Here is a 288,358-nt window from a genome sequence, read left to right on the forward strand (position 1 = left end):
ATGTCGTTGGTAGAAGTCACACAGCTGATGTCACAAATTCTAACTGAATCTGAATTCAACAGTTTTGAGTCTGCTGTTACTTCTGAACTACAACATGCCAGAAAAGATGAATTGAGAGAGGGAGTTCTGAAAGCGTTGAAGAACATTGTTGGACCCAAAATTGACTGGTCGAAGATCACTAGTTGTTTACAGAAGAAGGGTGAAACTGTTAGTGAGTACACTCAAAGATTTTGCCAGTCAGCAGCAGCATACAGTGGTATAGCTGACACTTCAGAGAAGGTGCTAGAAGATAATGGTCCCCTAGTTCGCACATGGTTTGATGGTCTGTTGTCAGAACATAGAAAAGCATTGCCTTTCTTAGACTTAACATGGTCCACTAGAACCATACAAAACAACTTGGAGAGGTTAGCTACTTGGGAAAGAGATTCTGATGTCAAGGCAAGAGTAAAAATTGCAGCAGCATCCTTTAAGGTCAACACAGAGAAGCAACAGAAACGCAAATGTCCTAAGAGAGAGGGCAGCAGTTGTTATTACTGTGGTAAACATGGACATTGGGGAAAGGAGTGTAGGAAAAACAAAAAGAACTTTAAACAAGTTAACAATGTTACTCAGCTCCTACTCAGTCTGCTTGCTACTCTGAAGCAGCCCGTCCCCTCGTCATTAAACTCGTTGGGCAGCTTATTGATGTGTTAACCATTTGGGCTGTGAGAGCTTAATTTCCCCAGTAACTTCCAACAAAGATGAAAGACTTATTTTTGTTTAATAGAACAAAAGGAAAGTGACTGTCTCACCCTTCCTTTGGGGAACACCAAGTTAAGTAGACTCACAGCCTTAAATGTTATGCTACAGCACAGGCCCTTCATCAGTAATGATGTTAGGTCAGACTGTAAATGTAAAATGCCTTCATGCAGTGTCCACACTGCTGAATGAAACAAAAGAAACTTCTGTCACCTCCTCCCATTGGGGAAATTGGTTAGCAACTCTCACAACTCCGAACATTGTCTTACAGCGTGCACCTGTCACGAATCCGTCCTCATGTATGATGTCTGCTATGACTGAAGTCTTGTTAGAGGATGAAGGAGAAATTACTCACGATTGTGTTACGCTTACATATACACCTATGAGTGAAGTAAAAGAAAAAGGTAACAGACGAGCAGGTTATGCAGTAACGTCCACCACGGAAGTGTTAGCTTCAGGACGTCTTCCAGATCATTTTTCAGCTCAAGCTGCAGAACTAGTAGCCCTAACAAGAGCATACACGCTAGCTTCAGGATCAGTTGCTAATATCTACACAGATTCCAGATATGCTTTTGGGGTAATTCATGATTTTGGTGTCATTTGGCAAACCAGGCAGTTTCTAACTTCTGCGGGATCCCCCATTAAGCATGCTGAATTAGTGAAAGATCTAATGTTTTCCATGAAACTTCCAAAGAAATTAGCAGTGATCAAAGTGAAAGCACATCTCACAACTAATACTACGGAAGCTAAAGGTAATGCTCTGTGGCAGCTAAACCGGCTTGTTTCTATGCAACTGTAAAAGTTTGTTCAGGTAGTGCAGCACAGAAGAAAATTATGCCTCCTGAATCAATAATTGATCTGTACAAAGACGTTTTCCTCCATTAGAACCAAAGTGGCATGGGCCACATCAAGTGATGTTGATTACAGCAGCTGCAGTATTGTGTCAGGGAAGGAAAACCTGGACTAATTGTACACACTGTAAAGTGTTCCCCCACCAATAGGGATAGGTTAGGACACGGAACCAGTGAGGAGCCCAGAGAAGAACCGAATGCAACAGGCTTCGGGGGTCAAACTCTGCGGTGAAGACTCCCTCATAGGCCCTATCCTAGTCCATCCTTACCTCACTGCGTTCTTTAGGTGTCAAAGGAATTAAGAAATAGGGAAAGATGGAACAATAGCAGACCCAGAAAAAGTTTACAACCCTAGTGTTTGAACAAATACTGCTCTACTGTCTAGCACCACAGAAAAAGTTTACAACCCCAGTGTGTGAACAAATACTGCTCTCCTGTCTTTTGTTTTCTTTCTTACTCTGTGCGGATACCACTGATGACTTCCCGAGACCCATACGCACTGACCTTGTTATCTGCGTATGAAGCCACAAGAAAACCTCAAGAAACAACTTGACCCACTTCCGAGATAACGATCACAAAGGGATAAAGAAAAGAAAAAGAAAAAAATACACAACGCAGAGACTACGAAACCTTCAGTCATCCATCGACATGATCAAGATTGTCCTACTACTACACATCATGAAGATCGCACAAAGTCCGGACTCCAGAAACAACATATTCTTAGAGCTGATGAATTTGTCACAAATGCCTTGTTTGCTGGAAAGAAAGTGTGCATGTCACATCCGAAGATGACTGCATTCCAGGACTCACTTGTGCACAAACATGTTGGTCCAACAAGACATTCTTGATCTTTCAGCAAAATTACACCAAGATGACTGAAGATAATTCTTCATGGTTCAGAAACTTGATTGATCACGAGAAAATCACAGTTCCAACCAGAAAAGACTCACGGACCCTATTTGCATGTTTTGTTTCTGTGTCAACATGCAATTACAGAAAAGCAAACCCAGAACATGAGTTATGTGCCTGTAACGATCACAAGTTACAAGAATGAACTTTTAAGTGTTTAAATTTGTATATAATGTGAAAGTTATTTAGAACTCTCAAAGGGGGAAATGTAGGATTACAAATTTTATTTAAATGTTTAATTGAGCTTCCAATACAATAGTATAGAAACTGAGAAAGTTTATTAGTGTGAATTTTGTATCTAAGGTAAATGATGTCACAAACCTGCCTGTTCCTGTCTGTCCAGCTCTCTATTGTAAGTTAAATTGGTCAGAGCCCTGAGACTATCACCTTTTGTCTTTATGCACTGCCTGGCCATTAAGATAATGTGAAGGTATCGGTGAAGAGTCTGGCTGATTGGATACATTACACTGTTATGCTGATTGGATTAGGATTGGTAACACTCTCAGTCTAGGGCACATTCCTTAACCCGTATGCCTCATTTACATGCTTTTGTTTCCACCTTTATGTAACTCCTCCCCCTGAAAGGGTATATGAACTAAATGTATACGGCCTTAGTTAGACTTGATTGAGATGACTACAGCGACGCAATAAAGAACTTATACCTCAACAATCTCCTGGTCTGCAACTCTATCTTTTCTAAACTTGAGAAGAAAAAGTTCACAACACCACTTAGAATTAAGGCAGTTCTGAAGGCGAAAGGGGGTCAAACACAGTATTAGTATGGTGTTCTTAATAATCCTCTAGGTCAGTGTATGTTAAATAGTGTACCTTTAAGATTCTATTTTAAATGGTTTAATATGGAGTTATTTTTTTTGTCAAAAAGATGGTGTAAACCCATGTTCAGTGGTGGACAGGAGGCCATATGGAGGATATATGAACACTGGGATGATATTTTACAGACCCAAAGCCTCCCGTTTGTATGCATGGGCCTCTTACTACAATCACAACACGCATGTGTTGACACAAAACACAAAGCACACTGAGCCCCTGCACGTGTACAGCATTTACTTGTGTTCTCTATTGTAATGTTTTTCCTTTGGACATTTTGAGCCAAGTCATATTTATTGTTATTAATGTTTGTGTTTTTTATTTTATAATTATTTAAAAAAAAAATCCAGAAAACTGAATTTGTCTTGATTAGCCTCTTGGTTGATGTCACTTTAGAAAGTCCAAACCTCAGATGACTTCTGACCTCCTTAGCCAAGATGAGCACAGGAAACAGAATCTGATTCAGGACATCCAGACTAACTTCATGAAGAAACGGGTAGGATACATGCAACACTGGTGCAGAAACCTATTTGTAATGTGACATACACACTCACTCACAGAGGTGGCCTTTGCAATTTCAGAGGGCCGTATCAAAGAAACAGTTGGAGGCCCACATATGAGAAAAATAAAGAAGGACAAAAGCATTTCATGCAATGCGAAATTACTTTATTATCTCTGTTATATTTAAAAATGTTATCTCATATTTCACCAGTAATAGTCTAATTATAAACGCATTCAATCTACCACTATCCACGCATTTCTTTAACCATAATGAAATTGTACTTTTAAATATGAAACTAAACTGCCAGGAGGTGGCGGCAAATCATTGTCTTAACGAGTGAGTCATTGAATCACTTAATCAAACGATTCGTTCAAAATGGCTGATTAATACAGGGACAAAGCAAGTTGCTGAATTCGGAACCACATACTACTCTTGCTATTTCTGCCGTAGAAAGATATGGTAAATGTAGTACGAGTAGTAGGCCTATACTAGTATTCGGTTTCAAATTAAGAGAGTGACTAAAGCTGCATCCCAATTCGCACACTACCCATCCTAAATAGTTTTTGAAATTAGAATAAGTGTGTCCCAAATCGCAGTTTGTTTTTTCCGGTTAGAATCCGAAGTGCAGATCCGTGCACTCTCTAACGGCTAATATTGCCCACAACCCATTGTGTGTTGGTTGAGGATTTGAAAGAACTACAAACACGAATAAAATGTGTTAAGAAACTACAAACATGGTGGATGTGTGAGTGTGACGGATAAGTAGAGGTTTAGATCAATGGGTTTGAGTGTTTAATGATCAGTATTTAACCTGAAAAAAAACAAATTAATTCAATGTTATCCACATTACTGTTTATTTAATCTGCATCAGCATTATGAAACTTTTTAATGATACATCTGGTCATTAACTTTTAAAACATTTCTCTGCATGAAAGACCTACGACTGGCAGATCAACGTGCTACTACATTTCTCTGTGATACAGTATGAAATTAAATTAAATTTAATGTTGACAATTTTGTCTGTGTTAAGATGCTTGACGTAACTAAGCGACCGAGCTGTTTGTTAAAGATGCAATTATGATGAAGTAGTATGTCCTAAAGCTTGCCTACTATTCTGCTACACACTCAAAAGTATGTACTTTTTTCACAAAAACAGTACACACTTTTAGGGAATAGCCTATATGTAGACGAATTGGGATGCAGCAACTGTCCAAGTGAGTCGTTGAGTCATTAGAACGATTTGTTTAAAAACGCAGATAGGGCCTACATTAAGTAAAGAAATATTACTAGGACTGCTAGATTGCTAGTGGATACTGTGGATTTATTTGGAATTATGAAATAAATTAATAAATATACACATTTTCACCACCATACCCATTTTTGGGATTAGCCTTTTACATGACTCCAGAATGTGACGGGTCAGCCCTCGGGCTCTCACTGCTGGACATCAGCTGTGAATAACTCTCTCTGTCAGGTCATAGAGTTTGCTGAGGTTAAACCCCATTAAAAGCCCATGTGGAGCCATCTGTCCTGTGTCACTGCAGCTCATTCTCAGTGTAATCTTATAAACATAGCCTTTCAGGTTTTAGTGCATCTGTCGCATCTACAGACACTGGAAAATCATATTTACAGAAAACCATATTAAGGGTGGTCAAACCATGCTATCTCTTATATCTCATCGCTTTCTATTATATTCTCGCACATTTGAAACTGTAAATAAGAACTGTAGGGTATGAGCGCAGAATCATGGAGTCAGCATTCCTTAACACAATAAACACACGTTAACAGGGGTTTCTAAAGCCCCAACCTATGACTCTTCCAATTCTAAATCTTCCGTTAGCGCCAGCCAGTCTGGAGGGTAGATTAGTTTGTGACACCTTTACAGCGTAATGAGTCCCCACAGAGATCCTCGCGCGATCCTGATTTGTTCGCGAGCCAACATCCAAGAAGACCGTTATCTCCAAACCCCCCCCCCAGCGAGGAAGGAATGCCAGATGCGCAAATGGACAACACACACTCACACACACACACACACACACATATATGCATCTATAACATTAAAACCCAGAAATGAGTGATTATGAAATGTAAACATGATGTATTCCTGTACGTTTGAAGTTTATACTGTATCCTGTCTATCTAGGACTGTTAGTTATGTAGTTGAACCTTGCGGACTTCTATAAAGGTCTAAGAGTTTATATATATCCTTGTATGCGTAACAAACACGGAGTGATTGGTATTAAACGAAATCGCTCAACTTGCTCGAGCCAAATATATGTAAGAAGTTAATGAAAAATATAGTTTACTATGTTTTCCATCTTTGGAGTGAAAAGAGACCAAAACTAACATCACTGGTGTTCTTAGATAACGGCGTTTACGACCCAAAGGAATGTTCACAGAACTGCCACCCTCTCTGAATTCTAACCAAGGAGGAGAAATGAATCCTGTATTCATATATATACAGTATATGCTATTATATATCCACTTGAGAATTGTATGAACAATGTATCTAAGTTCCCTATTTCATGAGTTGCCTTTTTGTGGTTTGGTCTATGTTTCTCGACAACTCTAATGCGATAACGTTTTAAACTCGGCCAACTAATGTTTAACCAAATCCATTTGTGGCAAGTTTGGTCTTGATAAACTCCAATCTTCATTCCCCATTTGTTAATTGACATTACATTTTGCTAAACTTGTGACGCATTAGTATTATAAGAATTGTGAAGATTCTGCTCTTAAACACCTTAATTTCGTCGGTTTCAAATGTCTCTCTCTTAGACAAAGAGCAATAAAAACCAAAGTCCCGCCTGTGAAATTCCAACCCTCTAATTGGCCAAGTCAACAGGAAGAGGCCGGATTTCTCCAAGGTGATAAATGACGCTTCCCCTCTCCGCTCGTCGCTCTGTTACTTGACTGTAAAAATGTAGGGTCTCGCCTCCGGGCGAGCTCTTCGCCTTTCTTTTATTTGTTTCTAGTTTAGTTTGTGTTTTTCAGTCTTAGATAAGTCTCCGTGTTTAATTCCAATCGACGAGTGAAAAGAACACCGCGTGACATATCTCTTCAGCAAATCCATCTACAAGGGACCTTTAAACGAGCGCGCGCTCGTTTTGAAGGAGAAACACGCGCACGTGACCACGTGGCGAGAGACGCACACACGCTTCTTCACCAGCCATGCGAAGATGTGACGTTAACTCCGCGTGATTTCCCCGTAGAGATCTTTATTTATTTTCTTTGTTAGTCAAAGTTTTGTTTTCCGTAGTCGACTCTGCTCACTTCCACAAAGTGAAACAAACTTAGCCGAACTATTTTCCTTTGGTAATGTTACCCCAAAGACTTGGAAACTCCGTTCAACGCGCGCCAAGCAGCACCCAGTGACGCTTCCTAAAGGACTCCGCTCACGCACGCGCAGGAATGCCGCGACACAGAGAGACCCAGAAACTTAAGTATATCTCTTTATAGAGCTTCTAAAAAGCATTAAGATGATGTTTTTGTGTTGTCACAGGCAGGGGACTGTCAGGGGAATGTTGCCAATGCTCTCTCTCTCTCTCTCTCTCTCTCTCTCTCTCTCTCTCTCTGTCCCTTCCCCTCTCACACGTGTTTCCATTGTCCACACTCTATGCATTTCTCATTCATCGATGCCTTATCGTGTATTGTTGTTTATTATGTTTGTAAATACATATATCCCATGTAACCGTAGTAAATACATAAGTAGTTCTGCCTTATTAAATTCATTATATTCATCTGATTGATGTACTGCCTTTTTGCTCATTTAAGTCCCTTAAGTGCCAAAAGATCTTATAGCAACAAGCTTACAAATTAAAGATACTTTAAAGAGTATGTGTTTATAGGGCAGGAAACCCAATTCTTGTGGCCACAGAATTGCTTTTCCTGAAATCCTATAAAGTAAGATGATATTGTGGATTCCCACAGATATTAGTCTGACAATTGAGCTAATTAATTTTGCCTGGTTTGTAAAACGTGGTCCGTGCAGGTAATTGCAATCAACTTGTGGTTAAGCGCAAGGATACACAAGCATGCATGCAGGTAAAATTACATATCATCCCTTATCGGGAGTTTTATTAACATGTAAGACTGATCTAATCCAAACATGTATGAATAATTATTAATTACCAATTATTAATTATGATATGCAAATTCCCCACGGATTAGATCCGCCCAGAGTCTTTACATAATGGTGGAGAATGCAGGTACATTTTAAACTTGTTTTTGAGCAATTCAGTTTCAATCGATGTCTATATTGTGATTTAATAATGTACGCGCGCCTCGAGTGAGCGAACGCAACGCGAACTCACTGGCTGACTGATTAAAGGCACAAAGCCGAGTCCAGTTCAGCACATTAACAGCTGCAAAATAATGTCTAACATTCCTTTTGCCATTGTTAATAACTAAAAGTAAAACTGCAGTTTCATAGTATTAAATTTGTCCAACAAAAGACGAAGAAACCTCTTTTGAATTGTGACATTTTAATGTTAAACTCCCCTGTCCGAACGAGATTCTTCTGTCAGGGTGAAGACTAGATTTAGTGAAACGATGCTCTTTCACTATTCTTAAGAAAGGCCTGATATTATAATCGTTAGATTAACGATGAACTCCTGGTTAAACATTGACGTAGCTACTCAATTGTAAAAAACCTAAAGCATATTTAATCATAAGTGCTATTTGATAATATGTCATGGGAGTCGAAAAAACAGACGAATATTTCCTGTTTTATTTTTGCACGACGCAGCGAAGCAATCCTGCCAGACGTGTTTGTTAAAATATAGCACCAAAAAATCCAAAACCGAAAAACATTTTTAATCATAAGTGATATTTGATAAATGTTATTTGGATCCGAACGACAGACGTATAATTCCTGTTGTCCATATTAGTGTGTGGAAGCGAAGAAATCCTTCCGTGCACACGTGTGTCGAATAGAAAAAACCCGCCGAGGTTTAAAATTCATAAGCGAACACGTGTGAATAATAGCGCTAATTGTTTATGTGGGAATTGAAAAAACGATGCCTAATTCCGGTTGTCCCTATGTGTGTGTGTAGAAAAAATTCCTGCCACGCCGTTTTGTGAAATATAGCTGAAAAAAAAAAAACGCTGAGATTTTATTTTGGATAAGTGTGATCTTACAGAAAACAAAGCGTCTGCACGCTCAAATTTGAATCACACATGGAAGCAGGGTGGTTGTTATTCCGCTGACAAACACTAGAGGGCAGCACTGAGGCCTAAGTGCTTGACAGTTCTCGAATTACGCACCGCCCCCTGACTTTACCCTCCATGAGCGAAATGGCGCCATCTCGTGGACACTAGTAACGAGGCCGTCTTTTCCTAAACAATCTCTCTCATCACAATTTCAGATTTTTCCAGTGAATTTCTGAAATTGTGTTTCTAACTTTCAATGCATGTGCAAAGTTCCAGTTTTACTAACATGATTTCACTCCCGACTGTGTACACTTATTTTGAATTTGGTTCAAACCACAGTTGAATTTAAAATTTAAAAGTAAGCAGTACCAGTTTCTGATGACCACTTAGGAGGAATGCGCCCCTTGTGGCCAGCCCCCTCTACGTCAGCTCATCACTTAGTTCCTAACATCATTCTTTTCTGAAGTGGCTTTCTCCCAGTTGGTTTTATTTTGGTTATTATCATTGATACCTCACCGTAGTCGTGATCATCATCAAATATAATGCCAACCTTTAATTTCCTACACTTAATCAAATTTGGTTTGAAACAAACAAATTTCAAGATCAATTTGAATTAAGTCTCCTTTCCTGTTGGGAATGGTTTTATGGCTTTATTACTATATTTCCTTTTTCAAATTATTTTTTATAATTTTGATTTGATACGTTACGTTATGTATTTGATACGTTATGACAACTGTATCCTTACTATTCTAGAAGTTACTTAACATCTATGCATACGCTTGATTTGAATTGTATTTAAACCAGTTTGAATGCAATTTAAGTCAAGTTCTCTGTCAGCCAGGTTGACCACTAGGAGGAAGTGGCCCAAACCCTTAGTGGCCCAAACGCGCCACTACAGCTTGCTTCCTCCTGTGCTCTTCCTGCTGCACTTAATCTCTTCTCTGAATGGAGGCTAGGTTGTTCTGATAATTAACATTGTCATAATTCCCTTTTTGTTTGTACCATAATTTTAGTAAAACCGTTGCCTTTGATTTTTCTACAAAAAATAGACACTCAATTTGATTTAGATAGAGAGAGCTTTAATTCACGTTGAGGTTCACTTGTCCTTCATCCTGTTTTGTGTTTGTAGGTAGAAATTTCTCTCGTGCTGTGGTGATTTGACAGTCATCTCTGCTTGGGGTCCAGCAGGCTGGTTCGTCTGACCTGCGTCACCAGCGCTGACTGAGCACGGGTCTCGGACTTTCCTGTATTTCTCCGTTGGTGCAGCCCGCAGCACGACATCACCAATTTGGCACTGCCGGTTGTGTTCAAGGTCGGGTTGCGTGAGGGCACACATCGGTACAGATATGCGGAAGGGCCCGGGACACTGCTGTCAAGTGTTTGGGGACGACAGAAAGACCAACCAAAATGCTGACTCCAACCCGAATGACCTCAGTTCACCCCAGGGAAACTAGAAAAGGTATTAAATCCATCACTTAGTATTGGCCACAGAATCTAGAGATTCCCCCGGTCATTGAAGTGTTTGGCTCCCTCCTACTCTCCTAGCCACAAATCGCAGGCTTAGGCCTCCTCTTCCCCTGTAACACTTCCTGTGTACTATTAACGCCATTTCATTACAGACCTTTCCATCTTGGATGGTTGCATGTTACTTAAAACTTTGCTATCTTGCCATTGCTCTTTTCTGTTGTGCTCTGCTCCTTTCAGTTCACTTAGAGACAGAACCTATCTGAGACAACAAGGAACGCTGAATAATAGTTTGACAACCAAGCCGTTAGCATCAACAGGTGACCCCTAAGCTACCGCCCCGTTAAAAAAATCTTTATTCAGGCCATGCTGACCTACCCAAATTGTCCTACCAAATGATTTAACTGTCGGCATCAGTTAACCAAAATTTTCATACGCGGCATAGCCCGTATTATAGCTTGTTAAACGTAGAACGAACCTGCATACAGATAGCTTTATTAATCCCCAAGGGGCAATTTAGTTCCATTGGTCTCTCTGTGTGTGTGTTGTGTTCCTCTCGCCCACAGTGAAGCCAGTATGTTCCGGTCCTACAGTCCCACAACCCGCTGGGACAACCTGGAGACATGGCTGAGATTCATGAAACCTCCATTCCTGACCAAGGTCGCCAGTGACTCAGAGCCCCGAGCCAAGAGCATCGCAGACGTGGACAGGCTGATGGCGCACAAACCAAGCCAAAGCTCCCACGACAAAGACCGGTCAGACACGTCAACCTCACTTGCCAGCTGATCGCACAAGCACGTCTCCACGAAAGGAGCCGCATCGCCCTGGAGCACGAAGTTGCAACGCTAAGGATGCAAGCCGAGGATGACAACGACCCCGAGCTACAGAAGGAAGTGGAAAGACTTCAAACTGCCCTATCTGATCTTCATCTGCACATAGACCAAAGAGTGTAGTCAGAGAAAAGAACCAGAGAGGAACTCAACGAGAAACTCCGACAAAAGTGAAGCCCCTTGCAAAGAGCAGAGACTGAACTTAAAGAGACTCGAAAGCCACGGCCTGCGAAAGAAACTCGCAAGAGGCCCGTGCTACCATCCACAAGCACGTTCAGCAGAGACAAGATCTCGAACACGAACTTGACACCGTTCACACAGAGTTGAAACCCTCTTATAGACTGCAGAAGGACCGGGAAGGGGAAACGCACATCACAAAGTTTCCCTGACCAGCCAGTCCGCACCTTTCAGCCAAGAACCCAGAGCTGTACAGGGGGGTGAAAGCCCACTGTTCAAAACATCACCAGCCAGCCCACAAGAACCCCCGTCAGCAGCGAGGGGGGAAGAGCCTTTCCAGGAGAGCCCCGGCCACTAACCACGGCATGGCTCCCAAAAGACTTAACAAGCTGGCCAGAAACATCCCTATGTTCATTTCGAACCATGCAGGAGGCCACAACGTGCACGCCATCCGCAGGACATTGACTTTCACTTACAAACTGTTACCAACGTCACCGCGTGGGACAGATTGTACCTGCTCAGAATCACGTCCAGTCGTGATGCGCGCAGCTTCCTCGACCGTCAACCAGAGACAGCCCAGAGCGGAACCCCTCTCGACATGCCACTGGTAAGCACAAGTCTGAACCCACATCAAAAAAAAAAACAGTGCCGCCACATCTGAGACAGCTGAGACCCTGAAGTCGCTGAAAGAGCTTCTTCACAAAAGACTTTCCAAAGGAGACAAGAGGGACAAGACAGACATCCTATGTCTAAGCGTAAGACCTGAACCAGGCAACCAGAACACTGCTCGTCAGCCTCAGAGCACAGAGCTAACTGTCACATCACAAAATGACAGCATCACCCAGCCACCACAGCTGACAGCTGCACAGCCTGAGCGACACAGCACAGTTTCCCACAGCTGGGTCCAAAAGCCCAAAATACCTAGAAATGCTGCTTGTCTGTCTGTCTCCGCAGAGAACTACACAAGACCGGTCCTAACCGCCCATCGATCACCACACCAGCCCCTACGCTAAGACTCCTGGGGAACCTGATCGAAAAAGGGGGTGGCCCGGAAACTCTACCTAGCCATCACTTTGGAAAATGAGGTGAGCTTGGAAGCCCTGGTAGACACCAGCTCAGACCTCACTTTAATGTCAGCTCAGCCCTTTGAAAGACTCGGCACTAAAGCTAAGAGCAAAGATCGAACTCTTATACCCCAGACGTGACAGCTGAACGTGCAGTCGTACAGCCAGAACAACATCCGGCTCGAACAGGTAGTTCCCAGGAACTCCAGCAGCCATCCATGGGTACACAGCCTCAGCACCAAGTCAAGATTCAAGTTCACTACCCTGCACCTTCCAGCTCGCCAGAGACCAAGAAATGCTGCTCAACGATGCGTGAACTGATACAGAAGGCCTCTAACACATAAGGCCTCCTCAGAAAGGGTCCCCTAAGATCCCATTGTTTCCGAACTGCAAAACCAGAAGGCACACAGAATGAACATAATGCAAGACTCTGTAAAAGGGTCCCTGGTCAGCATAAAACATAAAACTTTTAAAGTAGATAAAAATGTGTGCTCGAAGAGAAGCAAGACTCTGCATTAGACAATTTAGAATTTAACTGATTTAAAGAAAATCTTGAATGGACGTGTATGCCTCACCTGCCAACACACTATGCACAACTTTTTCGAAACAAACATTTGCTACATGCTGGTTGAAATGACACTGCTAAACATTAGTTTCCATGACAATAAAGGGTTACAGGAAACCCTAGCTCCAAATAAGGCATACGTCACCTTGACGCCATAGTGTAGGAAAACCACCTGAGTTGAAACTACTGTTAACCTACAGGTTTAATTTGATAATTGCAATCCAAACGGAACACAACATGCGATAAGCATTTTGATCACTGGTTGCTGGCTTGTCTAAATGCAGATAAAACAGATAAAAAAATAGCTGGAATTGACATCTCTACTGTAAGTGAAAGAGTCTTAGATTTCCAACTAATATAAGTAAGTTCAGCAGTAAAGCGTAAGTCTGTTTGACAAAAAAAAAAATCTCATCTCAGCAGCTTGTAAACTGTACCGTTATCTGTCCTGCTTTGGTTAAAGAAATCCAAATTGCAGTATTGCTAAACCTGTTTCTGACAAAGGAAGCTCAGGACAGTGTTATATATATACGTAGACCTGGGTGATGCTCCCCTTTCTACAACGTAAAGGCCTTACAAATTATTGTTAGATTGATGTAATTCACCTAAAAATTTTAGCTGCATCTACAAGCAGAGAGCTACCTAGCGATCAAAACTGTTCACTCGCTGAAGAGCCAGCATTTGTGCATGAGAGGGACGTAACTATAGATGCTTAGACAACCTTTGACTTACAGCAAATCTATTTCCTTACTCGGTAAACAAATAGAATAAGTTGTGTAAAGTAAAGAGAAGAGTTACATGAGTAAAACTAGAAAATGCCAAAACACAGTCGCATTTTACTTAATGTAACGTCAAGTTCTCAAAAGACTTTAAAGTATAGGCGCCCCCTTATAACCCTTTTAACCCGTTAAAAGGTGCAGACATTCTTCAGGTACTGTCGAATTGTTCTGACATGCTCTAGTTCCCATGACAATGACTTGTCACAGGAAGTGCTAACTCGTGATGTCACGTTGTAAACAAACCAGCCTAGGTGGCTAAGCTAACCTAACCTAGCGTCCATCCAGCTTAGGCTAAGCTAACCTAACCTAGCATCCATCCATCCAGCTTAGGCTAAGCTAACCTAACCTAGCATCCATCTAGCTTAGGCTAGGCTAACCTAACATCCATCCCGCTTAGGCTAAGCTAAATAATAACTTCTACAGTTAGCAGTTAGCATCATTTACTTTAAGCCTTAATTACAGCTGCTGTTTATACAGCCCAAAGTATTCTAGAATACTTTCTTTAACCCCAGTTAGGGTTTGTAATTCTTCACTTTCCGTACTTTCAATTCTGCTCAGCTAAAGTTCACCTTCACTAGTTTAGGCATAGGCCTTGCTGAGCACTGTAGGCTAAATCGCCAATTAAACTTAAGCTTAAGTACATGTAAAATGTGTAGCTAGAGAAGAATCTGTATAGTAATGAGAATTTTCATCAGCATGTTGACTAAACATTTGAAGGGACACACAGAGTGGTCGTGAACACGCAACCGCTGTAACCCACCATCGAGTGTTGGTCCAAGCGAATTCAAAGTTTAGTCACTAGTGCTACTGACTATTCTCACATTCAGATCATTCCCGCTGTTTTGACCACTCACCCACGTTTTATTTTTACTTTAATAATAATAGCATTCAGCTATTACCTTGTCTTTTCGGTCATCTATATGATTCAATTCCATTTCCTCTCTTGTTGGAATGTGGTTCCATTTCCCATAGGGCCCAGAAAGGAAACAGAGACACCTTTATTTGTGATTTTGTTTATTTTCAACAAGTGCACTAATTTTTATGACCCTGCAACACAAGTAATTTCAACGATTACTAGGGCATAACTATAGTCCTGAGGATTGATAATAAGCCTAATTTGAATAGGAAAGCTGTCCTTTTTCCCCCTATCATTCACTTCGTCAAGCCGTAGTGAACCACTAGTTAAGTCCTGAGAAATAATTTAGTCATAAGAACCATCTTAAGTCAGTTATTTCATCTCGGCTATGCCCTTTCCGGGAAATACTCTCGGAACCACATAAGTCTTAGGCTCCTAACATCCACAGCTAAGATGATAAGGATACAAGACACACTTCACTAGCTAGATACACGTGAAACGCGTAGCTTTATGCTACATTCCTAGCGAACCCATTAAACCTTGGTTCTGAACTTTTAGGGTCATGCATTAGTCTCACCCCAAGTGCGACAAAATGTCACAGAGCCTCTGCTTAACCTGACCTTAACGTTCCAGCTTACCAAAGACTATGACAAACAATGGACACTATGAGAAACCACCTCTCATACCCCTCCAACCACCCACGAACGCCGTCTGCACCCACCGACAACCAATGCCCCAGACAACCGACGTCTACCGGCACATGCTGCGTGCACAAGACAACATTCAGCGTTCTGCACCTGATGCCATCACTACGCCACAGCTTGTGGTGCCACAGTGCAAAAGGGGGGTCATGCCAATGTATGCCCATGACGCACCATGTGCTGCACACCGCAGCACCAGAGACACTTGCAAGACACCGAACCAAGTGGCATACCGGCGTCCTCAAAAGCGGAAAGACTGTCCTAGCCAACCAAGGACGACACTCGCTGAAATTCTTCCTCCCTTTCTCTTTCTCTCTCCCTTTCACTTTTACCAGGATGCTGCTGTGGTTTGCCATCCTGTGCCTTCAGTCGACCAGAGGCCAGCCGCAATCGGAGATCATCTCACCAGGTCCGGCATCAGGCATCGTCCTGAGGGAACAACCGGGACTCCTGATCACCAACTGCCGGACCCACACCCAGAAAGTATATGTTCGACTAGACCCGCGTAATGTTTACAGAGCACATTACCCCAGCGCAGTGGCCCAATACAGTTGGGCCGGTGCCCGATGGACAGAGGACTCCCTCACTCACGCTGAGGCCGATGTCAGGCACATGCTCAACCAACTTGAGAAAATGACTGTCACACAAGCGGAGCTAAGTGGACACAACCGCCGCTCCAAACGGTTCCTTGGAGCTTTGCTCGGAGCCGCCGCTGCCGTCGGAACTCTGTTTAACATCGGTATGTCTAGTGTCAACTCAGTGAACTTAGCCACCGTGAGACGGCACGTGGCCGAAATCCGGACTGAAATCCCACAGATAAAAGAGCAACTCAACACACAAAGTGCCTCCCTTCAGACCATCGGCAAGACTTTGAGGGGAACTGTGGTGGTTCTCAACACTCACAGCGTCCTGCTGAACCAGACCGTGAACTCTATGAAACAGCTGTTTACGGTTTTCCAGAATGACTTTGCTCAAACTCAGCTGGTCACAGCCCTGATGGCAGACATGCTGCGGGAGGTGAGCTCTTCCATTGACAGCCTAGCCATGGGAAGGATTCCACCGTACCTGATACCCTTAAGCCTTGTCCAAACGGTGCTGGCTTCCGCCGTCACCACGCCAACTGACCCTCTACAAATACACCTCACCTGTTGTCCAAGCCTGGACCGCAGCCGACACCGCGCTGTGTATCTCTATGGTAGTCAGCCACATCCTGTCACTAGGCCTGGCCTTCATCCTGTATAGGAGGCTCAACGAGATGCGAACATCGACAGCCAAGCTCACGAAAGCCGTGTCTGGAGGTTTCCGACGGAACCCCCGGAAAGAGGGGATCACACCAGACACCGCTTTGAATCTCATCGAGCTGAGCCCTCAGCCTCAATAACCACCTGCTACAAAACCCTCATGATTCACCTGCCATCCGCCATTGTGATGATTGTCGTCCGATGATGTCTCCACAGAGACGTCATCCGACGAAAAGGGGGAATGTAGGGTATGAGCGCAGAATCATGGAGTCAGCATTCCTTAACACAATAAACACACGTTAACAGGGGTTTCTAAAGCCCCAACCTATGACTCTTCCAATTCTAAATCTTCCGTTAGCGCCAGCCAGTCTGGAGGGTAGATTAGTTTGTGACACCTTTACAGCGTAATGAGTCCCCACAGAGATCCTCGCGCGATCCTGATTTGTTCGCGAGCCAACATCCAAGAAGACCGTTATCTCCAAACCCCCCCCAGCGAGGAAGGAATGCCAGATGCGCAAATGGACAACACACACTCACACACACACACACACACACATATATGCATCTATAACATTAAAACCCAGAAATGAGTGATTATGAAATGTAAACATGATGTATTCCTGTACGTTTGAAGTTTATACTGTATCCTGTCTATCCAGGACTGTTAGTTATGTAGTTGAACCTTGCGGACTTCTATAAAGGTCTAAGAGTTTATATATATCCTTGTATGCGTAACAAACACGGAGTGATTGGTATTAAACGAAATCGCTCAACTTGCTCGAGCCAAATATATGTAAGAAGTTAATGAAAAATATAGTTTACTATGTTTTCCATCTTTGGAGTGAAAAGAGACCAAAACTAACATCACTGGTGTTCTTAGATAACGGCGTTTACGACCCAAAGGAATGTTCACAGAACTGCCACCCTCTCTGAATTCTAACCAAGGAGGAGAAATGAATCCTGTATTCATATATATACAGTATATGCTATTATATATCCACTTGAGAATTGTATGAACAATGTATCTAAGTTCCCTATTTCATGAGTTGCCTTTTTGTGGTTTGGTCTATGTTTCTCGACAACTCTAATGCGATAACGTTTTAAACTCGGCCAACTAATGTTTAACCAAATCCATTTGTGGCAAGTTTGGTCTTGATAAACTCCAATCTTCATTCCCCATTTGTTAATTGACATTACATTTTGCTAAACTTGTGACGCATTAGTATTATAAGAATTGTGAAGATTCTGCTCTTAAACACCTTAATTTCGTCGGTTTCAAATGTCTCTCTCTTAGACAAAGAGCAATAAAAACCAAAGTCCCGCCTGTGAAATTCCAACCCTCTAATTGGCCAAGTCAACAGGAAGAGGCCGGATTTCTCCAAGGTGATAAATGACGCTTCCGCTCGTCGCTCTGTTACTTGACTGTAAAAATGTAGGGTCTCGCCTCCGGGCGAGCTCTTCGCCTTTCTTTTATTTGTTTCTAGTTTAGTTTGTGTTTTTCAGTCTTAGATAAGTCTCCGTGTTTAATTCCAATCGATGAGTGAAAAGAACACCGCGTGACATATCTCTTCAGCAAATCCATCTACAAGGGACCTTTAAACGAGCGCGCGCTCGTTTTGAAGGAGAAACACGCGCACGTGACCACGTGGCGAGAGACGCACACACGCTTCTTCACCAGCCATGCGAAGATGTGACGTTAACTCCGCGTGATTTCCCCGTAGAGATCTTTATTTCTTTTCTTTGTTAGTCAAAGTTTTGTTTTCCGTAGTCGACTCTGCTCACTTCCACAAAGTGAAACAAACTTAGCCGAACTATTTTCCTTTGGTAATGTTACCCCAAAGACTTGGAAACTCCGTTCAACGCGCGCCAAGCAGCACCCAGTGACGCTTCCTAAAGGACTCCGCTCACGCACGCGCAGGAATGCCGCGACACAGAGAGACCCAGAAACTTAAGTATATCTCTTTATAGAGCTTCTAAGAAGCATTAAGATGATGTTTTTGTGTTGTCACAGGCAGGGGACTGTCAGGGGAATGTTGCCAATGCTCTCTCTCTCTCTCTCTCTCTCTCTCTCTCTCTGTCCCTTCCCCTCTCACACGTGTTTCCATTGTCCACACTCTATGCATTTCTCATTCATCGATGCCTTATCGTGTATTGTTGTTTATTATGTTTGTAAATACATATATCCCATGTAACCGTAGTAAATACATAAGTAGTTCTGCCTTATTAAATTCATTATATTCATCTGATTGATGTACTGCCTTTTTGCTCATTTAAGTCCCTTAAGTGCCAAAAGATCTTATAGCAACAAGCTTACAAATTAAAGATACTTTAAAGAGTATGTGTTTATAGGGCAGGAAACCCAATTCTTGTGGCCACAGAATTGCTTTTCCTGAAATCCTATAAAGTAAGATGATATTGTGGATTCCCACAGATATTAGTCTGACAATTGAGCTAATTAATTTTGCCTGGTTTGTAAAACGTGGTCCGTGCAGGTAATTGCAATCAACTTGTGGTTAAGCGCAAGGATACACAAGCATGCATGCAGGTAAAATTACATATCATCCCTTATCGGGAGTTTTATTAACATGTAAGACTGATCTAATCCAAACATGTATGAATAATTATTAATTACCAATTATTAATTATGATATGCAAATTCCCCACGGATTAGATCTGCCCAGAGTCTTTACAGAACCATGAGTTAATTCTGGTAGCATTACAACATGTAATGTTACCAGAATTAACTCATGGTTCTTATTTAACGTGCAGGTTCAAATGTACAGGTTCTCAAGTCTCACGCATTGGCCGTGAGACACACGCAATTCAACCAGTTCACACGCTCACACGCCACACCGTGTATTTCACACGCTGAAAAGGCAATGCCAACTAAGCTGTCCTGCAAGCTTTATATATAACGTAGTATATGAGGCGCAAACACACAAAGTGAAGTTCCCTTTCAAGGGAACTCGAGCTGCGTTTGAGACGCGGTGGGAACGCTCTGCGTGATACGTCGTGAAGCACGTGTAAAATCAGTCCAATGGAAGCCCGCTACGACATAGGTGACGTCATTGACCAGGAAACTATAAAGCACCCTTGAAATCAGACCGCGACAGCTTCTGCACCTTCAGTAAGCGCTCTCTGTATATCTGTCCTTGTCTATTTATTGTTGTCTGTCAAGCCCAATATATCTATCTTTATTCTGGCGAGCAAGCAAGATTATAGACGGTGTGTTGTTCCCTGCCCTCATTATATACGGGTGGGGACACACACATCAGCTTTGTGTTGCTTGTTTGGGAGTGGAGCATGCTCAGTCAGTCCTCGAGGGGGCTGATTGTGAGCATTGTATGAGTCTATCTATGAAGACGCTCCGCTCTCGCCGATCGTTCTTCGAGGAGGACGGTACGGTTTGTGCTCCCCGCGCGTGTCCCGCTGTTGCCTAGACACGGCGGCGACTAGCATTTTGGGGTTCGAAATCGGATCCGACAGCGTGGGTTGGAAAGGGCCCCGCCCTATCTCAGCTTTCACCTGCAGATCCAGTGTGCTGCGATTTCCAGTTCTGAGGAATTGGTATCATTAGTGTTTTGTTAAGAAAAAGTGAACAAAACAAATAAAAATATTAAGAAAAAGGCAGATGTTTGATTTTTCAATAAATAGGCAGCTCATAACTCTGTTGAATAAAGAGGAGCTCTTAAAAGGAGGTTTTTCTAATGCTGTTGCTAGTTAAATATTTACTGGACAGCTGAACATTATGAGAGTGAAAATAAAAAGAGTTTATTAGATGAAATACATCAAAAAAAAAAAAAGAACAGGAAAACTGTATCTCAGCCTCCTCGTCGGGGACTACTGGTTTTTCGCTATCTCCACACTGAGGTGTCGAGATCGTGGAATAAACCGGTTTCTATTTTATGTGTTTAATACCCAAACGTCTAACTAGAGTAATGTTATGGGTATTAAGTATCATGGTATGACAGTGCCTTGGATTATAGAGACGCTTGCGAGCTTTCTCTCTCCCGAGTCGGCGTCATCATTTTTAACCCAGACGTTACACACCAGCCATCTTTAATAATAAATAAATTTTATTAGGCAGTACTGGGGGGTAAAGTATTTAAGGACATAGATGAATGTGAGGATGTCAGCATTGACTCTATTCGAGAATATATATATATATATATATATATATATATATATATATATATATATATATATGTTTATATGTATACGTTTTTCTAATATAAAAATAAAGAAAAAGAAAGATAAAAATGTCTGTTCTTCTGGACGCTCCGCTTTCAAGAAAACTAAACCTTTCAGCGGCGTTCCAGAGGTTTCTTCCTCACCAATCTATGTTCCTGAAACTGGCATAGAGTGCAAAGAAGAAGACCTGATGCCGAGGCTATCAGGCTTCTAAGGGTGGTCCCCTCCGGGGTAGGGACGGTTTTGAGAAATCGTTTCTCCTCGGCGCCCTCTGGGGTGCGACTCTCTGAGGAGGGTCGCAGCGCTGCCAGTTCGGTTGTTCCCTGCCGGTTCGCTGTTCAGGGCACCGAGGTGTCAGCGTCCCCATACGATCCTCCGAGGAGGGTCGTAGAGCAGTCAGTTCGGTCTCCCTGCCGGTTCGCCGTTTCAGGGTGCCGAGGTGCCTGCTTTTGTGAGGAAATAAACAGCAGGATGCAGTATGCAAGTAAAACTCAGTTTAATGGATTATGCAGACTGAAACAATGAAGAAGGCACAAGTCGGGGACAACACTCAGATGGACAGTGAAGCAGGGACGAGATGGCGATCCGGTGGTAAACAGGTGATGACGTGCTCGAGTGAATCCCAGGGAAAGTGAACATCCAGATGACACGACGAACTGACGAACATCCAGACGACACGACGAACTGACGAAACTCCAGACGGGGAACAGCAGACGAGGAACAGCAGGCGAGGAACAGCAGACGAGGCACGAGCACAGGAAACACACCGGGGAACAACCACAACGATCTGACAACAAGGGAGAGAATTGCTGGGTATATAAAGGGAACTGGAATGGAAGACAGCTGGTGACACTAATCAGCACAATGAGTAACCACACCCACACAATACACTCACGCAGACACATCAGTGTGAGAGAGCCGATTCAAAAACCGTGACAGTACCCCTCCTCCTAAGAACGCCTCCTGGCGTTCTCAGACTCCCTTACCTGTCGATTGTAATCATCGATAAGGCAGTGATCCAGGATGTCTCTAGCCGGTACCCAACTTCTCTCCTCCGGACCGTAACCCTCCCAGTCCACCAAGTACTGAAATCCTCGTCCCCTCCGTCTCGAGTCCAGAATGCGGTTAACCGAATATGTGGGTTCCCCATCTACGAGTCGCGGCGGGGGGGGAACCGGGGCAGGCGGATTAATGTGAGAATGAAACACGGGTTTGATTTTAGACACATGGAAAGCGGGGTGAATTCTCCTGTACGCAGGAGGGAGTTTGAGTCGGACTGTCACCGGACTAATAATCTTGGTGACAGGAAACGGGCCAATAAATTTAGGAGCTAACTTGTTAGACACGGAGCGGAGAGGAATATTCTTGGTAGAAAGCCACACTTTTTGACCCACGACGTAAACGGGAGGCTTTGACCGGTGGCGATCGGCCTTGGCCTTCATGCGCCTCCCTGCTTGGAGTAGAGTCTCACGGGCTCTAGTCCAAGTACGGTGGCACCTCTGGACGAATGCGTGAGCGGAGGGGACCGCGACCTCGGATTCCAGACTCGGAAAAATTGGTGGCTGGTAACCTAAACTACACTTAAATGGCGAGAGGCCCGTGGATGACACTGGTAATGAATTGTGGGCGTACTCCACCATAGAAAGCTGTTGGCTCCAGGACGACGGATTCTTGGCAACCAAACATCGCAACATTCTCTCGAGGTCCTGATTGGCTCGCTCAGACTGGCCATTACTCTGGGGATGATAGCCCGAGGACAGACTGACCGTGGCCCCCAGCAATTTACAAAATTCCTGCCAAAATCTGGATACGAATTGGGAACCCCTGTCAGAGACCACGTCCATCGGGAGGCCATGTAACCGAAAAACGTGATCTATGACAGTGACCGCTGTCTCCTTGGCTGAAGGTAATTTGGGCAAGGGAATGAAATGTGCCGCCTTCGAGAACCGGTCCACTACGGTTAAAACAACCGTCATGCCATTGGAAGGCGGGAGGGCGGTGACAAAATCTAGAGCGATGTGGGACCAGGGTCTCGAAGGGACAGACAGTGGTCGAAGTAACCCGTCTGGGGGTTGGTTAGATGTCTTACTAGTGGCACAGACTGAGCAAGCCAAAACAAAATCGTGAATGTCGCGAGCCATCAATGGCCACCAAAATCGTTGTTTAACTAGAAACCTGGTGCGAGTCACTCCTGGATGACAAGCCACGTTGGAGCAATGACCCCATCTAATAACGTCGGACCGTAACCCCTCCGGAACAAATAATCGGCTCGGTGGACAACCAGGCGGAGGCGTTACCCCTTCTAAGGCTGTCTTGACCTTCGACTCGACCTCCCATACCAGAGTGGAGATGACAACTTTCTCAGGTAAAATACACTCGGGAGTCACCGGGCGTTCGGATGGATCAAAAATACGAGATAAAGAGTCGGGTTTGATGTTCTTGGACCCGGGGCGGTACGAGAGAACAAAATCAAAACGACCGAAAAAAAGAGCCCACCGAGCCTGCCTGGAGTTGAGTCTCTTAGCAGATCTGATATATTCAAGATTCTTATGGTCGGTCCAAACGATAAAGGGAACCCCCGAACCCTCTAACCAATGACGCCACTCCTCCAACGCTAGTTTGACTGCCAACAGCTCTTTATTACCAATGTCATAATTACGTTCGGCAGACGATAGTCGATGAGAAAGAAACGCGCAGGGATGCATCTTGTCGTCTGAGGAAGCGCGTTGTGAAAGCACTGCTCCTACTCCCACCTCTGACGCGTCAACCTCCACCACGAACTGACGTGTGGGATCAGGGGTGACAAGAATGGGAGCTGAAACGAAGCGACTTTTGAGGTTGTTGAACACTGCCTCGGTAGTGTTCGACCACCTGAAAGTCGTTCGGGGGGAGGTCAAGGCAGTCACAGGTGCGACTAGTTGGCTGAAATTACGAATGAAACGTCGGTAAAAATTGGCGAATCCCAGAAACCGCTGTAGGGCCTTACGGGAATCTGGACTTGGCCAATCTACCACAGCCTTAACCTTGTCAGGATCCATGCGCACTCCCTCAGAAGAGATGATGTACCCTAAGAAGGGAACAGACTGTGCATGAAACGAGCATTTCTCCGCCTTGACAAAAAGCCCATTCTCTAACAACCTCTGGAGCACTCGCCTGACGTGTTGAACGTGTTCCTGGAGAGACGAAGAAAAAATCAATATGTCATCCAGGTAAACATATATGAACTGATCTACCATGTCTCTCAACACGTCATTCACGAGTGCTTGAAAAACCGCTGGGGAGTTGGAAAGCCCGAACGGCATAACCAAATATTCAAAGTGCCCCCTAGGGGTATTAAAAGCGGTTTTCCATTCATCCCCCTTCCTGATGCGAACCAAATGATATGCATTACGTAAGTCCAGTTTCGTGAAAATGGATGCTCCCTGCAACCTCTCGAAAGCTGAAGACATCAACGGCAAAGGGTAAGAGTTCTTTACCGTGATGTTATTCAGCTCTCGGTAATCAATGCAAGGTAGCAGAGAACCATCCTTCTTCCCAACGAAAAAGAACCCCGCCCCCGCAGGAGAAGAGGAAGGTTGGATGAACCCAGAGGCCAGAGAATCAGAAATATATTTCTCCATGGCCTCCCTCTCGGGAACAGAAAGAGAGTAAAGTTTGCCCTTAGGCGGAGATTTACCTGGCAGTAGATCTATCGCACAGTCATAGGAACGATGCGGAGGAAGAGAAGCAGCGCGAGACTTACTGAACACCTCCTTCAGGTCTTGGTACTCCGCGGGCACGTTAGACAAATCCGCTGCCTCACTCTGAAACATAGAACCAGACACAGAAGGACAGGCAGACACTAAACAAGACTCATGACAGTGGTTACTCCATGTGGAAACAGTGTTAGTGCACCAATCGATCCGGGGGTTGTGCCTGAAAAGCCACGGGTGTCCCAAAACCACTGGTGCAAGTGGTGAGTCCATGAGAAAAAATGAAATGAGTTCTGTGTGATTTCCAGAAGTGATTAGGGTAATGTCTTCAGTAGCATGTGTAATAAGGGGAAGTTCTTGACCATTGAGTGCGTTGACTGTAATCTGGTGCGAAAGAGGAGTGACGGGAATCTGAAGCTTAAGTGCAACTTTGAAGTCCATGAAATTACCCTCCGCTCCCGAATCCAGTAGTGCGTTGGTGCAGTGCGTCGACTGTCGCCATCTCAGTCTTACCGGGAGGAGGGTTGATGATGGTGATGAGGTCTTCTCGGCGGAGATCCCACCCGATAGTAGCCTCATACTTACTACCGGGCTTGCTCTTTTACCGGGCAGGAGTGGATGAAGTGACCTGCCCGGCCACAGTAGAGACAGAGTCCCTGGGATCTCCGCTTCTCCCTCTCCTCCCGGGAAAGCCGAGCTCTCCCCACCTGCATGGGTTCGTGGTCGAATGCGGGGCTGACCGCGCTCGCGCCACCGGGCTGGTGGTCTTCCGGGCTGGACTGGGAACGGCTGGGGCGCGTCAGTCTGGTCACACGATTCAGGCGCGAGTCCACTCTCAGCGCAAGTTCCACCAGTCCGTTCAGTGTCTCGGGTAAGTCCATCGCGTATATCTCCCTCTGAACGCGGTCAGCCAACCCATGCAGGAACATATCCCACTGCGCCTCCTCGTTCCAACGGCACTCTGCGGCCAGGGTGCGGAACCGAATGGAGTAGTCCGCCACCGAGCCTTCTCCCTGTCGCAGTTCGGCGAGTAATCTGGCCGCCTCCTTACCCGCCACTGCACGGTCGAAAACCCTCTTCATCTCCTCGGAGAGTGCCTGGAACGAGGTGCAGCAGTCGTCTCCGTTCTCCCACACCGCCGTTCCCCAAAGTGCTGCTCTCCCTGACAGCAGGGTTAGCACGAAGGCTACTTTGGTCTGTTCGCTCTGGAAAGTGCGTGGCTGTAAGGCAAAATGCATAGAACATCTTGTGAGGAATGCTCTGCAATACTCCGGTTCACCGGAATATCCCTCTGGTGTGGGTAGGCGTGGCTCTGGTCTCTCAACTGCTGCAGGCATCGGTGGTGGGGGGACGGGCGGTGTGGGGGGCGCAGTGGGAGTCTGTAAAAGTTGTACCTGTTGGGTGAGCTCGGACACCTGCTTCACGAGTGCTTGCACCGCACGACCTGTGCCCGAGATACTCTCTGCTTGTTGGTCCATACGTGAGATACTGTGAGCGATGAAATCGTTGAGCTGTGATGAACTTGCTGCATCCATGGTGGGTCAGATCGTTCTGTGAGGAAATAAACAGCAGGATGCAGTATGCAAGTAAAACTCAGTTTAATGGATTATGCAGACTGAAACAATGAAGCAGGCACAAGTCGGGGACAACACTCAGATGGACAGTGAAGCAGGGACGAGATGGCGATCCGGTGGTAAACAGGTGATGACGTGCTCGAGTGAATCCCAGGGAAAGTGAACATCCAGATGACACGACGAACTGACGAACATCCAGACGACACGACGAACTGACGAAACTCCAGACGGGGAACAGCAGACGAGGAACAGCAGGCGAGGAACAGCAGACGAGGCACGAGCACAGGAAACACACCGGGGAACAACCACAACGATCTGACAACAAGGGAGAGAATTGCTGGGTATATAAAGGGAACTGGAATGGAAGACAGCTGGTGACACTAATCAGCACAATGAGTAACCATACCCACACAATACACTCACGCAGACACATCAGCGTGAGAGAGCCGATTCAAAAACCGTGACAGCTTTTTCCTAGGATCCTCCGAGGAGGGTCGTAGGAACTAAGCTAGTTAGAGGTAGGCAAGATCTGAGGACTGTCGTCATCTCTAATAAAGCTTAGACAAGAAGTCCTGTCCAATGAAAAAAGAAAAAAGAGGGACGGTTTTGAGAAATCGTTTCTCCTAACGGCGCTCTCTGGGGTGCGACTCTCTGAGGAGGGTCGCAGCGCTGACAGTTCGGTTGTTCCCTGCCGGTTCGCCGCTTCAGGGCGCCGAGGGGTCAGCGTCCCCTTGCAATCCTCTGAGGAGGGTTCTAGAATGGTCAGTTTATTTATTTATGGGTTTATCTAGGCCAGTCACTCACTGTGAAACAGTTTCAGACTGTGGGTCTCATGGCAGCTGTGTCCAACGTAATTACTTTTGGCCTTCTGTACATGAGACCCCTGCAGTGGTGGCTCAGGACCAAGGGGTTTTCTCCGAGGGGAAATCCGTTTTCGCATGATCAAGGTCACGCGGCTATGCCTACGTGCCTCGGTCATGTGGAAGAACCTTGGTTCCTTGCCCAGGCCCAGTGTTGGGGGTTTCTTGTCGACGCATAATGCTATCGACGGATGCTTCCCTCACAAGTCGGGAGTGATCATGAGTGGTCGCTCGACGGAGGGTCCGGACAACACACTGACGATCTCGTATATCAGAGCAGATATCCTGTTGAGGCAGGGGCTGAGGCCCGGGGAATGGAGACTTCACCCCGAGGTGGTGGAGCTCCTATGGGAGATCTTTGGTCAAGCTCAGGTCGATCTTTCCACATCATATGATACAACCCATTGTCCGCTATAGTTTTCCCTCACATATCCAGCTCCTCTCGGACTGGACGCTATGGTGCAGGTGGGCCGAGGCTGCACCTGTACACATTCCCCCCGATTTCAATGCTCCCGGGAGTTCTGCTGGGTCGCGACTCTCTGAGGAGGGTCGCAGCGCTGCCAGTTCGGTTGTTCCCTGCCGGTTCGCCGCTTCAGGGCGCCGAGGTGTCAGCGTCACTGTGCAATCCTCTGCGGAGGGTTGTAGAACGGTCAGTTCGGTTGTTCCCTGCCGGTTCGCCGCTTCAGGGCACCGAAATGATTGTTCAATCAAATCCAGAGGCCAGTCTCGAGAGACTGGTGCCCTTATCGGAATTTCTGGCAGCGTGGAAACTTCTGCCAAATATTTCTCTATGGGTCCTGCATATAATAGAAAAGGGTTAAACGGAGTTGTGGAAACGGTGGGCTTGGCCTCTGAGGGGGCCCAGCTCATAGAATTCGGTCTCTCGACTGAGGTCGTTGAGACCGTCCTTCAATCCAGAGCTCCTTCCACGAGAAAACTATGTACATTGAAATGGAAACTGTTCTCTACATGGCGTGGAGAACGTTTTTTAATCTTGTTAACTGCCCGGTTGGTACAGTTCTCGATTTCCTACAAGACCGTTTCTCTGCTGGATTATCTCCCTCCACCTTAAAGGTGTACGTAGTGGCTGTATCTGCTTATCACCCCTCTCGTTGTCCGGGCATTTGTCATTATGGCATAGAGGGGATGGGGTTCCCACCGCGTCTCAAACGCAGCTCGTGTTCCCTTGAAAGGGAACGTCTCAGGTTACGTATGTAAGCCAGGTTCCCTGATAGGGAACGAGACGCTGCGTTTGCCTGCCATACTTCCTGCATGCCCTGATCGACTTGCTTCAGGCCTTTCAGAAGCTGTCGCGGTCTGATTTCAAGGGTGCTTTATAGTTTCCTGGTCAATTACGTCACCTATGTCGTAGCGGGCTTCCATTGGACTGATTTTACACGTGCTTCACGACGTATCACGCAGAGCGTTCCCACCGCGTCTCAAAAGCAGCGTCTCGTTCCCTATCAGGGAACCAGGGTTACATACGTAACCTGAGACGTTTCCTGCCGCCAGCATACATCTCGGCCAGATAGCGTACTAGGCAACATAGATGCGCGAACACACGGAAGTTGACGGAACATTCTCGGCCACGGTACGTTCGTTACTAGGTAACCAACAACATCGCGCAAACACACGTCGTGTGGAGACAAAGAGTATAGAAGTAACAAGAGGCGAAACTCAATAGAACGTTCCATTGCAACAAACGCGCCCATGCGCAGAGCAGCAGTTCCGCCATCTTGGACTGAACGCAACACAGCTGTGATAGAATTGAACGATACCGGTTCTAATTCAAAAGCGGTTAAGGGAACTAAATAGTACCCAGACAGCAACATAGTGTCTGCCCAGATCCGGCCCACATCTGGTACACCAGGATTCCACACGGCCCAGATGTGGGCCGGATCTGAGCAGACAGCATGTTGCTGTCTGGGTAGTTTCTAGTTTTTAATATCTCTATAGTCTAAACTAAAACGGCGTGTTGAATAATGTACAACAAAATAATGCTTATGGATCGGTTTATTAAACAATTTCGTCATAGAGCATGAAGCTGTCAAATATGCTATATTTACCCCAATAACTTTTAGGGAAACTCCCGTTTTCATACAGCACAATTTTACAACACCAGTAACAACAGCCCATGTTCCTCATGAAATGATTAACAAAATTCATTGAAAAAGCCAAAACACAATGAACAGTGAGAAGGTGAAAGGGACAACACATTAGTCAAGAGAGAATATTTAATAGTAATAGAAGATCATCACAAAATGAACAGTAATAAAATTGGTGATGGTAAGTAGATCGCATCATTTCTGGCTGCATTACACACAAAAAATCAAACATTGTGCAAGTAAAGTGCACACATTTACTACAAATAGAATGGCAATGGTAAGTATATTAGCTGTTCTATATGTTTTAGTCTTTAGTTTTATTATAATTTAATTCATCTTGACTGATAAAAACTTTGTACAACACATGTTGCATTTGATACAGAAAGAGAGAGTTTATGTACAGATTTACAGATGACTTAGCTTTAAAATAAAATTCTGTTGCGCTTCTCTTTTGGGCTGTGGGAGTTGTCGATTTTGGGTCCGTAATATATGATGGTTCTGACTCTATTGAATAGTTTCACCGTATACAAGAGTGTTTTTGCACTTTTCCTTGTCACACACAACTTCCCTGCACTCACTGTTGTACACATCCATGCCTCTTTACGTATGGAGACGTACGTACGCTGCTCACTTTAATGTTAAAGGGGTGGTTCGGAATTTTGGACATCGGGCCTCATTTACAAGTTAGCCTGTGTGTTATTTACCAGTGGAGTCAGTTTTCGAAAATGTTCAACCATTCCTTCCAGTTGCATAGTTCGCCGGTGCTAGGCTAGCGCGAGTCAATGGTATTGGTTAACCTACCATTAAAACAGTTTTATCCACTCCACAGTTCACCAAAAGCACATCAATTATAACGCCAGACTATCGATGTAAATGTCTGTTGAGACAAAACATACATTAATCATTGCCATTGCATTTGTATTTTTCAAAGATGTCATGGAAAAAGCAAAAAGATATAGCATTTTGACTAGACACATTCAAAATGCAAAAAGATTTGTTTTTCCAAACTGTTTGGAGCAATTTGTTATATTTTTGTAATTTTTGTATATTTGTATTTTGAAATATAACATTAAAGAGTATATTTGATGTGATGAAATGCTCTGCCATTTATCAGATTTACCAATTGTTATAATTTCAATTTGTTCTGGCTTATGAAGAATGGGTAAAATTCGGGGGCAGGACAGGGGCAGGGCTCCATTAGGGCTCCTCCCCTAACCGCATGTGATCTCACTCCAAGCTTTTGATAAAACTTGAGAACCCTGGGAATATAACATAGAAAGTGATGGGAAAAAAATTAATATAAATTAAAAAAAAAATCTAAATAAATAAATAAACACTGTTATGGATGAAAAAATAAATATAAATTAAAAAATATAAATAAATAAATACATTTATAGATGAGTATCCACCTCTTTCCAAGTAAAACCATTTATATGAAGTTAACTCTTTATGCTTTTCCCCAAGGCAACCAACAGGTGGCGCTGTACAGACTACAGCAGTGCATGTGCAAGATTGCTTTGGTAAATTAAGGTTAAATTCGGGGCGAAAATTTCTGGTTTCATGTAAATGGCTATGACTCAATACTAGTTCTCATTTTTAACTATAACAGCTCACATTTTCACCCTGAAGATGCCTCACTTCCCCTGCAACAGTTACCATGGGAAGCAAACACTTCCTCTTTCTCTCTCACCATGGCAGATGTCAAAGGCACTTTCTACAAGTAGGGTACAAAACAGGACCTGGAACTCTTAAAGTAGCCTATTAAAAATTACATATATATATATATTTTTTTTCAACAAACGGAGAGTGCAAGTAGGTGCTTAAACCATAGGCCAACTTAATATCAGATATGGGTGATTTTATTTCAGCAATAAACATTGACTCTCAAAACAACATCAGAATGGGTAACAGGGTTGAAAATTCAGTCCAAGCCAATTAAGAATGAAACTGTCTTCCAACCATGTAGAAAGAGTCCAAATGTATAACACTTCGTTTTTGTGCTAACAGGGTTGTTCAGAAAATATAGAACACATATACAATATATTATGTTTAAATGAATTAAAATCAATAAAAAATATTTTTTAAATAATTAATTCAATATAGTAAAATATCTTACTACAATGGATTAAATATCATTATTTAATTAAATATTTATTTTATTTATTTAAACATTTTACTACAATTAATTAAATATCAATTCAACAGACTATGTCAAAAGTCAGACATTTTGTACAATTTAAAGTTAAATACGGCGTTTTTGAACAGGCCGAAAATATTCATACATTTGATTTCATGAACACATTTATGAAACTAGCAAATTTTTATGGTCATTTTAATAATTGTATATTAGTTCTCACTAAAAAAATTGGGATTTGTGCCTCTAATGCATGAAACACACTTAGCTGAAGGCAATTACCTAAACTGTGTCTCCTAGCCATGAACCGGGGACTGCAGAGAAGCACAACAATAAATAGATTCTTTTAAGTGCATGCAGCATACACACAGATCACTAATGAAAGTCTGTGTACACAAGCAGAGCCTACTAAAATGGTAAGTAATAGTTTTTTTTTAAATTATTAATAATACACACAAACTGGATGGCTGGCTTTGACAATGAGCAGGAAAGGATCTGTGACATACGGTTTTACATCATGGAATATCTGGGCCTCTGATTGGTGGACAGTGACATCATGTGGTCTGGTTCTGTTCTGCTTTGCAGACTGGCTGATGGCAGGTGTGAAAATGTGCATGCTCAGTTTGCTCACACATTCACAATGCAAAAAAAAAAAAAACAACAAAAAAATGTTAAATAAACATACAAATCAAGCAATTTATTTTATTGGCCTGAAATAATGCATCTAATCTTAGAAACATATTACACACACATTCCATTTCACAGCTTTTTTAAAAGAATATTCTGCGTTCAATACAACTTAAGCTCAATCGACAGTAGCCTATTTGTGGCATAATGTTGATTCTTAAAAAATAAATATTAAAAAACGGTTTCAAATATATAGCCACATGTTAACATGATTTCAGTGACGATTTTACAACTTTGCTGTCATGGCAGCGTAACACATAAAATTCTGAAATGATCATAAAAATCACTAGTACAACTGTACAGTTCAAATAATACTTGAGTTTTAACTGAAGAAATAATGTAAGAAATTTGATTAATTATATATATAAATAAATTATGTAGAATTAATGATATATTATTAATTTATATTAATTAATATCAATCATTAATGCTGTCAAATCGATTAAAAGTGATTAATTGTATCAAACATAAAAGTCTGTAAATATATATGTGTGTGTGTGTGTGTGTGTGTGTATGTATATATATATATATATATATATATATACATACACTTTTATGTTTCATGCGATTATTTGCTTTTAATCGGTTTGACAGTACTAAACATGATATTATGTGTTTTTAAATACTCAAAAAAAATTTAATAAGTGAGTAATAACTTAATCACATAATGTATGTAATGGTTGATATTTAAGGTTTTGAAAATCAACAATGAAGTTATAGTGATTAGCAAGCAGCACTAATAAACTGACTAATGGGTTAAATACACCTCAACAACAACATGAGAAACAGCTTTGATCAAGATCTTGACTTAAAACTGTCAACCACAGCCAATGTAGACACACCCAAACAGGGCCTTATCCTTTCTGCAGGGTTGCCAGATCTCACAGAAACAAATAAGCCAGATGAAGAAAAATAAAAGAAAGTTGCTTTTAATAAGCATGCATGGCAACATTGCCATTATGCCCAAAACAATTACATTGGCCTAAGGTTAGAGTTACTGACTGCAATCTATTGTTTACTGTAGAGATAATGTTCTAATGTTCTTTGCTCTTGCTTCAGGACACAGCCTTCAAAAGAAGAAGGTTCTAATAGCAGCCCTGCAAATAAATAGTATATCTTACAGTATACTAGACAAGCACAATGACTAGAATCAAGGCAGCCCTAACAAAGTTATATAACGCAGCCAACATCACAAAGCAGTGGCGTCTGCAATGTGGCATTACATATGCCTGTCAGTGGGTGGCCTACAGACACATCTAAAGCTGGTGTGTGTGAACTAACATTAGGAAGTGTGCTGGAGCCTGTCAGAGCCTGATGATGCTCTGTGTGCCTGAGAGTGTGTGGGCAAGGCAGTTATAATCAAACCATGAAACTTAACCCACAGTCTGAAGGAAGTGGTTGATAGGATCCTCAAAACCGTAATTTCCCAACTGTCAGTTTTGTGTTTAATTGTTCTATATAAAACACTATTGCACAGTAGGGCTGTTAAAGTAATGCATTCATGTTGTACAGTGTACAGGTTGAAATATTTGAACTTCGCACTCACTGGGCACTTACAACAGGTAAAAACAGCGAGAAGAATTAAAGTGCCTCTATTATGCAATTTTAAAGGTTTCAAACTTTGTCTTGGAGGGGTCCTGCAAAAGGTTTACATGCATCCAAGTAAAAACAAACAAAAAAACCAAAACATTTATCATAATATACAAACCTTATCTAAACGGTTTAATAAGGATTCAGTCTTTCTAAACCCCTTTCTGAGAGCATACTCTGCTAAGATTGGTCAGATAGCCCAGACTGTTGTGATTGGTCCACCGTGTCTAAAACTAAATGCCTATTACCATATCTGAATTTCAGCTCCAGAGGCTTCCTCAGCACTTGATACACAGTGATACGAACAGTGACAATGGCGTTGGTTTTACCGTATCAGTTCAAGCTCAAGTTCAAGTTCTCATCCTTTGTTAGTGCATGCACAGTGAATTTGTTTTTGAAGCGCAGAAAACACAACACAAACCAAACTCTTCCAGTCTCAGCTACACCTCAAGTGTTTGAGGGCAGAGCAAAGTAGACATTGTTCACGGGCAGCCAATGAAGATGCAGGAAGTAAGACTGGAATTCCCGATGACTCGTTTCAGGCAGTTCAGTATCGGTACTTTCTTTTGAGAAACAATAACTCCATTTATCATACACAATCAATCTTTGAAACTTTGCAGACCCTTTACATTCACAAACAGCTATATCACACTTTACATGAAAGGTAAAATAAAAAGCATATGGGGCACTTTAAATAAAATACAGTGTTCAAAAATAAGACGAAACATATTTGGATACCTTCTGCTTGTCAAATGTTAGTACGTGTGTTTACTCTGCCACGACACCTCTGTGAACTTGAAGAGATCGGACTTTGTATGTCCAGTTGTCCACTAAAAATAATCTTGAGATCTGTTAAAAATAACTCCTGCTCCCTTGATAATGCAATTAGTAATTATTGTTTGAAAAACAAGAAGCTTCTTATAAAACTGTCCACCTTAGCCTAAACAACATGGAGAACTTGGAGTCCTGCATTTTTAGTTTTATTTTCTCTCTCAGCAACTAATATGTATCTGGACCCTTACTTTAGACTCTCTCTGGCTTGACATACAATTAGATATTAAGCATCTACTATTTATAGACAAATCCTTGAAAACAAAAATACAAAAACAATATTACCATGTACCACAATTAATGCCTGGTGGAAAACACACAATGTATTAAACTATAGCTTAGAACTATCAAATAATGAGCCACTGTGGAACAATCCTTAATTTCTTATTAATAATAAACCCATTCATTTCAATATCAGAGAGGCATAACCAGCCTTGACCCGTACCTTAGTGCCAATACAAGATCTTGACCAATCTTATATATATATATATATATATATCACATTAAATGTGAATTAAATGTCTAAATACATTATGATTTTAATTGCGATTATTCATATGCATATATGGAGAAATTAATTTGTGAAATAAATGATTAAGATTTAATGCTTAAAATACATATCACTGACACCACTAAAACATTTCTGTCAGTGTACAGCTTATAAAAGAATAAATAATAAAATAATTCCCCATAGACACTGTTTTCTCCATTCATAGTTCAGCTTTTCTCAAGGCCTCGGCCAAAACTGAATTTCAATAAAAAAATATTGTATTCTAGGCCAACCATTCAGATCTCTTTCCCTCCCTAAAAGAGTCAACTCCCTCCTCCCTTCCTGTTTGTGGCTTCTGTTTGATCTAAGGTCTTTATGGATGACTTTTGGCATTTGTCAATGTCTATAAACTGGATTATGTTTGCATGGTTACCACACAGAAATGTGCCACTATAGAATGCAGATTAAACATGGGCAGATCTTTATTTATTTATTTTTTGGGACAATTTAAGATACACTTTCTCAAGAATTATTCCACTTTTAACCCCCAAGCAACATTCACACAACCTTTGCATAAATGTAATACCTCCAGTTTACCATTTGCATGAAATACTGAAGTGTTACATGAAACACGGAGGCTTAAATGATCTCGGTGCTTGCCTTTGCATGTGGATAAGTCGAGTTTTCTAAAGGTGTGTAATTATGAGTTGTTAGGTCTGAAAGATGTAGCCCTAACTCCTCTTTCAAATCAATAACAGCTCAGTTTGACAATGGCCTGCTATAGGGTTTCAGTGATAATTGTCTTCATTCAGCCTTCTGAACCTCAACAGGAAGAGCGCTAACTATAAACCACTTCCTGTGTCAAATGAGGAGTAATGCTATGCAGTGTTTATGAGCACTTGAGCAGGGCAAGACACTTACTGCTAAACTCTGAAACAGATTGACGCCACCGTAGTATCTCTTCCCTATAAAGTTTGAAATGTTGACCTTAAGCTTAGCAAGATGAAATAATAAGATAATAAAAATGAGAAAATATGTGGGATTAGAATGGCACATGGCAGACTTGCCTTAAACCTATTGCATTGTATGGAAGCATGTTTCCGCCACAAAAAAAAAAAAGGTAATTGCTTACATAGCATTTGGATTGTATTTTGGCAATAAACAAAATGTGAAATTAGATTAAAAAAAACAACAGTAAACAAAACAAAATGTGACTGGGACTTACAAAGAAACAATAATGAAATAAATTAGATTAAAAAAACAAAACATAAAACAACAACAAAAAAGCGTGCCTCATTTAAAAAAAGTTACACATAGGTCCATAGAGGACAAAAAATGTCCATGTCAAAAAACTGCCATAGAAATTTAAAGCTTGGGAGCACAGACTTAAGTTTGGTATCATTTTAAAGAAGATCCTTGGCAGATTATTGCTGAAGTAAAAAAAAAAAGTTATATAGGTTAAAGTCTATGAAAATTATTTATGAACATTATTTTATATAAAATATATATTTTATAAAACAAGTTGAACTCTAAAACGGCTAGCAAATCAAAGCCATACATATAAATAAGATGTGTTCCAAATTTGAGGATGATATCTAAAAAATTGAGCTTTCGGTAAGATTTTGTTTGGGCGCAGTAACAGATTTTCCCCATTGGGTGCAGCAAAACATACTGGTGTTTAGATTTGCAGTTGAGTTTTACTCTCTCAATATTACAAGCACACACAATTTTTTTTTTATTACACACATATAAACTACACTCAGACATCCATACCAACACACCCACAAAAATATCGTTGCATAATTTATCCAACTGGCTCTATAATATGCCAAAGCAGAAAACAGGAATAAATCGAGTATTTGCTTTATAGGCCAAACCTGAAAAAATGGCACCATCTGATAAAAAATAGTTAAAATGTAAATTTTGAAGCCTTGCCAACAGAATGAAAGCCTCTTATCAAAGATTGCATCATTTTATAGTTAAATGGCCCTGGGATAAAAAAAAAATGCAGTTTTAATGGGGTTCAATGGGGCCATTTTTGTCCAAAAGTCGCTGAAAGGAGTATTTTGTGTACTGTACCTAGTGCAAAAAATAGTAAGGTGCATGGTGAAATAGTAAAATTACAATAAAAATACACACCTGTGCCAAATTTTATGCAGTTAGCATTAACACAGGCGAAGTGATAAAAAAATAAACAAATAAAAACCTGAAAAGGCCAAAAATGTCCCTAAGGAGGCACAAGGGTTAAAAAAATTTGAAAACTTAAGAGGAAAAAAAAGAAAATTGGATTATAAACAAAGCAAAAAACAAAAAAGTCACCCACCACGATTAGAGGGTTTTCCAGGGAGTTCACTAAAAGTCTAAGCACAGTCACATTTAACAGAAATGCTACAGAAATTATATTAGATTACAGTTGTACATTCTAAAGCATGTATGAGGTATCGGTTCAGATGACAGCATTCAACATTGTTAAACTGTAGACTCACAAGTACAGGTTTGACCTGACCAGCCCTCTGAACAGAATCTGACTCACTCATACTCGCACTATACAGTAAGAGTCTCGTAAGACTGTTGCTACAGCAGTGGGGAAATCAAACAGGCCTCTGAATGAGTGTATTCTGTGTAAAATGGGTGGGTCTGCGTGTGCCCATGGTTACACCCTTTAACCAGAGTGAGTTACCACTGAAAGAAACGCCAACCGATTAACACGACATTAACGTACTTTGTCTCAGTGGGTTGACTCACATGTACAAACAATATCATGTTTGTAAAGACTAGACAAAGAAACGGGAAAATTATGCAAGTAGCCTATGCTATGGCATGTTTGTTTCAATCAAAGCCCAGCTTTAAATTTTGGCTATGGGATTTACTGCGATTTGCGAATCAAGTTTTTTTTTTTAGGGAGGGAACAGTTCTCTACTAAAGGAATACATAAAGTGATGAACTCTCACTGGCTAACAGATCCATCAGTGAGTCACCTGGGAGGAATCTCATTGGTTACATAATCCATCATGTCTGAACAGTGAAACAACAATTCTCACATTCCGCCTCCCCATTCATCTACTTTCCCTCTGACTATTTTCCGCTCAGGAAATCCAGCTACAGAATTCCAAATATTCCCATAGGAATGCTTCCTCCAGCCAACAATCCTCTAGCTGCACAACATAGGCAGGACAAAATGTGAGAAGAAGTTTCTGCATAATGTAACCATCCACATAGGCTGCTACCAAAGTGAAAGAGCATTCCAGTTTGGGAATTAATGGACACTGGGTTTCCTTGCAGTGAAAGAGTTTATATGGAAAGAGTTTATATGGTTTGGGAAGTGCCACAAAGTGTTCAGTAGATTCCTGAGAATGGAGCTGGAGTCGGTGCTATTGCTGGTTTCCCAAGTCATCATTGCTAATATTGATCCTAGAGGTCGGCCTTTGACCTCTCCCACCATACCCAGTGTTATCTGAGAACATCTGCAGCTAGGGCTCACCAGGGTCAGAGTACACAGAATATAAACACTGCACAGAGCCCCTAACACATCACTGTACTCCGCACATATTCATGTGAGGTGTTCTACTTCTGTGAAAAGAGTAAGAGTGTGAGCATTTATCGTTGTGTTTCTTTTACTACTGGCAATTTGGGAAACACTTTATTTTGATGCTTTAGGGCCCTTTCACACCTACCTTGTTTGGTCCGGACTTTCGGACTTTTCAGTTTGGTCCGAATCAAAATGACAGGTGTGAAACCTACCCCGGACCACGGTCCGGACCAAACAGAGGAAATTTGGTCCAACGAAAAGAGGTAGTCTCGGTCTGGATCAAACTGAACAAAGGTTTGGTTCGTTTCTAGTGTGAAGGCATTTCTGTATGGTTCGGACTTTCAGACCTTTCACAGGAAGTTCCGGTGGTTCCCGCATAGCCGAAAAAACAGAAGGTGGCAGGAAAAATGAGCCGTGGTAGTAGCACATGGGGAGAGGAAGAGACGAGGTTTTTAATTAAAATATCATGGTCTGATGACATCATTTTTTGAACTAGCCTTGTGTATAGTTGGTGCTGCAGGTAATTATGCCATGAAAATAACAATACAGTTGCAACGATATGCGTCTGTTCATTCATGTTGTCAAAGTTACCCGCCGAATTGACAACACGCTGACGTCAGACGCACGCCCATTTACAAACCAATCAATGTCAAGATCCAGCCCACATAGATGATGACGACAGGACACAAGTTCTTTAGTGCGCTCGCATAATTGCAGTGTGAAACCAAACCAAAACTTTCTGAAAGTATAAAATGTATCAAAACGTGAACTTTGGTTCGGACCTTGGTGCGGAATTTCAGGTGTGAAAACGCACTTAGACATTCTACTAACTATAAGTAACAATAATTATTTGAAGCAGCAACACTAGTATGTTTTGCTTGTTTTTTGTTATAAGTGAAAGATGAGAAAGTAGCTTAAAGGTATTGTAGGTAGGAATTTTATAAAAAAAACTTTTTTCCAAATTTGTTTAAACTTTCTTTATATATCAATTCATAATTAAAATGTAAGTACTCTGAAAAAGAAAGTATAAAAATCGAGTGTCTGTAGTCCTCTCAGGACTGTAATAAACACAGCTCATTATTCCATTCGGGACGAAAGAAATGATTGGCTGGGGCGACTGTCACTCTCCCTCGCTACCATGGATACCACCTCTGCTGATACAGGAGCAGCCCAAATGCGCGCACCCGTTTGAAGAGGCACGGAAGCTAGTAATAATAATTATGGCAGAGAAAGAACAGTCAAAATTCTCAGTACCTGCATATAGAGGCAGCGAAGTCAAACAAGTTAAAAAAGGAAGACAGTATTTGAAAAGGCTATGAAAAAAAGTCTTTGGATAAATAATGAAATCATACGAGAGTCAATATCTGCTGGACAGGTAATCTTGCTGTTTTCATTTTGATGGCATTTATTTTTTCATGAAGCATGTATCACTAGCACACGTAGCTACCTAATATAGCTACCTAACGTTACGTAGCATAACTAACATTTCACTGGCTTAGCTATGACAGTGTAACTTTGGTGTCGACTGGTGTAACGTTACTGTTAGTGAGCCAGGGTTGAGACGATAAATAAGCAATAGGCCTATCTGCAGTTGAAAGCTGTTTTGTTTAATTTCGCCAAATCTAACTTTAGGTTAAAAAGTTTAGGGGATCTATTTTTATTCCTAGCTTTACCCTCTGCCTAAAATTTGTTCCTATGTTCACCGTGAACTCTACCTGCTCCGTTTTTTCACGTTTGGTTTGTTGTTATATGCTCTACATATATTTACCTGTCTTTATGTTGTATCTGTATGTTATACAATGTATGTTGTGTGTGTGTGTGTGTGTTATATTATCTTGTGTCTGCAATGCAATTGTGAGAAGGTGTTTGAGTGTATTACTCAGTTTATCTGTAAACAATCTAATGTTATGAATCTTACAAATTCACCTTCTTCACAGTGCAACTGATAGTAACGGCAAACGTGTATCAATGAAGCTATTTATAGCTTTGCCTTATATTGAGTTTGATTCGGTTACGAGCTTGTAAAATATTTTAAACTTTACCAGTATCGATATGCGAGCTTGATAGTGAGTACTAACAGCCACGTTAGTTGTTTATATTCATACTGATAAAGTTAGTTATTTTATTACTTGTGATTCTGACATGATGTCACTACATGCACTGCGCTCATCTCTGCTCGGCGCTGGTAAACGCGTCCGAGTCCGACTCTTCCAGCTGAGCGAACGGCCGGGATCGCGCGTTCATGTGTTTTGGGGGCGTGGCTTTAGAAGGAGCCCAGAAGGGAGGGGGTGGAATGAATGGAAATAATGAGCTGTCTTTAAAACAGTCGTGAGAGGTCTACAGACACTCGATTTTTATACTTTCTTTTTCAGAGTACTTACATTTTAATTATGCATTGATATATACAGAAAGTTTAAACAAATTTGGAAAAAAGTTTTTTTTTTTTTTTAATAAAATTCCTACCTACAATACCTTTAAGGGTGGAATTCACTACATGACTTTTGACCAAGTTGTACATTAATGGAAAATAGCTTCTACATGCCAAAATATTAAGTATCGCAGTTACCAAACCTGTCCTACAGAAACTAGCATACAGAAGCCTACAGTAATGCTGTACAAACAATTACTCATACTGACGGAAAGGTTAGTGTGTTAGAATTATAAGATCACAAAGGGACACACAATAATGGCCATAATTATGAACAGTAACTAGGAACATTGTGGCATCAGTCTGACAACAAACTACATAAAACTTAGACTTCATCTATAGAAATAAAATTACTGTTAGACAGTTACATTCCAATCTTTTTTTTAATAAAGTGGGGCAATTATAATTCAGCAGAATAGAATACTTATTGTTGTGTCCTGCTGGAACAGGCAAGTACAGCCCTTATGCATTTAACTTTTTCTGACATGATCATTTCATTCTAAAAGAACAATGAATCAATACTATAGTCATATAAACTTTGCCCGAATTACTTTAATGTGGAACATCACACTGATGTCAGACTGAACAGAGAGAACCACAACTTAAAACAATTGTAACAGAAAAATAATTCTACAAGCAATACAATAAAATATTTAAACGTTTAGAGGAACCACTTAAACCAATTTTATTCAATTAGAGCTACAAGTCCAGGAAAACGCATAAACCTTTACTAGTTTTGATATATATTTTTTATTAAGTCAAATTCTGATTCATTGGGTACTTATCCTCAATGTGTTAGCCTATGTTGCGCATTAAAGGGATAGTTCACCCAAAGTTAAAATTCTGTCATCATTTACTCACCCTCAAGTTGTTCCAAAACCTGTATGGCTTTCTTTCTTCTGCATAATACAGAAAATATATTTTGAAGAATGTTGCGACCCAGACAGTTTTGGTGACCATTGACTAGACCATTGACTTTTGTGTGTTTGTGTTTGTGTGTGTGTGTGTGTTACTATTTTTAATGTTTTTGAAAATCTCTTATGGTCATCAAGCCTGCATTTGTTTGATCAAATATACAGGAAAAAAACTGTAATATTGTGAAATATTATTACAATTTAAAATAAGGGTTTTCTATTGTAATATACTTTAAAGTATAATTTATTTCTGTGAAGACTGGAGTAATGGCTGATGAAAATTCAGGTTTTCACCAGCGTCACATGATCCTTCAGAAATCATTCTAATATGCTGATTGGATACTCCGTTATTATCAGCGTTGGAAACAGTTGTGCTGCTCAACATTTTTTGTATTACATTTCATACTTTTTTCAGGATTTTATGATGAATAAAAACATAAAAAAGAACAGCATTTATTTAAAATAGAAATATTTTGTAACAATACACACTCCTATTCAAAAGATTGAGGCCAGTAATTTTTTTCTTTCTTTTTTTGAAATAAATATTTTTTATTTAGCAAGGATGTATTAAATTGATATAAAAGTGATAGCAGAGATTTGTATTGTAATAAAATATTTATATTTTCAATAAATTATTTTTAACTTTTTATTCATCAATGAATCCTGAATAAAATAAATGAATAAAAAAATTGAGCAGCACTGTTTCCAACATTGATGATAACCGAGTATCAAATCAGGATATTAGAATGATTTCTGAAGGATCATGTGACACTACTGGAGTTACAGCTGATGAAAATTCAGCTTTGATCACAGGAATAAATTACATCTTAAATTATATTAAAGTAGATTATTTTAAATTGTAATACTATTTCCCAATGTTTTTTTTTATCAAATAAATGCAGGATTGATGTATGCTCAAGGAGACGCCTTTCAAAAACACAAAAAATAGTGTTGTTTCCAAAATATTGACAAAAACTGTACAATATTTGATGTTTCACAGAAGAAAGTCATACAGGTTTGGAACACATGAGAGTAAGTAAATGATGACATAATTTTCATTTTTAACAGAACCATTTCTTTAATATGACACAGTTCTACTGCACAAGGAGGTCTCTTTTCTTCTTTGTTAAAGATTTGAAGTGATGTTTCGTTCACACTGGTATTCTGAGGGGTGCATTTTTGCCCTCTTACACATAGAGACGACTATTAATAGTGTGTGTGTGTCATTAACACACCACCAGCATCAGCAGAGCCACATGAGCACCACCCAACCTCAGCTCAGGCCTGACGTCACACTGACCACTTCCCTTTAGATATGACAATGAAGCCGGCTCGGCACTAAAACTTCCTGAGCAGGCAAACACGCACACACTGCATGTCATGAAAAACTGCTGATATGAAAATGGAGAGGAAACATTTGCTACTATATTTTTGCATTCATTTATCATGCGTGTAGGCTATATAACAAATTAGGATCCTTTCACATAACACAAGCATAATAAGCATTTCACATAATACACTATATCACACACACACACACACACCCATATTTATGTACTTTCTATTTAGAAAACAAAATTAAAATATTAAGCAACCGTTTTAAAACTTGATCATTTTTTCTTAAGCATATTCAATCAGCATATTAGAAAGATTTCTGAAGGATCATGTGATACTGACAGAAATGATGCTTTACCATCACAGGAATAAATTATGTGTCCAAATAGAAAACATTTTCATTTGTAATATTTTATATTATATTGTTTTACTGTATTTTTGATCAAATAAATGCAGCCTTGGTGTTTGTGTGTGTGTGTGTGTGTGCATGTATATGTATATCCACACAAGATTTTGGATGAAACATCAGCTGAAGGGCATGAATGAGATCATCCACACTTTTGGCCTCCGCAGTAATCAACATAAACCCACAGCACACTACATGCCAACGAAGAAAGATAAGACGCAGCCATAAAACACATGCAGTGTGACAATCACCTGCTTTGTAATTCAAACAGTTCTGATCTTGTAAATGTGACTAACAAACATGCAAATGTCTGTATTTTGGTATAACAGCGAGTCTCAACAAGTTGGACCACAACGGTAGCTGCTTTATCCCTCAGGATTGGTTACAGTATCTGCTCCTATGCCGTAAGTACAGTATATCTCACTTTAAAAAGGAAGCGCACCAAAACTTCAGCTAAAACAACCGTCAGTACGTCAGCAGTCAAGCTCATTTCCGGCATTGTGAGCGGCTGATGCGGCCCTTGTGGCTTCGACTGATTTGAATACCGTCGAGTGTGAGAGAAGAAACAGCCAAGCGGTTTAACAATCATTCAAGATGGCGTGCAAAGCAACAAGTGAGCACAGCGCTTGTTATTAACAGCTGTGTCAGCAAGAGCAGCATTTGTGGCGTCCAGCGCCGACCGCCCATTACTCTTCTCTGTGTGCAATAGTTTAGCAGCTGTGCGGCCTTTAGAGAGCAAGCGGGAGACATCCTGTTTTTACAGTGGGATTTGCTGGGGGGTGTGTAGAGCTGACCCGTTTCCAACACGCCACTTCAAAACAGCCTTTTTTGGGGAGATTAACTCCATTGTAAATATAACAAATATTTGCGATAAGACGTTAAAGGAAGATCCAAGTGTACTGCACTGTATAAATTAAATCACTCACTGAAAGTGTGCCATTTCACATGTTCCCTTTAGAAAGGTGTCTGGATTCCTGTGTGCAAAAGCACACGATGAGGTCAAACATTAAACCCAACAAACATTCTTTACAATCTTATCTGCTGTGGATTCCAAAGTGCTTGGCTTCCTAGGTTTGGAAAATTTTGTGCAAATATATATATGGACCTCAAACTCCAGGAAAAAAATGTCCATGTGCACTACCTAGAACAAACCGAAAAAGAATTTTCTAGCAATGCTTAACACACTTTCCATCTGACTTTGGTTTGGCTTCGGTAAATGACAGTGGAAACTCCCATGCATTGATAGGCATCAAAGACAGCATGAACTGGTCAGAACAAGAAGGAACTAAAAGCATTAAAATGACTAAGTTTAATTTGAAGTTACAATTACATAGCTGTTTCTGTACATGTTTCTCAAAATGATTAAAGCAAAGAGATGAAATGAATAGAATGAAACATTTCTCTCCAAAATGAAAACTTCAGTCCACTCTACCGCAAGCACTACACTTGAAATGCAAGAATGTAACAATCCCACATTTTAGAGACATATGAGTGTAAGTCAAAGACAATCTGGTCAATGCAATTAGCCTAAATGGTATTAGGGCTACAAAAGGCAGCCCTCGATGTTTAAAAAATGAAGTATCTTTAACATTGAACTTGTTTCGGGCTACACTGCAATGCAGACAAAAAACTTTCAGAGGATTTTCAAGCTTTCGAGAGCACAAGAGATCACCTGTTTCGATTATGCTGTTTGAATATAAGTTATGTCTGTGGTAGTAAGCCTGCCTTCCACAATTAGACTCTTGCATAAAATGTTCCATGGATTAATTTACATGTTGATTATCATTGGATGTCAGTGATATCATAACTATGGCACGGTTTAAAACCTGTTACACCACATGAGCTACTTACGATTAGTATGCTACAACCTCCACAGCAAAACTTTGCTTTGCTACAGTGGATGCCTGGACAGTTTCGATACTCGGTATAAAATGCCTTTAACACACTATTGGACTGTTTGCTGGAGAAAAACTTCATTTTTTGACTCTGAAATCCCAAAGAAAGAAGCTGTAGAAGAGACAACAAATATAGAAAACCTACAATCAAAAAAAAAAAAAAAAATTTGATAATCTTCATTCAGGAATGCTTTATCATGTTAAGCAATAGTCCAAGGTGTGTGACACGGCTGTGTCACAGTAGACAGGAAACTAAAAGCAAGCCAAACCCATAAACGTTATTTCAAAAAAGGGTCATTTGAAAACTAACCAAAAATAAATGTTAACTCTAAATCAAAACAGCACAAATATAGGGTGATGTCATCTTATTTTCCCCATATTGAGTTCATTTGTCCTAAACAGTCAGTGCCAGTATCATTAAGACTTGTAGTTAGATGTTAACCAAGTTAAGCCTTCGTACAGTCCATCTCCGGTGGTCGCACATGAGGGCTGCACGTACCAATTCCTATCTCGGATGCGTGTCAGTCCCAGCTTCTCCTGGATCTCGTGCGGCTTCATGGCGTCCGGCAGGTCTTGCTTGTTGGCGAAAATCAAAATGATGGCGTCCCGCATCTCGCGGTCGTTGATGATGCGGTGGAGTTCCTGCCTGGCCTCGTCTATGCGATCTCTATCAGCACAATCCACCACAAAAATTAACCCCTGCGTGCCCGTGTAGTAATGTCGCCAGAGGGGACGGATCTTATCTTGTCCGCCCACATCCCACACGTTGAACTTGACATTTTTGTAGGTGACCGTCTCCACGTTGAAACCGACAGTTGGGATGGTGGTCACGGACTGGCCGAGTTTCAACTTATAAAGGATGGTGGTTTTCCCTGCGGCATCCAGACCGAGCATCAATATTCTCATCTCCTTGTTCCCAAATATCTTTGACAGCATCTTCCCCATTTTGCAAACTGTTCATAAATGGTTACTTCCCTCCAAAAGAAAAAAAAAAGTTTTATATGGGTAACTTGGTTCAAAAGCAAAATAAATGGGCTTTTTCTTTAAGATTTCTTCTTGGGAATGTCAAATTTAGAAGTGAACAGAACACGTGTATGAAGTAATCACGCTGCTGGGCATAAAGTCACTGTTAATAAAATGTATTTCCAGCCGATACGGGCCACTGTTCAGCTGAATCAATGACAGTACTGAAAACTTTCAGTACTAGACGAAAAGGTCAAAGCTCGATTTGCAGCGCTTTTGCTTCGGTTGTAGGGAGGTGCCCGTTTGAAAAATGCCACACTCACTATTAATCCACAGAGATGCGACAAAAGCAGCGATTTTGCGGTGCTTTTGCCGTGGCTGTTAAGTGCTGAGGCCTCTTTAAGAGCCTGCGGTCTTTCAAGACTTCCTCTTGACGTGTGAATGTCCGTCTTGGGGGCACTCTCACGTCCGTCCCCCAAAAATGTAACTGGATAGCAGCTGAAGACGTTCAGAGGCTCGGCGGAAAAGCGTTCATTTGGCCGGCCGGTGGGTCTGTCATCTGGACCGTCTGAAGCGGAGCCGCATCGATTTCAACCGTCCTGAATTCGACTGTCTCACGTGTCCCTGAGAGACAAGAGAGGCTCAGAGGGAGTGCCAGAAAAGAGCAACTTAGCCTGCTAGCTTAGCCGTCCGAACAACCCACACAAAATCGCCACTACAGACTTTTTAAACATATTTTCGACAGGATATGTAAAATATAACATTTAACATGTTATTTTCATTCATTTTAGAGCGACTAAATGCGTTTTAGTTACCTGCGGAGGGCCACCATTCTCTAGCGGTCTCAACCCCGGTGTTCACTCCTAAAATCAGCCGAGTTCAGTGTGAAACTGACTACGTCAACGCAAACCAGAGGAAATGACCGTTACAGCCCGTATTTCATAATAAAGGTCTTTGCAAACGTCAAACCCCCACATGTTCTTCTTCTGTATTATCTCTTTTTGTACTGCATTTTAATTATGTAATAAAACAAAAGACTTTACTACAAAAAAACACATTTCAAAATACACATAGGCTACAATATTCAGATTCACACAATCTGAGAAACCGTGTTACTTAGCAATATAGTGATAGAAGCCTATTAGTTATTACAATACAAATCAACAATAACAACTATCAGACAAATCTACTCTAAAAGTGAACTGAAAAAGATCTTAAGCAATAAACCATAAACTACTTGTTATGAATTGTGATGAGAAAAAGTGGACTGTGCTTATGAATGGCTTGACTTAATTGTTAAAGGGATAACAAATCAAAAGTACAGTTCTGTCATTATTCACCCACCCTCATGTTGTTTTAAAACTACACAAAACGGTGAACACAACAGGAGATAGTTTGAAAAATGTTGAAAGCCAAACCATTCTGGTGACCATTGACTTATAACAAACAAACAAACAAGGCACAGACCCAGCCATAACTCATGAAGACTGAAGACAGTCACTTGTCACCATCTACTGGTGTAACAAAGTAGCTAACCTACAGAAAGAGTCACATCTATCATTTCCCACATCTCTAGAACAAACATGAAAAATTAAAGTGATACAGTACTAACAGTAAAAAGTCCTGTTTGTCCTGTTTGAATTAATGACTGGAACTGGAACATACAAAACAGATATAATAATATCTGAATAAAGGCCGCTTCCACCAAGGATGATAACTATAATGATAATGATAGAGATATAGTATTAAAAAGTCGTTCTTAATTTAAAAGAATAGCTCAGTTCACACTCCACACCACATCTATAACGATAACAATGATATAGAAAGTGGTCCGTTGGTCTAGACACTATTACAGTTATAGTTAGTTATCTTTAGTTATTGTTCTTGGTGTGAACGGGCCTTTAGAAAGAGCAACAGGTTAATGGCTAAAAAATTACACACAAATGACAAGTGTCCTGGGACTGTCTACATTCTTACAACTTTCAAGGAGCCAAAAATATTTGTTATGCATTGCTCTCTTATTGGTCCAAAAACACACATTTGCCTGATGTCTGCAACAAATAAGAGAGTAAATGTTATCTTTATGTGTGTATTTGGTTTAATTTTAACTAATCATGAACTAACATTTCTTTTTATTTACAGGTTAAAATATTTAACCTTTGATTTCTCTTTACATGCCTAACATTTGAAAATAATAATGTATTAGCAGTATTTTTTAAGCAAGGTTGCCGTTTCAGAAACTCTGAAGATACCCTATACAGTTATTCTGAATTTAATAGTCCCATAATGAGTAATCAACGATGAACTAACAATGAACCACCAACCCGATTATTTTGTTGGTTCAAATTATTTTAACATCTGAATTTGCTCTGCCATTAACAGAGGGTGTGGGTGGGTGCATGCTGTTTTACACAAATTGAACCAATCAAATACGAGAAAAATAACACAATGATCACAAGTAGTATGTCATGTTATTTTGCTGTGTTCTGTATCCTTTATAAATGTTTTAATTTTTGATGAAGCTGGGTTTCTCTCAGAAATTTGTCTGAGGTCCTCCGACCGTGATTAAAGAAGGCATTGCCTGGAGTCTGTAATGTTTTGCAGCAGGTTAATATAACACTAGAGATCTTAATCACAAAGTGATAGTGTTGAAAAAGGTTGAGAGGTCAAACAACTCAGAGTGAGACTCTTAGGCGGGGTTCCGATGCGGTCAGGTAATGTAAGGCGTCCGATGTGGTCAGAGTAGATACACTTATAGGCGTCAACCAACGCGGTCAGATTGGGAATAATATTGTGTGTGTCTGGGACACCCGGTTTAACTTAAGTCAGGTGTGTAGGGGATTTTTTATTTTTTTACTACAGTGGTCAAGGCTACAAAACATGCCAATTCATGAATGAACTTCAACTAAAATGACATGGGTTCTTCTCATTGCTTGGTAAGTCTAAGGATTGAGAAAACAAGTTATTAAACATTATTTATTGTTATTACTGTCTTTTTATTTATTTCAACTAATTGTTCTGATAAAGATATGTTCATTTGTGTATCAGCATGTGTATCAGTGTTCAAAATCAATGCGCTGTCTCTTTAAGAAACTGTGTCGTTTGGTTTTGGGATAGACATTAGTGTGTCCGATATGGCGGAATGGAAACACACTACCTCTGCACAGTCTTCAACAAGCATGACCTCGCTGGGTCGAGCTCTTTCTCGCAGCAGGTCAAGTCAGCTTGATGTGTTTCAGTCGCAGAAATCTCTCAGCCGGAGCTCCACGGGTCAGAGCAGGAGGTTTTCCAGCAGCTCGGAGTCTCCTGATAACAGCCCGAATGTCGAGGCGAGGGTCCTGGTCATAAACACCGGCGGAACCATTGGCATGACGTATCATAATAACGGTAAACACTATCATCAGCAGCGCTCACTCACACACCTGCCTACACGAGGGTTTAAATATGATATACGAATACTACGCATACGTAGTATAATATTTTATGACACGTTTATGGGATTATTTGTTTGCTGATGTCATACAAAATATGAATGTTGGGTGTAAATATTAATGCTTTGGAAAGTAATAATTATCTTTAGGATTAACCTGGAATGCATAAATGCCGTTATATGTGATAAATATCAAACCAAGTTGAAGTGGCATCTGTAAATAAATGATGCTTTGCCTTTCTGGATCTAATTCCAATTTTCTGAGCATGTATACCATGACTAAACAAACCTGTACCAAGATGTAGGCTATTTCTTTAATACAATATAAATAACTAAAAACGTGTTTATGTATTTTCAGAATAATGTTGTGAAAATATTGTATATCTATCTTACAATTAATGCCCATTGATTATGCAATTTGTTTATGTTTACATAAGGTTTACTTGGTATAGTCTGTGTTAAGTCAAAACTACAATAACAGTACAATTAGCCTAGACATGCAAACAACTTCACAGTGAGTGAGTGATATAACATGAATTGTCATTAACCTGTTATGCATTTTATTTGGTGGATGATTTGGTAACTTCATCTTTAATTTCCCATCATCAGTCTAATTATTTTAAAGATTATCATTTAATATATATTTTTTTGCTTTTCAAGCATGACTTGTCCAGCCAATGAGGATTTTTTTTTTTCACCAATTTCTGCATCTTCAGTGGATGTATATTAGAAGCAGGAGTGGATTACACAGCTGGAAGTCTGAAAAATGCACACTTGGTGACCTGATTATGTAAAGTAATAAATGGGGATGGGAAGAGTGCTTTAAGAATGCTTGAAGAGGATGCTGGTCTTGTTTTATGACTTAATTAGCAAAATCTTTAAATAGAATTGTTAAATATTTGCCTTCTGTGAACAGATGTTTGTCTTTTCCAACACTGGCCTTAGTACCATTTCCTGCAAAATACTTTTTTTCTTTTTTTTTTACTGTAATCGACTTACAAACGTGAATCTTTATCTTTAAAAATCTTATCTAAAATGAACACTGATAAAAGGGATATAATCTTTTAAAGAATTTGCAAGATCAAACACAAAAAACATTCAGTTCTATTTATCAGAGTTCAAGGACAGAGAGTGTACTTGCATAACAGAAATACAATAAACGCTGACTTTTTCAACCCTAACTTGGTTTTATCCTTTATTCTGCCATAAACACAGGCTCTGAAAATCAATCTGAGGTCCTGTTTGAAAGTCCTGTGGGTATTTTTTCATCCCCAGTGGAAACCTGGACACATTTTGTTCCAAGACTCAGTTCCATACAGCAGCTGAATTGGCTTGTTGAACACATGATCAACACTAGTCAAATGGGAAACAGTCCACTGCTTTTTTTCTGTAGACTCCTTCCATTACAGGTCTTTAGAGGCAACTTTCACCTTTCTGGAAATCAAAAAAGAGATTTTAAATGAGATTGTTAGTGTTTCGGGGTACATTTAACTTGAACCACATAGTTTTTACAACATTATCACATTAGGCCTGTCAAGATCATTCATTTTGTGCCGACGATTAATTGTCACACAAATAATTGTGATCAATGATTTATTTCTGTTTTGACATGTCACATACAGTGTAAGCCTAATACCTTTTTCTTTTCTTTTTCTTTTTTTTACTTGGAATCGTAAAAGTAATTAAATAGGCCTAAATATTATAATATAATATTATATTATCTTTATGCACTGTGTATTTATATTCAAAATAACAACTATCATATGATCAATCAATAATCACGACAGGTCTACATAATTATTTCACATGTAAACCGTTTTTTCATTGAACTTCTAGCATAAATAATATAAAATTAGTTATACTAGATACAATATTTTTTTATTCTACCCTGTAAAAGCGAATGTGGTTCAAAATGTGTAAAATGATACAATATTAGTATAGTATACGCAATATCAAATATTCAAGATGGTCTTTTTGGCTTCATTGCTGATGCTGAATTCTGGTCAAAAGAACCCGAGGGATGCAAACATGAAAAAGTTTGTACAGTATATGAATTTGGTGCATTTATTCATAACTTTTTACAGGTTGTTCGTCTATATTTGCAGTTCTCTCTCCAGAACCTAATGCCCTTGTTGAAACTCTACGCAAACTCCCAGTTCTGCACGATGAGCAGTACGCACAACATACCAGACTGTATGACTACTACAAGCCTCCGGAGAACACGCTGGTGCTGCGGTAAGTTTCCACACAGATGCACACACATGTGCCATCAAGTTAGAAATTTGGAGGTGTTGTCCTGTTTATAGATCCAGACACTAACTACATTCTTCTATTTGTATACAAAATACAGGTTTGAATTGTTATTTTCTACTTTAATTACAGTGTTAATGGAATAGTTCTCCCATAAATTCAAATTTACCTTTACAATATACATCTAAAAAAATGAATCTTTTAAAAAATAAAATAAAGAAATGAATGAAATTGTCTTGTAATTGAAATGTAATTGCACAAGTTTGCTAAGCTGCATATGTACAAGTTTGCTTGATTTGTGCAATATATTTGCTGGTTAGTCTTAGCGCAATGGTTATGGCTATACAATAATTTTTCACGCATGCAAAAGGCAGATGATTGATGGTAGATTAAACTGTGTTTCTGTGTATCCTGTGTAATTTACTGTGGCATCAAATGACTAAATGACACCGTCTACAAAAATGTATATGGCAATTGTAATGAAGTTAATATATAACAATTATAATATAGCATAATTATAATAAAGTTTTTATATCTGAGAATAAGAAATAATGCTTGCTTTCTCTAATAAATATTATTCCACTGGTTTTATTACTGTATTTTTTTTTCTTTAGTTTTTTTATTAGCAAATTGGATTTGAGATGCTGCATTTTACAAATGGATGGGTTAAATATTTCAAATAATGTCTTAATAATAGAAAGGAGCAAGCAAGTCAATTTTATGTTTGGTGCCTTAGTTCTGTATTTTGCACATTGAAGGTGCACTATTTTGCTTTTAACGATAACGTGTGTTGTATCTACAGACTATATGTCATGTAAGTGCATGCTAGAGATGCTTCATTGCAAAACTTTTAGCTTTAAAAGAAATGGAACTAATAATTAATATACATGAAAAAAAATCCCACATATTTGACAATCTTAAAGTTCCCCCTATTATGCTTTTTCGAATATTACCTTTCATGCAGTGTGCAATATAGCTGTTCGTGAATGTAAAAGGTCTGCAATGTTAAAGATCAAAGAATTCCTAATCCTAAAAGAAAGAATTGATTCTGAACTGCCAAAACGAGGCGTCAGCAATTCCAGTTTCACTTCCTGATAGGTTTGAAAAACACATTTGTATAATGCCATCCTATGATCTTCATTGGCTGCCCGTAAACAACATCTACTTTGACCCGTCCTTAAATATTGTAGTTGTAGCTGAGGCCTGGAAGAGTTTGGTTCGTATTGTCGCTGTTTTCTGTGCTGCAAAAGCAAATCCACTTTGCTTGCACTTCCAAAGTATGAGGATTCGTGCTCGAATTTATGCTGTAAAATCGACCAGATTTGTTTGTATCTCTGTGTATGAAGTGCTGAGGAAGATCTAGAGCTGAAATTCAAATATGGTATTATGCATTTTATTTCTGACACATGCTGTAAGCAGTCGACCAATCACAACAGACTGGGCTATCTGACCAATCAGAGGAGAGTAGGCTCTTGGAAAGGAGGGGTTTAGAGAGACTGACAGCTAGAAAAAAAGGTTATGCTGCAATGTATATTATGAGAAAATGAACGTGCCTATTGACCTTGGAAGCATGTAAACCTTTTGTTGGAGACCTCCAAAAACTGTGGAACCTTTAAAATAGCATAATAGGGGCACTTTAAGGGGGTTTAAACTCATACACTGCTAAACAAGGCCTGGGCTGCATCCTCCTTCATGTCTTTAGTAGATGTTTTTTTTTTTGTAAATCCATTAGATCTATTGCTCTATTAGCTCATCTGTGCGACCAACAAGGGTGGCCCAATATAACATCATCATGAATATGTATGTGGTTTTAGAATATATCGTCCGTTTTTAATTAAGAGAGGTCATGCTAATTTGCTCAGTCTCTAAAATCCCCCAGCGCTCCCCTCTTCATTACAATAACACCATGAGCCGCCCCAGAACCATGAGCAAAGTCTGAAGTCTGCTGCTTCACATCATTTACTCATCCATTGACACTCACATGGTTTTCGTTTTAACTACAGGAAATCAGTCAGACTCCTGCTGTCAATAAAAAAATCTATCTTTTTTTCTTTTTTCTTTTTTTTTTTTTGGTTGATCTAGCTAAACTAACCAATGTTTGCCTAATGGTCTTTGCTGGTTTAAATAATAAGTTTTGCTTTACTTATAGATTGTTGTCAATGTTTGTCAAACTTTAAAATGTAGCTGTTTTTTAAACCTGTTCTCTCTTTTTTTTCCACCCCAGACTTTCCAAACAGAATAAGAGGATTGTATATACAGTTTTAGAATACTCTCCCCTCCTCGACTCCTGTAATATGACCACAGATGACTGGGCCACTATTGGAAAAGACATTGAGGTTCTTCCTTTATAACCATCTTTATGTTTGGCTTGGAGTTGCAGGGCTTTTTGCTTACATTTAAAATTAAATTCGCTGGCTTGCGAACGTGACTGAAATGGTCACACTGTTTAGTACTGAGATGGACATGACTGGAAATATTGATTTGTGAACAGAACTGATCTGATAAAATATTTTTTTATTTAGGTTTTTTTTTTTTTTACAACAATTTGTAATTGTAGGTAATATTCAAATTTCTTGAAGGTAGATCAGTGAACAGGTCAACAATTTTTTAGATGGTATGTGAAAATCAGTGCTGAAGTTCTTTCCCTCGTATTCACAGAAACACTATGAGCAATACGACGGTTTTGTCATCCTGCACGGCACAGATACCATGGCTTACACCGCCTCGGCCTTATCCTTCATGTGTGAGAATCTGGGAAAGCCTGTCATCCTCACTGGCTCACAGGTAACGTGTCTTAAATGGATCATTTACTCACCTTTGTGTTGCACAAATTAAGCCTTTTAAGAGCGTTTTCACACCTGTCTCGTTTGGAACAGGGTTTTTTTTTGGAACTTGGTATGTTTCTCCCTAAGTTCGGTGTGTTTAGGCACATATGAACATGGCAATCGTGCTCGGATCCGCACCAAAACGAGGTGGTCTCTGCCCTGTTGAAAACTAACTCTGGGCCGGTTCGGTTGAGGTGAGAAAAGCAATCTGACCCAACAGACCAACGGACCAAGCAGTAATAATTCACTACGGGAAATGTGTTGTATAGAAAGTAGTTTGCGGTAGCTTATTAGTTATCATATTTGAAAACCAAAGAGCGCCTCTTCATCTTAAATTGTTGAGTAATTGCTCTTCTCCATGCATTGCTGTCCCAACAAAGCCTTGATTCCCACTCTAACTGCATTATACATATAAAATTGTAAATATAATTAAATATATAGCCTATAATTTATCAGACCGGGAATGGCGGATACATATAAATGTTACATGTGTCTCGACAGCTGATAAAGCCACAATAACGTTGCGAAGCGAACTTGATTCTGAGTGTGTTTGGGAAATGTCACACCCCTTACCATAACCGCAACTTTCAACACACTACTAACGCAACTCAACCATGGCCCTTTATTTCGAGTATGCCTTGGGCATGAGGGATATTGTGACGGGTTTGTTCTCGGAAGACAATTTAAGACAACAATCGAGGCGTTTCCGGGAGTTCAGAATCAGTGCTTACTGAAATAGAGAATAACTCCCTTTGGAGTAATTTTGTGCTTCTTTGCAGACCTTTTTCATGATCATTCAGTAATATTAGTTGAAATTGTAAAAACCTCCAGTATAAACATTTAACTAGTGGTCATCAAAAAAAGCATCATGTTAACTTCACTATTAGCTTCACAACCATCTTTATGTTGCAGGTGCCGATCTATGAGATGAGGAATGACGGGCGGGACAATCTCTTGGGGGCGCTGTTGATAGCAGGACAGTTTGTCATCCCTGAGGTGTGTTTTGTAATCTGAGTGACTCCTTTGTAGCAATTACAAATGCGGTTTAAAGGAGGATGTTCAGACTGCAGTTTTAAAATAGTTGACAATTTCATTATCAATTAGTTTTAGCATTTAAAACTATTTAAAATTTAAATAATTTTATTTTAAATATAGAATTTAAAAAGAAGAAAAAAACAGGAAATGATATTTGAGTAAATGTGGTTATAAGTGTCCTTTGAAATGATTATGTTTTGCTGTACATCTTGCTGTACATGCCAATGAAGCACATTAAAGATTCTTTGTTATAAAGTTATTGTAATAAGAATAAAATTATTGTAATATTTTTTTTGATAATTTCTGTAGCAAAAAAACAAAAGAGTAAAGGACCAGAAAAAAGCCCTTTGTGTCTTTCTTCACAGGTTTGCCTGTATTTTCATCATAAGCTGTACAGGGGAAATCGTGTCACCAAAGTGGACGCTGGAAGCTTTAACGCATTTACCTCACCAAACCTGCCGCCATTAGCCAACGCTGAAGTCGACATCACAAGTGATTCCAGTTCTGCCAACATTTATACACAGCCTTAATCCCATTTTTGTACAGTAATAGAATGGGAATGGAAAATGCACACAACATTTACTCATGTCCTTCCTGTATTACTTTTTTTCTGTCGTAGAAATTCAGTATGTACGATTTGGGACTGATACTTTTAAAGGGATAGTTCAGCCAAAAATGAAAATCCTGTCATCATTTACTCAACCTAAAGTTGTATGACTATTTTTCTTCTGCTGAACACAAAAGAATATTTTGAAGAATATCAGTGACCAAACAGTTGATGGGCCCCATTGGCTTCCATAGCTTGAAAAAAAAAATACTATAGAAGTCATTGTTTGGTTACCAACATTCTTCAAAATCTCTTCTTTTTATTAATATTATTAATGTAGTATTCATATTTTCGCTTAATATAGAATTATAATGATAATTTTATTGCATGCTTTTTCAACACTGAAGTGAGCAAATGATGACACTTTAACTTGTTATTCTTCTCAGAATCAAACATCTGGAGTAACAAATGTTGAGTAGATGTTACCCATATTTGGCATAGTTTTGGTGTAATTGAGGTACTATTATAACTGTGTGTGTATATATATATACCTGTATATATATATATATAAAGTTAACTTTTTAGGTCTTTTTTGTTTTAGTCTTTTTTTTAAATGTCTATAGTTTTTAAACATTTTTATTTCAATATTAGTCTTAGTTTTTTGTATATTGAGGTAATCTAAATTAAAATGAGAAATGTTGCATTGGCATTTTTTATATATTTATTATTATTATTTTTGGTTAATTTTATTTTTAGTAACAAAAACGTTTTTTTATGGTTTAAATTTTAGTAATTAAAAAAAGAAGCATTTTTAATCATTTGCTGTTCACTTAAAAAAAAACATAACAGGACATAGGACATAATATATATTTTAATATCACCTCCCTTATTAGTGATGCTGCAGTGTTATTTGTTTTATTCAGATGTATTATGCTTTATTTCTTACTCTTTAGTTAACTGGGACACTGTTTGGCGAGCAAATACAACTGCCAAATTCACTGTCAGCACACAGTTGAACCGTAATGTGGGTCTCCTGCGACTCTTCCCAGGAATCACCGCTGATACAGTAAGGCCGCGTGGTAATGTCTGCCTTTATTTGACATGTTTTTGCCAAATCGCTAGATTCAGTGCATGCACATGTTAATTATTTTAAATTTTTTTTAGTAAATAATGACAGAAGTTTAATTTGTGGCTGAACTTTTGCATGTTTCAAATGTTTAAACGAGATCCATTCTCTCATCAGGTCAGGGCCTTCTTGCAGCCTCCTATGGACGGAATCGTGTTGGAGACCTACGGCAGCGGGAACGCCCCTGATAACCGCGCTGACCTGCTGGATGAGATCCGTAAAGCGACCGAAAGAGGAGTCATCATGATCAACTGCACCCAGTGTCTCCGGGGATCGGTCACTACCTCATATGCCACTGGCCAGGTATGGGAGTTTGCTTAAGAAAGGCCGTATGTGTGTGTATTCCAGGAGTGTGTAATTTAATATTCCCTCTCAGGCTCTGAGTGATGCCGGTTTGGTCGCTGGGTGTGATATGACCCCAGAAGCTGCTCTTTCAAAACTCTCCTATGTGCTGGCAAAACAAAACCTCAGTACAGAAGAGAAGAAGAAGGTATGGAAGAATGTCTCTTAAAAAATATATTTAAACCACATTTGGGTCAATAACATATACACTACCATTCTGAAGTTTGGGGTGAGTGATAAAACTTGTATCACTGTTTTCACATACTATTAAGGAGCACAACTGTTTTCAACATTGATAATAATAATTAATGTTTCTTGAGCACCAAATCAGTATATTAGAATGATTTCTGAAGGATCATTTCACACCGGAGATTAGAGCCCAAAACCAGCTTAGCATCACAGAAATAAATGACATTTTAAAATAAATCACAATTGAAAATAGTTATTTTACAATTTGCTTTTTTTAAATATAATAATATTTCACAATGTTACCGTTTTAATGTATATTTTTGTTATCAATTTGGTGAGCTTCTTTCATTCAAAGAGACTTATTTCATTGAAAAAATCGTACAGACCCCAATTTTTTGAACAGTAGTGTTAATTTAAAATACAAATGCCAAGTTCTTCGCCGTATACTCCTTTAATGTTTGTTTCATATTATTTTTGACTTTTATACCATTTTCAGAAAAAGTTTAAGACATTTCATGTGGTGTAACCATTTAGTAAATAGTATTAAAAATGAAAAAAATAGAAAAAAAATTCAATATATTTTTCAAAGCTAATACGTTTTTTTTTAAATTACATGAATTATTTAATGTCACACTACGTGAACTTTTACAACTTTCTTTCTTTCTTTCTTTCTTTCTTTTTCTTTCTTTCTTTCTTTCTTTTTTCTTTCTTTCTTTCTTTCTTTTTCTTTCTTTTTCTTTCTTTCTTTCTTTCTTTCTTTCTTTCTTTCTTTCTTTCTTTCTTTCCTTCTTTCTTTCTTTCTTTTGCATGTTAGTTTTACCACATGAATTTGATTTGAATTTCAGTTTTTTTTAAGCAGTTAAGTAGTTTTAATGTAAATAATAATAATACCATAATAATTATTACTTGTTTTAAATCACTTTAATTAAGCATGCTATTTGCTCATAAGATGCTGAGTCGTAATCTGCGTGGAGAGATGATAGCTGACCTGGGCGGAGCAAAGCTTTCTCTCAGCGACAGTCGCTTTATCCAGGTCATCGCCAAGTCCCTCAGCATTAGCTGTAAAGAGGTAATGTAACATGCACTTTCTCTCTTTCTAACTTTGTTTCGCTCTGGGGTGTGTGATTATTGACAACTACTACCAAAAATGTTTTGCTTATAACAGTAATTAGATGATATTTATCTGAGAGTTTTCCGAATACTATGTGTTCGCACATACTACTCTGTTGGCTTACTGTTTTTCGCATACTATATGAAGTAGGGAAGTATTTGATTTTGGATGCATTGACCTGTCTTTATAAATGGGTCATTGTGTCATTCACTTTCTTAAAACACTGAATCATTTTGTAACAAAACTGCTGTGTTTCTTACATAGTGTACATAAGGAGCTTTCGCACCGTTGGAAAGTTTACATAGTTATAACTTTTGGCGGAAGAACCTGCTTTTTGCCAGGAACTAAATTAGCTCCTAATTCAGAGTAAGTTCTAACCCAGAACAAAAGGAACTCACAGTGACTTAAGTGTACAGTACGTTGATTGGCTGAACATACGAAACACCAGCACTCACCTTTTTTTTTAAACAGCTGTGTAAATGCAGTTTACATATACTTAGTCTGGACTAACATGCAGGAAGCTAATGTTAATGTCATTTACCTGTTGCCTTTGTCTGCGGCGTTGTGTTCTTTTCTCAGCCTCTGATATGTAGCCCTGCATGTTGTCGTGGGAGTTTTCGTCTCTTAGCTCTCCTTTGTGCTCTTTCAATCGCATAACTTATACATCTACATTCCATATCCGTTATCACAAAACCCACAACACACAACAAAAGCTATGGTCACTGCATCCTCCATCCTCCAGTTGTTGAATGCCGCTCTTAAATGACACAGTTGTCGGCTTAAATCACTTTAGATTTCCCACTGGTGGTGTGAATGTAACCAGGAGAACTAGTTCTCAGAGGATCATTCTAGTGGTTAGTTCCTATAACTACTCTTTGCGAAAGCCCCTGTATAGTGTACACCCCTACTTGGAAGTGATTTCACTTAACAGTTGTGCCAGTTTGGTGCACTGTATTTTAGCATAAACTATGATGATTACAAAACATACAACCATATAAAGAAGCAGAAGAGGCTGTGATGAACAATTGTGATCAACTCTAATATTACTGATGTCCACAGGAGCTCGAAGCCATACGAGATGCACTAACTCCCACTCTGGTCTGCGTTGCTGCTAAGATCGGAGACATTGAAGCTTTAGAGGCCATAAGGGAAATGGTAAAATATTGATACATGTTTGGACACCCATTTAGAATGGCAAACACTACCTGTAAAAAGTGGAATCGTCCAACTCAACGTTGTACAGTTTGCGCTAATGTATGCTTGTAAACTTTTTTGTATTTTAATTCTTTTTTATTATAATAAAAAATGTAGGTATGCATGCAAACAAGGCAGAATTAAATGCAGTCTAGCAAAATAAGATGCGGGTAATGACTCATATGTTTCTATATAGGGCTCTGACTTGAGCATGGCAGACTATGATGGGCGCACTCCTCTCCACATCGCTGCATGTGAGGGGCATCTGAAAGTGGTGGAGTATCTGCTGAGTAAAGGTGCTACAGTCTATGCCAGAGATCGTTTTGGCGATACACCACTTCGCAATGCTGTTCGCTTCAGGTACGTACGACTGATTTAAGTGTCCAAATATTTTTGGGGCAACAAAAAGTGATAGCAAATAGTTAAGTCAAAACTTTGAAATTATGGCAGTGTAATTTATACAGTCTTTAAGGCGAACTAGACCACTGGTTTTAAACTGGTGGTTGCGACCTTTAAATGAGTTCTGATGCAACTCGCCATATAATCATTCATAGTTAGCATTGCATTTATTCCAGGCTTGTGTACAATTCGGAATTGAATTGAGAATGACTCCTAAATTCCAATTCAATTCTTGAATTTGAATTTAATTTGAATTGATGTCAAAAACAGGATCTAGAATTACAATTCGAATTTGAATTAAAGGAAGCAGAATTGCAATTCAAAACAAATTCTAAGAAATTCATATAGATATTTTAAGTGAAGTGTTTAACAATGAAGCTTTACAGTATATGTCAGATATGATTGCATTACATATTCTATAAATGATATTAGTTTGAACTACTTGTACAGATTACATTAACAGGAAATATTTTCCCCCAGCAATGAATGTTAAAAGCTCTAGTCACAGAACAAATAATTAAGTTTGATTTATAGTAATTGTAATTTTGTGGAACATGATAGAACATGACTCCCACAATTACTTTAGTGAATCTTTAGAAGGAAAAAAAAAACAATTTTAGGTGGAAATTTGTTTTTATATATATATATATATATATATATATATATATATATATTAGAACAAAATGTATGCAGGGTTGAGGAGTGAGTTAACTGTAATGAAATTATGTTATTGAATTACTAAATGAATGTAATTGTATTTAGTTGTATTACTGAGGTAAAATGTGTAATTTAATTAGTTACTAATCAAATTAAAAGGTAATTGATTTACATTGATAAAGTAATCCAAATAAAATAATCCAAACCACATTTATAATGGGTAACTTATAACAGTAAGCAATTACATTTCCAAAGTAACCTTCCTAACGCTGAATGTATGTGAGATTCAACATATTCTTTCTGTTGTGTGACTAGGGTGAGCACCCGTCATGCTTTGTGTTGTACCTCACAGCACTTTCACCCCTTGTCCCCCACGTCACATATTGAGAAAATGTCCCGCATTTTTATCAGTCTGTTTGTTTTTAATTATCATATTAAGAAAATGTGCATGCGTTCTTTTGCATTTTTAAGAAAGCATTTTATTTATTCTTTTTGCGCCGTAGTTTTTCACCTATATTTAACAGCGCTTCGTCAGAAGTACAAATACAACAACCGTTTTTAAAATCATATCCAATGGTTGCAAAGAAAGGAGTAAACACGGTCACTAGTAGGTTGTCAATCAAAATGTTGAGCGGTGATTCGTTCATGTGTTCCCTGTCAGAAAACAAATGGATAATTCGGTAAATTAAAATTTTAATTTAACAGAATAGATCAACTTATTGCCTGCTGTAGTTGTTTTAATTCACATCCTTTCTAAAAATATGAAAGTGTTTGGTGTAATATATTCTTATTCTAGGCTGTCAATAAACTAATTTCATGTTGTTTTATATTTTATATGTTCATTATTTATTTTGTTGGATTTTAGTTGGATTTAGTCAGAACTGTTTCAAAAATAGTGATCTGCATGCTGCCTGCTGCCTTGCTCAGTGATGTTGAATTTAAATGGCAAGTAAAATAAAGACATGTTATGTTACATTGTGATGTAATTGTGTTGTCTGGAAGGGACTAAATAACAAAGTATTGTTATCAGCTGAAATGCAGAATACAAATGTTTTTATTAAGTAAAATGGACATTATATAACAGTTTCAGGTTATGTTTTAGTGTTGGTAACATGTCCCACATCATCCCACATTTGGATTGTTTGATGTTGGTCACCCTATGTGCGACTGTGTAGAATTTCTTTGAATTGCCATGAATTTAATTCACTTCCTGTCATTCCAATTCAAATTCAAATTCAACTTCCTGTGGGGCGGAGTCAATTCAATTCAAATTCCAATTCATGAATTGAATGGAGGCCAATTCTGAAATTCTGAATTTTGCACAAGCCTGATTTATTCACCATCATTCCAAAACAATAGTTGTGTCCAAATTCAGAGGCTGCATCCTTCAAAGGATGCAAATTTCAAAGGCCATGCTAGCGGTGAAGCAATGAACGTCACCAGCACGCATGAATCTTGGGAAAGGCTAGGCTGCGAAAGATCCACTCATTCTATCTTTTGTGGCCCAGGGAAAGATGGACGCATTTGTAGGCCGCATTAAAATGAGCCTTCAAATGCTGCCTTTGAAATATTCAGCCTCTGGTTTGGGACAAATCTTTCTTACTTAAAACACAAAAGGGGGCTTGTAAGGTGACGTCAATTAAACACATGTGACTTTTTTTTTTTTGTCTGTAGGCATAAGGGTGTTGTGAAGTTGCTGAGGAAGACTGGAGCTCATTTTTCCCGGGATGAAATGGTTGATGCTGGAACGGAGTTGTGCAGGTCTCATTTACATACACATATTTCTTCTCCATCCATCCTCCTCTTATTGCTTTTATAAACTTGTGGACATAGCAATTTGATAAATGACAAAAGTGTCAGTTTTATTTTTATTAGTAGTAGTAGTACTTTTTTTCTTTTTCCTTTTTGTACTGATTTATTTAATAACAATCCTTCCGTTAAGTAGTATAGTTACGCTTAGGGTGGATTTTTAAATGGCACATTAATATAGTTCAAGTTCAATGAATGTGTGGTTTGTTTGTTTGTTTGTTTATTTATTTAAAAGGGACAATGCACATTAATTAACATAAGGACAATGTCCAAATGTAAATGAGCCAGATTTAGCTATACAGACTAATTTTCATCCAGAGTCCCAGGCATGGTCACAAATATCAGCATCTGTTTTTTTTTATTTTTTTTTATTAATATACAGAACAGTGTATTTAGCACATACCAGAACTGTTTGTCGTCAGTTTATGAACTTCCTGTGTTATGGTTGATGATTGCCCATTTAGCTATTCTAATGTGTGTTTTACAGTCTTGCGGCGAGTGGCGACTTGGAAGGATTGGAGACTTGGCAGTTAGCTGGGGTTGATCTGACCATGACCAGTTATGATGGACAGACACCCATTGAAGTGGTGAGTTAATGACGGAGATCTGTGTGGAATACACAATTATAACCAAACATTTGATGCCTTCAGTGACATTTCATTCTTATGACTGTATGAATGGAGATACAAGCCATTTTTTGTTGCATTGGCTAAAAAATGACTTCTGCATTGTCAAAGCAATGACAAATATGGTAATATATTTTAAAGATGCTTCCTGTAAATCAGGGGTGTCCAAAGTCAGTCCTGGAGGGCCACTGTCCTGCAGAGTTTAGCTCCAACTTGCCTCAACACACCTGCCTGGAAGTTTCTAGAATACCTAGTGAGACCTTAGCTGTGTTTTACCCTCATTCACTATTCCCCTACATTACTCCACTAATATAGTCTACTTGAAGGAGTGAATGAAAACGAATGAGCGAATTCAGACACTGAGGAAAGGATACGCGGGAATTCATTTAGCATGACCCTCACAGTGCGGTACTCTCTGGCCGTTGAGTGTGCTTCAGTTGTGCACTTGTTATTGTGGTGCATTATGGTATTGAATGAGTGCACTCAGTAATGTCCACTATGGGTTTAGACAGCACTACAAATGGCTGTCCCCTCAAATACTGCCCTATGGAAGGTTATTTTGGACACAGTCCTTTGATTAGCTGGTTCAGGTGTGTTTGATTGGGGTTGGAGTTAAACTACAGGAGCAGGATTACACACCTCTGCTGTAAACTTTTATTAATGGGCTTCTCTTACATGTAGGCAAAAGCCGCTGGATGTGAGGAGGCTGTTAAATTCTTACAACAGTACCTGTTGGCTCAGTACCAAACTCAGGTAGGAAACAAAAACTAATATATACAGTAGTCAACATTTGAAGTGGATCAAAACCTTTCATTAAAGTTATACATTCATTTTGAACAATACCCGTTTTTGTCTTAGGACAAGTTTGAACCTTTTTGATCCATTTCAAATATTGACTACTGTATATTATAATGACATACAAAAATTGCAACATTTTATGTAAAATGTCATGTGGTGCAACTCCTCAAAGACATTTGTTTTTCAAAGAAATAATTTTCTTTTTTACATATATTACATAAAATATTTTACAATCTTAACATTACATAAAAATACTTAACCTTTTATAAAGAAAACCTTTTAAAAACTTTAAATAATGATATAGATGTATACACTTAAGAATAAGAATAAGAATATCAACCACATACGAATATGTTGTTACCTTTTACTTAATGGTTTCACCACATGCCATGTTTTAGTCATTGAATTAAAACTTTTTCAAAACCATATGAAACCTAAATTTGAAGTTTTTGCCTTGTTTTATTTTGAATGATTCAGAATTTTTATGTATGACATGAATTTTTAAAAGTGCATGTATTCCATTAAAAGCTGCATACATATTTTATTTATAAAGCATGTACATTACTAAAGGAAGTTATGCATGTCAACTCCCCAAAGGAATGTTGTATTGAAATGTATATACATATAAGTATTTTTTTCATAAAACATCTTTTTACTGATGCTCTTTACTTCCCAGCATCAGACAGATGAGGGCAATGAGGTAAAAGGAGTTTAAGTCATTTCACTCATAAGACTAAAATGAAAACACATTTTTCATCATTTCATGTGATAAAAAATCTAAGGTGAGGTGACGTAGTTACATTGTACTTAAAAAAGTACTGTGTAATATTAATTAACTACATGTACTGCTATAGAGTTAAAGCGGCACTATGTAGGATTTCTGTTTTTGTCAAACAGCGATCCCTAGAGTCGCTGTAGAGTACTTGTATTTAAGGTTACTGTCGTAAATAAAACTCGTGCAGAGCGTATCTGCACTCACGGCCTCTGCACTTCATAATAATAAAGTAGCCTACCGCGTTAGGCTTACCTGAGCCTAAATGCCAGATGACACCAATAAAGTTACATGTACGTCGCATTATTTCGTAACAATGTCCGTTATGATGTTGTTAGACATGATTATTGCAATTTATCATAATAGTTTGCAAATTGCACTCATTTACACTTACAACGTGTAGGCTTATTTATGTCCTGATAATTATGTGAGATATTGACAACTGTTCTCATGATAATCACAGGAATCAACTTTAACGGTGAAAGTCTGAGCGAGTGGGATTCTTGTCCGGTTCCTCGTGCTGTCAGATTTTCGTTACCTTTTTCTAGACTCTTCCGACCGCGCTTTCTTCGTTTCTTTCGCATTTCTGAAAACGCAGGTCCGATGTTTACTCGTGTCTGACTCCTCGCTCGGTCAGTCTGCCGTTTCCTCTTTCTCTGTTCCTCCGACAATGCTTTTCTAGCTTTCTGCTTCTTATATGCCGGCTTTGCCATGGGACGATAGTTGTTCTTATAGCTAGCCGGATCCTTGATGGGGGCGTGTATGCGTGTAATGTGTGCAGTGCCGTAAAGCAATTCATTACATCGCGAGAGCTGAAATCACGCGATACTTCCTGACGGCGGTCCACCGGCCCAAAGTTGCAAGTGCGTTTTTTCCACTCACAGACACCAGGGGGGGCGAGACGACCACCATTCAACCCGAAAAGAGTCAAGCTAAAAAAACTGCTGCTTTAAGGTTGGAGAAAGGGTTTGGTTTAGGGTTAAAAATTATGCATAATTTATAGTAATTACATGTAGTAGTGAAACTACATCACCTTTAAATAAAGTGCTACCAAAATCTATATGTATGTACTGTACACACACAGTGTATGTGTGTGTGTGTAAATATATGTATATATATATACACACACTAACTTTTTTTTTTTAAGTGTATGCTTCAGAGTGATGCGGAAAGTGCATGTCTCAATGGTAGGGCTGTGAGTTGATCTCCCATGGTAAAGCGATACAGGTTCAGGCTTACAGTAATTAATAGCTTGATCGGCATCTTGACATTTGGTTCAGATACACATTGAGTGAATGGTCCTGTCTTGTTTGTGAAACATCACACTTAAGGGAATATGCTCATGAAATGTTCAGTCATTGTGGCATGTTTAGTGTGTAATTTAAGTTAGTGTGTAATCGACAGTTTTAAGTTGACAAAAAATCCCTCGTCTTTTTCTTGCAGCCAGTATTTGAAGGGGATGAGGAGGAGGTAAATTGTGTTGAGCTGTTTATTATTCAGTACACTTAATGTTTATCTGTTCAGGTGCAGTCATACTTCATGCTGTTTGACCATTTTATATCATAAATTGTGAATGATTGTGAATTAACTGCCATAATGACATTCACAGATACATTGGTCCAAAACGGTTAATGATTAAACACATTAAAATGTGCATCCAGTTCATTCCATTTAATAATAATAAACATTGTGACTGCAATCTACGTTTTGCATATTAAATACTGCATAACTTTTTGCAATTGAAGTGCGGAACTCATGTAATGCTTGCATTATTCTCTTTCTGTCTGTTCTCTAGAATGGCGAGTTTACTGCTAGTCCATGATCTTGAGGAGGCCGTTCTGCTACCTGTCACTTTCTGCCCTTATCATCCATCCAGTTGCTTATTTTTAGCAGTCGAACGGTAGATTTTCCTTACTTAAACAATTATAATTTTAAAGGGGTCATATGAAGCTATTTTAAAAGTTAATTATTTTGATTATTGGTCTGTCTGAAATGTGCTCATTTTTTCTAAACGCTGTACATAGGCGGTGTTGTGCTCTCCCAGGTTCAGGAAGCTGTGCTCTGTAAAATGTGCTATGCACAAGCAGCTTTTGGGGTGTACTGATTAACCTCTGAAAGTAAAAGCAGTTTTGCTCACGCATCCAAACACACGGCATCTCTGCGACATGACGATAACACTTCAATTCACCGAAGCCTCATCTTTTAACTTTGATCTTTGTAACTTTGCAGATCGTATCATTACACACTAAAGGAAAACATTAAAAAGCATCATATGACCTCTTTAAAACATAAAGAGCACAATCCATAATGTTTTAGATCTGTCCCTCTAAAACCGTAAATAATCAGATATGAATGTATGTGATGTTGACAGTAATACAATCATAAAGACTATTTATGTACAAGCACATTATTCAGAGTACATTACAGTACAGGGTACTGTACATTCACATTTGAATATTTGTATTTATTGTTTAGATTTCAAATGAATTTGGATATTTGAGGCTGTCAGAACTAATGGCTGTTATGTCTTCATCCAGTGTTCTTCATGTGTTCACATATATCAGATTCACTATCACCTCAGTGTTGTCACCTTTATCGGATTGTACTTTTAATAGCAAATACAGTCATAATTGCAGTGAAGAGTAAGGATGGTTTTACAAAATGTATTTACAGGGAAGCAAACCAAACAAATTGTCTGATGTTTAAGAAATGTTTAGTTGTCTGTTAAAACTAAAATAACCAATTTCCCTGTGAGTGACTACCCTGAATACAGTGTTTGTGAACCAAAATGTAGTGGACCGTCCGGTTCTTTAGTTTTGTTCTTCAGTAAATCTGTGTTTTGTATTCATTAGAGGCATTGTTGAATTTTAGTTCACCTCAGTGAAAGTTCAATCAAATTGTTTTATCGATCCATTTTAAAATTGTTGTTGCAATAAAAATACAAAAGCATATGGTTATGCTATTTAAAACATGCAAATTAACAGGCCTGCCTGTACTTGTCTTGTTCTTTTTGTTATGTCATTATGACCAAACGGCAATAAAAATGTTTTGTTGCTAAATTGTGAATTGAAATTCTCATGTGCAAAGAGAAAATGACAACAGTGTCCAACAAAACTTTTCTATTCTGTTTCGGATGGGTTGAACAGCTTGCAGCTTTGTCCGGATAGAAGTGATGTCTCAAATTAAGAATCATTATCAAAATTCTCCTTTATTGAGCAGTGTAGTCTTACAAGCTCAGATATTAGATTGGTTAAAACGAACAAGTTAAACAGAGATATTAAATAGCCATTTCGTATTGCTAGCCACTCTAAAATTGCCTACCCTACCTTTAAAAGTTTTCCATATGGCCTAAAAGTTTCCCAATATATACAACAAACCAGAAAATTAACTATTAACATACAATTCACTTGTAAATAACAACTAAATACAAATAAATCACTAGTGAAACTTGGCCTTATTTACAAAGTCGCTGGTCCCATGAACGACCGCTATATAGGCCTATGTCTGCCATTTATAGACTGTAATCCGTTTAAACGCACTCATTATATATTACTTTGTGCTGCTTTTATCACACATTTTTCTGACTCTGATTTCTGTTGAAAAAATAATTGTTTTAGTTGTTTCCTGTGTTAGCAGCAGGACAACTAATTTCAGTACTGATAATAATATAAGTGCTAATAATAATAATGTTTCCTGAGCACCAAATCAGCATATTATAATGATTTCTGAAGGATTAATAAAAGTGACAATACAATACAAGTGACACTGAAGACTAGAGTAATGATGCTGAAAATTCAGCTTTGCCATCACTTCAAAATTCATAATGTGCCATATTAAAATAGAAAATATAGTAATATATAATATATAATAGTATGTTATATTAAAAATGATACCAGTGATTTTTACTATTATATAATTATTATATAATTGGTACAATGAAAATAAATTATGGTGCAGTAAGCGACGCTATAACGTTGTTGAAAGTGGATCATACTGAGCGCCACAACACACTTGTAGCCAATCAGCAGCAGGGGGCGTGTCCACTCAAAATGGGGAGGAGAGTGAGTGAGATTTGATTTTGAAGAAAGACTGTTGAAAGAGAGATGGCTGAGAGACATTACAAAAGAGAAAGGTAATATCCCTTGGAAAAGAAGGGTTATGATCAGGCAAGAGCTTTAGGACCATGCTTTTAGAAAAGCTTTCCAGCGCTGGAGAGACCAAAGCGGGAAGGCCTGAAAACGGACGTCGAGGTTGTGTTGTTCCTGCTCGATAGGTGAGTAACATGTCATGGTTTTGCTGTGTTTCACAGAACCAAGACATGCTTTTGTTGTAATGTTAGCTACAATATAGTAACTGGGCAGTTTGGCGTGTCATTGTTTGTCTGGAGCTGCTGTGCTGCTGGCGACTAACCAACTCTTGCTTGTTCACTCTTGTGTAGTTGCTGTATGTTCATTTGTTGTTCACTGCCACTTGTCAGTGGACATGTATTTTACCCAAGGATTGTTCACCCGCAAATTAAAATTCTGTCATTAATTACTCACTCTCATGTTGTTCCAAACTCATAAGACTTTTGTTAATCTTCGGAACACAAATGAAGATATTTTTCATGAAATCTGGAGATTTCTGTCCATCCATTGGCAGCTAAAACGAATCCATTTGAATTGAGCAGTTTAATCCAAAATGTTTTGAAGAAACAGAATGAATTTATGATTTTATTCACATAAAAGCATTCATCAACTATCAGTTGTGGTAAACGGTTGTTTATGTTTGCTTGACTTACTAGAACCAATGAGGTTCATTCTGTGGTTACGCAGCACGTTTGAGCTTCTGCAAGAACCAATGAGGTCGGAGCACGTTTGGGCTGCAAGAACCAATGAGGTCGCAGCACGTTTGAGCTTCTGTTTATGTTCACTGATCAATGTTTATATGTGATTAAAAGTCTAAATTAAATCTGTTTATCATATAAAGTGATCGAGTCTCTTCAGGAAATTTTGGACTAAACTGCTCAATTAATATAGATTAGTTTTGTGATCTCTTTATGAAGTGTCAAAGTGGTAGTTGCGTAGCTGTCTATGGAGGGACAAAAATACTTAAATTTCATTAAAAAATATCTTCATCTGTGTTCCTGAAGATGAATGAAAGTATTGTGATTTTTGGAATGACATGAGGGTGAGTAAATTATGACAGAATATTCATCTATGGGAGAATTATCCATTAAACACTGTTGGGTCTGTAGGGGATTTTGTAGACAAGTTGAGCAACACTCCCCATCAAACATCATCCAGGAACAGAATAGATGTGACGTTTTTATTATAGGCCTACCTAGATTATTATTAGATTTACAGTTTTTGCCCATTGCTTACACACTAAAACCGAATGCTTAAACCAAAGCCTCGAATACCTAAACTTCTTGTAGCATACCTTAAACGCAGTGAAACCATGTCAACTTTACACTGTGTTTGCAATTCTGTAACACACTTATTGCAAAACACTACACATGTTTCCTTACATTAGAAACTTTGTTCAAAAATGAAATCACTTGTTATCATTGGGACAACACTCTGTTCAAAATGCAAAACTCATCTGGCAATATTGTAGGCACTTACATACAGACCTAAAACACTTGCACAGAAAACAGAACACCAATCGGTCTGAGCCTTAGCAATACAAATAGGCCCCAGGTAAGCCATTTTCAGAACGTTTGCAAGCATAGAGGCAATGCGAGTCAGAGGAGGACAAAGAGAGAGAGGAGTCGGACGTGGACCAGCGCGGAGACGTGTATCAGATGACATCAGGGCCACTCTGGTGGACCATGTGATAAATCGTGGCCTGTCCATGAGGGAGGCTGGGCAAAGAGTCCACCCTAACCTCAGTCGCTAGACAGGGATACCATTGTGATGTAACAGTACTGTGTACAGTTTGAAAGCACAGTATGTGAAAACGAACCTAACCAATGACATCTTGTGGTGGCATTTTCTACAGAATGGTTGGACGGAAGGTGGAACGGAACGGCTCTTCACTCACCAACAAGAGCTTGCCCTCATTGAAATGGTGCGAGAAAATAATGCAATCTGAGTTGCAACTACGCATAATTGCAAATAGAAATGTGTTAAACAATATCAACAGGGTCAGCATTTCTACACTAAGTCGCATCGTACAGAAACATAACTTCAGAATGAAGCAGCTGTACAGGGTGCCATTTGAGAGGAACAGTGTCAGGGTCAAGGATCTGCGCTGCGATGATTATGTGCAGGTATGTGTCTATGTATAGTACTTTACGTATATATATTGTGATGTGGGAATGAGGGTTTATGCTGCCAACTGCCCTCCCTGTAGCTTGTGGTTTTTTCTATACTGACCCAACCCAGCCCCTACTTGTGTGAAAATATGGACATTTAAATTACTGTGTGTTTTCAGTAACACTATTCAATATTTTCTGTTACAGACAGTTCTGGATTTTGATGCCGCCGAACTGCCACATGAGTTATCCCTTTCATCCGGGCTGTAAGGGGGCAGGTATAAAAGTGTGAAATGGTTATGGTTGTTGAACCAATCAGCCAGGACATCGCCTGTGATGTTGACGAGGTCTTGTGGCCATATCCGAACAGAAGGCGGGAACCATAAGCCACCAAACCCAGCCCCGCCCCCTGCCACACACACACACACACACACACACACACACACACACACACACACACACACACACACACACACACACACACACACACACACACACACACACACACACACACACACACACACACACACACACACACACACAAAACTAGTGTATGTTTTTTTCCCCCCAATAGCAATTTATCCAGTAATTGTTTTGTTTATTTTACTTTTGTTTTGTTACTAAATTTGATGATTTGTGAGTCTATTTATCTTTATTTCAGTTACAATGTTTGTTTTTGTAGAAACTTTTGTTTGATTACTGCAGAAATGATACTTTTGAGTTTTACAGAAGACTGAGTCTGATAAAATGGTATTAAAAATAGAAACGGTGTTTTATATAAAGCCCATCAGTGTGTTGCTGGTGATATGAAAGAGTAATTCAAATGGTGCTTGTGTGTATGGTTTTGTTGCAAGAATTTCATTTTTAGAAAGGAGTGTTAAGTTTTGATTGCAGTGGTTCATTTTGGCATAGATGTGAGTTGTTAATCTCCAAGTGCTATGTCTGATTGGCTTGTGTGTAGAGTTTTGACATAATGAGCCAAATTCTGCAAAAAGTTTGTAAGCAATAGGCAAAAACTGTAAGAAGTCAAACTGTTGTAAATATGTAAGGCTAATTTATTATGCATTACCTAATGTTAACAAATTGTTAATTGTTACTATTTTATATTATTCAATTTATAAAAATAAAGTTTGGGGGAGTTTCCACATTAGATTACTGACTAAATTGATCAAATTACTAATAATCAAAGATGCTTTATTTTGTGAATGACATGTCAACACTGTCTCATAGCCATAGCAACATTGTTTGGTAAATTACACACTGACATTTAAGCACACTGTAGTTATGTTTTTCTTCTGGCACACTTTTCTTTAAATGATCATAAACATATGTTTGGGCTCCTCTGAGGGAGGCTGCTTTGAACAGTTGGGGCTCTTGTGTGCGTGCGCGTGTGTATGTGTGTGTGTGTGTGTGTGTGTGTGTGTGTGTGTGTGTGTGTGTGTGTGTGTGTGTGTGTGTGTGTGTGTGTGTGTGTGTGTGTGTGTGTGTGTGTGTGTGTGTGTGTGTGAGTGTGTGTGTGTTGGGCTGTTTTCGCCCCGCTGTTCTATTGATCCACTGAAAAAGGCCTGGGCTGCACCCTTCTCCATGCCTTTATTCACTGGGAGGGATTTCTGTTTAAAAATGAAGGGATTAAAGAAATCTTTTCAACAAGCTTTAAGCAGCCACATGACACTATTAGCTCATCTGTGCACCTTACAAGGGTGGCCCAATGTAACGGCACTTAGGGGGCCACATGAATATTTATGCCCTTTTAGGATAAGCCGTCTGTTTTTAATTCGAACATGGAGGTTGTGCAAATCTGGCCACTAAATGGGGAAAATCCCCCAGCGCTCCCCCAATAACCCCCACTGACACATCCAGAAAAATCAGAATTTCGCATCTTTACCTCATTTGCTCATCTTTTCTCTTGCTCTCTAGAGACTGTAATCGTTGTGTCTGCACTTTGCCTTTCACTTGAGAGGACATCCCGCTGCTCAGGCAGACGAGCCCCTGAAATGGATTAAACCCTCACCCCTTACCTTTTTTCTGTGTGAATCTGAAGTTCATCCATTTCTCATTATCTACAAATATGTCCACTTGAAAAGATTTGTTTTTTTGTTTTTGTTTTTTTATTGGCCTAGCTTTTGTTGTTTGACTTTTGAAGGAAATATCAAATGTGTGTGCTGTAAATGGGTCTCATTTTGTCATGTTCTTTCTTTTGCTCACCTCAGATGATCTAAACTGGACAAGAGGGTTGTACGATTTTCAGAGAACTGCTCGACTCGAGCAACATTATCCCAAAATGACTGGTCAACTATTGGAAAAGACAATGAGGTTCACTTTTGACATTGGCACTAATAACAGAATTTGAATCTGTTCTCTTAAGATATGCAAATATATTAAAAAATATATATTTAGATAAATTTAATACAATTTCTTTTAGATATTAAGGCAAGATACAACTGGCAAAACCATTGTTTTTTCATGCACTGGTCAATTTTGCATTTATAACTTGTTTTCTTTCAGACTAGCAGAAAGAAAACATCCAAAATAGACATGTAAGGGTTTATTTTATTACACTTTTTTCACTCTTTTTGCATATGGAGATTTCAAGTACAAAACGTGGTTTATCAGCTGTTACATATATATTAAAAAAACCTTGTGTTTGCAGAAAAAGCTATCAAGTATACAATAACGTTGTCGTCCTTTATGGCAGACCACCTCTGCCTTCTAAATCATTATACATTATTCAGTGTTTAACAAAACAAGCAGTTTTTACATGGTATATTTGTAGGTTTTAAAGTAGGTACAGTAAATGTTATATATTCTGTAAAAATTCTGGTTTTAAGACTTTCCAGAGCAGAATTGTGTGGTGTTATCTTTTTATGTGGCCATCTTTGAGATGAGGAGTGATGGGAAGGTCAACCTGTTGGTGGCGCTGTTGATCGCAGGACTGAGGTGAGAGAGGCGTTAACTTCACAGAGATGTTGTTGTGGCATTTACGAGTGCAATATGTGCATGATACAGGCGAATATTTGTCTTCTTTTTTTGCATAACACATACATTTTTACCGAATGCTTTATTCAGTGTTGCACAAACAAAGAAAAACACATCACATTATTTACACAAAAATCTTGAACTTACTTCTGATTCTGCCATTCACATTTAACTCTTTGACTTGTCAAGTCTATTACTCAGAGTGACGTACTGTAAACGCAGACTGTACAAATGTGCAACAACCTTGTACATTCGTTAAACAAGTCAGGACAAGTTCATTCTGTCCAGGCTAAGGTGTTCTAATGAAAGCTGACAACTGAATCTGAGGGAAAATATGATGTGCATTAAAGGACATGTACAATTATGAAACACAGTTTGGACAAGAAAAGCCCTCTCACTATTTGTCACCAAAGTGGATTCTGGTATTTTTAAAGCATTTCTCTGACAGAACCTGCAGCCTTTAGCCAATGCGGTCGACATTGACAGTGATTCAGTTCTTCCATGTATGCACTATTGCAGTCAGCAATCTGCCTAAGCTACTAATACTTCCAGGTCAACAGAAATGCAAAGATACGCTTGTTGGATGCACATAATAACTTAGCATAAATATCAACAATTCCTTGTTGGGCAGTTTAACTATCTATTTAACTAATCTTTCTTATGTTTATTTTATTATTTAGCCTATGTAATTATATATAATATGCAGTATAGGTGTTTCAACTGATAACCACTTTAAGTTATTTATTTATTGCTGTTCACTTAACTAACCCTCAAGCGTCCTTCATATAACAGCCCTTAATTGATCCTTCATGGACAAATTTGGGCACGAAGGTCTCAGGTGTGATCCCAATTTTTTTTTATATGTACCATATTTTTATATATACATTTATATATATATATATATATATATATATATATATATATATTAGTTAGTATTATAATATTGTATTTAATATTTCTTTAACCTCAGTAAAAATATCATATCCAGTAAGTTCAGACAGCCAAAACCTTGCTGATATCTGGTGATATATGTTGGTATAAAAATAGCAAAAAAAGAATCATTAGCCACTAGAGTCATAATTGACTTTTCATCTTATAATTTCATATTTTTGTGATAAAATTGTCTTTTTAACTTATAATTTGCACTTTTTGTCAATTTAAACTTTTTTTTAATATCTCATATTTATAATTTAGTAATATCATAATTGTTACTTTTTTAAATATCAAAAAGCATGATTTTTTCTCATGTGGCAGAAATTTGCTTCCATACTATGATAACTCTATGAATGAATTAGATGTTTGTTTGTTTGTTTTTTGGATGAAATACAGAATGTCACACTGCAGGACACTGTTGCCACTGTTTGTGATTTATGTCAACTCCCCCATTACTGATGTAATTGTAGTATTATTATTATTATTTTTTTTGTGTGTGTTTGGTGAAATTCACTCTCAATACACAAATGAACCATAATGAGGGATTGCTGCTGATACAGGAAAACGGTTATATGATACTGCCACATCTTTTTTGTTAAATATTATTTATCTTGAGTGAAAAACCAGTGTGTGGATCTGCTACATATCATGAGAGTTTATTTCACACGCAGACGTTCTGCTTTTTGAGCACTTCACAGATTTGCTGCAGTGTGTTATTTAGTCAGATGCTGTTATTTGGTCTGTATGTAATGAGACCGAGTTATGGAGCATGTCTAATTCTTTACAAAAAAGCCAGGAGTTGGCATTAGGGTTTACGCCACCTCTATTAAGAGCAGCATGGGGGAAGGAGCAGGTATTTACTACCTCAATCTGGCTCTTTTGCCATGCGGTGCCTCCCTTTTTTTTTTCTTCTTTTATGACCTCAGTTTTTATGGCAGATCCTTCAAATACGCTTCTGTTTTTATGATTCCTCTTCACATTCATTTATAGTCCTCCTAACCCTAATATTCTAGCAAGATTGCAATGGAAATATGCAGTATTGCATGCTCTTTTTGGTTGTAACAATAGTGTAAAATTTAAAAGGACACAAACAAATTGTATTAGAAATTTACCAAACAAAGAAAGTTGCATAGATATGTTGTAAATGACCTCCTATTAGATGCCTGTAGGTGCTGACTAAAGTTTCAGTATCCATTCACAGCTACCTATTGTATTAAATGCCATATCTGTAGATTAGTGAACTATTATTGGCTTAGTAACTTGAAGGTTACAGCTATCAAGTAGATATCCTCGATTTGATCTCAAACCACAGGACCTGTGTCTACAATGTCACTGAAATGTCCTTGAGCATGCTGATGTTTGATCGCAGCTCCAGATGTGTCGTAGCAGGCGTGGGGTCCACCAGGGCTTTCATTTAATCTTCAGCGTCGTTAATTCTTTTCTCAGTGGGACTATTGGGCCACACACACCCTCAAGTATAACAGTGTGGCGACGTGATGGGCTAGTAATCCCAATGGGACACTTCACAAGAAAGTGTAAAATTAAAACATTAAAAAGCTTGTGGTGTCTGTTAATAGATGGATCTTACATATTTCTCCACAAGTCAGCATGAAATTAAAATGGACCCCCCCACCCCACACTTATTATCAATGACAAATAAGAGTGTCCATGAGAAAAGGACAATATTGTTTTTAAATTTAGTTTAAATACATTTCTTAAAAACATACTGTCTGTATTTATTTAGGTTTTATATTACATATTATGTTACATTTATTAAATAAATAATAATAATCATAATCATTATATATATATATATATATATATATATATATATATATATATATATGATATTTAAAAAAAGACATTTATCCTTAATAAACAGTCTGCATTTCAGCACATTAAGTATGCAGTAAAGCAGTTTTATCAAAATATTATCTTTTAAAAGAAATTACAGTAACAATTGTGCCAAACTCTTTTATGGTAACTCTTTTAAGGTGTTCTCTTCATTATAATGTCAGGACAATTGTGCCATAGTGACTTTAAGTAATGCAATGTCTGTTAACATTACACTAATTTTGTAAACTTAAATTATGGCAAGGATAGTAAAATAATAATAATAATAATAAAAAAAAAGAGATTGATGTGTTTGTTCAGAAGCGTTACCTCTGGAATACATCAATCTCTAAGTCCCAACCTACATATTTATTTTCTTGCAAATTATTGTTTCACTCGGATTTATTATATTTCAATATTAATGCTGTTTCATGTTGACTGTTTATATTTATCAAATAATGTTGCTTTATATCTACATTAATATGTTTGACGTTGCTTCCCTTGTGATGTATCTGGATAAAATCTTTAAAAAAATAAACATTGTAGGGACTTGAGTTTGTCCATCGGGAATTGATTGGATCGTTGTGGTTTGCTATAGGATGCAACAATGCCCACCCCCATTTTTTTCATAACCAGCTGCGAGGTGAATCACAACACTACAAACTTTAATTTGAAGCAGGTATTTGAAAATCAGACCAAAAGACCAAAGGTAGAAGAATGTGTACTTAACAGCTTTAGCATTGCGAACAGCATAATTGAATTAAAAACAATGGAGAAATATAAAACTACTTAATTACAAATGCATTATGTGTATAAAAACAATATATTTTAAGTTTATTGCAAAATATATATATATATGTATGTGTGTGTGTGTGTGTGTGTGTGTGTGTGTGTGTGTGTGTGTGTGTGTGTGTGTGTGAATATGAATTCATTCTTCATGGGATTCATGTCATTCATCTACATTCTACAGTGCTTCATGTGAGCTCTTTTGGTGCATGTTGCTTTTTTTTTTTTTACTTTGATTGGTGTCATTTTCTGTACATCATCATGGGTAATGTAGTTTTTTTTTACCGCGAATGCTGTTAAACACGATTATTTTAAAACTAAGATTCAATATTTCAGGCTGAAGGCTTTAGCAATAACAAGTACCATGGATTAACTACCTCATTGCTCACAGTAGGGCTGTCTTTAAAGGTTTATAAGTTAACGTTCAAAATTATTGTAGTTCTTCCGGAACCCGACTGTTGTCCCGCCCTCTCCCAAAAATATTTTGATATTTTGATTAAAGATTGCGAGGGTGTCACCGTGTCTGGTTGCGTTTCCCTGGGGTTCACTAGAGGTCCTCATTTTCACGGTGTCATAAAACAACGACTCCGTGACAAACACTAAAACAGACAGCGTATATATACACACAGAACTAACAAGGTGACCGGAAACAGCTGTGTGCAATGAACAGATGAGTGGCAGAACAGAATGCTGGGAAATGTAGTCTATTGTGAATGACACCGTGAAAACGAGGAACTCTAGTGAACCCCAGGGAAACACAACCAGACACTGTGACAGAGGGCACATGAATTAAAAAAAAATGGAGGGTATAATTTTGGAGATGTGGTAATGCCCCAAACGGCCACACTGACCTGCTGGATGAGATCCATACAGTGAGGGTTTAGAGGTCATACAGGGAATGGTGAGCATACCATAAAACCAGAACATGCCTTTGCAATGACTGTACTATATAACTCTTTGTTAAAGATGTTTGCTCTCAGGGTGATTCTTCAAATTTCCTTACAACACAAACTGTCAGTCAGGTTGGATCATCTGGCATACAGCCACTTCCAACAAAAACAAATATTCGAATACCTGTTTTACCTATACCTAGTAAAGTTTTTAGACCTGTTCTGACAATCATTTTAAAGGACACATCACACATTCTTTAAAGCAACTCCACATCTTAAAGCTTGACATTGGTAAAAAAAGATTATATTCAGATAAAGCTTGTAGTTCACTGTTGAGATGTCTGTCCTTCTTTATATTGATAGTCATAGATAGGACTGATAGCCTTAATCCTGATTCACCTAAGTTTCCGTCACAGTGATTATTTCAGGGTTCTGAAGAGCAATTTATTCTGTATGTGAAGCAAAGCTTAATTTTCATTACTTCATAGTCTTCAGTGTCACATAATTCTTCTGAAATCATTCTAATATGCTGATTTGGTGCTCAAGAAACATTTATTATTATTATCAATGTTGAAACGAGTTGTGCTGCTTAGAAACTTGGATTATCCCAAGGGTGTGAGACTGGATCTAATCGCAGCAGTCACTTTATTTAACAATACGAACAAAATAACACACGCAGGAGAACGTCCTGGTTGGGTATGCAACCCACTGTTCCCTGAAGGAGGGAACGGAGGACGTAGTCGACGTCGACTGAATGGGGATCACGCCAGGGAGCCTATCATCTTCAAGTACTATTGAACGAGCCAATGGAATTGGCGTGCGTGATTCGCATCACACACTCCGCCCCCGCGACGCGGGTATAAATACGGAAGTGGATGCACGCACTAGTTGCTTTTCGCTGAGGAGCCGAGCGTAACCCGGAGTCAGCGGTAGTGGCAAGGGGTCTACGTCCTCCGTTCCCTCCTTCAGGGAACGGTGGGTTGCATACGCAACCAGGATGTTCCCTTTCAGTTGATAACGTTGGACGTAGTCGACGTCGACTGAATGGGGATAACCTTTGAAAACACCACTAAAGCTGCCACCTTCCAGTGCCTAGACAAAGCCTCCTGATACCCCCGCAATTTTAGGGCAGGGAAGGACAGGGCTTAGGCCAGGGAAGTCACTGCTGTTCCTACAGGACCACTGGGAAAGCATTCCCGTACATTGGAAGGAAGGTACACTGCGGAAGCCACATCCTCCCTGAAGGGAGGTAATGTGGAGAATACACATATGAACAGGGCGAATGATCGGGCAGTATGACATATGGAATGTCACTGGGGTGGCTCCAGCCTAAGACGGGGGGAGACTAACCAGACAGTGATGGCAGAGAGACTCTGCCGAGGGTAGACACGGGCTCGCCGTAGGGAGCCGTATCGAGGAAGAATACACATATGGGATTACCGTAGGGACCACAATATATGGACCCAGGCTTACACAGGTTCCACACTGCTTACGAGTGGTAGGCCTAACACCAGACGTTCCCCACGTCTGACGTCGAAGGGTTTTAGAGGAACTCAACAGGGTTCGGATTCAGGGAACTCAACTGGAGTAGAAAGGCGCAGGTATCCAAGGTATCCAGTCCATAGTGGGGGAATGGCGCAGCAAGCCGACACTTGAACCGGGCTCACGGTGAAACTGGCTTAATGAGAAGGGAGCCCGCGGGAAGTAGCGGTTCAAACTAGGTGTCGTTTAAACCCTATGAAGCGGACGGACAGAGAAAGCCATGGCTGGGTCTGCCTCCTCCGGGGCAGCGCTTGCAGGCTCACCACCTACTCCTATACTAGACCATAGCTTGTCTTTCAAAAATCATATTTCTTATGTTACAAGAACAGCCTTTTTCCACCTTAGAAACATTGCTAAGTTACGTAAGCTATCTGTTTCTGATGCAGAAAAGTTAGTTCATGCATTCATGACCTCGAGACTAGATTATGTAATGCTTTATTAGCTGGTTGTCCTGCATCCTCAATAAACAAGCTACAGTTAGTGCAAAATGCAGCTGCTAGAGCTCTGACTAGGTCAAGAAAATATGATCATATAACACCAATTTTATCATTGCTACACTGGTTACCTATTAAGTTCTGTATCAATTATAAAGTACTACTACTGACCTATAAAGCCCTAAATGGTCTAGCTCCTGTGTATTTAATGGACCTTCTAATGCCCTACAATCCATTGCATTCTTTAAGATCACTAAATTTGAGGCTTGTGGTCATTCCTAGGATATCTAAGTCCACTAAAGGAGGGAGGGCATTCTCACATTTAGCTCCTAAAATCTGGATTAGCCTTCCCGATATTGTTCGAGGCTCAGACTCGCTGTCCCAGTTTAAAACTAGATTAAAGACGCATCTCTTTAGCCAAGCATTCACATAATGCTTACCTTTTATACCACTGCTGAATCAGATCGAATGCATTAATATTATGAACAGCAGCTATGCTAATTATTTACCATTTGCTTTTATGCTGTTATCTTGGGACACTAGTCCCGAGGTAAATGGCGTTCGTCAGCTCCAGTTTGTATCCAGCCTCTCGCGGAGACTTCAGATGCCCAAACACCTGCGATGAGATGACTAAACGCCTGTGAAGAGACGACTCTACGCCTGTGAAGAGACGACTCAACGTCGGCGATATGTTATACCCTAAATTAATACATGATTAACTAACTGTATTTTTCTATGTACATTTCTGAAATGCACTTTCTGTAAAGCTGCTTTGAAACAATATGTATTGTGAAAAGCGCTATACAAATAAATTTGAATTGAATATTACGGGAGAGGTAGGAACCTTGGGCACAATCCAGGCCGGGGTCTCAGCACGTGAGAGTAGCCGGCCGGAACTCCAGGCACAATTCGTTGACCGAAAACCGAGCAAGTCCCTACCCTCTAGTAGAGACCATGCGAGCAGGAGAACTGATTTAACAGAATTTTTAACTCACTGCCTGCAGTGGCTCAGGGGCGGTCTCTTCAGTGCAGTTGCACCAGAGATAAGGCCCAAGAGGATAAAGAGGGATGCAAGGATTTACAATACCTTCAGGAGCATTTCTGCTCAACATGAAGTGTGATGAATTCAATGACTTGAGCGGGCGCCAGGCGACCATGAGTCACAGTCGCTTTTGGGAGGCTCACAGGGGAAACGCATTTTGGCGGGCAGCTGAGAGCTAGAGTCTGTCCAAGGGTTGTCCGCTCGGACAGAAACAACTGGCAGGGAGACGAAACCGGAGAGGCAACTGAGCAGCCCCGGAGTGGTCATGACCCAGCTGGACCCCAGGGGATGGAGTCTCCACTCACCCTGGCTGTAACTGTAGTGTGGCTTGTCGGTGGCACGATTGAGTATTGCGGTAAAAATGGAACAAACCGTCCTCAGAAGCTTATGACTCCAAGGAGGAGGTGACGGGTGAGTCGTGACATGAGAGGGAAGCTTATGCAACGGTCGCAACTTCTAACAACTCAAGGCACAAATGCCTGTGTAGTTGAGGGTCGCCCAACCCCCCGTTAAAACACGCCCTTTGAACATGGCCCCTCAGCAAGGGTTGCTGAGGGTTTGACGGCAGACCGGGATGAACTGTAGTCACACAGGGTGAGCTGCTCTGCCACGGTCACCTCGGGACTCGGTCGTGAAGCTAGCGCTGAAGTGGTCTTCATATGGAGTAAGTCAAGTGGCTGCATCTACCAGATGCCCCAGGAGCCACTGAAAGTTCTTTCAGTGGGACCCTTTCTCACTTCTATAAGCACCAGCTGAACACACTCTCAATGGAGAGACGTGTTGGACCGAGTCCATCTCCAAAACTGAAAAAGAGATACTTAACCCGTGGGCAAGATACTCTCTCCCAGCTGACCTGAAGACCGAACGGGCTCTGGAGCACTCGAAGGGAAGGATTCTATACTGATACTTCAACCCTCACGCGCAACACACAGGATGGCCTGCGGCGCAGAAGGTAGAGATCTGAAGCACATGTTATTCAGGTCAGAGCTGCAGACCAATCTTGGGCCAAGATGGTCACGACCCACCACCTAGTAGCATGAAGAACAAGTTTGGAACTGGCCTTCATAACGGCTGGAGGAGCGGCTATATTAAATCCTTCGCCAGCAGGATAAGATAAGCGCGCACAAGTCAGGAGCACTGCTCAACACTAGGTGTGATGAATATCACTGGATTTTCAGGTGCACATCTGCTCAACACCTAATGTGATGATTATCACTGACTTGAACGAGATAGCCGAGCCTGAGGTGGGGCAGCAGAGTGGAGAGTGTGGTGTTAGTGTGCTGTGCAACACTTACCTGTTTCCACTAGCGGCAGGGGGCCAAGAGAAGGCGGATGACCGGGTCCTCGAAAGCACCAAGCTGCCTGCTGGCGACCAAGGGGGGGCTGAGGGATGTAAGGCTATACAGGGTCACACCCGCCAGACTGGCCCTCTTGGGACCCAGGAACAGACGAATTTGCTCTTTCTTTGAAGTGTGGGTACTGTTTTTTTTTTGGGAGCCAGCGGCAGAACAGACACACACACACACACACAAACAAAGACTCTACCCGGCCCTCACCCGGGGGGAGGGAGTGATCGTGCCAACTCCAAGAGCATCTCATCCATCCCTGGGCAGCCCGCTCCGGAATGATTTCGCTGTCGCTTGCCACCTGGCTTGGCAGCGCCTGGAGCGGGCTGGGCGTCTCTACTGCGGCCGGCTCCATGCTGAGGCCTGGGTGGAGGCTGCTGCGGAGGCCCAGCGGGAGCGGCGGCTGCCTGGGAAATTGGGGAGACCAAGAACCGAACCTTGTCCGCATCCGCCATATCAACCAGGCTGACCCAACAATGGCGCTCCTGGACCGCTAAGGTGGACATCGCCAGACCAATCGGGCACGCCACGACACTCGTGTCCCGGAGGGCGAGGTCGGATGCAGTGCAGTGCTCACCTATAAGCGCACGGTCTGGGCTACCCTCGTGCTTGTCCATGGGTGCCCTGGCCTGACAGACCTTAAGCAACGCCATGTCACGCAAGAGGAAGTGGCTTGCCCACAGGCTTTGTAAGCTCTGCCCGTTGGAACGGACGAAAACTCACAAGCCTTAGGGGGAGACGAGGATCCCCCCAAAAGGCAGCGGCCGCCGGACACAGGTGCACCTGTGTCAACAGACCGCTCGATTGGAGGGATAGCCTCGCAACCCTTCACCGCTCCTCCATCAAGGGTAGTGAGGGGGAAAAGCTGTTCAGGCAGTTTCTGGCAGAGAAAGGTGCCATCCACAGCCTGGTAAGCTCTCCATGCATTTCGGAAAAGAAAGGCACTAGGGCGGCGAGCTGAGAAACAGCGCAGCCAGCCCCGAGATACCAAACCTCCAACCGAGACTGAACGGGATATGGTGGAGGTTCCACTCGAGCTTGGCAGCCTCGGCGGCCCGTTTACACTCCCACAGGGAGATAACACAGCCGAGTCGTCATTTCTAGAGGCCAGCTCACCCTCCGATGCTGCTATCGACATCTTATCCTCTGGGGGAACCCCCTTTGAAACAGCTGATCGTAATGGGGTAAATGGGGACTCGCGCTTCGCGGATGAAGGCAAGTCTCGATCTCAACACCGCGGCAGTCATATTCCCGCAATGAGATCATGAACCGTCCACAAAAGCTGCCTCAGCATGCCGAACATATAAATATATATAGACATATAAATACATAGCTTAAACACATGATGCAACAATTGTGACCGTCAGAGAGGAAAAGGGAACGACCGCATCCAGAAACGCACAAGTGGAATAACATCTTGAAAAAGACGCAAACGCACTCGTGTTGCTCTTTCAGGAAATAGGACCCATCACCAGTGCCAGAGCACACAGGGGAATGACCGGGGCAACACTGAACAGTGAACTAAAACAGTGGATCACTCACTTTTCCGCCCTCTAACCAGCCGTTAACACATACAAACCCTTATAAATATTTTGCTGTTAAAACTGTTGAGCAGTTGAGAGCTCAAAGCTTGCGATCACCGCTGCACTCGCGCTGTAGAACACCAGCACTGGGTGAGTCGTCCTGAAGAAAACCGACACACTCGCTCGTTGTAGACAACAGCACTCTTCAGAGGTACAGTGGGGTCGGAGTGTGTGATGCGAATCACGCATGCTAATTCCATTGGCTCGTTCAATAGTACTCGAAGATGATAGGCTCCCTGGCGTGATCCCCATTCAGTCGACGTCGACTACGTCCGACGTTATCGACTGAAAGGGAACAGAATAAACGCACAAGTAACACAACCAACTTAACATAGATGAAAGTGGACAAAGAAACAACTGAAAATGTGGGCTATCAATACAGACCCAGGGTACGTTTACACGACACTAAAAACTTAAAAGTTTTTCCTCAGCATTTTTCACATACAGGTGACAACGTTGTCAAAATAATCCCTGTTTACATGGATCCGCGAAAACGACTAAAAACGCTGTATTTTTCGTGCCAGGCCAGTAGTTGGCGATGTCAATTTGTAAAGAAACACTACACGTCTAAAGACTGAACACATAATATGCATGCGTATGTCGTCACTGTTTTCATAAATCCTCGTTTTAGTAGTTTACACGGAGACGATAGTGGTATCGTTTTCAAAAACTTGCACTTTGAAACCCTTTTCAAAAGTTTGCGTTTTCAGGTCCCCTGTTGTGTAAATGAAAGGCCAAAACGCATACAATGTTTTACGTTTTTAGTTGAAAACGGATTTTTGTAAACAGCCCCTTAGTGAAGAGAGAAAACAAGAAACAGGTCAGGTTAATCAATTAACAAATGATAAATCATGGAAACAAGTGGACCCAAGAAACCATGACAACTAATGGAAAGGAAACAAGAATGAACACAGGTAAACCAGAAACCTTATGGCACAGTGAATCGTTTTTTTCTCAAGATACTATGATGAATAAAGTTTTTTATTGATATATTGTTTTTTATTATAGGGCACTCACTTGAGCATGGCAGATAATGATGGCCGCACTCCCCTCCACATGCAGCACCCATCAGGGAGTATCTGTTGAGTAATGGGGCCACCGTCTATGCCAAAGATCGCTTTCGTCACTTCTCAATGGCTAGTGTAGGACCTTATGCATTAGAAAGTTGTTTTGTGTATGTAACTGAATGCTGTAACTGCATATGTCGTTGTTTCGCCTAATTGTTGCACGGGTGTGGAGAGGTGTATGGGCATGTTGTATAACAGGTCTTTTGCATGTAACACATTTCTTTCCTTTACTCAAACTGAAACTTTTTTATGTAATTACTTAGTTTTGTTCACCTCATTTATAGAGCCATTGATAGAATCCATGCCATTTCTTTTCTTGTAGAGCTTAGTTTAAACATTACTCCATAATGTTTAAACTAAACACAAAACTAAACAATCCATAATGTAGTCTAAAATTATAAATTTTCCATGTTACCAATTTTAGTAAAATGTTATTTTTGTACACCAAATAATTGAATGCCTTTACCTTGACAAGTGACATGTATAAACCTTTTCCTAAACAATATGAAACCAACATGAGTGCAAAGATTATACTTGACCCATTTTAAACTAGATTTTTTTCAAAAATTACTTTATTACCTTTATAGTTTCTTCAAATCTCCTGCTGTGAGTAACATTCCTGTTAAAATGTGTAATCCATAGTTTTGTGCAATAAAAAATGAATAGTTATTGAACCTTATGGGTAAACCAGATTTCACCAAGTACATCATGTTCCTGGATGAATATCTTTGTTGATCCTGTTACATCCAATCAACCAATCAGATTTGAGTCACAAGTTTACAGTTTATGTCAAGTTTAGGCTTAAAACCAGGGTGCGTATACATCAGTGTTATTCACCTATCATTTCCCTAGAAGTTATGGGTATGGTTGGGTTAGGAGTAGGGATACGACCAAATTTTCAGACAGGATTGTTGTTCCAGGATCAAAAAAAAAATGTTGATCCAGGAACATGTCTTAATTGGCAAAATCCCAGTGACCTTATGTTAACCTATGTTACTCGTTGCAATTAAGCTTAAGGTAAATATTAATAATTAATTGTTACAAGTTAAAATTTGCTACATAGTTAACCCTTTTGAAGGGCTATGCTTAGTTACTATTAAAGTCATGTAGCCATGACTCTTAGTCATTTAACAAAAACAAAATGCAGTTTTGCACATCCCTGTTATCTAAAGAATGACAAACTCAAAGATTCTTTGCAATTTGGTTAAAAAACTTCAATCAGATTAGTAATATTTTACAGATCATCAAAACCTGCTTTTCCTGTAATGGTCATTTTCCTGTGTTCTTCATCAGCTATCTAGCTCTCGACTGCTAGCCAGATGACACAGTATAACAGCGTGACATACACGCCAATCACAAATCTCTCCTGAATGCATGTTAAGTCTATGTCTGGCCTAATTCCTCAGACTGATAATAAAAATTTATCTTAACGACCATGTTGCAATCTGTCGAGCAAAGCAAATTATTGCACAACACAAGCAAGTAGGATAAAATCTCCCCCTCAAATTCTCTATGGACCATCAACAGCCTTTAAACGTCTTATTCAGACTGTCTATGTGGAGCAATGCATGATCAGAACTACATGTGGTGTCAACCTCATTAAGACAGTTTAAGAACGAGGCATTAATAAAATCATGTCGAGAGACAGATTGGGGTTCAAGTGACTATAAATGCTTAATTAGATTAATCATGAGGTAGATCGTTTAGAATATGTATTATTGCCTTCTTGTGTCTTCAAAGCCATTAAAGGACCTGAAAAGAAAACTCCCTGAAAAGTCTGTTTGTGGTTCAGGTCTCAAAATAAGCGTTCTGCTGCTCGAGTCATGTAGGCTATATCTAGTCATCAATGGAACGCGCGTCTTTTCTGTTTGCCATGCAAGTCCAGACATGTCGCCCCTTTTTAAAAACAATGGCAGGTTCAACTGACCTGGGAGCAACGCTTAGTCTCGCTCTGAGTCATTGGAACCTGATGGAAAACGCTTTTCTTTAAATGCAGTGACACAGGGTGACACTTCCTGTGTGTATTGTCTGGGCATACAAGAGATGTTTGGATCTGTGATCTTTTTTTTATTGAAGATGATAAAATAACATGGATTAATCTGAAAAAATGCAACAAGAGAAAGAAAGGTGTGTTTTCTAAACCAGCCCTACCTGATTCAAGTTTCATGTTTGGCAGATACTCTGACTAGTGAAGAGAAACAGAACAAACTGGAAGGGTGACTGTCACCAGATTTGTCAGAGCCTGGCTGGGAAGGGCCAAACTGAGGTCTGAAGTACCTGAATTAGATTAGGGAACAACTACACCCTGATACTATGTAAGACTGCTGCATGATTTCATATTAGCACAAACTAAGTGCCACTCCTAGTCATATTACTAAGATTAATAACAATACTTAAGGTTTAATTTGTGGTCTTTGCTAATGACCTTTCTATGCTATTAGACTTTCATCTGGTGGACAATAAAGTAAAATCCAATAGACATACTCACATTGAAGGAGGGATCCAAACCATTGGACACATCTTGAGGGTGGGCTTTTTATTTTATTTGGGCTGGTAAGCAACAACCTATATCACCATAGCAAACAACTCCAAGTATACAATGGCAATTCCTTAGCCACATGCATATTCTTTTTAAAATGTAAAAAAACAATTTTCACTCTACTGAAATATATAGGGTTCTAATCAAGCCTGTATAGGCAATGACAGCAAGATTTCAGTTCCATATTACATTTCAAGTCATGCTTCAATATTCTCTTAATTGCCGACTACACCTCTGCTCCGCACCCTTATCCTATGGCTGGTACTGAAATGGCACTTAAACGCAATTAAACTGAGTAAACAAGGATTTCTCAGGTGTCCATGCTTGTCCGTGTGTGTCTAGACATCTGCTGCCAGTGTGCAATGGGCAACAATTCATTCAAACCTTAGCGTTATCTGCTTTAGCAACGATTATTAGTTGGTTTACTGAGTCAAGTATCACTATAACAAGGATTTTAGCAAACACTAACTACTACATTTAAATCGGTCATTTACTCACTCTCATGACGTTCCAAACCCATAAGACTTTTGTTCGCATCTCTTTCGTCAACACTTGACCCATTAATACTAACACTTACTGTTTGTGTGTTGTGCTAGACTAGTCACAGCACTTGCATATTGTTGCCATACATTGTTATTTTGATTGCTTCTTTTGTTCTCCTTATTTGTAAGTCGCTTTGGATAAAAGCGTCTGATAAATCATTGAGTGTAAATGTAATGAGACCTGAGAGATTTGTCTCTTCATTGAAAGTAAAACTTCAAAAAGACACTTCAAAAAGTTAATTTAGACATTGTAAAAGTAATCCATATAAATAAGTTGAATCCAAGTCTGTTTACCATATTGGATGTGCTCTATGTATGTGCACTGATCAATGTTTAATGTGAATAAAAGCCTTGATTAAATCTGTTCATCATGGACTTTGAATGGAGGGACAGAAATCTCTCGGGTGTCATTAAAAATATCTTCAGTTGTGTTTAAAAGATGAAATAAAGACTTATGTGTTTGAAACGAGTGTGTGTTTGAAACTTATGTGTTTGAAATGAAGGTGAGTAATTGATGATAACAATTTTGGGTGAACTATCCCTTTAAACGCCAGAACATAACAGGTTGTGTGCTATTTGCACAATGGACATGAATGATGCCTCAAATCATATGGCTTTTTGAGGAGAGGTTTCACAAACAACATGCTTAAAACTAAAAAAAGTGTCATAATAGAACATTTGTTCCATGTAGTTTGAGGGATTTCCAAATTCCAGTTAATTTTGATCCTTATTAAACTTGTTGAAATACTGTAGACTAGAATATTATGGTGACCCAAAAAGAGACAAAACCAATTCTAAATTCTCAAAACCACCAACACTAGCATAATGATGGCAACTTTTGTATGATCAACCACCACTGACATTTTCTTTATATAATGTAAAAATGTAGTTCATTTTGCACAGATTGAATTAAATCGATGGTAGAGTGCCATATACCAACCTTAAGACTTTCTATAGTTCATTTCTCTTTCAGTATGTCACATTTCTATGCCTGCATGCATAAGGATGTTGTGGAGGTGCTGAGGAAAACTGAAGCTCACCTCGCGTGATGACTTGCAGGATACTGGAACTGAGCTGTGCTGGACTTTTCTTTTCTCTCTCTTTCACAGAAACACACATTTCTTCTTTCCCTGGCCTTTTCTTCATTCTCTCTGGTCTGACCAGTCATTCAGGGACTTTCATGAACTTTTAAAATGCTCCCAAACAACATTATATTGAAACAACAAAGATATTTCTGGTATCTGGATGTTAACATGACTGTACAGCACTCGTTGTTGAACTGCGTCAAAGCAAACAGCGGTTAGATATCAGTATGATAAAAGCAAGAAAGCTCAAAGGGTATTATTTATAATAATTATATTAAACAATTTACCACCAAATTTACTGAACAAACTGCTGTTTAAAATTGAATTGTCAAGTGACATCAATTGAATCAACTCAGCGACTCCAGTCAGAATTTAGAGTCTGAATAATCCGTTTTATAAAACAAGATTGCAGTCATCACAACCTTGTCTGGATATGATGGAACGATGCTGGATGAAATGTTAGAAACATAACCATATCTAAAACAACCAATTCCTGCAATGTAATTTCATTCATAAAAGTGTGTCAGATATATTTGCTTGTGATGTTCCTCATTTGTAAGTCGCTCTCGATAAAATTATTTGATAAATGGCTACTTGTAAATGTGTCTTCTGTCTTGGCAAAACAAATGACAAATATGTATGTTAGGATATGTTGAAAAGTTGTCATGCTTCCTGTAATCTTTCATGAATTGGCCTCTCTCATATTTAGGCAATATAGACTTTAAACATAAGGAGGTTATGGATTTCCTGAAGGCTGCTTAGTGACCAACTCACATAGACTTACAATCACACAATTTATTTATCAATGAGAATATAAATAAAAGATACAAAAAAAAAGATACCAATGTTCAGACTTAAATGTTCAGCACTCCTCAGTACACACACACACACACACACACACACACACACACACACACACACACACACACACACACACACACACACACACACACACACACACACACACACACACACACACACACACACACACACACACCACACACACCACACACACACCACTTTATTAGTGTTAACACCAGGTTGGACCCATTTTGCCTTCAGAACTGCCTTAATTCTTCATGGCACAGATTCAAAAAGGTGCTGGAAACATTCCTCAGAGATTTTGGTCCATATTGACATGAGAGCATCACACAGTTGCTGCAGATTTATCAGCTGCACATCCATGATGTGAATCTCCCGTTCCAGCACATCTTAAATCTGCTCTATTGGATTGAGATCTGGTGACTGTGGAGGCCGTTTGAGTTTAGTGAACTCATTGACATGTTCAAGAAACCAGTTTATATATATAAATGAGGAACATCACAAGCAAATATATCTGACACACCTTTATGAATGAAATTACATTGCAGGAATTGGTTGTTTTAGATATGGTTATGTTTCTAACACTTCATCCAGCATCGTTCCATCATATCCAGACATGGTTGTGATGACTGCAATCTTGTTTTATAAAACGGATTATTCAGACTCTAAATTCTGACTGGAGTCGCTCAGTTGATTCAATTGATGTCACTTGACAATTCAATTTTAAACAGCAGTTTGTTCAGTAAATTTGGTGGTAAATTGTTTAATATATATATATATATATATATATATATATATATATATATTGTATATAGTTTGTTTCTTTGTAGAAATTATACTGTAGTTTCAATTCAGGAAAACTTAACTCATTAACAAATAAATAACCCTTTAACTGCATGTGACCCACTCTTGTTTTTTTCTGTCTGTTCTCTAGAACGGCAAGTTTATCGAGTTTACTGCTTGTCCAACAAGATCCTGAAGAGGCCGTCCTGCTTGCTGTCACTTCCTGCCGTTATTGTCCTTCCAGTATCTCATTTTTAGCAAAACGGAAGAAAAAAAACTGCAACAATAAGCTATCAGATTTGAATGCATTGTGATGTTCACAGCACAGAAGTCATAAAAACTGTATGATTATAATTTTAAGGGAATTTTATTGTAAAATAAAATGATAATGTACTGTTTTTTTTTGGGAAAGTGTATTGATCAGTGCTATCTACTTGATGTTAATGTATTTAAAAATATATTATATTTTATTTTTAAATGCTTTACATTCACATTATTTATTTTAAAACTTACAGTATTTCAAAATTTACAGCATTTGCCATAGTAATGACAGTGAAGCATATTGATGTCTTTACATACTTCATTTACAAAGATGTTTAATTAATTATTTGGATTTTGCTTAATTTTTTAAAAAAATAAATGATAATTGGGTAACTATCAAAAAAGTATGTTCATAAACCAGAATGGATATTATATTTAGTGATGGCAGATGTTTTTCTTTGTTCTTTAGTTTTGTTCTTCGTGTACATCTGTGTTTCTTATTCAGATTTAAGTCGTGTTTGAATTATACTTTAAAGGAAAAGTTTATTTATTTTAATAAAATTTGAATTGCTGCATTAATAAAATGCTCCAACACATCTCTGTATTTTTCCTTTTATACTGTCAGGACAAGAGTGCCATAAATATGTTTTGATGCTAAAAATATATAATTGCTAAGCACAAAATAATTTACTTGTGAAAATTCTAGTGAACATAATTTGCATATTTTAAAGTAAGCCAAAAATAATTTTTAACCTTTTAACAAATCGCAATCTGAAGTTTGATTTCGTTGTAAGAACAAAGACAAAAGGACATTTTAGAAATCATTTACTTCTATTCTATTTCACATTATAACAATCAGCAAAGTTACATTTAGTCTTATCAAAATCCAAAATATAAGAAAAAACTACAGCAATCAACATTTGAAGGATCAAAACATTTCATCAAAGTTATAGCCTACATGAATTTTGAAACATACCCGTTCTTGTCTTAGGACAACTTCGATACATTTTGTTTGATCCACTTCAAATGTTGACTACTATATAAAGTGCTGTTTAAGTGTTCAAAAACTTTTTGGGGCCACTGTATATTGACTGGACCATGCTGATAATTAAGAATGAGGATTTATTTAGGCAACTGACTAAACTAAAGTTTGAAGAGAACAGCCTATGCTCGAGGTAAACGGTCGTGTAAGATGCAGTGATGATTGCTCTTTCTGCCCAGGAACCCAGATGAGCCGGTCGAACCTGAAGAGTCGTCATTCCAGTCTGAATGAAAAGCCCAGTGTGAGTTATCCACGCACTGCACAGTATAAAAGACTGCACACCCAACTTTTACATCGCCGAGGCCAGACCGTTCCAGGAGAACTGCTCGCGCTTTTTAAACAGTCTTTTCTTTGGACGCTTATATCGGATGGTAACGTGAACCAGGTGCTCTGCAAGATATTTGTCATTGATTGAAGAGATTGTTTTTTTAAAAGAAGAAATACCTTCCCGAAAGTTATGGCACGAGCTTCACGAGTTTACGCGTTCCGTCTGCGCCGTTTTTAATCGTTATTCTACGTCCGTCTCGCTGTTTTTCGGCCTCCATGAGCATTAAACGTAGTTCATCTTCTGGAAACACGTACGTCTCGAGACTTTTCTCTCCTTGCTGCTGTTTATGAACGCAATGAACGCGTTCTGCGTGAACAGGTGAAGAGGAGGACCTGGACGGCTTCAGATGTGGATGTTCTTGGTCTCTCTGGTGCAGTGGTTCTTAACAGTTCAACAGTTCTATCTCAAAATTGTGAAATGTTTAGGACCACTTGATCAGGGAGACACTGTCATTGGTTCTTGGACAAAGATGACACGATAATATGCTTTGGGACGATTTGTTCGCTCTATAAATGTTTAACAACTTTTTTAAATATTTAAACATATGTCAGTCGAACGCTTGAAATGTAATTATGAGATCATTTGTCCACTAAAACAGTTTTAATTGTTATAAAGAGTAAAATATTTTTTGTTGTTGTTCAAATGATTGGTTGTTGTAGACGCTGAAGACTTCCTGACAGTGTATTTGAGGTTGATATATGTTGCTTTTGATTCACGTTCTGTCTCGTTTAAGGGGAAATTGCGTTACGGGGAAATCTGTAAAAAGTCTGAATTATTTTTTAGCTTTTTTAAGTTTGTGTTCTAACCTAGCTAAAACCTGGCACAACTTTTCTGACAATGTCTGTGAGTGTGTGTGTGTGTGTGTGTGTGTGTGTGTGTGTGTGTGTGTGTGTGAAAAAATAAGGTTGGGTTTGAGATAGGGTTAGTCTATTGCAGGACATATTAGCAGTTTCCTTTTTATTTTTATTTTTTATTTTTTACTTTATCCATTAATTAATTAAATTATTTTGTAGACATGTGTATAGGTTCGTCTGACTCATTAAAAACATTTAAAACCTAATATATATATATAGCCTATACATATATATATAGCCTATATATATATATATATATATATATATATATATATATATATATATATATATATATATATATTTTTTTTAAAGACTTTCTCTCTTGTGCCCCCTTGTGTTTCCCTGTGTAACTTCTAATACTGAATTGTAAATAGTTGCTCAACTTATATTTCCATTTTGCCTATTCATTCAGTATCAACATATCAGCTTCTTGTCCCCTAAAATACTCTTCACAGCTAAAGGTTAACAGGACACACACACACACCAAACTGACCTATAGTCGTGTGTCTTCAGTGGTGTGCTGTCCATGGTGCTGAACCGCAAGTCTCTTGGGGACCATTGACGGACTCTGCTGGTTCGTCGGTTGCCTGCATGATTAAATTGTCCGAGACTTAAGATTTAACGCTTTGTCTTAGGCTTTGACAACGGCACGACTAGGTAACGAGAGCGAACAAACACAGATGAGCGCAAGCGGTCATGCAAATCAATAGTCACAATTATCGTGTCTCAACAGTTTCATCAGTTCATTAAGCAAGCAAAAGACCGACCTGTGACCCTACTTTTAATTAAAGAGCCCGACGAAACCATACAGAGAGGCTCCAAGCTGTGCGTCGTACAACCACTGTACACATATCAAACTGTTTGTGGACAAATCGATTGTACATGTGTCTCGTAATCAAGAGGGGCAAAATAGAGGGGACTAGAGAGACATCTCATGAATTGCAAATTAAAATGGAAACCTTTAAGATTATTCTATGCCTCATTTGGAGAAAATAAATAAATAAAAGGCTATATCAAATAGCATAGTACGAGTTCCTTATACAGTAACATTCACAATCTTTTTTTTAATAATAATAATTATAACAATTCAAACGATTAAATATTATTTGATCGTTCGGGATGTCTTAGGCCTACAACGATTTCAAATGAGTCCTCAAAGAAAAGAAACAAGAAACAAAACATGCAACTAAGGGGTCAATTTTTCCCTCAAGACTCAGTCCTCAAATATTTGTCGTCTTTTGGTGCCCCTAGCGTCACAGCTAAACATCACGTTGATTTTTGAACCAATAGACCTTATTCAATGTAGCGCCATATTATTATTATTTTTTTGTCAGGAATGAAAACAAGGCTGTGAGCCTGAGGAATGGAATACTGTTTGTTCATTAGATTGTACTGTTTAACAACAATCCGACTGTTCAACTGAAGAAACGTCTTTCCGGAAAAATAAACCAGTCAAAACTCCATAAAACAGTATAAAAAGTTGTGAGTTGTGCAAATTACGTGATTTAGGACTTTCATACAGTACGCGTCATTGTAAAGACATATATTCCTCACAGCCTCGTTTTCATCTGGGTTAAATATGGCGTCTAAATTGATTAAGGTCTATGTTTTTTTATACTGCGATAAGTTAATTTATTATTAATACAATTACTTTACACACACACACACACACACACACACACACACACACACACACACACACACACACAATATGACAGATAGTGATCCTAACAGAAACCGCTCATGCGGCCTATACTGTAGCTATGCTAGATTAAAATATGCAATCTGACCAATTTGTAGTTTTCAAGATATACGTGTAGGGTGAATTCAGGTAACATTGGACACATTTTGCCTTTTATGTGACTAGGAAAAATGTCCCATTTTTTTAAATTAACCCTAATTTTCGAGATCCACCTTGGGCTAACCTTTTGTCTGAAGCTTATGTCACATCCCAAAACCACCCCAGCCCATAATTCACTCCAAAAACTCGCTCCAATCGAATGCATCAGTGGAACCATAGCTGTCCTTTGTTATTGATAAATTATTCATGAGCGTTCAATCCAATCAGTTATTCTGTTTATCCGAGGCCTTTCGGGCGCGCGTCGTTTTCTTTCTTCTTGATCTCAGAGGCGCGTCCTAAATAGCGGCAATATTCGCTAAACGCTCCGTCTTGCACCCCACTGGGGGAGCTCAGTATGAGTCAGGGTGGAAGATATTTCAACAGTGTTAATGAGGAGCCCGGAGCGATCCGCGTACATGCGCGAGGGCAGCAGATGTCGAGCAGCTCCCGCGAGACTCGATCCGCGGAATTTCATCATCGTGTCGGGATGACCCTGCGCTATCCCGGAGAGGAGAGTGGGAGAAAGGCTTGTGTACGTGGTAAATCACCTTTACAATGGATTGTAATCATGAGGTCCTAAAGGACTAATGCATGAGCGACCCCCTTCCCCATCCAAAACTAATCTGAAGCACTCCTTGCGCGAACTGGCTATCAATGCAACTTACGACTTAGTATATTGGACCGAGTTGATGAGCCAATATCAATTCTAATTCACAATCAGACTTGTCAACAGTCAACTGCCTAATTCCCTGTAATCGGACCGACAAAACCTCGCTCCTTCAAAAGACAGTTTACAGGAACGAGTATATTATTGCAATAAAGCCTGTCTGCTTATCTACTGCATGCTCCTCTGTATGCTCGAGATAAGAGTTTTTATTAAGAGGGCAGCACTAATGTCCTGTGTTCGGCTTTCAAAGCCCAGCAAACAACCACCTTTATCTCGCGTATTAAGTCTCGCATTTAAACTGCTCAATAACAGCCCGGGTTTGCATTCGGCTGCTCAGGAATCACGCACCAGGGAGCCTTCTGGTGGATCCGCTTTGGTGTTGAAAGATCTGGCGTTCAAAAATAATGGCAAGTTTTAAAATTAGTCTTTCAAGCTAAAAAAACAAACAACCATTATAAATAAATAAATAAATAAATAAATAGGCTAACATAGATACGTAATTGGCCTATATATAAAGTACGCATACAGTACGTACTTACAATATATAACACAACATACATACATGCATGTTTAAAATAACAAAAAACAACATACATATACATACATATGTTTAAAAACAAAAACAACAACATACATACAAACTACACACACACATACATACATACATAGGCCTACATAAAAACATGTTTAAAAACATCATCATCAACAACAACAACAACAACAACAACAACATAGCCTACATGCATACATTTTTAAAAACAACAAAAAATAACATACATACATGTTTAAAAAAAACATATACATACATACATTGGCCTATACTGTACATGCATACACAGACATGCATGTTACTGTTTCGAAAGTTACTTTCTTTCTCCTTTTACATTCATTGATATTTTTTTAATTGTATAAAATGTCTCTCTCTCTCTCTATATATATATATATATATATATGTCTAAAATTTAAGAAGATTATGTTGTTTCAAGCACACGTATATGTTCCTTTAAAAACACCCTTTGAACTATATCATATAAGCATCATTATTAATCTATAAGCACTGGAATATAACTACATCTTTGAAATAAGCAATGTCGCATAGTAAGTCAAACATTAAGTTTACATTATTTAAGCAACCGTGTCTACAATTAAGGATATTCGTCACTCAACAGCGTACGCAAGGAATTGAAGCGCGCACTGGTTGAGTATCAAGCGCGAGAGCGACACTCGCCATTAAGAGTGTGAGTGTGTGTGTGTGTGTGTGAGAGAGAGAGAGAGAGAGAGAGAGAGAGAGAGAGAGAGAGAGAGAGAGAGAGAGAGGTGGAGTTGTTCAAGGTAGTCTTCAACAGGCTCGGGCGAGTTCACTCTTAGACCTGCAGTGTAGCCAAGACAAGGCGTGGACTGCCTATCCAACTAGGATGTATGACAGAAGCGCATGGATCATGTATGGAGTGTATGGGATTCTTGAGAGCTTTGACGAGTGTCAACATATGGATGTATGATTTTATACGCGGCAAGTGATTTGGAACAGAAACCGGACGATCTAAATGAGTCAACAGTTGGATGTACCTGAGAGGGACCCTCTGGATAAGACCATGACACCGCTTTGGAATCAGAGAGAACCATCTGTAAAATGACTCGGAACTCCAGAGCGCGCGCTATGACTTCTCCACATTTGCTGTAAGCAGGGCGAGGAAACATATTTACAGCTGCACAATGGATTTACAAAACTCTAACGGGTCATCTGCAGCGGACAAGCAGAAGCCCAGTCTGATTGACCTGGGGACGTTTTTCGTGGACGCTGACATCATTTTTGGATTTACTAGTCATCTGTTAAAGCGAAAAGCCAAGGTAAGCATATCGCATATTTTGCGAGTATAAAAGACTCAACAAGTTAACTAATTTAGAGCTCATTAGAATCTATTAAAAGCTATCAAATTTTGATGTTCACAAATATAAATAGGAAGTTTTCATTATGATTTGTGGTGATGTATACACTTCAGCACCACGAACAGCTCTCAGCGTCCACATCAATTGCGCTTTTAGCAACTTCCTTTAAAGCATCCGAAATACATTAAAGTGCTATCGCAACTTAAACCCTTCATTTTGCATATTATTTTTTCATCATATTGTGAACTATGTGCTTGTTTAAAAGTTTTTCAGCGGTTAAGATTTCAGCAATTCAACTCTGCTATAGGCCTATATACTATAGCCTAAAACTAGGCTTCCTACAACCTGAAAACAAAAAAAAGACTTAGAGTAAAAAACAACATCAGTCTGTGGTGTTAACCACTATAAAGGTGCACAAACTGACATTAATGCTCAAATAAAGGTTTTGAAGCAGTCTGTCAGAGAGTTTAATTTATATTGTCTAAAATGTTATAGAGTCTAGACGGTCACAAAAAAGCCGAGTCAGTATAGGTTTAGCTGTTTTGTTCGCCCACGTTAAACGGTCCGTTATTGATAGTTTATTGGACTGCTGGCGCTCTCACCGACAAAGGACTGAATGAGGGTTATTTGAATTGTTTAATTGACAGTATTTGGGATGCAATTTAAAATCACGTGATCCCACCATACATCATCAACATTCAATATTTAGCAACGAGTAATTAAATATTCAAACATTCCCACAATTTCTTGCAAATCTTGAGGTTTGGAAGATGCAGTTTAAAAAAATACCAGAGGGTGGCGCAAGAGTAATATGCAAACGACATCAGCACACCCGTAATCTCACAGTCGACACAAGTGATCTGCAACATAAAAGATGACGTAATTTATGTTAGCAGCAATCATTTATTTATTTTTTAATTTCAGACATACAAATGGTAAAATAGTAAAATTAGTTTATAGGCTGTTCCTTACAATAATACAAATGTTTTTTATTATTATGAATGGTTGTACATAAGACCAAATGAGCACATTCCTTATCACATAACACACAATTAATTAAATGGTGAATTCCCTACAACTTTATTTTCACTTTTTGTTTGTGCACAAGCAGCCTATAAACAATCTGAAACAGCATATTCTCAGTGATATTCTCAGTGTTTGAATAGCTACTGAATAGCAGCTCCACCCCTCTAACCAAGTGACCGAGCCGCGCAGCGCGCACACGCATTGACAGCAGTCAAACTTCACTCCCGCGTACGCGCGTCGTCATGGAACTACAGCAAAGCAAACTTTAGTGGGAATCTTGTTATGCCTTTTCCTTTGCGCTCCCACTGACTATTCATGAACTGTGTTCCTAATTAATTGGTGTAGACAAATAGAGGCGCAATAAAGTGCACTAGATATCCGCAGTGCTTTGATCTTTTATACCGAGATGATGGATTTAACTCAAGGGAATGCGCGAGGAGAGTTCCAGATCAGCCGGTCAACTGTAAGTCCTCTTATAAACAACAACTGATGCTGAGAAGTTAAAGTAACCGAAAGAAATGCCAACGTTTGATGTTTGTTTATTGTGGTTGAATAACTTGCAACATGTTAGAAAGTTTAATCACATTTTGTGTATATAACACGAGTTAAGAACTATATGTAGAGAAGCTACGTGTAACTTACATGCACTGCCTTAAATTTTTAAGTGCAATCAACTTGGATATTTAAGTAATTTCAACTTAAATTACATTAAACTGACTTAAAAAATTAGCTGCCTGAATCTTGTATAACTTATAAAAAAAGTTTATTTTGCTTAACTTATTTTGATGAAAGCAAAAAAACACATGTTGTCATAGCTTATTAATCATATCAATTTCATAGTGTGGAATGGGTAGGCCTATTAATATAATAAACAGTTGTAATATGCAATTAACTGTAATGCTAAAGCTCTAAATGTTAGCACATTTTGACAGGTGTTTGAAAAATATACGTGGTCTTTCTGCATTGTGATTTTGTTGTCTTTCTAAAAGGTGGACGGCTGTTCGAGCGGAGAGTCTTCACTCTCACTCGAGCTGAGCCCGAGGAGGAGGCTGTCAGCGGAGGAGGAATTGTGTGCCGGCAGACCAGCACCTGAAGGCGCAGGAGCCGTGAGCGTCTCGGAATCAGACAGCGACGAGACTAGGCCAGATCTGTGCAAGCAGTGTCAGATGACTGTAGCTGAACTGAGGAGACAAGCCCTCGCTCTGTCCGACCCCGCTTCCTTAAAGGTCAGTGAGTGAATGCCACTGCAAAGTACATCCAAGACAGTGGAAGTCTTGCTGCTTTGTTATGCGCTGCATTTTTTTTTTTTTACTAATAAAGTTATCCTTCGAGGATCTGTTTTGACTCATGCAGAAATGGATGACTAAGAAGCTTTTGTTAGTCTCAAGAAGCACTTGACTTTCACCTGAGCTTCAAAGCTATGGAAGTTGTTCTCTTTGTTACATTCTGTCACTCTGCTCTTTTCACAGCATTGTGAAAGACTCACATAAATCAGATGCAATGCAGTGAATGCCTCTTAAAGGCCATTTTTGTGTAAAATCTGAAAAGTTGACACAAATAAGCCCTGTCTTTCTAGTTTTATGACGCTCTTATCAGAAAACCGATATCCTATTCAGGCTCCTATTCACAAAGTTCACGCAGTCATCAGAAGGTTAATCTTTTTACTATACCTTCACAGAGAGCAAATATTTCAACAACCTCCTTTTCAAACTATAGGCTTTGTTGTACTTTAGAATGCTTTCAAGTCATTATTATAATTTGTTTCAAATGCATACAGGCTTGGATAAAAGCGTGATCATGGCTTCACCGCACAACTTCCTTAAAATACTGTTTAAAATGTCTCATTGCTGGATGTTTGGTTTATAGTCAAACTGGTGATAAAGCCTCATCAAGCCTTGATTGGGATGGTTGGAGTGAGATGTGATAAGCTCAGCTGTGTGGTGTGTGCTTGCCAATGCAGTAAGTGGATGGGCATGATATACAGAGAGCAATCTGGATGCTAAAATTTACTATTAAGGTTTCACTAAATTGACTGAAACAAATTATTATCATTTGTGAGGTTACATTTCTAGTGTAGATTTTTAGTGCTGCTTAATCAACATCACATGAGCAAGAGGGCTTTTGTGATGAATGATTAAACTCAACTCATGAAAAGAGTCAGGCCCTGTCCCAAATGGCACACTCCGGACTTGTGGACTTCCTCAGAGTCCACACTTCGGTGACGTCATGTAGTGCAGACCTATAGGGCCCTTAGCGAGAGTCCGCGAGGGCGCATTGAGAGGTATTTTTGGGACAGACTCGATCGTCACGCCGGAAACAGGAAGAAGGTCTCAGCTCAGACGTCGAAGGTCATCTCATCAGTCCCTTTATTAGAAAAATATCATAAATATCATTAAAAAAAATTACAGTCTTTAGCATCGAGAACAGGATTTATTTTATTTTCCCAAATCTTATGTCCATGTGAACTACACAGCCTGCTTTTACAGTTCTATAATTGTATATGCCACCTGGGTATTAGAATAGATGTCATGGTTATGTAAATGATCAATACAGTTGTACATAATAATACATAATGTTAAATTTTAACACAAAATTAAAATGTAAATGAGTTTAAGAAAAATGTACAGGTTTCAATATTCATACTACGTTTCATATGACTCAGTAAAGCCATGACATTCGGTTCTATTTACGTAATGAATCATAATGCAATAGTATTATTTAACATGCTATTATTATGTTTGAGATATCAACCACTGGTCGATAATGTTTGTATAAACTGTAAGTAACAACTGGTAAAATGTACGCCTATATCATAAAGCCATGTTAACAGTCCGTGAGCGAAATCTCCTCCCATCCGCTTTCTGATTGGCATTCCGCAAGGATTCCTGGGTATTTAAAGTGTTTGGAGCCTGCATCTATGTGGGCTTCGCGGAAGACCGCTTCAAGGGTACAAAGGGGGCGCTGCTGAGCACACTTCAGAGCGTTAAAATGCTAAATGGGACGGCCTACGGACTCGTAGACTTGGCGAGCACGCACAATAGTCCACGAGACCGAAAGTCCGCATGAAGTGTGCCATTTGGGACAGGGCCTCACTTGTTTCGTTCCTAAATAAATTTAGTGCCTTTGAATGAATTATTTGAGTCAGTGATTCAATGACTCACTTATTAAGAGAGTTACTTGTTTCATTCCTAAATGTTTTTTTATTAATGAAAGGATTGAACTAATTAGTTGAATGAATCAATCAATTATGAAACAAGTTTAGTTCCTGAACGAATCCGTGTTTTGGGTGGATGATTTAAAGTCAAATTCATAAAGAGAGTCATTTGTTTCTAATATGAATAAATCAGTGTTTTTGAACAAATCGTTTGAGTGAATGATTCAAAGACTATCTCACAAATACAGTCACCTGTTTCATTTTTTAATGAACCATTTTTGAACAAATTTCAAAATAATTTGAGTGAATGATTCAAATGACTCACTGAATAATTTTTTATTTATATTTTTTATAAATGGGTTATGACTACCTCATAAAGAGAGTTACTTGTTTCATTCCTGAATGAATTAGTGTTATTGAACAAATAATTTGAGTGAATTATTCAATGACTCACTCATAAACACAATTACTAGTGTTATTTCTGATTGAATCAGGAACAATTGATCTATTTGGCTGACTGAATGGTTCATTGACTCATAAAACAAGATGTTTGTTTAATTTGTGAATTAATCTGAATTTTTAAACAAATTGTTTGACTGAATGATTTATTACCCACGCATGAAGAGATTTGCTTGAGTAAATTATTTAATGATTCACTCATAAAAAAAAAAAAAATCTTTTGAGTTTTGATGACTCACTGAACAAATAAGTGTTTTATTAACAAATTGTTTGAGTGATTTAATGAGTGACCACCTCATTAAGAGAGTACATTTTTTTCATTATGGAATGGATCAGTGTCTTTGAATTAATTGGTTGAGTGAATGACTCACAAATGATTCACAAATGATTCAAAAATGATTCACTCATAAAGATGACCTAACCTAAGATGACCTGTTTTGCTTCTGAATGCATCTGCATTTTGAACGATTTTGAATGAAAGACTTCATGACTTACTAAAGAGAGTCACTTTCAGAAAGATTAACTTTAAATTCCCCACCGTTAATGCACTCTTTGAATGCTGCTCGACCAATCAGGTTTGAGGCCTGGAAATAACTGTTCTTTATTTTATAAAACCAATGCTTTTTTTATTGGAGAGTAATGGAATATAATCAATCAAATGGAGGACAGAATTCCATACCAGTATGTATAACAAAAGCTGAAAGAAAAAAATCCCTGGTACTTTGAAGTAATCCACAGTATCCACCAGTGGCGTGCAGAGACCTCCTCAGGGGTAGGGGCTGAAGGACCAAAAGGGCAAAAAAAAAAAAAAGAGAAGAAGTTCCTTTTTTTTTATCCTTTATTTCCTTGGCATTGTATGAAAAGATGTTGATACAATTAGAATGCATAATAACACATCAAACGAAAATAGGGAAATTATTATAATATTACTAAATATTTAGAACACAACTTTTTTGAATTTTGAAGCGTATGAACAACCCCACGGTTGCATGACTTCAACGTCACCATCTAACTAACTAAGCTTCCGTCAACTCATTCAGGGTACGTTTACATGACAACGATGTACTAAAAACAGAAGTTTTCGCAAACAGACAACAACATAAAAAATAAAAATCCCCTTTCACAAGGATTTGCGAAAATGACTAAAAACGCTGTATATGCGTAGCAGGACAGTAGTTGGCGATGTCACCTTGTGAAGAAACACTACACGCGTATAAACTGACTGAACACGTAATACGTGTGCGCATAACGTCACAGTTTTCAAAATCTTGCACTTTTAAACCCGTTTTCAAAAGTTACGCTAAACGTAAAATGTAAATGTCATGTACGCTAAATGAACGGCCAAAACGTTTTAGTTGAAAACGGTGTCATGTAAACGGCCCCTCAGTCTTTGTTTAAAAACATTTTCCCTGAAAGTTAATGTTAGAAATGTTTTCAAGAGCGCGATTATAAACACAACGAGGCTGTGAAATCAATTAGTGAGTAGATGAGTTTACCTGTTCGGCTAATGACATTTAAAGGATTAGTTAACTTTTTAAAAAACTTTTGCTGATAATTTACTCACCCCCATGTCATCCAAGATGTCCATGTCTTTCTTTCTTCAGTCGAAAAGAAATTAAGGTTTTTGATGAAAACATTCTAGGTTTTTTTTTTCCATATAATGGACTTCATGGGGTACCAAACGGTCCAAGGTGCAAATGACAGTTTCAGTGCAGCTTCAAATGGCTTTAAATGACACCAGACGATGCATAAGGGTCTTATCTTGCGAAACGATCGGTTTTATAAGCACAAATGCTCGCCTTGCTCTGTTCTGTGATGCACGTTCGTGACTCTCCTGTTCGAACTCGTTCATCAAAATGAACAGATCTTTTTTTGAGTCATTTCCTTCATTTTGTTTGTTGAATGAACGAAATGACTTGAAAAAAAATTTGTTCATTTTGATGAACGAGTTCAAACAGGAGAGTCACGAACGTGCATCACAGAACAGAGCAAGGCGAGCATTTGTGCTTATAAAACTTAAACTTTTTTATTTATTTTTGAAATGAACGATCGTTTCGCAAGATAAGACCCTTATGCATCGTCTGGTGTCGTTTAAAGCCCTTTGAAGCTGCACTGAAACTGTCATTTGGACCTTGGACCGTTTGGTACCCCATGAAGTCAATTATATGGAGAAAAATCCTAGAATGTTTTCATCAAAAACCTTAATTTCTTTTCGACTGAAGAAAGAAAGATATGGACATCTTGGATGACATGGGGGTGAGTAAATTATCAGCAAAAGTTTTTAAAAAAAGTGAACTAATCCTTTAATGTCCACGACAACCTCTGTAGCCTTTTTTAGCAACTTGTTAGAAACCGCCTTTTACAAGACAAGTGATATCTTTAAAAAAAAATCACAAGAGAATATTACTGATGTATTTTATAAGAAAAGTGAAAATATCTTGAGCTTGTGCTTGGCACAGACCTAATTTCAAACATTTAATTAAAAACCCATTCAAAAAACCCATTCACTTCAAGACAGTAGAACCAAAAGTGCTAAAATGCTAATTCTTCTGTTTCTGGGTTTTGGCCAACAAAATTTTGCATTCCTGCACCACTCTATTGATTTTAGTGAATTTCCTCAACAACATTTTCTTCAAATTGTTGCATCATCATGTACTTCACCAAACAAAACAGTGAGAATCAAGAAGGTAATTATGAGGAATTCATGTTTAGTTATGTTGATGTTGTAAATGTTATGTATGTATTATATGCATGGTGTTAGCTATCATGAAATCAGTACCACTTTACAATAAGGTTTCATTAGTTAAATTTGTTAACGTGAACTAATGATGAACTGCACTTCTACAGCATTTATTAATCTTAGTTAATATTAATTTCGGCATTTACTAAAACATTAAAATTAAAAGTTGTTTGTGTTAACATTAGTTAATGCACTGACTGTGACATAACATGAACACACAATTAACAGGTGTATTACTATTAACTAAGATTAACAAATAAAGTAACAAATGTGTTGCTCATGGTTAGTTCATGTCAGTTAATACATGAATAATAAACAAATTAACCTTATTGTAAAGTGTTACTATGAAATCAAAGATATAAATTCCTTACAATTTAGAGTGACATGGACTTAAGATTTAATTTCACTAGATGTATTTCCCCAAGCTAATAAAACTTGCCTTGGATAAAAACGAATGACTGTCAGACACAGAATGTGGCTGAAATCAAATTATACTTTTATTTTAGTTAAGCATAACTCGCATGCTGCCACAACTTTTACAGTAGCAAAGTAGGATAATGTAACTTTTCCATATTAGCTTAACGTTACCTGCTGTAACGTAACTCCGCCTACACTTCATCTCCGCCAAATGCTTCCGCAAAAAAAATTATATAATATATTTTTTTGTATTATTATTGTAAGTGGCAATAGTGTATAAGTGTATTGTTATTTATTATGCTATTTATTATAATGATAATTATTATTATTTACAATTATCAGAGAGGGGCACAATACATTTTGAGACCAAAGGACGAAAGCCCCCCCGGCCCCCCTCCTGTGCACGCCACTGATATCCACCCTTGCGTTACACTTTTCTGAATGCTGGTAAACTGAAGCCATTCGTCATTGTTTGTTTACAGTGTTTACAGTCTATCTGCTCATTCCTAAAGCCAAAAAAATCTTTTTTTTTCTCTCAACCTTCCGTTTCTAGAGTTTTCGACAGCTTTCCTTACTTTCACACACTGTTTTCATGCAGAATATGTGAGTGCCAGTTTCTGAGAGTCTGTCAATAGGGGAGGGGCTATTGGAAGTGGCCCATTGTTTTGGGAAACAATGCTTATCTCCCCCCTTGTCCATCGACATTGGGGGGAGAAAACAGTTGAGCGGGCTTGCTGTGGAGTCTGTGGAGGAAGTGGAGACCCAGTTGACCTTCATCATGCATTCAAAGTGTTCCTGTATACTCCTCACCAAATTCCCACCACAGTTAAATATAGGCTGTCGACTTTTTATTGTTGTCTGACTTGCTGCTTGGGTTAGCCTCAGGTTTTCCCCCTCCTTTCGCTTTCTTTTGTGGTTGTGTTTCAAGAGAGATCTCATGCTTAGGTAGGATTACAAGCCCTCCGGTTTGCTTTGAACCCCCCCTCAAGATCTCTTCTCTCCAGGTTACCTCAGGGGATAAAGATAGGGCTTTTGTGTGGGTGTGCATCAGTGTTGGTGGATGCGTATGACCTCGTCTCACCCTAAGATGTGTTATTTGGTTAGTACTCACTCATTCTCATCACCAGTGGTTGTCTGAAACCATCTCAAGTTTGGCTGGCCGTTTCACTCCTGCTGTTTGCCCTGTGTTGTTGTCTCCAGGTGTGGGGGATAAAGCGATGGGGTCAAGCCGGAGAGGTGAGGTCTCTATCGGCCCCTCTGCTGATGGCTTAATGAGACTGTGGAAGTATTGGTCATGGGAGTCCTGCTTTCTCTGCAGTTGGGAAAAGAAAGGATGCTTTGTCCAGCTGGAGATGTGTGGTGGTTACCTGACCTGAACTTAGAGACTCAAGTGATATGGTTCTAGCTGAGAAGCTACAGAGGGTTACTGTTTATCAGCTCCTGCCAAAGTGTGGGTGGCCTGTGGGCTTAAATCCTGGGTTTAAATTGGTTGAGTTTTCATTATTCTTGATTTTCAATTGCGATTCACACCTGCTCCCCCCTCATATGTTCATTATGAAAATTGCTCTCAGTTTGCTGGGAAAGTCTGGGAACTGCAGCATTCAATAAGTTTCAGATATCTGGCTGCCCTAATGACCCAGCTGCACTTCACTGGTTCATACTAGAGCTCATTTATTCCCAGCCAGCTTGTGTTGGCAAGGAGTACTGGCCTCTTAGTCAGTTATTTTTGTGTAATTATTGACATTTATGTTTTTTTGTTGCAGTTTTAAATTCCTGTGGCAACATTCAAGTAGGTTTGCAAATCCTGACTTTTGAATATTGGCAAAAAAATTAGGCTGCTAAAAGCTGCAAACTTTACTGACTGACATCTAAAGTGACGTTAGATTAGATACAAATATTATTAAATATTATTATATATTAAATCAATTACAAAACAAACAAATAAACAAAAAAAATTAATATAAAAAATGATTAGTAATTAAATAATACATTTTACTGTAATAAAATTATATGATAAAATAATTTTATCATGCATTATATGACGTTTATTGGTTAATTGCTATCTATCTATCTATCTATCTATCTATCTATCTATCTATCTATCTATCTATCTATCTATCTATCTATCTATCTATCTATCTGTCTGTCTGTCCGTCCGTCCGTCCGTCCGTCCGTCCGTCCGTCCGTACGTCCCTACGTCCCTACGTCCGTACGTCCGTACGTCCGTCCGTCCGTCCATCCATCCATCTATCTATCTATCTATCTATCTATCTATTTATCTATCTATCTATCTATCTATCTATCTATCTATCTATCTATCTATCTATCTATCTATCTATCTATCTATCTATCTATCTATCTATCTATCTATCTATCTATCTATCTGTCTGTCTGTCATATATCTATCTATATATCTATCTATCTAATAGATGCACAACAGTAGTGGTCTGCTCTGCAAATGATGTAAATTAATGGCACTAAATTCTCAGATTTTGGCAAAAGTAATGATAATTTTATCCTCAGAGGGGCTCAATGTAGCAACACGGTACCTTGTAAATATGACTTTATTTCTAATGGGTGTTCTATGAAAGGCTGAGGCTAATTCGCAAACTTTAGGTAAAAATGCGTACATTAATAATTGAAATCAATTTTGACACAAATGTAATGCCAGGGATAATGCTGACATAATGTTTTGTTTTGTGCATTTTTAATTCCGACAAACCAAAAATGATCTTGTATATGAATGTATTGGCAAGTGCACCCAAGCCAACTATTCAGAAGTGAAATCCTCATTGAAAAATCTTGAAAGATTGTAATCTCTTAAAATTTGCTCCTGAAAAAGTTCCCTCCAGGAAATGCATGGTCAGCAGCACTGAAGCCCGGCGTGTGACAGGCCGTTTCTTTACAGTCTTCTGCCAAGCACACGCTCACAGGTGGCAATTAGTCTTCCTTCACGCCCCACAGCTTTTAATGCCTTCACTCTTTTTCACGAGGTTTGCTTTCAGTCCTCGCCATCCTTTGTTTTATTATTTATTACCAGTGATTCTTTCGCCTGATATCAGTGAGGAATGGTCTCTTCTCTTCAAACAATAAAGAAGCTCTCCCCTCAGTAGTTCATTCACTTCAATGTCAGGGCACTTAACACCTGAACAATGCCTGAGGATGGAATGCCTGGAAGCTTAGCATAGGACAATGGACAAAGACTTCATTGCCTACAATGATTGGCACTTAACTAGTCACAAAGCTCCAGCACATTACCCAATTTGAAAAAATGGCCAGCGTTAACCCTAAATCATATATCCGGCTACGATAACCTTTAACCGTTGAGAATGAATCTGAGACGTCTAACGTCAAACTCTTTCACTCCACTGGCCGTTGTCCACATCGATTACAGGATCATTCAACAAAATTTAAGGGCATTCACACCTGGGTTAGAACAAACTAGCGGTATGGAATGTGGCGTTCCCAATCCCATTATTGTGATGATGGACTACAAGGTATCACGTTTAATAAGATGAATATGCGCTTGGGGGCGGCCGTTATTTCATCTCCATTGTCCAAAGAAAGGCACTGAAATGGCTGTCATCAATTATAATGACCACTACAGTTCTAAGGGTCTATAAGCTCTCTGTTGTGACATGTAAGAAGTTTAAAGTCCGTTCACAGGGCAGGTCGAAAACACCTGCATCCCTCTGTCCTTCAAATGCTGTGTGAAACCTTAGATGATGGTTGTAATGAGAATACTTAGCTCTCATTTGCTGTCAGTCATCTCCTTGAACTCTCTTGTGACCAGATCTCCAAAACCCTCCTGGGAGGATCATCTAAAGCAAAGCTAGATGGGTTTGCAGTTTGCCGTTTTCATTATGAACACTTAACCCCTGCAGCTGTGTGTCTATATGTGCGTATGAGCGACACTGGAGCTTTAACTGCCGCATGAAAGGTCAGTGTGGTTGGCTGCTTTGGGATAAGAATCATAACAAAGTATGAAAATGGGTGGATTAGAATGCCTGATTAGACTACATTGTTTTGTACAATAAAAATGGAGATCTTTTAAAGGGCATTGGCTAATTGTCTCATTCAATTTGTTGTTGCGTAAGCCACTTAGAAGTTATATTGTATGCCAAGGCTCATAAGAAGTATTATGAAAAATCTCTGAGGTATGGACAGGTTTGAAAAGACGTGACATTTTAAAACAATTCCAGTTTAAAAAGCACTCTACTTATACACTCTTCAAAATAATGGTTCCAAAAGAGGGTTTTCACAGCAATGACCTTAAAGAACCATTTTGTGTTCCTCAAAGAACCTTTCAGTGAACTTTTTTTTTCTTAGTGTGAATAACATTTTAATAATCTGAAGAACCTTTTTCCACTTACTCTTAAAAATGAAGGTTCTTTATAGGCTTTGATAGTTCCATTAAGAAACTTTAATATTCATGGAACTTTTCCATTGCACAAAAGGTTCTTTATAGTGTTCTTTGTGGAATCCAAAATGGTTCTTCTATGGCATCACTTGGAAACTCCCTTTTGGAACCTTATTTTAAGAGTGTGTATATAACCTTTTTTTCAGGTTCTATGGATGTAAAAGGTTCTTCATGGAACCATAGGCCCTGTTTACACCTGGTATTAAGATGCATTTTGGTTGATTGGATCACATGTAGACGAGGGAGACATATACCGTTTACACCTGGTGTTTTAATTCATCTCTTTTGCCCACTTTCAACCACTTCTGTCCTGATTTCTTCTTTCTTTGAGGGGAGGGTCTATAGGTGGGTAAATGTGTGGGCTTCTTTCAATCTTTTGGTCTAATGGATGAAATAACCTCATGCAATTTACATATAATCACGACCAGAGACAGAAATACACAAAGAGCATCAGCTTTCATTTCTGCTCTGACAGCCACAGGATCACGCTGAACGCTGTGAGTGTGTGTTAGAAATCAGGAATGGTGAGAGAACATTGTGCTTGGTAACTTTTTTGTCTTCAATCCAAACTTGGTAACAAAGTTTACATCCCGTCTTGCTAGCGCACTTCCCATAATGAAACGCGTTAGGTCAATAGGCGGAAGGTAGGCGTCTTTTGTGGCTGTTCGAACAGATTCGATCACATGAGCGTTTACACTACGAAAGCAAACGTGTCGAATGGTTTTTCGACTACCTCTGGAAGTGGTTGAGAGTGGACAAGCTCAAAACGTTTTAGACCCCACTTACACCTGTATTTAGTGTCGTCTACTTGTGATCCGATCTACCAAAATTCATCTTAATACCTGGTGTAAACAGGCTCATAGATGCCAAGAACGTTTGACTGTACAGAGTTCTTCCTGCATAGAGAATTACGTCTCCGTCAAATTTCGTGCCGCCTCCGGCTCTAGACAAAACTCGGACAGGCAGTCACTGTCACATGTTCAGATACCCTTTTTCCACCGTGACGGTTCTGTTGCAGCTTCCCGGGCCCTGCCTGTGTCTATTCTCAAATCGTATATTTTGCCGATAGTACTGTGCGGATCATGTATAATCTGCGGGTCGGGCGGGCAAGACGGGCCAAATAATAAAAAATAACATTCCAATTAATCGAGGGTGGATGACAGATGAATCATTATAATATGTTGAGTTTAATTAAGACACGGTATCACGGTAAAACGCAATGAACGTGCGTCACTCTTTTACTTTCGTTTTCAACGACTCTTCAGGGAAAACCAATCAAGGAAAACATATGCCAGGGCTCGACATTAATGCTTGTCCGGGACACATGTTTTTTTTTTTTGAAGGGACAAGTGAAATAGAATTTTACTTGCCCAACTGGACAAATACCCTGATTAAAACGTCAATATCAAAAAAATATGATTAACGACACATTCTGTTTCAGCAGCGAAAATAGTTCAAAACAAAGATCACAGCAGAACCATAATGCATGTTACAGGAACACTCAGCTGTGTTTCATTACTGAACGATTCAGCGTTTTGACCGATTGGTTGAGTCAAAGATTCAATTACCCTTTCATAAACTGCCTCATTCTGAATAAATCAGCCATTTGACCGAATCGTTTGAATGAATGACTCAATAACTTATTAAGACGGTCACCTGCCGCCACCTACTGGTGGTTTAGTTTCAAAGTATCATTCTTTTCAACATTCCTTATTGGTATATTGAACAAATATTTAAAACAATCTCATAATCTCATTTAATACAGTTGTAATTTTTCAATGTAAATGATTTAATTTGATTGTTAACAGCCCTGTAGTGTCTTATTATTCTTATTAAATGCATTGATCAAATTTAAGAATTTAAAATGAAAGATGGAGGATACATTTAATAAAATTAGGGAAAAAATGCCCTTTATAAAGGTAAAAAAATGATTCTGACAAGAGTGTTTTCCAACAGTGATGTAATAAAACATTGACAATTTAAGTTTGAAGGGAGTAAAGCCTATTTTTAGGCTATTAAAGAAATGTAATTTTGTTAATTTTAAATCAGCCTACTTCAGTGTGATATGTTACCATATTATAATGCATAACACTGAGAATTTGAATAATTGTAATGTGATGATCAGGTGCAGATATCTAAATCAATGAATATCATATAGGTTTGGGCGGTTGGCGAGTGGACTATTTATTTTTAACAGCGGATTTGGGTGACTCAAAGTGCACCAGATTAATGAATTTATCTTAAAAATGTACAAAATACATTAGGTACTGAGGAACCGAGGTCCACCAGGAAACACAGTATATGATGGTCTATGAAAAATAAAAATTTAATTATCTTATTATTAAAATACGTACAGTATGATCAGGATTTTACCACCACCGCCTTGTTTTGAGCTAGGAAAAACCCTGCTGTATCCTCTTTTTATAGAGTAAAATGTGTAAGGAAGCCTGACGTTGTCGTGAGCTCATCTACATTTTTATGTTACTTAATAGAGTGAAATCTGTCAAGAAGCCTTTTGCTTTCGTGAGCTCATCCGAATTTTCAGGTTACTTTAAATGTGAGTGCATGCCCAACGGCATTGTTGGAATGTTTATTCCAAGGACATCAATTATTTCCTCACACCCCTACCAGAGAAAAGCTCTCGGTTCTCACGAGAAGCGAGGCTGGTTGAAGTGGAGTTGAAGGTCTACTGGAAGTCCTGGTTCGACTTGCTCGTCCCATTCTTCACTCTTAACCCTGCAGGGGAGGTTTGCCTAGCACATGCCAGAGCAGTCACTATAAATCACTCAATTTTATTGCCTCTATTCGTTTCTCATTCAATTCTCCTCCTGTGCACTTTTCTTGTACTTTCAAATGCTCTGAGTTTACAAGAAATTCAAAGCCGTTTATCAAAACATGATAACAGCAGACTTGTGACGACTTGGGGGCGGATGGCATCCAGCAAACATTCTAACGTCAACCAACACCTGATTGCTTGAATTGTCTTTTCTTTACGCGTGTTATTTGAAAGAAAAGCATTTAATGATTAATGGGTTAATGACATAAGAAAATTTAAAAAATAAAAAATGATTGAAAAAAAAATGATATTTTACAACACAAATGCCAAATTCTTAGAAATGTACATTTTGTATTTATGCTGCTGCCATATGCTTTTAAAAAACTTTTATAACAATTTCAAGAAAAGTTGACATTTTTTATGTATTTATTTCACATTATTTTGTATATATACATATATTTTTTTAATTTATTTAGTCAGAAATTAAAAACATGTTCATCATAGAAGAGGTGTATTCAAGTTATTGTTCGTATGATTTGCTTTTTAATGCATTTTTTAATTAATCTATTTAATAGATCAGTGTAACTGATTCTAATGCAAATACGTTTTTCCCTAAAAAAATATCCCAAAAATATAATATAATTCAGAAAACATACTCCAATCCAGAAAGACCTTGACAGCATGACTTTTTAAGCTGGTCAGCTAATGTGAAACTGTCTGGTAGCGTTTTGACACCAAATGGTGAGTTTGAATAATATTTAACAGCATATGTCCGTAGCCCTGCACTCACCTCATCTGAACCTTGAAGTTTTATGCATGCCGCTCTCGTCCTCTTAACCTTTCAACCCGACGTCGACCATAGGAAAACCAGAATGTAAACCACAGGAAATGATGGGTTGAGAGAGCCAAGTACTACACTGCATTATTGATGTTTACTCCAGTGAGCCCTGCTATCTGATTCTCAATCAGTGAGTGTTTAAACTCATTGTTTGCTTCCGGGCTGGTTCACTGTAAAGCTGTGTGTTCAGCTGATATGACTATGATAAGCTCTTCCTAAAATGTTTTATTCTCAGTCTCAGGCTTTTGACGTTGACACAAAGCCCTTGTTTTGCATTTGTCTATCTTAGGGCATGCACTGATGCTTGTATATATATATATATATATATATATACATATATCCTAACAAATCTCCAAGGAGGTAATTTGTATATTGTACCTATTTACTGTTTTATAGATTGTTTAGACATGTTGTTTGAAGCTGTCAAATATAAATCATGAAGCACTTGAAATTCCTATTTTGTCCTCTAGAGGCATATGGGTTTCTTTTTTAAATGCACTCTTGACCAGTGGGTTTATAGAAGGACTTGAGCTGGTGAAAGTGGCTCGATCTTTTGCCAGTCAAATCAGTTTCTCAATTGAATCTATTCTCAAATCAACTGACTTTTATTTTCAACAGTATAGGTTAAATACATTAAATGAATTGTGTATTTGTTTAAAAAGACAGTAATATAATTACAGTGGCAAAAAAAAAAGCATTAAGTGGCAAAAAAACACACTCCAAATTGGCATTTGGAATAAAAAAATAAAAACAAATCTCAGAAATAATTTCACTTCACTATATATATATATATATATATAAAAAAACGTTTTGTTCTAATTTAAATATATATATTTGATATTTTCCCAAATTTGTATATACATATATATATATATATATATATATATATATATATATATATATATATATACAAATTTGGGAAAATATCAGTGTATATATATATATATATATATATATATATATATGTATATATATATATGTGTGTGTGTGTGTGTATATGTGTGTATATATATATATATATATATATACATGCCATAATTATATATATATATATAATTTATATATTGTGTGAAATATTTTGCTTGAAATGTGTGCTTTATTTATTTATTATACCACTTGGTTATAATATTTTCAGTGGCATTTATAATTTGGGGACAACTTTATTTACAGAAAAGTTCAAAGTTCAAACACTGCTGGATATGCAGTGAAAAAGATGTCAAAGAAAAAAAGAGTTCACACTGGCCAGTTTACAGCCATACTTTCTCTTATTCTGTATTTTATCCCAGGCTGCCAACAGCCAGAGGAAACTTGTCAATGTTGTAGGGTGTGACACAGGAAACCGGCTGAAGAGGGCTTGAGCTGAAGGCTGTGCAACTGTGTGTGCATAAATGCTCGAGTGCATTGGCATATGTTTGGTGTCAGACTGTTTGGGAATTCACACAACTGAATCTGTGTGGAAAAAGAACATCCAGGAATGTTCCATCCAATGTAATTGCTATTGTCTGTCATTCCTCTCTCTGTCCAGTCCTGCCCGCTATTACAGTAAATGTCAGGCGGACTGCAGGCTAGCAGATAAGACAGAAGCATGTGGCGTACCGAACCAGCTCAAAATACTGAGATTTGATCACATCTGGCCATCAGCTGATCAGTGCAATGTCTCTTTGATTTTGTCAGAGCTGAAAGGCGTGGACAGTTATTTTTGCGGCTGACCTTATTGCATATGCATTTGTCGGAGTTTCCCTTTCAGACGCAAAATTTATGAGAGGAGACTATTTATATGAATCATGCAAGGTGAATTACTAAGTTTTGCACACATCAATGTACTGGTATTTGCACCATTATTTACCGCCCCAAAAAGCATTTCTTAACCCATATGCTAATTTGCGCTGCTCTTAGTAGATTGCGCTGGCCATTATGAAAGTTATCCGGCTGTGTCTGTTTTTTTTATTTGCGAGTCCTCAGATCACGCTCAGAACTTTCCACTCCCATCTGCGCTTTTTTCGAATTACGCTCTCATGCCAATTTGCTCTGATTAGTGTGGTGAGTTATTTGCTTCAGAGCATTAAAAAACTTTGGGCCTAAATCTGGCTCAACGTGTTTTCATGCTCTGAAGCAAATAATTCACCACACACACAAGAAAAAAAGAGATTGTGGTCAGCACCAAAAACATCGTGTCTGTCTTTTTTCTTAAGTTCAGATGATATGTGAAAAGAATAGAATCTTAAGTTATCACGACATATCCGCTGTAGTCTATTTGACATGATGTCACCAGAACAGCACAAGAACATTTGCTTTTGAGCAATCAGAGGTTAAGCGCCTTTCTCATGGTCCATTGATGATGGCTCACTAAAATAGAAGCTACACAACAACACCCTCATGTTCATGTTAATAACCCCATGAAATCAAAATGGCAGTTTTGTGGCTTTTAATCTATCTCTGAGATTTGAGGCCATCTATATGTAAAACTAAAATAATATATTTTTTTAGGTTTTAGCTCTTAGCACTTTTAGCAGATTGTAAAGTTCAGTCTGCAGCTCCTCTTTGGGCCACCAGAGGGAACTTTCACCAGCATTTTAGGAATTCCTTCCTCTACTTTGTCTGAAAATCGCTCCCTATACCTTTATATAGTGCACTATTTGAGGGGATAGCTATTTGTAGTGGTGTCCAAAACCATTGTGGGCATTATAAAGTGCACTCATTCAATTTCAAAATGCACCTCAACAAGTGCACAACGGGAGGTTCACTCAACACCCGGTTGCACATCACATGCACTCAGTGTCTGAATTTGCTCACTCCGTTTAATTACTTACTGCATTAGTGAAGTAATGTAGGGAATATGGGACAATTTTGGATACAGCCAATTGCTGCCAAAAGTGCCAATTTTATTAGCTATTAGCATGTTAAATGTCACCATGAAATCAGTCTTTTTTTAAAATAGAATATTTCAGTACTTATTATAAATGATTTATCCATGCACATCACTATTTTTTTTTATTCATGTGTCCTCGCAATCTTTAATCAAAATAACTTCCCCTCACTTTTTGTGTCTCATCTCTTCTCTGATGACACGTTTACTGGCATGAGGGCGGGACAACCTGTTACTCACATGATATCCACCAATAGCAAACCACAACCATCTAATCAATTCCTGATGGACGAAATCAAGTCCCGCCCTACATTTTTTCTTGTTTGAGAAGCTGTTTCATTCGTATATATATGTCACAATAGAAAAGACCATCACAACTTCGGTGCTGACTGTTACAGATTGTGACATACTTCAGTCCACCAGACGGAATATTTACAGGAATTCTAGGAAGTCACTTGCCTCCCTCCAATACACCAACCTCTGACAAGCAATAAAAAATAGCTAATGATCCCGAACCGAAGTGATTAAAAAAATATCTGTTTGCTTTGAGGTCATATCTAATGAATTTTTTTTTTTTTTTTTAGCTTTTAGCGCTTAGTAATTTTAGTAGATTGTGACAGCCTCCTCAACCATCTCCATTCCACCAGAGGGAACCTTCTACAGATTTCTATTACATCTCCATCTAATACACCTACCCCTGAATAGCAGTAGCAAATAGCTAAAAACGTCTCGGTTACGTATGTAACCCTAGTTCCCTGATAGGGAACGAGACGCTGCGTCAAACGCTGCGGGAACGCCCCTGCGTTGTGCGTCATGAAGCACGTATGGAATCAGCCCAATGGAGAGATGAAACGTCATAGGCGGGTGACGTCATCGACCAGGAAACTATAAAGCACCCCAAAAACACAAGCGCGTTAGCTTCTGATAGGCTTGAAGGAAGCGCTAACGGGAGTGCCGGGAGTATGGCGGAGCGACGCAGCGTCTCGTTCCCTATCAGGGAACTAGGGTTACATACGTAACCGAGACGTTCCCTTTCAAGGGAACTTCGAGCTGCGTCAAACGCTGCGGGAACGCGAATACCCACGTCGCCATAGGACCAAATGACCGTCATGTGAGACTAGCGCACAGAGGACGAGAGCACCTGTGCCCCAGGGGTAGAGCTTAAGTCTAGGTCATAGAACTTAATAAAAGTATGCGGTGAAGACCATCCAGCCGCATCACAAACATCACTCAGGGAAACCCCCGACAAAAGAGCTTTAGAAGCAGCCATACTCCTGGTAGAGTGAGCTCGGACAACCAAAGGTGAAGGCTGGCCAGCCGACTCATAAGCAAGTGAGATAGCCTCAACCACCCACTTGCTCATTCTCTGTTTAGACGCCGGACACCCTTTCCTGGGTGGCCCGAAACATACAAAAAGTTGTTCTGATTTCCTCCACAGGGCAGCTCTGTGGACATAAGCGTCTAATGCCCTAACAGGGCAGAGTGAATTAAGTTTCTCCTGGTCCGATGACATAAATGGAGGAGGACAGAAAGCCTGCAGAACCGTAGGTCTAACAATATTAGTAGGAACCTTAGGAACGTAACCTGGTCTAGGATGCAGAAAAGCTTTAACCATGCCAGGTGCAAATTCCAGGCACGAGGGTGAAACCGACAGAGCCTGCAAATCTCCGATTCTTTTTAGTGAAGAGATAGCAAGCAAAAAGATAGTCTTAAAAGTGAGAAACTTCTCGGGAACTTCTTCAATAGGTTCAAAAGGAGCTAGGGAAAGACCTTCTAATACAATGGCCAGATCCCAAGTCGGCACCCTCGTACGAACTGCTGGCCTCAGCCTCAAAGTGCCACGGAGGAAACGAGTTATAAGCGGGTGTCTCCCAAGAGAAACTCCACTGAAAGGGACGTGGTAAGCAGCTAGTGCCGCCACATACACCTTTAGTGTGGAGGGGGATAACCCTGTGGAGAAGCGCTCCTGCAGGAATTCCAGCACTGCACCCACTGGGCAGTTAACTGGGTCCTGCAGGTGTTCTCCACACCAAGAAGTGAAAAGTTTCCACTTCAAGGCATAAAGCTTCCTCGTGGATGGAGCTCTGGAGTTAAGAATGGTCTCAACAACCTCGGTTGAGAGACCGGAGTCTATGAGCTGGGCCCCCTCAGAGGCCAAGCCCACAGTTTCCACAATTCTGGGCGGGGGTGAAGTATCGTGCCCCCCGCCTGGGAGAGTAGATCCCTCCTGACCGGGAGCTCCAAAGGAGAACCGTCCAGGAGAGAAATCAGGTCCGCAAACCATACTCGGGCCGGCCAGAACGGGGCTACTAGTAGTAGACTGACCCCGTCCCGGCGGACCCTCTCCAGAACTCCTGGTAACAGAGCAATCGGGGGAAAGGCGTACAGACGTGACCTCGGCCACGGCTGCACCATAGCATCCAACCCCAGGGGGGCTGGAAGAGTGATGGAGAACCACCGATGACAATGAGTGGTCTCCTTGGAAGCGAATAGGTCCACCTCGGCGCGACCGAAACTCAACCAAAGGAGCTCCACCACCTCGGGGTGGAGTCTCCATTCCCCTGGCCTCGGCCCCTGCCTCGACAGGGAGTCTGCTACCACATTCAAATACCCAGGGAGATACATTGCTCTCAGAGATAGTAGCTTCCCTTGGGACCACAGGAGGATCTGACGGGCCAACTTGTAAAGCCGGCGAGACCGCAGGCCCCCCTGATGATTTATATAAGAGACCACCGACGTGTTGTCTGATTGAACTAACACATGATGGCCTCTCAGGTCTGTTAGGAAGTGTTTCAGAGCCTGAAACACAGCCAACATCTCTAGACAATTTATGTGCCACGAAAGATGATGATCCTGCCACAGACCTTGGGCTGGGCGACCACTCATGACCGCCCCCCACCCTGTGAGGGAAGCATCCGTCGTTAGCGTTATGCGACGACAAAGAGCCCCCAGCACAGGACCTTTGGATAGGAACCAAGTTTCTCTCCACATGACCAGAGCACGAAGGCAGCGCCGCGTGACTTTGAACGTGCGGAGCGGATTTCCCCTCGGGGAGAATCCCTTGGTCCTGAGCCACCACTGTAGCGGTCTCATGTACAACAGGCCGCAAGGTATAACGTTGGACGCTGCTGCCATCAGACCCAACAGTCTCTGAAACTGCTTGACAGTGAGTAGCTGGCCTAGCTTCACTTGTTTCACAGCTGAGAGAATCGAAGCGATGCGGGTCGGAGAGAGTCGCGCCCGCATCGATACCGAATCCCAAACAACACCCAGAAAAGTGGTCTTCTGGGAAGGAGATAATACACTTTTCTTTGCGTTCAGCCTCAACCCCAACTTTCTGATATGAGCGAGGACGACATCTCGATGCCGAACCGCCATCTGCTCGGTCTGAGCTAAAATCAACCAATCGTCGATGTAATTGAGAATACGAATGCCCTGAAGCCTCAGAGGCACTAGTGCTGCATCCATGCATTTCATGAAAGTGCGGGGAGATAAAGCTAGGCCAAACGGAAGAACCCTGTACTGGTACGCCTCGCCCCCGAAGGCGAACCTCAGGAACTTCCTGTGTTGTGGAAGGATGGACACATGGAAGTATGCGTCCTTCAGATCTATCGTGACAAACCAGTCCTCGGACCTGATTTGAGACACGATCTGCTTGATAGTGAGCATCTTGAATTTTAGCTTCCCATATGCTTCCCTGCGATTCAATATGCGCAGGTCTAAAATTGGACGCAACCCCCCATCCTTCTTTGGAACGATGAAATATCGGCTGTAATAACCTGACTCCAAACTGGGAGGAGGAACCCGTTCTATAGCCTCTTTTTGAAGGAGCGTTTTCACCTCTTGTTCCAATACCAGAGCCTGCTCGGGGCCCACCACTGTGTGCAGAACCCCTCTGAATTTTGGTGGACGACACCTGAACTGGATAGCATAACCCTTTTCTACTGTCTGCAGGACCCAATGAGATATTTTTGGAAGGCTTTTCCACTCTGCCAGAAATTCTACTAAGGGTACCAGCCTCTCGAGACTGGCCTCTGGTGTAACTTGAGCAGCAGACGCAGCGCCCTGTAACGGCGCACCGGCAGGGAACAACTGGTCTGACCGCTCTGAGACCCTCCTCAGAGGGAGCGAGCGTCCCTCGGGAAAGCGCTCGCTGGGATCGTCTGTGCCCCGGCATAAAGGCGGGGTTGGCAGAACGAGCCCCTGAGGGCACCGAGGAGGAATGGGCACCGTAAAAAGAGGTGAACACCTTTCCGCCTCGGTGGGGACCACCCTCAGCATCCTGAACGGCTTGGCGTCAGGACTTCTTCTTAGCCGAAGCCTTCTTAGCCAATATAACTGTCCTCAGATCAGTTCTACTGGGAGAAGGCTTCGGCTGAGAGTGTCGCGGCTGAGCCCACTGTCCAGCAGGGGGAGCACGAGACGCGACACTCTGCCTCTGCTGCGCTCTATGTGATGAGCTCGAAGACGGCCGGGGCTGCTCCCGCCCAGCAGCCCCAGGGACATGAACTTTAAGGGGAAGAAACTTTTTAAAAGCTGCAGTTTGTTTCTTTTCTTCTTGGAATTTATCGATAACTGAATTCACAGCATCACCAAACAACCCCATGGGAGAAAGAGGAGCATCTAAAAGAAAAGCTTTTTCTCTCTCTTTAATATTAGTCTGATTTAACCACAAATGTCTTTCTGCGGCCACCAGAGCTGCCATAGAACGACCCATTAATTTGGCCGATTCTCTGGTGGCACGCAGGGATAAATCAGCAGCCTGACGCAGTTCGCGAACTACGTCAGTACTGACCTCCTCACTCTCACTCATGTCCCTTAGCAGATCAGCCTGGTATGCCTGCAAGATTGACATAGTATGCAGACATGACGCAGCCTGACCTGCTGCCGAATATGCTTTACCCACCAAAGCCGAAGTGTTTCTTAAAGGCTTGGTGGGTAATGCCGGTGCCTTAAAAGATGATGCTGCTTCGGGGGAGAGATGGCTCGCAAGCGTCTCTTCCACACGAGGCAAAGCACCATAACCATGAGCCTTGGCTCCCATAATATTAGCGTATGTTGAAGTCTGGGGACTAAACACTCTATATGACACCGGTTTTCTCCATGATTTCGACACCTCGGTGTGGAGATCATGGAAAAACGGCAGGCACCGGCGTGGAGGCTGCACACGTGACGGCAAAAATCTCTCATCCAACTTTGATTTAGAAACAGACTCCTGTCTAGTCACTGGCCATTCAATATTAAGTTTTTCAACAGCTCTTGTTAACACCTCCATAAGCTCATCACTCTCAGGAGTGTGGGGTGGCGAATCCTCCACATCTCCCTCAACACTAACAACATCAAGTTCCTCAGAACTGGATAGCTGCAGCATTGGTGCCTCAGCCCGAGCGGAAGAAACCGCAGCGCGTGCTTCCGAACCCGGGACTGAGGCACTGGATCTCACAGGTGAAGGGAGAGATAAGGCAGAGCCCGTCTCAAACCCCGCTGTGAGATCCATCTGCGATCCCCACGATAAGCGCCGCCGCTCTGCCTCGGCAGAAGCGGGACCCGAACCGCGGGGAGCGCGCACCGAACCGCTCTCCTCAAAGAGCGATCGGCGGGAGCGGAGCGTCCTTAACGGCAAACGCTCGCAATGCTCACAGTCTGCTCCCTCGAGAGCAAACTGCGCATGCTGAACTCCCAAACAAACAACACAAAGATCATGTGTATCCCCGCTCGTTAAATAACGCGAGCAGGGAGGAACACACTTTCTAAACTGCTGTTCGTCCGCCATAATCTCTCAATATATATATATATAGGGATAAATTGTTTGTGTGGTGCAGGGTATGTAAGACAGACAATATCACACAGGGACAGATTCACATGTAGCGCGACTGAAAGCACAGAAGCTAATGCGCTTGTGTTTTTGGGGTGCTTTATAGTTTCCTGGTCGATGACGTCACCCGCCTATGACGTTTCATCTCTCCATTGGGCTGATTCCATACGTGCTTCATGACGCACAACGCAGGGGCGTTCCCGCAGCGTTTGACGCAGCTCGAAGTTCCCTTGAAAGGGAATGTTAATTACCCCAAACAAAAGGGATTGATGAGATTTGCAGCCACTGTTGAAAGAATATGGCTACTGCTTCCAGACTTGCCATGACTAGTGATGGAAGAAACAAAGCTTTTCAAAGCTTTGAATCAATAGAACCAATTTCATCGCAAAATGATTCACTGATTCGAAGAGTTGGCAATGAAATAAGGTGGTGACCGCTGCTGGTCTTTTTACTTTACTTCAATTCCACCAGCCCTATTCAGTGCATGGTGCAACAAGCGTTCTCCATCGGCTCCTGTATGCAGCAGCAAGAGCCCTGGTACAGGTTGCGAAAGATGTCAACAAATCGAGATGGGATTTCGTAAGCACGCGCTAAGCATTCTCGGTGCACCAAATGAAAGGCCTTGACAAAATCAATAAAGTTCTACTCCTGGTCAGAACACTGTAAATTCAAAAATAACTCAGACCAAACATGCATAAAAACAGCATTTAAAAACCTATTGCAAAAGTTTTTTTGGAAAGTAAAATCTATCAAATGCAATTAACTAGTCATCTAATAATATTAATATTACTGTAAGTATCTGATTATGTTCTTTTATCAATTTTCATGGCTTGTTTTGTTTGTTCAATTTATGGCTCAGCTAAAAGGTCCATAAGAGACTATATACTACTATAATGTCTTATTAAAATGTCTACAAATGTATACAACTGATCAGGTAAAAACCATAGACACTTGTTCAATGGTTCGCCACTGGGGGGCCATCTTAGTGACTCCACTTGATTCGTGGGTTCACAGAGATCGAGGTGAACTATTGCAATTTCGAAATGTTTCGAAACAAAGCCTCATTTACTGAAATCACGAAATTTTGGCTGTTTGATTCATGCTCCTAACCACTGATTCACGAAAAAAAAAAGATTTGTAAAGTGATAGCCCATCACTAGCCATGACTGGATACCATTTAACAAACCTGAACAACTGTAAACTCCTTTGAAAGGAAGGACTCGGCATCATCATGGCTACTCTGGCCTTGACATCAGTGTCAGTGTCTGCTGGTCAGTGGGTCAACTGTCAGCAAAAACTGTCATTGTATTGTTGGCATGCGTGCAAGTTTGGCTGGATCCCCGTGGTGTTTGGCTTGGCGTGTGTAAGCATGAAATGAGAGAGTGTGTGTGATGCCCTTATTTATTCTCCATTCTGCAGAACTCATTGTGATATGTGGGCCCCATAAATCTGCGCACGGAAATGTCAGTCAAAGTTCACACCTAAGTTCATTTCATGCTTCACTGTCTTCCTCTGTGTGTGTGGTGCAGCATGTTATCGTGTGAGTCTCTGTGTGAGATTTTGCATAAAAATATGCTGGTTTATCATAGAATGATAATCGTTTATTCTTTTTGTGTTTGAGCGTGTGTGCGTGTTCAGAATGGATTCAAGCTCTTCTATGATAACTGTGCTATGAAAAGGTTTTCTCAAAGATGGAAGATTTAATCAGCCATTACAGTAAAAAATGATTTGTCTTACCTTTGGTGACAGGATTCACTGGGTTAGACAAAAGCCACTGCTTCCAGTTCTTTGTCATTCCGGATTATAGTCTAGTTCAGAGGTTTTCAAACTTTCCAGGTAAAACAAAAAATTGTGGACCACCTACAACCCCAGCAACTCTAGGTTTAACTTCAAATGTAATCATACAAAACGTATAAAAGTTTAATACATTTAAAGTTTAACAGAAACTAACAGACAACAGAAAAATTTATTACAATTTTATATTTATACAGTCAGTTCATTATTGTTATGAATTGATATATCAGTCAATCAATTACAGTAATGTACAGGTATGTGCTTTTGATAAGAAATTATTTTAGAATTTTTGTAATCAGCCAATGAATTTGCCAACCATTTTGAATCTTTTACGGACCACATTTTGAAAACCTCTGGTCTTGTCGATTGGGAAGACATGCAGTAATGTAATTTCCTCTCATGTAATCTTCAACCACTCATACTTTAAGTTTCTGACTCTTGAGTGCATTTCAGCTAGTTCTTTGTTTCCGCCACAGTAAAAAGTTCATCACCTAATTTAGCCTATTACTGTCAATGTATGATAAATCGAGACTTCCTGCAAGGATCTTCTAATCTCTGTTTTATAGGCTTGCAATTTCATGGCATCTGGCTTCTTCTCACATTTTGCATAAAAAGACTTTTTATGACAAAAAGCGGATAAGAATCACTTCTGTTTTCTTGTTGTGGTTACTATCTGTTCTTTCGTCTACAGTGAGTTTATTTTATGTGATGGACATGCAAACCTTTGATAATTTGTAAAATAATGTGTAACATGGTGGAAGATCACATTTTTTTATAATGGCTTATTATGAATAATGGCCTAATGCTCTTTGAACTTTTATTAGAGCAGATGACGGTAGGAGTAATGAATCACTTGCATGTCTTTTAGTGCTGTGAGAGTGCCAGATATTTGCCCTTATTTTGTTTTCCCCCTTGGAGGCAAGGGTTGGTCACAGTTCATATACCGACAAAGAGAGTTTCCTAAACCAGTTCCTGCAATTTACATTTTGTTCTTTTGACTATTCTGATAAAACCTGGGAGGTTATGCGGCTCTAGACCTAAAGATGTAGTCAAGAATTTAACTTTGACTTTAAACTTGGTTTAAGAATCATCTACCGTAAAACATGCCAATCTACAAATAATTTAAACTGCAGTCAAGACAAAATGTTGATAAGGTACTCATGTTACTAGCCAACAGTACTGAAAATCTCAATTAGGGTACTACTAAAAAAGAAACAAAATACAACAATTAGCAAAACACCCCAATTTAAATAAATGAGTCGAAATCACAGTGACAATTAGCATTTAACTTTATATTTAGCCATAAAACAGACCTTAAATGATTGTGAATCAGTGATTCACTTTTTTGAACTGCTTCATTTCCATGAACTGTCTGAATGAACCGTGTTTGGAGAGCATGTTTGATTATTCAGCTAGCTTTGTTTCGAAGACTGAGATGTAGCATTTTGCTATGCTAAAGTACTGCTTGTTAGAAAAAACTTGGGACAAATGTCATATTTATAATGTCAGTGCCATAGTAGACTGCTGGTTGGCCTATAATTGCCTTTCTCGCTAGTGTTCTGTATAACCCAATCTGTTACCATGTCCTTGCTAATGATGTCACAACAAAAGTAGCTCTGTATTAGCCCATCTGTTACCATGGCACTATTTATGATGTCAAAAATCTACCGTCCTTCTCCTAGCCTGAGGTTACTACAGCGGGCTTTTATGATGTCAGATTGCTGTGTGGTCCTGGAGAGCTTGGGTTTTTATCCTTGCAGTGTGTCAGCTAGTTTACTTCACAGCTCCCTTTATGAGCCCCACTGCTATCTTTCCCACAGACATCAACCACTCTCTGGTCCTCTGTGTAGAAGCTAGTCACTTTTGGACACTTAAACAGCGCAGCCGGGAGTTTCACACAGGACTGTGAAGTCGCAGCCTTAAAACAGTTACAGTTACAAGTTACATGTTATCCCTGTGGTCCTTCCATTAAAGGAGGAGTTTAATTATCAGTGATGCAGCAATTAATGTACGCTTGTTATGCTAGTAAAGGGGCAATGGGTGGTGTTGAGCAATTTCGTGTTCTACTTTCCCACACTGTCTGAGCCAGCAGCCGTTGATAGAGTTGTTTTGTCTTTACGCTTTCATGTTTTTTTTAGAAGTGCAGTTAGTTTTAGCAGTTGAGGAAATTGAGGAAACAAACAGGAATTGGAATTAAAATGATTTGAAATTCATATACATATTTTTTATTTTATTGTTGAGACTTAAATGTTGGCTTAAGAAAGCCTTGTTTGAAAGTTTTGAAAAAGGTCTTTAAGTTTGCAGGTTTATAGGATAAATCGTTTGATGGATGTATAGATGTTTAGATATATAGGCAGACAGATACACAGACAGATAGATAGATAGATAGATAGATAGATAGATACATAGATACATAGATACATAGATAGATAGATAGATAGATAGATAGATAGATAGATAGATAGATAGAACGACAGATAGATTAAAACAAACATATATATATGATATATTGACAGATAGACAGGTAAACAGACAGATAAACAAACAGTAGATAGATACAGTAGATATATAGATAAAAAACAACAACAAACAATAGACATACATATAGAGAGATCAATTAAAACGAACAAACAATACAGATAGATAGATAGATAGATAGATAGATAGATAGATACAGATAATGACAGATGGATAAACAGATAGATGGACAGATAGCGAGATAGACAGATAGAACGTCAGATTGATAGAAAGATAGACTGACAGACAGACAGATAGAGATATGGAATAACGGATAGATAAACAGACGGATAAATAGACCGAACAACATATTGTTCCTCTGTGTCTTTATCTTTATAGTTGTGTGGTGTGTCATTAAATTTGGATGATTATTATAACTTTATAGTTATAGTTAACGCTATAGTTACCTTTTTTTTTGTCAGGAATTGACCTAGAGCAGTGTCAAAAGGCTCAATGCAACAGTGACCTCCAACGAATCGTATTTTCGAATGTTGTATGTTGAATCATTATTGCCGTAACTTTCTAACGCTGTTTTAAACTGTCCTATCACAATCATTTATTATTGCCGCAAACGGCTCTTATTGGACAAAGTCCAAGCACCGACATACAGAGAATTGTTCAGGACCACCTGACCAGGTTAACACAGACATTCTCGTATTATGTTCCCAACGACTGAAGAGTTGGGAATGCGTGGATTCGCGATCCTTTTTCAGGAGACCCAAGTGATGTGGATGTTGTACTCCCCATTAATTTGCAAACACAGTTAGTGGAACTTGCATCTGACGGTAGCCGGCAGCTGGCTTTCGCAAGACAGACCTGAGCTCCTTCTGGGTTCAAACCAGACACGAATATCCAGAACTCGCAGACGGTGCATCGAAGTTTCTCTTGACATTTAGCACTACCTATCTTTGCGAGTCGGGATTTTCAACAGTGACTGCAATGAAAACAAAAAGCAGGAATAGGCAGACAACAGCTAGTTTGTGTGTGACACTACGAGTCACCCTTTCCCAAATTCCACCGCGTCTGGATATCATAATTTCACAGCGGCAGTCTCAAGTGTCACATTAACATGAGTAAAAAAAAAAATCAGTTTGCCTCATGGTCTGCCTAATTATTGAAAATGTTTGTGTGTTTTCGTGAAATTAATTATAATAAGCATATTCGGTGCAGCCATAGGTCTAAAGAGGCGTTTCAGTTATTGATTTATTTCCCGCCTTGGTGGGTCATATGACTGACATACAAAAAAGAAAGTGGGTCGCAGTGGGCAGAAGATTGAGAAACCCTGACCTAGAGCACCCTAGCCTTACGGCAGTGTGTTTTGCATGGACATAGTTAAATTAAGTTATATTAAGCAAATATGCCTGCGGGTATAAATAAAGAATCAAATCAGTTTTGTCTGTGTGTTTTTGAGGGCTGTGTGAGAGAGTGTGTGTATGCAGTGCCGTGCTGCGTGATTCTTAATTAACTCTTGAACAATGGACCAGTGAAGATCAGAGAGGCAAATGAGGGGCTTGTTGTGTCTCCTTGTGAGCAGCTTCCTGAACACATGAAAGGAACACACACTGCCCAAAAAAAAAACTCGTGCAGAGAGAGGAGGAACTTCTGTCAACACCAAACTATGGCCTTCAAAGTGAATGCCACCCCCTGCTTCACCTCCCACCCGTAAATGCAGACAGCAGAATACATTCATTAGGATGCTTTAAGCACACACACAGCATACACATACATGTTCACATTGTTCTGCCTTTTTTCCCCCTTTCTTTTGTTTTGGCACTCTGTCTATCTGTCTGGTTATCATTGTTGAGGGTGGGGTTGTCGGCACATCAACATTTCAGTAGTCGACACCATTAAAAGTGAAATTTCATGATTTTTGATGTCATTTTCGGAATATGCAAAAATGGATATGCTAATTATCACTTTCCTTTATTTAATAAATGTATAATGTTAAAGTAAATATATAAACAACAATACAATATCATGTAGTCTTTTGTTTGTCAGTTAAGTAGTTATTTAGTTATATAGTTATCTTTGTCAGCTAAGTAGTTATAAGACAAGCAAATAAAATAATAATAATGGAACAAAGATTATATATATATATACATACATTTCTATGGAGTTGAACATTTGGATGGAAATATTTTTGTGTTTACTTGCAAAACTTTTTTTGTCCATTTGCAATTCTGGTGATGTAAATAATTTGAAATGGGACCAAAAAAAATATTTTAATGCAAGTAGATGTAATATATATATATATATATATATATATATATATATATATATATATATATATATATATATAGACATTTTTTGTGGAATGCAAAAGCATTGCAATATAATTGTTCCTATTATCTCAGGTGTTGTCCATCAAGTTCTCTAGCGGCTCCATACATTTGAATATCAAATAAATAAAAATGGCAGTGGCATAGGGCATTGGGATATGTTCACAACCTGATTGGTCAGCTTTTATTACGTATATTTCATGACCGAACATCCAAAACAATGCTGTATTCTGGGCTAAATGCACTCGCTGTATGTGCGTAGCTGACATATGATGGTATTTTGACCAGCTGAGAACTCGTGAAGAGTTTACAAAATATGTAAAGGAGTCAATCATACACAAACTAAGATCTGATGCCTGTCCCGAACTATGATGGGCAACATCGCGACTTTGACGAGAAAAAACATGTATACTTGAGCATTCTGTCTTTTTAGGGTCACAACTTGTGATATTGTGTCCTGTTTTTGGTTAATTTATATGTCTTTGTTCTGTGTCGTGTTCAAATTTAATTCGAACCGCGCCAGAGTTTATTTGGAAGATGACCGAGACCCATCTTTTTAGCGTCTCAGTCCACTTGTATGGTGTGCACCAGGGTTCAGATGGCATCGTTCACACTTATTCAAATGAACCACACTAACAGAAATCACACCAGGGTTTCGTTTTAATCTAAACAAACATGCCAAATGTGAACACATCCTAAATGTATAATTTTCTTGTTTGGTCTGGACCAAAAGAACCAAACTACAAGTGTGAACTACAAGTCTTTTGGCTTTAGCTAGAGAATTCTGGGAAATGAATGGACTGTAGTTCCAAGCTGAAGTGATATACTGTATAACACGGTAGAATGTCCTGCCATGGGTCACACCCTTCATATCCCTGTTTTCTGAACTGTGGAAACAAGAATAGGATTCCAGCCAATGCACATCAATACAGCAATTTCCTATTTGCTCATTTCCTGTTTTGACAGGAAGCAGAGGAAGATGGCTTGCTCACACAAACAGCGAGAGCAATGGACTGCTGGCTCGCGCAAGCAACTGTCCTCAGGTAGTTCGGCACAGGCGTTGATGGACCTCTTACACCCCGTTAATGAGATTGGCCTGCCGCGTGTGTTTAGGAAAGGAAGCTTTTGTGGAGAATGCTGTTAATCATTTCTGAAATGGTGCCCTTCTTCCCAGGACGCTCCTTTTGACCCGCACACAATGCAACACTTTTGAAAGCACCGGTTTCTTTTGTTTTTCCATCACATTCCATCCATCACTGCAATCCATCTTTCTGTGGGCAGGGAAGTCGTCTCCTCTGTTCACACCTAGCTAGTGGGAGTACAATTGAGATGTTACATTGTACCTAGGAACCATTCTTCAATTGACATTTCAGTTCAAACGTAAGTGCCTGGCTGGCCTGTAGAGATAAACACCTGCTGATTCATAAACAATGGATCACATGACCAGTCAAATACTTAATTTATCTCGATAACTGTTATGGAGTCACATGACATAGGGGAAAAAAGGTGTTGTGGCCACTTGTTAAGATTTTGGTCATACGACTTATTGATTAAGTCCCATGTTTTAGGTAACTAAATTAAAACTTAACTTAATTAAAACGTTAAAGGTTTTTCTTTGTTTAGATTGAACTGAAACAAGGGAATAATAATGTATATTTAATGCATGCTAATTTCTCCTATTTTACTTTTGCCATCCTCTTTGCTCACATAAACTAATCGTTTAAAACACATATACTAACATTATTCAATTCAATTCAATTTAATATTAATATATTAATTATTAAAATATGAATTAAAATTAAATATTCTCAGTTCCACCCACCATTGGCAGGTTAATTTATTTATTTTTTTGGACACTGCGTAGAAGTATTTGATTAAACTAATTTCCTTTTAGAAAACTAACCTCTTTCTTAGATTGCAGGGCAGATACACTGACAGGCAGCCAGAAGGCAACCCCCCCCCCCAAACAACACACACACACACACACACACACACACACCATTATGCACTGCCTCGAATTGCTAATTAGGAAATTCAGTGATTATTAACCTTGGCACTAGACAGCGATCTCCTCATTTCTTTCATTATAGCCTGGAGTTGATTTACTCTAAATGCTACTTTTAGTTTGACTGTAGAGAGAAAGCAATTGCACGCTGTCAGCTGCACACAAAAGCCCTCTGTTTTAGATTTTTATTGTATACAGTAATCCCTTTCTTTCTAGCAGTTTGACCTTCTGTTTTCTTTTAAGTGATTTAATGCTGCATTATTTTTGTTCTTCTTCTTTTTAGCAGACGTTTATTGTACCAAACCAATTTTACAACCCTTGAACCAACCTAGAGTTAAATATCTTGCTCGAGAGCACAGTGGTTTAACTGGCCCTTCTGGACTTTGAACCAACAACCTTTGATCTACCAGGCCAGATCTCTAAGATGCAGTGACGAATTATGTACAGTCAGCCAGTTATGATCACAAAATAAACCTGTACGTTTTTTTATTTTTTTTTTATTATTTTACAACAATGACTGGCTGACTGTACAGTATTCTGCATATTTCAATGCTTATTACCAAATTAATAATGGATATAAACATTTGATTATTTATGTGAGAAGAAGCTTGGTCACTAAGCAATGACATTTGACCAATCAGAATCAAGTATTCCAGAGAGCCATATAACTTACTGATATACCTTATGTAGCCCTGCCCCTTTTAATTAACTGTTTTGAGTTGATCGACATTTATATAAAAGGTGTGATTGCTTACTGTAAGTGTTTTGTATTTATATATGTTTAATGTTTGTATTTAAATGTACGATCATAGGTGGGTTGATCTATGTATTGTAAATTAATTCTAGGACAGGAACTCAGAGTGAATGTGCCATGTTGTGAGCTTAGAATTATTTGGTTCTATCTCCACTTTTGGTCGAAATTGAGTTTTTGACATACTCTTATCCATTAGGTGTTTATTAATGCCTGTGTGGTGTTATTTTTGTTAAACAAATATATAGTTAGTAGTTATTAATAAAATAAAAAAGTTCCATCTCACAAAACAGCAGGGATTTAAAAACTTTGATGCTCAATATCTCAGAACTACCCTAAACGGAGATAGAACTGTATAATTCTAAGCTCACGATGTGTGATGAAGGTGAGGGGTCAAAGTTAGGGCTGGGCGATAATTCGATCTCGATACGGGATCGCGATAAAATTTTGAACGATTTCGATAATATGCTTGGGACATATTATTCGATATCACATGAAAAAGTAAGTGCAACAACAACAGTATCAGAGTCTGCCGTATGCAGGTAGGACACGCACACTTCTCAGCGAGCAGCGTGGCTACAGTAAACAGAAGGAGACAAATATATATCGAGCGCTATTACTTATTGCCTCGCTGAATGTTTCAGTAAGTAAAAGTTTGTATTATTGTATAAAGGGAGATGACTCATGTTAGCAATTACAAATGAATACAACCTTTTATTTTTGCATTTTTCAATACCTCCAAAAAATCTCTGGGAGGTAAACCAGTATAATAGTATTATAGTGGTTTAGTTTTTGCATTTATTTTGTCTTTTTTTAGCACTTAAATGTGTCAGAGGGTGTGACCCACATATTTACTTAGTTGGGTTTTGTGCTGCCTCTACAAATATTTGAGATTATTATTATTTAATAATTGTGTTTTAAGTTGTTTAAATACATTTTTGTTGTTTACAAAATCAAAAAAATGTAAAATATATTGAAAAGTGACCACTGACCAGTCACTTACTAGTTTGCACTTGTTTGAAAGCATATAAAACTGTATGAGTGAAAGAGCGCTGCTCTGAATTTTATTTTGCCAGTTGAGGGCCCTGCTGCTCTCTTGACCAATGGAAAGATTCATACAATGTGGGAGTGTAATGTGAATCCTTTGTCTGCCTGAAGACCTTAACAAAAATATTTGTTTTTAAAAAAAATAGTTGTTAAACTTTATTGTTAAGTTTCAGTGAATCTCTTATTTCTTCAAGCTTCAGGATATCCCTTACACTGGCAGCATCTGCAAAAACTACATATCGTGATAAGAATCGAGATTGATCAATATGGAAAAACATATCGTGATAAAAAAAATTCCATATCGCCCAGCCCTAGTCAAAGGTCAGCGCTCCTGAATGTTTAACTATGTTGAATCTGCAGTGCACTTCTACCCTGACCTTCAGAAGCTGCACAATTAGCTGACCTTTGACTCCCTGATCAATGAACCCCTAGGCACAGACAACATGCTTCCACATTCTTTTTCCTACATTTGTTTGTTTGTTTAGAATCTTAATAAGGCTGCTTAGAGAAATAGAGACGATACTGTTATAGCTCTAATGATAACTTAGTTTTCTGCATCCAAAGCAATGCAGTTTGCTTTAACCTCGCACATTGTACTCATAAATATGCCTGTGCTTTTTATGTTCAATATACTAAGCTGTCAGTTAACTTTCAAGACTAAGTGCCCGATTTATTCACTTTTGTAGCATTTTATTTGTATGATTCTAAATTCAGAACAGCAGGAACAGGATAGGGTTTAGAATCACTCAAAGTCTTCACTGAAACTCCCTCGTATGGATAAAGATAGTGTCCGTAATGCCGCTCAGCCTCGCTTTAACCGAGTACATGACTAAATGTGTCAGGCCATTAAAAATAATGTAATGAACTCTCAATGTAATAGGCTCTCATTCATATGCAAATCAGAGTGGATTCAGCCTTGGCCTTTCTTGCTACCTCATTGCACACTGACGCTTGTGACATCACTGTTGGAGATATTCTCCGAACGCTTTCATATTTTAATTGCCTTGATGGACAGAGGACCAACAGGCGGAGTGAATCCATCAACGTTCACTGTAAGTGCAGGAGAGATGCGTTTATGTAGGTGTAGTGCTTCTAGGCCATGACAAATTGAACATGTTTTGAATGGAGTTCAGGGGAGAGAGTTTAAATCAGGATGGAGAGTTTAGTTTTTTTTTTTTTTCTTTTCTTTTTACCTTGTTTCCATCAAATGGAACATTTTAGCTCTGACAAATGACAGTTATAATACTGGTTCAGTAGAAACAATCTAAAGCTCCTAGGTAATCTTTCTTTTTCTCTCTGTCCTATTTTTACAATCCCTGTCCTTTTATAATTTTGTCGTTTCAATTCTTCCCATTATAAGTCAGGATTGCCTCAGCTCATCCTTGCTGCCATTAAGGGTAGCAGATAGATTTTGCTTTTGTATAGTTTACTTCAAGGCTGTTTATAATCATTCCAATTGTGTCACACAAAGTGGCTAAATGCCTTTTGTTACTATTTTTGATAAGCAAAGATTTCAATAAAGGGAGAGAATGAAAAGGGAAAGCATTTTTATAGTCATTAGGGTGATTCGTTTGTGTGTTCTGCCTTATGTCTCCTCCAGACGGAGAAGCGTTCGGGAATCCTCAGTCTATCTTCCTATCTTTATTCGCTGTGTCTAGACGTCTCTATTCACCCAAAGAAAACATTCAGACCTGCCAATCTCCGAGAGTCTTGGATGCCTTCCTTGATGTGTGTCCAAATATCTGCAGCACAAAGCCGTATTAAATTTAATGTCTATTAGATTATTCAATTGACTTTTTTGAAACACAGATTTAACAGTCAAACATAATAATACAAAATAAAAAGGGCTACATCTACATTAATCTGGATACATTTGAAAACATCGTTTCAAATTTATCCGCTTGGGAACGCGTTTTTAAAAAGCTCAGTTCCCTTTCAAGGGAACTCGAGCTGCGTTGAGACGTTGTGGGAACGCTCTGCGTGATTGCGTCGTGAAGCACGTGTGTAATCAGTCCAATGGAAGAGCGAGTCGTCATAGGCGGGTGACGTCATAGACCAGGAAGCTATAAAGCACGCCTGAAAACAGACCGCGCCAGCTTCTGTGCCTTCAGCAAGCGATCTGTGTATTCTGTCCTTGTCATATTTATTGTTGTCTGTCAAGTTACAATATATATATTTATATAATGGCAAAAGAGAGCAAGCAGCTTTGTGTTGTTCCCTGCCCACGTTATATCACGGGTGGGGAGACACACATCAGCTTTTTGATACTATTTGGGAGTGGAGCATGCCACAGTCAGTTCTCGAGGGGGCTGACTGTGAGCATTGCGAGAAGCTGTCCGTGTGGACGCTCCGCTCCCGCCGGACGTTCTTCGAGGAGGAAGGTTCGGTTCGCGCTCCCCGAGGCATGCCGAGGCACGCGGGGACTCGCATTTTGGGACGGATCTGACTGCGGGGGTTGGGACGGGCTCCGCCCTATCTCAGCTTTCACCTGTCAGATCCAGTGCTGGCGATTTCCAGTTCCGAGGAATTGGTATCGTTAGTGTTTTGTTTAGAAAAAAGAGAACAGAACAAATAAAGATATTATGAAAAAGGCGGATGTTTGAGTTTTCAATAGATAAATAAGTCAGCTCATAACTCTGTTGAATAAAGAGGAGCTTTACAAGTAGGTTTATCTAGTGCTGTTGCTAGTTAAACTATTTACTGGCCAGCTGAACATTATGAGAGTGAAAGTAAAAAGAGTTTATTAGATGAAAGATATATTTAAAAACAGAAAAACTCTGTATCTCAGCCTCCTCGTCGGGGACTGCTGTTTTCCCCTATCTCCACACTGAGGTGTCGAGATCGTGGAATAAGCCGGTTTCTATTTTATGTGTTTAATGCCCAAACGTCTAACTATAGTAATGCTTTGTGTATTAAGTATCATGGAATGACAGTGCCTCGGGTTAAAGAGACGCTTGCGAGCTTTCTCTCTCCCGAGTCGGCGTCATCGTTTTTAACCCCGACGTTACCCACCAGCCATCTTAAATAAATAAATGTTATTAGGCAGCGCTGGTGGGTAAAGTATAAGGACATGGATGAATGTGAGGATGTCAGCACTGACGCTATTCGAGAATTGCGTCATGCAAAAACAGATAAACTATACTGGGGAGGGACGGTTTCGAGAAATCGTTTCTCCTCTGCGTCCTCTGGGGAGCGACTCTCTGAGGAGGGTCGCAGCACGGCCAGTCCGGTTGTTTTCCTGCTGGTGGCCACGGAGTGATATATATATATATATATATATATATATATATATATATATATATATATATATATATATATATATACGTTTTTCTGATTTAAAAATAAAGAAAAATAAGATAAAAATATGTCTGTTCTTCTGGACGCTCCGCTTTCAAAAAACTAAGAAATAAACCATTCAGCGGCGTTCCAGAGGTTTCTTCCTCACCAATCTAATGTTCCTGAGACTGCTGGGTGGAGCAGTCTCGGTCTACTAAGCTCCTCGCAGCACAGAGTGCAAAACGAGCATCGCCATTTGGGCTCCCCCACAATCGAGGGGGACTTGGGTGGCGGTAGCAGTCTAGCCAGTTAGAGATATGCAAGATCTGAGGACTATTTTATCTCTAAAAAAGCTTGGACAAATAGGAAGCCCTGACACCTAGGCTATCAGGCTTCTAAAGGGTGGTCCCCTCCGGGGTAGGGATGGTTTTGAGAAATCGTTTCTCCTCGGCACCCTCTGGGGTGCGACTCTCTGAGGAGGGTCGCAGCGCTGGCAGTTCGGTTGTTCCCTGCCGGTTCGCCGTTCAGGGCACCGACGTGTCAGCGTCCCCATACGATCCTCCGAGGAGGGTCGTAGAACGGTCAGTTCGGTTGTTCCCTGCCGGTTCGCCGCTTCAGAGCACTGTAGTGACTGTTAAACCAAATCCAGAGGCCAGTCTTGAGAGACTGGTTCCCCAAGTAGAATTTCTGGCAGCGTGGAAACTACTGCCACATATTTCTCGATGGGTCCTGTACACTATAGAAAAGGTTGCGTCCTACTCTAGACCTGCGTCAATTAAACAGCAGGTTTCAGAATCTTAAGTTCAAAGTATGCTTACGCTAAATATGATTGTGTCACAGACTCAGTCCGAGGACTGGTTTGTCACAATAGACTTAAAGGACGCTTACTTATCTATCCATCCTCATCACAGGAGATTCCTGAGGTTTGCTTTCAGGGGCGAAGCATACCAGTATCGGGTTCTTCCTTTCGGCCTAGGTTATCACCCCGCACCTTTTACAATATGCGTGGATGCAGCTCTGGCTCCTCTGAGATTCCAGTGCATTCGCGTATTAAAAGATATCGACGATTGGTTGATTTTAGCTCAGTCCGAGCTTTTGGCAGTTCAACATCGAGATGTCGTTCTGTCCCACATAAGGGCGTTGGGGTTGCGGCTCAACACCAAAAATAGTGTACTCCTCCCAGCTCAGAGGACCACTTTTCTAGGTGTATTATGGGATTCGACAACAATGCAAGCACATCTGTCTCCTGCACGTATTTCTGCGATTTTCACAGCCGTAAAGAATGTAAAACTAGGTCAGTCACTCACTGCAAAACAGTCTCTGAGACTGTTGGGGCTCATGGTAGTTGCGTCCAACATAGTTACTTTTGGCCTTCTGTATATGAGACCCCTGCAGTGGTGGCTCGGGACCAAGGGGTTTTCTCCGAGGGGAAATCCGTTTTCGCATGATCAAGGTCACGCGGCTATGCCCTCGTGCCTCGGTCATGTGGAAGAAACGTCCCGGGTTACGTATGTAACCCTAGTTCCCCGAAGGGACGGACGCTGCGTGAAATCGCAGTGGGAACGCCCTCAGCGTGACGCGTCTGAAGCATGAATGAAATCAGTCAATGGAGAGAATGAGCGTACGGCGAGTGACGTCATCGACCAGGAAGCTATAAATATCCCCTGAGTACACAACACGCCAGCTTAAAAGTTACTGAAGCAGCGACCCAAGGGGATGCCGAGAGTATGGCAGGACACGCAGCGTCCGTCCCTTCGGGGAACTAGGGTTACATACGTAACCCGGGACGTTCCCCTTCAGGGACTACCGCTGCGTGAAATCGCAGTGGGAACGCAATACCCACATCCCCATACGACCAAATCCCCGTCGTGTGTCATTAGGAGACACAAACCGACGAGAGAACCTGAGCCCCGGGAGTGGAGCTAAGATCGAGGGAATAAAATCTAACGAAAGTGTGCGGTGAGGACCAGCCTGCCGCATCACAAACGTCCTGAAGAGAAGCTCCTGAAAGAAGAGCTGTAGAAGCAGCCATACTCCGGGTGGAATGAGCCCTTACAGCCAAAGTGAAGGCTGATGGGCCGAACCATAAGCAAGTGGGATGGCCTCGACCACCCACTTGCTCATCCTTTTTCTAGATGCAGGACACCCTTTCTTAGGTGACCCAAACAGACGAACATTTGTTCCGATCTCCTCCACAGGGCAGCTCTGTGGACGTAAGCATCAAAACCCAAACTGGGCACAGCAAATTAATTTTCTCCTGGTCTGACGTCAGAAAAGGCGGAGGACAGAAAACCTGCAGAACTATAGGTCTAACTGAAACAGTTGGAACCTTAGGAACATAACCTGGTCTCGGAAAGAGAAAGGCCTTAACCAACCAGGAGCAAATTCCAGGCACGAGGGAGCCACCGAAAGTGCTTGAATATCTCCAATTCTTTTTAGAGATGAGATAGCGAGAAGAAGTATAGTCTTTAGAGTAAGAAACTTTCCGAAACTTCCTCGATGGGCTCGAAAGGAGCAAGGGAGAGACCTTCTAAGATGACGGCCAGATCCCAAGCTGGTACCCTTGTGCGAACCGCAGGCCTCAGCCTCAAGGTGACACGAAGGAAGCGAGACATAAGCGGGTGTTTCCCGAGGGAACCTCCACTTGAAGGGGTGTGGTAAGCAGCTAAGGCCGCCACATACACCTTCAGTGTGGAGTGGGATAACCCTGTGGAGAGACGGTCCTGCAGGAAATCCAGGACTGTACCAACCGGGCAGTTAACTGGGTCCTGCTGGCGCTCTCCACACCAAGAGGTGAAAAGTTTCCACCTCGCGGCATATAACTTCCTCGTGGAGGGAGCTCTGGATCGGAGGATGGTCTCAACGACCTCAGCCGAGAGACCAGAATCTATGAGCTGGGCCCCCTCAGAGGCCAAGCCCACAGCCTCCATAGCTCTAGACGGGGGTGAAGGATCGACCCACTCGCCTGAGAGAGCAGATCTCTCCTGATCGGTATCTCTAGGGGAGAGACGTTGAGGAGAGACACTAGGTCCGCAAACCATACCCGGGCCGACCAGAACGGGGCTATTAGCAGGAGACTGAGCCCGTCCCGGCGAACCCTCTCCAGAACTCCTGGGAGCAGAGCGATCGGGGGAAAAGCGTACAAGCGTGACCTCGGCCACGGATGTACCATCGCATCCAACCCCAGCGGGGCTGGATGGCTGAGAGAGAACCACAGCGGGCAGTGTGATGTTTCTCGAGAAGCAAATAGGTCTACCTCGGCAAGACCGAAATGTTTCCATAGGAGTTCCACCACCTCGGGGTGAAGACTCCATTCCCCGGGCCTCGGCCCCTGTCTTAACAGGATGTCTGCCCCCTGATTTAAATACCCCGGGAGATAAAAGCTCTCAGAGAAAGAATTTTCCCCTGGGACCATAGAAGGATCTGACGTGCCAGTTTGTAAAGCGGGCGAGAACGCAAACCCCCCTGATGGTTGATATAAGAAACCACCGATGTGTTGTCTGTCTGGACAAGAACATGGTGGCCCCTTAGGTCTGGGAGGAAGTGTTTCAGAGCCTGAAACACCGCCAACATCTCTAGGCAGTTTAAGTGCCACAGACGATGATGGTCCTCCCACAGACCCTGAGCCCACCCGTGAGAGAGGCATCTGTCATTAGCATAACGCGACGACAAGGAGCTCCTAACACAGGGCCTTGGGACAGAAACCAAGGATCTTTCCACATGATCAGGGCGTGATGACACCGTCGCAAACTCACGATCATGCGAAGCGGATTTCCCCTCGGGGAGAATCCCTTGGTCCTGAGCCACCACTGTAACAGTCTCATGTGCAAGAGGCCAAGAGGTATCACGTTGGACGCAGCTGCCATGAGACCTAGCAGTCTCTGGAACTGTTTTACAGTGGATGACTGGCCTAGCTTGACCTGATCTACTGCAGCGAGAATCAAAGCAATACGAGCAGGTGACAATCGTGCCTGCATCGTCGTTGAATCCCACACTACACCTAGAAAAGTGGTTCTCTGTAATGGAGAAAGAACACTCTTTTTGGCGTTGAGCCTCAGCCCCAGTCACTTGATATGAGCAAGAACGACATCTCGGTGCCGAACCGCCTGTTGTTCCGATTGAGCTAGAATCAAGCAATCGTCTATATAGTACAGAAAGCGGATGCCCTGTAACCTCAGCGGGGCTATAGCAGCATCCGTACACTTCGTGAATGTTCGGGGTGACAGTGCTAGGCCGAACGGAAGAACCCGATATTGGTACGCTTCGCCCCCGAAAGCGAACCTCAGGAACTTCCTGTGTTGAGGGAGGATAGATACATGGAAGTAAACGTCCTTTAGATCTATCATGACAAACCAGTCCTCGGATCTGATTTGAACATCCCCAGTGACAGACACAGCGCCCTGTAACGTACTGGCAGGGAACAGCTGGTCTGGGCACTCCACAACCCTCCTCGGAGGGGGCGAGCGTCCCTCGGGAAATCGCTCGCCGAGTCTCTCTACGCCCTGTGAAGGCAGGGTTAGTAGAGCAGACCACTGAGGGCATCGGAAAAGACAGGGCACCGTGTTCTTGTGCAGTGAACTCAGGTCTTTCACGATAGGGACCACCCTCAGAACCCTGACGTCCAGCACGTCAGGATTTTTTTTTTTCGATGAAGTAGTATCCTAACTCCCTGCTGGGTGGGGGACCCATTCCGCCAGGAACTCTACTAAGGGAACCAGCCTCTCGAGGCTGGCCTCCGGATGAACATCCCGAGTGACAGACACAGCGCCCTGAAACATACTGGCAGGAAACAGCTGGTCTGAGCACTCCACAACCCTCCTTGGAGGGGGCGAGCGTCCCTCGGGAAATCGCTCGCCGAGTCTCTCTACGCCCTGTATAGGCAGGGTTAGTAGAACAGACCCCTGAGGGCATCGAGAAAGACAGGGCACCGTGTTTTTGTGCGGTGAACTCAAGTTTTTCCCGATGGGGACCACCCTCAGAGTCCTGACGTTCAGCCCGTCAGGACTTTTTCGACGCGGCCTTTCTGGCGACAATGACTGTCCTCAGATCAGTCCTGCCCCGAGAAGGCCGCGCCGGAGAGCACCCCGCCTCGTCCCTCCAGTTTCTCTGCAGGGGGGCACGAGACGTGACACTCCGCTTCTGCTGTGCTCTTTTTGAAGACGAACTCGACGAAAGACTTTGCTCTGGTTGAACATTCTGCGTGACAGACACAGTGCCCTGTAACGGCGCACCGGCAGGGAACGACTGGTCTGAACACACTAGAACCCTCCTTAGAGGCGGCGAGCGTCCCTCGGGAAAGCACTCGCCAGACCCTTCTACGCCCTGTTTCGGCAGGGTTAGTAGGACGGGCCCCTGAGGGCGCCGGGAGAGACAGGGCACCCTTAAGGGAGGTGAACGCAAGTCTCTCTCGGCGGGGACCCCCCTCAGATTTCCTTTGAGCAGGTCGGCCTGAAAAGCCTGCATAAAAGTCATCGTATGCAAACATGCAGCCGCCTGCCGAGCCACCGAGTAAGCCTTCCCCACCAGCACAGAGGTATATATATTTATTTATTTTTTGGTGGAAGAGCCGGTGCTTTAAGTGAAGACGATGAAGCAGGAGAGAGATAGCTCGCAAGCGTCTCCTCCGCCTACAGTATCGTCACATAACCAGCTGATTTAGCACCAACAATGTTACCATAAGCATTGGACTGATTTGTGTAAATTCTGCTTGAAACCGGTCTAACCCAGGTCTTTGAAACCTCAGCATGAAGATCTGGGAAGAACGGTAAGCACCGGCTAGAAGGTTGAGGTCGTGCAGACAGAAATCTATCATCTAGATTGCTTTTAATTCTAGAAACCTGTCTATCAGCTGGCCACTCGATACTGTTATTTTTTTTTTTTTTAGCTTTTCAACAGCCCGAGATAATACATCCATCAAACCTTCTTCATTTGCAGTATAATGTGATAAACTAGTTTTCTCTGATAATAAACTTTCGACATCCAGCTCCTCAACATCATCATGTGCCTCCACCCGGGCAGAAGTAACCGCCGCAGCGCGTGCTTCCAGAGCCGGGTGAGAGGCACTAGATCTCGTCGGAGATAGCTGAGATAGGGCGGAGCCCGTCTCAACGTCGCCAGCGAGATCCATCTGCGAGCCCCAAGACAAGCGCCGCCGCTCTGCCTCAACAGAAGCGGGACCCGAGCCTCGGGGAGCTCGCAGCAAATCACTCTCCTCGAAGAGCGATCGCCGCGAGCGCAGAGTTCTCAAGGGAAAACGCTCGCAATGCTGACAATCGACTCCCTCGAGAGCAGACTGGGCATTGCTGCACTCCCAAACAAGCCACACTTAGCTCGTGTGAATCCCCACCCGTGATGTGCCGAGTACAGGGGGGAACACACTTATTATACTGCTCGCTCATATTGGTTTTTTTATATAAAATATATATAGTGAAAACTCCTGACAAAACAGACAAACACAATCGACAGAATCAGACACACACAGAGCTGCTGAAGTAACAAAAAGCTGGCGTGTTGTGTACTCAGGGGATATTTATAGCTTCCTGGTCGATGACGTCACTCGCCGTACGCTCATTCTCTCCATTGACTGATTTCATTCATGCTTCAGACGCGTCACGCTGAGGGCGTTCCCACTGCGATTTCACGCAGCGGTAGTCCCTGAAGGGGAACCTTGGTTCCTCGCCCAGGGCCCAGTGCTGGGGGCTTCTTGTCAACGCGTCACACTCTCGACGGATGCATCCCTCACAGGAAGGGGGGGGGGGGGGTCATGAGTGGCCACTCGGTGAAACTTGGTTGGGGCTCATGGTAGTTGCGTCCAACGTAGTTACTTTTGGCCTTCTGTACATGAGACCCCTGCTGTGGCGGCTCAGGACCAAGGGGTTTTCTCCGAGGGGAAATCCGTTTTCGCATGTTCAAGGTCACGCGGCTATGCCTTCGTGCCTCGGTCATGTGGAAGAACCTTGGTTCCTCGCCCAGGCCCAGTGTTGGGGGCTTCTTGTCGACGCATAATGCTATCGACGGATGCTTCCCTCACAAGTCGGGGGCAATCATGAGTGGTTGCTCGGCGAAGGGTCCGGACAACACACTGATGGTCTCGTATATCAGAGCAGATCTCCTGTTGAGGCAGGGGCTGTTCCCGGGGAATGGAGACTTCACCCCGAGGTGGTGGAGCTTCTTAGGGAGAACTTCGGTCAAACTACAAGTCGACCTTTCGCATCGCTTGTACAATGCATTGCCCTTGTGGTTCTCCCTCACGCATCCAGCTCTGCTTGGACTGGATGTGATGTAATAGGTGTGGTTGCCTCTACACCTATACGCTTTTCCCGATATCTTTGCTCCTGGGAGCTCTGGAGTTGTGGATACGCCTTTTGAATCTTGTTTCTGCCCCGTTGGTACAGTACTTGATTTCTGTATGAATGTTTCTTTGCTGGCTTATCTCTGAGAAGAGATCCTTAATTTCGTCTTCTCCGTGGTACATGAGGCTGAGGCCTGCACGTACTTGGATTTGCACCTGCTATGGTGATAGTATTTCTTCACTCCAGGTCGGGTTGTATTTCTAGGTCCCTACTTAATGTGCGGGTCATTTGTGCAGGTCTTCTGTCCTCCACCTTTAATACCCCAGATCAGGAAAAACTTAATCTGTTACGCCCTGTCCGGGCTTTGGATGCGTATGTCCACAGAGCTGCTCAGTGGCCTATATCAGAACAATTATTTGTCTGCTTCGGGTCACCTAAGACAGGTTGCCCGGCATCTAAACAGATGATGAGCAAGTGGGTAGTTGAGGCTATCTCACTTGCTTATGAAGCGAACGGACAGACTTCACCTATGGCTGTTCAGGCCCATTCTACAGGAGTATGGCTGCCTCTAGGCTTTAATTTTGGGTGTTCCCCTTCAGGACATTTGTAATGCGGCAGGCTGGTCCTCACCACATACATTGTCAGATTTTATGACTTACACCTCTCCACTCCTGGGGCTAGGTTGCTTGCTTCTTAGTGTACGCAAGGACTTCACACAGAACGGGCATTTGTCTTTATGGCGTAGTGGGTATGGGGTTCCCACCGCGTCTCAACGCAGCTCGAGTTCCCTTGAAAGGGCGTTTTCCTGCCATACTTCCTGCATGCCCTTATCGACTTGCTTCAGGCTTTTTCAGAAGCTGTCGCGGTCTGTTTTCAGGCGTGCTTTATAGCTTCCTGGTCTATGATGTCACCCGCCTATGACGTCTCGCTCTTCTATTGGACTGATTATACACGTGCTTCACGACTCAATCACGCAGAGCGTTCCCACCGCGTCTCAACGCAGCGTCTCATTCCCTCTCAGGGAACCAGGGTTACATACGTAACCTTAGACGTTTTCGCAGGACTAAAACGCTGTCTTAAGTGTGGACGGAAGAAAAAGATGCTTTTTCAAATGAAAACGTATAAGTGTGGACGAGGCCTAAAACTCTTGCTGAGAAGCTGGAGAATCAAGCAGGTTTCTCAATTCACTCTCCTTTTAACATGATTTGCTGTATAGGAGAAACAAATGAGATTCATGATTACCAAGACATGATTTTCTTTCCTATGTGTACATCCTTGTGAATTTGGCCTTGCTCCAATTGTTTTGACAGATTGAATTGCATTTAATTACGCTGAAAGGCGATTGTTGTAACCAATGAAAAATTATTTAGGTCACCGGTTTGGCATCTTTCATCATGTGTTGTTTCAAATTATCTGTATATATTATCTGAATATAAATTGTATTTTAAAGGACATTTTGACAGTAATTTTAACCAACCCACAAGTTACCTCACATTTTTAGTGAAGTGAAGTGACATGAAGACTATGTATGGTAAATCATATTTGAATTTGTCCTCTAACCCATTCAAGTAAGTGCACACACAGTGGGAGCAGTGATTATCAAACACACACACTGCAAATCGTTGACACACACACCCAGAGCAGTGGGCAGTCATTCACTGCGGATTGGGGGTTATGTGCCTTGCTCAAGGGTACCTCTGTCATGTCCTGCCGGTATTGAGAATCAAACCCAAAAGCCACAACCTTCGGGTTACAAGTCAGACTGTCTAACCATTAGGCCTTTTGTCTAGTAGATCCTGTGAATTATCTAGTCAGAGTCTTCAAATCACATTCCACTCCAGAGTTTGCGCTCTCAGAGCAGTCTAAGCCACAGTCTCTTGTGTGAATGACTCTTCCTAATTATGCTGATTTGCTACTTTAGATGTGACTTTGGAGATTGAGTTCTAGGGACGAGTGCTTTAGAGCGAGCAATCTCATCAGTTCCCATGCTGCTGTTGCAGACGAGTGGAGCTCATGCAAATTACCGACGCATGTGTTTGTGTGTTTACCTCTTCCTGTTTGCATTTTTCACTAGGTAATTAACTTCTCTCCTCGCCCACACGGGCTGGTGTGTGTTAAAGCCGAGAGAAGAGGTCTCTGTTGAAAGCAGATGGCTCTGGGAGGGCTTACAGGAAGTTGAGAGGAGGCTTAGAGCTGTGGAAAAGTTCGTGAAAGCTGGATAGAAGCTCTGTTCAGAGTTCAGTGTTTGCAGATTGAGGTACTTTGTTTTTTCAGGATATATATATATATATATATATATATATATATATATATATATATATATATAGGGGCTTTCGCACCGGAGGAACCTTTTCATAGTTCCTAGAACTATTGGCGGAAGTACCCGAATTTTGACATGTTCGCACCTCAGGAACCAGGAATGATTTTAGTTCTAGGAACTCCTTTTGGAGGAACTAATTTAGCTCCTTCTTCAGAGTAGGTTCTAAACCAGCACTATAGGAACCACCCGGATTGGCCGAACGCACGCGAAACACCAGTACCCGCCATTTAAAATAAAGCTGTGTAAACACACATATTATAGCCTATATATTTACTCCACAAACTAACTTTACGAACATGGAAAACAGTGAAAGATGGGCCTCTTAGCCTTTTACGCTGAAGAGAAAGTCCAACGCAACTTTGAGGGGAACAGGCTAAACATGATTATGTATTTCTGCTCAGCTAGCAACATTGGACATCAACCACATGCCATACACTAATACCTTTTTATATACGGCCTACTTTCTATGTATTACGTAATTTTACATATTAGACAGGACTGTTAGACAGATAGTAAACTAATGAACATGGAGAATGCGAGCAATGTGAGCTCAGGCTATAGCGTTCTCAGTGTCGTCAAAATAAAAGTCACAACAACAAGCGCGGCTTACGTCACTTCATAGTTCCTACTGGTGGTGCGAATGCAACCAGGAAAATGGTCCTAAAAAGTTCTAAGTTTCTAGAACTACCCGGTACGACAGCCCATTTTTTGCCATGACACACTCACACAAGAGAGCAACGTCGTCGCAACACATGAGCATTGCCATGACATCGCTCTCTATTTTTAGCGCGTTTACTGTGCGTCTAGATTTAAAATAATGAACTTGGGATCAGAGCGGCCCCTTAGAATGGCATATTTTGTGCAATACTCTGCAAAAGACGCGAGAGGCAATTACAATAGTTAAACATGTCCATCTAGTGCATTTTTACATACATTTTGTTTTTAATAAAATGCAGCGCAGTGGAATAAAAAAATGCTTTCAATATGAACATCCCCTTATTTTTTGGTGAGCTACTGCGCCTTGAAGGGTTTTGAATTAAGTAGTTTGTGACACTGGCCCAGCCTGTTTTTTTTTCCAGCCAACTTAGTACCTTTTAACTAGTGCTTGTGGGAGGGGCTTAGAGATAACGATAACCGCAACTCTTTCTAGCGTACATTTGTTAACCGCCATTGTTTGAATTGTTTACGTTATCAAGTGGAGTATACTTTGCCAAGTAAGACATGTTCCTGGATCAACATATTTTGTTGATCCTGGAACAGCATTCCTAACCCTATCCCTACCCCTACCCCTAACCCTACCCATAATTTATCAATAAAATCAGAGGGAAATAACAGGTGAATAACACTAATATAGAAGCACCTAACCCTGGTTTTAAGCTTAAACTTGACATCAACTTTGAACTTGTCCCTCAAATCTGATTGGTTGATTGAAATGTTGTTTCAGGAATATGCTGCACTTAGTCAAATCACATTCATTATACTTTGAAAGTCTTTATGCATATGTAAATGTTTGCACCAAAACATAAGGTTTTAGGCTGTTCCGTGTACTAGATCAGACTTTTTTTGTAGGGCTAATGGATTATGACTGATAAATCTTTATTTTTGATGAGAATGGTTGGCTGAAACATCCATTCACGGCATATGTGGCAATCGACAGTACAGTCTCCAGTGACTGAACTGCTGTCAGTCTGAACACACATTGACTCTTCACTCAGGTGCTGCTCTTTCCCAAAGAGCTCAGAGGTGCCATCCACCTTGATTAGCTTATTAATAGTCAAGAACACCCACAATCCCTTGCAGCAATTACTCTTCCTTCCATGTTCTTTACATTTCTGCAGGCAGCTGTACTTCTAAACAGATTGAAGAGATGATTTATTGTTTTTATTTCCATAATCTCTGGCTAAAGAGATACATAAATCAAGAGCAGTCTGGAGAGTTTCCAAACAGTCTCTGCACATCAACTATTTTAATTAGTTGCAGAAAGTAAGCCGGTGTGCATGTATAAATATGTATGTGCAAGTGGGTCTCTAGTGCAGCGTAAGGCGGCGTTGTTAGTTTAACTAAGTTTAACTGCTGCATTAGCCCTGGGTCACATAAAACTCTATGTTGTGCTGAGGAGTTCTGAGTTCTGCTTCAAAACTGAGTGAGCTGCCTATGTAGGCAGCACTTTAAGGCCAAATTATTGATACCAGGCATCACATGTGGGCTTTATGTAGAAAGCAATCACTGTAATGGGGAAAAATACCTGAGATCGACAAATTTGACTATAAATATATTTCATTCAATACCGAAAATAAATGATTGTTTTCTAAGCAACAAGCTAACTCTCTTTGTTTTGAGTTGCCTCTCTTTTAAACATCAATAATAATAATACAAATAATATTATAAAAGGTAATTGTGACTTTTTATCTCACAATTTTGACTTTATTTCTCGCAGTCCAAGTTTATATCCTGAAATTGTGAGTTAACATCTCAGATGTAAACATTCTGTTTACATCTTGCAATTCTGACTTTTTTCTTCTGAATTCTGGAGAGCAGAGAGTACTCTGTGACACTGTGATTATATCTCTCTTTTTTAGGGGCACCTAATTTCGTAGATAAAGGATCTGAACAAAATATTAATTTCGTGAACATAATAGGTGATTTTGTGCATTAAAATGCAGAATTGAATACCAAAACATTTTTCTTACATAATAACTCAACAGTGCAAGATATAAACTAAAAAAACTGCATGCAATAAAGTCAAAATTGTTATATATAAACTCAGCGTGTGAAAAACTCGTGATAAAATAGTGTGTGATAAACTCGCTATTCAGAGAAAAATTGTGAGATATAAACTCGGAATTGCAAGACATAAGAATCGTGAGATAAAAATGTGCAATTTCAGTTTTATTTTTTATTCTTTGGTGGAAGTGGGCTTTCATAAGATCCAGAAAGCAAGGCAGCTCACAAGGTTTGGGAACATCGCTGAAGTCAAACATGCAGACACGTGCTTATAGTTTGTCTTGCAGCAATAAACGGCTATTTAAGCTCAAATAAGCTTTGGAAACAATGGTCTGTCGTTAGAACAGCCTCAATACTGACTGACTGCCCATCCAGGGTTTGATGAGGCACTGACAGCTGGAGTGATCCATGAGGAGAGTGAATGGGAAGGGTGACAGACAGATGGGAGACAGTATTGTGGGTTATCCAAACAATTTGGGAGAAAGCTGGTTTCTTTCTCAAGCCCCATTGAACAGGAAACACAGTTGAAGTATCTCACTGTTGAGAGAAATCAACAGTAAATCAACTTTGAACTAAACGGGTACATATCTGGCTTACTTGGAGCATATGGATACAGATCATTTAGATAGATAGATAGATAGATAGATAGATAGATAGATAGATAGATAGATAGATAGATAGATAGATAGATAGATAGATAGATAGATAGATAGATAGATAGATATTGGTCAATTATAGTTTAGTGGTCACTAAAAATAATGGCATGATTTAACAATTACAATGAAGTATTTGAGAAAGCTGTGTAATAAGTTGTATTGTAAGCTTGCAGAATAAAAGAAATAATGCCACTGACAGTGGATATAATCAATCAGACAGTAATGAGAGAGCGCCAACTGTGGCCTGTCACTCAGCAGACAGACAAACATCTGTGTTTCTAATGACCCTCTGTCTCATTCTCCCGCAGTGTGTGTGTGTGTGTGTGTGTGTGTGTGTGTGTGTGTGTGTGTGTGTGTGTGTGTGTGTGTGTGTGTGTGTGTGATCGTCGTACTGCAGTAAATGTGTGTGTGTGTGTGTGTGTGTGTGTGTGTGTGTGTGTGTGTGTGTGTGTGTGTGTGTGTGATCGTCGTACTGCAGTAAATACTGTAGGAGCTGAGGTTTACTGTTTTTTTTTACATGTACATGTGTAAAAATATAATCATAGTGTTTTCTTTGTAGTTTAACCTTTTCTATTTCTTTATTGGTAGATTAATTTAACCCTATATCTACATCTGGTTCGCTATCTTTATGGGGACTCTCGATAGGCATAAATGGTTTTTATACTGTACAAACTGTATATTCTATCCCCTTACTCTAATTCTACACCTAAACCTACCCATCACAGAAAACTTTATGCATTTTTACATTTTAAAAATTCAAAGTTTAGTAAATTTATTAAACCATTTCCCTCGTGGGGACTGCTGGGTGGTCCACACAATGTAGGTGATCACACACACAAACACACACACACACACACACACACACACACACACACACACACACACACACACACACACAAACACACACGCACACACACACACACACACACACACACACACACACACACACACACACACACACACACACACACACACACACACACACACACACACACACACACCTACCTGCCGCCGTCCTCCTTTAATTACACCCATAGTGGCTCAGAGGGTCTCAGAGCTCCTGGTCTATAGCTTACATTATGGCCCTGAATCTCTCCTGGGCTGCAGTGTGTTTGGGTAGATTGACCATGGCATATGTGTGTGCGTTTGTGTAGAGGTCCACATGGATTGGCGTTGGATGCGGTCTTTAGCTTTTTAGAGTATAGTGAATGTAGTCTGTATTAATGGCCTGCTGTGAGAAGACCTAGCACTCACCTTTTCACTACAGGGTTTGTAGAAACAGCTGTTCCTGGGACTTTCACACAACCGTGGTTTCCATCTCAGAAAAGCTCCTCCCTCACATACCTGCAGCAAAAGTGCCAAATCATCTTTGCCAGTTGCTAGAGACTCAGTCAACTCATGTCAAGTCACCTTTATTTATATAGTGAATTAGCAGCTTTGCAGTGATAACAGGAAAATAATTATGCAAACAGAATTCAATTCTGCTGTAAAGCAGCTCTAAAAAGACAATAGTAAACAGTCATTATTTAGTTGAAATCAGTTTAGTGTTGATTCGTTTTGGTTCAATAACCGAGTTCAATTCAGCTATAAAGTAGCTCTGCAGAAAACAGTGATGTCATCATCCAGCTGTTTTGAGTTCTCATCCAATGGGGTCAATGCAGTCAGATCAATAATATTGCTGAATATTAAGTGTCCCCGACTGAGCAAGCCAGAGGCGACACAGTCAGATTTGTATTTATTTATGAATACATATAACGTTACATATGAGTACATAAAAGTTCAGTCAACATGCCGTTACGAACCTGTTGATTTTCTTTCTTCTGCAGAACAAAAATGAAGATATTTTAAATAATGTTTTGTTCATACAATGAAAATCAGTGGGGTCCAAAAACAACAATGGATTCCAATGACAGTCCTTCTATAAAAAAAAAAACAAAAAAAAAAAAAACAATGATACATTTTTCCAGTGTATTGTTATTTGTCATTAAGTTTTGGAATGAGTAAATAGTGACAGAATTTTCAGTATTTGGTAAACTATCTCTTTAAGGCAAAATAGTTGGATGCTATCCAGGCATATATATATATATGGTCTTGTCTAATTAAATATGGCATCTAGCAATATTTTTCAGCAATGGTGGTCAAATATCATAGATAAAGTTCTTGATCCACATGTTACAATCTCATCCATCATCATATGTTTGTTTTTCTCTCTTTTCACCATCTCATTTGTCAGCTTTATCTTCTGCGTCTCCCTTTCCTTTCTTTTTTTCCCACTCACTTGTATTTCTGTAGCTTTTCCCCCACCCTTGTATTCTCTGTCCTTTCCCCACACTCATATCTCATCATCATTAGTTTTAGAGACAGTCAGACTAGCGGGCTGAGGGCACACATGTAGTCATTTATCCTTCTGTTGGCTTTCTGTTCTTTAGTGCATCACTAATCAGCAGATAGGCTCCTGCATTCATCCCCAGAGCTTCATAAAAACCCAGAGCTGACTGCCAATAAAGTCACACAATGGCCAACTACAAGCCCCAAGGCCAGGGGGCTAACCCTCATCTTACCTCTTATCCTGTCTCTCTCGCTCGCTCTCTCTCACTTCTCAATTTTTTATAATTCTCTTTCTGGCGCTGGTGGATGGATGGTACCATCCTAATAGCGGTACATTTTACTATACTGCAGAAAATACATGTATGTCTTCAAGTCAATGTGAAATCAGAATTCACCCCATTTACAGTTTTAATGTACCCTTATTATGCTATTTTAAAGTTTCATAGTTTAGATTGGGAGGTCTCCTACAATAAGTTTACATGTGTCAAAACACTTTTCTCATAATATTCATCACCTCATTTCTCAAATAGTCTGAACAAGGTTTGTTCAAAGATTCGTTCTCTAAACCCCTCCTTTCCGAGAGCCTACTCTGCTCTGATTGGTCAAACGGCCCTGTTTGTTGTCGGAAAACAAATGGCCATTACCACATCTGAATTTCAGCTCTCGATCTTCTTCAGCACTTGAATACACAGTGATACGAACAGTAACAGTGGTGTTGTTTTTTTCCTTATGAATTCCAATGCAAGTTGTCACCCTTTTGAAATGCATGCAAAGTGGATTTGTCGACAACACGAACCAAACTCTTCCAGTCTCAGCTACAACTACAGTGAGTTGAGGGCGGGTCAAAGTAGATATTGTTCGCAGGCAGCCAATGAAGATCATAGGTTGGCACTTGGCATTATACATTGTTATGTAGGTATGTAACAGTAAGTGAGACTGGAATTACTGACGACTCGCTTCAGGCAGTTTAGAATTGATTCTTTTAGGAGACAATAACTTTATTTGACAAGCACTTTGATCTTTAAAGCTTTGCAGACCTTTATCATACACAAAACGCCATATTAAACACTGCATGAAAGATAATTTTCTAAAATATTCGAAGCTCCTGGTCTTGTTGTTCATGATTCTGTTCATGTTATTTCAAGAATATCTTAAAAAATATATCTGCAATTTTCCACTAAAATATAATAACTTGCTCCACTTCTGAAATGAATTAGTCTTTCAAAACCCCTCCAACCACCTGGCTTCAACAATTATGCAGAAACAATCTTGTGTACATACAGTGTCAATCATAAACGTCATGAAAACATAGATCTGTAGAATGTCGTTCTACCATCTGACAAAGAACATTTTAGAAATATATTGCAAATGAGCAAGCATTCTAAAATCTAAACACACACACACACACACACACACACACACACACACACACACACACACACACACACACACACACACACACACACACACACACACACACACACACACACACACACACACATTTCTTAGCACTAACTGGTTCCTTCTATATCTTTGAGTATGTAGCTGGCTTTGTGTTCCCAAGCAAAGATATTCTAAAATGTATCTAAATAATAATTTTTAAATATTCATTTCCTTTCAATAGTTAGTAACTGGACTTTAGCACACCTGAGTTGAAAAGTTTAAATTCAGGGCGCAAATCACAAACATATCCGCCTGTATTCCCAACCGTCTGTAGGAGACCCCATATTTCTTTTAACAGAGGAGTTTTGTTTGCATATTGAAGTGTGTTTTAGTAGTAATTATTATTTAATTTCATTAAATATCCTAATTTAGTGGTAGTCGTGTTAGGGTCTCGTTCATCCAGGTTACTGTGCCTCTGTGAAAAGCAGGCTCCATAAACATCAATGCTGCCCTGGGCTCCAGTCAGGGTCTATCCTCCTTAATACTTATCTAGAAAGCGACTTTTGTCTTTCAAAAGACAAGAAGTGAGTGTGGACGATGTAAAAGAGTGATTACAGCTTTACAAACAAGTGCTGTGAAGGATTAAAATTAGCATTATGTCATCATTTGTGCACGCTCATGTCATTCCAAACCTGTATGGTTTCTTTCTTATGTGGAACGTTGAACGTCCAGGTGGCTTTTTTCCATGAATAGAGAAAGAGGGTGACTAATAATGACGTGAATAAGTGAAGAATTCCATACAAGCATGTCATTAATTTCCAATTAATTCTACATGTTCACCTTTTATATACGTGTTTTTGTATCGGCGGATGGTTAATCCTTTATGTTCAGTTGTAGTATCATGATAAGTGATCTTGTATTGTAGCAATAGTTACTGCTCCAAGCTCTTGATGGTGTTTGAGTGCGAGTACACAGACATAAGCCCTGTCCATCAGGTAGACTGGCGTCATGCCCCTGGCATTGAATGGGAGATGATTATTTTCATGCTGGGTCTCTTGTCATATTTCTCCCTGCTGGGAGATTGTATGTAAATACACACTGCAATGTGCTTCATGCCCAGGCTCAGCTGTTCATGCCCATGCCCAGGCCCCCCCCCCCCACAAAACTATGACTTTTCAGCTCTGCTTAGTGTGAAATATTATAATTAAGATGAGGCTTCTGGGACAACTAGGAAGATCTTGTCTAAATGTCTGCAGGCTATATTGCTGTGCTGGTTTTTATCAGCAAAACTCATCCAAATATAATTTTTTCTGCATATTTTTAAATGGCCTGCTAATAAAATGTTGTTTATTGTTATAGCATTTAGCATTTTTAGTTATAATATCATGATTCTTTAATGATTCTCTAAAAATGATTCTTTATTTTAGACCGTGAGCTCAGATATTCTATAATCTTTTCAACATAAAATATAACATTTATATGGTACATTATAAAACAGAAACATTATAAACATATTTGTTGATGTTGTTAATGACTAATTATAATTCTTTTTTTATTATTATGATTATAAATAAATCAGAATTTTCTTTAAATTTAAAAGATTTACAGCATTATATATATATATATATATATATATATATATATATATATATATATATATATACATTTTAAAATTAATATTATTAGTAGTAGTGGTACAAGTAGTAGTAGTAGTAATTATAATAATATACAAATAATTGATGTATTATTATTATTGTTTTGTTAAAAACTTATTTAAAAATTAGAGATTTATATTATCATATTTTTATATGCATGGCTAATATACAGAATATATATTATAGCCAATATACAGTAATAAAATATTGTTATTGTTGTTGCTATTGCTGCTGTTGTTGTTGATGAGGAGGATGATGATGATGATAATAATAATTATATATTTTTTTTTAAACCTTATTTAAAAAATCTGAGATTTTTATATAATTTTCGCATTTCAGAGATTTATCGCTTTGTACTGTTATTTTATACTTCAGACACCAAGCCAGAATTCATCTGGAAAGCAATAAAAACAAGCAGAATTTCTAGTTATAACCTGTTACCTCTTTTGCTCTCTGTAGGACCCTGGATTTGCTTCCTTTATCATTGACCAGCTGCAAGTGCCTGATTGGCCGCTGAAAGGAGGACATGAAGGAAGGAGGTGTCAGGTGTGTGGAACACCTGCACACCAGCTAAAACAGCAGGCGCTTCAGACTCTCCAAGAACTGTTCCCTGGTTCCCACATCCCATCCCTGCCTCCCAACACCTTCCCTGGGCATCCCACCAAGCTGACGACTCACAACGTGGTCACTCTTTCCTCCAGACCTACCAAATCGAGGATACCTCACCCGGCGCATAGCGTCCTGCCTGTAGGGGAGCGGCAGCGTGAGCTGGGCTGGTCTCAAAGCCCGTCTCCCAGCACTGGTCCACTGAAACCGAGCGTGCAGGTGACCATGGGAGGAAGACCTCTGACGGGGACCATCGGCTCAGTCACCATTCAAGCCCAGCAGTATTTAGAGGGCATGTGGAGCATCTCACGTGTCAATAACTTCCTGCCTCAGCCAAACCCGGTATGCAACCTTCCATTTCTCTCACAGGATCTTTTGTTTTATGCATTGCATGAATTTATTGGTAATCAGCTGATCTGATGTATCAGATCACATTTACTACTATACTAAAAATCAACCTCCTAATGTGTTCAATTTATAAGTGACCACGTTTATTCCATGCAAAGGCTTTATCGTTCACAGTAGGAGTAGGGAGTAGGGTGTAGGGGTTGAAAATAACAGACATATGGATGCACTTTTGCTAAGTCAAATGTGCTGCTGTTATTGTCATATAATGGTTGAAGTATGGAAAAGTTCACTTTGAAGGGCTTTTTTGAAGCATTATTGTTTCGAAGTGCTCAGCATAGGCATCAGTTATAACGTTCGGTCTGCTTATGTGAGCTAAAGCTGTCTAAATGAATCGCAGTTGAAAACACCTGCATAACTGAATCACATGCACTCAGTTAGACATGGAGAGCATGCTTGAAACATAATGCACTAAGACTGTGTTAACAACAGCCTCATTGACAGATTTGTAAATCTCTAGTGCAGATTCACATTGTCAGTGCACCTGTTGCTTTATGAGTGAGTGTTTTGGAAATTAGTATCATGTTGTCAATGAATGTTGCAGGGATCGGTATTGCTGTTATGATGAGGTTTACAGTGAGGTATAAGCACTACCATTCAAAAGTTTGGGATCAGTAATATATATATATATATATATATATATATATATATATATATATATATATATATATATATATATATATATATATATATATACTGTATTTTTTCAAGAAATTCATTCTTCTATCCAACAGTGACACATTGACAGACTTTTACATTGATAAAAATAATTATATTTTAAATAAATGCTGACCTTTTGAATTTCTATTCATCTAAAAAATCGAGAGATCACAGTATCACGGTTTCTATAAAAATTTTAAGACACCAACCGTTTTCAACTCTGAAAAGAATAAGAAATGTTACTTGAGCACAAAATAAACATATTATAATGATTTCTGAAGGATCATGTGACACTGAAGACTAGAGAAATAAAGATGGTGAAAATTCAGCTTTGCAGACAAAGGAATAAGTTACATTTTAAAGTATATTCCATTTTTATTTTAGAATAATTGTTCACAACATTACTGTCTTTACTGTATTTTTTATCAAATAAATGCAGGCTTGGTGAGCACAGACTTGTTTCAACTTACCGACCCTAAAATTTGAACAGTAGTGTATATATACAGCAATTTAAATAAATGCAAATATTTATTGTTATTGACTGGTGACAATATTCTCATAATGGCTGAATGTTGTGTGATTATCATCTGTCTGATATATTGGTCTCAGTCATATATCGATCGATCACCAGATTGCAGGTTTGGCAGATTGACAGCTTGAGGAGTTCATTTTATTACTTCTGCTTTTTATTGACTGCCTGCCTTACTGCACTGTTACATTCCACAGTGGACTGCTGAAGCTGTATAAGTGTACAGCTTCAGCGTGTTAAACTAAACAAAACTCACCGCCACAGGTGGACAGCTCAACTATTCCTGTCTGTCTTCAATTGCTGCATCAGAGCGGTATGTAATTATAATACATATCACATCTTTTTGTGGTCTTGACAATCTTTTGCAGTTGCCTTTGATAGAGCCTTTTTGCTCCTGCCAACAGTTATGAAAGGGGATTAGCAATAGTGACGCCAATGCATTTTCTTTTTGCACTAATGTCAACAAGTGCTTTTATTCCAGCGAGTGAGCCGACACTGAAGCTTTTAGCAACCAGCATGTGCTTGTACACAGACAAAGCAAAAAGCCTTGGATAAAAAACTGTCCCAATGCTGGTCCAGTATGTCTTGAAAAACTAACAGAAGCTGTCTGCCTTGCAGTACTTACCCAAACACACCACTCGCACATGCAGTTTGTGCATGAACGGGAATTGCTCTGAGCTCTATGTTTCCCCCTAGTTCAAAGATGTGCCTCCTTGTATAATTTGGAATGGCTTCTTCCTTTCATTAGACTGGAGGTATGACAATATTGCATGCAGTGCGCTGGGACTTCAGCAGAGCCTTGAGCAAAGAGCTTTAATTCATCTGATTTCTGTGGGGAGAAACGACAATCGGCAGGAGGAAAGAGGAGGAGATAAAGCCTTTGAGCTGGACTGAGTCTGACAGGAAGTCTTTGGAGGGGCCTTGTGTTCTGTGAAGTAGATTTTTATGTCTCTTCTGGTGGGTAAAGATACATCACTACTTTTGAGGCAGGTGAGAGTTCCTCAAAAGCAAGAAGTGAAACATCAAATGGCAAGGAGCACTTTGATGCAGAATCAGGGCATTCATCATCAACACATGATGAAGAAGTTGACAGCTGTCAAATTTAGATTCAAACATCCGCCTTAAATGCTTAGACAGACCATGTGTGTGTGTGTGTGTGTGTGTGTGTGTGTGTGTGTGTGTGTGTGTGTGTGTGTTTTGAGCACTAACTCTGTTAATTCCATTCCATTCCTTTTAAGTCCTTTGGATTACTTTGGTCCATATCCATGTATCATGGTATTTCTCTGTGTGTGTGTAAACCCCACTCCCCTGTCCTGCGCCCTTGTTAGCCCATCCACCTTCCACGCCGGAGACCCGGGTTTGAATCCCACTCGGAGCAGGTTGAGCAGGACTGGTTACATTTGGTGCCAGAAGCCGGATGGGAGTCAGGGTTGGGGGGTGAGTGTAACGGACGTAGGCCAGTAAGAGCTGTAAACATCACTCCCCTGGCCTCAAGAGACACGGTAGAGGCTGTGGTCTTTAGCGTCCTTGGTCGCGCCCACCTCCCACGCCGAGCGGTTCGAGTAGGACTGGTTACATATGTTCCATGGTAACAAGTGATTACAATATTCAAGGATTAATAATATCAATGTATTACCATCATAATACCTGTTTATATAGAGGTATACAAACACATTGAGACCCACACTTAAGAAAGTGTATATAATTGTCATGTTTTTACACATAGCTACACTTCCGACATGTAGGGTGCACCAAATCGTCAGCTTAATCTTGATTCCTCTTAAGCTTGTTTTAGCCAGAAAGTTTTGGATACTAAGACAGTATCGCATTCATCATTTTCAATGGAGACATTTCCAGAATGCATTGCAAGGAGCACAGTAAAGTAAAAAAAAAAATCTGATTAGAAGCACCTTTAAAAAGAGAAAGAAAAGCTGTCTTGAGAGCAGGTTACTGTCAGCTTTATTGCTCTTTGCTCGAGCTGGCAGATAAAATTATTAGAGCATATCGAGGTGGGATTTTCCACGTGGGCTTCATATGGGCTGGAATGACCTAGTGGCCTACTGGGAGCCCAAAACCAGGAATCCTTAAGCAGCGTGAACAGACTGTGATCTACCGCCCTCTGAGCCAGAGAAAAAAGGAGAGAGAAAGAGAGAGAGAGAGAGAGAGAGAGAGAGAGAGAGAGACAGAGAGAGAGAGAGAGAGAGAGAGAGAGAGAGAGAGAGAGACAGAGAGAGAGAGAGAGAGAGAGAGAGAGAGAGAGAGAGAGAGAGAGAGAGAGAGAGAGAAATTATGCTGCTTCTTTCTATAAAAGAAAGTGAAAGACACAGACCTTCGAAAGGAGATGCGAGTAGTAGGATTTTCTGGATTTTGGTGGGGTGTTTACTGGGTGTAGGGTGTAGCATAAAGAGAATACCTGATTTCATTGAATGCTAGGAGCTCTTGCAGCTGTACTTTAATGACCCGACCTGGGGATACAGCATGCACACCTTGTCCTTTGTGTCTGACACTCATGAAAACAGCTTGACTGGAGGGCTTAAGTCCTCAAAAACCCATAGTGGGTTTTTTGACAGCTGCTTCAGTGTGTGTGTGCGATATTGTGTGTCTAATGTCTGTGTTTGTGTGTCCCAAATTCGGTCTCGCTCCGACTGCGTAGCCCCTTAAACATCCTGCTGATGTGAAACCTGACACTCGTTTCTTCTTTATCTGCACGTGGGCGGATTACCGTCCTGTCCAGATAGACACCATTCGCTGTCAGTGTGACGCTGTTTGGGGGAGGAACAGCTATTGTGTATGGGTAGACATTCACAGAAACAAATTTAGTTTAACTCATGTCCACATGAATACTTTGTCATTCTGAACAACACATTTGTCTGTTCTCCAACAGAACTGACAGACATAACAATTATTGATTTCAACCCTAAACAGAAAGCAATTATAGACATAAACACAATACTGAGGCGTCTGAATAAACAGACATAAACAACTCAAACAAAACAAATCCATTTTTTTCTCTGCTTTGTTTAGAATCCCCCATCCCTCAAGTTGAAGCTTATGTTTTAGTAATTATTCAACCATGTCACAGTTCAACAAAGTGCAGACTAGAAACATCTCAAAGTGGATGATACTTGTCGTAGTCCGTCTCATGTGAGTAATCCTTCCATGTGTCTGAAGGTTTGTGATGTATGAAGCTCATATGTCATCCTAGGTATATAAATATTTCTCCTGTCAGAGTTGCGTCGACACATCACGCACTGGATGGGATATGCTTCATGAAAAGATTGTTAATGATGTTATTTTAGTTGCCAGACATGAATCCAGAGCAAACACGAATCCAGCCATTATGCACAACCACCACAATGTAGCTAACATGCCACGGTAAAGCCATGGTTGTCTATTGCTCAATGTGTTTAACTCACGATAGTCTCTGGGAAATGGTCCAACTTTACCTGAAGCCTTTTAGCACTCTTAGCCTACTTTCAAAACAAGCACTTGACAGATCATATTGATTGTGGGTTTAACTACTTAGTTACTCACAGACCTCTGAGACAAAGAGGTACAATTGACTTTGGTTCAATAGTGAAAACATACCTGAATGAATGGGTTCCAGTGCAGGGATATTTAACAAGCTGCAAAATAACTCTAAAAACTATTCATATTCCTTTTCTGCGAAAAAAAAAAATTCCTCACAGACTCCATGCAAGAATTATGTAACAGCATTGCAAATGATTCCTAGAATCATGCTCCGATTACTTCAAGTCGCCCAGTTGCTATCCCTTCACTGAGCATTTGTGTAGACACCATTGGAGACACTGACAGAAGACTAGTTTCTTGAACTGGCCTCTTTCTCGAGTGCAGAGGAAGACGTGCCTATATTGGCTCGGTCATGAGAGACTGGTGGACCCATTTCTGGATTGACAACCCCTGCATCTTGCAAAGGATTTCACATTTCTTGTGAGCCCTTCTAATCGCTACCCATTGAAGCCCTATTCATACCTTTAGTACAGGGATGAATGTTCCTCCCTGGTGGCTAATTATGTACTTTATCATAAATGTGTGCGAGTAATAGTTACCACCTCCTTTTGATATGTGACCTTTGAAACATAATTTGTAAGGGAACTGCCTCTTGCTCCTTGTAAGGACTTGCTGTCTTTTTTTCTAGAAGGTGTAGTCTAGGCATAGGATTCTTTGAACTGTGTAAGTTAGCGTAAGATAATTTTGTATCTCATTATTGAATTTCAATATTTTAAGCGTCATATATCCTGCTTCTTCCCACCCCAGTCACAAGGCCTTGTGGGTCAAGCAGAGCAGAGCGAATGGTCTTCAGACACTACCATCTCCAGAGTGTCCATAACTCCCTCCAGACAGAGAAGTCAGGTTCAGGTTGGCCAGGCTGTGCCCTCTTCCTCCGACCATCCCAATTCAGCTGCGGCATCCTTCTTCATCAGGTAAGAAAACACATTTACCATAAATCACTTAATGGATCCTCAAACATCTATATATAGCAATGCATTGTTAATAAAGGGGTGGTTTTAATGCAATTTTCACAAGATATAAAATAAGTCTTTGATGTCCCCAGAGTGTGTATGTGAAATTTTAGCTCAAAGTACCCTACATATATTTTTATATAGCATGTTAAAATTGTCACTTTTTGAGGGTGAGCAAAAACGCACCGTTTTTGATTATGTCCCTTTAAATGCAAATGAGCTGCTGCTCCCGGCACAGAGGGCGGGGCTTCAAGAGCTCCTGTGTGTTAGCAGCTCCGATTACCTCAGACAGACATGCACTGAAAATTTCAAAAACCTTTAGCTTTTTTGTTCAATGTCATACAATGATGGAGAGACTCAAGAAGTGACAACATGTAGAATGCAACAATCTTTAAATTGCGTTTCCGGGGGCGGGGTTTATGTCAATTTTTTGGTCCGTGATGTCACTAACATGGGAGGAATGTCGTGTAGTCCCTACCAGCCGTTTGTTGTAGTCCTTAAAAAACAATTTATTTTAAAGAAAATATCTCCCTTTGCTTTGAACTTTGAGCGTTGTAATTTTGCAAATGTTGTTTATGCTCAAACAGCAACATTACGCAGTATTTAAATTTAGGAAAAGTGAAATCATAATCAACCACTCCTTTAAACCACCCCTTTTTTGTTCAAAATAAACAAATTTAAATAATGAGTCAATACATCAATTCTTAGCGGGACGGGTTTCGCGGGACATTGCGTACATACGTCACTTGCTTGTGCGTGTCTCGTCATATCCATAAATAGAGAAAAGTTGCTCCGGCTACTTTGACATGTGTATGGTGTGGGTGTGGCATAGGTTGTCCCAACCAACGAGATAGGTTGACGTGGAGTCACTAAATCTCAAACCTCCGGGGAATCACCCGTTTTAAAAGAACGCAGAAAAGAGGACAGCTGCTGGGGAAAAGAGAATGCGACAGAGCTCGTAATAAAACAAGAATCAACATTGGCTTTGCTTTTTGGAGATGATGAGAACTGAGGGATTTGAAATGTTGTAAAAGAAACGTGGAGATGGTGTTTTTATTACTCAACTGCTCAGTAAGATATTTTATTGAACAGATAAATTGCCATATATAGCTCTCTAACAGAGGTCATTGTGAAGCATTATCTAATGTGAAGGATCATATTCACCCACCTGAAGCTCAACCAAAACAATGTCCTTTGGCAAAATGCATGCAGTTTTCTTTTTAACCTCTAGAGGGCCAAAAGTTACTGTACATAGTGTACCTTTAACTAAATACTTAGGGATTTTTACCCTCAGAATATAATGTCATGGTTATAGATTTTGGACTTGGTATAATGTGGTGTATTATGCTTTGGCATAGTAGCTATAGACTGGCAACCAGAGGGGCAGCTTTCTTGAGAAGGCACCTAACCCTAGGTTGCTTCAGAAGAATTTTCCCTGTAGTAAGTGTACTTAAAGTTGCTTTGGATTGAAGTGTCTACTTGAACACTGCCTAAATTAAATGATGGCATGATTTTAGGAACATACATTCTAGTCTTTTATCAGTGTATTCTCAATTCCACTGGTATGTGGAAAGGAGTGGTGACAGGAATTCTTCTGGAATGTTCCTGGAAAACACATTTGACATATTTCTCAAGCCAAGTGACAGCATGGGACATTAAAGAGTGTTCAGGGGCCTCTCCCTTTGAGGAGAATGAGGGCTGCCGAGCTTTTAGATCCGCTTTGGATGCTGCCACCTGCCGAAGCACTTCCAGGTCATTCTGAGACAACAGACAGATGTGACCCCATGTAGGACAAGGTTAATTTTTGCAGTCTGATTAATAATTGCTTGTCTGTTTTCTTTGGAGTTGATCTCAAAAGAAGCGGATAGCAGGGAGGCTGTTGCGTCACAGAAAGAGAAAGATGAGGAAGAGAGAGAGAGAGAAAATAGATTTGTTTTGGCCTCTTAATTTAAACTCCTGGGTGGATGAACAGAAGTAGGAAATCATGTTAGGTACCACCTCTTGTTTCATCGTAAATAGTAGTGCCTGCCAAGAATTTTATTGTTATGGTTTGGAATTAGGTCAGTCATCATTTTGGACACCCTATTATCCTTGGAATACTGGTTCCAAGACTAGGACATACTGTACATAACTTTATTAATAACAGCCACTAACTTTCTAACTGTCATTAAATTAGTAACCAAAGACGGAGAAATGTAATAACTGCACTAGATCAGGGACGGTATATGGTATAGACAATCCACTCATACATACATGAGTGGTAAAAGTCCTAATTCTCAATATACTCAACCTGTTGTGTGTTTTGAGATACTTTGACTAGATGTGGTCTGACATAAGTTTGCATCAATGTTAGTTTTCTATAAGAAGTCAGGCTAGTTGATTTAACTGCATGTTTTAAGCAGTAAAACAAGTGCAAATGATCCATTGCTATTTATTTTAAAACAAGATCATTACTATTTTAATAACACCTAGAAATTTACTAAGACTTTCAGACACCTTTCACCTCAAAGATGTTTGACCTGATCAGAGTATGCAGAATAAGAAATGCCAGTGCAATACCTTGCTTTTAGGCATGCCAAAAATATATGAGGGGGATCCTCTAAATTAGTCATTATCAATAATTAGTCAAAGTCTACATTTAAATTAAGAGCTGGTAGTGAACATCCAGACCTGCAGTTATTCCTCTAGTGTGCACTGGGCCTTTAAACTGCTTGTACAATAAGCATGAGGCTGGATCCTCTTGTAAGTCAAATGTTAATTAGAGTGCAATTAGAGTTGCACAGTGGAGAGGAGAGCAACGGGGGACAAAGTAAATCTGTTCCCAGTCATCCATTCAGTGTTATGATCGTATCCATTAATTCAAAAACATTTTAAATAAAATTTCAGAACAGCAGTGATCAGAATACATCTTTGACCACCTCTGAATATGGTCTTAGTGATCTAATCACAGTGTTTCTTGGGTGTAGTTAATGTACACCTGGCTTTTACTGCTTATCTTTGTGCTATCTTAGTTTTTCTTGAGGCCAAAATGTTGCTTTACAATTGCCTTACAATATCAGTATCTCAACTTTCATCCCCAAAAACTATATTATGGTATTACATTATAACCGGACACTACTATAATGGTATTGAAGTACCTTTTAAATACATTGATCTATGAAAAAGGCAATCAGTAAGTTCCATGATATTAGATCTGGTACTATTGCTGAACCATGCTACTGCCACAGTCCTTTTGTAAGGCATCTTTGGCTATAGTTAGGTGATTTAACTTTCTTTTATTTTTTGGTATACAGCTCATGAAAACCCAAAATTCCTATCTCAAAAAGTAGCATATCATGAAAAGGGTCTCTAAACGAGCTATTAACCTAATCATCTGAATCAACTAATTAACTCTAAACACCTGCAAAAGATTCCTGAGGCTTTTAAAAAACCCCAGCCTGTTTCATTACTCACTTTTATTACTTTCATTACTGCCCCAACACTCTGGATGAGCTTAAGGCCGCTATCGAAGCATCCTGGGCCTCCATAACCCCTCAGCAGTGCCACAGGCTGATTGCCTCCATGCCACGCCGCATTGAAGTAGTCATTTCTGCAAAAGGATTCCCGACCAAGTATTGAGTGCATAACTGAACATAATTATTTGAAGGTTGACTTTTTTTGTATTAAAAACACTTATTTTATTGTTCGGATGAAATATGCTAATTTTTTGAGATAGGAATTTTGGGTTTTCATGAGCTGTATGCCAAAATCATCAGTATTAAAACAATAAAAGACCTGAAATATTTCAGTTGGTGTGCAATGAATCTAAAATATATGAAAGTTTAATTTTTATCATTACATTATGGAAAATAATGAACTTTATCACAATATGCTAATTTTTTGAGAAGGACCTGTATTTATTAGTGAGTATCTATTGAGAAAATAGAAGCGGACGATGAGTCATGACTGAGAAGTTGACTTTTCCCTAACCCCCATTCTCGGCATATGCTCCAGAGTGATGGAGCATATGATTAGTGTATTGACATACTAGCTGGCTCCTGTAATGAATACAGACACAGGGCCCAAAGAGATTCCTAGAGCTTTAGGATGCCCTGTCACACTCAACAGCCTGGCTTGCTTGGCTATTCCAACTCAGTGCTCCGCGAGATGAAATGGTACTGAGCATTGTGTGCAGGGTCATGTGAATGAATCATCTGAGCTTTTGCTAGGTGGGAGTTGGTGTAGAACTGATTAAAAGGATATGACTGTGTTAGATGGCCATATGCTCCATTGACTCCAAAGGGATGAGACAAAGAGAAAGAAAATGAGGTTGAGAGATTTGTCTGTCTTGAGATCAGAGCGACTGTCCACGGGGGTATAAAATGTGCAATGAATGCTAAAAGATTTGGGGCCAGTTTTACTAAACATGGGAAATTAGTGTGAGAGCACAATCCCATAAAAGTGCCTATGGGAGTGGAAAGTTCTGTGTGTGATTACTGACAACGGGCAAATTAAAGAACACAGAAGCAGCCAGATCATTTCCATAATGACCAATGCAATCTACCAAGAGACGCGCAAATTAGCGTCTGGTTTAAGATATGCTTTTTTTGGGGCGGTAAATAATGGCACAAATACCAGTAAATTGACGAGTGCAAACTTTAGTAAATCACCTTGCTTGATTTATATAAATACTCTCCTCCCATAAATTTAGCGTCTGGAAGGGAAACTCCTACAAATGCCGCAAAAATAACCCTGTACACACCTTTTACAAAATGAAATTTAAGAGCTCTAAATTTTCACTGCGTGTCTTTAGTAAACCCTGACAGTAGTTTGTTAATGCCAAAAGAGGGTTTGTTAGTAAATCTGGCCCTTAGTGTTTGTTTGTGTGTGCTTTCATTTTAAAATACTTGCGCGCGCTTTGTGAAGAGCGCTCGTGCATGCGGCTGTGAGCGACTCATTGGTTAAATGTACTTGCAACTCAAAATGCTTTTGACGCGAAATTAATGTAAACACGGTCAGTTATATCTTAAACCAACACGACAAACCACATTTACAATTTCAAAAGAGATATGTGCATTAGTGTGAATGCAGCTTATCGTATAGGGGGAAAATCACTCCAGCTCTTGAATGGAAAACGTTCAGACAGCCTACTTTTAAATACTGAAAGCACTCTTTGTTTATTGTTTGTAATGTTTTTTTTTTGTTCCTCTTTATTTACTAGCTTTTATATTTTGAAGCTATATTAGTTTATAGCCCATTTAAAATTATTAGCATGTAATTGGTTTAATTAAATGTGTTATATATATATATATATATATATATATATATATATAAAGTATGTATATTTACACATCTAATTAAATACATATTTTAAGTGTTATTAAGATTAATTAATAAGAAAAAAATTAGATCGGATCATGAGCTGCCTAAAGATTCCCATCCCTACTGTACAATGATTTATTGCTTGTCTTTGTCGACTTATACAGAAGGTAAAGAACTTAAAGTAATCGCATATTAAATCGCAATTGCAATATTGGTTAAAAAAATCGCAATTAGATTATTTTCCATAATCGTTCAGCCCTAGTGTGTGTGTTTGTGTGTTTGTGTGTGTGTGTGTGTGTGTGTGTGTGTGTGTGTGCGTCATGGGTTTTAAACGGGAAAGTGCCGAATACAAATCTTTCACTGATAGTTTAGGTTAGTGGTCTAACTGAAAGGTTCTTTGAACACTGATGTGTATTGATGACAAGATTGCATACAGAGTATAATGTCTTAAACTGTAACAAATGTATTGTTGAAGGTTGTGATTTCACTGTCTACATACCATGCTTATTCACATGCAATATAGACATTGTGTGACGCTGAAGTAGTGCTAAAATTCATTCCTTTTAAAGTGCTGACACAACGCATTAGTTGACCACCCAGTCCAAGTTTAGGGTTGCAATTACAAGGTGTGTAAACGGATGGTATATGTTTGTACATGCATGTATGCTGGTCAGCATGTAAGAGGCACAGCTGTTTGGTGGTATGTGGACTTGCAGTGGCATTGAGCACACACAGTTAAAAAATTTTTATGGCCTAGCACTCATTTTTAGTTGCCTGTCCAGGTGAGCTTAAACAGTAATGACTATAATTGAAGTAAACATTCCACTGTAACTACTTAAACAACAATCCAGACTTTCACCAGACGAAGTGCTTTGTTGCGCTGGTCTTAGGGAGTAACCATAGAAACAAAGGGAAGTTAATTCATGGGATGTTTATGTTGTGGCTTCAATAAACATCATAGCCAGTTGAAGATAAAAGGAAGGGAGACATTAGCGAAACATGAACTATGAAATTACATTCATTCTTGTGACACATCTGAATTGCTTTCCTGTGCACTAGTTCACAGTTGTTCCAATTAGAATAGTACATTTTAACATTTTAAAGTATTATTATTTAACCACCAACATAATTTCATATCGTTTATGTATTTGTTACCAAAAGTCCAAAATAGATTTACATTCTTATAATCTACCAGGGCTGTAGCGACCATAGGCATTGAGGGAGACTAGTCTCCCCCTCAAAAATTGGAAATGGCCATATTGTCCCCCTCAATATTTTATATTTCTTAATGCTGTGCTCCATTACACACCAATCTGTGGTTGTTAGGATGGCAGACAATTTAAAAATGTACATTTTTAGGCTGATCTGCCTGAGCGGTCTTATAGCTCTCGTCAATGTCTAAAATGATGGCCAATCAGATCAAAGGCGGCGGGACTTAATGTTCACTGAAGATGAGTGTTAATTCCAAATCGCCACTTTTAGTTTTTACAGTGAAAGAGTGATGATATAATTAACTAAACATTTCATATTTGACAACTGTTTTACAATGGATATGTTTAACGATCCACAGTAACATACAGTGATGCAAACCACTCTACTTTTTCAATGTAATTTCGCCATTTTGAATAGAAAATGCAGTCATTTAAATTATGCAATTCATAACTGAATGTGACTAGATACGATTTTTTCCCCCGATTTTGACATATTAGACACAAACGAGAGTGAATGTGTGCATATGTTTAAATAAAATATTATTGGCAAAGAGTTTAGATGAACTACTTCACAACTATATATGCTATAATTTGACCTAGCACTTCTTGTACAGTTCCAATTTCTACTTTATGCCATTACATCCCTTTTAATCCTTCAATTATTTGAATTTCTTTAAATAAAAAGACTCCCTCCCCCCTTCGAAAAACAAAAAACATTTGGTCCCCCCCAATTTGCAAGACATGGTTATGGCCACACTGGTTTTAGATGCTGCAATGCCATGTATCACTTTGGATAAAAGTATCTGATAAATTAATAAATGAAAATATAAATCTATCTACATAGTTCAAGTATTATCGTTTCTGAGTTTTATGTTAATTACACCGAGATTTGATGATGGATACTGAGTCTCCTGTTGTCTCTGCTAGTAAAGCGCAATAGTAAGTGTGTTCCAGCGTTTAATTTTCGCTCTTTTCATCACCAACACTAATCTACAAGAGAATCTACAAAGCCACTGAGCAAGAGGATTCTCTACAAGCGGGTCATGTGATTTCAACATGGCAAAATACATTGAGGGTGTTCCCACACCATACACAATTAAAACACTTTTTGTAGAAAACTATTAGCGTACACATTCAGATGAATCTTCTTTTAAATTAGCACCAAAGTACTGAACACACCTTTAAATGTCTTCCATTTGGCCTGTATTTTGATGTGCATGTGTATAGACTACAAAGCTTTAAAGTAACCTTTCATGAGCTGCTAACTGCGCATAAGTTAGTAGATATTTAACAATTATTCCTCTTGTAATGAAAGGTCAGTTGATGCATTTTGGTACCCCTTTGGGTAACCCTTTATGACTAGCATTGCCCCTAATTCTTGAGTTCTCACTGTGCGCTCCAATTTAAAGTCAATTAGGTACATAAATGCATCAGTTTAATCTCATTGTTCAGACGATTTGCTTCCTTCTCCTGCTGTATTGGGGCAATAATGATAAAGCATCCCAAGAGTTGTAAACAGGGGGATGCCATTCACCTTTCCACCCACATGCTGTGTCAATGCTAATGTGGACAGTGGTCTTCTGATGGGTGGGACAAAGGGGCGGGGTTCTAATGGAGCCGATGGGATGGTGGCATGGGGGATGGTTGACTGGAGTAGAGAGGTGAGTGAAAGAGAAGAGAGGGGTTGTTGAGAGTTCTTACACACAGTCACAACAGCTCTCGGCTAAAGCTGATAACGTCGGCTCCGTAGGCCACCCATCACAGCGGAGGATTACGGCGAGAAAGCGATCCAGGAGGGGTAGAGAGATGGAGAGATAGAGAAAGTACACAGAGGAGAACAGCAGAGGAGAAAGAAACAGGCAAATGATCCATGTGGATGGCTGTTTTTGAGTGACAGCACTAATCCCTGACAGGGACAATTTGGGAAAACAGATTAATGCTGAGTGGTCTGGCCCTGGAGCGGAGCCGGGCCCTGCTGCGCCGCTGAGTGACGGGAGCCGGGAAACAGGAGCACTTCAGTCAAGGCTGATAGTGGTGGACTTTGAAAACATTAATGCAGTGAGTTGGTAGGCAGTGAGGTGAATCCACACACATATCCACTCATGGTGGGCAGACTCGGACTAATGCCCCACAGCAACACTCCCAGCTGGAGGGAGAGAAAATCATGGACTGTGGAGGAAAGTAACTGGAGCGGCACCATGAAACTTAAGTAAGTCACCATATAAGAAAAACATTCACATTATTTTCTGACTACCGTCAAAATTGTTGCCTTAAGTTGAGTATTGATGTTTTTTTAGGATCTTGCAGAACATAAAAGTTATTTTCAGTGATTCAGTTGAACCAGTTTGCCAAGCACAACTATTTCACTACAAAACTTTTGTCAAAACGTTTGATTGATTAATCAAATGAATCAGTTAATCGTTTTTCTACTGGTTCAGTGAATTCACTGTTTCTCAAACGAACTGGGCTTTTCAAATACTTCTATATGACTTTAGTTTTAGTGATGACTTAAATTAATCAAATAATTGATATTATTTACTGGCTCAGTCTGAAATATTCCTCAAATGAGTCGGATTTTGCAAATACTTCTCCCGGAGTTTTTATTTTTTAAGAAATAGTGTACTCTCCTTTATCGTTGACTTTAGCTGTAATAGGATCAGTTTTGTTGACAGTGCTGTGTTGAGATGTGCCTTGTTGTTTTACCATGTATTTACTCTGGCTGAACCTCCAGCTGCTGGTCTCTACTCCTAAACACACGGTCAAGCTTGAGTTTGTCTGTAAGTGTGTGTGTGTGTGTGTGTGTGTGTGTGTGTGTAATGGTCATTGAGCAGCTGAGGCTGATACTCGAGAAGTGGAGGCTGGGAAGGAGGGTGGCCCTCTAGGCAGAATGTCCATGTGTGAAGAGCCTGCAGTGGGCCGTGAGTAGGGGTGTGCCATATCATACCGTCCACGATAATACCGGTATACATTTTTACATGATAAAAAAGTGTCATATCGCGATATCAATGATATAGCGACGCAATGACGTATGGCGCATTTACGTTCCTTAGCACGCACAACAACAACACCTGTCTGAGCGCGAGAGCAGCCTGTCAGCCTCCGATGACGATTTAGTAATTTCACAAACAGCTTGAGTGTTCAGCGGGGCTGCCGACGCGCGTCTTCTCTTGCGTGGCGTTTAGGAGTCGGGACATGACTGAATGGTCTCTTGCACAATCGGGCCATCAGTGCATCATAACTAAAGTTTATAATTTTCAAGTCTTTTTAATTCTTATCAGTTTAAACATTTAAGCGGTTTTAAACTATCCAGTAAGCTACTCGCGCACTCTCTGAGAGAGTTGCACTGCGTGCATACATAGAGTAGCCTATAGCTCGCGAGAAACTAAAGTTATTTTTCGCGGATTATATCACTTTAATGGGGGGAAAAACGCAAAATTGTGTTAAACACATGTATAAAACGCACGTGACAGTGTGACAGACAGTATAATGAAAACAGCAATGGCTCCGTGCACTAGCTGTAAAAGTGACAGCAGCCATAGGCTATGCGTCTGTCATTAATGTTGTCGTCAAAACAACAAAAGATAACTTTAATTGTAATGAATGAGAATTATTAGCCTATGTATTTAATTTAATCAGGAAACAGAACTAAAAGACTATGTGTTATTTTACATTTGATTACTTTATTATGTGTCTGTATTATTTCTGAATACTGGTGTTAGACCTACACACATTTAACATTTAATTCAAAGATTGAAATCAAGCTTCCTTGTGTTGTGTAAACTCTTAACAACAAAATTACCACATTGTAAAAACGCAATGAGTGAGCAAACATTTAGGCGAGATAAACATCATAAGAACATTTTCAACAACAACAAATAAAATGTCTATATCGTCATAAATATCATTATCGCAAATATTCTTGAAATATCGTGATATAATTTTGAGGCTATATCGCCCACCCCTAGCCGTGAGATGTTCTGGTTTGTGGTTTTGGGTGGTAAGCGTGGATGATGGAAGTGTTGATGTATCTATCACTCTAGGCCAGCACCACCAGGGATCTGCTCAAGCCAAGCCCACTTCCTGTCCTCAGGGTTTTTGGCTGAAGTATTGATGTGCTCAAATGGACTGATCCATAAACACCCCAAGGTTTTCTGTATACACTCTTTAACACCATAATCCCCCTTTTTTTGTCTATAATTCACCTTTTTTCTTCTTAATCTATTGCATTTAGTGTTCTGGTATGAGTGAATTTTACAAGATGCTTGGGTCACATTTTATCTCAAAATCAAAGAAGTACATTTGGCATCAAGAAAATGATGCCTGGGTTTTGCATTATTAAGTGGATTTTCATTTTTATTGGTCATAATTATTTTTTAAAGAACTCTAATGTAATATCGTTTTTTTTTTTCAGAATAAAATTCTTTATTTTTTTCCTGTTTAATCAAAGGAACATGTAAAATTCCATACAGTTGAAATGAAATGAGAAGTTTAAACAGAAGGATTATTTTTTCGCATTGTGGTAAAGAGAATTGGATGAGATGTGCTTATGTGTCATGGAATTGATGTCCCAAAATATGGTTAATTTTATATTATGGGTTATTTGGATTTTGGGATGAAAAATTACCTAAATATGTTCTTGATGGGTTTCGTGAGCTTCACACACAGGAAATATAGATACAACCCGAGGATAGCCTTCAGCTTTATTGTAAAAAAGAGATGCTTTCCATTTCCAATGCATTAATAACCTTATATATACATGCACAAACACATAGATGTGCAGCATATAAAAGTAACTGGAACAAAATAACATTGAAATATGGTACAACAAGTAGTGGTTTGTTACACTGTGTTGATGTCAAGATGGTGTTCCTGTGTCTTCTGTCCTGTCCCCCCCATCAAACCTTTACAAGATGTCACCACGTAAAATCAATGAATGTCTCCCACCCACTCTCTCCATTATTCCCCAGATCTTCCTGATTTTTACACACCCCCAGGTTGTGTGAATAACCCCCATTTTGTGAGTCTCTCAGCCCAAACAGTTCTCACTGGGGTGATTATTACCTTCGAGAAAACATGAAGAACACTAAAGGTTCTTTGTTTTGTCTGGAAGGAGGCAGACTCACCTTTGAAGCACTTGTGAAACAAATGTACTGTCAGCGGTTTAGCATCACAATGGATTCTCTCTCATATGTCACAATCTTGAAGCTTTCTTCATTTGCTCTACAAAAATTAATTTCTTTTAACTGTATGTTTCCACTCTTTTTAGAACTGTAGTGACAGCAATTAATTTTTATGCAATATAGACAACCAAATATCTAAACCTCATCTTTCAGCTTTTCGCACATCTGTTTCTCAGGATGAAATGTTCTTACAGTCCATGATACAATAGCATTCAAACCTCAGTTTACTGATCACTGGCAAGACATCTGGACTCCATTTACACCTGGTATTGGCATCTGTCTTGGAAGATCGTATCACAAGTGGTCAGCAGAGAAAAATGAGTTTACTTCTGGTATTAGCATGTTTCACAAATGCCGTTTTGTTGCAAGCGGAGAAACACTATACCGCTCAAAAGGTTGGGGTCATTATTATTTTTTTAAATAAAATAAATAATGCATTAAATTGATTAAAAGGTGACAGAAAATACATTTATAGTAACATTATATTTTAATAAATTTGAATTAAAAAGATTTTTATTTTAAATGCTGTTCTTCTAACGTTGTTTAACGAAATACTTGAGCACCAAATCAGCATATTAGAATGATTTCTGAAGGATCATTTGACACTGAAGACTGGAGTAATAATGCTGAAAAAAATCAGCTTCGTTATCACAGGAATAAATAACAATTTAAAATAAAAAAACTGTTATTTAAATTGTAATAATATTTCACAATATTACTGTTTTTATTGAATTTTCAATCAAATAAATGCAGCCTTGGTGAGCATATGGTGCTTTCAAAAATATGAAAAAATCTTACTGACCTCTAACTTTTTAATGGTAGTACATCACTTTATGTCACCTTGTTTTGGCACAATGGTTCTTTTACATAAGTAGGACACAGTGTTTGTCTATAAAATGTCTATAAAAATTGTGATACAGTGCATTAGCATTTGCAATGCGGTATACATCCCTGGATGTATAGGGATGTATACACCCAAAGGTGGTTTTAGGGGGACCCATACAGATCCTGTATTTTTATTGGATCACATATGATGGATTAATACCAATTATAAAATGGCTCAAATTAAATTTGAAGCAGGGCTGAACAGATGATACAGAACATGACAACAAATACCGGTTTTGGGGACAATTATGTAAAGGGGTCGTAGTATAGCACCCACCTAAACCTTTTTCCTGAATAAACAAGGACGTAAGCAGCAAACAGTTGGTGGTTTTCATGCATACAGTGGGGGTCTGTGACAGCTCAGGGAAAAGCATGAAAACTGCTGTGTCAGGAAGCCAAGCAATCCCACTCGCATACAGTCACCACAGTAAGAGAAGCAGGCATCAGCGAGTCCCCCAGACAGAATGGATCTGCTGATCCATGTCTATGGACTCAATAGATGTGGGCCTGTAGGAGAGCTGATGTTTGCTGCAACACTATGGAAATAAATGTTGTTGAATCAGTCAAATTCCAAGTGCCTTATGGCCTAGGGGTCTTTATATGCCAAAGTGAGGTTGTTTGCAGGCACTTCGGGTTCTTTGAAAGTGTTTTTTGAACTGGGATTCTAGTTAATCTCTTGCATATTATTTGAAAATACATACTTGGTGGCTGGAATTACATACTAGCACTCTGCATATAGCTATATATATATATATATATATATATATATATATATATATATATATATATATATATATATAGTAGCTGCTTTCAGGCTTCCCACGGTGTGGCGGCGTAACAAGGATTGATTCTTAATTGCTTTAGCACTGTACTTCGCACAGTAAGCATGATAGACAAGTCACCGTTGCCTCCTTATTAGTCATCTCAAAGCTTGCACTTCTCGAGAATGCTGATTAAAACAAACCCTAAATAACAATTGAAAGCCATTTCACAAGGGAAAACAGTAAATAAGAAAGAAGAGGGAAGCGCCGGCTCTTCTAAAGAGGTCTCCGGTTTGCCCGGATTTGTGGAATACAGATCAGATCAACTGAGGTTATTAATTGTGTTACCAGACCGAGTGGAATATACATTTAAAGGTTTATTACCTATTGTCTTTTCAGACAGCATATGTGGTTGAAGTTGAAAATTCCCATGAGGTCATCCAGCCCGAATATCCTCTGTTGTGGCTGGAGAGAACAAAAGCAGCAGCTCACAATCCCACCACAATCCACCCGGTTAAGCTTTGAGCCTGAGCAGAAAAAAGAAAAAAAATGAAAACAGAGTTATGTCTAATTAGTGTTCAACCTTCCCCTGATTTCCCAGCCCAATACCACCCAAGTGCACAGTTCATACTTATTCATGTAGCATGTTTTACCGCAACTCAAGCAAAATTCTAGACTACTTAATGAGATCCCTGTTGCTTGTCATTACAAACACACACTACTGATTATACACATTCTACTGATTCCATAAAGAAAACTTTTATTGTCAAAGGAGGAGATGCTATAGCCTGAATCTCTCTACAGATGTCGCCTCAAGGATGTCTATAATACTTGCAGAATATGTTAGCATTACTTTGAATCTCTATAGCGTTTGCCCAGCTGGGGCAGGAAATTGAAATTTGCCATCTTTACTTGTTGGTGCTTGGTTTTGCTACCAGGATATTTGCTAATGATTTTTTGCTGCCCCATGATAGTTAGCTTTCTAGGAACAATTTGGTTTACCTGCTGAATAAAGCTGAATCTTAGCTTATGTCTTTGTAAGCTAACCGTGTTAGCTCACAACATGTTAGCTTAGCCTGCACTGGATTCAACGGGTGGACCAAATTGTTAATGATACTTCCACTAATAGGACGGGACCAGTGTGTTGATTTTTTTTCTTCATTTTGGTTAATTGAATATCAAAGAATGCAACATTGTTTTCTCATTGCATTTTTTTTTTTTTACTTTCCCCTAGCATTTTTCCTAGCATTTCAGGAAAAGTTTTGTCCGCCTATTGAATCGAGTTGAATCTTAGCTTTTTTTGTGTTAGCTCAGCATCATAGGTAACAAAATTGTTCATTACATGTTAGACATACATTGACTTGCTGTTCCTAGCCCATGGAAATGTTCAGGCAGTGGTCTGTGAAACTAATCTCAGTAGGCTAAAGTTTATCCATTTTAGTTCACTGAGTATTAATGTTTATTTTTAAGGACGTAAAATTGTTTTCACAGCACATTAAGGCAGTGAAGGTTTGTGGTAAAGAGGGGGGTGGAGTGGAAATGAGAGACAGAGAGGGAGTTGATCTGCTGTTTTTATTTGTTGAAAGCCACTCTGCATGCAGATTGTCTGAAATGGAGTGGATTACAGCCTGTAATCAGTTCATGACCCAGCATGTGTGAGAGCCTTTAGCAGAGAGCTGAGAATCCCATTAGCGCTATCTCTCTCTATTTCAGTAGTAAGTTGCTAGAACCAACAACCTGAATTCCTGCAGTAGCACGAGAGGGCACTCATAAAAGCTTATGTGTAGGGCCTGTTATTAATGAACATACTTTGGGTTATTGCTGTAACCTATGGGTTTCTTAATTGCAAGTTTCTTGGATTTTTTCTGTTGCAAGGCTATAAGCTGCGATAATGCATCACATGGTATGGATTGATAGCATTCTTGCCGTTTAAGAGCGCATCTATGCACATTGCAATGGTAATGATTATATTGCAGTGTGAAGGTCACCACTGAATGTAATAATCTTCTCATACATTGGTGAATATGAAGTCAATTGAATGATGTTATTAGTCTTATAAACCCGGCAGCTGTATGGTTCTCATCCTGTATGGTTAGGGAAGTATCCGTCTTTCTGTCTATGACAACATGATCATTAGTCAATATAGACTATTGACATATTTATTGCATTTTTGAATGGTATGTATTATGTAAATGGCATAGATGGATGTTCATGTCCCTTGGAGACACTGCCTCCTGTCTTTACCCAAATATTTATTTTACTAGGGTTGGCAAAGTTATGCTTTGCATATGCAATTTTTTTTCTTTTTCTTTTTTACATTGTTAATGCATCTTTTCAGTTTGACATTCATAACTGTTTCTTTATCTTCTGTGTGAGGTCTAGAAACTGATCAAAATCTGTGTTGCTGCAGTGCACACAAAAAGTCCCATATAATAGACACACTTTATGGTTTAATTATTTATAAATCAAACACAGATGGGACATTTAAAATAATGTGCATTCTTTGCATGCTGAAATTTAATTATCATCAAAAAATACCCACATTGCAAAACACCATAATTCATATAAATTGAGTGCACTAGGAGATGGCTGCAACAACATCACACACGTAATAATATGACCATAGTTTTTTTTCCTCTCATATATTGTATTGTATATATCAAAAGACAACCTTCGTTCCGCACCCCTGTTTCCTGAACATCTGGTTTTTTTCCCTATCCTTTAACCTTCCATGGTCACTTCTTTCTTTTTCTCTTTCCCCTCTTCATTTCTAAACCCTGATGTTCCAGGCTGTCTCTGATTAATCATGCACAGATATTCCCATCAGCCACTGGGGTTGTTTGTTGTAATAGCCTCAGAGTAAAAGACTGCAAATAAATAAGCGTTAGGTGTCCTCCCTGCCAGACAGTGATTAATGAGAGCTAAGGCAAAGTGGAGCGGTAGGATGCTCTTGTTGACTCGGCCACCCGACATTGCAAAGCTTCCGTTTGTACCTAGTGGGCAAAGTGACTGTAATTTGTAAAAGTCAGTTATAAGCAATTAGTTTTACGTCTGAAATGGCTGAAACATCTTAATCACGCAAGCAGAGTTCAAGGTCCTGGTCAAGAGCACGTCTGGTCAAGTGTCTGATCGGACCTTGCGTTGTCAGCTAGTTTCACCGACTCCTTCCTTATTTGGGTTATGCTTTTTGTAGCGTGTGTAGGCAGGATTATCCCATTCCACGCACTTGTCCTGTAATTAAATTCCTTTTCCTCAACACCCTTTTAGTGAAACCTGATGCTGCGGGTTGTCTACCTGTAGAACAAATCCCGATGGTGCAAAGGGAAGAGATAGAGAGATGTATCATGGATGAGATGAAAGTAGATGGTTATCTTTGTAAACAGGGAGCGAGCGAGCGAGACGCGAGAGTCTTGGTTATCTGTCAGTTTTCTGCTAAAATGGAATTGATCTTCCTTAAACGTTAGCTTGCTGTGCTTTTAAACAAACTCCAGAAGACCAACCAGGCTACACCTCGCATGAATAAAAAGAGAATATCTTCAAAAAAATGACAACCCCATTACTATCTTCAATTTGTGGCTTCCTCTAGGGGCTTGGGATTGAATGCTGCAACTCATTAAATAAAATAAATAAATAAATAAATAAATAAATAAAAAAACTGGCCACGTTTATGGCTTCTGTTCAGCCTCCCCACCGTGGCTAAGTCACAACAAGCCAAGCCTGGATTAGCTACATATCCTGTCTGTTCAGGGATGCTATTGAGGGGGTAATTTAGGAACAGCAAAAAGACAACAATGCTTCTCTCGTTCACTCGCCCGCCCCTCTTCAAAATGCTCTAGCGGCCTTTTTTCATGCACTGTAAACAGAATCGTGCTCTCTTTTCTTTGCTGTTGGTATTAATGGAGGTGATAGGCTCGACTTTGTGGACATGTTTGGTGGTACTTTGATTTTTATTTTACTGTTTTATGAGCCACAAAAGTAGCACAGGAAGCAGGAACTGTAGTGTTAGCACCTATCTGCTAGCCAAGCATGCTAGTGAATGCACAATAGGCTGTAAACCTACAGTAAACACTTAATAAAAAGAACATGTTTGCTAATTGAGCATATTGGATGACAGTCTAGTCTTGTAGAGTAGGCTACACGTTAAACATTAGGACATTGCTTTTGACCAAAAGCTAACGCTTAATTTTGCTTAATGTAATGTGAAATACTTCTGATTGTGCACAGTTGAGCACACAAGTCCACACAAACACAAATATAGAGCTGTGCGTGGACATTAGTGAGCTGTGCTAATGGTGAAAATTGTCTGTAATCTGGACAGACACGGGAAGTATACTCTCGACTTAACCCTAACCAAACACACACAAACAAGCTAACAAGCCTACAGACAGGTGGGTTAAATTGGGATTGGTACTAAGGTCTGCATATGTATGAACTTCTTGGGGGAAAAAAACAACATTTTTAATTTGACCAGAGTTTGGTCTGCCTGTTAAATCGAGTTGAATCTTACCAGATTGACCAAGCTGATGTTTAACTGTGTGGCCAGTTGGTCTCATGACCTGACCAGCTGAAAAGTGCCCAAAACCTCTCTGAAACCAGCCGACAAAGTAGCCTGACCAGGCTGGTAGACCAATGTAGATGAGCAAACCAGCTTAGGTTGGTTTAGGGAAAGAGGTTTGCAATTACCAGCGTGCATGAGAACTCCCTCAATGCTGCTAAAAAGCATCCCCTAATGGACCTCATGAAGTTTATTTTGAGAAAAGCCCAGAGTGGGCAGAGCTTTCAAACTACTTGCAACTATTTGCTTAAATGCTTTTAAGGAAAATTGAACAAGTCAGCCAGCTAGTTGGTGTAGAATTTTGCACTTTAAAATTCTCACAATGCAAGGGTTAATTCAATTACTTTGCATAAAATAGAGCAATTGATTAACATACAAATATAAACATACAGTCTAAAGAAACATCGCTTTTCCCAAATCAGTAATTCCTGGGGATTTTCTTGTCCTTTTTCTTTCTAATTAGAACGTTTTCAGCCTGCTTCATTTATTTGGGTCTGGCTGGGGATTTCCACCCATGGCCCGCTGAGAGAACGAGACAATCCCTAGCTGAGCCCGGCCAGACTTGAGCGATCATTTTTCATTGTGCTACTCTCGGGCTCAAAAATGATTTACCTCCGTTCAGACAGCCGCTGACTGGCTCCCAGCCAAAACACAAAGACCAGACTGATCACTCGAGCACTTGAGCTATCTACCTTTGAGATGACTCTCTCTCTCTCTCTCTCTCTCTCTCTCTCTCTCTCTCTCTCTCTCTCTCTCTCTCTCTCTCTCTCTCTCTCTCTCTCTCACACTCACTTTCTGGATGTGTTCTGTCGCTCTTCACTCTCGGGAGGTCCTCACCCTGTTTCTTTTTTAATTTCCATCTCATTTTCTGATTTTTGGCTCTCTGGTTTTTCACCTCTGTGTCTCATACTCAACCTCCCCTCCCTTCCTCTATCCTTCTGTCTCTCCATATAAGTCTCTCTCTTGCTCTCAACACATTTGATGCAATTTTATGCTTTTTATTCTCCTTCCACATTGTCCTTTGTCCCTACTTTTTTCTTGATTTCACACACTATCTCTCTCTTCACTTGTATGCCTCTTTGAATCTTTTAGTGTTGTGTGGATCAATTTCTTTTAATCTTGGCGGATTGTTCATATGTTGGAAACATTGATATTCTGGGATTTTTTGTTTTATTTACAAATTAATATCTATGGACTACATTTTTGGCATGTTGTAAAAATAATTTCTATAGTTTTATAATTTTTAACAGGGCACTTTTTTGCCATTTAGCTGATTTGGAAAAAGTGTCCCAATCAGCCTGAACTCTAAATGTTTTTAATGACCGTGACCAGGCCAGTTTTTATAGCATATATATATACCACAAGGCTAAGGACTAAGTAACTCTAGATTGCATTTGATGTCATTTACACTGCATAACACAGTAGCCCATCACTTTACACATCTCAGTGACTTATTACAATTATGAGCTACACTGCATTATGATTAGGCTATATTTTAAAGTAGTAGCTCAATGAACAGTCAAAGCTGCCCTGTGGTGATTTCTGTATTGACATAATGCTCCAATTTTACAGATATCACACAGCATGCTCTCATGTACACTCTGATTTAATGAGAGATAATGTTACCGGGTGACTGAAGCCTCAGGTCATAAGTGCTCCAAGGAAGTGTTTAGTAATGGAGGTTGAGAGCCCCCCTCCTACTGCTCATAAAAAAGAATATCCATACCATCCCGTCCATCTAATCTCCAATGAATGAGATTTACAATATTCTTATCTTACTTTTGTGCATGTCTTCTGCAGACAGAGATTTTTGCTTTGTACTTGTGATTTGACCCTCTTTAGTACTAAAGCATAATGTACGAGAGTATTCTGCAGAAAATATACAAATGATTGATAATTTCAGGCAATGTGCAGCTGTGGACCTACACAAAACTTTCTCACATACTCTTCCTGGATTTGCTTCTGTCACAACACCGTTTCTTACTTCCGTGGGAAAGAAACTTAAGACTCCAGGTTACTTGTATAACCAACTCCATATGTCTGTGGTTATTTAAAGAAATCCTGTTCACATGTCTTATGTTGCATCTATGGTTCTTATTATGGCTTGGAGAAACTTTTAAACGGTATTAAATATTAGGTGAATATTGAGGAAAGTATGACAGACTGTGGGGAGAGTTCACCCAAAAATGAACATTCTCTCATTGTTCCAAACTCTTATAGTCTCAGCCATGGACTGTTGGCTGAACGCCTGATGGACATGGAACACCTAACTGGAAACACTTTTTTTTCAAAGTTGTCATCTGGTTGGTTGAATTCTACAGGATTGTCCGGGAGATGTGTGTGTCACGTTCTTTAACAGTCTGCCTGTAAACAAAGCCGAAAACCCCCTCATGGAAGAAGAAAGCCATTATGTTTACAACTGTGACAATGAGAGCATACCAGGATCAACTAAACGCTGGATTTCCTAAAGTATGTAGAAATTTGAGGCTCCAGTGTTTCAGTAAACTTGTACAACGTTCTTGAATTTATAATTTATTAGATTTATAATTAATTTATTAGAAGCCGGTTTGTTATTGTAGGGACTCCAACTTCACATTTTCAGTCCCCTAAACATGACGCGGGACAAAACGAACTGTGATTTGTTGCGTTAAATGTCCTCTTGGATAGTCCTTGGCCAATGATACCTGCGATGGAGTCCATATCTTCTGCTGTTAGTCTGAAGGTCTGGCTAGACGAGACTAAAACTCTTATGACTCGCTTTCTTCTGTGAAACACAAATGGATATGTTTAAGAGAATGTCCTTGCTGCTTTTTACCATGCCATGGAAGTGGTTAGGGTCCAGAGACAGCCGTGGACACCAATCACTTTCATTGTACGGAAAAGAGCATCCTGAACATCCTGCTAAACATTTCCGTTTTGCAAGAACAAAAGTCAGATTTGTTTGGGCTTTTAAATGAGAAAAAAATATTATTTTTAAGGGCCTAACTAAACTCAACATACACATATACACTCTTTTACTGTAATGTAAACTGTTGCAATAGCTAGATGAATCTTGTTGTACGCTGAAAGCTCTCTCTGTGACACATGGGTTTCTACTCTCAGCCTGTTGACCTGACTACTAAATTTTGTTTCAGGCCAGTGTCTGTGGGTAAAAGAGGATGACATCATCTTTCGATGCCCATGAAGTGATGTCATAATATCTTAATCACAGGAAGAGGTAAATGGTGAAGCTTTGATTGGCACATGCTTCAGTAAGTGATTAATGGGTTAATGCACCTTCATTGATAAAAGAGAAGAACATTGTCTGAATATAACCTGTTCTACTGGATATTATTTTTTGTTTTTTTTTGTATGAGAATCGTTTCTCAATGATTATTGGAGTTTATGGAATACTATTCGATTATTTCTAAAGCACAAATACCATATGATAGGTATTAAAAGCATCGTCTTAATTGATCCAAGAGTAGTTTTTTTGTTTGTTTGATAACTCATAGAAGCTGTACAAAAATCAAAAGCACATGTGTTTGCTGTAAACAACCTGCTGATCTTACAGTGATGAATGATAGTTGGAGATATCGGTATGGAAACGTTGGTAATGTAGTCTGATATCATTCATGGTGATCCATACCATCCGGAGCTTTGTTATCCTTTGTCAAGAGAAAGAAAAAAGGCCTTGTTACTATAAAAGAAAATGTCAGGGATGGTAAATAGGGCCAACATGCCAATTAGCTACAAAGGCTATCTGGACGAAGAGAGAGACAGACTGAAATCCCTACAAACAAGCTAATGGCTCTCGAGGCTAATGACTCGGTCAGCTTGAGGAATTCCTCTTTCTAATTTGACAAAAGCTGAAAGGCAGACAGCCTGCAAAGATTATTGACAAACAGCCAAATGCTTTGGCTCTCACAACAGAGCAAGCCAGACATGATACGTGCATTGGTTCACACATCCACACACGCTCAAAATCCCCTGCCTCAGCCATCCCTACGTCCACACACACTCAAATCCATTCTGATTTCAACAAAAGCTCAAAGCACCTTTTATGTTGCTTGACAACCATATAACCCATTTATTTTAGCCATTTGCATGCTATTTGTAGAGGAACATCGGAGAACCCGATTTATCTTGCCTTTCACTGATTCTTGAGTATTGGGACAATACGTCATGCACCATGGAATTACTTTCAAATGTTTTTTTAATATTCAGAAAATAGCACTCAACACCGTCAGAAATAAAAATAAGGAGTACATGTGATCAAAGATCAAAAATATAGTATGATGCATGCTTTTGACCCTATGAATCAGTTGAAGGTCCGCGGTTTTTCCCTACACCAAATTATTTGCTGCGTGCCTCCCATCCAATAATCGCAAAGAGCTTTGTGCTTTGTTACTTCTGATAAGAAACATTCTCATATTTCCAATTCTGTCCATTTTATCACAAAATTCTTTCGCGAGTCTTTTCTTCCACTTTAATACAAGTTATAGCTTGAAAAAACATGCTTGAACATCTTTCATGTTGAAAGATACAGTACAATCTACAGAAATGAATCCTGTCTCATGTAATCGCTCACTCAGTGTTTCAAAGTTGTCAATTAAACGGCTTTAATGTTGCATTTACCTCAGGAAAGTTATCCAATGTTCACAGTATGTTAGTTAGCTATAAAAAAACATTACTGTTTACTGTTAATTATATATGTATGTTTGAGTTGTATACAAGCATTTCAGTTGTTAGTTGAGTGTATTCATTATATCTGAAAATAAATAGCAGTTAAATATAATAGCTCTGTTGTTCATTTTAACCTCTAATATTACAGTAACGTACCAAATGTTCCCTTTATAGTTTCAAGTATTATTTGGGAGATTTTCCCTTGAGAAAATCAAACTATCGGCTGATATCATTCTAAATAATCGGCTAACGGTATCGGCGGATATCATTCTGAATAATCGGCTAACGGTATCTGCGGATAAATTTAGTATCGGTGCATCTCGAGTGTGTATATATATATATATATATATATATAAATTAGTGAATTTTGTCGGTTGCTCTCTTCAACACTGTTTTTTTTTTTTAAGCCAAAGAACATCTTTCCAGCAATCATTTTAAAGCGTCCTAAGAGTACATAATTCCAGTCATCTATTCTGTGCACCATGGGAGCTTTGATTGTACCCGTCTCTTGGCTAGCAGTGGGCGGCAGTGGGAGTCTGAGTTCGCTGTAGATATGTAGGGCTGTGTGTTAGGGGGTGGTGTGCGAGCCGTGCTACAGACCGGCGGAAAATGAGTCTCTTTCAAACATTGTCTCTCCTTTTCTCTCTCTCTCTGTCTCACTCCTGCTCCTCAGCTCAAATTAATAGTTTAGGGAATAGATCTCTCTCACATAAAGAGCTTAGACTTGTTACAGCTGCTGCTTTCCCCCCATCTTGCCCTTACCCACAGGCCAAGGGCATCTCCAAGCACGGTATGTGTCTGGAATATGATTTTAATGTGGTGGTCGCCCATAGATGTTTAATTCTTTTCCCCTCTACACCTAAACACACTAAGCTCGCCTACGCCACACCTAGCATATGCTGTGCGCTTAGTTCACGTTCATGATAATTAATAGCTTCATCCCACCCGTCAGAGCAATTATGTTTGTCACAATGCAAACACTTAATGAGATTTTTAGCACACACTGAAACACAGGTGCAGGACGTAGACAAACACACTTCCTCTCGCCCTGTATTCTGCTTTTGTTAGCGGCGCTCGCTAAGGCTAATTTGAACAAACACCTAATGCTCAGTATTAACCTTCGGCGTGCAACTCCTCCCATTGTGTTTGTGGTACAGGCGTGAATGTACCTCAGATTGTGTGGCTTGCTAAAGGGAAGTGTGCTATTACTGTTCTAAGCAAACTAGCACACAATAAAACTCTTCTGTGACTAGCACACAATAAAATGAGTGTGTGTGTGTGGGGGGGGGACTTAACATACACTTGACATTGTTCAATTAATATTGTAGTGCCCAGAACACCCTGGAAACCAACTAACAACATTTTACTTTAGATTACTGGATCATTTTTTTAACCACACACATAAAACAATAAACATTCCCCTCCACACACATTTGAAAAACCTAAGGCAGATACACACACATTATGCACTGTCAAAAAAAAATTTCCAATAAAAAAAAATCTGAATTTCCTTAAAGCTAATAATAAATGTAACAAAAAATTTGATTTATTATTTATTTAAATCACACACATAACACAACACACAATCATTATCCTCCACACATACAAAACACCTAAAGCAGATAAACACACACACACACACAGACATGCAGCACATACTAAGCAAATCTGTTTGAAGTCTGGGGTAGAATAAAAAAGAGACCCCTTCACATATGAAGAATTTATGCAGCAAGGGGCATGTGTGTGTGTGTGTGTGTGTGTGTGTGTGTGTGTGTGTGTGTGTGTGTGTGTGTGTGTGTGTGTGTGTGTGTGTGTGAGGGTGAGTGAGTGAGTGAGTGAGAGAGCGAGCGTTCGCAAAGCTCTTATTCCTTTTCTGGCCGTGGGGAGTGAAAGGGGGCTGGACTGTGGAAAGAAAGAGAGAGGGAGGAATCGTGCGCGTGTGTTTGAGTGCAGTGCAGCTGCCCGCACTCCTCCGGCAGCAAGATGCGAATCCTCTCCTCTGCCAGAAGGAGAAACACAGGGATCGATGACTAAAAGAACCAGGATGCCTGACACAAGAGGTGGACTAACTGACACAGAGTGTTCTGGGGAGAATAGGACAGAGAGAAGTACTAGTAGTGTTTAGTGCTCGCTGGATGGTGTAAAGAGGAATTAAATGACAGACGTCAAGAAGAAAAGTTCTGGAGATAATGTTATGTCTTATTTGCTGATGTTTGTGCATTGAGAATGGGCAGTGAACGACGGACAACAACTTGCAATGACTTTATGAATAGTTTGTTTTTTAATTGCTCCTTTTTGATGGAAAAATGTGGGAATGGACACACAAACAGTACTGTTTTCTTGCTTCCCGCCTGCGTCGTTCTGGCAATGAGTTGTGAATACATTAGATGATGGATTGGAAAGAAGTGTGAGTACTTTTAAAGCTTTTTTTCTCTGTGTGTTTCGTGTGTGTAGTGGGTTTTGACCCATAGATGTCAGTTGCAACACACCCGTCTTAACGCCAGGAATTCTCGCTCCGTCCCCTGAGCTCACCTGCCAAACTCTACAAAGGCTGCTGTCTGATTGTTTATACATACTTGAGATATGGATTGCTCTTTAAATGTGGAACATGTCAAAGCATGTTTGCTAAGCATTGCGTGTTGCAGTGAGTCTGAGCAGGTGGACAAGTAGAAAGTGCAAGCACATGGACGTGTGCTTTATAGCTGCTCTCCATTCATGAACTGTGGCTGGGTTATTTTTTTTTCTCGAAGGAGATGGAGAGAATGAAAGAGAGAGAGAGAGAGAGAGAGAGAGAGAGAGAGAGAGAGAGAGAGAGAGAGAGAGAGAGAGAGAGAGAGAGAGAGAGAGATTGTGTGCTTCAACAAGCAATTCATTTCAGCATTAGTGTACAGGTGTGCGTGCTGAGCGTGCTTTTATTTTAGTTTCATGGAGTGCTTTATGACTGTACAAGCAATTAATCTTAAACCTTTCCAACTTATTGGTTGCATTTGTGCCACCTAAATGTTAAAATATTTACCCAAAAATTTAATATAGAATAACATTATGCCCATCCCCCCCCCCAAAAAAAAAGAAGAAGAAGGTTTTCCAATAAAAAATACTTGAGCATTACCTGAATCAAGGTAAATATGTTTTTATTAATTATTTATTTATAAATTGCTAGCCTATTTTTTTTATTTTAGATTATTTTTTTACTATTTTTTTAATTATTATTATTATTATTATTATTATTATTATTATTATTATTATTATTATTTTATTTTATTTTTTATTTTTATTTTTTTCAGTTATTGTTTTGGTCAAAACGATTATCAATATAGACTTTCTTCTTTCTAAGCTTAAAGTTAAATAACTTTTTTAGTTTAGATTTGATTATATTTCTTATTTTATCATAAGCGATTCAATTGAATATTCTCTTATTTCATATATTTATAGCTTTTTTTTGTAGATAATTCCGTAAGAAAAGCATTGTATGTAACATCACATACACAAAAACTCTTGCTGTGTCTGATTCTCTCTCTCTCTCTCTCTCTCTCTCTCTCTCTCTCTCTCTCTCTCTCTCTCTCTCTCTCTCTCTCTCTCTCTCTGTGTGTACACACACACACACACGCACGCACACACACACACACGCACGCACGCACGCACGCACGCACGCACGCACGCACACACACACACACACACACACACACACACACACACACACACACACACACACACACACACACACACTTGCTTCCTCTTGTGGGCGTCAGTTCCCTCGGGAGGGGCTGCTCCTGTATTCCTTGTGGATGTTATAATTATTTCATCAGTCCTCGGTGTGTTCCCTGAGTGCGCTCTTGTGCTGATACGGGGGGCCAGACGGAGTGAGAGAAAAAGGGGTGGGGTTGAGAAATGAAGGGAGAGAAAAGGGAAGGCAGGGGTTTTCACTTCTAGAGGTCTGGAGTGATGCAAAGAGGGGAAGAGAAAGAAAAGGTGTAGAAATGGGCGAAATACTGGGACACACACATGCATGTCTAAAGAGAGCCTACACTAATGATCAGGGCTCTTGCATCCCAAAAAAAAAGACTTTCACTGTCTCCCTCGTGTTATTTTCGCCTTTCCCATTTCCTGACTTTCATTTGATTTGATCTTATCACGGGATATAAGGCAAGGCAAGGCAAGGCAAGTTTATTTATATAGCACATTTCATACACAATTGTAATTCAAAGTGCTTTACACAGAAGAATTTAAAATAATCAAAATAAATAAGAAACAGTTTAGAATAAAAAGGAAATAAAATACAGTGCAAACAGTCGGACGAACACTGGCACAGTGCTCATTCATTAAATGCACAGATAAACAGATGTGTTTTGAGTCTGGATTTGAATGTGACTACTGTAGGAGCACATCTGATCTCTTCTGGAATCTGGAAGCAGACTCTCCTTGCTTTGAGTGAACCCTTGGTATTTACAATCATTACTACCACACAAATATTCCATAATTTCCGTAATTCTAAATTCATCACTTTTGAATTGTAGGAGTATTTGAGATTAAGTGCATAATTTTATGGGAAACCTTTGAACATTGAGTTAATCATGTGCCTTGTGTCTTAATTAGTGTATTTAATAGATAATAGTATCTACTAATTTATAAAACATATTCTGTTTTTTTGCGACTAAAAAGGTCAATTGGTTCAAACAACCTGCAGAAACATTTTGAAAAAAAAAGAAGTTTAAACGGTGTCTTAAATATATCAAATAATTTGTCCAAATAATAGTTCAAGTCAGCTCAATTTGTAAAATGTCAAATGGTGCAACTAATAATTCATGGTATATTTTTGTGTGAAAATAATGGTTAAGATGTGTAGTCACATTATTCAAGATGTAAGGAACTTGCATATTACTTGGTGGTTACACCACATGACCTTTTGCTCCCAGTCAGTAAATGTAAACTTTTCCTAAAAATGGCATACAAGTTTTTTTTCAAAACCTTTTCTAACCAACATGTAACATGCAATTACATGTAATTCACCTAACGGTCACATTAGTCATCATGTAGTCACATCTTACTTGGTTATCTGATGTGTTATTCTCTTCTTTAATAACATTCAAAATATGTGTAAGGCATTACAAATTAAGATTGGCATAGCAATTACATTTGAGTTCTAATGTGCTACTTTAATGTTTACTCTCTTAGCATTGTGATTTTCATTGTACTTCACTTTTGATTATTGCTGCATTCAGTGTGATTATGTCTGGTTATGGTTAAAGACCGCTGTGGACAGCTTTCCTTTAGTTAATCATCCACTGTTACATTTCAGCCCAAGAGAACAGCCTTAATGTACCACTTAATGTGAGCTAAGCCCCCCAAACGTCACTTGATAGCCTTTGGTTTTTCACCTTTATTTTCTCTCCTTCACGTCTTGTTTTTTCTCTTCTCCCCCACTTACACTCATTTGTTCCTCTCATTTCGTACTTTTACTCATAGGTACATTCAATCACCAGAACAATATTCAAGTTCAGTCTTACGATACCTTGTAGGGAAGGTAGCTGTTGCTTGGGTAAAGACATTACTACCACTTTATCTACTGTTTGTGGAGTCCGTTAGTGACATCTCACATGGATATTCAGATTAATTTCCACACTTTAACTGGGTCACTGTAAAGCCAGTCTTAGCAAATGGCTAATGTTAAGGCTAACTACAGGGCAGACCCCATTAACTTCAGTTTTACGTTTTAGAGGAAATTTTTCAAGGGTTACTGTGCACAGTGTGCCTATTTAGTTGTGAAATAAAGAGGAGGAAGGCTGCCTGTGGAGAAAGACGGAGCTGGTCTGTGTTTACTTTGGCAATGCGATAGGGGGCATTTGACCTTTCAGGTCTGATTTTATAGCATTGAGTTTTAAATGTCAAGCTCTACCATTAAATCAATCAGGAAAAGACCAAAATGATTTCTACCGTCTGAATGAAAACTAATTTTCTGAAAACATGTAGGGTTCCTTGGAAAATCACTTTTCGCTGTGGTGACAAATAGTTTTGACTTCATTTTAAAGGGACCCCCTTTGGGAGTGTGATTGGATTTGAGAGATTTAGGCTGACTGCTTTGTTTAATCTTTTTTTATGCTAAAAATACCTCATTCTTTAAAATATTTTGGTGATTTGGTGCAAGAAAGAGACTATCAGAATTTATTGTAGATTCCAGTGATAAACAAATATATATATATATATATATATATATATATATATATATATATATATATATATATATATATATATATATATATATATATATATATATATATATTTGTTTATCGCTGGAATCTACAATACATTCTGATAGTCTCTTTCTTGCACCAAATCACCAAAATATTTTTTTTTTATAAACAACCTTTGCTCAACCGTTAGAATTCAACAGGCTGTTTTGATACTGTATCTTTAAGATTTCTATATGTAAATGAGCTCTGTTATGATTGGATAACCTCAACATACAGCCAGAGTTCATCAGGACAGTATATAGTTGCTGAATAGATGTTGTGTTGTGAACATGGGTGGTCAAATGTTATTGGTCTGACATGAATTGCATGATGGTCTGTTCTCAAACAATAAAATAATGAACAAAAGTAAAACAAAAATACAAAAAAACGTTCTCTCATGGATAATCCATTCAATATTATAAGCTCCTAATCCATGACATATTTTTGTCTGTTATCCCAGGGCTGCCCAGAAGCTGAATCTGTCATCCAAAAGGAAGAAGCAGCAGACGCCACTGGTATACCCCCAGGAGCCCTCCATCTATCCTACTAACTTTAGTGCTGTCCTCCAGTTTTCCCCTCCACCTGCTCCACCATGTCTGCTCAGGGCAGGGTCAAAAGCCAAGGAGAACCCTGGCATGGGCAAGGTCAGACACTCTTCCTCTTTTAACTGCACCATTCAAGTTGTTGATTAGGAATTCTCACTATTAGTCTTTTATGAAATCTTTGAAAAACTAAGTATCTATTATCAGGGCTTGACATTAACACCTTCCAAACCTGAATTTTATATATAATATATACATTTTGCAATTGCAGTCTTTTAAAAAAAAAAAAAAAAGGCATCTGAAATAATAAACTAAAGCAATGTAGTGTTGTCAAAATATAGATTTTCCTATACATATTGATACGGAAATATCTGAAAAGCTTAATTTTCCGTTGAATAAATACACGATACCAGCTTCGCTTTCTCTCTCTCTCATCTCTCCGACATCAAGTTGACACACAAATCGTCTCCCCTCACTCACTCGTTTAATTTCCACCGGATGAATATTGTTGGTGTTACAGGGCTTGAATTTCGGTGTGGGATTGCATGTATTGCACATAATTTTACTCATTCCCGCAGATATTGTGGTCACACCAAAAGTGTGCGCACATAAAACCGCCTCTCATTACTAAATTGAGTCCATTTTCACTGCTTATTGCACTTAAACAGTCAAATTGACACAACATAATGTCAGAATGTAAACACAGTCAGTCATGTTTTAAGTGAACATAAACCATCAAGAAAGTAAAATGAATGTGGAACATTATAATGTGTCCGTAACGTGATTAAGGTCTTAATGTGACAGCAGCCTAATATACCTGGTGCCAAATTATGAGATCATATTAAAAATATCTATATGGCCGTTTTTCCCCATGGTATCGATGTCAAAATTATGGCCAGTGAAAATGCTGAGTGGCTAGTAACTTTGGAAAACCCCTAGTCACAGTGGCTGGTGAGCAAACACATCAATGTCAAGCCCTGTCTATTATCCTGTCGTATTGGCTATTTTGCTGATGGTGAACAGATTGTGTGTTTGAGATCTCGGATTGGGATCCTGGCCAAGAGTTGCAAGTTGTTCAGCATCCATGCACCAGTCCTCCTCATTGTCCAGAGGGTTTGTCTTTAGCACCATATTACAGTATATATATAGTGATGAAGAGGATTTGTTCCAGATTAGATGCCACCTGCTCTTAGAGATGATTGTAGAACAACATGCCAGAAGCTGAAGCCTGCTGAAATGATTGATAAGTACCCACTGAGAATGGACTCATTACATCCCAGCATCACTAATGAGCTTCCTTTTCCTACCACTGCAAACATGCATCCGATGCTGCCTGAATGGACTCCAGTTGTTGGCAGCTTTTGGGAGAACTATAAAAAGCTACAGGCATTAGAATAATGGCCCAGTCGTCTGTGTAACCATTTTGTTTGCACAATGACCAAATTGTCCAGAAGGATGCAAGACATGTGTCGTAATAGCAGTGGCTCTCAAGCTCCAACCAAAAAAAGAAAAAGAAAAATCAATTAAAGAAAGAAACAGAAGCTGCATAAAAGTGATTCCATGACTTTTGCACTATATTCCAAGGTTTCAGAAGCCATGCAATATATTTCTTTGAGAAATAGACAAAGAAATTGTTGACAATGGAAACACGTCACCCATATGTCTCAAATCCTATTCACTGATGCCAAATACCGTTGGTCCTCACGCTTCTCAATTGTGCCAGGTTTGAATGGGTGCAGAGAGGTACGGGTGAAGGGTGCACTCACCTTCATGTTGTTCTTTATTCCTTTTCTTCTTCTTCTGCAGAACTCAAAATATAATGTTTTGATTAATGTTGACTCCTTTTGTCTATATAATGAAAGTCAATGTTGTCCAAAACAATACTGGTCCCTACTATATGGACAAAAAAACACTGAGAATAAAACTGAAATATCTTCTTTTGTGTTATGCGGAAGAAAACAGTAATTCAGTTCTATTCATTTAGGAAAAAAACTCTATTCATCATTCAAGCAAGGAAACCAGAAAAGCTAGGACTGTGGATATACTAACCGTAAACAAATCAACACTTGCTTGCCATTTTCACACCAGTGTCACTCAACACAGACAGATTTGATAAAAATGATGAGACAGGTGAGATGAAGATGAGAAGAAAAATAAGAGCCCTCTGTGTTTGCTTACTTGCACCACTTCAGTTGTCCCTTCTTGTGCACTAGTTCACTAAACTAAACAGCCAGAGTTATCTCCCTCCGTCTGCTGTTTTTATAGCCAAAAAGCCACCGACAATGGTCAAACTACTGCAGATCACCCTGAACTAGTCTGACATACACTTAATGGCAGCTCGACATTGGCAACGACCAACCATTGACTTGATGTGTCCCGCCCTTTCGTCTGTTCCTCACATAAAGCTATCGTATATGCCTCAAACTGTTCTTTTGAATTATTCTTTTCCACACAGAATTATTGCAGAGCAGAAGTTATTGGTAGATTTTGACACATCAAGTTAATTGCTGTTTGGATTGCCTCAGAAACTTGTGGGACATCATTTCTAGACCAGACTTTAGGAGGTGTGAAGACAGCAGCCGCACTAAAGGGATCTCGTCACATATCAAATTGCCAACAAATGTAAAACTCAACGGTTCAACACAAGCCCACATTTCTGTGGTGTCTCAGTGGCTGGCCCCATTCGGGGGCCAGTCATATATGGAAGCCTATTTCCAATGTCATGGCCGGCGTAATTCGTTCACCACGTGCACATATCCGTCAGTGTAATCGGCCCCTGTGGAGTGGTGAGGGGGAGTTCGCGCAGGGCCGCCGCTGTGGCGCAGGCATGCCGCTTTGCCCCGGGTGTCGTGGAATAGGATCAGCAGTGCAGACATTGTTTCATAGCACTGGAGCCCGAATGTTGTAATTATATCTCTGCTACAAATCACCCATGGAATACTGTGGCTTTGTGCAGCTCTGAACACTGTATTAAGGGCATGAAGTTCTCCTACAGTATGTTTATTTTACTTTACTGTATTTGCCGCAAATGGTTTTAGAGGTGCTCTGTGACGCAATCATTACTGAAAGCAGTCTATTTGTTAATAGCTGGTTTGTTAGGTTACTCTGTGTGTGGTCAACTGTGATGATGCGATAATGATATGACGAAAGTTCCCTCCCTCTTTTCAGTTGTGTTTGACTTGAAAAATGAGTTGTTGTTGAAGCAGTAACAGCTACTCCACAGTCCTAAGTGCTAAGTGCTATGGCAATATTTTGTTGTGATATCAGGGTTAATGACACTTTTTTTTTGTCATGGCCAATTTATTTATAAAAAAAAAAATATATATATATATATAGTCATAAGTCATACAGACAATGGCTTAAATACTTATTCTATGATTAGCAAGTTTTGAATTTCTGTATACAAATTAATTAAAAAAAAAGAATAAAATGTGAAGATACACTTGATATATTGAAGAAATAATCTTATTAATAGTTAATTTCTTAAAATTCAGGGAAATATGTTATTGATTTTTACCTGATAGTTACACCACATGACATTTTGAGAGTCAAATATTTTTAAATTCAAACTTTTCTTGAAAATGGTATAAAAGTAAAACAAAACAAAAAAAACAAAAAAAACTGTTTTTTAAACCACTATAAATACCAAATGAGTACATTTCTAAGATTGTGGCAGATACATTTTAAAGTACGTTCTTTGTTTGTTTTTTGGACACTCTTGCTTGTCCTTGACCCATCGATCACTGTATGTGCCCTACAATGTTGTATTACAGCGTCATTGGCTTTGTTATAAAACATGCCTTTTTGGAATTCTCTGTTTCTGCTTATACTTTTATCGTTACTCATTTCTTTTTGTTCCACCATGTACCATTTCCAGGTCAAAGTGATGATGCGAATCTGTCCATCTCTGGGGGTAGTGGATTCATCGGAGTCCATGTCCTTTCTGAAGGTGGACACTCGTAAGAAACAACTGACCCTCTACGATCCTTTAGTCAACACACAGCAAACCTCAGTGCATAGACGAGCAGTGCTGCCCGCCCCAAAGATGTTTGCCTTCGATGCTGTTTTTTCCCAAGATGCCTCTCAAGTAAGTGCTACTGTGAAGATGCTAGCATTTTGTCAGCATTTCCCTGTAAGTTTTGAAGTGAAAACATTTTGTTAGTGTCAAGAAGATATTTGAGAAGCACACACAGACACACACACAGACACACACACACACACACACACACACACACACACACACACACACACACACACACACACACACACACACACACACACACGCACGCACACACACAATCACACATACACAATCACACACACACATTCTTTGCACGGCATGGGGCTTAATGCAAAAAGGCCTGTTTTGAGACACCATCGTTCTTCAAAGTATGAGCCCAACAGCTGTTTCTTTAAGTATAGAAAATAGTTTGAATTCCAGACTTGCATATCTACTATCTGTCATCCAAAGCTGCAATGGCATCCATCTTAAGATAAGTGGCTAACAAATGGACACAAATACGGAAGAGAAACTTCAGGAGACACACAAACTTGAAGATGATTAAGTGTGAACAATTTAGACACAGAGCTACTTCAAGACTAATAAGGTTGTCATCTTGAAGTACTTATGTAAATAGCCATAAGAACAGCCAAATATTCTAAGTTCTGCTTCAAAATGTATCATAAGCAAAGGCAGGCAGAGACATTGTGGTGGCTTTTAAGACACCTTAGAAGATCTTAGATTTGTAATTTTTGCCAAATTCTAAAGACCAAAATATATGTAAGTTTTGGAACAAAATTACTTGTAAATCCGAATTCATAACCATTTAAATATAGTCCCTTTGACAGTGTGTGTGTATACAGTCACTCTACACATGCAAACTGAAGTATAATTTGGGGTTAAGGCATGGACTGCAATGAGTTTAGTAAAAAATGAATCCAAGGTGACATAACTTAAGAGAATTGTTAATAAACAATAAATTGCATTCTATACTGAAAAATAATAATAAAAAGAAGTTCAACCAAATAAAAGACATCACAATTTTACCTGATATTTGTATGTGCGATGCATTTTTATGTTTAAGTGGAATGTTGTTAGCTTAGCAACACACTAACAGCAAACTCTATTAGAATCAATTGTAAGACTACTCTTCTATACTTCATGTTAGGAGCTTAGTTTATGTGACACCAAAGTCTCTTTAAGACAAGTCATTTCACTCGGCGGCCATCTTTGAAACACCTCTTGGGCATGCAAGTGCAGCTCCTATCTCGTTGAATGGGGAAACATCAAATTCTCTAAAATATACTATTACATTTCATATTTCAGAAATCACCAATGCAATCTGACAACACAACTCTCATAAATTTTGTTCTAAGGGCTCGAATCATGACAAAACCTCAAAAGTTGAGTACTCAAAGTTGCTGCCTATGAAAAGAGTTTCAAATCATTCATTTTTGAGGTTCTGTTTCAGTTTGCATGCTTCTGAGCAGTTCTCTTAGTAGACCGAGGACAGAAAAGCAATTCACTGGGTTTAGGAACTGAACTGTGATTTACTCTGATTTTTAGTTAACTCACATGCACAAGGCAAGATATAGACACCAGCCCATCGATTATGAGTTCCTTTACTAAGGGCCAGTAGAAAGCTTTTAGATCTCAGTACCAGCCCAGTGAAGTCGTGTAACTGTAAATCCTCCAAATCTAGCATGTGTGTGGTTTAGTGAGAGCATGGGGACATATTTCTTAGCAAAGCACTGAGCTGTTGTTCTGTCTTTTGTAAGAATGTGTGTATGTGTGTGTGATGATGTATGGGAGGAAATTGCTGCAGTCCCAAATTGTCTCCAGGGACTTGGGCTAGTGGAACAGATTGTAGCGTTATGGCCGCACAGTGCAGCCAGTGTAAAGCCCCACATGTCTGATGAATCTGTGATGAGGAGCTGCCTCATTGATGCATTCTGTGGTTTTCTTTTGCTAGTGAAAAAAATCAATGATCTCCGGATCAAAGAAAAGATTAGGTACTTTCTTCTCTGCCAAAAACAAGGTTTGGTTACATTTCACAGCTCAACTGAATGTTAAAAAACTATAAGAGCACTGAGTACTAAGACTACGATGTGCACTGTTGATTAAATAAATAGTTCTTAAGACACAGTCTTAACACAGTGGCTAAGTTTATGCAACTGGCCGCTAGGTCTAAAATGAATACTGACCAAGCAAGAAAATTAACTTTGGCGAGTAAATAAAACCAGTTGGCTGTTAACTTGCATTATTGGAAACTGCAGTATCATACATGTTTTAAATTGATCTACATGGTTTTCATCTATACCACCACAAAATTTATTCATAGCTTCCTTGCTAAATAATGATGTCATGTGTGTTAACTGATAAGAATACCAGATCTGAGTGTTAAGTGTTCAACTGTTTCCCACAGGCTGAAGTTTGCTCAGGGACTGTGGCTGAAGTTATTCAATCAGTGGTCAACGGAGCTGATGGGTGCATTTTCTGCTTCGGTCATGTCAAAGTCGGTAAGTTATTCTTAATGTTTGGAATTCAACTGAATATGACAGCCACTGATCTTGCACTTCACAGATTGCAAGAAGGGCCAGATTTACTAAACGGCAATTTAGTGTGAGAGCGCAATTCCAAAAAAGTGCAGATGAGAGTGTAAAGTTCTGTGTGAGATCTACTGACTACTCACAAATTAAAGAACACAGACACAGCCGAATCATTTCCATAATGACCAACGCAATCTACCAAGAGCACCGCAAATGAGCGTCTGGTTTAAGACATGCTTTGGGTGGTAAATAATGGCGCAAATATACCAGTAAATTGATGAGTGCAAACCTTAGTAAATCACCTCTCATGATTCATTTAAATATTCTCCTCCCATAAATGTTGCGTCTGAAAGGGAAACTCCTACAAATGCATATGCAATAAGGTCAGCCGCAAAAATAACCCTGTCCACGTCTTTCCAGCGCTAGTTTTTCACTGGGTGTCTTTGGTATATCCTGAAAGTAGTTTTTTAACGCCAAAAGAGGGTTTGCACTGGACCAAGCTGTTAGTAAATCTGGTTAAAAATTAGGTAGTATATATCTAATATTAAGGTTGAAGATAAAAAAGTTTTTCTTTTCAGAAATTGCAACTGTGGGGCATTCATGTCTGTGTGTGTGTGTGTGTGTGTGTGTGTGTGTGTGTGTGTGTGTGTGTGTGTGTGTGTGTGTCTGTATGAGAGGCCCGAGGTTAGAGAGTGTAATTAAAAGCTGACTAATCGACTCTCACAGTAGACTGTACTATTGCCAATTATGCTTGTAAGACATTTCAATGGCTTCCTCCATTATTTACTGCATGTGGTCTCAGAGCTTAAGCATTATTTATGACTCTTTTAAAGCCTGGACTGTCCATATGGAACAGTATTCATCTCTATTTTTCTAAATTATGCTCTAAACCATGGTGTTTTTAACTTCTATAATGTGACATATACTGTATAAAACAGAATATTTAAAGGTAGGCAATGTTTTCATAAACACTTTTTGTTGTATTGTTTTTTGTTATACTCTCTTTACATCCTAATAGCAATCAATAATAGAAGTGGTCTAAATTGGTAAAAATTGACATATATCTTCTGTGGAAGTCTCAGGACCAAAAAGTGTTTGTCCAATCATTGCATTCGGTCCAAATGTAATGATACGATGTCAGCCACCGAGCACCGCCATTGTGATGAAAGAAAAACAAACAGTATCTTTCTAAAGAATAAAATTACACTCCAAACCAGATGCGATTAAGTAAGATTCAGTCATTTATTTACACTGAATGCAAAAAAAGCTTGTTTTTGGACCAATGAGATTTTTGGGTGGGTCCAACTAGCATGACACAGCAGAAATAGAAACCAAGCAGTTGACAAAACGCAGTGTTATGTATCACATTCGCAATTGGTGTAAGATTTGTTGAGGCCAGGTCTGATTTGATTTTATCTAATAATAATAATAACAATAATAATAAAGTGTCTGTAAGGGTACATCAAAAACAGAAAAAAAATCTGATAATTTAAGAATTCAGACTCATCAGATTCTATTCAAGTACTAATAATGTGATATGAAATCAGTAGTAGAAATACCTGTACTTGAAACAGCTCATTGAGTGCTCATCATCATCTTTCTCTCTCTCTCTCTCTCTCTCTCTCTCTCTCTCTCTCTCTCTCTCTCTCTCTCTCTCTCTCTCTCTCTCTCTCTCTCTCTCTCTCTCTCTCTCTCTCTCTCTCTCTCTCTCTCTCTCTCTCTCTCTCTCTCTCTCTCTCTCTCTCTCTCTCTCTCTCTCTCTCTCTCTCTCTCTCTCTCTCTCTCTCTCTCTCTCTCTCTCTCTCTCTCTCTCTCTCTCTCTCTCTCTCTCTCTCTCTCACCAGGAAAGACATACACCATGATTGGCACAGACAGCTCCATGCAGGGCCTTGGCATTGCGCCCTGTGCCATCTCCTGGCTGTTCAAGCTCATCAACGAGCGCAAGGAGAAGACGGGAACGCGATTCTCTGTACGGGTGTCAGCCGTGGAAATCTACGGCAAGGACGAGAGCCTGCAGGACCTGCTTTCTGATGTCCCTACAGGCAGTCTGCAGGACGGCCAGTCGCCTGGGGTCTACCTGCGTGAGGACCCCATCTGTGGCACACAGGTCAGTAACTTGATGTCAAATTTAGCTGCTTGTTCCTGATGAAGCAGTTCCATTCTTTCTTGTTGTGTATTAACATACAGTGAGTGAAAATAAACTTGTTGCCAATTTGTTGCCGATAAAGGCTTTCAGTAATCGAAGGTAACATGTGGAGGGCAGGGAGGGAAATGGCAATTATACTGCCAACAATACAAATAAATCAAAGCAAATGTGAGGAGACAAAAACAACAACACAAAATAAAAAAAATAAAAACACAGCTAAAATGGTTGATTATCCATTGACAAGGCAGTAACTACAGTTTGGAAATGACAAAATGCACATGGTTTTTGGCAGTTATTATTATAATGTAAAAATGTATATTATACTTTTATATTTTTATATAGTGTTTTTCGGTCAATTTTGTAAAATTTTGTTTTTGATATATATTTTAATATTTTAAATCTTTGTATTGTAATGTTTTAATATTTATTACACTATAAAATTGTATTTGCAGAATCTCTTTTTCTCTCTCTCTCTCCCTCCCTCTGTATAATAGATCATTTTAATACATTCTTGCTAAACAAGTTTTAATTTCTGTAAAACAAAAATAAGCTAACTGGCACCATTCTTTTGAACAGTATATTTTGTACTGTAAAAATACATACAACAAAAATAAACAATAATTAAAAAATAAATAAATTACATTTATAAAATATATTTTATAATTGTTATATTATAAATATAATATTTTATAATTATCTAATATTTTCTATATAAATATATTTTTTATAGTATATATTTTATAATTCCACAGTATACAAATTATAAAACAATATATATATATATATATATATATATATATATATATATATATATATATATATATATATATATATATATTGTTTTATAATTTGTATACTGTGGAATTATAAAATATATACTATAAAATATATATATATATATATATATATATATATATATTTAACATGCTGGTTTCAGGTCAGTAAGATTTAGTTTTAAAATTAATTAATAATTTTATTCAGTTAGTATGCAATTAAATGAACATATATTATTTATTTTACGAGACAGTAGAGAGTCTATTTTTGGAAAGAGAGTGGGGAATGAGATCATTGCATCATATTTGTTCTGTCAGTTGAGTAGTTTTCATATGTTTTCTCGGCATCTCAATTAAAGGGTTAGTTCACCCAAAAATTAAAATTCTGTCAGTATTTACTCACCCTCATGTTGTTCCAACCCCGTAAGACCTTCGTTCATCTTCGGAACACGAATAAAGATGTTTTTGATGAAATCTGAGAGCAGGATCACTCCTCCATACTCCGCCATAGGCTTCTTGAGGGATTGAACTTGCAGGCCCCGAAAAGTTATTACAGACATCGTTAAAATAGTCGGTAAAGTGACTACAGTGGCTCAATCTTAAGTTTATCAAACGACGAGAATACTTTTTGTGCGCAAAAATAACGACTTTATTTCAACTATTCATTTCCTTCTCTGTGGGCCTCGAGTAAGTTCACTAGTGTAACAGCGTAAGCTTCTGTTGTTTTACGTCACACGCATCACACACATGACCAGCGTCGGCCAATAGTGAGCCTACGTGTGACGTAGCTCTACGCTATTACACTAAGTTAACTGACTAGAGGCCCACAGAGAAGGAAATGAATAGTTGAAATAAAGTAGTTATTTTTGTTTGTTTTTGCGCACAAAAAGTATTCTCGTTGCTTGATAAACTTAAGATTGAGCCACTGTAGTCACTTGGACTATTTTAACGATGTCTTTAATAACTTTTCGAGGCCGGCAAGTTTCAATCCTTTTGAAGACTATGGAGGAGTGATCCAGCAAAATATCTTAATTCGTGTTCCGAAGATGAACGAAGGTCTTACGGGGTTGGAACAACATGAGGGTGCGTAAATACTGACAGAATTTTAATTTTTGGGTGAACTAACAGTGGAAGTTATTACAGAATATTTTTAGCTGATTTTTTTATCACTAAGTCTCAAATTAAACTCCAGGTGTTGTGGTGGTGCTTTTTACTCAGTGCACCATCAGGATCCATCTGGGTGAGCTGCTGCTCTGTTTCCCCCTCCCCCTCTTACCTTCCACTGGAAGGGGGTAAATATCAGGAGGGGGTAGGTAGTGTTTGGGGGTAGGTAGAGGGTAGTTAAAAGCCCTGCCAGGTGTTGGCATCAGATGTTGTTTTTTTGGGGGTCCATATGAAGCAGCACATCAAAGACTGCCTAGAGGCCTGTGAAGTTCAAATCTGGGGAGTGGGCCTATACGCCCATCACTTCTCCCAGCATTCTCTTCTCTTTTTAGTTTTAGAGTGGCTCGTTGGCCACAGGCGGTTGGCGAGCACTGCTGGAAAGTGCCCGCTATTTTTCTAAAGGAACCTGCTTTTGATGGCTGCTTTATGTACAACTGATTAAGTCAGTGTTTTGTCACATTGAAGATATTTAAGCATAGCAGGAAAATCAAGTAAGAATTTCCAGTTGTCCAGAATTCAGCCTAATTGCTTGTTTCCTTGAAGAAGACAATAAATATGCCCAACACATGTTTCATCTTATTTCTTCCATTAGACTTTCAGCAGGATCAGAGATGCTGCCCTCTGCCCTCTTGATCCACCACTCTCACTCATCAGTAATCCTACTCCGTCTATGGGTGTGTTTGTTTCTCTGATTGCCCCAGAGACTCTCTTTAATTGCCTAGAACTGTGTAAAAAGGCTCAGTTATCTTGGTCTCCTTCTTCGTCAACTCCAACTAGGGATGAGCCATATGACAATAGACTGAAAAATAGTGCAGTTTGAAATTTACACTTTAAGATTAAATCGGACCTTTAAAAATGCCTTTAATGGTTCATGTAGTCATAATAACACCTGTTACTGTAATTTTTTGTTAAAAATGCTGTAAATTACTGTAATATTCCATAGTAAATAATATGATAATTCATAGATTTTACTTCCAAAAGCATAATTTTTAACAGCATTTTACTGTTAAAATGTCTATTGTATGGTAATTTAGGCCCTGTTTACACCTGGTATTAAGTAGACGAGGGCGACACATTCCCGTTTACACCTGGTGTTTTAATTTATCTCTATTGTCCACTTTCAACCACTTCTGTCCTGATTTCTTCGAGGGGAGGGTGTATGTGCAGGTAAATGTATGTTTTTTTTCAGATCTTTTGAACTATTGGACAAAATAAGCTCATGCAATTTACATATGAACACACCGAAGAGAACAGAAAAACATACGTAGAGAAGCAGCTTCTGCTCTGATAGCCGCAAGATCACACCGGACGCTGCGAGTGTGTGTTAGAAATCAGGAATGGTGAGAGAACATTGTGCTTGGTATGTTTTTCGTCTTCAAACCAAACTTGGGTCTTCAGCCGACAAAGTTTAAATCCCGTCTGGCTACCGCGCTTCCCGGGATGTTTACACGGGGGAGCAGGCGGTCTTTTGTGGCTGTTCAAACGCATTCGACCGCATGAATGCATTTTCAACAACATCTGGAAGTGGTCGAAATTGGACAGAATAAATCCCACACTTATTCACACATAGACTTCAACATCCTTTTCATCTTCTAGCTCCAGAACCAGAGCGAATTAAGGGCTCCCACTGCAGAGAAGGCCGCCCTGTTTCTTGACGCCGCCATCGCAACACGTAGCACCAACCGGCCAGATGCAGATGAGGAAGACCGGCGCAACTCGCACATGCTGTTCACCTTACACATCTATCAGTACCGCATGGAGAAGAGCGGCAAGGGTGGAAGTAAGTCTTGTATTTGCACTGTGTGAAATGATACTGCTACTTTTGAAGTCTCAGCATGTTCTAAATCGATTATACTCAGTCTAGTCTAATTTCTTCTCCTCCTCCTCATTTACCCAGAACAATGCATCTCAAGCTTATTAATGTAATAGCTGTGATATTACAGGCCAAATCAGAGAGTTACCAGAATCCCTTCAATTTTCCTCTCGCTCCATCATGGTAGGAGGGAAATCAATCATGTCTGCTTTGACCACTTCATTAAACTTTAATGGGAATTTTAACAGAGAGTAATAATTCATGAGCAGCTAAGAGCTCTAATCATAGTAGAGGTACCTGTCACCACGCCATCACAGTGCTAATTTGCATAGGTAAATACAGTGTTGGTCTATATCTTTTAACAGTGGAATTGCCATGGAAGCATCTTTGAATGGCTTGATCAAGTCTTCTGATTTTAAAAGCTGATTTTAAAATTGCAAAGGGCAGTCAAAAACGGCTAGGAATCGAGTGAATAGGTTCCTCCTGCTTTTCACAAACGTAATGATATAGTGTTTCAAGGTCTAACATTTCTCTATAACATCGTTTGTAATAACAGTGTGTTGTCAATTTATCCTTTGTCATTCTGTAATTCTGTGTTGTGTGTTCTTCCATTGTGTATGAACAATGTCTGTTATTCTTACTAGTAGTTATTTGCTATACATAGCTGAGGATATTATCATCGGAACAGTTCCTCATCTGTACAGAACCCAGATGTGCATGCATTTAACCTTTTGTTACTCCAAGTGTATATCAACGGTCTGTTATATTCACAGGGCAAAGAATGAGTAGACAGCACATCACAGACTCACATGTGTATTTATGTCTCATGTTGTGCATAGTATGAATACAGGTGTTTATCTATGCCAGGTTGATCTATCTTTGAATCATAGTGGGCTGCGCAACTTACTCATGAATAAATCACACACAGTCTTGTCAGCCACAGGTCTTCTCTGTGGGTGTTTATTAATATGTCTGTGCATTTGCCACTCCTCACTCTGCCTGAAACTACCCCAACGTGGGAGTGTCATCAGCGTGGTATAACCACACTGGCAGCATCTCAAACTGTCAGTGATATAAGTAATGAGTGGGGTTGACAGTGTATTTTTATCTTCCATTACAAGGATGGCTAAACTGGTATTTTTACCGAATGAGAAATTACCTCTCATTTTCTCTCTCTCTTTTTTTTTCCTCCAGTGTCTGGTGGTAGGAGCAGATTGCATCTGATTGACTTGGGAAGCTGTGAGAAGGTGCTTTGTAAGAGTAGGGACGCAGGAGGAGGTCTGTGTCTGTCTCTCACTGCTTTGGGAAATGTCATACTGGCTTTGGCCAACGGAGCCAAACACGTTCCATACAGGTAAGAAAATTTAAAAAAGATATTAAAATGGGTCCTATTGCTTAAAATGTGTAGATATGGTGCTTGCATCTCGGATCTGTCACGTTTACATACAATATTTAATGCTGAAGCATTTGAGCACATAATCAAAGATGCCAGCAACAAGCTTGAACCAGTGATATTTGTGCTGACAGGTTTATTGTCTGACTGATGCACTGCTGTTTATCTGTATTTTGCTGAGATCATAAATGATGACCTCATAGATCATACATCTCTTTTTGAAATAAAAACTGATATATTTTCAGGATCCCATGTACCTTATTTTTTCGTCTTTCTAAAACCTATGCACATTTGGAAGAATTGCAATATGGACATTTTTGTAGCTTTTTGATTAATATCATGGCAGTAGAGTTTAGCGAACCTTTCGATGGTTCTGCACTTTTAGAGAACATTTAACGGCCAGGCTCCTTCAGTGTTTGAGTAAACAGCTCACTTTCTGCTGACAATCTATCAACTTGTGTTTATGCTGACAATGAAAATGTATTTTTCTAGGGATAGCAAGCTCACAATGTTATTGCGAGATTCACTGGGGAACATCAACTGTAGGACAACCATGATTGCTCACATCTCTGACTCCCCTGCCAATTATGCTGAGTCTCTTACCACCATTCAGCTGGCCTCCCGAATTCATCGTATGAGGAAAAAGAAATCCAAGGTAACTTTTTAGAAGTATAATTCAAGAATTCATGAACTAACTAGAATTCAAGAATACTAGTAATAATAATAATTGTATATTCTACTTAGAAGATTTCAATCCGATTAAAATTTTATATATGCTTTTTACCAAATAAAATCAGCTTTTTAGTTGATAAAAGAAATCCAAGGTAACTTTTTAGAAGTATAATTCAAGAATTCATGAACTAACTAGAATTCAAGAATACTAGTAATAATAATAATTGTATATTCTACTTAGAAGATTTCAATCCGATTAAAATTGTATATATGTTTTTTACCAAATAAAATCAACTTTTTAGAGATAACAACATAGAAATATGTTTAGTGAGTATTAACAGCAACAATGATTAAGATTATAATTGAGTATCATAAGTTTCACTGTTATGGGACATAGAAAAGTCATATGATGTATGTACCTTTAAGTAGTCCTGCAACAGCTAAATGGTAATGAAAACTGTTTACTTTATAATTAAGCAGTCATATTGTCTTGGGATTTGTACTGTATAACTCTTGTATAATTCTGGACAACTATGAGTATACAGTCAATGCATCTGCTGCTTTGACATAACAAAATGTGTTTGTGCATAAGTTTTGACAAGGTTACAACAATACCATTACATCAGAGTTCCAGAGTTATTTTTTTTAAATGTTTTTTTGGTGTTGTCTTTGTCAAGTATGCATCAAGTTCTTCTGGAGGGGAGAGTTCCTGTGATGAGGGAAGGATCCGTCGACCACCACATTTGCGGCCCTTCCATCCCCGGACTGTGGCCCTTGACCCAGATCTACCATCATTCCTCAGTGATCCTGATTATTCTTCAAGCAGCGAGCAATCATGCGACACTGTAATTTATGTTGGCCCTGGTGGTGCTTCCATCTCTGATCGAGAACTTAGTGACAATGAAGGACCCCCTGCGTTTGTTCCTATCATCCCTTCTCTTAACCGTAAGCAACGAGGGAAAGAAGGGCCTGTTGACCATGATCACTTCAAATGTAACACCTTTGCTGAGCTTCAGGAGCGATTAGAATGTATTGATGGTAGTGAGGAACCTACAGCCTTTGTTGGTGAATCTGGAGAAAATTCTGAAAGCCCTAAAATGGACCGTAGTGCAACCAAGTTGAAAGAAGGCTCTAGTTGCATTTTAGTTTCTCCCAAGACTCCTACCAAAGCACTATCATCAACACAGGACAGCATATCCCAAAAGTCAATTTATGTGGCCAATAAACTGCCCAGCAGTCCAAAACACAAATTAGAACATCCCAGATTACAAAGTGCCCAATCAGACAAAGATCTCAGAGACATGTCTGAGAGTGTGTGTAGGACAAGTGCAGATGGTGAAAAGGAGGAAATGGATTCTGGATCCCTATATACTCCAGGAAAACCAATAGTATCCCAAAACTTAGAGCCTGTGGTTAGGGAAAAGGTTTTTTTCAATAAAAGGTTACCCAAGCCTGCTCCCCCACCGCCACAACAAAGAGAATACGGCAGGGTCAGTAGTGAAACTGAAGAAAAGTCTGCAACAAGGATACCACCAATTGGGATGAGCCATCAAAAAAGAGGTGATTCAAATGGGAACTCACCTGTCAAAGTCAATAATCTTAATCCTCGGATTCCTGGGGAAATGAGGTCCAATCTTAGGGAGAGGTGCATGGAGAAGGACATATTAAGGACAACTGTAACCCTCAAACAGCCAGTGGAGCTAAACGGAGAGGATGAGCTTGTATTCACTCTTGTGGAAGAGTTATCAATTGATAGCATTGTGGACAATGGGAGGCCCTCAAGTATTGTGAGTTTCAATAGTGATTGCTCATTACAGGCCCTTGCCTCAGGGTCACGACCAGTAAGCATCATTAGTAGCATCAATGATGAGTTTGATGCCTATACATGCAATGTTGGTACCTCTGAGGCAAACATTAAAATGGTGACTCCATTACAGGATAAAACATTTGCTTCGCTTGGCAGCCGTGGTTCTTCTATCACTTCATGGCTCAGTGAAGTAAGTGTCTGTACTCTAGAGAGTGAAGGTGCCCAATCAGCAGATGTCTTTCTCCCTCAAGGTACTCATACTGGTCTAGACAGCAGTTTCTACCTTGATTCTCTAAGCATGTTCCAAAGCAGCCCTCAAAAGCAACCCAAGAACTCTTTGAATGATAGTGGCTGTAGCTTCTCAGATTTGGACAGCGACAGTGCTATATCAAGCAAACTTTCACTTAGTAACTGCCCATCATCTCCAGAGGCCCCACAACTATCTGCCAAAAATTTGCCAAAGCTTGCAAAGGCAAATACCATTCATTTAGCTGATCCCAAGTCCTTTCAAGACTCTCAAGTTGTCCAGTGTAGTCTTTCCAGGAAATTAAAACCTACCTCATCTATAGCCCATTGTAGCAGTATCAGTGGAATCAGCTCCAGTAGCAACTGGAGACGTGAGCCACCTAGGCAAGACTGCATCCCTGATCCATGGCACCGAGTAGACAGCTCATTGGAGTCTTCTTTAACTTCTAATTCAAGTTCTTCGTCCAGACTGGTAAAAATTGGAATGAGTGGAATTCCTGCAAGAAAAGCAGGCACAAGCAGCAGTGTACCTCGAATGCCGAAAACACTGGGGTCAAACACGTCCCAAAGGGTGGTGGATGGATGTGAAAAAACCATCAACAACAGGAAAATGGAGTCCCCAAGCAGGATGCCACAGCTCAGACGAGGTGCAACAACGCTTGGGATAATTCCAGTCATCCATCCGTCCATTGAGGTCAAGCTTGCGCAAGATATTGTTTCCTCAACAAGCAGTTTGAAGTTCTCCTCTTTAGGAAAAAGTGGAAAAGCAAGCAAGCAAGAGGAGAGTATGTCAAAACCTGGAAATGTATCACCACCTCCACCTCCAGTTCGCAAATCCAGTTTGGACCAAAAGAATCGAATCCTGTTTCCCTCAAGTGCCTTAAAGTCTGCTTATGATGCAGGAAAGTCTTTAGCACCAAGGGCTACAGGTTTAGAGGATGACATTGATATTTGCTCTAGGGGTGATTCAAATAGTTTAAGAACATCTAACTTAAAGGCAGAACATAGTTTGATCAAAGCAACCTCCAGTCTCAAAGCTAGAGGAGCTAGAATTGATACAGGACAGCTTTATGGGAGCCAGATATCACTAGACAGATGTGACAGTTTATCATCTTTGGGGTCTAAACCTGCTCTTAGTCGAGAGAACAGTGGTGCTAGTCTCAATAGCAAGTCAAGCAAGTCTATCAGTAGGTTTGGATCACCTGTTTCCACCTCTTCTCCAATTGCTACCTCTCCTCCTTCTTGTATAAACCCAGTAAGCACTATAAAAAATGGAATTGTCAAAGGCAGCCTTAATGCAAGACCAATACCTGCTAATGCCAACAAAGCTCGTACATTATCTGCAAACAACTCCAAAGCCCTTAGCTCATCCACTAAGTCTCTTGTGGCACCTACAACAAGGAATGCCAACCTTCCACCTTCAGGAAAGACTGCGTTACCTCGAGCAACAGTAGGGTGCAATGGTAAATCCACAAGAGGAACTGTCATGGGTACCAAGCAAGCAATGAGGGCAGCAAACAGTCGTGTTAGTGAGTTGGCATTGGCCAACACTTCTGGGAAACATACAAGGGGCGCAGGTGATTCAGACAGTGGCAATGACAGTGGAGTGAACCTTAACGATGACAAGCATACCCCAATCCCCATTCTTCCATCTCCATATAGTAAGATCACAGCCCCAAGAAGACCTCAGCGATACAGCAGTGGGCATGGAAGTGATAACAGTAGTGTGTTAAGTGGGGAGTTGCCTCCTGCTATGGGACGAACTGCACTTTTCTACCATAGTGGAGGGAGCAGTGGATATGAAAGCATGATCCGTGACAGTGAAGCTACTGGTAGTGCTTCTTCAGCCCATGACTCTATGAGTGAGAGTGGGATGTCCTCCTCTGGTCGCACTAGGATCTCCAAAGCACCCAAGAAGAGGTCAAATGGTGAGTAGCACCTGTTGTTTTCTATGAAGACATCAGTAGATTGATAAGGTTATATTGCTTTTGTACTTTTTATATATGCCTGTCATGAATTGTGCTGTACTGAAGTCCACAGAACTCTTTCTGAGAGCTAATCTGGCTATGAAACAGTGACATTTTATTACAGGTTTATTGTATAAATATGTTCCTCTTTAAGACTCACAATCTGCTCATCACATGCAGTTTAGTAGGTTTGAATCTCCATCCAGCCTGCATCATCATACGCACACAAATAACTATCATATCTTAGTATTCCTCAGTACATTTGAAAAGCTCTGGTATACAATCTGTACTTTATTTCTTTATGTATTTTTTGTAGACAGAGTTTGCTTTATTTTTCTTTACCCATCCATCGTTTTAACTACTCTTTTTTTCTCCTTTACTTTTGCAATGTTTCTGTGTCCCAATTACATTTGAACTTTTCTGTTTTCACATATTTACTTTGTCTCTTCATGGATCAGGCCTCCAGAGGCGGCGCCTCATCCCAGCTCCCTTACCGGACACCTCTTCGCTGGGGAAGTCTGGGACCACGGGCCAGTGGGTGGACCTTCCCCCTATGTCCGGACCATTGAAAGAGCCTTTTGAGATCAAAGTGTATGAAATTGATGACGTGGAGCGGCTTCAGCGTCGAAGACAGGAGAAGACAGATGAGGTTAGAATGGGATTTCTTTTTACTTTTTTTTTTAAACTAAGATCTGGTGAGATCCGTTTAAGTGCATTTATATTTAACTTTACTCTTTATCTCATGGGAATGTAAAATATGTGAGATATGTGTTTACATCTTACAGAGAAAATGTAAATTGATTAATTACTATGTATTATAACTTTGCACAGTGCATAGCAGAGATGTCAGATACCATTTTTTTTCTTGCAAGTAGCTTCCCAAAGATTGCTTTGATCTAGGTTGGATTAGATTGTCTAATCTAAAGAGCAATGTTTTTAGATCAGCAATTTGCTTTATACATCATATTCAAACTCTATACATTGAATGAAGGCTCTTTGCTTCTTATTAAAAGTATAATGATAATGTCGGGGCATAACCCTCTCTATGTACAGTATGCTAGTAGAAGATTGCATCTGAAAAGGAAAGACTTTTTTGGTTACATGTGAAACACTGGAGGGATGAAAAGCAGTTAACTATCTGGAATAAGTTAGTTTGGGGGTAAAACTGCAGGAGAGAAATTCTGTACTAAAATAATCTGTTATCGTTTCTATCATTAAATCAGCAGGGTGAGGTTATCAAATAGATTTATATAGATTATCCTCAATTTGTCTGTCAGTGTTTTTAAGACCAGTTGGTATTTCAATGGAATCATGTGCAGGGGTATTGTAGCATTATTGGATAATAGGGGTGCATGTATGTTGTGTATCTCCACTTAGTATAGATTCGTACATCCTTTTCCTCTTTGTTACAAAAGTCAATTCAGCATGTTGAGAAGGTATATTCAATAATTGACATAAATGTTGCTCGATTGTATAAGTGAACCAGACTGTAACGTGAGAAAGCTTATATTCTTCCATTACAATGCCTGAAAAATAGCACAGTATTATTATAGTAAAAAATCCTATGGTTCTTTTGTGTAGCAAATGTCATGGAAAGGTTAAAGCAATTTAGGGAATCAGCATTGTACATTTTTTTCTTCTTTTAATCAATTCTGACAACACAGTGAAAAGCAGTCTCACTCGATAACCCCAAAATGATTTTACCTCATTATTACAGTCGAAAAAATCTGTGGCATGGAACTATAATTTAACCATCATGTCCAACTTCTGTCCACAGGGCCTGATGTATTTTAACACTAAATTGAAGGTTCTTGAGAAACGACAGCAGCAAATCAGAGATCTCACAGCCAAGCATAAGACTCTGAAAGAAGAGTTGGAGGACACCAAGTCTAGACTAATGATGGATTCCAGCAAGTGGATAGGAGAGTGTAAGTATTATATCTTTACACTAGTTTGGACACATTAACTTGTGACTGCTAGTGCTTCTAGTAGAAAAAGGTGAAAGTTCATGCTAAATACTTCCAGTCCATGAAATAACTGTGTTCTGGTTTGTTTCACAGTTGAGGTGGATCAGGATTTGGATCAGGAGTCGCAGGAGTACTTTGAGGCATTGGAGCAGGCTACGGCTGAACTGGAGTACTGCGTCAACCTATGCAAGTCTCGCGTCATGATGGTGACCTGCTTCGATATTCGAGTAGCATCTGACGTTCAGGAAGGACCGCAAGAAGTTGAGGTTTAAGAACGTGATGTGGTGATTGATGGACAACGAGAAAGAGATGGAGGAAGACAGGACCCTGGATGTCTGAAAGGAAGGATAATGAAATGTAGCAGCCGGTCCAGTGATTCCGAGAAAACTCTTGGATCAAGGGATGACCTTCATAATAAGATGGAAAACTAAATTCTGCATGAAGTAGGAACTTATTATCTTCTGGAGAAGACAAAACTGTTCTGGTTATATGCAGTGCCTAATAACAAACATGGAATAGACTTGCTCAAAACGAAAGCCAACAAGCTTTGATGCGTTTGACGCATTTCCTTACCCAAAGGAAAAAGAAGAATCGTTCTCACTTACCGAAGAGTTATTCAACCACGCCACAAAGTGCCTTTTTCATATGACTGTTTTGTACATTTGTTGTCAATCATTATTTTTTCTACTGGTGCTAGTGCTTTGACCAGCATACTCAAGCCGAACCATATTTTTTTTTATTTTATTGCATTGTATAGTGTATTTATATGAACTTGCGGTGTGTGAAATATAATTTTGGGTGCAAAAGGAGAGTAATAAGCTGAACTTCCATGCTTTGCCTTTGCCTCCTGAACTATCACCTCTGTCAGCATATTGTTATTAAACCTTTTGAGCCTTATGTTGTATTTGTAGTTACTGTCGGAGTGTTTTTCTATCTTTCAAAGGTCTTTTTAAGGAACACAGTATCACTCAGCAATTGACAGTCATATGTGATGCAAGTCAGGTTTCATTTAAGTGTTTATTTTGGTTTCCTTGGCTCCAAACCTTTCAAACTGTACTGATAATGGATGCATATGCACCTTTAACATATTTATTTCCCAGAGGATCCTATAGGTGATTTGAATTGGTACTACGTTTGCTAAGCCACATTGAATGTACATTAAAGCATTTTAATCAACAGCACAAAAATTCACAAGAATTGAAATCTTTAGCATTGTTATTGGTTCTTATCACATAAACACATGCAAGTCAGTTTCATTGTTATGCCTGCAATGGATGCGTGTTCCTAGAGAGGTGCAATCTATTAAAACGCAGATTGGCCTCTTGTTCTTGTTTACTTTAAATAGACACTTTGGCAAAGGGCATCCATCAGTGTAACCTGACATGTCTAGCTCAGCCTTTCTCAGTAAACACACTGTGTCCTGCATTAAAAGAGCTGTGGTTGTGATTAAAGAGGGGTGAGGTGACATTTGTGCGGTACAGGAAGAATCTTTTCCATAACTTTTCAGATAACAGCATCCTAAAAGTAACCATAAAAATATCTGATGAGATCTTAAACACTGTGGCCCGTTCAATGGCATTTTGGATGCTAGTTGATGCATATTGGATGTTAAATTCCCATTTTTTATAGACTAAGGGAACGTTGATGCTGTCATAAAATATTGACTGACAGTCCATGTCTTCAAACATTAATAAAGTCCAGTTCATGATGCATTGCAGTTTTTTTTAAGTACACTGTGGATGTATATCCAAGCCTTAGACCTATGCATCCATGTAATCATGGTGTTGAACAAACAACCTCAGCAACTGCAACAGGAAGCATTTAGCACAAATGACTATTATCTATTATCAATATTTTCAGCGCTCATTGTGCTGTTTAATAACTGCTGTAAAAGACCACCTGCATTTCTCTGATGTCAAAGACACCATTACAGAACTTTGCTGGTAAAAGTGATTCAGTGTTTTGTAGCTGCCAGAATGACTTTCCTGTTTCTTGTCTATCAAAGGCAATGACCTTTAGATCTCATTTGACATTTAAGAAAATCAAAACCTTTTCTTGGATTTATTTACCTTTATAAACACTCTCAGGCCCTTTTTCAATATGCTGCGTGAGATTTGTATTTTTTTCTAGACTTTATTCTTCATCTTTGAATTTTGTATTGATTATGCTGGCATTCACTACATTTTATGAACATGGATTTAAAAGACACCAAACTGAAACTTTTTTTTTTTTAATGAAAGCTGACAATGTATGTTGCGTCATGTTTCATATCAAATCATATTTTCAAAATGTTTTTGTTTGTTTGTTTTGTAAAGAATTTTCTGACCCTCTGTATAAATGTATTATATGGCAGCTTGGGATAACACTGTTTTTCTTGTGAATAAAAATGTCCTTCTTATTTGTCTTTGTCTTTCCATTTCTTTGAAACATTTATATATGTCTGGAATATTTACTTCATCATTAAGATGTTTCTTTTTTAGTGTTTCACAAGTAAAAACTTGATTTCAGTCTCAATTATTAGATTTTCTGAAGAAAATGTTAAAGTTCTGTTATTAATTACACACCCGCCTCATGTCGTTCCAAACCTGTAAGACTTTCGTTCATCTTTGAAACACAAATGAAGATAGTTTTAATGAAATCTGAGCAATTTCTGTCCCTCCATTGACAGCTACCCATCTCCTACTTTGACTCTTCAAAAAGTTCATAAAGAGGTCGTAACAATAAATAGAATTGAGCAGTTTAGTCCAAATTGTCTGAAGAGACACAATCACTTTATATGATGAACAGACTGAAGTTAGGCTTTTATTCACATACAAACATTCATCAAATCATATGAGTATATAAAATATGTAAATATAAAATACTGATATAATACTGAAATATTATTATATGTTTGCAGTCTTGTTATTGAAGTCCATTGCTTAGCTATCAGGTCTGAAATCTCGTCAGTCATTGGACAAAATATTGTGGCACATTGCAAAGCAGCATGACTGTTACACTCACAGACTAAAATTACCAGTGATTTGGTGTCTGAATGTATTTAATTATCATATCAACAATGCATCCCTCACAGCTTCTTTGTAAATAAAGAACACTTGTTTTATGTTCCATGTTTACATCTATATTATTATGAAATGCCTTTCAAATATGGTAAATGTCAAGAACACACCTATGGCTCAACTAAACTAGTATATAATATATCTGCCAGAAGTTGTTTAGTTCTGTTTCTAAGTATTGAGCCTTATTAAATCGCAAATAGTCCGTTGAGTATTAATACACACCAAGCTGAAATCCAATCCAATGCCGAGCTGCTATTAAAAACACACTGGAATTCTAGTTTATAAATCAATCACCCCAGTTTCATTTACCCATCTTGGTAAACACAGCGAGACACAGAACTATATAAAGAATGAGGGACGTGTCAACAATCCACAGGTGTTGGAGATAAATATATAGAAAGTGATGAGCTATGTCTGCAAACCATCACAGCACAGATTCACACAAAAACACATGGACATTGCGTTCAACATGGTCCTGTCACCTCGTCACCTGCTCTGATTTCCACACACGAATATTCTATTTGATTGGGCGTACACACAAACGCACGTCCATGGGAGTGATTACAGTGAAAAACACAGCTCTTGCAATTTATCAACCTAACAATCTAAGATAACAATTTGGTTTTCTTCTACAAAGAGGTTGTGTATGGTTCAGGTATTTTTCAATGCACACTGCCCATGCATCAAGACGCAAGGCCATCATTTAAAATAAAATGCAGGTCTTTAACCAAGCCGCACAGCATGCTAATGCTAGCAGGTTACATTGTACATGTTGACATCTCCCTGGGCCCATGATTCCCTCACCCTTTCTGTCTTCATTCCACTGAAAGCAGCAGTAATGATTTGGCTATTGTGTTGGAACAGCTGGTCACTGTATCGCTAATCAAATCTGTAGCCTTTAGCCTAGTGAGCTCTGAGTGCTTTTTGACAGCAGGAAAGAGCGCCAAATCACTCCAATGACAATGATTAAAATGTACACACAATTTATTCAGGGTCTCTGATGTGTATTTTTGTGTTATTGCTGGTATAATCACCATAACTGGGAGTGACTATAGGGCTATAGTTTTTGGGCATATTACCACAGGATTTGTGTTATACTTTAAAGCTTATGTCTCATCTGTTTAAAATCCATTTAAATGTCATCATGCAGGCCTACATTATTCTTACCTTCATATCATTCCAAACAGGAATACTTAAATTTCTTAAATCAATGCTTAAATCTCTCAAAGCTATAATTTGGTTTCAGATAGTTTTATATTGCAAGTTGAATGAACTTGTTTTGAAAGTGTGTTTTTGTCCTGAATGAATGAAATATTTGTGTTAAAGAGAAAGTTAATTTTGTAACACAGTAATATTTTGTCATCATTAACCTGTATGAGTTTCTTTCTTCTGTTGAACAAAAATATATTTTGAAGAATTTTGGTAACCAGACAGTTGACGGCACCCATTGACTTCCATAGTAGGAAAAATAAATACTATGGAAGTCAGTGGCTGCAAACTGTCTGGTTACCAACATTCTTCAAAATATTTTCTTTTGTGTTCAACAGAAGAAAGAAACACATACAGGTTTGTAACAACTTAAGGGTTAGTAAACGATAAACATTTCACTTTTGGGTGAACTATCCCTTTAAGATTCTTAAAAATTGAGAGTGCATAAATGACCAAATTTAAATTTTGGGGTTAACAATCCATTTAAACTCTATGCGAAACAGAAGTTGCAACCTACTTCATTTCAATATTGTGATGTATTTTCAAGCGAAACTTGAACTGAATGAGTGTGTTTAGCGCTCCTTGCTATCTCTAGTCTAGATCGCAGCAGACTGACGGTTGGAAGGAAGTGGTTAAGGATGTTCTGTCAAACTGATATCTTCAGAGAAGGAACGCCAAGGGGAATACAATTTTCACATTTTGACCAAAGATTACGGAGACAAACAATGTGGATTAATTTAGCAACACTGATTAATTGTTCACCACAAGACTAGTAATGAGAGCTAACAAAGTAAAAAGGGGCATATTTTGATTTCATGGAGACTTAAAATTCACGGGCCGTTTGCACAACACTGTTCCCTTACGAAGGGAACTCAACGATGCGTCCATCGACGCCATGGGAACGCCCCCAGCGTGACTGCGTCTGAAGCATCTATGTCAACTAGTCCAATGGAAAGAATGAGCGTCACGGGCGGGTGACGTCATGACCAGGAATTGATAAAAGCACATCCGGTGCAAACCGGCATTAGCTTCTGTTGCCTCAGCAAGCGATCTGTGTTATACTGTCTCTGTCTATTTATTGTTGTCTGTTGCAATTTATTCGGAAACGTTATGGCGAAACAAGTGTACAAGCAGTGTGTTCCTCCCTGCCCGCGTTATTTAACGGGTGGGGACACACACGAGCTTTGTGTCATTTGTTTGGGAGTGGAGCATGCGGTCAACACTGTGAAATGCTACCGCTCCGCATGCTCCGCTCTCGCCTGTCACTCTTTGATGTAAAGAGTGGGCAGGCTCGCGATCCTCAGGGATCAGGACCCGCGTCTGCCGAGGCGGCGCGGAGAATGCATTCCTGGGGATCGCAAAAGGATCTTTCGGAGGGGTTGGAGACGGGTCCGCGGGCCTTTTCTCCTTCCTTACCCGGAAGATCCAGCGCTCTCCCCCCGGTGTCGGAAGCACGCACTGCGGTTTCTTCCGCCCGGGGAGAGAGCCCTCCATTACTTCAATGCTCTTCCTCCGAGGAGGTCGATGTTATGAGTATGGAGAGTGAAAGCACACACATGGGGGAAAGAGATTCACAATTTATTTCCCCAGCATATGATGAGCTGGTGGATGTTATGTCACGGGCTGTAGAGAAATTAAATATTGAATGGCCATCTGAGAATAAAGGCGCTCGTCCTAAAAGTAAATTAGATGAGCGCTTTTTATCTTCCACGACATTATCTCCACCACGAGGGCTTCCCTTTTTTCCCGATCTTCATAATGAAATATCGAAATCGTGGAATAAACCTTACTCTTCACGACTTTTTAGCCCTCAAGTTAACACTTATTCGAGAATAAGAGGGCTAAAAGAGTATGGTTATGAGGCGATGCCCCAGGCGGAACAGAATTTAGCCAGCTATCTTTCGCCTGGTCCCGCATCGTCCCTGAAAGCCTCGGCTTTGCCCACTAGACCGCTTAAAGCCACCTCGGTTTTAGTGGGCAAAGCTTATACGGCAGCAGGTCAAGCTGGAGCATGTCTGCACACAATGGCAGTGCTTCAGGCTTATCAAGCTGACCTGCTGGGGGATCTGGATAGTAGTGAGGGAATTTCTCATGACGATATTCGAGAACTTCGTCGGGCTACCGATCTTTCTCTCAGGGCTACTAAGGAGACCGCCAGAGCAATTGGGCGGTCTATGGCAGCCTTGGTAGCTACTGAGAGACATTTATGGTTAAATCTGTCAGAGATTAAAGAAAAAGATCGAGCTTTTTTATTAGATGCTCCGCTTGAACCTTCTGGTCTCTTCGGCGACGCAGTCCACGCGGTCGTCGAGAGATTTCAGGAGTCTAAAAAACAAGCTGACGCTTTTAAAAAGTTTATCCCTCGCCGTGTCCAGCCCCCTGGGGCTGCTGGGCGTGAGCAGCCCCAGCCGTCGAGCTCATCATATCGTGTGCATCAGAAAGAGAGTGTTGCATCTCGTGCACCTCCACGTAGAGACTGGAGACAGACGCAACCCTCTCAACCGAAGTCTTCTAAGTCGAAGCCGGATCTGAGGACCGTTCTTCAGGCGAAGAAGACTTCGGTTCAAAAAAAAAAAAGGTCCTGATGTTCACGCATCAGGCCTGTGAGGACAGCCCCGACCGAAGTGGAGCGGTGTACACCTCATTTTACGGTGCCCGTTCCATTTCGGGGTCCTCACGAGACCGTTCTGCCAACCCTGCCACCCTCGGTGCTTCAGGGCGCAGCGGTCTCCAGCGAGTCGCTGATGCTATGCTGCGGCACAGCATCGGTTTCGTGCCCTCTGAGGGGGGCCTTAGAGCGGCCAGTTCAGGTAGTTCCTGCCATTATGTTTCAGGCTCCGGAATTGGCTGTCTCGATAACACCAGAGACCAGCCTCGAGAGGCTGGTTCCCTTAGTAAATTTTCTGGCAGCGTGGAAGCTTCTGCCGAATATTTCTCATTGGGTCCTGCAGATTGTAGAGAAAGGATACAGAATCCAGTTTGGTTCTCGTCCTCCTCGTTACAACGGGGTGCTGCCCACAGTGGTGCATCCCGAGCAGGCTCTGGTAATGGAGCAAGAGGTAAAGGCCCTGTTAGCAAAGGAAGCTATAGAACAGGTGTACTCACCCGACAGAGAGTCGGGTTTTTACAGCCGTTATTTCATTGTTCCAAAAAAGGATGGGGGGTTGCGTCCCATTTTAGATCTTCGTCTGTTGAATCGTTCAGTACAGAAACTCAAGTTCAAGATGCTGACACTCAAACAGATCGCGACTCAAATCAGATCCGAGGACTGGTTTGTCACGATAGATCTGAAGGACGCCTACTTCCATATCTCCATCCTCCCTCAGCACAGGAAGTTCCTAAGGTTTTCTTTCGGGGGCAAAGAATACCAATATCGGGTTCTTCCTTTCGGTCTAGCTTTATCACCCCGCACGTTCACGAAATGCGTGGATGCAGCTCTAGCCCCTCTCAGGCTTCAGGGCATACGTATTCTGAACTACATCGACGACTGGCTGGTTCTGGCGGAATCAGAGCAGTCGGCGGTTCGGCACCGAGGTGTCGTTCTCGCTCATATGCAGATGTTGGGGTTGAGGCTCAACGCCAAGAAGAGTGTTCTTTCTCCAGTACAGAGAACCACTTTCCTTGGTGTGGTATGGGATTCAGTGACGATGCGGGCCACTCTATCGCCCGTTCGTGTAGCTGCTATCCTGACAGCCACCAAAGAGCTAAAGCTAGGCCAGTCACGCACTGTGAAACAGTTCGAGAGACTGTTGGGTCTCTTGGCGGCAGCGTCCAACGTGATTCCTTTTGGCCTGCTGTACATGAGACCTTTACAGTGGTGGCTAAGGACCAGAGGGTTCTCCCCGAGGGGAAACCCACTTCGTATGATCAAGGTCACGCGGCGGTGCCTTCGTGCCTTAATTATATGGAGGAAACATTGGTTCTTAACCCAGGGTCCGGTATTGGGAGCTCTTTGCCATCGTGTTACGATCTCGACAGATGCTTCCCTCACCGGCTGGGGAGCGGTAATGGAAGGCCGCTCGGTTCAGGGTCTGTGGAAGAGTCATCATCTTTCGTGGCACATCAATTGCCTGGAGATGATGGCTGTCTTCAATGCGTTGAGACAGTTTCTCCCAGACCTGAGGGGCCATCATGTGCTTGTACGAACAGACAACACATCAGTGGTCTCTTATCTGAACCGTCAGGGGGGTCTGCGGTCGCGTCCGCTCTGCAAACTGGCGCACCAGATCCTCCTGTGGTCTCTGGGGAAGGTACTCTCCCTGAGGGCAGTGTATATTCCTGGGGACCAGAATGTGGGGGCAGACATCCTGTCGAGGCAGGAGCTGAGGCCAGGGGATTGGAGACTCCACCCCGAGGCGGTGGAGAAAATTTGGGAGTTTTACGGCCAAGCAGAGGTGGATCTGTTTGCGTCTCAGCACACGACGCACTGTCCACTTTGGTTCTCCCTTACTCACCCAGCCCCCCTGGGGCTGGATGCTATGGTGCAGACGTGGCCGAGGCTACGTCTGTACGCATTTCCCCCTGTTGCTCTGCTCCCAGGAGTTCTGGAACGAGTCCGCCAGTACGGAATAAGCCTACTGCTTGTAGCACCACGCTGGCCGAGTCGGATCTGGTTTGCGGACCTGATCCATCTCTTAGACGGTCCTCCCTTGGAGATCCCGATCAGGAGAGACCTTCTGTCTCAGGCCGGGGGCACAATATTTCACCCTCGGCCAGAGATTTGGAACCTGTGGGTTTGGCCTCTGAGGGGGCCCAACTCATAGAGAGTGGTCTCTCAGCTGAGGCTGCTGAGACCATCCTAAGCTCCAGAGCTCCAGCTACTAGGAAACTATATGCGCTGAAATGGAAAGTTTTTTCTGTATGGTGTCACCGACATCAGTGGGATCCGGTTAACTGTTCTGTGAACACAGTACTCGAGTTCTTGCAGGAGCGCTTTACGTCAGGTTTATGTCCTTCCACACTTAAGGTTTACGTGGCGGCCATTGCGGCTTACCACGCCCTGGTTGGGGGTACATCGTTGGGTCGAGACCCCCTGATTACACGTTTCCTTCGTGGCACACTGAGGCTGAGGCCTGCAACTCGCACTAGGGTGCCAGCTTGGGATTTGGCATTAGTACTAGAAGGCCTGTCTAGGGCTCCATTCGAGCCCTTAGATTCGGTTTCAGAGAAATTTCTTACCCTTAAGACTATCTTTCTGCTAGCTATTTCGTCCCTTAAGAGAGTTGGAGACCTTCAGGCCCTTTCGGTTTCCCCCACTTGCCTTGAGTTTGCACCGGGGATGGTCAAGGCATTCTTATATCCAAAACAGGGATACGTCACTAAGGTGCCGACCTTGATTCCGAGGCCTATCGTGCTGCAGGCTTTCTGTCCTCCTCCTTTTACATCTGCGGACCAGGAAAGGCTGAACCTCTTGTGTCCAGTGCGAGCACTGGATACTTATGTTCATCGGACATCTTCTATGAGGAAGTCCGACCAGTTATTTATTTGCTTTGGATCACCTAAGAAGGGTCTTCCTGCTTCTAAACAGACGGTTAGCAAGTGGATAGTCGAGGCTATTTCACTTGCATACGAGTACTCTGACCATCCGTGTCCCTTGGTGGTCAGAGCTCACTCAACGAGGGGTATGGCGGCCTCTAAAGCCTTGTTATTTGGGGTTTCCCTCCAAGACGTTTGTGATGCGGCAGGCTGGTCCTCACCGCTCACATTCGTCAGGTTTTACAGTTTGGACCTGGATGCTGCCCCAGGTTCTCAGGTGCTTAGTGCTTAGTTACAACAGACTGACACTCAGGTACTTGGAATTCTGGCGCTTTGGGTATTCTCGTTCCCATGGCGTCGATGGACGCATCGTTGAGTTCCCTTCGTAAGGGAACGTCTCAGGTTACTATTGTAACCATAGTTCCCTGAGAACAGGGAACGAGACGATGCGTCACCCTGCCATACTTCCTGCATCCCTGTGATCGGCTTGCTTCGGCAATTTTCGAAGCTAATGCCGGTTTGCACCGGATGTGCTTTTATCAATTCCTGGTCATGACGTCACCCGCCCGTGACGCTCATTCTTTCCATTGGACTAGTTGACATAGATGCTTCAGACGCAGTCACGCTGGGGGCGTTCCCATGGCGTCGATGGACGCATCGTCTCGTTCCCTGTTCTCAGGGAACTATGGTTACAATAGTAACCTGAGACGTTTTCCTCCAAAAACTTTGTTTTATGTGTTTTGGTGGTTCATTTACATGACAAAGCGTTTTTGGGGGCCTGAAAATGCAAACTTTTGAAAACGGTACCCTTATCGTCTCTGTGTAAACTACAAAAATGTGAATTTGTGAAACCGGTGACGTCATATGCATGCCTATAAGTGTTCAGTCTATATTTCTTTAAAAAGTGACTTCTCCAACTACTGGCCTGGCATAAATAATACAGCGTTTTTTGGGGTGGAATCTGTGTGAATGGGGATCATTTTGACAACGTTGTCGTCTGTATACGAAAAACGCAAACGAATAACGTTTCATATATTACATCACTGTTGTGTAAACGTCCCCTAAATGTCATAATGAGTTAACTATTTTTTTTATCATGTTATTGTGATATAATGTTAAACTTAGACTATTACATTCAAATGTCAAAACATATAATCTTTGGCTGATTTTAGACCAAATATCTTTAATCTAAAACTAAACATTTCATGTGGTATCATAGACTATCAACTAAATACTATTCATGAAAAGGTATGTGTCAAACTTGAGAGTAGCATTAAAACTTAAATTATGTTATTATTAGCTTAAGTAAAAGTACAGCTATGCAAAATATAGCTAGCATTTGTGTACTGTTGGGAATGGGATTTGATGCAAAAGTCTAAAAGGTGACAGCCACTCATGAAAATAAGAGATATACGGTAGATGCTGAAAAACTGTGCCTACAAACCTCTATAGCACACACACACACACACACGCGCGCGCTGTCATAGACGTTCACATAAAGCTATCCTAGTGTGTATGTGAACAATATTTCCTTGTTTTTTACTGCATTTTCAGCAGGTACTAGATGATAGTACCCTCAAGGTAGTAGAAATCATATTTGTCACATTTATGTCATATTTCCTGTTGAGTTTATATCTATTCATGCTCATGCATTATTAACTTACAGTATGTAGCAAACTTCTCTGGTCCCTGTGTGTGTCTTACCACTTCAAATTCTCAAACCCTTCCAGCTCTTACTAAGGGATCTCAGATTTTAGAAAGGGCCACAGCTCCTGAACTCCACCCATCAGAAAAGGACCCGTTATTACTGAGACATTCTGAATTTGCTGCAGGGAGATGTGCTACACTGCTGAGTCTACAGTTTTAAAGGGCCATTTTGACCCTAATGCTGAAATGAGAACCTTTGGACAGTCCTGCAGGGGATAGAACGTGACGGCAATGCAATGAGGAGTTCAGGGAAAAGTCAGGAGGAACCACTGCAGTCAAAGGCAATTCAAGATATATTCAACTGAGTTTTGAAGTGTGAAATAATTTTTTTAGGAACAATTTTCACTCAGAAATTGCTATTAAATTTCATAAACAATTACAAAGTAATGGCAAGTAACACATTGAATTAAACATGAAAGTATAAAACTGGTTATTTTCCTGTAATTTACTTCAATAATCTTTTTGTTTTTTCTTTGTTTTGAAGCGCTCCATCAGAGTTCCTCTGAAAGCCTCCACCTCCCCCAGCACCACCTGCCTAGATGGGATTTAAGCAGGGCCTAAAATTAACACTCAAGCGCCAAATGTGAGTAAAAATCAAAAAAAGGAGAAAGGGACCTTTCGAGCTCTTTTACTTGCGGGCTCTGTGGAAAGTTTTGTGTGTGGCTGTGTGCACACTTCCAAAGCACATGCCCAGAAAGCCACGTTCTTAGTATTTATTATTTAGTCGCGTTTAGTATTTGCATGCTAAGACAGCGTGCAAATACTAAACTGAGCTTTCTTTCATGTCATCTTGCATTAGAGCAGACAATTCACACAAAATTATGTCAAAAAATAGCGAGGATCCTAGTATAACAAAGTCGGTTATGTCTTAAGTGACAGTAAACAGTTGAGAAAGTAAACGCATGCTTTCAGTGTCAGTATATTAGATCTGTGCATTCGCTCTTAAAGTTACAGCAGCCTAATATTCCTTCATGCTGTCTGTGTTTTTAATGTCAATCAAACAACGAAGGACAAAGAAAAAAATGCTCACTGCTCTTGAAAGAATAACTTTTGTAACTTTAATAAAGCTTAATAAAATAAAGCAAGGATGTTTCATTTATACAGTTGTCAGGTTGTGCGCAGGTAGCTGAAGACGAGGATGCAGGAACTTCAAAGTAGTTGATTTATGTACAAAATTAACTTCAGGAACATACAAGAACAAAATAAACTCCAGGACTTCAGGGTAAACAACCATACATTGACGACGACCAACCAACACTGAGGGAAAACACAAGGCTTAAAAGAACTGGGACTAATGGGATAATTAACTGAACACAGGTGAAGAAACTGAACACAAACGAGGAGCGGAAAAACTAACAGGACTGAACCAAAATCACAAAGACCGGGGGAAAACAAGATCACAAAACTGAACTAAACACACGGAAACGTGACAGTACCTCCCCCCTCCCCGAAGGCACTTCCTCGCGCTGTATAACATCAAAATGGGTGGGAGGGTGGGCGCCCTGGAGGCTGACGAGGGCATGGTGGTACAGGAACAGGAAGCCTCCAGGGCGGAGCTGGTAGCTCGGGGAACCGGGGTGGAACAGGCTGTGGGCGTCGCCAGGGCGGAGCTGTCGGACCCTCGGGCGTCCAGGGCGGAGCTGTCGGACCCTCGGGCGTCCAGGGCGGAGCTGACCCTTCGGGTGGCCATGGCAGTGAGGAACCTTTGGGTGGGCGCCCCCCAGTGGGCTCTGGCGCAGGATCAGTGGGCTCTGGCGCAGGATCAGTGGGCTCTGGCGCAGGATCAGTGGGCTCTGGCGCAGGATCAGTGGGCTCTGGCGCAGGATCAACGGTTACTAGAACAGTAGCAGCCACAAAGACGGACACAAACACAGAAACAAACATTGGCTCCGGAACGGGAACAGCAGACACCGGCTCCGGCTCGGGAACAGCAGACACCGGCTCCGGCTCGGGAACAGCAGACACCGGCTCCGGCTCGGGAACAGCAGACACCGGCTCCGGCTCGGGAACAGCAGACACCGGCTCCGGCTCGGGAACAGCAGACACCGGCTCCGGCTCGGGAACAGCAGACACCGGCTCCGGCTCGGGAACAGCAGACACCTGCTCCGGCTCGGGAACAGCAGACACCGGCTCCGGCTCGGGAACAGCAGACACCGGGTCTGGCACGGGAACAGCAGACACCGGCTCCGGCTCGGGAACAGCAGACACCGGCTCCGGCTCGAAGACTGGCTCTGGGACAGCAGACACGGGCTCCGGCGCTGGCGGACAGGCGATGGTCTTAGGCGCTGACGGGCAGGCGACGGCCTCAGGCGCTGGCGGGCTTGGAACTGGTTGGAGTGGGAGATCTTCAATGACGTAGTTGGATCCACACACCCACAGAGTGTGATCCACGAACTCCAGAAAGGTCATATTTAGGTCCTTTACCAGAATAAACTGGGCTAGCGTGTCCTTCAGACCACCCCAGAAACTCCGTTTCAGTTCCTCTTCATCCTGAGTCATATCATCATACAACTCTAGGTACAGCCCCGCATACTCTTCTAGAGAGTGCTCCTCTTGGAAGAGGATAGGTGTTTCAATGGGGCTCACCTTCTTGTTCTTTTTCCTTCTACTCATCTTCATATTTTGTACTGGTTGGTCGTTCTGTCAGGTTGTGTGCAGGTAGCTGAAGACGAGGATGCAGGAACTTCAAAGTAGTTGATTTATGTACAAAATTAACTTCAGGAACATACAAGAACAAAATAAACTCCAGGACTTCAGGGTAAACACAACCATACATTGACGACGACGACCAACCAACACTGAGGGAAAACACGGGGCTTAAAAGAACTGGGACTAATGGGATAATTAACTGAACACAGGTGAAGAAACTGAACACAAACCAGGAGCGGGAAAACTAACAGGACTGAACCAAAATCACAAAGACAGGGGGAAAACAAGATCACAAAACTGAACTAAACACACTGAAACGTGACAACAGTGAAGTATATTTTTACATTTGAACACAAGCTGTATGATATACAATATATAGTGCACAAGTTTTATGAACCACTTTTATGGTCCTCTTTTTTGAGCAAATTTGAAACAGCTTTGAACCTTTTTTTATTACATGGAAGAAAATAAGACATTTGGATGTAAATGATGCCACAATGTTCATTTTTTAAGGACTGTTTATGTAAGTTATGAAGTGCTTTTACCAGCCGAGAAACATAATTGGTGCTCCCAGTAATATAGAGTGCACAGACCAAGAGCAAGTGATTGTTAGATTTACTTCCTCTTGTCATTTCTAATGAGTAGAGCCTTCAGCACCTTAATGACACAGGGTCTCTCAATCGGTCACTCCCATAAAAACGCACAGTTGATTTGTGAGGGAACTAAACCAATCCCTATATTGCTTAGGATCAAGGAAAACATTACCATGCCCCCTATAATTTATTTTGGTTTACACTTAACATGATAGGTTCATGGTTTAATTTAGCCAGAGCAGTATTTACACCTCCATCCAAAAAGTTCTCTTCCACACCTTGACTTTTTATGCTGCATCGTGTTTCTTGGGTTGAGTATAGATTAAAAAGATTTGTCAGAATAGAGGATCCAAAAGTTCTATTGTTCATATTAGTCACAGAAGACACATTAGAATACACATTAGACATTCACAAAGTTCACATTGTTAAACAGCAAACTATACATAAAGTTATTTTATTTTTGAAAACCGTCCAAAAGATACAAAATTTAAAACAGATAGTTTAGATAGTTCATTTACCAATACTAAATACTAAATACAAAGTCATGAAGAATAGAATTATCCCCCACACCCTTCCAATTTACATCTTAGGATATGTTTCCTTGCCTATCCTTTCCTTTTCCATATGCAGTCCTAGACTGTTTTTTGGCCTTTGATACTGTGGGGTTGTTTGTGCCACCCATTGTCTCTGCGAGTTGGAAAATTAAAAGAGAATTTACGAGTGCCCTCCAGTCGAGGGGTACAGCAGCCGGCCCGGGCATTGTTAGAGGAGCTGCAAGAGTAGGGATTTACAGCTTTGCAATCAGGCAGAGTTCGCGTTCTAAAGCAGGGGCCTGCTCTTTTAAGAAGAGCAATAAACCCAGCCAAATGCTACCACTTACTCTAAGTAATTAAAACAAGCTGGTTCAGAAAGAGACCTTAAACTACCCGAGTGTGTGGGTTAGATTTAATGCTTGCACATGCCTCGTCCTGCCTTGGGTTGCTTCAGGGGTGCTGTAACTATTGACAGACCCTAACTAACACACATATCACTGTCCAGCGGGTCAGTCCTACCCACTGCTTTAAGCTGAGACTTCCCATGGGACTATGCATTTGGTGCTCTCTTGCATGGTGCTTTCTTATACTGGAAAATATGGTTACACTGAAGCTTTTAGTCAAAAAGAGTTCACAGGTGAACATAATTTTGATTGTAATCAAATAAAAATAAAATAAGTAGTTGTACTATTAAATGAATAGAAACACACAAATGGAAAGTCAGCTATGTTCAAACCTGGTGTGTCATTATTAGAACTTCTATGTTTGCATAGTCAGTGCAACACACTCCATAGAAGAAGAATGAAGATATTTAAGAGATTTTTTTTTATGGCTTTAATGATTTTTGTCAGGCTTTAGAAGGGTCACAGGTATCAGGTCTGTCCCTGATATAAAAAAAAAGGAACAATCTTTTAGGTTTGAAACACATGTGCCAAATTCTTAGAAACAGCTATTTGTACAAAAGTGTTTAGACAAGCTATTGTATGCTTTAAAAGACATGTAATGAAGTGCACTAGTCATATGGACCACTTTTATGTTACAATATAGTCTATTGTGCAGCTTCACAGCCAACCAGACAAAAATAGCCTATTTCAAACAACATGAAGTTGATTAAATGACAGAATGTTTCATATTTCAGCGAACTATCCCTTTAAAGCCAGGACATTATTAATGCTCTATTAGATAATGTGGTTGGTCAAGTGTGATATGGACTTTGGATGAGGAGGACCTGTCAGCTTAGTTGGCATGCTAACGTTCACCCAGCCACTACTCAGAATCTGTGTAATATAGATGTGTGGCAGACACAGGTTGGATCCGAGCTGACAGCAACCTGGCAGCAGCCGGCAAGGCTGGTGTATCCTCTTCATTATCCTTTCTGTCCTCTCGCCCCCCAACCGAACTGTTGCATACAGTATCATTGCTGGAGGAGTGTTCAGAGAGAGGTGACCCTTATAGAAACTGCAGCTCTACCACTGAGAAAGACATGCTAATTAGGCCCACACAATGGCTTATAACCACTCAAACCTGAAGCAAAAATGCTCAGATCTTTATTGTGCTTCTCTGTTGTTTCACATATATATATATATATATATATATATATATATATATATATATATATATATATACATATATATATATATATATATAAATAATGAGTTAGTACATCATCAATCCTTCCAAAACATGCTTTTGTCATACCCTGATTGATTCCACGGGCGTCAGTTTGGTTTGAAATGTGCTGGGGACAGCGACGCATTCGGAAATGCATTTTAGAGAAGTGCTGGGTACAAACTTGTCGAACTGTGCAGCCTCTCTGCTCAGCCCATAAATAAATCCGTTCGATGCACTAATTTTATTTGAGTTTTTAAATGGTCTAGTGGTAGATCTTTTGTCGAGCGTGTCAGAGGTTACGGGTTCTAATCCGCACTCGTATAGTTTTTTTTTTCTCTCATCAATACTGAATATGTTCATCAGTGATTACAGTCTATATCAAGCACGGACACGTTTGTGTGCATTTTATTTTGTGATTTCCCCAGAATGAATAGAGAGTCTCCACAACGGCGATAGATTGAAGCGTGCGTGCGAGTGAAGACTGCAAGAGAACACTGTATCCATGCAACTGATTGCCGCGGCAACGAGCGCTCAGCTTGATTTAAAAAACAACACATTTTAGCGCTAGATCTCTTATTTAATAGCAAATTAAATGAATGGTCTGCTAGTTAACTGGAGATGTTTTATTTATTTGTATAAGGTACATCCGTGCCTCAATGTTTCAAAAAGTGGTGGGTACAAAATGAGGCGTACCCACCGTCCCCACCGAAATATGCCTGATACGCCTATGCCTGACTCACTATGGTAAGCCTGTTGAAAGTGTTTCAACACTTGATTTGATTTTTTTTTTAATAATGAAACAATTGAGTATTATATATTTCAGCAAGAAAAGGCCTACAAGAAAAGATTACTTCAAAGGAGAAACATAACATACAATTTAGCATGCTACCATTAACCATTAACAACAATCAAATATTTAGTCTATTTAGCATTAACAACAATCAAATATTTCTTCCTTTTTCCTAGAGAAAAATTAAAGATCAAAAGTATAGACACAAAGGGGTGGTTTTCGAGGGAAATTAATAACGACACTCGCCCGTGCGTGTCTAGTCATATCGTTATTTGAAAAGTTGCTTCGGTTACTTTGACGTGTGTATGGTGTGGGAGTTGTCACAACGAGCAACAAAGGTTGACATGATTGGGCGCTTAAATTTCGAACCCGTTTTAAAAAAAGGAAACGCAGAAAAGGGGAGAAATCCGTTTAAAAAAAAGGAAACGCCGGCAAAAAGAGAAGGTGACAGAGTTCGAAATAAAACTGTAAACAAAATTGCTTGGGAACCGGGGGATTTGAAAAGCAGCGCGGATGTTTTTATTACTCAACAGGTGAGTAAGGTATATTTTGAACAGATGAATTGGCATTTAGTTCTAAAACAGAGTTAATTTTAAGGTATTATTATATGAATCATCTATGATTGCATACATTGTTGTGATTGATTGTGATAGACTTTTTGAAGAACCTGGCAAGAAAGAATAATCAAATACATAGTTAATTAATATAATTTGAATACATACAAATATTTTATTTCTAGAAAATATTCACATCATTAAAATTGCACAGTAATGTCACTCTTTACATTGTCGTCTTCTGGCCTTGGCGCTGGGCAGGACCGCGCAATGTAATGTTGCCACAAGTCAAGACCATTCATCAAATAGTTATAGGCATCTAAAGATGTATAAGCCCTCAGTTTGTCTTTACGCTCGGTTTCTCTATCAGGCAGGTGTAGAAGTCAGGACACTCAACCGATGTAACGAAAATCCTGTCAGATCGTCCATCCATTGACTGAGCGTGTATGGATAGACCAATCTGGTTCCCTCCGTTAAAATTAACTTTTGCAAATAACAATCGCGGCCCTGGACATTAAGATAAAATCTGATTTTCGAAACATGAACAAAACTAACTGTTCCTGCCAATAACCAACAATAAGGATTTGGGGGTGGGGTTTAGGGGGTTAGTGCGCGGATGAGGAGGAGGGAGGGTCGAGCTAGCCTCCGTTTTGTTTGACAATACTTTGAACATCAACAAGAAGTGACGTCACCCAACATCGCTTAGAGCACCTTTAAGTTATATTTTTCATTATACTGCAAAATATGCATGAACCATGTATGTAGCAATGAAGACAAAAATTGCACTACATTTTTACATGTAATAGCATTATTGAAAATTCAATAAATTCAGTTAACGCATAGGTTTACATAAAGTTGAAAATAAACGTTTATATCACTTTATTGTTTGCATAGTTGCACATTTCATATATGAAAATTAAAATATGTGTGATAGTATATATATATTTATATGAAGTATATATTTTTAAAGTGTTTACTTTTTACAATCAATTTTTCAGTGTGGCGCAGAACTTTGCATGGGCAAGCACCACTCATGTTTCCTTTAGAGAATGTAAAAGTTCCTGTTCTATTCATGCAGTCTAATTTGTACATACGTTTTGCAAATTATTTGATTTTGGTGAAAAGCTACCTGATATTTAAACAATTTTAACAGTTAAATTATGACGACAGTTCAATAGACATAATGTATCTGTTCTAAGAATTGTTTTTCTTCCTATAATGAAAAAAAATAAATAATGAAAAATAACGAAATTGCTTACCACAGCTACAGACGACACACAGCTCTACTTAGCCCTATCGCCTAACAACTACAGCCCCATTGACTCCCTGTGCCAATGCATTGATGAAGTAAACAACTGGATGTGCCAAAACTTTCTTCAGTTAAACAAAGACAAAACTGAAGTCATTGCGTTTGGAAACAAAGATGAAGTTCTCAAGGTGAATCCATACCTTCACTCAAAGGCTCAAACAGCTAAAAATCAAGTCAGGAATCTTGGTATGTCTCTAGCGTCAGACCTTAGTTTCAGTAGTCATGTCAAAGCAATAACTAAATCAGCATACTATCATCTGAAAAATATTGCAATAATTAGATGCTTTGTTTCCAGTCAAGACTTAGAGAAACTTGTGCATGCTTTCATCACCAGCAGGGTGGATTATTGTAATGAACTCCTCTATGGCCTTCCCAAAAAGACCATAAGACAGTTGCAGCTCATACAGAACGCTGCTGCCAGGATTCTGAGCTGAACCAGAAAATATGAACATATCACACCGGTCCTCAGGGCATTACACTGGTTCCCAGTTACATTTAGGATTGATTTTAAAGTATTATTACTGGCATATAAAACATTCAATGGCCTAGGACCTCAATACATTGCAGATATGCTCACTGAATATAAACCCAACAGATCACTCAGATCATTAGGATCACATCGGCTAGAAATACCAAGGGTTCACTCTAAACATGGCGAGTCTGCTTTTAGCTACTATGCCAGCCGTAGCTGGAACCAGCTTCCAGAAGAGATCAGATGTGCTCCTACAGTAGTCACATTCAAATCCAGACTCAAAACACTTCTGTTTAACTGTGCATTTAATGAATGAGCACTGTGCCACTGTTCTTTTTATTCTAAACTGTTTTAATTATTCATATTTTTTTTTGATTATTAAAATGTATTCTATGTAAAGCACTTTGAATTACCATTGTGTATGAAAAGTGCCATATAAATAAACTTGCCTTGCCTTGCCTTTCTAATCCACTCTCCTAAACAGCAAGGGACAGTAATGCACCTTTCGTTGGACATCAATTACCAAGAAATCAAGAAGGAGAAATCATGGGTGTCACTGGTGTGCCATTCCATGCTTCATACTCCAGTCCTGTAGGTGGCGGAAATGCACCTTATATGTTGGTGTGTGAAAACACCAGAAGAAGCAGGTAAACCTTTTTTAACATGTTTTTCACCTCAAAAAAAAACTTGAAAAATAATTAGCGTTCCATTTCCGTTTGCGAAAAGACGCTGTATGGTTTTAGAATGGTCATGAGCGTGAGTTAATGATGACAGAATTTTCATTTTGGGGTGAATTATTGCTTCATGAGCAAATTTGGCATCAGTTGCTCACATTTTAAATTTTAGAACCTTCACACCATGACAAACATTATGATTTAAGTTTCTGGACTTTTATTTTTGTGCCGCTTACTATCTGTGGTCATAGACACCCATGAATACCATATGTCGTGAAACATGTGACCTTCACACTTCAGGGAATAAAACAGTTGTTGCGCGACAGCAACAGCTTTCAACGGCAGCGCTTTTCTCCTTCAGACCGCACACATGACTTCACTGTAATCAGTGTTTGGAATGCAGTCAATCAGAGCGCTTGAGATTAGCATCAGACAACTGCACTCGGCTTGTTCTGCAGTTTGTAGATCTGGTCATTTGGGAAATGTTGATTTCAAAGCTTGAGTGTCTTGTGGTGAAAGGAAATAAATAAGTATTAAATTGTTTGCATACAAGGAAAGAAGTTGGCGAGAACAACCAGCTGTGATGGCAGATTCAGTGTGTCTTGCATTCTAATGACGTCTATCCTGTTATTTAAGGCACTTCCTCTAGCTGTCTTTTTTTTTTGTTTACGAAAAATATATCACAACATTTACTATCATTTGAGTCAAAGTCTGGCATTCTTTCTGATCATTTGCTATTGATATTGTTTTTAAAATATAACCATGTTTACAATGATTAGTGCTGATTTTTACTTTTATATGTATTCTAATGTGCAGCAATAGATATTATGGATGCTTATATATATATATATATATATATATATATATATATATATATATATATATATATATATTCAGATTCATAGTTTTATAATCAGATGTATACAGTATAAATGCCTTTAATGTCACTTTTAATCAATTTAATTCTTCCTTGCTGAATAAAAGTATTAATTTCTAAAATCTTACAGACCTAAATTAAATGAAATACTTTAATCAGGGAAAATATAATACTGGAAAGAAACTAAGATTTTGAATACTTTTGCAGGTAACAGTTATGAAATACAGTATCTCTAATCCCATAAGAGGAGTCCATATAATCGACACGCTGATACAGGGATTTAATGGCAGCTAGTGTGAATATCCTTACCAGAAGCTTAGACTCCACTGGGCCCTGTGCTACTAACAGATGGACTTCTTTAATGAAAAAGACCCTTTTAATTAGCCTGTCCATGGACGTTTATTCACCTCGTATGGCCATCTCCTCAATAAAGTTTCATTGAGCGGGCTGGCCTTGCATCGGTCTCCCGGCATCTGCCATCTGGTGGGCTGGGGCTCTATGATGGCAAAGTGGCATCCTTGTTTCTTCCCACTTCAGTGAGCCGGAAAGGGGCCGAGAGAATCGAGCGAGGAGCTGAATCTGGGAGGCGGTGTGGGGGTCTTACTTGTCACCTTTCACCATCTTTGATGGGTGGGTCATTCTTCATGCATGTTAAACTGCTTTATTTTAATAGTGACAACATGAAAAGCAATACGGAATGAGGGTCATGTAACCTCTCACAGTCAAGCAGAACTGATTAATACTGTTGTTTCTGATGACGTATCATTTCTCTGCTGAGATTACCAGCTTTACCCTGGGATCATTGTTAAAAGTGTACTTTTTATGTCCTTACCTTCTTAATGTAAATATTCACTGCTATGTACCATCAAAATAACCATATATGGGATAAACCAGAGTACATACGCTATTAATTTGTCTGTAAGGCTTCTGTAAGGCTTTCCATCCAGCCATCCATCCATAATTATAACATGTTCATAGATTTATAGTGATTCTAATGATGTTTGACTAAAAGTTTTATTGTTAAAGGCAAAGTGCTCTCTGAAATGGTGTAAGTCTTGATCTCAGCCACAGGTTAACTGTATTTCGTTCCTCACAGCCTGCTCTACATTATAGAAACATGATAAAATGAATTGTATTCATGAGTTTTACTTGTTCTCGGAGGGAATGCACAAATTGAGTCTATTTTCGTGTGCTCTTTGAGGCATTCTTCTCAATGGAAGGCGTCTATTCCTGATTATGCTTCATTCGCAGGTGGACATTTGATTTGGCTGCGACTTGATTGCTTCCCCACCGCAGAATGCACAGAAGGTCATACTGTAACCTTCTTTGGCAAACAAACTGCCTGCCTGCATATAAAAAGCAAAGGAGAAAAGGGAAAGTATGTGCTTTGAACGTATTGAGATGCAGAAGAGTCAACTTCACGAGAGAAATGTTTTCTTTATGAGAAGAATTTGAACATTAAAGTAGGTAAGGTAAAACTGGCCTCCCTTCCTTCCTCCCTCAATACACCAGCATATGAAAGTGCTTTTCAAAGTTGTTCCGCCATGATATAAATATCAGGAGCCATTGTTTTTTTTCCCGCTCAGTAATTACAGAATTTTATGTGCATATGTCTTGGCTCATGTCCGATTAATACTGTTCAAAGGAACACATCTTTCATTGTTCCTCTTTGAAATGAGGACAGATAGTGATTGATAAAATGATGCATGAATGTCTAACCCTCAGATGCAGCTGTGCAGAGCAAAAGTAATTCACACCGCATTAAAATAAGCAGGGAAATTATTCATTAAATTGTGCCTTCCTGTTTTTTTTCATCTCATCAGCATTATGAAATCATTATTATTTGGGAAACAAGGGATGGGGAAACAAAGTGTGTCTGTCTGTCTGAAGTAGTGTTCCATTACTGTACAGTTTTTAATTACTAAAAAAGTAAGCATGCAAATTAAATCTTTTTTAGCTTATATAGCAATAGGTTATATATATAGGCCAATTATATGGTGTAATGTTTGATCTTGCCAGAACATCTTATTCTCCTATTTGAAGCAAGGAGTGAGTGAAACACTCCATTTGACCTTTTATAATACAGTGAGAGTTTCAGCAAGGTCTTCAGCCATTCTCATGGCTTCAATTTCAAAAGGTCTAAGGAAACTAATTATTTTACTTTTACAGCATGCTTGCTTGATGAGAAGAAACGTAGGAAAATCCCCAAGGCCTCTGGAAATCAGAACACTAGATTTAATGGATGCTCTTTCATGATGCTGACTTCAGCACTGCTGTGTGATGTGAAATTCTGTTTTACTGTAAGCTCAAAAACTGATCGGGATGAATAGTTGTGAATGTCCTCACCCAGTAGCACAGATCACACACTGAAGTGCTGAGGCCTGGAGAAATCAAACTGACGGCTGGAGATGTCAGTGAAAATAGAAGAGCCAACATGACAACATGTCATGGAACTAAAACTTTGTTTAGGATGTTGCTCTGGAATGGTAGTAAACACTTTTGTCAGCAATATATATATATATATATATATATATATATATATATATATATATATAATTTATTTGTCTGGCAACTAAATGTCATGGACCTTGTCGTAGTCCAATGCAGCTTCAGTAAATATGGCTTAAATGTTTAGTGTTAATTGGGGTCTGCTAATTTGTGGCCTCTGTTCAATGCCATGAACATTTCAAACTCTTACAATTTCAGGTAAATTTGTGTAAAAATTAGGGGGGGGAAAAATCACCTAGAACTCTGGACAGTAAACCTGTCAGATTGTTTTGCTGATGGCTTTATAAAAAGACATGAATCCGCCTCCTCCCCAAAGATGTGGCTGTTATGTTGCATTATTTTTTGTGTGTGTTCATTGTTCCTCAAGTGCCTGAGATGAAATTCTTCTATTGATTTGTCTGGTGGAGCAAATTAGACTGGCTCTGGAGACAAGCTAACCATTCATTTTAAACTGTCTAGTTTACCTCCCACCTCGCTGCTCTGGACAGACATATCTTCCAAGGTTTAATTACCGCTGGTTACCTGACTGCTGTTACAGCCAAACACACACACACACACATACACACACACACACACACACACACACACACACACACACACACACACACACACACACACACACACACACACACACACACACACACACACACACACACACACGCACACACACACACGCACACACACACACGCACACAAACACATTCTACCCCTTTAATTAGGTGTCAGCTGCTGTTTTAGTTCTACAGCTCATTGATCAGGACATGATGGTTAATAAGAAGTGAAGTTCTGGTGGTTCCTTCATTGAAATAGATGATACTAAGCTGGGTCAGGAAGTGACATCGTATGGGGCACAGAGAGTTGGATGGGAGTTTGTGTTTACAGGGCCCATTGGGTTTAAACTGCTTTAACTTGATTTATTTTCTTATAAAATCTTTTTTTTTTTATCACGGTTTAGAAATATTAGGCAGCACTTTTTTTCAACATTAATAATAATATAAAGTATTTATTGAGCCCAAAATGAGAAACTTAGAATGATTTATGAAGGATCATGTGACACTAAATACTGGAGTAATGATGCTAAAAATTGAATTGTCATAATATTTCAAAATATTGTTTTTATCTATATTTTTGATCAAATAAATGCAACTTTGGTGGGCATAAGAGAGTCATTTTCATTTATATTATATTAAATATACTGTCTACCCTGAATGAGACCAATGGTCACCTTTTTTATTATAATTATGCATAGACTTTAACACTGGTAAATATGAACTCAAAAGCAATTAAAATGACAATCGTTGACGTAGTCACTGCAGTTTTTCATTTTATAGAGTGTTGCCTTCATTATATATATATATATTTTTTAGCTCTGTTAAACTCATTAGTGTGGTCCTTTTGTGTCTCAGTCTGACTTGAGCACTTGGACAATCCTACTTGTGGGCACCTGGTTGTGGGCTGGTAAACTGGCATTGTTGCTCTCCAGGATTGTGCCTGCAAGAGTTTTGGCAGAATCTACATTCCCCTCCCCCTTCCTCTGTTCACCCTCTCCTCACAGTTGTTCATGAATATGAATGAAGGGTGAGTCTTGCTAGCATCATTAATGTGCCGCAAGTCCACATAAATCACACCAATATAAAACTCCAAATGCTTTGCTAGTAAAGGTTGGTGATAACAGGACAGGGACTAACGTCATAACTTGGCTACGGAAGCTTCCTTTTTGAGGGTATTATGTTCAACATCAAGCTTTTAGATTCCTAAAAACATGAGGCTAAAGGTGCGCTCATATTTACTGTTGTTTAATGAAATATCACAGGCAAAATCTATTTATTTTAATAAGAATCCAGCCGATCAGGAATTTTGACAGGTTCCAGTTGGTCATGTTTGGAGGTGACTTTTATGTGAGCAGTGCTTCAAATAAACCTACAATATTGACAAAAGACAACATCGTACATGGCAAAATTTGACAACTTTTTATGCTACAGAAATTAGGTAATGTAACCTCACTTTTGGTTGTGGCTAATGATATCTTTATATATATATATATATATATATATATATATATATATATATATATATATATATATTATTGCATAAATCATGATTCATCAATACGTTTTCACTAAAACTTATTATAAATTTATGATAACATTTAGAACCAACTAAACCTATATATAGACAATAATCCAATACTCCTGGGGCCTTAGAAACAAGTAATTTATTAGCCTGTTTTTTAATGTTCTTTAAATGTATATCATCAAAAATGTAACTGTGGCAAACAGGATGGGGCTAAGAGCTGATGCTAGTGCATGTCATACCACTCTCGAGTCCCACAGAGGAGCTCCAGAAGGATAAAAAGGCCACACAATGTTAAAGGGTCAGAGAAGGAGGTGGGATAAAAAAAATAAACGTAAAGAACAAAATGAAAATAAAGTGCCACATACAACTGCCGAATATCTAAAATAAAGCACCGACATAAAGTCCAGGCCTGGTCCTCTCGCGTCCTCTAGGCCCTGTTTACACCTGGTACATGAGGTATATATGAAAAACATACCCGTTTACTCCTGGTATTTCAATCCGTCTCATTTGTCCACTTTCACCCACTTCTGTCCTGATTTCTTTAAGGGGAGGATCTAAATGTATGTTTTTATTTCAGATCTTTTTATCTAATGGACAAAATAAGCTTGTACAATTTATATATGAACTCGCCTGGAGACGTCGGAAAAACACACGGAGAGCTGCAGCTTTCGTTTCTGCTCTGACAGCCGCAAGACGATGCCGAACGCTGTGAGTGTGTATTAGAAATCAGGAATGGTGTGTGAATCTTGATCGCTCAATCAAGATGGCGCTGCGGATGGCTGATGGAGCTCTCCAGCTATTGTGTTGTTTTTGTTCGTTTGTTCTGCGTTTACTCATTCTTTTCCTATCAGTTTCACCAAAGACGAACTACTGGACATTAGGAAACACACACCAGATAACTTTTCTACAGTTTTTGATTATTCTGACGTCTTGCAGGACCTTCTTGTCGGAGGGGCAGCGTTGTTGTTCAAACGCGCGGTCAGACGCAAACGCGGGAAGCGAGCCGGCGCGCTGGTTAAACTCTGTTGAGTGCGGCCTCCGCACTGCACTCCCCAGTATTCATCTTGCGAATCTCCGATCCCTTCCTAACAAAACGGACAAACTTCTTCTCCTCACCCGCACTAACAAGGATTTTTTAAACTCTGCTGCTCTGTGCTTCACTGAAACCTGGCTGAGTGAAGCCATACCGGACAATGCAATACATCTGCCGGGCTTCCAGCTGTTCGCGGAACTAACGGGGAAAACGAGAGGTGGTGGACATTTTGGTGGTGGTGGTGTTTCTACATTAACGAAAGTTGGTGTTCAGATGTAACAACACTGAAGAAGATGTGCTCTCCCAATTTAGAGGCACATTTCGTAAACTGTAAACCCTTCTACTCGCCTCGGGAGTTTTCCTCTTTCATTCTCGTGAATGTATACATCCCTCCAGATGCGTGTGTGAGCGCGGCGCTACAACAGCTGGCTGAACAAATAGCTGAAACAGAACAAAGGTATCCTGACTCTCTTTTAATCATTCTTGGGGATTTTAACCAAGCAAATCTTTCCCGTTGACTACCAAAATACAGACAGCACGTTACATGTCCCACCAGAGACAGTAATATACTGGACCACTGTTACAACACAATAAAAAATGGGTATCACTCCGTCCCACGGGCAGCTTTGGAGCTCTCTGATCACTGTTTGGTTCATCTCATACCGACCTACAGGCAGAAACCTAAATCAGCTAAACCTGTAATAAGGACTGTAAAAAGATGGACTAATGAAGCCGAGCAGAATCTACAGGCCTGCTTTGATTGCACTGATTGGACTGTTTTTGAAGCTGCTACCAACGATCTGGATGAGCTCACAGATACTGTAACATCATATATAAGTTTCTGTGAGGATACATGCATTCCTACCAGGACATTCTTATCATTTACTAATGATAAACCATGGTTAACTCAAACACCTTCGTCATGCCAAAGAGGATGCCTACAGAAGTGGGGATAAAATCTTGTATAACCAGGCCAGAAACAGACTGACAACGGAGATCAGAGTTGCTAAAAGAAGCTACTCTGAAAAACTGAAAAAACAGTTTTCATCCAACGACCAATCATCAGTCTGGAATGGCCTGAGGAACATCACCAACTACAAGTCACCATCCCCCCGATCTGTGGACAATCAACACCTGGCTGATGATTTAAACTCATTTTATTGCAGGTTTGAAAAGCCCTCATTCACACCACACACTCAGTCTGATCTGCACTTCACACATTCACCATCACCTCCTGCACCCACATTACTCCCCCCTCCTGCCATCCAACCTGAGCTTAAGGTCTGTGTGGAGGACGTGAGCCGAGTCTTCAAAAAACAGAAGACTAGGAAAGCCTCAGGTCCAGATGGCATCTCATCTGCTTGTTTAAAAGTCTGCGCTGAACAACTGGCCCCGGTCTTCACGCAGATCTTCAATAGATCATTGGAGCAGTGTGAAGTTCCTCGCTGCTTCAAATGCTCCACTATCATTCCTGTCCCCAAAAAAACCCAAATCACTGGACTTAATGACTACAGACCTGTCGCTCTCACGTCTGTGGTCATGAAGTAGTTTGAAAGACTGGTGCTGGCCCACCTGAAGGACATCACTGGACCCCTGCTGGATCACTTTCAGTTAGCTTACAGAGCAAACAAGTCTGTGGATGATGCAGTCAACATGGTACTGCATTATATCCTGCAACACCTCGACAGACCAGGGACTTATGCAAGGATCCTCTTTGTGGACTTCAGTTCGGCCTTCAATACCATCATGCCTGGTCTTCTCACAGCCAAACTGACCCAGCTCTCCATACCATCCTCGATCTGTCAGTGGATCTCCAGCTTCCTGACGGAAGGGGCAGCGGCGAGTGAGACTGGGGAAACACACATCCAGGACTCTCACCACGAGCACTGGCGCCCCCCAAGGGTGCGTTCTCTCCCCACTGCTCTTCTCCCTGTACACTAATGACTGCACTTCTAAAGACCCCACTGTCAAGCTCCTGAAATTTGCAGACGACACCACTGTCATCGGTTTCATCCAAAACGGTGGCGAGTCTACTTACAGACTGGAGGTTGAACAGTTGGCTGTCTGGTGCCTCAAAACAGTGGAGATGATCCTGGACTTCAGGAGGAACAACCCAGCACTCCCCCCACTCACCATCATGAACGGCACTGTGGAAGCAGTGGAGTCATTCAGGTTCCTGGGCACTTCCATCTCTCAGGACCTGAAGTGGGACAATCACATTGACTCCACTGTGAAAAAGGCCCAGTGAAAACTTTTACAATTAAAACAATTAAAACTACGTTGAAGTTGACTATAATTTCCCAAGTAGGTTGGTAAATATAAATGGTTCTGGATGAAACCGTTGTCTTGGTCATGGAACATCATTCTGTGAGTAAACCAAACCCTCAATCTTGCCTGATAAGAATTTGTTATGAATACGTTAGCCAGACACATTTATTGTTGCTTGGCGAAATTTCATGAGCTAAATCCAGTATTTTCAATCTCTATGGTATTTTTGACTGTACCTTACATCCCACTTGTCAAAATCATGGTCAGCTAGCACAGTAGTTTCACCCAAGTTTCATTAGCGTGAGCTGTTTTACTTCATCAGCCTGAGAAGTGGCTGACACATTAAAAATAGATGCTTTCTGGAGCACTTCAGTGTCCTGGGTTAATTACGTCATGCATTGTTTCTTCAAAGAAGCACGTCAAGATGGAAATCTTTAAAAGAGAATATCTCAGATTTAGGGCAGTTGTTGTGGGTTGCTCACTAGAGGTTTTTCTATAAATATGGATGCACGTTCAGCTCAAGTTTAGTCCTGATGCTCAGGGTCGAGAAGAGAGCAGGTGCTAACAGGGGGTCTTGACTATAGGGTCCTCAAAGCTTTAGCCTTTCAAAGTCAAGAGAGGCTTCGGCACAAAATGTACAAAGCGCATCACATCCAAAAAAGGCCAGAAGGGGTAAACAACAGGAAAGAGAGGCAATGGTGGAAACGGAGCGCATTTTGACAGTAGTTTTGACTCCTTGGGTTTGTCTGGGATGCCTCACGTTGTTTTCCGTTGTCTGGCAGAGAATTATGTTTGTAATGATTCTCTTGTGATGGATGGTTTAACCTCATCCGCTAATCTCTTCACATTCAAATCAATCATTTTCATCCACAGTGTAATTCAATACTGGTGAACAACTATGTGTTGTTTAGAGGCATCATTTGTTAATGGATGAGATGTTAATTCAAGTTTGCCTTTTGCAGCTTTAAATTGGAAATGTATAATTAGTTTTCTGGATGGCCCATTTCTACACAACTGACAACTCAATACTAAATGAGCTGACCTGTGTCTGTGATATATTCATTTTGAGTCACAAATTTATAAAGCCCTAATGTGTAATGACATTTTATTTAGTCTCATGATTAATTATTTATCTTTTTCATTTTGTATTCTTACATTCTAGACCATTGGGAATAGATGATTTGCTATTTCTGAAATTAATGGAATCATTTGTGATTGGTGTAGATACTCAGGATTCCCCAGTTAGGTGACACACTTACAATGGAAGCACAGATGAAAATTTGGTTACACTTTACTTTGATGGTCCCCTTTAATTCAATTCAATTCAATTCAAATTTATTTGTATTGCGCTTTTCACAATACAAATTGTTTCAAAGCAGCTTTACAGAAAGTGCATTTCAGAAATGTACATAGAAAAATACAGTTAGTTAATCATGTATTAATTTAGGGCATAACATATCGCCGGCATTGAGTCGTCTTTTCACAGGCATTGAGTCGTCTCTTCACAGGCGTTTAGTCATCTCACCGCAGGTGTTGGGGCATCTGAAGTCTCCGTGAGAGGCTGGATACAAACTGGAGCTGACGAACGCTATTTACCTCAGGACTAGCGTCGCGAGATAACAGCAGAAAAGCAAATGTGTAATAATTAGCATAGCTGCTGTTCATAATATTAATGCATTCGATCTGATTCAGCAGTAGTATAAAAGGTAAGCATTATGTGAATGCTTGGCTAAAGAGATGCGTCTTTAATCTAGTATTAAACTGGGACAGCGAGTCTGAGCCTCGTACAATATCAGGAAGGCTATTCCAGAGTTTAGGAGCTAAATGTGAGAACGCCCTCCCTCCTTTATTCAAGTCAAGTCAAGTCATCCTCATTTATATAGCGCTTTTAACAATGTAGATTGTTTCAAAGCAGCTTTACAGAGATAAACATATAATTTAAGGTAACAGAGATTGGTTTGGTTTTATAGTGGCTCTTGAAAAATGTTTTTTCCAGCTAAAGTTAGTTTTGATTGATTCACTTCCGTCTAAATGATCATTTGTTATTAAATTAGGGGCCGACACCGTTCTCTCTAAACAGACTTTAAACGTGAACCTGTGATAGACGCTGATGGCGTTCACATGCGCATTAAGAATTGATTCTATAGTTATGTGCGTTTGAATATATGTGCGCAGGTTTGTACTTCCTGACAAACCATGCCTAAACAAACTACTTATCTATAAATTTTGATGCAGAATTTTTATTTGATCTTATCACTTTGGGTAGGTACGCGAACCGAAAAATTCCACAACGCTTTATCTGTAGAGTGGTATAGGGATCCTCCATAGGGAGAGGCTAGTTGGCACTTCAGCACTGCATTGTCATCGGGTCCAGGCGAAAGTCCTTCGTCAGATCTGGAAACGGCCTGGATCCAGCAGGCTGCGGGAAAACCTCGGGATAAACAAAGACACTAAAATTAGCGTAGATGCCATTCTTCTTATGATGTAACGAGTACATCAGGATTTGAGGGAAGTGTTCCCAGTTCTGGCTGACCTAGTCTAAGCAGCCTAATATTGAATTATAGAAGTCTATAGAGTGTTATGTGAATGCTAGGTCAAAGAGATGTGTTTTTAGTCTAGCTTTGAACTGACAGACTGTGTCTGCTTCCCGGACAATGTTAGGAAGATTGTTTCAAAGTTTTGGTGCTAAATAGGAAAAGGATCTACCGCCAGCAGTCGATTTATATATTCTAGGTATTATCAACTGGCCGGAGTTTTGAGATCGCAATAGACGTGAAGGACTATAATGCGTTAAGAGCTCGCTCAAGTACTGGGGAGCTAAACCATTTAGTGCTTTGTAAGTAATCAGCAATATTGTAAAATTTATACGATGTTTAATAGGGAGCCAATGCAGTGTTGCCAGAACCGGGCTAATATGGTCGTACTTCCTGGTTCTGGTAAGAACTCTAGCGGCTGCATTTTGAACTAGCTGTAGTTTGTTTATTAAGCGTGCAGGGCAACCACCCAGTAGAGCCATACAATAATCTAGCCTTGATGTCATGAACGCACGAACTAGTTGTTCCGCATTTGTCAATGAGAGCATATGACGTAATTTAGATATATTTTTAAGATGGAAAAATGCGGTTTTACAGACACTAGACACGTGACTTTCAAATGAAACTAAATGTACTTTAGTGTACTTAGATATCCTAGGAATGACCAGGAGCCTCAAATTTAGTGATCTTAAAGAACGCGATTGATTGTAGGGCGATAGAAGGTCCATTAAATACACAGCAGCTAAACCATTTAGGGTTTTATAGGTCAGTAGTAATACTTTGTAAATGATACGGAACTTAATAGGTAACCAGTGTAGAGATGATAAAATTGGTGTTATATGATCATATTTTCTTGACCTAGTACGAACTCTAGCAGCTGCATTTTGCACTAACTGTAGCTTGTTTATTGAGGATGCAGGACAACCAACTAATAAAGCATTTCATCCTTCTAAATTAAAGTTGTAATGTACAAGGTTTTGTGGGCCAATAAGTAATACCTCCGTTTTATCTGAATTTAATAGCAGGAAATTACATGTCAGCCAGCATTTTATATCTTTAAGACACTCAATTTAGATAATTTAGTGTTTTCATCTGGTCGTGATGAAATATATAATTGAGTGTCATCAGTATAACAGTGGAAATTAATTCCATGTTTTCTTATAATATTACCAAGTGGCAGCATATCTATTGAGAATAGCAGAGGGCCTCACACCGATCCTTGCGGCACTCCATAGTCTACTGACATTATCTTCGATTTTCCCCCTTTAAACAGAAAAAATGGTAACGGTCTGATAAGTACGATCTAAACCAGCTTAATGCCTGTCCCTGAACACCAGTGTAGTTTTGTAGTCGATCCAAGAGTATTTTATGATCTATAGTGTCGAACGCAGCGCTAAGATCGAGTAGAACTAGTACTGAGATACAGCCTTGGTCAGAAGCTAAAAGTAAATCATTTGTAATTTTAACTAGCGCAGTTTCTGTGCTATGATGAGGTCTGAATCCTGACTGAATTTTTTCATAGATATCATTTTCTTGCAAGAAAGAGCACAATTGAGCGGACACAACTTTTTCTAGTATTTTAGAAATAAATGGAAGATTTGAAATGGGTCTGTAATTTGCTAGGTTATTTGGATCTAATTGCGGTTTCTTAATGAGAGGTTTTATTACTGCCTGCTTGAATATTCTTGGAACATTACCTAAAAATAAAGACGAGTTAATAGTATTGAGAAGAGGCTCTTCTTTCAGTAGTTTAGTGGGTATTGGATCTAATAAACATGTTGTTGGTTTAGATGCAATGATAAGTTTATTTAACTCTTCCTGTCCTATAGTTGTAAAGCGGTGTAGTTGTTCTGGAGGGGAGATAATTGAGGCTGAATCATAAGACACCATAAAAGATTGTACATTTACAATTGTGTTTCTGATGCTTTCTATTTGCTCAGTGAAGAAATTTATAAAATCATTATTTCTATACTGTAACGGAATATTTTGCTCTGGTGATGTCTATTTATTTGTTAGTCTAGCCACGATGTTAAATAAAAACCTTGGATTATTTTGTTTATTTTCTATTAGCTTGTAGAGATGCTTAGCCCTGGCTTCTTTTAGAGCCTTTTTATAACGTGACATACTGTATTTCCACCCGATTCTAAAGACCTCTAAATTAGTTTGTTTCCATTTACGCTCTAAGTTACGGGTTTCTCTCTTAATAACATGTGTAGCACTGTTGTACCATGGTGCCTTAGTTTTCTCTCTAACCTTTTTAATCTAATTGGTTCAACAATTTCTGCAACAATTTCTTTAGATGCCTTAAATGCCCCTTTAGACATTCTGTTGACTATAAGTAATGTTGCACCTACATGTCAACTAACTGTGTATTAATTGACTGTTAGGAGTAGGGGTAGGGTTAGTAGAATGAGCATAAATGCACATTCAAAGTTACTTATAGGGCCCTATTTTAAGGATCTAAGCACATGGTCTAAAGCGCACGGCTTAAGTGCACTAAGGGCGTGTCCGAATCGTAATGTGCAAAAAAACAATCAGAGGGTAATTTCCCATTCCCTTTTAAAGCCAGTTGTGCTCGCGCCATAGCGGATTCGCTATTTACATGATGGAATTTGCAAGGGGGAAGACTGAATGCTTCTCTAGCAAGGAAATGGATCTGCTCGTGCAAGCGCGCAAGCAGAACATCTACGGGACAAGCTGGATTCAACCATATCTTTATGCACACAATATTAATCTTTTAGATTGTAATCCTTTTATTTTTAATATTTGGCTTGTGTGCTTTTGTAGTAAGCAGAATGTACGCGCGTTGTGCACCCTCCTATAGGCGCACATTACTAATGCACTCTTTAAATAACAAAAAAAATATTGCGCCATTGACTTTAGACAGGGTCAATGGCGCAGTCTATTTCAGTTGCCTCAAAATAGCAACGCAACAACAATGCGCCTGAACACACCTCATTTTAAGACCAGCACGCCCATGGGTGCACAAATGGGCGCAAACGCATTTGCCATTTAAACAACGTGACATTTTATTGATAACCGTGTCAGGCTGAAACTAGCAAAACACATTTGCAACGCATGGTGCTGCATTGTGCTGGGTGTATGATAGCGCCCATAGTCAGTAGAATGTCCGTTGAGGGATCATCAAAATAAAAGCAGATATTAAGCTAATGAGAGTTAGTTGACATGTAGGTTCAACGTTACTTATAGCTAACAGAATTTCTAAAGGGGGCCATCAAAATAAAGTGTTTCTGATACTTTTACTCCAGTATACTCCAGTAGATAGAAGAACCATTGCCACCAATCACAATCCTGATTCTAAATAAAATTTTCGAGAAGCACGCCAAGCAAAATGTCAGGAATCTCAGCAGGGGATCTAACAAGAACAAGCTATTCATGTAAGTTTTAATCTGTGTATATCGAGATAGGCCTATACTTAAAATGAAAGTGTGAAATGGTGTTTACTGTATGTGCGATATAATTGTGAAGTTACGTGCAGTAAGATTGTGTCAGAGCTTTCCCGACTTTCTAAGAACTGTACAACTGTACACAAGTATTTTTTTCTAATGTAAAACTTTTACTTTTATTTTAATCAATTTTCTTAAACATGTCTTTACTTTTACTTTACACAACACTGCAATGAATTGAATTTATTTCAATAGTACAGCCACAAATCATAAAAAATATATGTGTGAGCATGATTTCAATGTAAAAAATCTTGCTGATATTTTCTGTGTAACTTAATTGCAATAACAATGTAAAGCCTAAAATGACTGTGAAAAATTTTACAGCACAAGTCACAATTAATATAATTGACCAATAATTGGCCTCATTAACGACCATTGTAAGTGCCTCATCGTAACCGTTCTTTAAATGTTATTTATTGTCATTTCTTGAGTAAAAAGAAATGTTTCAGCCATGCCCTCACCATATAATATTTTTGTTAGGATTAAAGTTTGGACATGCACAAGGGGATGTATGTGAAAGGCACGTGATCTAGAGGTTCTTGAGCGGATGATGGATTCACTGTTTTGATGGATGAATGATGCTTTTGATTCTCTCATCATGTTCGATTTGTTTTTGATTTCCTTGGGGATGCAGCAGGCTGGCACATCACTCATTGAACTGTGGAAATCCCATTGAATTGCTGAAAATGATAGTGACTAACCCAATAAACCAGCTTTAACAGCTTGGCTCTCCCACTTTATGCAGAATGAGATTATGGAAGCCTGAATGCTGGTATTAACCTGGTGATGTAATTACCTGTGCAGGTTGAGTGCTAATACAGTTATCAAGCATGCTGAATATCCCTTAATCTGTTTATGAACTGACCCCTCCTTTTTCGCTGAATTCTGCTGTAAAATGAAGGTCCTGCTAAGTCCGTTTCTCTTTCAGTTGACTTTGACAGGGAGACAATCTTCATCTGACCCTGACCTGTAGCAGTCACATCCGTTTACAGTCAGTTACAGTCTAATTTGTGTAATTGGCTCTTTGGGCTTGAGCTGTGTAGACTGATGTTTACAAATGGGCGGAAAACACAGGATGGTAGCACATCAAATTTTTAGTTTTTGTGGGAATTAAAGTAAATAAAGAAAATCAAGTCTTCTACTACTACTACTACTACTACTACTAAGGATAATAATACAAGTCATATTGAATAATCAAAAGGCTGAAATTCTTAGGGAAAACTATAAAATAGTTTGGCATAATAATTTATTTTTATTTCTTGCAGACTTTTTAAAATATAAACAATATTTGAAGGTTCTATGTTTGCCCAATCAAATCAGTGAAGCCATTTTGTTCATAAACAGAAAATGCATAAAACAGTAAAAAATAATAATAAAATAAAATAATAGTAATAATTTATTTTTTGATATTTGTAAAACTCTTTACTTAATTTTTGTTCTTTAAAAATAGAGATGAATGTGTACATAATATATTCACAGTCTAAGGTAATTATTTTATATCCTTATTTTGATGATAATTTTTATTAGTAATAAATCCAATACCAATAAATGAAGATTATAAAGAACCCGGTGAATGCATTTTAAATTACTGTGTAAAATACCTCTCCTTTTCATCATGCATCTTCAACATCTTTGATTATCATTTTCCCTGAATTGTAAATATAAAATATTTCAGTTTTATTTGTATTGTCTGTAATGTGGTGTGTAATATCGCCTGATGTGGTGTTAGTTTTGCATTTAGGTATGTTAGATGCGTGATTTTTTGCACATAGGAATGTAGTGTGAACCTTATAATCTGAAGGTGTGTAAAACAGGTTCTTGTTGCATGAAAGTCATGACAGCACATAAAAAAGATATATATATATATATATATATATATATATATATATATATATATATATTAGAGAGAGAGAGAGAGAGAGAGAGAGAGAGAGAGAGAGAGAGAGAGAGAGAGAGAGAGAGAGAGAGAGAGAGAGAGAGAGAGAGAGAGAGAGAATATTTCATTATTTGCAGGTTCCAGGGCCGCAAATGTTCCATTGATAGGCTATAATTGTAACTCAAGGTCATGAATTGAAAAACAGGGCCGTGACAAAAGGCAGGCCAGGTCAGTTTATATCAAACCACACAAAGAATGCAAAGCATAACCATGCTGATAAAACCATAATTGGAGAGGATTATGGAGTCTGGATATATATCATATTTAGAGTTTACTCTATAAAACCAGGACATGATTCATAACTGGAGGAGACAGAAGACAAATACTTGAGTCTCAGAAATGGAGAACAATCTATTGGAAACCACATCATGAATACATATTAATCCAATGTTTTTTTCCATAATCTACAAAAGCACATCCTATTCAGTTATAGTTCATGAGGATGAGAAAATGATCAGTTTTTTACATTTTGGATAAACTATTTTGAATCATAATACATCTATATAATATATGAATAAAGTAGTTTATAGCAATTAATTCTAAATTAAGTAGGCCTACATTTTCCTGCTAGTGGACAGTACAGAACAAGCACTTAAAGTACCCGGTTTGCATTACGAGTGTGCAGCAGTTGTGTTTGTTCCCATCTCCTCCTCTTGTCTGGATGTCCTGGGTTGTCTTGTCTGGTACAGTGCCTCACTTCCTGCAGAGCTCTGGACCGAGTTTCTGGATATGTTACAATAGCGAGCGACACCACCTGTGATTGAATCAAACCAGCATGGGTTTTTCTTCTTTTCTCATATGTGTAACGTGTTTTGATCCCCTTTGCACTATAGCATATCGAGATCAATGCTTTTCTGATCAGTAATCAGTGCTAAAAAATATGAGTTTAAAACATTTTACATTGCACGTTGTTTAGCAATACTGAATTGAGGAGGCTTTGAAACATTCTTGTAGCGTTATTGTCTGCAGGCACTGTGTGTTCTTACTGGATATATTAGGGTGAATTAGGTTAAACGGCATTGATTTTACACTTTCAATTTCTGAAATTTACTGTGAATTCACTGTTGAACTTCAGACCTCAATAACAACTAGAATATAGTAATGTTAAAATGGATTGTGATTCACATTTCTCATTGTGTCCGATTACCTTGCACGTCCTGATTTTGCAGAGTTAGTCGTGTTCCTGGGTCAACATATTTGGTTGATCCTGGAACAACATTCCTGTCTGAAAATGTAATCCTAACCATATCCTTTCTCTAACCCTACCATAAATTATCCCTAAAACCAGAGGGAAATGATAGGTGAATAACACTGATGTAGAAGCACCCAGGTTTTCAGCATAAAATTTAAGCATAAACTGTAAACGTGTCCCTCAAATCTGATTGGTTGATTTGAATGTTGTTCCAGGGACATGTTGCACTTGGTGAAATCAGGTTCTGTGATTACTTTAGTTTAAAGAGATCATTTAACCCAAAAATCTTGTTTGACATTCTTTTCCTCCAAAAAACAGAAGATATTCTGAAGAAGCTGTTTTTTTGCCTCTGACATTCATTGTATGAACAAAAAATATCTTCATATCCAAATATCTTTTTATGTGATCAACAGAAGAAAGAACGTCAGGGAATGACATGAGGGGGAGTTAATGTGCAGAATTAAATTTTTTGGGTGACTACTAACTTACTATCCTCTTCGTCCCGTGTGAAACATACAGTAAGGCCAAATTTCTGGATGAACTATCCCTTTATAGCTTAAATGGCTTAGGTAATTCTAACAATACTTTCTTGCAGGAAGCATGAATGTAAATTTAAATGTATTTTGTTAACCCTCGTATACTGAGATCGACTTCTTCATCTTTGGGATCCCAGAGACCCCAATTATGTACGTGTTGAGTAAATGGTCAGGCTTCAAATACTCAGCTGTTCTGTGATGGTAGCGCATCAATAAAGCACAATCAGACCCTGCAAAATCAATAAAATCAAAGCTCATCCCGGTCAGACATTAATTATCTAATAAATGGTATTTGGTAGCTCTCCACATGCAAGTCAATCAGTTTGAAGTGACAATGTGTCCTCTAGATTCTAGCTGAGATTGGGCTTGTAACACAGGGTTGCACGATGCAGCAGTCATTTCGTTAGCCTTCGCAATATTTTGCATTGTGTCAATAAGATGTAAATATAAACTCTGGTCCAAAATCAAATGTCTCTCGTCTTGCATATGTGTTTTTGTTGGACAGAACGTTATACAGTAAGCGACTGATTTGGATTGTCAACTCAATTGATTAAAATAGACTTTGACGTAAGCATGATGCTAAGCTAACAATGCAATACTCAAATAAGCATAAAAACACTTAACACACAAATATTTAGTATAATAGTGTATTTGTATTTATAGAGCTTTTTAGTCATGATTAGAATTTGTTAGCCAGTTTATCAAAAACAGCATTTAAAAAAAAAAGAGTCACAAATGTTAATTATTTTCTGAGTGTAAGATTACAAACTGAACAGCTCTATCAGATTTTGATCGAGCTCTATTTTTATTTATTATGAAAAGTACACTGACTAGCCTACTTTACAATGAGTACTTATCACTGAAATAATATAGGCTACTTTAAAAGAATATGTAAGTTGACATTTTTTGTACTGGATTTTATTTACAATTAAATGAAAATATATTAGTTTAAATTTATATTCAATTCAATTAGTTAGACTTAAGGTTGCTAAATACATTTTTACCCACATAGGTAGAACGAAAGAACATATTTATATTTACTTTCATAATTCGTTCTATTATCATTAAAATAGTATTAAATTGTACTGCTGAATGTACAGACAAGCATTTATGGTAAACTAAAATATACTTTATTGTTATTTCTTTTGAAACTTGCATGTCATGTATTTAAATATATTTGTAATCACACATTTGTAATGTTACAATGTATGACATACATGGCATATATGGTTACACTTTATTTTAAGGTGTCAGTATTACAGTGTAATTAAACATTTAAGTACTGAGTAATAATAATTAACTACATGTACTTACTATATAGTGTTAGGATGAGGGTTTGGGTTGGGTTAATTGCATGTAATTATGCAAAATGTATAGTTATTACTGTAGTAGCTACGTGTAACGTGTAAAAATGACACTGGAAAATAGTGTTACCAAATATTAACTTAACTTTAAATGTAATATAAAATAACACTCTAAAGTTAAAATTATGACCAAGTACTTTACATGTGCTTTAGTTTGTTAGTCAACACATCAAAGTAAACATACTTTTTTTTTTAACAAAAAATGAAAACAATTATTTAAAATGTACCAGTAAATTGACGACAAAAACTGTAATAAACCATCTTGCGTGATTTATTTAAATTCTCCCATAAATGTTGCATCTGAAAGGGAAACTCCTACAAATGCATATGCAATGCAAAGGTCAGCCGCAAAAATATACGTCCACACCTTTTCAGCGCAAATTTTTCACTGCGTGTCTTTAGTAAATCCGGACAGTAGTTTTTAACACCAAAAGAGTGTTTGTGCTGGAGCAAGCTGTTAGTAAATCTGGCCCTTTGTCTGGAGATTCCATTGTAAAAAAAAGGGAGTGCCAAACCCTGCCAAAGCCTTATTTATGCTCTGATGTGTCAGCACTTCCTCACGCCTGATCCAATATTGTCCCTCTGACTTAATTACTCACGCTGCCAGTCAATATTCTCTGCATGATAGACATAGACATGACGTCTGACTGTCAGAAATGAAATTACTGCTAATTTCCTGTGTAAATGGTGACGCTTATAGCCAAGTCTTGTGTACTTTTGTGTTAGAGCATATTTACTCAAACATTCCAAACATGCTGGATTCACTTCTCGGCTTCCTCCTTATTGCCTTTCAGTTTTCCAATTGATGGATGACATCATTTGTCACACTATGACCAAACTATTAATCACAATCATCTAAATCATGTTTAAAAGGTACTTGCGTCATGTTAAAGTATAGAGTTTTACGGTTGATATCGGTTAATCAAATGCAGAGAAATTTGTCGTGACATGTTTGGATTAAGACATGAAAGGAAGATTATATTTCTTTGGATTGATTGCGAAGTTAACCTCTTTAATGGAAATCCTATGTGGTCGCTTGTTTGGGGTTTGGTAATTTTGTGTTGAAGACACTTACACAGTCTTCCTTTAGAATTCTCCATGGAACAATTCATACCGTGGCCAAGAAAAAAATGGCAGGCTTTATTTGACCTTTCTAGAGGAGCCTGATGGCTGAGCAAGTGTGCGGAAAACTAAACCGACTTTATGATAATTACTATGGCCAGGTTCAATGAATAATTTAGTGTTTAGAGGGAGGAACCGTTAACCAAGAGCTTCCACCAAAACATTTGCACACATGTTGTGACAGCCAAACACCTGCTCACCTCCACTAACATTTTATTATCTAAAACAGAACATTTTAAATGACCTTGTCTACAAAAATACACCGTGCAGCTTCTAATTTCTTGGATATTGTGCATGCTACTTCATATCTTATGCATGCAGAGCCCAGATCATGGCCTACAGAGCAGCGGTGTTCTACACTCCACATCACATGGTGTTGCAACAGGGCAACCTCTCCAAGGACCAGCTAATCACTAACACAAATATTCTTTTTTTTTTCTCCCTGGTTCTGTTTATGATTGCATACATATTTATATTGCCCTTTTTTTTTACAACCCATGTCTTGCTGTAGTACTTGAAGTGTATGAATTAATTTCGAGTGCTCACAGAATACAGTAATTACTTGGGGAGTGGCTGGTGATGTGTTGCGAATTATAAGCAGATTTGGTAAAAAATAAATAAATAAATATGGGATATAGTTTTTGATGTGAGGGGTGGGGGTGCATGCATGGATTTCTAGTATGTTTTGCAGTCTGTCAAATACATCACTGTTAGCTTCTTAGGAGTGAAGACTTGGCATACACTGTATGCAAATAATAAATTATATACAGTATGTATGGACTGTAACATTTCTGCAATTAAAGCAACATCCTTCTGTCTTTATATTTCAAATTTCAACAAAAAACAAGGCAGCAACAACAGAAGTATCACTTATGATATTCATGTTGGTTCCACATGGTTTTGAAATACTGATATACCATGTTAATATTCAAGAAGTGTCATGTGGTGTAACATTAAAGTAAGAAGTGATAACACAAGTGATAACTTACACCTTAATTAATTTTAGGCTTAAATATATTTTTTCACATTTTTTTTTTGTGTGTGTGTGTGTGTGTGTGTGTGTGTGTGTGTGTGTGTGTGTGTGTGTGTGTGTGTGTGTGTGTGTGTGTGTGTGTGTGTGTGTGCGTGCGTGTGCGTGCGTGTGTATAATTTATTCCATTAATATGGATTTTTTTTAGTATTATTCTTTTTTTGATGACCACAGATATCACCCTATGTTTGTCCTCCAAAACAAACAAACAAACAAACAAAAAATCTAATTCAGAAATTGAAAACATGTTCATTATAGAATATGTATCTATGCATTTTTTAAAATGTATTTTTGAATAAATCAATGGGAAATACAGTCTATCATTGATTCTAGAGCTGGGCTAAAAATGTATTTTTTACTTTATAATTTAATATTTGTTTTTTTATTTTTAAAAAGACACATGCAGGAAGCAGACACCGACATGCACTCACCTCTGATATTCCATCCCATAAATGTTTTTATAGTCTATTTATTCTCTCATTTTGACCCCCATTTCATCCCAGTAATTTCCCCTCTCCTGAATATAAATATTCACTCTTTAAAAACATACATATTCTGTGAAATTTACCCTGTTCTGAAATCACAAAGAAAAGGCCTGAAATATAGATTTATAGATTTTTTTTCTCCTCCTCTCCTGGGTGGTTGAAGGTGGCAAAGTTAATTTGAAATTCACACAGTCAACATAAAGAGGGCGGTAAAACTATCTCATTCAAAATCTCATATCAGAGTTACAAGGCTGGATATATTAATTGCAGAATAAATATTTAACTAATCATACATTAATAATTTTACAATTGCAATAGTGTATGAACGTTTGATTTATTTAGCACCATAAATCTGAGGCCAACCCGAGCAACAACATGCCATGGATCATAATGCCAACAGACAGAGAACACACACATTCCACAGTATTTCAGATGCTATTTTGACTTTTTAATAAAAGTATATTATGTCAAATACTTACAATCACAGGACATGCTCATAAAAAGCCATGAAACTCTGGTTTCATTGCTATTAATCGTTAAGCTGGGCTAAATACTTTCAGTATTGTTCAGTAATTGATCAGTAGTAGTAAGTAGTAGAAGTAGTAAGTAGTATTTTATTATTATATCTACTATACCTTAATGAGTATCCACTGTGTGTTGCTAATTTAACCAGGAAGCTTAGCTTGGTCAACCAGCTTCACCAGAAAACTCAGGCTGTAGATTAGTTTAACTTGTTAAATCTGCAGTTTGTAATATTGATAACTAGCGGTTGAAATGGGTTCAAATTCAAAAATATTGGAGAAAGTTGTTTGTCCCGCGGCCAACTGTGTTTTTATGCTTATTAGAGTATCATGTCTAACAATTAACAATTGTTGGATGCTGGTGTTTGAGGGGATATATGAAATGGCCAAAATCACATCACCCTGTGATGCTTTTTTAAAAGACACCATCCCATAATCCCCATCATTTCATGTTCAATAAACGTTCAGAAATAATCACATTCTACACAAAGCCCATTCTTCAGCACAATGGCATATTTGACGTGACACAAATGCAGAGCAAAACTTTTCCCCGACCTCTATATTTCTGCCTGTCTGATACATATTTCAATACAGCAAATCTGTAACATACTTCATCTGAGTCTTCTACCTCTATCCTGATCTGGCAGACATATTTAAACTAGAGATGGATGGAGCATCGGAGCGTGCCCATATGTCACTGCACCACTTGTAGAGAGAGGAAATAAATAACGCTAGCATTGCACAGTGCTGGAGACAGAGTGTCAGAGCAGAGCTTGATCCAGGGCAGTAATACTGCGAGGTGTTAAATCAACAGCCGAGAAATATGAGACCAAGGTTATTGAGTGTCGGGTGAGTGATAGAGACTTCAAGATGTTTGGCCCCAGAAAATAAGGTTCCCATGGAAATTGTACTTTGCTTTGTACTTTTTCCATCTCCAGTCCCATGGCCACGAGTGTATGAAGAGATCTATCTATCTATCTATCTATCTATCTATCTATCTATCTATCTATCTATCTATCTATCTATCTATCTATCTATCTATCTATCTATCTATCTATCTATCTATCTATCTATCTATCTATCTATCTATCTATCTATCTATCTATCTATCTGTCTATCTGTCTGTCTGTCTGTCTGTCTGTCTGTCTAATAAATTCCATCCATTCATCCTTAATTTGTTTGTTTGTCCATCCATCCAGTCTAATAAATTACTTATGACAACTAAAGTGTGAAAGTCAATTAGTAATATTGTTTAATTCAGCGTGTTCCATAGAGGGAGGAAATTGTTCAACTAACCTTAACTCACATTTGCTTTTGGTGCAAAAGGGTAGAGTCCCTTTAAATGCAAAAAATGTTGAGGACTGAAGAACAGTTATAGTGTTATAAAGAGGGCAAAAGGTGATGCCAGAGTTTAGGAGGAACAGCTGCCGCCCCTCAAGCAGGTACTTTACACAAACAGTTTCAGTAAAAACCCCAGCTGTTAAAAAATGAGGGCCGGTGGCGGGGGGGTGTATGTATTTCACTCATTTTGGCCAAAGGCATGTATGGCTGAAGCAGAATGTGTTCATATGTGTTTGTGTGTGAAGATGTGCAGGTGTTATTGAATTTGTGTTTCATTGCTCTGAGAAAGTGTGGCAGTCAGTACAGCCTGTTATATTAGCACCGCTTTAGAGCCGACCCAAAAAGATTCATTTGAATTGTTTGGTATTTGAGCATCAACAAAACAAAATCGTATGCAATTCAGCACCATGAGCCCTTGATTAGTGGTGTTTGATAAGGCCAAGGGGTCAAGGTCTGCCTGGTGTTAGAATGATGCTTCTTGCCCCTGCTGGTAGACGCTGTAATTACACCATTTTGTTCTAAAATAATTGACAACCATTAGAAATTAGCCATATGTTGTTTTTTTGACAACTTAGTAATATTTAAACAACAGTTCTTTCTGGTTCTCGAATCTGATTGGCTGAGAGCCTTTTCCAGCCGTGCAATATTCCGACAGTATCAGCATAAGAACCGTTTCACTGACAGTCATGGGTTGAGCAAATCCACCGTATTTAAAAAAAATACTACTGTTGTTGTGTCATGAAATGTATTTGTATGAGTTTTTAAGTCAAGTCAAGTCACCTTCATATATATAGCACTTTTAACAATAAAGATTGTTTCAAAGCAGCTTTACAGTGATAATAGGAAATTATCAGTAACAGTGATTGTTTTAGCTTTACAGCAGCTCTAGAATAAAGTTATTGTCAACCTAAAGTTAGTTTTGATTGATTGATTCACTTCCATTGCAAAGATCAGTAGTTATTAACTTAGGGGCCGCTAACACGACACCGTTCTAACAGAAAACACTCAGGCCCGCTCATCCGCACAAAACAGTGCCTGGTGGCTCGAGAACGCAAACCCTGAAATAGATTCCAAGGTGCAAGCCTTGAAAAGATAACAAAAAAAGATTATCTCTGCTTAACCTCAGAAACGCAAAAAACGCAGATGGCGTGCACATTCGCATTAAGTGTTTAGTCTTTAGGTATGCGTGTTTGAATATATGTGCGCAGGCGTGTAGTCCTTCTTTACAAACTAAACCTCAACAAACTAATTGTCCGGCCTTAAAAATCTATAATAAAGAATTATTATTCGCTTCCACATAGCCACGTGAACCGGAATTATCCCGACAACGTTTTATCAGTACAGAGATAAAGGGAAGGAGGCCTTCACAGGGGAGAGACTAGTTGACACTTCAGGACTGCATTGTTGTCGTGTCCAGGCGCAGGTCGTTCATCAGATCTGGATACGGCCTGGATCCGGCGGACTGCGTTAAACCTCGGGATAAACAGGGAGACTAATGTTAGCATAGACACCATCCTTCTTATGATGTAACAAGTTCATCAGGATTTATGGGAAAAGTTCCCGGTTCCGGCTGATCTAATCTATGCAGCCACACATTGAATTATAGAAGTCTATAATGTGTTATTTGTATGCTAGGTCAAAGAGATGTGTTTTTAATCTACTGAATGTCTGTCTAGTCGACTAGTCTAGTAGATGTGTTTTAAGGTGAGAATGTTGTTATTTAGACCTCAAATAGATCTCAAATAGATCTCAAATAGATTGTTTAGATCGCATGTTCAGATATTTATACAACAAAATATTTTGGAGGCCATGAAAGTTTTGTTAAAATGATCAAACATGCTGGCGGTGGCTGGGCAACGTTTAAAAAAAACAAACACTGGCGGGCATTGTGAAAGAGTTACATTTACGGTCTGTTTAGACAAAATATTTTTACACAACTAAAAACGTAACTCTTTTTTGTGTTTTGTCATTTATTTACACAACAACAGCGTTTTTGGCGGCCTGAAAATGCAAACTTTTAAAAAACTGGTTTCAAAATGCAAGTTTTTGAAAACTATACCATTATTGTCTAAACTACAAAAACAAGAATTTGTGAAAGCGGTGACGTCATGCGCATGCGTATTACATGTTCGTCTAGAGGCCCGGAGTGTTTCTACACAACGTGACATCGCCAACTACTGGCCTGGCATGAATAATGCATAATTTTAGTCGTTTTCACAGATCCCTGTGAATGGGATTGTTTAGAATGGGTTGTCATCTGTATGCGTAACAGGAAAAACATTTCAATTTTGTAGTACATCGTTGTCATGTAAACTTAGCCTTATTCAAATGTCAAATCTGATTTTTCAGCATCATTACTCCAGTCTTCCGTGTCACATGACATGATCCATCAGAAATCATTCTAATGTTAATTTGGTGCTCAAAAAACATTTCTTATTGTTATTATCAATGTTGTGCTACATACTTTTGTGGAACCCATGATGCAGTTTTTTTTTTTTGAAAAATATAATTTATCTACTGTCTTTGTTGGTCATTTTAATCCATCTTTTCTGAAGGATTTTTTTAATGCAAAAAGAATATCTCGCTGCCCCTAAACTGTGGAACAATGGTATATATATATATATATATATATATATATATATATATATATATATATATATATATAGTGTAAATAGGTTTTTGGGTGAATTATTGAGAGTTAAAAACTCCAAAGACATTTAGGGAACTCATTTTGTGACTGTCAAATCAGGTGAAAATATGATCCATTTCATCTTTTATTTCTATCTCTTAGCAGTCCTAAATGGCAACATTAAACTAGTTTAGCCCAGAGGGCACTTTCAATGCCCCTAAAGAGACCTAACACATCCTTCCATTTTCACTCCAGCCATGTCCATTTAACCCAGCAACTTTCTTTTTCCATAAAAAAAGTCTGCTGGGATAGTCTACAAGTGTCTCTCTTTTTCTCTCTCTCTCACACACACTCTCTCACTATGGATTTGAAATAGCCCTAGTTGCCTCATTGAAGTTTGTAAAATGACATGGCTTCCTGCCGGCTCCAATCTTGAGAGGAGGTGCGGCAGTGGGGGTTTGTGTGTGGTCATGCATGTGTGTGTGTGTTTCCAGCAGTGATGGTTCTGGGGCATTAATGACACTGACTCCACATGGGAACCACCAACCATCATCATTTCTATCTTTCCTGTGTGTCCTCTTTGCTTCAAGGTCATTCCCAATGACTGAGGTAAAGATAAAATACAGACAGCATAACACACGGCTACTATTAATTCATATATTAAGCAGTTTTCAAATGTCGCTTTCATGTAGAAGTTTGCATAAGACATGCTTGACAATAGCTATATTTTGAGATCATAATGATTTTAACAAAGCATGTTTTTTTTGTTTTTTTTATGTGGTGAAAATGTGCTTCCAGGAGGATTTTACTGTGCAAATTGTCTAACAAACACCACGCTAAAAATATGAAAACTAAAAAAAAGTAAACCATTGTGACCCATATACACACCCAATACACTTATATTACTACTGAAAAATATCCTTTAATATAACAAAATGCTGTAAAGATCAAAAGTAATTTAATCAAATAAATAAAACTGTGTTTAAGAAATGATATAGTTGCATGTTCTAACCATGGTTCAACATTAACTTTGGCATACCTGCCAATAGCTTGTACATTCAGAAAATTCACTGGCTGTGCAATTTTGCATAATTAATTTATTCATTGTAAACGTTACTAGAATACACTTTTTTTTTTTAGGAATGCACCGATATGAACATTTTGGTCGATACCAATATAACCGATATATTGGGAGATAAATCTAAATACATATTTGGAAATCATTTTTTGAGAGCCTGATTGCAAAAACAAAAGACTTACAAATTAAATCCATGTACTGTACATGTACAGTAGCCTAGTTTGAACCGGTGTCAGATCCAAAATTAATTTTACACTCTGATGGCCAAATTTCTTTATTTATAAAAACAAAAACAAATTGCTTTACAATTAAATAAATAAAATCATTGTCATTGGACAACATGTATAACAAATAAAAATGCATGTGCCATGGATAAAATGGAATAGCCTATAAGCAAGGACAATAATAAAATGATTGTAATTAAACCATATTGTTGATGAAAATAATATAATAATATTATATATCATATGTATATATGTACAATTCATATTACTGATTCAAATAATCGCTTTGCTGTTTGAGTTGCGTGCGCTGAAGCTGAAGAGCTGAATGTTCACCAGGAAACTGAAGTGCTTTGTTAGCGGGTTAATTAACTCAACGTAACCTATTTAATCAGATATTTATGAAACATACACATAATATTAAAACTTATATCTGCACAAATTAGGCAAAAATGCCTTAGTGAACTTGAAGCCAGTCATAGTCTGAAACACTGTAACTAAACCCAAAGAATTCACAGCATTTTATAACAATAGTGTTATAACAATTGACTCCATTTCCTTTTCAAAGTGATTCCAATCATATTTCAAGCTATTCAAAATCATTATGGGGAACCGTGCGCATCGTCTTCAATATATCAGCCTCATTTTCTTATCGGGTCGATGACGATAACATTAAAAATGAACATATACCGACATGGTGGCCAATATATTGTGCATCTCTAGTTTGTATCTTTTGGATTTGATTCCTTCACCTTGCTCTCATCTACAAAGTCTGGTTTATCATTGTGATTCGTTGATTTATACGACATATTATGTTGCTTTTATTTAAAAATTGGCACATAACTCTATTTTGTTTACTAGCCAAAGCCATTTTTGATGCATCCTTTGAGAGTGTGAGAGTTCCTTCACACTCCACCAACATTATTAAACATTCTAAGCTTGGATTTAGATGTTGCGAAACACTGTTATGTTCACACTTTGGGACAACGTGAAGAACCCCAATCATTGATCTGATTCTACCTGAAGTGAACCTAAAATCTCCATTCTGTTAGCTCAGAGAAATCAAGTCTCAATCCAATGAAAACATCACCTAATTACAGCTGCGATTATGGGAACTGTTGTCTTGTCCTGCACGTCTTCCATTCTCATTAGCTTTGCTCCCCTCACCTGGAGCTGTATTCCTGCGTCTGTCTGCTGCTCAAAAATTCAGTCCCAAGCCGTCATCAATGAGCAGAAAGTGTGCAGTCATTTAGTTAATTAAAATCTGGAGGGCATCAGGCACCAGCAGGCCTTGCACCACACATTTTGGGTGCAGCGTAATTAACGAGTAGAACAGGATAAAATGGCTGCTCGCTACCCGGGCCTTCCTGCCAATGCTTTTGAATATTCATCAGTGGTGGTTAAAGGGGATCTGTGGCTGTTGTTTGTCGGGATGTGCTACCGGCCCCTCAGGGGTCCCGTCTCCTGCTACCATTTCTTGCTGTTAGAGAAGTGTAGATGGCTGGAAGACTCTTTTTAAAATAATAGATCATACTGTATTACATGAAAATGGACATAGTGTATACTTTGCGAACATTTGAGGGTATGTGCAAATACACTGGTTCCTAACCTATTTCCTAAGGAGGAATCTTGAACACAAATTCACTCTAAAGACCCTCAAGTGGACAGTCTATCCAACATGGCTCAAGGTTCCTCATCTCTTGCCTCTGAAATGGCTTCAGAATGATATGAGTGCATACCCATCAAACATGGACAATTATCTCTAAAATAGACTCACATGTGTTGGCGGAGAAATAGAGAGATATACTGGCACCATTGTGGTGTTTCTGGCAAGAGGGTGATATACTTGAATAAATTGGAAATTGAATCGGATTGGTAGCAACATCAAATCCCCATCAGATTACAGAGGGAGGAAGAGAAACCACAGCAGTCGTGGTGAGCACATGCTTTTTGAGGATTCTCACACCACAGATTGTGTATTAAAAATATGTCCACAGTTCCAGGAATGCAAGACAAAGTTGTAATTTAGTGCTGATGGAGAGAATAAATGGATCCAGATGGCTCATTGTTTAAATGGATACGTATACAGTTTATTTTGTGAGACAGACAGTCACTGTGAGAGAGTGCAAGAATGCCAAACACGACAAAATGGCATTGTTAGTGTGGGTTTGAATTGACATTTAATACATACACAGATACAATTTTAAGTGAAGCAATGATAAGTTATTTCGGGGGAATCTGGAAGAACTCTTTTTGAAAATTTTGTTAATAAATTTAGATAGTATTTTAGTATTTTTATCACACCATACAAATGGATCTTTTTAGCCAATGTGAAAATATACCTATCTTGATATTAAGAAGGAGATCCCTTCCAAGGGTATCATGATATTTTGGGGTCCTTGGCATTAAAAACGTTTAAAACCACTTTTATAGATGTTAAACATTAGGGGTAATAAACCTTTTTGTAGGGTTGTACTTGTAAAGCATGTTCTGTGAGATGCTTTGAATAAAAGGTGCCAAATAAACAATTAGATTATGCATGCACTACAGCATGGTATTTTACATTCATTTGCTTTACTACCAGCAATCTGGATTGTATGGCATGCTTGTTTGTTCCTACAAACATCTACACGTCTCCAGCATGCACTTGGACATGATAATGCTGCTAAACATGTTGCAAACACTTCATTTATGTTAGAGGTGTGACAGGCTGCCTCAGCTTGCATTGCTAAACACATGGCACAAAGCTCTCTCGTGCCCCCTGAATCATAACAGAGAATATTACCATGCTTCACTCAACCTTTAAGTGTCTTTCGCTGCAAATACAAGTTCTACACAGGTTCACTTTGGCATAAATAGCCTGGTATAGTGGTGTCTCCTGGGAGAGGTTTACTCCTCCGTTTGAACCTCTGAAACGTGGCTAGCGCAACCCTTAGAGGAAATCAACTGGATTTGTGCAGAAGGAATATGCTTTGGCATTAAACAATGGATGGCTTTTTTTATGTTTTGTTTTTAGAAATAGAAAATAACTGTATTGCTGTGCATTTCAAAAATGATTGTCTTCTAGATATGGTAGTCGTGGTAATCAGATCTATGATGTTTCCTGAATTGTTGTGCTTCACTATAATGAAATATTTGAGTGAGGGTTATGGGAAACGAATCTGATATGATTTTTTTATTATTTATTTATTGTTTACTGAAGAGGATTTTAATTCACTGAGATATTTCCATGTTGTTGAATCCTGAGAAATTGTTACAATATACTCCAGCTTAAGTTGATAAAGTCTATTTTGCTCACCCAAAATGCAATTGGTTCTTGTTTCTCTCCTAACACTTCATGACTTGCCAAGATGGAATATGTATAAGGGTGAATTATATTTGAGAGAAACTAAAATCATTTCAGTGAATAATATAACTTTTAGAAAAGGGGTCAGAAACCTTTTTGGACTTTTTTAAAAAATTTTATTTTGGTTAATGCATTTTTCCAAAAGAGCAAGCAAAAACATTATATAATATTATATTAAAAAAAATTATTTTCTTAAAAACATTCTGTAACGATGTAACAAGGTTAAGTTACCAGACGAGGAGCATATCTCTTTCATACTGTGTGTGTGTGTGTGTGTGTGTGTGTGTGTGTGTGTGTGTGTGTGTGTGTGTGTGTGTGTGTGTGTGTGTGTGTGTGTGTGTGTGTGTGTGTGTGTGTGTGTGTGTGTGTGTGTGTGTGTGTGTGTGTGTGTGTGTGTGTGTGTGTGAGTAAGTGAAGAACAACGCACATTCAACGCAATATTCACCAAGGCAGCATTTTGACAAAGTTCTGTGTGCATTTGGCCATTTAGGCTTATAATCGAAGACAAAGGCTACTATGCTTGTCTGTGTTCCACTTGGAGCATGCACAGAAAGCATCCTGTCTGCAGTGGATTCAGTTCTCTTACACGGCTTGTGCTGCTTTTTAATATCAAGTACATGCCACTCTTTACCTTCTCATTCATCCATGTTTCTTTATTAATAACTTAATAACCACAGCACGGATTGGCATATAGACATAAATGCTCTAGTGATTATCGATGATTTGCCAGAGACCTGATGATTGAACCACATGAATTTTGTCAAAGAGCCAGGTGTGGCTCACGAGCCATAGGTTCCCGGCAGCAGCTGTAGAACAGGGCTTTTCAACCTGTGGGGCGCACAAAAACCATAACCTGTTAAGGGGACGCAAGCACTTGTTAATTCAGAAGAATACACTCGAGTGAAACAATAACCAACTGCAGAACCGCAGAGCCATATGTCACAGCAGTCTGAGGACAGAAGTGCCAGGCCAGCAGCCTCAGACTGGTGTGGGGGAGGAGCTTATAGCATCATTAAGGTTAGGTTTAGTGGTTGGATGGGGTTGGGAATTCGTTAAGGTAAAGCTTATAGTTATAGGGTAGGGTTAGTTGTTGGAACGGGATACAGCACCACCCTAACTTGAGGTCTGACGCTGCTGGCGCTGCTGTCCTCAGACTGCTGTTACGTGTGGTTCTGCAGTTAGATATATCTCAGTGAAACAGCTGTGAATGTAAATTTTTTCTAGTGAAAGCAATTTGACTATTCCCCCAGCTAATCATTGGCCATGGTTACGGCAGATCTGGCGCAATTGAATTTTTGAAAAAACAACTAAAAACAAAATGGACAGGTGGCTTGTAAACATTAAGAACACCACTGATTAAAAAATGGTTAAACTGACTGAAAAACAGGCTCAGCCATCACACTAGATTCAGTAAGCTGTTTATATTTTTTAATGTTTCAGTTGAACTAATCCCCTGTCTACACCAGACACAAGCACATTCACCATGCAAAATCCCAGACAGTAAACTGATGCCTCATTCTATTACTTCTGACACAAAGAACAAATGGATTTGCAACAGTGGCTTTGTCGCGTCCAGTAAAGACAGCCTCAAGCTTTTGCAGCACGGCTCAATGCAACAACAGTTGCGTCAGGTTCTAGTTTTGCACACTATACACTGCATATTAAGTAATATAGCAATGATGTTTGAACGCATTAAGTAATATATCAATGACCTAAACTTTAGAACAAATTTATAACATAGATATAGAACAAGACCACTGCTATGATGGTTTTTTTTTTCTTTTTTCTCCTGTTTGGACTTTTTGGTGCCCAAGAAGCCATGGTCATACTATGCTTTTATTGCAAAAGACAATAGTAGCGAGAACATCATTTGAAACATCTTAAAAACATTGCAAAGCCAGCTTGAGCTGTTCCTCATACCTTTGGATAGAAAAGTGTCTGATAAATGAATAAAGGTAATGTAAAACAGGAAAAAGGTTTTGGTGTGTAGTTAATGAGAAAATTTTTGGATGAACATGATTTCTTTGTGAAGGGCGAAATAATCAAAAGTTACATGCAAAAAACAAAAATATCTTTCGAGGTGCTGCTTCTTAGCTATCTGTGCTTGTGTGTGTGTGTGTGTTGAATGAGCTCCACACACAGCACCCCATCTCTCTGACTGTGCTGAGAGGGATTTGGCTTTCCCGCTGCTCCAAAGAGAATCCGCTGTTCCCTCTGCAGGGTGCGTCTGTCAATGGGGAGAAGTGTTATTGCAGATTTGCCCTGCAAGCTCACACCTCAGGTCCTGCTGCTCAGCTCTGTATTTTTTTTTCTTTATCACATCTGCGTTGGATGATTTTGCTTCACCTTGTTCATCTTTGTCCTTCAAGAATTTATTCTATTCAATCTCAGTGGGAAACACAGCTGGAGTGTGCTGCTGAAATGTTGCCTGAATGCATTTTGAACGTGTCAGTGCATTCTGTGCACAATGAACCTTGTCTTGCATAGGACTGTTAAAGAGATCTGCATCTGTGATGCACCCTGGTGTATTGAGCTAATATTGAACCCGACTCACAACTCTCACAGTGTCCTTTTTCCAGACCTGCTGGGAGACATTTGCATCCTGTCTGATTTCATCAAGTCTGCGTCCCAGCACGCCCTGGTTAACCACCAATCGGTTGCCGGGATGGATGACTATACTTGCACAAGTGGATGCTGGGAAAACAAGGGTGTGTGATCATTGGTACATCGCAATGATTAAAAGAGCACCTGCGTATAAGAGAAAAGGCCCCTAGAAAGAGGAAAAAGGGCTTAGGGTGAGAGGCATCTGCCTTTTAATGCAGGCAAACAGATGGACACTTGAGTGGGGGTCCTGTCCTATAATGCAGGCTTATGAAAGAGGACCAATTATGCCCTTTTACAAAGTCATGATTTTGTTCTGGGTCTACTAGAACAGGTTTCAATGCTTGAATGTTCTAGAAAGATAATTTTTCACAGATTTTACATTGCAGGACCTCTCTTTCCAGTCTGTCAGTAATTCTCTTGTCCACTTTCGACCACTTCCAGAGGTAGTCGAAAGTGCATTCGACCGGATTGCTTTCATAATGTAGACGCTCATGTGGTCAAATGTGTTCGAACAGCCACAAAAGACCTCCTGCTCTCTGCCTATTGACCTAACGCGTAAACATAATAGAAAGTGCGCTAGCAAGATGGGATTTAAACATTGTTGGCTGAAGACCCAAGTTTTGTTTGAAGTCGAATAACGTGAAAAGCACAATGTTCTCTCATCATTCCTGATTTCTAACACACACTCTGCATGATCTTGTGGCTGTCAGAGCAGAAATGAAAGCTACTGCTCTCTGTATGTTTTAACGTTGTCGCTGGTCGTGATTATATGTAAATTGTGGGAGCTTTTTTTGTCCATTAGATCAAAAGATCTGAAAAATATGCCCACCTATAGATCCTCCCCTTGAAGAAATCAGGACAGAAGGGGTTAAAAGTGGACAAAAGAGACAGTGTAAACGGGTATGTGTCTCCCTTGTCTACTTGTGATCTGATCGACCAAAACCAATTTAATACTAGGTGTAAACAGGGACTATGAGAAAACAGTTATAAAGGTTTTCCTGACTGTCGCCTTTGAGAGAATTTTAGTCGCACCTGGAGACCTAAGAACATCTCTAATAATTATGTTATAATGGACAGCTAATCATACTGATTGATTTTATTGTCATCTTTAAGCCTGTGTCCCTGTTTGCTGTATATTTACTTTGGAATCTAAAGGATCGGATCCTTTTAACAAAAACAGCTTAAAGCAGCTTAGGGGTTGTTGGTTTCCACTTGCTAGTCTGGCTTGTGTGCTGGTTATGTTAACAGAATAACTGGAAGACCAGCTGAATACCAGCTAAAATGACTCCCCCATCCCCTCATAGCATTATTTGAGTAAGAGATTGCTAAGAGTGCCATGGTACTAAATTGTGCGAGTTATGGCCATAGTGTTTGGGAGAGATGTGGCTGTTTTCATAGCCCTGCTCGTCAACCACCTCCTCTTACGACCAGCTGTCAGGACGTTTGGCTCATGATGAATGTACACTGTCTACATGATGAAGTCTTCCTGGGAGGTCGTTTGCTCACAAATATCCTCTTAGCCTGGCTTGCGGTTCTTTCCGTCATAACAAAACACACCGGATGGACCAGAGGCCTGCTAGCAGCGAGGCTTTATGGTTAATTAATCACGTGGGAGATAATTAATCAAGGACTAATTTCACTTTAATGATTCCTATCAAATTACTCTTTACATTGGGAGGTGTGTAAGTACACGTTGAGAACATCTTCATTTCCACCATCTTCCAGACTTGGTTATGAATTAATGGATTTGTTTATTTATTACTGTCTGGTACTCATGATATTCATTAGGGTGTGTTGGACACAAGCCGAGGAACATATCTCAAGAGTTAAGTGAAGTTAGTGAGAGGTTCATTTATGCTGTGGCTTGCAGATGTCTCAGCAGTGTATCAATGCCTTATTCAGCCAGATGTGAATGAGTATTTCTATCGAATATATATAGAGGGATCACTAAAAACTGTTATAACAACTAATTGTTTTTGCTACACTATTACAACATTTACTCAGATTAGCAGGTTAAAAGAGATTTTTCTGGATTCAAAACAAGTTGAACGATTATTTGTTCTATAGTACAGATCCATCGATCCATACATACATGCATAATATTTTTCTATGTAGATTAGGCCTTCGTCTAGAACTTTTAGGCCCTGTTTACACCTGGTATTAAGATACTTTTTGGTCGATTGGATCAGAAGTAGACGAGGCAGACACATACCTTTTACACCTGGTGTTATAATCCGTCTGTATTGTCCAATTTCACACACTTCTGTCCTGATTTCTTTGAGGGGATGGACTGGGTGGGTAAATGTATGGGCTTTTTCAGAACTTTCGATCTAATAGATGAAATAAACTCATGCATTTTACATATGAACGCGCCAGAGAACAACTGAAAAACATACGGAGAACAGCAGCTTTAATTTCTGGAATTTTTCATCTTTAACTATTCCTACAATACCCTTAAACCATTAGGGTTTTTAGCTTGTAACTTCCAAAAGACTCTGAATCTCTGGCTTAGTCTAAAGAATCCTTTAGAGGAAGAAGAAAATAAAATATGGAAGCTTTTAATACACATGTAGGAGCCACATTTACTCAGAGGAGATGCCAATTACACTGAACGTTTCTTTAAGGACTGTTAAAGGATATGAATTCTATCTGGGCTAATGAACAGATAATCCACACATCATTATAATATGCCTTATAAAAATAACAATAATTAAACATCTGCTTTATTACAATTACCTCCACTTGTATGATGGAGAATGCCTCGCAGCAAAGGATTTCAGGCCCTGCTCAGTACGTCCCGAATGATATATCACGAATAATCAAGATAATTATCTCTGCCATCAACAGTGTTTTTCCAGTGGAATTGCCATAAAAACACACTTTTAATTGGACCCCTAATTACATGGGGGAGGGAGATGCTCACTAATATCCTAAAAAAGGAAACATAGAGGAAACGCATTGTGTCATAAAGAGGAGTTTTAGTCTTTATTTTTATTGTTTTTCTCTGATACCACTTTTTATTTTCATTTTAGCAAATGGTCTCCTTGGTTAAAGTATTAGACATTTGATATCTTTTTCCCCACATTGAATTGTGCAAGGTTTAAGTGAGTAAAACACATTAAACATGTTTGGAAAGAGTAAAGTGCTTGGGAAAATAATTTCCAGTCTTCTTTATGGACCATACAGAGCACAAGCAATCCCAAAGCCATAAAGCACTGTAAATCCCAGGTTAACGTTAGTGTATAATCTATAATGATATTAGTGAGCTCTGCTGTGATAGTAAATACCAAGGTGAGTTGCTGGGTGCAAGATGTATTGCCATTTGAGTCTCTGCTGACAAATAATCTCTCCTTGATAGAGACACATCCGAGGTCAAGTTGTTTTCAAATTGAAAAAAAATAAAAAAAACCTTGACTTTACGATCACACTTTAGATTAGGGTCCAATTCTCACTATTAACTAACTATTAACTATGACTTTTACCTCAATAAACTCCTAATAACTGCTGATTAATCGTTAGTAAGGTTAAATTTAGGTATTGGGTAGGATTAATTAATGTAGATTGTGGTCATACAGAACGGCATTAATATTAATACGTACTAATAAACAACCAATGTCCTAAAATGCATGCAAATAAGCAACTAATTAATAGTAAGAATTGGACCCTAAACTTAAGTGTTACTAAAGGTACAATATGTAACTTTTTATGTTAAAAATTACCTTAATTTAAAAAATGATTCAATATATCAGTTTTTGTCTCACCCTGATTCACTATGGTAAGCCTATTGTAAGCATTTAGACTCGGCTGGATGGTTTTCAGAGATGGCGTTTTTATTACTCATCCAAAACAATGTTTTTCCGCAAAATGCATTCAGTTTTGGTTTTTAACCAAAAGGGCCAAACGTTGCATAACGTACCTTTAATAAATGAATAAATCCAATTTAAGTCATTGAAATTATGGTGTGTCTTTTTTCTCAGATATCATTATTAATTTCCATTTTAGAATAGGTAATTGACAAATGAACTTCTAAGTTAAAGTATACATTTTGATGTCTTTTTTTAACATCATTTTTTTTAATTCACATTACGTATTGTATTCATTCATTAACTCACTGAAAATTCTACACGTCTGTTGTCATCAAGCTCTCTGTATTGCATAGAAGCCAGATGTTTTCCTTAAACTCAAGGATTATAATAAGAAGTCAAAGATGGATTTTTTCTATTTTTCAACCATGTGAAACCATTTAAAAATGCACCATTTTATAGCCTCTCCCTGGGAATAGTTTTGAAACTTCAACTTGTGATAAACTGCTTCCCACACTACTCCCCTTTACCTGCACACGGCTCATTAATAAAGCAAAGGCCAGAGATCTGTAAATGTGTGGGATTGACTGTGTATGAAGGGCGTAAAAGCAAGTTTCTCTCACTCGTATTTTCTTGAATTGCACTGCTGTAAGCGTACTAGCAGTGTGGTGTTTGTGCAGCACACCTACATGTACGATCTTTTTCTAATCATAATCGCACAGTCTTCTTGTCTCATTTGTGCAGGGCGGGTGAAGGGGGGGGGGTCTGCTCTGATGTTTCCAGAGATGTTTGCTATTGTGCCTGGAACAAAGAATCAGCCCCTCAGAGAATAGGTAGGGTAACTTTTCCTCTGTTCTTGCTGGGCCTTTGAAAAGCGATTTGTTGGAGAAGGGGCATCCTTTGTTTCAATGCCTGCACCATCACCGTTGAATTTAATTATCGTTGCATTTTCTTTCTTTCTTTTTTCTTTTGGAAGATGATGCTTAATTTTAAAAGCCCTGATCTTAAATGGAATGGAAATTGACAGTATTAATTGTATGTGTGGAGGAATGAAAGACAAAGAAAAATGAAATGTGACAGAGGAAGCTTCTGATGTTGTGGCTGAGAAATGCTTGTGAAGTAGAAGGTAATTCCTGACATATGAATTCAAGCCAACTCACTTGATAACATTGCGATTTCTAGATGTACGTAAAGAAGTGTTAGTAGCACATTATTTCTCATTAAGCGTTCATTCCTATTTTTGTCACACTGCATGTTACTTAACTTTATTTTTTTTCTGCCTGTTTGAAATAAAATTATATTATTTACAAAACACAGACTACAACTTTAAAAGTGAATATAAATGGTGAATTAAAGATAATAGTCTGTGTCAGATACATCGTTTAGGATCAGTAAGTTTTATTTTTATTTAAAAAAAAAATTCTAAAAAGAAAAAATGTGAAATATTATTACAATTTAAAATAACCGTTCTCTATTTTAAAATATAATTTACTCTTGTGATTTTTCAGTAGACATTAATCTCTAATATCCGGATTCGGTGTTTAAGAAACGTTTAATATTATGTTAATATGGTTGTGCTGCTTAATATGCTTTTTTATAGACACTGATAATTTTTTTCAGGATTCTTTGATAAAGAGATGATACAATATTCTTTCCTTCTTTCTTTCTTGCAAAAAATCCAAAAACAAAATAAACTTACTGACCCCCAAACTGTGTATTATTAATATTTCTAAATATAATTCTAAGCTTGTTCAATTATTTTTGATAATTAATTTCACTGTTTAGTGGTAGTTTGTGCAGCAGCTTTTAGGAGCAACAATGTAGACACAAAAAAAAGAGATATCTTAATCCAGTAGTTGTAGCAATATTGTGTATAAAATTTTAAAATTAATTTTCTAAAAAGCCAAAGCTTTAAAGAGAGTTCACATTCTGTCATTCTGTCAATTTACTCATCATTGTTCACTCATCATTCCAAACCTGAATGCTTTTCATTCTGCTGCAGAACACAAAAGAAGACATTTTGAAGAATGTCCGAACAATATTTGACCCCACTGACTTTCATTATGTGAGCAAAACTACACTAAACTAAACTAAACTAACCAAAACAAAGAAATTAAGGAACGTTCTCATAACATTTTGCCAAGATTCTCTCAAAGTTACGAACAAATGTTTTCCAGTAACGCTAATAGAACGTTCGTTCAAAGTTATCTGGTCTTTAATAATGTTCTCAAAACGTTAGCACAAAAAAAACATCGTTCATGGAACTTTTTTGTTTTAGTTTGACGTTCGTCTAACGTTTATTCTGTTTCAGAACGTTCAGATAAATTTCAAAAGTAACATTCCCATAATGTTTGCAAAACAGTTAAATAGAATGTTCCCTAAATGTTCGCATAAACAAGAAAAAAGTTTTTTAACAAAAAACTGGAAAAAAAATTTCGCTGGGAAAACGCTACAACATTTTTCAAAATATTTTGTGTTTCACAGAAGAAAGTAAGTTATCCAGATTTGAAATGACTGAAATTAAAGTAACACTATGCAGTTTTTCAACCTTCATAATATATTTCCAAGACACTTGTGATGGTACATCGACTTATAATAGGTTAAATGACACGTCTGCCATAGCCTGACGTGGTCTGTATCGTTTTTACTGGCACTATGTAACTTCGGGTTTCGGGTAATAACCGGAGCACAAAAAGAACTACAAAATTCGATTGCTTTACGGCATACATAGTTTTTCTTCGTTTGTGATGTCTTTCATAAAATCATGCATCATACTCTACCTTGTCTGTGGCCATTGTTGATTCCAAAGCCGGTGCTGGATAAACAGCGAGCGTGCGCATGCGACAGTAGGCTGCGGTAGGCTAAATTATTTACGACAGTGGTAATGGACAATTCCGCTTCCAACCTGCAGGGCGACCGCAGATGAAAAGTTCCTTGGTGTTGCTTTAATTTTTATACTGTTGCTATTTTACACTTTACAAATTTTGGTCAATACTTCCAATACATATTCCTGAAAATACCCATTTCTCATTTCATTTCAAAGCTGTCCAAAATACTGGCTTCAGAAATGGGACTGGCCTTTCAGAAATTGACCTTTGCTCACAAATCTGGACATCTTGGAACTTTAATTGGACTATACAATCAAAATCTTATATAAATGGCAGCACAACCGTGCAACTAAAAGTAGCCAATCATTCTTTCTGTCTGAGATGCTGGTCTTTGAACATATATTGAAGTGCAAGCTCCCTCCCCAGGTTCAGCCCAAACAGGATCCTTCTCCCAGAATGCCTCTCCCTACCAGGACGCAGCTGGAGAGAGGAGATAAGAGAGGCATGCAGGGTCCCTGACTCTCTGTCATATCACTGAAGGGGAGAGAAAGGCCAATAAAAAGGGGGAGACAGAGAAAATGGAGATGGGAAAAGTCCGAATTGGAGACCTATAGCATTCATTAGCAGTGAATGTAACCCGCGCCTATATATTTCTTCTCCTGTCCAATTAATAGCTTCACTTCCTTTAGTTTTTGCCCTCCAAGCAAGACAAGGTTCAGTTTGACTATGCATATAGTTACAGTCTCTTTTGCAGCTTATGAAAGAACAGGAGACCTACTTTGTCACTTTGCTTTGCATAGTGGTAATTCATCCAAAATTGTGCTTTTTGAAGTTCTGAAGTGACTGTTAAAAAAAAAATATATTTTTTTTCATAAAATGGCCAAGGTTGAGTAGCTATAAGGGATGTGTGTTAAAGCACGATCGGTTTACTGTGTCTCAGGCCTTAGTGAGTCTTAATTAAAGTGCAGTGCCTCAGTAACTTGCAATCAATAAAGCATGGATGAATAAACTCTATCGCCTTGCAAAGCTGAAAGGCACACGTCAAAGAAAACACGAATAAATGAATGAAAAAAAAGAGAAGTCAGTTAATTAGCCACATTCTCATTTAGGCCACCAATACACAAACACCACCCTGTGTCTTGTATTGATACCTGTATATCTGGCTAATTATTATAAATGGAGAGTTTTGGCTCTGGATGCTGATACATGGTATACTGTAGTAACAGTGCATACAGTAACACACATAACCTTAGGAGGTTTACATTCCAGGAACTTGTATAGCACCTAGTGAATTTGTTTAAAAAGAGAACATGAGTGCGATATATTGTTAACATGGTCTCGGTTGAAGAGGTTGTGGGCATTATGCCTAACAATGCCCTTTAACCATGATTATATTCGCATTATGGCTTCTTGAACCTTGTTGCTTTGAAATGAAATTGAATGTTCAGTTTGCCTTTCCTCTTGATATTTGGGGAATACACCAATTGTACTCCTTTTAAAAGTTTGGTGTCGGTATTTATGAATTTATTTATTCCATAAATTATTTTATTCAGCAATGGTGCATTAAACTGATCAACAATGACAGTAAAGGCATTTGAGTGATGCTTCTTACTAAATTAATATATTTATTGTGTTGTCTTTCCCATCTAATGTCACATTTAATATTTCTCATCATATTTGTTTTTTTTATGCTTGAAAATAGAGCTGCTTTTATAATTTACAAAACAACCCAATTGTAAAAAAATCGAATCATTAATGATTAATACTTTTATTCAAGAAGGATGCATTACATTGCCAGTTAAGTGACAGTAAAGTATTTTTCTTCTTTTAATTTCTATTTCAATTAACTTTATAGTCTTCAAAGAATCCTGAAACATAATGTATCATGGTTTCCACAGAAATATTAAGCCGCACAACTGTTTTCAACATTGATGAAAATGATAAATGTTTTTTGAGCGCCAAATCAGCATAATAGAAGGATTTCTGAAGGATCACGTGACACTGAAGACGTAAATTCAGTGTTGCCATCACAAGAATAAATTACATTTTTGATCAAATAAATGCAGCCTGGGTGAGCATAAGAGACTTCTTTCAAAAAACATAAAAAGATCTTACCAGCCCCAAACTTTAAGTGTCCATTTCAACACAGTGTTCTGAAGTCAATCCTGAGACCGAAGTCGTACATGGACTGAGAGTTTGTGTTGGCTACTTAAAAACTGAACACAGAGAATTACATAGGTCTACAGCATAACTTTGCTCTAGCAGCATTTTTGAAAAAAAGCAGACATATGAAGACAATTTCCTCAATGGCATTGAGTGTGTCTTTGAATATGTTCAGTGGTTTGTGAATGACTCGCTGTGACGGCTGCTAGATTGTGCGAGTTAAGCATGGTTTTACTGAGTTTTTACAGCTGACTTTACACAGCAGCTCTATTGACTGCGAGTGAAGAGAACAGCGGACAGGGACTCGTTTCTGACTCCTGATTACAGCTGTTTTGTGACACCTCAGAGAGTGATGTGGTGGACGCTTTAAACCGCCATAAATATTCAGGGCAAGTTTACAGTGTGTGCTGAAGTGCAGGCGTAAAATCAAGCTTTAATGACCCCTCACTAGTGCCTGAATGGATTTCTTTCTCAAGCTCTACTGAGTAGGCTTGATGTGTGGGAATTGGTGTATCTTACAGTAGCTTCCCATTACTGGGGTGGACTGCCTATAGAGAGAACAGGGACTTTTCCTGGCAGGATGACTTGTGGGCCGATGGTTGAATTCATTTACGTTGTAAAAAAAAAGAGAAAATACTCAAAGATTTAAAATAAAGGTTTTTAGGTTACTGACAGCATTACTGTTACAGTTTAAATGGAAGGAAAGAAAAACACAATTTTGTTATCTGACATAATTCTTATAGGTGGTTGAAAAAAAGAATGCTGTTTACTAAAAAAAAATTAAAAACTGTCCATATGATATATAAAGAGCCAATTATTTAATTTGGGGGAAAAAGTGTTTTATATATATAATATGATAGCAAAACCTTGCAATCACAGGAATATATTTAATTTTTAAATATATTAGAAAACTTGTTATAATATTTCACAATATTAAAGTTTTTATTGTGTTTTTCATTACATGAATGCAACCATGGTGAACATAAGAGACCTCTTTCAAAGACATAAAAACAGACTTTTTTCAACCATGGTGTATAAATGCCTTTTCTTTTCTTTTCTTTTTTTACTTAAATAAGCTTGGATTTCATATTAAGCTGATAATTAAAATCACATAGTAGTGACATAAAACTGTATTAGTTTATCTACTTGTGTTTCAAAAAGTTATTTAGAGTTACTTCTATAAACTAAAACACGTTGCATATACTGTACTCATTAAAATGGTAGAAACTTCACAGAAGAGAACACTAATCACTCGAATGGTACTGGAAACATAACTATTATGTTGCGATCAAAAAACGTATTCATGTGCATCATGAGTGATCAATCTGAGCACGCTCAGCAAACTGTTAGTTAAATCCTCACCACCAAGTTGCTCATACTAGATGTGGTAAAAATTTTCAATTTTTGTAAATATTTTCTGCATTCTATTCTTTTTTTAAGTTTATTGGGATTTGCCCAAATCATAAATGTTTCTTGAGCGCCAAATCAGCATAATAGAAGGATTTCTGAAGGATCATGTGACACTGAAGACGTAAATTCAGCGTTGCCATCACAAGAATAAATTAAATTTTTGATCAAATAAATGCAGCCTTGGTGAGCATAAGAGACTAAGAATTTTCTTAGACATGACAAAATAGTGAAAATCAGTGAAATATAGATTGGGTTATACAGCAGACAGCTTACATGTGATAGCTACTGTAGTAGAGTCTGTATTGGCCTACATCATTTCAGTGTACTGCATTCTCTTTTTGTGTAAAAGATTCATGGGTTGCTCCAACCTCCCCCCCCCCCCCCCATCTTTACAATTGCATCAATTCCAGATTTGAAACGCTCCCATCTTCCTCCACCTACTCTCCATTATGATTGAAGCCTCCCACTGTTTTATTGACTATTTCACTAATTACGGCTTGCTTAAACAAAGTCCTTAAAGTTAGTGTGAAGAAGTTTCAGTTGACTGGATTGAAGAGGGAAGGGGAGGAGTCTTCTTCTCCACTGAGCCTGGAGGGAAGACAGCTGGAGGGTAGGGATGAGTCTTTCCCCTGGCAGGTACACCATCCCTCTGATCATAGATCATTGATCACGGTCGTCAATATTCGCCATCCCTCTTGCATATCAATGCTCTCCTCCATCTCCAGATTAGGATGAATGGCCTCTTTTCTTCCTCAACTGGTCGTTCATTGATTTAGGATGGCATATTGGGATGTCCATGTAATTAGGCTTCCAACTTCCCTCTGTGTGATCATCTGGCTGGCTGTAGTTTATCACCATTTAAATCACTTTCCTGGCACACAACGCTGGCAAAAGACCAAGAATTGAAATACAATACAAGGACCTCAGTATTAGAAAGACAGCGCTGTGGTGATGTGGTGAAAGACTGTATGCTTGATAGTTCTATACATATTGGAGTAATTACCAAAACATGGATGTTATAAAGGCAGACAGCCTTATCATCTCTGATTGTTTCGTGTATTTAATAAGCTTGTGTAAGAGAGGCCGGCTAGTAAAGAGCTGTGGCGGACTGTGACTTTGCTACAGTAATCAAAGCATGCATAAAAGCAACTGTCCTGAGCTTTATATCTTTATATGTGACCCTGGATGACAAAACCAGTCACATGGGTCATTGTTTATGTAAGCTTTAAAATAAGCTTTCCATTGATGTATAGTTTGTTAGGATAGGACAATATTTGGCTGAGATACAACTATTTGAAAAAATCTGGAACCTTAGGGTGCAAAAAAATCGAAACATGATGGAACATGATCTTTACTTAATATCCTAATGATTTTTGGCATAAAAGAAAAATTGATAATTTTGACCCATACCATGTATTGTTGGCTATTCCCACAAATATACCCGTGCTACTTAAGGTTTTGTGATCCAGGGTCACATATTGCCTTTTTTCTAAAAATGTACAATGGTTCCCACCAAATTCTGCATTGCAGTTTTATCTCGGATAATTCTCCTATTCGATGAGCTGCCTTGTTATTTTGTTTCACAATATATTATATTACAACATATTATTAGCAACATGTAAAATAAAGTCACATGATCCCTGATATAATGAAGCACTTACTATCAGCAAACTTGGCCTGTCTCCTCCTGAGGGAATTGGATTAAATGGGTTCAGTCCCCCCTCACCTGGTTGGCACGTGTAGTAGACACAAAGCTCATGAGGGAAAATACTAAAAGACCAAGAAGGGGCATTAGGGGGGTTGACCTTGTACATGGAGGGGTGTCGGGTCGACCAGCCAACCATCTGTCTGAGCTGCCGTGTGTCTGACCCGCCATGATTGTCTGACTGAGGGGTCAAAGGGAGGAGATGATGTGATTGGAAAGAAGGGATGTAGGAAAAAGAGTAGACAATTAATCTGTCATAGAATTAAATAGTAAACTCCCAATGGTGAATCCATTATCTCAGCCCAGAGGTATATCAGAAATGTTTCTAATATGGAGGCACGGGGGGCAATTTGTGGAAGTTTTGCTAGCCTTTAACCATTTTGAATGTCGCCATTAAGCACAAAACTACACACACAAAATGTAGTGATTTTCCCCTTCACCAATCATTTTCACTAGCGGACAAGATAGGGGACTAATGCACAAACATTTTAAGTTGACTGTAAATGGGTCTTAAGTACATCCCATTGCTCTCTGCTGGCACTTTGCTCTAAAAATACATTGTTATTATCACCAATTTAGGCAGTTTTTTTAAAGAATGTATTTTTTAAGAAAAAGGTTGCAAGAATGTGTAATGACTTGAACAAGCATGAAAGAAAGTCATTTGATTTGTAATAATTTACAAAGCACATGCACCATTCACATTATCCAATTTGTGATATTATTTCTTACAGTAGTTTTAGGAAATAGTGAAATATCCTTCTAAATAATGGATCAATATCCTTAATAAATGATGGATAATTTTAAACAATTACATTAATGATGTTGACTATATAAATAAACAATATATTTTTGATTTATTGCAAAATATGCATATTATATATACAAAAATGTAAGCAGTTTGAGAGCATTGAGAAACTGACTATGTAATTTTCAGTGTTTCATGAGAGTGGACTTGCACTAAAGTGTTCTTTTGGCATGATTTGCTTGTCACGATTCTCTGAACTTTAAACTTGACGAAGCATTAAGTCATTTGATTCCTAACCAGATCTACAAAGCACATGCACCATTCACATAATCCGTTTGTGATATTATTTCCTACCGTAATTTTAAGAAACTGTGACATATCCTTCTCCATAGCCATCAGGTGTGTATATGTGCAATTCAGTTATCTACCGATAACTCTGTTGCCCAAAAATCTGTGATCGTCCAGTTTAAATGATGCTATATTGATCCAGTTAGGGCATGTTCTGAATGAACTAAATGAGAGAGCTTAACAAATTGAGTATTTTTACTGTCATCCATTTACAAGAGGAAGGATTTTATGGCAGGGTGCAATACAGACGGCGTTCCAGACGGTCGCTAATTTGTAAGGACGTGCTCTTTGTGAGTCTGTCCACACCTCTGGTCCATTGGATCCAAACCCATATTTCATTCTTTGTCTGTCTGCTCTCTGTCAGGCGGGGGTAATTTAACTCTCAGATGAGCGAGACTTGTCACTTATGTGGGACTGACACTGATGTAGAGCTGACCGTTGACCCTCCGTGCTTGTGTCTCATTATCACCTGCTCCTCATCTGGGATCAGAAACGGCCCAGCCTGTTGTCGCACGCTGTCCCACCTGGACTTCTGGATTCACAGAGAGAGTGCACAGCTGTACTGGGACTTGAGAATCAAGCCTTTTTGAATGATTTCTAAACTCATGCAAAACATTTTTTAAATTCCCTTCACCTTGTAGTAAGATGATCCCTGTTATGCTGTTTGCAAATAAAGTGCAACAGTTTTTCCACATCTATATTTCCCTTAGGGATTTTAAAAAGTCTTAAAGGAGAACTCCGGGCAATTTTTAAGTTAATCTTGATCGTCATACCTTTGTAAGTACTGTCTATAGAGAAAAAAAACGAACCGGATTGGTGCTTTCAACACGGAGCTGTAACAGCTAATGCTCAGAGCTCCAACTCAGCTAAAACGGCAGTTAACGGGCCATATAAATAAAGAGTGTCTTTGTGCCTCTCAACAGACACAAAATGCAATTAAAATGTCTGTCCAACATGAACAGGGTCCTTACATGTGAACAAGACGCAATGAGCAACTTAGCCATTGTTTAAATTCACCTAAATATTGTTTTAGACGGCTAGCTGTAGTCCTGTGGGAATTCAGTTGTAGCCGGAAAAAGGTAAATAATATCTCTCCTTGGTGTGTCTCCAAGCCGTGTTGGCCAAAATGGAAGGATTAATAAAGTTTACATTACCTCCACAGTGGTTGCACCCGTCTTCGTCCACTTAATGACTTTTTTCTTCAACCGGCCCCGCTGTGTTGTGTCTGTGAAGTCATCCTTGTCAAAGTTTTCGCTGGATATGCGGTAATCTTTAGCGCATAGTACTTGTATGGGAGTTTACACATCAAGTTGAAGTACAACTAGCCACAACTACAGAATCTCAAGGTCATGGAAAGGAAGATGATGAAAATGTAAGTTCTTGTATTTTCGCATTCTGTTGCCACAATTCGGAATGGCACAAACGCGAACTATTTCTTCTAAGTTACCTTTCTATTTACCTTTTCCGGCTACAACTAAGTTCCCACGGTTCTTCAGCGCGAGACTACAGCTAGTCGTCTAAAACACTATTTAGGTGAATTTAAACAATGACTAAGTTGCTAAACGCATCTTGTTCACATGTAAGGACCCCGTTCATGTTGGACAGACATTTTAATTGCATTTTGTGTCTGTTAAGAGGCACAAAGACACTCTTTATGTATATGCCCCGTTAACTGCCGTTTTAGCTGAGTTGAAGCTCTGGGCATTAGCTGTAACAGCTCCGTGTTGCAAGCACCAATCCGGTTCTTTTTGGGTTTTTTTCTATAGAGGGTACTCACAAAGGTATAACGATCAAGATTAACTTAAAAATTGCCCGGAGTTCTCCTTTAATTTAAGAGATATGCCATGAACCAAACCAACCATCTCCAATTAAGGTGAATCATAATACTACAAATTTTAATTTGAAGCAAAACAAAACAAAAAATCATTAGTTGGTTAAAAAGGACATTAGAAAAGACACATTGAAGTTTATTAATTGATTACCCATTAAAACATTCCCAAGAAAATAGGACTGTATATCAATTCACATTTTCTGAAATGAATCGATTCTGATTCACAAGCTCTCAATTTCATTCTGATTTAAATTAGATTCTGATTAATTTGGCAGAATAATATAATATAATTCATTCCAACCATAATGTCAGTGTTGCTTGCCTTACACATAGAAAGACATTGTCTCTCTTCTAATGCTGTACAATATTCAGAGCAGTGTTTCAGATTTGATTCAAACCAGTAACTTATCTTTTTGAATATTTGTTACAAGAACTGGCTCATTTGTTTATTGAATCGGCTACACTGCTTGAGCTGCGTGTTTGTTTTAGTGTGCAGCCTGCAAGGACAACAAAAACACTTCTCTTGCCAGTATTTTGTGGTACATTGCCTTGTTATTGGATCCCATTTAATACAAACTGCGAACTCACTTTCACAACAGGTAAAATATAATTTCTTTTGCTGTGATGCTGCATCTTCAAAAGTGGAGAAAACAACTGAATGAGCAGGATGTGAAACGTTATATAAGGTTACACTATTGTCCACTTTAGACATTCTACTACTAACTATAAGTAACTTTGCAACTACCTTATGCAAATATGCTTTTTATGCAGCCAGTAAGAATTAGAGAAAAAAATTGATCTTGGGATTTTAAGTATCGATATCAAGATTTTTACCCAGCCCTACAAGAAATGTTTTGTTTGAACATTTGTTTAAACCTAAGTAGTGAAATTATTGAAAATATATGCCATTCTCTTAATTCACTGATATTGTAATAATAAACACTAACTTATATGATTCCGATCGTTAAAAATGATACGTTTAATATTTTATGCAGAATATTCAGACTGTACTACAAAGAAAGAATGACCCAGTAGCTCATTTTACAGCATGTGTTAAACTCCCTGCTCTGACTGATTAGTGCAGTTACATGAGACTCAGTCTTGTAAAATAAGTTTATTTCGGGGGAAAATGGGGCACCCAGCTCTCTGATGTGGCTCAGAGATCCATAAACCCCCATGTTGTTGAGCATTTGGTGGCGGTATGCAGAGTTCAGACATGGTCTTGCCTAATGAGACCGTTTTATATTCAGAGAAAGAAAGATGGTGTGGGAGTTTAAGCCTGATTAACTTCCCAAAATCTGCTTATGTGCTTTTTTTTCACACCAGACTTCAAAGGCATCACTTTTTAAATTTCCTGGACACTGGTATTAAGTGGACTGGTTTACAACTTCTTTCTTGATCTTCAAAGAGTGTATGAACACTGAAGTGAATCTGCCACTGTCCTCAGTTCACGGGGCATCAGATAAACACAATTTGTCAGCAGAAAGGCTAATAAAAAATGACCAGGAGTAGCAAGAGGGTAATGAAACTCTTTATGTGTAGGAGTTTAGAGCTTTGTGTTAGAAAATGACCTCTTATTGCTGCCGGCTGTCTTTCAGTGTAGTGTAATTTTGAGTCTAGTGGTGTATGACCATACACGTGTTTGATTCAAGTGCCCAGAATCGTTTGGTAAAGTGGAGAGGCCCTTTCTTGCTGTATATCAGGATGATGACAGAAGTTATTTGGAGGATGTATGACATTAGGTCACTAACAAAACACTACTGTATTATCATTCATATATATACATTTATACATTCATACATTTTGTTAGTGATATATAATAATATATATATATAATAATAATATATATATATATATATATATATATATATATATATATATATATTTATTACACACACACACACACACACACACACACACACACACACACACACACACACACACACACACACACACACACACACACACACACACACACACACACACACACACTCTCTCTTTCTCTTGTTCGTCCATCAAAAATTGATGATGACCATGGCACGTTTGTCATTTTGTTGGGTTTTGATGAGTGCGCAGATGGCTAAAGAGGCCAATCCGAGCCCGGAATTCCCTGTGGCACACTGGACAGGTCAGGAAGGATGTAGAACTCTGAGGTGCATCCACTTGTTCTTTCTTGGTAACTTTGCGCTGCTGCCTCTTCAAGATAGCACAGGAGCTTCTCCTGCTCTCACAGAGGATTGCACCGTCCTGGACTTTTCTACTCCAGGCAGATCGGTCCTGTGCTAGGGATTCCCAGCTTTTCAGGTCGAGTCCAAAAACTCTTCAAGGAAACTTTAAGAGTGTCCTTGTAGCGCTTTTTGGGGCCACCTTGTGCTCGCTTGCCTTTTTTCAGCTCGCCAAATAAAACTTGTTTTGGAAGTCTCACGTTAGACATTCTAGTCACGTGACCAGTCCATCTAAGCTGTTCCTTCGCAAGCATGGTGTAGATGCTGGGGATATTTGCCTTGCTGAGGACTTCCGTGTCAGGAATTCTGTCTTGCCACTTGATCCTCAGCAGTTTCCTTAGACAGCTCAAGTGGATATGATTCAATTTTTTGGCATGGCGCTGGTAGACTGTCCAAGCTTCGCACCCATAAAGAAGAGTTGGCAAAACAACAGCCCGGTAGACCTTCAATTTTGTCTCCTGCTTGATGCCAGTCCTTTCCCATACTGAGTCACGTAGACGTCCAAAGGCTGCACTGGCCTTGACAATCCTGATGTTAACTTCATCATCTATGTGCACAGCACGAGACAGTGTACTACCAAGGTAAGTAAACTTGTCAACGGCTGAAAGCTTTTGCCCATTCACAAAGATGGTTGGCTCAGTATAGGGTTTACCAGGAGCAGGTTGGTATAAGACTTCAGTCTTCTTTGTACTAATTGTTAGGCCGAAGTTGTTGCAAGCTGAGGAGAGGTGGTCCATACTGTCCTGTAGATCTTTATTTGAGCCAGCAGCCAGAGCACAGTCATCAGCAAACAAGAGTTCCCGAACAGTGACTTCCTCCACTCTAGTTTTGGCTTGCATCCTCCGCAGATTGAATAGCCCGCCATCAAAACGGTAGATGGTGTTAATCCCAGTGTTGTGATTGTGGAATGAGTCTTGCAGCATGGCAGAAAACACCATGCTGAAGAGCGTTGGCGCTAAAACGCAGCCTTGCTTCACCCCGCTTGTGATTGGGAACGGATCAGAGAGTTCTTGCTGATCTCTGACGCTGGCCATCATGCCATCATGGAGATTGCGCACAATGCCAATGAACTTGTCTGGACACCCATACTTGGACATGATTTTCCATAGGCCCTCCCGGCTGACTGTGTCGAATGCTTTTGTTAGATCAACGAAAGCCATATATAGATCAACATTTTGTTCTTGGCATTTCTCCTGTAACTGCCGAGCAGTAAATACCATGTCAGTGGTTCCGCGGTCTTTTCTGAAGCCACACTGACTCTCAGGTAGCAGACCCTGGTCTAGGTGAACAATTAGGCGGTTCAGAAGGATTCTTGCCAAGATTTTGCCAGCGACTGATAGTATGGAAATGCCTCTATGGTTGTCACAGTCCTGCCGATTGCCTTTCCTTTTATATAGATTGATTATAGTAGTATCCTTGAACTCCTTAGGAACAGCTTCTAATTTCCACATGGCCTGGAAGAGATCGGTCAGTTTCTCGACTAAGCGAGGCCCTCCAGCCTTGTAGATTTCTGCTGGAATGGCATCGGACCCTGGAGCTTTGCCTGATGAAAGAAGTGTTATGGCTCTGCTGGTTTCCTCAGTGGATGGTAGAACAGCCAAGGACTGGTTTATTTCAACTTGAGGCAATCTCGCAATTGCCTCCTCATTTATGCATGATGGCCGATTGAGGACCGCGCTGTAGTGTTCGACCCACCTTTCAAGTATTTTGTCCTTCTCCGTAAGGAGTGTTGTTCCATCTAAGTTCAGGAGAGATGAAGTTCCTGAGTGTTGCGGACCATAGACCTGCTTGAGTGCATAATAGAGGCACTTGGTGTTGTTACTGTCAGCGTAAGATTGAATCTCCTCAGCTTTTGCGCACAGCCAGGCATCTTGCATGACTCTGAGTCTCTGCTGAACAATCCTGCGAATGTTGAGGAAGGCAGTTTTCTTTAAACTTGAGCTGCTGTCATTCAGATATGCTTTATGCAGGCGATGTTTTTCGTCAAGGAGTGCTCGGATTTCTGCATCCTTCTCATCAAACCAGTCTTGATGTGTACGTAATGGAACACCAAGTGATTCAAGGGCTGTAGAATGCAGTACGGTCTTGAGAGCAGTCCAACCTGCCTCAGCGTCTGTATGCTCAAAGCTTAGAGACTCCAGGTGATGGTCTAAAGCCTCAACAAAGGCCAGTCTGGTATGCGCACACCAGGCTCAACACCCCCTGGTGAGTCGGTACAGTCAGCAGCTGCCAACGCCGAATCCCGGCGAATTGTGTGTGAACACACACACACACACACACACACACAAACACTGCCTGTCCAAAAAAACAAGTCCTCAAAAATGTATGCACCTCTTGATGGAGTCAAGAGTCTGAGTCTGATGAATTGACATTGTCGTCCTGGAATATGGCCATGATATGTCTTGTTTACAGCTACACTGTGTAATTTTTTAAGTTGATTCTTAGTAAAAAAAAAACGATACTCGGTTACTAACGTAACCTCGGTTCTCTCTAGAAGAGGAAACGAGTATTGCGTAAGCTAGCTTACGCTACGGGTAAAGTCATCTTTGCTCGAGATATTGAAGCCAAAAATGATCCTTCATTTTGTATTTATTGTCAACGCAGTGCAGCAGCCAGCAGACCTAGAGCAGGCCATCTTGCGCTCAACTGCTGCAGCCTACCACTGAGCCTCGCTCGAGACATCACGTCTTACGCGTCATAGCCCGCCAAAATGGGGGTGGCTTAGCGTATAAAATGCAGGCTCGTAGGCTGCGTCACTGGTTTCATCAGCTGAAGCGAAAAACGCTCGTGGCGCCTGCACGGTTAGGTTACGCAATACTTGCTCCCTCTTCTGGAGAGAACCGAGGTTACGTTAGTAACCGAGTATTGTTCTCTTACGAGAGGTTCTCTCGTATTGCGTAAGCTAGCTTACGCTACGGGAACCCATTGTCAACGCCGTGTGCGCCCAGCCTCCACTTCATGAGTCCCAGGGATTCCCGGGAACATAGATAAGTGGGAACAGGTGGCCGGCACATGTTATAAGCACCTACAGGGTATACAGAGCGGCGTCGCCGGTCCATAAAACTATTCACCCATATAGTGCAGCTAAACCAGGAGAGCAAACGTCGCGTGAGAGAAGTCTGCGCATGATAATCTGGGCAGGACAAACATACTGAGCCGAAAGAGAAATGACCTGCGATCTGAAGGGGGTGCCCAACACCCCATCCTTCTGGCAGTACATCGGGTATCCGTTGATTAACCATACGTGCAGAGACCAGCGCTCTGGATGGGGATGCCAGATTGAGCCGCGGGCTTGAGAGAGGAGATCTCTCATCACCGGAATCGGCCAAGGGGCAGTGTGGGACAGCCGCATCAGCTCCGGGAACCAGGTTTGATTCTCCCAGCGCGGGGCTATAAGGAGCACCGAGTGGTGCGTTTCCCTGATTCTCTTGATTACCTGTGGTAACAGAGAGACCGGAGGGAAAGCACAAAGTGGGAGGCTGGGCCAAATTTGGGCCAGCACATCCTCGTTCTTTGAAAAGAACAGCGGGCAATGAGCATTGTCTTTTGACGCAAACAGGTCGACTTTCGCTTTGCTGAAGAGGCGCCACAGTAACTGGACTGTTTGGGGGTGCAGGGACCGTTCGCCTGGGGAATCGTAGTTCCTGGACAGTTTGTCTGGACCATCGTTCAAGTGGCCTGGCACATGCGCGACTCTCAGCGAGCGCAGGCGGCCCTGAGACCATATAAGAAGGTGTTCCGTCAGATGGCAGAGGTTTCTGGATCTGACGCCACCCTGACGGTTTATGTAGGACACCACAGACATGTTGTCCGAACGGACCAGTATATGGTGGCCCTGTATGAACGGGAGGAAGCGTTTGAGCGAGTTCTCGACCGCTATCATTTCCAGACAGTTTATACGGAAGCGTTTCTCTTGGTCTGACCACAGGCCAAAGGCCGATCTGCCCTCGAAAACGGCGCCCCAACCTAGGTTGGAGGCATCCGTCGAGATGACCAATCGGTGTGAAACAGCCCCCATTGTCACTCCCCGCTGGTACCAGTCGGCGGCTAACCAGGACTGCAGAGCCGAAACGCAGCCCTGAGTCACTCTGATTCGTCTGTGACCTGAAACCCAAGCTCGGTGAGGCACTTGGGTGTTCAGCCAGCGTTGTAGCAGGCGCATGCGCAGCAGGCCCAGCTGGAGCACAGCCGCAGCTGATGCCATACAGCCTAGCCTCCTATGGAATGTCTTCAGAGGTGTAATGCTGCCCTCCTGGAAAGACGCGGCTAGCTGTCGAACACGGCTCGTGCGCTGTGTCGATAAGCGGGTCGTCATAGCCACAGAGTCCAGTTCTATTCCTAGGAAGGAATCTGACTGACTGGGCAGTAATGAGCTCTTGGTCCAGTTGACCGTGAGACCCAAGCTTTCCAGATGGCTGAGAAGCACATCTCTGTGAGATAACAGTTCTATCTCTGACTGGGCTAAAATCAGCCAATCGTCCAAAATGTTCAGAATTCGCAGCCCTTTCACTCTCAAGGAGGCGAGAACCACATGCATGCAATTCGTAAATGTACGGGGCGCTAAGGATAGGCCGAACGGGAGGCGGTGTATTGATATGCCCGACCGTCGAAGGCAAATCTCAAGAATGGCCTGTGACCTGGGGCTATCGGGATCTGAGAGTATGCATCTTTCAGATCGAGAGATAAACCAGTCCCCCGGGGGAATTTGCGCAAGGATTTGTCTGGTCGTGAGCATTTTGAACGG

The 288,358-nt window shown here is 39.5% G+C and overlaps 3 protein-coding genes across 10 annotated transcripts; 2 read left to right on the top strand and 1 right to left on the bottom strand.

The window, feature by feature from the left end:
- Positions 1–43,602: 43,602 nt before the first annotated feature.
- Positions 43,603–68,446, top strand: aspg (asparaginase homolog (S. cerevisiae)). Of its 6 annotated transcripts, none has more exons than XM_077238503.1 (18): positions 43,603–43,823; positions 49,517–49,664; positions 51,813–51,942; positions 54,182–54,293; positions 54,616–54,741; positions 55,695–55,778; positions 56,183–56,309; positions 57,318–57,430; positions 57,608–57,793; positions 57,867–57,980; positions 58,971–59,090; positions 60,192–60,287; positions 60,523–60,686; positions 63,057–63,143; positions 63,679–63,778; positions 64,499–64,570; positions 66,831–66,857; positions 67,183–68,446. In XM_077238503.1, exons 2-18 carry the CDS (start codon positions 49,646–49,648, stop codon positions 67,207–67,209), a joined length of 1,704 nt encoding a protein of 567 aa, XP_077094618.1. In that variant the 5' UTR covers positions 43,603–43,823; positions 49,517–49,645; the 3' UTR covers positions 67,210–68,446. The 6 variants fall into 6 exon arrangements, with proteins under 6 accessions (XP_077094618.1, XP_077094619.1, XP_077094617.1 ...); XM_077238499.1 differs by lacking the exon at positions 43,603–43,823 and adding an exon at positions 65,292–65,315 and having other exon boundaries at positions 49,339–49,664; XM_077238504.1 differs by lacking the exon at positions 66,831–66,857.
- arf6b (ADP-ribosylation factor 6b) lies at positions 44,714–47,206 on the bottom strand. The gene is made up of 2 exons (XM_077238506.1): positions 47,093–47,206; positions 44,714–46,901 (listed from the first exon to the last, which is right to left on the bottom strand). The coding sequence occupies exon 2, from the start codon at positions 46,257–46,259 to the stop codon at positions 45,732–45,734; it is 528 nt and encodes a 175-aa protein (XP_077094621.1). The 5' UTR covers positions 46,260–46,901; positions 47,093–47,206; the 3' UTR covers positions 44,714–45,731.
- Positions 68,447–98,124: 29,678 nt separating the features above from the next.
- On the top strand, positions 98,125–214,151 carry kif26ab (kinesin family member 26Ab). Of its 3 annotated transcripts, XM_077238507.1 has the most exons (15): positions 98,125–98,668; positions 100,723–100,959; positions 155,705–156,193; positions 161,724–161,890; positions 191,175–191,358; positions 195,134–195,343; positions 197,682–197,775; positions 199,650–199,912; positions 203,485–203,668; positions 204,896–205,055; positions 205,587–205,749; positions 206,444–209,747; positions 210,245–210,435; positions 211,564–211,714; positions 211,847–214,151. In XM_077238507.1, the coding sequence occupies exons 1-15, from the start codon at positions 98,534–98,536 to the stop codon at positions 212,023–212,025; spliced, it is 6,111 nt and encodes a 2,036-aa protein (XP_077094622.1). In that variant the 5' UTR covers positions 98,125–98,533; the 3' UTR covers positions 212,026–214,151. The 3 variants fall into 3 exon arrangements, with proteins under 3 accessions (XP_077094622.1, XP_077094623.1, XP_077094624.1); XM_077238508.1 differs by lacking the exons at positions 98,125–98,668; positions 100,723–100,959; positions 155,705–156,193; positions 161,724–161,890 and adding an exon at positions 170,481–170,650; XM_077238509.1 differs by lacking the exons at positions 98,125–98,668; positions 100,723–100,959; positions 155,705–156,193; positions 161,724–161,890 and adding an exon at positions 186,297–186,894.
- The last annotated feature ends 74,207 nt before the right edge of the window (positions 214,152–288,358 follow it).

This window comes from Siphateles boraxobius, unplaced genomic scaffold, assembly GCF_051911475.1.
Source record: "Siphateles boraxobius isolate OS27281-9 unplaced genomic scaffold, OSU_SipBor_1 22, whole genome shotgun sequence".
In the NCBI taxonomy this organism is placed as follows: domain Eukaryota; kingdom Metazoa; phylum Chordata; class Actinopteri; order Cypriniformes; family Leuciscidae; genus Siphateles; species Siphateles boraxobius.

Coding starts and splice junctions, on each gene's coding strand:
- arf6b (XM_077238506.1), bottom strand. CDS start 46,259: ATGGGGAAGATGCTGTCAAAGATATTTGGGAACAAGGAGATGAGAATA.
- kif26ab (XM_077238507.1), top strand. CDS start 98,534: ATGGATTTACAAAACTCTAACGGGTCATCTGCAGCGGACAAGCAGAAG. Junction 191,359..195,133: donor AGAACCCTGGCATGGGCAAG/GTCAGACACTCT, acceptor TACCATTTCCAG/GTCAAAGTGATGATGCGAAT. Junction 209,748..210,244: donor ACCCAAGAAGAGGTCAAATG/GTGAGTAGCACC, acceptor TTCATGGATCAG/GCCTCCAGAGGCGGCGCCTC.
- aspg (XM_077238499.1), top strand. CDS start 49,412: ATGGCGGAATGGAAACACACTACCTCTGCACAGTCTTCAACAAGCATG. Junction 56,310..57,317: donor CGCTGAAGTCGACATCACAA/GTGATTCCAGTT, acceptor CTTACTCTTTAG/TTAACTGGGACACTGTTTGG. Junction 63,779..64,498: donor GACAGACACCCATTGAAGTG/GTGAGTTAATGA, acceptor TCTTACATGTAG/GCAAAAGCCGCTGGATGTGA.